The sequence below is a fragment of the Rhynchophorus ferrugineus genome, unplaced genomic scaffold, assembly GCF_030347505.1.
Source record: "Rhynchophorus ferrugineus isolate W39M unplaced genomic scaffold, kcgeb_rfMv2 rfM6, whole genome shotgun sequence".
Classification (NCBI taxonomy): Eukaryota; Metazoa; Arthropoda; class Insecta; order Coleoptera; family Curculionidae; genus Rhynchophorus; species Rhynchophorus ferrugineus.
In genome coordinates this window covers 32,188,063-32,426,275 of record NW_027472585.1, presented here as the reverse complement: position 1 = coordinate 32,426,275, position 238,213 = coordinate 32,188,063, and the positions used below count along the sequence as shown (strand labels likewise).

Below are 238,213 nucleotides of genomic sequence, written 5' to 3'. Positions count from 1 at the left end.
TTATTATATTATTTAGCGCGAGAGTAATTATCCCGGGTGTTCTACCTTTAACGTGTTGTCCCTTTTATATTTGTATTTTTTGTCACAATGCTGTTAGGCTTACAATCTCGGATAGATATCGGCCGAGACAGACGGTCATGTTTGTTGTTCTCGACTCTCATATAACACATGTTCATACTGTATATCTTGTAAATACCAGACTGTAATACAAAGAAAAGAACTAAATTAACATCTAAGAGGCCGTGGAAGGCGCTCCTAAAGAACACAAATGGCAACAAATTTGCTACAAGCATTTTATCATATTTATTTTGCATGATGAAACATGCAATGTGATATCTCGCTTTCCAACCTTAAAAGTTATCGATCATTTTCTTTATTGAGGTTGGTGACTCTGGTGAAATAATGTTTATACATGTCACTGCTGTATTTTTTATTATATGCACCTCACTATACAACACTGCACAAGATCAGATAGTTTGATTCTTTTGAGTCTGAGTCCTGCTCTGGTGGTATCAAAAATTTGTATTGCTTCAATATTCTCATGAAAATGGAGCATTTCCTCATGCCCCCTTGCAATTCTCTTGATATCTTGACTGACTGTGGGGATCTGAAGGTCTCGATGTAGGTAGTCAGTTCTGTAGTATTTGGGTGCGCCCATAATGATTCTGAGGACTTTGTTCTGAAAATTTATATTTTGTTTATGTTACTTTTCTTAACTGAACTCCATATGTCCATATAGGTTTCAGTATTTGCTTATATAATAGCAATTTATTATATACTGATAATTGTGATTTTCTTCCAATCAGCCAATACGTGTTCCTATATTTAAATTCCAGTTCTTTTCTTTTTTTCTTTATACGTTCCTTCCAGCGAAGATTTAGACAGATTTACTTTCGTTAGTTTTTATTTTCCAAGCTTGTTTCCAATTATTTATATTGTCACTTGCCTATTGTAATTTGTAATTCGTATGGCTTCTTCACTAATTGTCTCCTACAGCTATAATCGCGGGATCATCAGCAAATATAGCCATCGTAATATTTTCCATTTGTGGTATAGCACAAGTGTAGAGTAGAAAAAACATTGGCCTAGTACACTTCCTTGTGGTAGATCGGCTTTAACTTATTTTATTGTAAAGTAAGATTCTTCTTGTTTAACTCTAAACATTATGGCTGTAATGTACCATTTTAGTAGTTCGGTGTATTGTTTTGGTAACATTTCTGTAATTTATGAACAACACCTTCATACCAAACCTTATCGAAGGCTTGTGCCACATCTAACAATATGGCTGACCATACTTTTTTACTTTCATAGGCTTTTTCAATAACATTTGTTATTCTCTGGACTGGTCAATTGCTGAATGCTTGTTAATAAACCCAAGCTGGTGTGTTGGTATTAGGTTTTTTTTGTCTATGATCGGTTTTATTCTTTCCAACAGGAGTTTTTCAAATCTTTGATATCACTGGCAGCACTGACATAGATCTATAGGCTTTTATTTCGTTTGGTGACTTTTGTTTTTTTTTAATGTTTTAATCCAAATGCTGTATTGATCAAGTTGGTGAGTTTTATAATTCCATTTCTTGGTAGCTTTTGCAGTAATTATCCTGTTATTAAATCATAGCCTGGTGATTTCCATAGCCTGGTGATATATATACTGTCGAACATAGAACTTCCCCTTTTTTTTGAAGTCGGTTAAAAATACCTTACGTTCTCAAAATAAATATTTCATTAGACTAAACGAAACATACAGTTTTATACCTATATATCAAAACTTATATAAATGTTTTATTATTTTAGCCAAAGATAATAAGGTTTACGAGATGTCTGTACAATGTGAAGAGAAATATATACAAAATTTATATTTGGAAAACGGAACCTTTGTATATGGCGAATTAGTGAAAGAAGGACTAGGATTTAACCTAGGGATTGAATCTAGGACTCTCCATATAATAGATGCTGTGACCTTAGGAACAGTTTGCCTCGATGGCTATACCTCCATCGAACGGTAATAATAATATTTACAACAAATTTTTGTGATGATAATGATCTCATACATTTATTTATGTCAACATAAATTATTGTCGCAAATTATTCGTTAATATATTTTTCTTAACTCAGGTTACAATTAATTACACGATACTGTAAAGCTATTAATAAAGAATCCCAGTTGCATAAATGCTGTAGATTAAGTCCAAAAGTGTTCAAAAATCTAAATTCTCTTTCGCTTAAAAGTTTTGACGCCGGTCCAGCGCATACTTTAAAGACCATATTAATATATAACAACACTGGTAGGTTATTTATTGTTGTTATTAATATGTATGTGAGTATATTATACACATAAAAATATATATATTTTAGATAAAACATTCCTTGGGCGCTTTAATAGAAGATACCACGAACAAATAAACATCAACTATATAACACCTATATTAGAAAAGCGTAATATTACGAACCCCTTGCGACGCCCGCAAATGTCTTATTTTGATGATCAATTCAACTGGTCTTCCCAACCTTGAAACTGCTGAGATCTCTATCACTGGATTAAATATACGAACTACACATAATATTTATATTAGCTGTCCCAGCAGACGTTGTTTTGCCATATGAATTATTTCTACAGTATAAAATTATATTTTATCTATTGAAAGTGTATCTAGTTTATGAGTGGAAAAGGCAGGGTAAGTTAGGATACTGTAAACTGAAGGTAATTTCAGTCCAGCACATGCGCATTTTCATTTATTTGAATTAATAGTCTGAATGGAGAAGCGCTCTCGTGACAAACTCTACGCAAGCGCATTTACCTTGTTCTGTAACGTATTTAAAATGTTACTCTAATATATTTTTCTTGGTGTATCGTTCCGTAACGGAGAAATTTAGCCCTATGAAATTAAAAAATAATCAAACATGTTACAATAGTAACGAAAATATTGAGAACTCATTTAATTTTTTTTATAACATCTTACCTTCAATCTTTTATATCTTTCTATCTTTAATCTTCTTCTAATATTCTAAATATTCTTCTATATTTTATCAATAAATTAATTTACAATTAATTTATTACTACTTTTCCTATATACTTGGATTAATTAACAAGCAAGACGAGTGCGAGAAAATACATCAGTATGTATTCCTCAATTATAAAATTATTAACTATTATTATAAAATTAATTATTGTTATAAAATTATTATTATTAACTTACAGCTATAGTTTACACTAAATGCATACACTTTATATAAGCTCGTATGGTTTTGTTCACTTCAATCTCCTGATATCCTGCGCGCTGTCTAGCAGTTGTATTGCTTCCACGTTACTATGATTTAGAAATCTCCTTTCGCGTTTCAAGGCGAAATCTTGGATAACTTCGCAAATCCATTTCATTTCCAGGTCATCGTGCAGTTCTTCATTGGTTACATAGTGATAGGCATTGATAATCTATCGAAGAACCTTGTTTTGATAGTGTGGTTGATTTGAATTTTTAATGCAACCCCATATATGCACCCCATATATGCAAGGTCCAAATTAGCCTTATAATTATATTATAGATCAACCTCTTTGATTTTAGATCAAGTTGAGAGTATCTTCCAACTAAATAGTATAGTTGTTTTATTTTGGTTCTAATGTGCTTGCTTTTTGTCTAACGTGATGCTACTCATTCAATGACTAGTAAATATAGTAATATGAAAATTATCATAATTTTTTGATGAAATATTTTAAATTAAATGCTAATCAAAATGTACATTTTAATAATTGAGTGTGGTAATTTTGTTTAGCGAGTAAATAAATATTGAGAACCATTTGAAAATAAAAACTCATGTTCTATTAAAAAATTTATTGCAAACCTTTAAAACGGAGTGAAAAAGATCATATTTATATCGATACATCAAGTCCATGCACCATTTACATAAATACATCATATTGAAACATTTTTAAACAAAGTCCATAAACCATATTAACCTAAAGTCTTGGTAGTCTTGATATTCTCTGGTATTATTTACGAAAAGTTCAGAAACCATATTTGTATATGTAATTCATCTATCTCCAAGCAAAATCTTCATCTTTCACACCATCGTACTTTTCACCTGAAAGTCACATGCCCTTTTATAAAAATATATTCTTTTTTTCCTTGTTTGCTTTACTCCTCCACCTTCAGAAGAGTAGTCATTAGATCGTTAGGGTGTCATTGATGTTAATGTTAATATTATATGTTTTATTTATTCGATTCAGGTCAACTCCTACTGGTAAATTTGATAAATCTGGTAATTTTCAAAGTGTCGTAATCCACTACTCTTGCATTTTGCAAAATCCGGCAAATTTTGGTACTATTTTTGATGGGTAAACCCCAGTGAAGATTCGACTACTGAACTCATTATCTTTGAAATGACATATTGTACACCTGGGGTGTGCAACTCCAATGGTAAGTAGTGGGGCAAAGTTTTACTTAGTTCAATCATTGGCGGCGCTGACAACGTGAATTTGATTGGTTAGTTTAAAATAGTTATGTAGAAACCTGTAAGGAAAATACTTTGCTTTGATTGGTCTGCCATTTTGCCTGATTACTTTGTGACGTCACATTTATTGATCAATAGTATTTAAATGAAAATCGAATATAATTTTTAAAATTAATTTATTAAAATAAAATCCTATACAAATATACATAAGTGTAAATATAAATATATATAAAAAAACAATTATGAATTATATTCTAGGCAAAATTAAAATATCTATAATTCTTCTATAACGCCTTCTTATATTTGTTTAGTGCCATCAATTTTATAGGATCTATTAGAGTTCTAACTTATTTTCATATATTAAAGGTAAACTGTAAATCCTTCCCTGTTGATATTGCATTAACTTCATTAAAGCAAAAATACAATCACACGTCATAATAACTTTTAAAATTTGGTCTTGAAAATATTATGGATTGGACAGTTCAAACACTAAAAATTTATGTTTTCTAAAGATATTTAGATTTTACAGTATTTGATCTGTGGAGCTATTTCTTTACAATTTTCTCCTAGAGAATGATGTGAAAAAATTGGAGTGATGATGTGAACATACTAGGTAAAGGATGCTGTTTCTACCTCCATGACCTCTAATAGATCCAACAAAATACTTTAAGCAATCGTGGTTAAGATTTGTTAAACAAATGTAGTTATTTGTAAATTTAGACAAAATAGATTTCTTTGAGGTAATAAATCCCCTAAAAGTAGCAATTAAATTTTTAATTGATGGCACCGTAACAAATATTTTCTTAACAAGGCAATAAAATTTAAATATACAATAGCTCTACTATAAAATTATTAACATTGATTGTTCTAAAAAGTTAAAGTATTACAAATATTTTAGGGGTATTTTACAATTAAAAGTAGTATTTATTACTACTAATTATTCAGTTATCATAAATATTACCTTCTTGTAAGACTTCTTTATGTAGAGACATCACACTGACAGCATACGAACAACTTGGTAGATTAATTGAATTTTATTACTACTAACATCTTCATAAATAGGTTTTGATTTTCTGTAAATAAACAATATATAAACAGACATGTAGTAGATAGATAATTTTATATGTACCTGATAAAAACAATGTTGGATATGCATTTACCCTAATACCTGTTCGTGAAGGAAGGGTAATTCTAAATTTTTAACTAAAATGTCGTTGATATATTTACACTTTGGTTTATCCTAGTAACTTACTACTATTTACTTGATCAACCCATTTTTGGAAATGAGCGAGATCATTTTTTGGGAAACGATGTCTAATTTCCGTAGTAGATTTTTACTCCGGTACACTACATTTACTACACTGACGCATTGTCATCAATTTTTATATTATTGCTCCATAATAATTAATGTAAAACAGAAAATATGCACAACGTAAAAGGAAGATTTCTTGATCTAAACAAAAACACAAAAACCAAAACCTTCAAACGACAAACTAAAAAATGGACGCCCATTAAAAATGCTGACTTTGCACACAATTTGATCGACCAATCACGTTCCATGTTAGTGGCGGTACCAGGAATTTAAACTAGCCAATCACAATTTGCGACCGCAGCGCTACCGTTGATTGAACTAAACAAAACATTTCCCCAAGGTCGCCTATACCGCGAAATTTTTATTCTTTCTATGTTGTACACTTACTAACCTAAAACAAAATCGATGGTTAATTACAACAAAATGTGTATAAAAGTTATAATTACCTTTAAAATTACTTCAAGTACAATTGCATATTATTTCTCTCATACCCTTTGCAACGTTTTTATTTCAACAAAAAGAATAATTACCTTCTTTGCTTCTTGTTATCGTTTTGAAATCTGTAGCTATATCGGGGTGAAATGTTTGCATATGTTGACTTCTACTGAATGTCCAAAATATTTTGTTACAAGTTTAGCACTTAATATTCTTACTATAAACAAAATTGAACCTATTTGGATATTTTAATATTATTAAACTTAACCTTACATTCCGTACTTACCCTTGCTATTCCATATTTTAAAACCAATGTATGTTACAATACTAAGAAAAACACAACAATTTAATTATTATTGTTATAAACTTGTTGATGCAACACAAAATTTTAATCCAATCATATTTTTAAATCTACATATCCTAGGGTAATTTGTTTTCACTCAACCACAAAATATACAGACCACATACATTACACATACTACATACTATACATTTCAATGTTTTGTGCACTCGACCAACGGTTTATTTTAAAATGACCGATTATACACTGTAGGTGGGGAAAGGTGAGCGCAAATATTTGGCGCATGCGCACAATATTCCATAATTACCTGCAGTTTAGCGTATTCTGGGCACGTTACTCTACTATATAAGTAAGTAATTAGGTTCAGGAGGTAAATAAAAATGGTAAAATTTTGGAAATAACACATTTTATTTAAAAAAGTATTGAATAAAACGAAATTATAAGAATATAATTAATACATATCCAGCCATTCCATTATTATAAAAACATCATATTACACATCATTATTTTTTATAAATAAATATATACTAATTTGATAAATAATTGATTTAATGTTGAAACTATATATAAGGAGGGAAATAAACATTGAACATATTTTATTTAAAGAATTATTGAATAAAAAGAAATCATTTTTATGAACACATGTTCTATAACTACATAGTTAAATTAATTTACATATTTGAACAATTAACAAGATCTCCAAGAACCATATAAATATACATTACCATAAGACCAAAGTCGTTTAGGTCAAAACCAGCCAATGTAATTTTAGTTTATAATGGTTCTTTTCTTCTATCTCGTCCAGAACTTAATCAGAATCATGATGTAATAATTATAAATAATTACTGTATGATTGATTGAAATTTTTTTATCAGTGCTAATTGTTCTCATCTGTGTGATACTAGATAATTAAATAAATAAAATAGTTCATCGATATTTTTATTGTTACATTATTAATAGTCACAGATTTCAATTTAAGGAATGATCTAGCAATTGAAATAATTTTAAATAATGATCTAGAAGTTGTCAATGATTCTTATATAGTTAGCAGAGAATTGTTCAAGTATTAATAAACATTTGTTGTTGCCTTTTCCATTGAATACCTTTCACTATATATGTTATTGTCAAGTCGTATCAACGATTTAAAAGTGGTGATTTTGATATCAATAGCAAATAACAGCCCAAAACAATATTTCCCAAACATTGTTCTGCATTGTCCGGTAATTTTCACACTGCCTCTTCGTGGCGCACTTAATTCTTTTAAAGCTAAACGGGTTCCATTAGGTAAAATAATACACATTTATTTATAGTACGAGAGAAGAGACTCAAAATAATCGCAAAGAAGATAATTATTATTCCAGACCATCAATCTGGCTTAATAACCACGGGATAATAGAACAAATACATAGATTAGTGAATCAAATTAACAAAAACTTAACGATAAAAAATATTGCTCTGGTGCATTTCTCGATATTTTTCAGGCCTTCGACAAGGTGTGGCACACTGACCACATGTTAAATTGAAAAATCTTTTGCACCATACGTACTTTGAACTGCTGAAATCGTACCTCACAGATAGACATTTTATTGTCAAACACGGTGACGAATACACTGACCTACAACCAGTATATTCGGGTGTACCGCAGGGCAGTGTTCTTAGCCCATTATTATATCTTTTGTATACAGCTGACCTACCGACCTCAAGAAGCATTACTGTTGCAACATATGCTGGCGATAGGATCCAATATCAGCCACAAGAAATCTCGAAATTCACCTTAACAAAGTCGAATTGTAGTTGAAAACGTGGTATATCAAAGCAAATGAGACAAAATCTACCCATATGACATTCACCCTTCGTAGATGAACATGTCCTTCGGTAAAATTAAAAAGTTAGGATAGAATTTAAAATAAGTTAGAATAGTATCTAGAATAAGATTTAGATTGTAAGTTGTACAGCAGATCACTTACTGAAGTGATCTTCTACAGGTTAGGATGGTTATATTATATAACTGAACTCATATAATAATACTTATTGCCCACGGGAAGATTATTAACGTTCTAAGAGATTATTAGAAATACATTAGAAACTGGATCCTTGATAATATTAAATCCTTCAATAGTTCAGGTGGTGTATCAGTAACGGGTAGTTGCACCTAAGAGCATTACAATGCAGGCATTCCTTGTCCATAAATCCAGTTATGACTTTTGGATGAGCATAATATTCAACAACGGGCTCATACGCGAATACTAGTCGCAGGAATGACTGAGAGATGAATGCCCGACTTTTCGGTTGGAGTTGTCGTTAATTTACTCTCAGTCTGTTGAATGTGGGTCGGCGTGATCGTCTTTGCTTTAATCTTTGTTCTTCATTTCACTCAGCACTCGTATATCTTCCGATTCTACTTGATACAATCGCGCCATTCTTTCACATGCACCAGTATTGTCTTGTTGGATTTGTTCTGCGTTTCTTTCGGCTCTGGCATTCTGCATAGCTATCGCATTACGTGTTTTACGGCCCAAAGAAGCTACTGTCGTGCTCTAAGTCGTGTTGGCATTGTTCTCTGTTAAAAAAAACTTAAATTACTTTATACGTTTTTATTTTATTTAAGTTATAGTTCTATTGATCTTTTTGGATTTAATTGGTGAATTTAGATTAATGATAATAATTTGGATTATGGAATGCACCTTGCAAATTAATAATAAATTTACTTGAGGATTACACTTAGATAGTTAAATGATATTCGTAAACGTACTATAAAAACCAGTATAATATTAATGTGTTTTTTAAGTTACCTTTCACAATATTCTTCCTTTAGAATAATACAGTAGAAATACACTAATTTTCATAATAATAATTACACACTGCAAATTTATAATGAATTTAGTTAAAAATTACACGAAAATAATAAAATGATAATTGTAAACGTCACTACCACCAGGTACAAACAATAATAATGGCCGAAATTTTCAAAAAACTGTGTAAGAAATATACGACTGTAAAAAACCTCTCCAACCATTCCTATGCAAGTTTCTATTGACTAGGTCTGCACATAGGCACTTTTTCTTATCTAGCCTGACAGTTTTCACAACTTGCATCCTTTTCTACCACACCTTTCGTACCATAGTCGTACCTCAAGGTTCCCCGCTGGCCCCAGCCTTATTTAACCTCTTTATTTCAGATATGGCGAGAAAAGAGCATATTGACGCCTCCTTTTACGCTGACGACACTGCTTTCTTCACGGCCGCCAGGTTCAAAGTTACAATTCATGAACGTTTACAGAAGCAGCTCGATCATGCGGTCAAGTGGTTCAAATTCTGGAGGTTGCAAATCAACCCCCTGAAAACCCAGGCCATCATTTTCCACAAGAAGCGTTACGCACTGCGCGTCTCGCAACTTAAGATCGACACCGCAATAATTCCATGGCTGGATAACGTCACGTACCTAGGTTTTCACTTCGACCGGCGGTTCGGTTGGCATTCCCAAATCCAGAAAGCAATCCAAAAAGGTTCGGGGATTGCAAACCTGCTATCTTCTCTGATCTGCCCTTCTAGCAGACTTCCCATCTCCATCAAATGCTTATTTTACAAGATGTTAATTCGGTCCGTACTCCTCTACGGATCTAATGTCTACTTCAAGTGTGTTACACCCAACCAGGTCAAACGGCTTCAAGTTTTCCAAAATAAGCTCCTCGGGAGAATATTAAACGCTCCATGGTTTGTCATAAATAATCAAATTCATAGGGAAACTGACACTCCAGAAATCAAGCACTTCATATCTCAATCATTCCACAAACAACAACTCAGCTCAAGTTCTTCTGAAAACGCGCTAGTTCGCGAGCTGGTCGACATGCTGGGAGCTTAGCACCGCGTCACCGCTAAGCTCTCCCCCTTTTCCAGGCTGAAACGACCTCATCCGTCGCTACAGTAATAACTTTTGTCCCCATACAACAGTACCCAGTTGTGTGTTAACTCAGGTTCGCGAATCAATAGAATCGCCGGGTCCTCGTGCCCAATACCGACTGCCCGATCAGCGGGTGCCATATCCCCAAATTTAATGCAGTAGCAGTAGTGATCCACAGGGGTCAACTGTAAGGCGGTTTCGGTTTAGTGTACTGGTAAGCCCAGAGGCAGTCCCACATAACCCGGTCCAACTTGTCACTCCATGGCAAGTCTCCGCGACCATTGCATTCCACCGCCTGGTTTTTAGGCCAGAACAAAAAAAATTTGTACCATAGTCTCAGTTGTGGTAAGATGTCATTTTTGGGTTATTATCAAATTATCAAATCAACCTGATCATCTAACGAATCTAATGGTTTTCCAACTGATACCTTTCTTAGTATATTTGTTGCATTCCATCTTAGTATATTTGTTTTTAACACATTGTTCAAAGATTCTATTGCCATATTTGTATTGATTTGAAATATGTTTTAAAATACTTGTAAAATCAGAAAGATATAAGTATAAAAACAAATAGACAGAAAACGTACACAAACATGATCATATTTCATTCTTACCTTTACTATAATCTTCAAATAAGTTCTGTTTCCAAGTTATTTAACAAAAATATATCCTTTGTTCCATAACAATCTATAAAACATGTGATATAAAATGATAATATTTTACTAATATAATTCATACCTGACGGGAATAACTGATCAAGTGCTAATTTATTCAGTTAACGACCGAAGCTGAAAATGATTGAATTACTAATATCACTTTTTAAAAGTAGGGGTTGGCATTAGAAGGGAAAAAATTTAGGACTGTATGTATTTTTTAATGCCACATAAAAAAATAAAAGTATTTGTCCAAAAAATGAAAATAAATTTCTGTGTTGAGCCACCCTTAGTACTTAGGGGTATAAAAATTGGTTATAAACCGATTCTTAGTCCTACAGAATATACATATGAAATTTAATCAAAATCAATCAAGCTGTTTCGGAAAAGACGAAAACTATGACACGAGATTTTTATGTATTAGATAGAATAGTAATTTTGGTTTGTCTCTAATGTTTATTTATAGGTAAATAAATTATATTCGTTATCCTACATATTGTTTTTTTTTTCTATAATAAAAAATATGTTTTAAAGATTAGATATTAATAAGACATTAATTATAAAATAAATATATAGATTATAAAAAAATATAAAATATAATTAAATATAAATATTATTGGATCTTTATAATAAATGTTTGATATTACTGTCTAATCCAGCATATCTTCTGTTGAAGTAAGCAGGCAATAGGCGACATAGGTCGTCCTTGGTTTCGTGAGTTTTCTTCCGGAAATAGTTTCTTCCAATTTTAACAAGGGAGGTTCATTTTCATCAGGTTCATCATTAGTGTTTCTTATCTGTTCTTGCAGAATTGACTGAATCCTTTGCCCTTCAGTCACCCATAATCTGCAGTTTCCTCCTGTATATTCCACTATAACAGCTTTTCGTACTTTTGGATCTAGTTTATTGCCTTTGGTCAAGATACCATGATCTACATCCAGAAATTTTAAGTTTATTTAAATCATTTCGCCCATTCCTGATGACGTTATTCCTCTTGGCAATGATTTATTTAAAACTCTGTTATTTTTCTCCTGGTTATATTCACTAATATTCTATTCATTCTTTCTGCTTTTCCATTACTTTGTGGTGAAAGGGCTATTGTATATTCCAGTTGAATTCCTTTTTTCTAATAATATTACAGAAAAACTTCTGAACTATATTCACCACCATTATCTAACCTGAATGCTTTTACTTATATATTTTACTTATTATGATAAAATGTGAAAAATCATCCAGTATTGTCTGGAAATATTTTCCTCTTTTCATTACTGTTGAAAAAGTTCCTTGTTGTTTTTGCTTTTATACGCTCAGAATAAGGTTTATTCATCTTCTTCATTCCAAATTGCTGAAGTGAGTCTTTGCCTGATCTTATCCTAATCGTCTATGCTACAAGTCTTCTATGACATTGCATACTTCATTTCCATTTTCTGCAAGATCAGCTTTCAGTGTGTATAAACCATTTTTGTTTTCACATTTTAGTGAGAAATTTATTCCATTTATGGAATGTTTTCTCCTCTTCGACTATATCTTTACTTACTTACATACTTAATATGGTTTTTGCCTTGATATTCCTTCTTCAGTATTCCAGATTTCTTAGTTTTTAAAATGTGTCCATTTACTCTCTCTCTCTCTCTCTCTTTTTCTCTCTCTCTCTCTCTCTCTCTCTCTATTTATATATATATATATATATATATATATATATATATATATATATATATATATATATAAATGAATCGTTGTTCATTAGTCTCGCTAAAACGCGAGAACGGCTGGACCGATTTGGATATTTTTATACATAATCATTTTTATTATTTTCGTTTTGTGTTACGTAGAACAATGGAAAAGTTCTAATTAATTTTTCACCATTTACATCAGTTGTCTTTTTTGCTATAGGAGTGAAGGTCACCACTTCGTGCCCGCAAGCCCGTAATTCCGATTTAATATCGTCTTGATTTGTTGTAGACGGCAATCCTCTAATGACGACTTTATACCATATCATTTTTTAACTGATTAGTGTGGTATTCGAGTGTATTAAATGAATCGTTTTTCTTCATCTCAATGAGATGCTTTTTTATATTCCTGTAATCCGTTTCATTACTAAGGGTTACGTTAATATCTTCGTTAGACAAAGCTTTAAACTGCACTAGGTCAGTCCCTTTATTGGTGATCTATATAAATTAAAATTGCCCACATTGCTTACCTTGCCGATCAAGAGGGCAGAGGGATTTTGTCTTCTTGCTTCTTTTTTTTTAAATATTTATAGCACTTTTTGCTATTGGCGAAAGTGTCATCTCTGACTTCTTCCTTTTTTTATCCTTCTTATTTGTTACTTCGGTCCAGTCAGATTGTTCCCCTACCTGTAATGCTAGTTCGTCTTCATCGGTGTACTAGTCTTCTGCATAATTAATATCCCTTTTGGTATATCTTGCGTGTGACCTTGCAGTTGCAAACGTATAGCAGCCATATCCTTAGTTAATTGCAACAGTTGTTGGTTCAGACGCTCGTTATTCGTTATTAATTCTTCTTTTTTTTCAGTAATATATTCAAATCCATTATGTTGTATTGTTATAATTAAATATTTTTTTCACTAACATAGAGTTTTCCTGAAATACTGGTTATTTATAAGGTTTCAATTGGATATTTACAGCCACACACAGTTATTTTACACACAGTTATGATACAGTTTGTTAATCAATTTAAAGCTTTCTGATAAACTGTATTTTTTGTTTTGTTTTGTTGTGCGTAAATAAACAAAGATGACTGTCGACGCGCGAACACACGACGTATAATTGTCCATGCGCGAAACAGGAAAACTCCAAGTTGATTCTGCAAACTTCCAACAACTGGCCTTGAGATTTACTTATGGTCATCGCAAAGGCCAGGCGTACTGGAAGTTGTAAACGTTTAAAATCGAATGGTAAGTCCGTTGGAATCATCGGTATACGCGTGATCAAAACATCCTCTCCTTTGTATTTCCCCTTTGTGATTGTTGCCTCAATGACGTTATTCATCATCTTTTTCACAGCCAGTCTTCTTCCATTGCACAGTCGAGGTTGATTAATGTTACGCAGCATGATGACAACTGATCCTACTTTTAGCTAAAAATTGTGAGGTGGTAATCCAGGCAATTCCAGTGAATTTAAAAACTCCGTGGGATAGTTGACTACGTTGTCCTGGTTCACAACGGTGTGGACTGATTTGAATGAAACATTCGCTCTGAGATCCTCGACATCTTTATTTTTCGCCACTAATAGTGCTCGTTCACCCAACCAATTGTGGTTATTGAATTGTTACGCTATATCTGGGAAAACACGCTGAATAAGCTTCTCTTTTGAGTTTGTGATGTGACAGAAATTTGTGGGTAATGTGATGAATCCGGTCGAGGTGTCCACTGCGACTGTATTATTTTCAATGTCTAACAATTGCTTCGCAAACACATTTGCAGTTTCATCTTGTTGTAAAAATACTCGCATGTTGTTAATTGGAGTGTCTTTACGTACCGCCACAAATTCGATGATTTTAGGCATGCGTTTAGTTCATCAACAGCAGTTGATGGGGGAATAACTGGAAGAGTCTAATAAAAATCGCCTGACAATAGAATAATGAGCCCATTAGAAATATTTTGTTTATCACGAAGATCTTTCAACGTTCTGTCCAGTGCCTCCAGTATCAATTTACGTACGCATGCATTGGCGATGTTGCAAATTGACGTTTCGTTGATTTGCATGTTTAATGGTAATTTCAAGGAAGAATGTGCAGTTCGCCCGCTTTGTAGCAGAGTCGCAGCTAGTCCAGATGAAGCCAACGCTAAAGCTACATCTTTTCGCGATCTGATCCTCGCCAAAAGAAATGAAATTAAGAACGTTTTCCGGTTCCTCCGGGAACATCAAGGAAATAAATTCCACTAGATTCACTGTTCACAGCTTCTATCAAAGTGTCGTACGTAATTCTTTGTTGTTGATTTAATTGTGGAACATTTGTACTGTTTTTTTGTTCATTTGTTGTTCTCTTTGCAACTTGTGGTTTAACATATATCTTCTATCATTATTAATGTCTCAATGTAAATTCAGCAGTCATTTGTAATGTAGGATTAAAAGACTCGCACACGATGCAAAACATCCTCAGACATGTCATTTTTATAATTAACCCATAAATCTTTTGGATTCAAGGGTAAGCGGTAAGTGGCACCCAGCTGTCCTTTAACTATTCTCAGTTGTTTAAACGATGTCGGACCAGGAACATTCACCAACAACAACCGCAAATAATAACATTCATTGTTATTTGGATGTAATGTGTAGATGTGACCCAGAACGTCTGAAGCAAATACATTTGGATGTCCTTCAACTGGTGTTCCTACTAAGTTCTCGTGCACGTAGCGGTTAAAGATAGAACGATGCACTCTTTGTCTGAGGTATCGATCGACATAGAAGATTGATCGACATATTAGTTGGTTTTCAAATGTCAAATATTATAGTTGCGTTCAGAAATTTAATTTGTGACAAAACTTAAGATTTATAAATCTATATGAAAATAATATGATATATAGTTAATAACTGTAGTTAATCTACATAAGAATAATCTGATAGTTAACAACTGTTAACAGAACGTTGAAAGATCTTCGTGATAAACAAAATATTTCTAATGGGCTCATGATTCTATTGTCAGGTGATTTTTATTAGACTCTTCCAGTTATTCCCCCATCAACTGCTGTTGATGAACTAAACGCATGCCTAAAATCATCGAATTTGTGGCGGTACGTAAAGACACTCCAATTAACAACATGCGAGTATTTTTACAACAAGATGAAACTGCAAATGTGTTTGCGAAGCAATTGTTAGACATTGAAAATAATACAGTCGCAGTGGACACCTCGACCGGATTCATCACATTACCCACAAATTTCTGTCACATCACAAACTCAAAAGAGAAGCTTATTCAGCGTGTTTTCCCAGATATAGCGTAACAATTCAATAACCACAATTGGTTGGGTGAACGAGCACTATTAGTGGCGAAAAATAAAGATGTCGAGGATCTCAGAGCGAATGTTTCATTCAAATCAGTCCACACCGTTATGAACCAGGACAACGTAGTCAACTATCCCACGGAGTTTTTAAATTCACTGGAATTGCCTGGATTACCACCTCACAATTTTTAGCTAAAAGTAGGATCAGTTGTCATCATGCTGCGTAACATTAATCAACCTCGACTGTGCAATGGAAGAAGACTGGCTGTGAAAAAGATGATGAATAACGTCATTGAGGCAACAATCACAAAGGGGAAATACAAAGGAGAGGATGTTTTGATCACGCGTATACCGATGATTCCAACGGACTTACCATTCGATTTTAAACGTTTACAACTTCCAGTACGCCTGGCCTTTGCGATGACCATAAGTAAATCTCAAGGCCAGTTGTTGGAAGTTTGCAGAATCAACTTGGAGTTTTCCTGTTTCGCGCATGGACAATTATACGTCGTGTGTTCGCGCGTCGACCGTCATCTTTGTTTATTTACGCACAACAAAACAAAACAAAAAATACAGTTTATCAGAAAGCTTTAAATTGATTAACAAACTGTATCATAACTGTGTGTAAAATAACTGTGTGTGGCTGTAAATATCTAATTGAAACCTTATAAATAGCCAGTATTTCAGGAAAACTCTATGTTAGTGAAAAAAATATTTAATTATAACAATACAACATAATGGATTTGAATATATTACTGAAAAAAAAGAAGAATTAAGAACGAATAACGAGCGTCTGAACCAACAACTGTTGCAATTAACTAAGGATATGGCTGCTATACGTTTGCAACTGCAAGGTCACACGCAAGATATACCAAAAGGGATACTAATTATGCAGAAGACTAGTACACCGATGAACTAGCATTACAGGTAGGGGAACAATCTGACTGGACCGAAGTAACAAATAAGAAGGATAAAAAAAGGAAGAAGTCAGAGATGACACCTTCGCCAATAGCAAAAAGTGCTATAAATATTTTAAAAAAAAGAAGCAAGAAGACAAAATCCCTCTGCCCTCTTGATCGGCAAGGTAAGCAATGTGGGCAATTTTAATTTATATAAATCACCAATAAAGGAACTGACCTAGTGCAGTTTAAAGCTTTGTCTAACGAAGATATTAACGTAACCCTTAGTAATGAAACGGATTACAGGAATATAAAAAAGCATCTCATTGAGATGAAGAAAAACGATTCATTTAATACACTCGAATACCACACTTATCAGTTAAAAAATGATATGGTATAAAGTCGTCATTAGAGGATTGCCGTCTACAACAAATCAAGACGATATTAAATCGGAATTACGGGCTTGCGGGCACGAAGTGGTGACCTTCACTCCTATAGCAAAAAAGACAACTGATGTAAATGGTGAAAAATTAATTAGAACTTTTCCATTGTTCTACGTAACACAAAACGAAAATAATAAAAATGTTTATGACATAAATTATTTAGTAGACTGTAGGATAAAAAAGGAACCTCTGAAGAAAAATAATAATATACCACAATGCACAAACTGTCAAAATCTTGGACACACTAAAAATTTTTGCAGTACATAACACAAACATAACACAAATCAGTGCAGTATGGCACAGAACCAGAAATGCTGCAGACAAAACTACTTTTAATAGAATTAGTAATCAAACGAATCAAAAGATCAAAGAATATAAACAGAATTGCTTTCAAAAGTATTTAAGTGAATTAAGCCCACAAGCAGACAAAGATTATTCGCTATGGAAAGCAACTCGAAGATTTAAAAGATTCGAGTACCGCCAATTAAAAATGACCGAAATGAATGGGTTCGACGCAACGATGAAAAAGCTGAATTGTTCGCACAATACTTAGCTAAAATATTTCAACCTAATGATATAGAATCTACCATTGACACATCTCCTGATTATCAACCCGATGTAGATCTAAATCTAATTTCTCCATTGCAAGTTGCCAATGAAATTGGTAACCTCAATCCTAAAAAGGCACCTGTATAGATGACATTTCACCTGGATTATTGAAAGAACTGCCACGAAAAGCAATCATCATGTTAACATATATGTTTAATGCCTGTTTAAGACTGAAGCATGTTCCGGAATGCTTTAAGGTGGCACAAGGGATTATGCTAAAAAAACTAACAAACCTGCAGAACAATTCGAATCTTACAGGCCTATTTCGCTGCTACCTGCAATATCAAAACTATTTGAGAAACTAATATTTAAGCGGGTAAATTTTTATTTAATAATACCAGATTTCCAGTTTGGTTTTCAAAATCACCATTCAACAATCGATGAAGTGCACAGAGTAACTGCGGCTATTGAAAAAGCATTTGAGGAAAAGAAATACTGCCCTGCAATATTCCTGGATGTCTCACAAGCTTTTAATAGGGTTTAGCATTTGAGGTTAATCTGTAAGGTGAGCAAATTGTTACCGCCTAACTATTGTCAATTGCTGCAGTCATATCTTTTCGGAAGAAAATTTAGAGTATCGCACGAAATGGCGTTCTCGACATTTAAAACTATTTCGGCTGGAGTTCCACAGAGTAGCATCTTAGGACCTCTCCTATATCTGCTCTACACTGCTGAGATTCCAACAACAAAAGAAACACTACTTGGAACCTTTTCTGATGACACATTTATTATGACAAACAACATATCTCTGCCTAGGGCAGTAGAAGAAGTATAAGTAGAACAAAATCTACAAATGGGAGAAAGATTGGAAAATTCAACTTAATAGCTCCAAATCTGGCCACGTTAATTTTACATTGTGGCAAAATAATAAAAACTTAATTATATCACAAAATGGATGCCCGATTCCTCAAGCAGAATCAGTTAAATACATTGGAATCAATCTTAACGATAGATTAAATTGAAAACATCATGTTAGACAAAAAGCAAATCATATTAGAACCAAAATAAAACAACTATACCAGTTAGTCAGAAGATACTCTCAACTTCATCTCTAAAATCGAAAAGGTTGATTTATAAGACAATTATAAAGCCAATTTAGACCTATGGGATGCAAATATGGGGTTGCACTAAAAATTCTGGAAATGAACTAGACATCCAACGCTGCCAAAACAAGATTCTTCGGTTGATAATGCCTATAGCTACGTAACCAACGAAGAACTGCACGATGACCTGGAAATCAAATCGATTTGCGAAGTTATCCAAGATTTCGCCTTGAAACACGAAAGAAGATTACTAAATTATACTAACGTGGAAGCAATACAACTGCTGGACAGCGCGCCAAAGGAACTTATATAAAGTGTATACCTTTTGTGTAAACTATAGCTATAAGTTATTATAATTTTATAATTGAGGAATACATATTGATGTATTTTCTCGCACTCGTCTTGCTTGTGAATGAATCCAAGTACAAATGAAATGTAGTAATAAATTAATTTATAATCAAGATTGTACTAAGCGTATCTAATAAAGATGTTATAAAAAAATACCATTTGGTACAAGAGAGATGTCAAAAACTCCAGGTGAACTAATATCAACAGATGTGTGTGGACCTTTTGATGAATCGTTGGGAAAGAAGCGTTAATTTTTGTTTGGCATAATTATACAAAATTTAGGTATGATTATTTTATTTCACAAAAGTCAAAGGTAATTGAAGCACTGAAGGACACATAGACATTGAGACATTCAGTAAAAGAGATGCTGAGTGATAGTGGCAAGAAGATTGATAATAGAGAGGTTAGGACTATCTTAAGCAAAAACAGAATTGCACAAAGGTTGATGGTACCCTACACTCCTGAGCAGAGTGGAATTTATGAGCGAGATAATAGAACCGTAGTTGAAATGGTCAGGATCTTGAAATATTCAAATCCAGAAGTGACGTATCCAGCAGGATTATGGGCTGAATTAGTCAATGACAACTAACAATGGAATTAAATATGTCTCGACGGAGCAGCAGGTAGCAGCCATCATGACCAAACCAATTCAGAGGACTCTTTTGCGGGTCTTGTGTAGTGAATTAGGGTTGCTGTAGGATTGAATTATTTTTCTTTGTTTGATTATTGTACTTAACAAGGGAAAGTGTTAAAATAGAGTATTTCTTTTTTAGTTAAAAGAGGGCTTCTGTGTTATCTATTATAATGTTACTAGTTCCTAGGTACTTCGAGTTATGTGGTTGTTATATAAATAACCATCAGTCAAGAGAAAAACCACGTTGTTGGTGTATATAGATCATTCATTAGTTCGTTTATAGAGTTTGCAAAAGTTTAGATAGGTCAATAGGGTTAGTATTAAGTCAATAAAGCTGTTTGTTAAAATAATCTCAGAATATCAATTAATAACCTAAAATCTCTTTTGTCGCATAAACTGTTGGCGTATATATATATGTTGGCCAATATATATATATATATATATATATATATATATATATATATATATATATATATATATATATATATATATATATATATATATATATATATATATATATATATATATATATATATATATATATACAACTTTTCTTGTCACAACACTATTTTGATTATCATCTTGCCACTCATGGAAATCATTGGCATATTGATCCTACCTACTATATTGGAAATACCAACGTCCCACATAAATTGAAAAATAAGGCTTCTTTTATTTTATTATATACTTTTAAAAATCGAATTCTTTTAAAAGCAATATCCGGAAGTTCCATTAGACCTCTTCGACACTTTCCTCCGAAATAATAACATTAAATTATGTTTGTATTGAAAAACTACTCACTATTTGTATACAATTCATATATAGTCAATTCAAAATAGCAGTGACACGAGTGTATATTCCATTAAAAAAAAGATACAATGCTGTTAGAGAATTTCAAACATGTAACGGAATGAGCCTGCAAACGTTGTCCGTTTGCCAAACGTCTGAAAATTTTTCAAAATATTATAATTACGGTTCACAAACCGTCAAACGTTGTTAACCTTAAATTCGCCAAAAATAAACCGTGTTTATGCGAAGCTTGGAGCCGTCAGTAATTATTATGTACAATGCACCATATAGATAGATTACTGAATGTTATGGCCACAGAGTATTACGCCCCCCTCTCTATCAGTGCATTTTTTAAATCCAATTGAGTTGATATGGAGTATTGCAAAGAATTATTACAATAGATATTCAGGTCGAGGAGTATATTCAAACCAGAACTGTCTGGATTTATGGAAAGAGGCATTGTCGAAAATATCACCTTCGGCTTGTATTAGCTCGATCAGATACATTAAAGAAGAAATTGTAGGAATGTTCGTCGGGTCGGTCGGTCCGTGTGGCTGTTGATGCGATTGTCTGTCCGAACACTCACTACTATTTTTGAAAGGAATTTGCACGAGAACTAAAAACACTTGTTGAAGAAATGCTTGTTTATTTCAACTTATAATTGATACATGTGATCGACGGGAGAATTGACAGGATATTAGGTTAAGGTAAAGGCAGTACGCTAGCGCTGTGGAAGTGGTACAGTTACAATGGGTTGGAGAAAAGAAAAGGGCGAGACGTCGTCGTGATGGTCTTTTATAGCCTGGAACTGCATGGTATCAATCCACCGGCGTTGCCAACCATTGAACTTGTTATAGGTGAATGCGCGGTGGCCTAAAGGGTCGTGGCGATCGCTACATGACTCCCCTCCTAGTGGAACTGCCGTGGAACGTACCTCTATGTGGTTCAGGTTGCGGAGTGCACCCGCAATCCATTGAGGGTACCTATAAAGTGTGGTGCCTTACGTGTCCCGTTACGGGATGCAAGGGTGTTCATGTGTTGATGTTATACATGATGGGCTTGTGTGGTTTTCGTCTATCAGGCTAGTCTCATGGGATGTTCATCCATCATCATCACATGGTTGACGGGTTTCATTCCTCGTGCTGTCCTTCCATACACGTGTCAAGCACCTGTCGAGTGGCTTATATCGAGCTGGTTAACCTGTTAGGGACTTTGAGCACGTCGGGGTCACCAATTGTAGGATCTAGTAGAATCTTGAGCAAGTTTTTAATAGATTGGAAATAAATAGCTTGGTTATTAACTCGACTAGTATTTCTGAAAGTCACTGTGATTGAATAAAACTTCAGTAATGTTGGTTTATGATTTAATGATGACGATTACCAAGACAGGGTGATGAAAGAGGAAACCACTAAAGGCCAGTATACAATTAATATACTTTAATTATAGGGAATTGTATTATAGAGTGTGAAAGCTTATGAGCATGTGTGTTATTGTTCAGAATATACGTGAACGTTTAGTTAACATGTATGAATAGAGAAACAATACTCAGAGTAGCTGCGGCAATATTGGGACGTTTCCCGTGTCACTGCTATTTTGAATTGACTATATCTAATCTCTGATAGAGTTAACATCAAACTGATCTTGATTCGTCACCCGGTTCCTATGAGGATGCTTTTTTTTTCGGTGAATTCAAGATTATATTTTTCATTTTTTGAGACATTTCAGTGACCGTGTCCAATCAGTGCAGTTGCAACACGCTGAAAAATCGCAGCAAATTAATATTTAATAGTAAAAAATGCTTACCTAACGAATTTTACTGGAAAGAGTTTTTTAAAGCTCCATTATCTCGTTCCTGTTCAAAGTAACTGATTAGAGAGGAAATCTGTTCTGTCTGGCTTCGGAATCTTTAATCAGAATAATAATAAGCGGCGATTTGAAATTTATGAAAACTAGAAAAGCATTAAAATGACGTTTGCCGGCTTATAACCTCTTATCATTATCATTTTGAAGAATTTTGCATACGTCTGACAACCGGTCGACTTTGACAGGCTAGTTCTGTTGCACGTTCGTACTGATCATACAGCATTGTGCCTCTTGTTAACTAGATTAAAATGAGAAGGAATATATTGTCTGATTCTAAAACGAATTTATTGCCAAATTGCGGCAGCTAATACATTAAATATCTTGATGAGGTATGTTCAAAACTTCTTTGGATATACTATATACAATATACATACATTTATAATAGTTTTTAGATGAAACATTCCTGCGACGATTTAACAGAAAATATCATGCACACATTTTTTTTACGTCGCCCTTCTATCTTGAAACACAGACGTGGAATTTTTAATCGATGATGTATAATTATGTTTATACCCGATATAAAGCTATTGCTTATAAATTCTTTAGTTTCCATATTATGTGTTATTCTCAGTTTATGATTGTTTTTCATGTACCATTATATTACTAAAGTTTATTAATAAATGTCTTATTTTATAAGTTATTGATTCAGATATATTGTTTGTATCTTCTTTATTCCCTCATTTTATACATATAGTTAAGTATTATACTGTGATTTGTTCTTAAACCGTTCAGATTTTAATTCTATACAGTATATAGATAAGATATTTAGTTATGAATATTGTTGAACGACCAAATAAGCATTTGAAGAAATTTCATGCAGGTCAGTATATATTCTACAGTTAATTCCTTATCTCATAGATAAAATTCTTCTTAAAAAAGTGTCTTCGAGAATAAAACTTCAAAGATATATCACTCCATGTGCTTTCTCTGAGTTAGAAATTTTAATAAATAAAATATTGAAATTTGAAAACAATTGTTCTTGATATTACTTTTAACATGTTTTATATTATAGAAGATAATATTTGCACTAATAAACTTTTGAGCAACAAAATTTGAATTTGAATTTAAAAATATATTTTAGATGAATTTAGGAATCCATGAAAATGTATTCTTGAAATATACATATAATTTACAAAAACTGGCAACGTGGCAAAAACAAATATTACTGCGTATAACACGCGCCCCTATAAGTATGTCCAGTCAGTTACATATATAATATGAAAAATAAAGATGATTGTGAATACGTATTGACGATATATGTAAGGTTCAATTATATTAACATGTACTTTTATAGCCTACTGTATAATATGTACTTAAAATAAAACAATTTTGTCACTGCAGAACTAGATTTCGGAAAAAAAAAAACAGAAATCTTTTGAAGCCAATTTTACACCATTAAAAACTGCGATCAATGCACCAAAACTTCTTAGCTGACCTCACCAAATGTTCATTAAAACATAAACCCAGTATTTTTTTGATATGCTGTTTATTACAATAAAAACATGAACTATCCACAAAATAGAAAATATATTCGACATCATGAATGAATAATTACATAAAAATATGAGTTTAACAAATATGTTTTAAAGTGAATACTGTTTGATAAATGTTATTTCGAAGCAACACTACACAGTTTGATTAAATTATCACGAAGGACTTTCAACTCCTCCATTGTTTCTGTGTTGACCTGTGGAATTTCTGAAACACGAATACCTCTTTGCGGTAATAATGATACTATGCCATTATCCAAAGGTATATTAACATTAGCCATATGTTCAGTAGCATTAGTTCCTATCAGTAAAGGAGAACCTGTAAATGAATGATAAGAACACAATTCATAAATAAATAAATATAAACCTTACCTTGATTTGACCAGGCCATTTCTCCAATCATAGGCCTCCTCATAAATATCTGTGGTGTATTGGGTTTACACTGAAAATTAAGATTAACATTAATATACAAAAATATCAACTGATATTAACAATTACTACAATATAAACATTTTCTATTAATAAAAACACAAACATACCTTAGGAGTTATGGGACCTGTGCAGACCTGTGGCTGTTTACTTGCAGGTGTCTTATATACATTAGTCTTTGAGTGACTAGAAACTGATCTCGATATCCGTTTTTTGTGATCTCTTGTCTTTGAACGTGACAATCTTGTGTTACCTGAAGTAGTGCTACTAGTACTTTCAGCTGTACGGTAACCTGATAAAAATGATCCCAAGCCATGATAGTGAAGCCCATGTTATTGCCAAAGAAAATGATGTTAGAAGATATTAATATGAATTTCATTTTAAATATTGCACTTGAAATATGTTTTAATGTAATTAAACAAAACTAAAGAAAGAAGCTTAAAAATAATATATAGCAATTATGCAGATTATAATACAGAAATAACAAAAGTTAATGAAAAATAAATATACACTGTTTACCTTCATCATCACAGCCCACAGAGATACTCCTTTTAACTGGATTTTTTGTACATTCTGTTACACTTCTATTTCTTGATCTTGTTTGTGATACTGTTTTTTTAATTGTATTTATATTCCTAGAACTCTTCGTCGAATTCAAAGTATTTGTCAAGTCTGATAAAACAACTGTTGTTTCAGAAAGACTATTAAATTCACCACTTTTCTGAAACAATCTGCTTATAAAATATTTCAATTATATAAAAATAATATCTTACAATGTCTTTAACAGATGCCTTTAACATAGACGTCTTAATATCCGTTTTTGAAGCAATATAGTGCAACTTCAAACATTTTAACCTTTCTTCCTTTTCCCTTTCTAGAAGAGCCAACATATTTGCTTCTACGAGTTATTAATGATAATAAATTCCTACTTCTTTCATACATGTTTATCCTAAGAAAATTATTTACCTTCATCGTCGATTGCTTTCATAACAATGTTGCGTTTAGTTGTTGATGTATATACATCTTCAACTGGCTTTTTAGATTGAGCCCTTTTAGTTCTTGGCATCTTAAACAACAAATATTTAGTGCTAAAAAAACTATACTTGTCAAAATCTACCTTTATTAAATCGCTATGCTAACATTCAAAATATAACTGAATCCTATTGACGTTTTTAAATTAAATGACATAAGTAGCGGTTAAAAATTAAAATACCAATTTTAAAATCATATGTCCCTAGATACAGTAATTAACATTTTATAAAATTATCTTTTCGCATTCAAATATTGTTACTAATATTCTAATTCATAAGGGACTTATATATTTGAATAACCCAAATAATTCCAAATAATAGTTTTAAATACTTGGACATTCAACGTATCCTTAGTTCATTCCCACAGAGAAAAAGGTTATGATTACTCTATGGTTCATGCCTAAGCTAATGACAATAACTAGCGTTGCAAATTTAGTAACTTTAATATATTTTTTGCATTAATTTAAATTGTTAGTAGCTTGATCTATATTCTATGGATTACTACTAGATATAAATATTGGAATACTAGTTCAAGTTTTACCGCCATCTAATGGAAAGCAGCAACAACTAATATCAAAATAAAATAAATTTTGTTTATAAATTATATTTTTATATCCAAAAAATTGTCGTTTTAAATAATTTCAGAAGAGTGCACATTGAACGGATCATATTTTTTATATCTATATATATGTTTAAATTATAACAAAACAATTACTATTGTACATAATCTGTGTATGTAATTTTTAATAAAGTACGTGCATACTCCAGGACAAATTATACCACAATTTATTTGTCGAACAAGTAAAGCTCTCAGAATCGATCCAATCCATATAAAATCAAAAATTAACAAATATTTTGCTGTTACAGCATGTTAATTTATTTAATTTTACTTCTACCTAATACATCTAGCATACATATCTCTTACATTTAATCATAAAAAACCTATTGTAGTACTAAGTTGTTTAAGTGATATTTATTTAATACTATGTTTTAAATGCAACAATAAACATGTAACTATATACTACCATAGCATACATAATATTGTCTACAAGATCTGAATGGTAGATGGTTTTTCATTTAATATTGCTGATTTCCAATGCTGATATTCCCTCTGAATTATAGCTTTATCCAAATCTGCATTAATTATTAGTACTGGTGCTGGACAATGATGTAAACATTTATTATTTAACCAATCTTCGTGAATTTCATGTAAAGATTGAATGTACTCTAGGCTCACTAACTTCTCCTCAGGTCTGTTACGCTCCATAATTCTTTGATATACAATTTCCGGTGATGTTCTTAAATAAACTATTAGATCAATGTTAATATTCATGCTATTAGTTATCCACTGAAACCAAGCATCTAATACAGCAGCTGAGCTGTGTGGTAAGATACGATCTCTTTTCATTTTTTCTACAAAACAATACCGGGCACTAAAAATTGAACGCTCCATTAACTTTATAGAGGCTTTAGTTGGTTTTAAGTGATTTTGTAACATAGTAAGCTGTACATATGACTGGAATGTAAAACTCCACTTTTTGGGATCTTCATACATTAACCCCTGAACAAAAACCGGCAGTTTTTTTATACAACAGTTCATAATATTTATATCATTACCAATAAATTATTTCCATTTAAATTCCTCCAACTTTCTACGGGTTCGCTTAATACTTCAACGCCTTCAAAATTATTAAAATATTCCAGAAAGGTAGATTTTCCACTTCCTATATTTCCTTCCACGGCAACTATAAAAGGTCTACCTGGCTGCATATTTTTCTTTAAAATGGAACGAGCCACTTTTTGTAATAAATATTTTAAAGTAGACATTTTACCATACCGGATTTGTTTAAATATTTGAAGGGATATATAACCTTAATTATTTTCATTATAAATTTTAAATACTTCTCTTCTTTTCGTCAGATTCCTGTAGGGATGTCGGTCACCAAAAATATCGATATTTTTGTAAATATTGATTTGTGTTGCAATAGACAAGCAAAATATAGATATTTTATAAAAGGTATATCGCTAATTTTAATAAAAAATAAAAGTTGATATATGGGGCCAAAGAAATGTGGATATTTAGAAAATATTTAAAAAGTAGGCATTTTAATTAATTAATACAACTTAGTTAAAACTAAAATGCACTAGGACTTTAAAATACCAAGCAAAAATAAATACCAATTTTAGAAGATTATTAAAAATAATTTTAAAATATTTAAAATGTTCAAAAAAATATATCTGTTGTAAAATATCTTGAAAAATACGGTCCACAAAAATTTTTTTTTGTTGATATCTCAAAATATTCGATATTTTACTTCAAAGACCTTATATTTTTAATATCTATAGGACTCAAAATTCAATACTTTTTTGAAATTATCGATATTTTTATAAAAAAATCTTAAAAATAATAATCACTATATTTTTTTGCAACAAGTGAAAAAATATTTAAAATTAACTACCAAATTTAAAATTATATTTAATTTATTTTGGAAAAATATCGATATATCGATTCTTTTTATGGATATCTTTTCTACTGATCACAGGCGAATTTAAACTGTAAAGTTTTGAGGTTAAGGATATATGTCAAAAAAGGCGGCAAAAGTACAGAATGTAATATTTACAATAATTTCATGAAACAAATCGTATATGTAAATCAAATATTGGGTAATATGGAGTTGTTAGCCGATCCAGAAAATAAAAAAACTTATGACAAATGTAAATATGTTGTTAAAGTATGGGAACATAAGTTTATTAAAAGGTACAATCGAGTGCCTTCCAAGGTATTTATATTTAATTTTTATGTGGTCCTTATAAATTTATAATGAAATATATATATTTATAGCTAGATATTAGGGAAGCTTCAACGGAAGTTAAGTATGCTTATAAGAAATATTTTCAGCTTAAAACTGCTGCTTTAGAACAAAGTTTTATGGGTGTTGAAGGATTTGAAAATGTAAGTGAAAGTCAAGAAGATGATGACATTGCTGAATTAAATATTATTAAAGAGTTTGCTGAGAATGAAAAAAATAATATAAATATACTTGATAAGGAGGATATTAATGTAGATAATACAGAGGTATGTACAAAAACTCAAACAGATGTGTGGGGTATACATTTAAATAAAACTACTAGGGATGATGAGAATAAGCCTATACAAAATGAAAAAGTTACATCTCAGCCAGTTCAGTCAATTACTAAAAAGTTATTTTGTGGATCCAAATTTAATAAACGTAATCCTAGGAAATCTTTATCATTTACTCAAAAGAAACATAGTGAAGGATTCATGGAAAGTCCTAATTTTTTATCACAACCAGAACCTACTATATTCCATTCATTTAAATCAGAAGAAATACTGACGCATTCGAATATACAAATGGATACTATACAAGAAAAACCAAAGATTGAGAAGATAAATAATCTACCTCCATCGATTCCAATAAATATCTTTGATAGGGTATTAGAAAGTAAAGAGAAGGTAATTTCAAAGAGAGTTGATGTAGATTGGTTAAAAAGAGTAGAAAATAATATTGGTGCCCAATCTAATTTTTGTAACACTGAGTTGGATAATGACAGTTTCAAAACTAAATTAGATTATGATAGCGATGATATTATAGAAAATTCAGATGATGAATTACAACAGTCAAAAAATGTATCTGTATTTCATGTTGCAAAGAAATCAAGAGTCTGTTATGATTACAGTAATGGTAATGTATCTACAGAAAATGTTACACTAGTTATGAAACCTAAGCAAGAAACTTCAAAGAATATTGAAAAAAGTCCAGAAAATGTAACAAGTTTAACACACATTTCCAATATTTCAGAAAATAGTACCTCATCTGAAACTGTAACAACTGCAAAGCCATTAGGAGTTCATAAAAATAGCAAAGCAATTAGAAACAAGAATTTAGTAATAAATAAACGTGAACAGAATAATACTCATAGGGATTCCTTTAGTTTGAGGAGATCATCAAGAAGCAATATTCTAAAAGGTAGTCTTGAAGAAACTTTAAGTGGTGATGAAGATCCCTTTTACTCAGATAATAATAGTGATGATCCAGAATTTAACCCACAGAGAGAAAATAAATCAGAAAAATGTTTGAATTTGGTGGAGTCCTGTGGTAGTTTAAATGAAAGTGTTAGTTCTCAGCCAAAAGTTGTAAAAAAGACTTTACGAGAGAAAAGAGTCAAGAAGGTTCATAAGAAGGCTATGGGAAAAAAGGAGCAGTCAGCTGAAGCTTTGGAGAATGAAAGTAATGCTAACTATGAACTTGAATTTAGTATAAAAAGGAGAATAGTAAAGCCGAGGTGTAGTTCTATTAAAAAATTGATTAAGGAAAAACTCCTTAGCTCCAAAGAATTATCAAAAACAGACAATGAAGGTGAATTTGAGACCATTGTTAAAGACAAAAAACAACAGGCAAAAGATAAGTTGGAACAAAAAGTAGCTGCAGGAACTCTGAATGAGAATTTTGTAACAATAAATTTAAGAAAGAAGGTATTTGTTAGGGGTAAAAAAGGGAAAAACTTTTCAAAATATAAAAAAGCTTTATGGAAAAGTAAGAAGAAAGCATTATATGGTCCAGATATGGATATGGGGGGTTGTGATGGTGGTAAGTTAACATGTTTCAATTGCGGACAGGAAGGGCATTTTGCAAGAAATTGCAAATCTACAAAAGGTATAGCTTGCATAAAATCATCTCTGATATAATGCTACAATAATTTTTTTAAAGGTGATGGTTTATTACCATTAGAGGCACAAGTTGAAGAAGAATGCCCCTTTCCAACCTTAGAGGAAGCTTCAAAGTTGGCCTCAGAAAGTATGCTGAGTATCAGAAAACCTAAACTGGCTGTTAATCAAAAAGCTACTCAGGGATCTGATGAAAATAATCCAGAGAGTATTACTGATAATGAATCAGAAGCGGATGAATCGGAGGATGATGAAGATGACTTTTTTGAGGATCATATTGATTCTGAAACTTTACTGACAGAAATGTTAAAACTGGAAGAATATGTAAAGAAAGTTGATATTCAGGAATATGTAGATAATATAAAAATAGTGAATCCATATTTTCAACTGAATGACCACAATGATATTATAGGTAATAATATTGGTAATCTCTGTAAAAAGCAAGGATCTAAATAATTCTATTTATTTTTAGATACACCAAAAGAAGTTTTCGATGCCTTAACTTTGTTTGGCCATAGTAATTTTCGTGGCGGTCAGGAAAAAGCAATTATGAGGATCTTATCTGGAAAATCAACGCTTGTGACATTAAGCACTGGTTCTGGAAAAAGTTTGTGTTACCAATTACCAGCCTACTTATTTTCCCAACGGGAGCCATGCATTTCTCTGGTCATATCACCATTGGTATCTCTTATGGAGGATCAAGTTACAGGTACTGCTGGTTATCATAATTTATATGAAGTAATATATATAGCTTTGTTACGTTTATAGGTATACCAAAATTTTTGAAAGCAGCTTGTCTTCATACCAACCAAACCAAAATTCAAAGACAGAAAATTATGGATGCCCTCGCGAATGGTGAAGTTAACGTTCTGCTTATATCACCAGAGGCGGTAGTTGCAGGAGAAAAACAGACAGGTACACAATCAGGTTGTTCAATAGGTTTTGTTATACTTCCAAAAACGTTTTCTTATCCATTATAGTATCTCTAAATTTCAGTATACTTGTTCTAGTGATTTTCTAATTTATGGATCCATTCCCAGAAGTCAGTCTCTGGAAGATTGCCAAAATATACCTTCATGATTAATTATTACCTCTTCTTTCGATGAAACAATGAAAGTTGTTTTTCATATATGAATTTTTAAAATATGAAAATAGCCAGAAGACAGATGCAGATATCTGAATAGGTTAAATTAGAGTTTAGTGTTCTCTTCATCAATCTATAGTGGGCGGTGGGGGAGTATGCTGCAGTGGATGCAGTTTTCATAAACACTCCAACAATTTAATTTATTCCACGGTATTTTTTTTCAATCTTGGCTAACTCTTTCAATACTAGAACTATTATTATCACTTTTTCTTTGACGATAGTACATCGCCAAATTGTCGTAAAAGGACGTAATGTCGTTGAAATAATATTTCCCTACGGGCCATTATCATTTCTGTTATGACTTGATAACAACTCCAGCGGTCTTACTATTCTATGGTGAATTTATTGTTTGTGAATTTGCTTCAAATCAGAAGTACTAGTATCTTACATTACTCACATTACAATTTTAATTTACAAATTAACTTATTACTATTGTTTTGTTATACTTATACGAACAAGACGAATGCGGGATGAATACATCTGTGTTTCATAAATTAATTCAGATTACTTGAGCTAAAATATAGAGCAACATTTATACACCATATAAGTTCGTGTGATTCTTCGCTTCAATTTTCTGATTTCCTGCTCGTTGTCTAGTAGTTGTATTGCTTCCATATTGCTGTGATTGACCCTATTTCATATTTTAAGACAAAATCTTGGATAACTTCGTAAATCCATTCGTCACCATGTAGTTCCTTGATGAATTGATAAGTTCGATGATAATTAATCGTAGAACTCTGTTTTGGCTGCTTTGGATTATTAGTCAGTTTGATGTTTTAGTGCAACCCCATATTTGTACCTCATAAGTCCAAATAGGTTTTATAATGGACTGGTAAACCAATCTCTGACTAGCCAATGCAGTTTTATTTTGAATCTGATCTGCTCTGCTTTTTGAGTAATATGGCGTTTTGATAAAAATATCAAAATTATTTAGTTAGATTTGTTAATGACGCCAAAATTTATTGAACAACCGATTAGAATTCCTTCGGCTCAAAACCACCCTAACGAAAAACATGTTTAGGCTTTGGATCCCTTTTACGCAAATTACCACCGATTGCCTTTGCTTGTATTGATGAAGCTCACTGTGTATCACAATGGTCGCACAATTTTAGGCCAAGTTATTTATTAATATCGCGTGTGTTACGGGAAAGTCTAGGAGTTAAAACAATTTTGGGTTTAACAGCAACTGCAACCAAGGCGACGTGCGAAAGCATCATCAATTCTTTGAATATACCAGATGGACTAGATGGTATTATAAGCAAATATAGTTATTTTTTGATAATGCTTTTTTTTTAATTAGGTATTATCAGTGACGTACCATTACCGGATAATCTTCACTTAACCGCTTCTAAGGATGAAAATAGAGATAGAGCATTAATCAATTTGCTGCTTTCAGATAAATATAAGAATTGTAAGAGCATTATTGTTTATTGTACAAGAAGAGATGAATGCGAGAGAATAGCTGGGTTTTTACGAACAAGTTTAAAATATGAAGCTGTCGTGGAAAATACCAATAAAGTAATTCTTGGAACATTAGAGTGATATTTTGATATATATGTATTGTTCTTCATAGAAACGTAAAAGGCTAAATTTGCAAGCAGAAGCTTATCATGCAGGACTGTCGGCCTCTCGACGACGAACTGTACAGAACGCTTTCATGTCTGGTAGTTTAAGGGTCGTGGTAGCCACGGTTGCTTTTGGTATTTATTTAGATGAAGATATTTGATTTTACCTCAAATTGTTTTGGATTTTTTTAGGGATGGGAATTAATAAGTCTGATATTAGAGCTGTGATTCATTTTAATATGCCAAATAGTTTCGAGAGTTACGTACAAGAGGTAGGAAGAGCGGGGCGAGATGGTTTACCCGCTTTCTGCCATGTGTTTTTGGATTCTCAGGTAAACAGTTTCACATACATAACTCCAACTGTATCTTTAATGATTACGAACAGGGTAGGGACGAGAGTGAGTTACGGAGACACATTTTCGCAAACTCTATTGATCGTCACGTCATCCGAAAGCTTCTGCAAAAGATATTTCTGCCGTGTGCCTGTAAAGGCATCTGCCCAAAGCACGAGGTTGCTTTTTCAATAGAGGGAACTGTCAGATCATTGGATATACCTGAAGAAAATATCTCCACGCTGTTATGCTACCTAGAATTACATCAAAATAAATATATAGGTAAGAGTTTTTGTTGACTTTGTTCTTTAATATAAATGAAATAATTTCGATAATATTTGATAAAATAAATAACAAAAATTGGGTAATTGACAATGAAAAGGGAATTTTCTTCAATGAATATTAAAGTAAGAAAGAGCGCTAAAGAAGAAAAAAATAACCTGACGAATAAATGTATGTATTGGATATATGAAGGGGTTTAAAAGAATAAAACCTTTAACTTACTTTAAAATGCTATCATCACCACCATTCAGTAACATAAGCACCCTGTCTCGCTTTCAAATAAAAACTATTCGTAGTCAGGCTTGTTCATAGCCACGTGATAAACGCCACTTTGCACGTTGCATTTGGACAGCTTGTAGTTGTAATAAAATTATTTTTTGGGCTTAGCCCGCAAATTTGCTTTGATGATCTTTCCAAACTTAAACTGAATGAATTTTTAAATGACCCAAATTTCCATGGTATTACTGTATGGAATGGTTTCCCAAGTTTTAGTGACTTTAGATTCCATAGTCTACAGCTGGGCGACCTGAACTGCGAGCTTCTGTTCAAATTCCAGTATACTATGTTAGTTCACAGCAACTTCAGTCCGCCTTTGGTGTCCTTACACCCTGAGCTGTGATGCTTGTTAAATTGATTTCAATCCATGGACTAAGTTTGGAAGTTTCCTAATCGGAATAGTTTATGGCTAGGAGTCTTCAAACTGAGTACCTTCAAACCACTTATTGTGATCTTTCAGCTTTAGCTACGATAGTTTTGCTTGAACTCCGCTTAACTACAACTAGGAATGCTTCAATTGCTAATCCAACACTAACTTGTCCTCTATTCTTGGTACATAATTTGATTCCAGTTAAGGGGTTTAAAGTAAGTATAATCACACCAATCGACACGTATTTAGTAACTTGGCAAAACTAAGGGAGATTATGAAGTTTTGACGCATCCATCATATATACTGGACCTTGTCTCGTCGCCTTGCCGTCTTCAGTGACGCAATTATGAATTTACCATAAAAGTAGCCTAAAAGTTCTATTATCATTATATTGCAATAATGAATTGTTGAAATAATAATTAATTTTCATCAGAGAAATATTTATACACATCACACACATTTGTCATATCCGTTTCGGACATCTGTGAGTTAGAAAATCTGCTAAATGCTTAACTTTTGGTGTTTTTTTTTAAATCTTTTAATATTTTGGCCAGTGGTCAATTTCCTATCTACATATTATGAATTTAAACACTGAAAGGCTTTTTTGTTTGTGGCTTTTTCTTCAGTTATTGTCGGCGCTTTTATGAACCAAATGTTTGTTTAGTCTTCATTATCAAAATGACTTTCAAAACTGCAATACTCAGCTGTGTTTTTCATTTGTACATATTTATTTATCAAAAAAAAATTAACACGAAACATACTCAAGAGTTCACCCAAAGGTATTCAGTAGTTTTTATTTGTTGAGTTTGTATAATAATTTCTTCTGCAGTGTAGTTGCAAATATGTGGGTACTCATGAATCAAATCCGATATATTCGCTGCTGTCCTTGTACTATTAATGAGTCCAATACTTTTTTAAAATTACGTTAATTACAGAATTACTTAATCCTGCCTATACAACCTGTAAGGTCATTTCTTATGGTGGACCTTTACAAATACGTAAGGCTGCTAAGGACTGTCCACCCTTAGCGATGGCATTAGCTCTCTATAAAGGTAAAGAAGGCGAAGACAATATTTTAGAATTTCCAGTAGTAGAGGTAGCCAGTGCGATGGGATGGGAAAGTGGTATATGCAAGCACAAATTAAAAAATCTCGAATGGATAACAGGTAAATTATATCGCTTAAAGTATTTTCATATTTTTTGTCGTGAATCTTCTGTTTTTTAGTGAACAACCAACAGAAAAGATCGTCTTTAAGTGTTCAGTTCACCAATTTAGGATTTAGGCTGCTGGCACCTGGTAATCTGTCAGATGAATCGCTGGATGATGCATTAGATAGTTTGTACAACCAAGTGAAAGAGCAAGAAGCAAAAGCTCTTAAACAATTACATATTGTGCACAAAACCCTTCTGGACGTTTCAGAGAAAAACTACAATCTATGTATTAATCAAGATGAATCTAAAGAAAATGGTCCTAACCCACTTAAACTGAAAATCAGAGACTATTTTAATTCTCTCGACCCACTTGCCGATATTGGAAAAGAACCTCCCAAAGAAATTAATGAAGAACAACTTGTTAAAGATGTTATATCTTTGATAAGTATGTATAGGGATAATCAGTTCACTGGAAGGGCAGTGGCGAGAATATTTCAAGGAATACCAAGCCCCAATTACCCCAGCGTGCTTTGGGGTCGGTGTAAATTCTGGAGAAGTCACATGCATGAGGATTTTAATGAGATATGTAAAATTGCCACACGTGAAATTATTCGTTTTAGATAACTGTTAACTAATAATTCTAAGAAATCGAAAAATGTGTTTTTAAATCTAAATAAATGTATGTTAGAAAGATTTAGTGTATGTTATCTTTTTTATTTATCGACGGTATTTATCTGTTCTGATGGACCTTTTTATTCAATTTTTTAGCTCGGAAAGAAATGTTAGTACTGAAACGATCAGTCGTGATGATAATGTTGCAGGTGCATTTTGACCGTTTAAAAGAAAATGCAACGCATTCAAATTATTGTACCATTTTTTTCGAAACTTTTTACTATACAAATTTTATCTGAAGTCGGTGATTTTTGACCTTATTGTATATAAATATTTATATTTACCTTTAATAAGTATACTAACTATATACAGTATGATTCAAAGGAAATATTCTTTTGCGGAATAACAGAGTAAAAACTTAGAATGATTTTTAAAAGTATTAATATAATTTTGGGCTTTGCTCCATCACTGTGGATGAGACTTAGGTCCATAACCATGATCCTGAGTCAGAACAATAGGTTAAGTACTTAATTAGTAAGTTAATAAGTAAGTACTTAATTAGTAACCTATTCCACTACCCATCTCTAAAGCAAGTTTTGGACCATATATTCCCCGCATTTAGCTTTCTCTGATTTCTCAGGCTAATAACGGATCTGGATTGGTTTAATCGGAAGGGGTCCTGGACCAGCATCAGGATATTTGTTTTAGATATGTTTTATTAAGATATTATTTTATCAAAATAATATTTGTTGCGGGAGGACTCCAATAGCATGAACTGAGAGTTAGTCTCACTGGATCCAAAAGTATTTCATACATCAATAATCACTGCAATAAAGGAATTCATAAGTTGGATTTTCGTTGGATATAGTGTATTGAAGTTGAAGAAAATTACAGCGAAAATCGTTTTTATAGCTTTAAATCTGTTTTTTATTGACACAATGTGGCATTCATCAGTGACTAATACAATAAAATAAGACGATGCAATTCAAATTAACTATGGTTTACACAATTAAATGTGGTGATGAAATGATCTGGAAATAATAAGACTAGACTTGAAAGCTATCGCGCTGTTTTTAAATCGGCAATCTATTTCTTATTATATGTTATTGTTATGGGCTGAACTCACTTTTTAACGTGTATTCCAGGAAGACGTCCGGAAAGCTTGGTTACTGGCGTGACTGGGATCATGTACATTGTTGTATCTTACACTTTTGCATTTTGAACAGTCACAAACATAATTAAGACCATGCCCCAACAGAACCGTGCTAGCAGTTAGTTATCACGTTTCCACCAGTGCCTACGCCAAAAAAGCGTGTGTAAGCGCCGAAAAGGCGCATTTACAGGCAAGGCAATGGCGTCATGTACGTCAGAGTCGACGTCGCCTCCTGACCAATACCCCAGCTATCCTAATTCTAATGGACCATCTTCCGAAGACAGCCGAGAATTGCTCATAGAAGATTTAAGAAAACAGAATGAAGACCTGCGAAAGCAGATAGCCGAAGTGAAAATGTTCGCTCAAGCACAGACAGACGCCAACAGTGCCAACCGTTTCAGCGACTGTTTCTCAAACTCCCCCAAAGGAAAAAATTCCGCCTATAGTGCTCCGTGACAAGAAGAGGTTCATGGAGCTCATTGGAATTACTAAGGCACAATCAGTTGATATTATAACCCGAAACAAAAAGGAGGGCATTTTCTTATTCGTCGCCACAAGCGACGATTACCGAAAACTCACTACCCTGCTCGAGGAAAGAAATTACCCTTACCATTCCTTCTGTCATCCGGAGGAGAGAGCATTCCGGGTAATAATAAGAAACATCCCAGAATCACTCTGCATTGACGAGGTACGTGAACTTCTCTTTGATCAAGGCTTCCATCCCAAATTTGTGCAAAGATGGAACTTAAAATCCGGGATAGAACTATCAATTGTTCAGGTAGTTGTCCCTGACCTATGACCAAACTCGGCGTCATCGCAGTAAAGATCGAGGTTCAGAGGGTAAACGGCCAGCCAATTCAGTGCTTCAACTGCCAGCTTTTCGGGCAAGCCAGCTCGTATTGCCGAGCCCCCCCACGGTGCGTCAAATGTGCCGGGCATCACGACACTAGATCCTGTACCAAAATTCCAGAAGCACCTCCAAAGTGCAGCAATTGCGGTGAAATTCCCACCGCAAAAGTGACCGGTTGCAGATGTCGTCCTGTTCCAAGAAAACTAAAAATTCCGACCGAATCCAGGCCTCCCTACAAGGTTCTGCGTGGAGTAACCAAGGTGGCAGGAAGCTAGCCCAAAAACTAGCGCCATCCAGCCTGCTCCAACCAATACACCGGATCTTAACTTCCCAATGCAGGCGTTTACTGACCCGCAGGTTTTCCTGCAAGTGATCGCCCTGGCTCACCAACTTACTCGTCTTTTCCCAAATGTCGCCGCCTAATCGGCAACATTTACCTGTTTCTTTAACTTCCAGCAGCCTTTTAAATCTTCGAAATGGCTGTTCCGAAATCTCTTATACTGCTGACATTGAATGCAAACTGCTTACGCGGAAAGCAAGCAGAATTGGAAGACGTCATGACATTCTATGAGGTCGACATCGTTCTCATCCAGGAAACTTTCCTGAAACCTTCGCATATCGTCTCTCTTTCGAACACTTTTTTGTCTACAGAAACGATAGAACTCCGGGTCGAGGCGGTGGAACCGCCATTCTCGTCAGAAAAGGAGTCAAACACGAGCTCCTACCCTCGTTATCAGTAAACAACTTCGAAACAACCTCCATTAAAATCGATATCCAAGAACGTCCCTTCGTGATTACATCCCTGCACAGGAAATCTTCTGCATTCAACTATACCGAATACCGATCACTCGTCGAAGGAAAATTCCCAAAAATAATAGGTGGCGATTTCAACGCCTACCACCCCACCTGGGGGTGTTCCAGAGCGAATCCCACAGGTAACGCCATCGTAGCTCTAAGTGCAGATCTGGGCTACGGTCTTGCCCTGCCAGATGAACCCACCCATCACCCCAGTACATTTTCTCAAGGCGCAGCAAGAGTCCTTGATTTCTTTTTTCTTCAAGACGTAAATGGCCCTTCCGAAGTTCGAATCCTTGACAAACTAGATTCTGATCATCGTCCGGTTCTTCTCAAACTCGGAAACTACGCCACCACTAAAGTCCCGCTAACAAGATTCAGGAAAAAGACCGACTGGAAAAATTAATTAAATTAATCTCCCGAAATCCGACCCAATTCCGAAAAATAACACACCAAAACAGCTCGAGGAAGCCGTACTCAAGTTAAATCGTGATATTCAGTCTTCTCACGAATCTGCCATACTCAAAATTTCATCACAACCCCAGCCGTGGAAAAACAACCTTCCCGCTTCTCTTAAACGTGAAATTCGCATCAAAAACGGTTTATGCAGATTAACTCGATTCACCCTTGATGCTGCAGACAAAAGGGAGGCGACTGATGCTGCAGACAATGAACCTCCACTTGGCGAGCAATGAAATGAAACTCATTTCTCGCGGACCAAAGACTGTATGGCCCACCTTCCCTCTGGCGTGTCTCCAAATGCCTCGTGGGGAAGACGCACAATGTCATCCCCCCTGAAGTCAGCGGTTACAGGAAATTTCGCAGTCCCTGACCAAGAATTAGTCGAGTTCCTTGCAGAGACCTACGAAGCCTAAATGAAATGCCTCCCACCCGCAGAGAACACTAAAGCTAAAGACAATGACACTGTCATCAACGAATCAAACTCCATCAAAAGACCAGTAACCCCAGCCTTTCTTCTCATTTCGTGTCTCCAAAGTCTCTACAGACTATGATCGGCAAACTTCAAACCAAAAAATCTCCAGGTTTCGACGGAATATCGATTACCCAGTTAAAAAAGCTCCCGCATAAGCAGCTCGCAGAACTGGCAAACATAATTAACTCCATCATGAGGCTGCAACATTTCCCGTCGTCTTGGAAACACGCACATATAGCGGTTATACCCAAGAAAGGGGCATTTCGAAGCTTGCCGAGAGGGCAATACTCTACGCTCTCAACTGTTTCACAAAGGAAAACAACATCATGACAGATGAACAATTCGGCTTTCGCGCTCATTACTCATCCGTCCATCAGGCTACCCGTCTGGCCGCACACATCCATCACGCTCTTGACCAACGTAAAAAGCTTGGAGCAGTTCTTCTGGACCTAACCAAAGCCCTCGACAAGGTCTGGCACGATGGATTGATCGCAAAGTGCGTGTGGTTAGACCTCCCAGAAGACCGAACCGTTCTCATCAAGTCCTATCTTTCGGGCAGATCTTTCCAGGTCAAGATCAGGGAATCACTTTCCAGTCGTAAACAAATCGATGCTGGCGTACCTCAAGGTTCCCCGCTGGCTCCAGCCTTATTTAACCTCTTTATTTCAGATCTGCCGAGAAAAGAGCACATTGACGTCGTGTTTTACGCTGACGACACTGCTTTCTTCACGGTCGTCAGGTTCGAAGTTACAATTCATGAACGTTTACAGAAGCAGCTCGATCAAGTGGTTCAAATTCTGGAGGTTGCAAATCAACCCCCTGAAAACCCAGGCCATCATTTTCCATAAGAAGCGTTATGCACTGCGCGTCTCGCAACTTAAGATCGACACCGCAATAATTCCATGGCTGGATAACGTCACGTACCTAGGTCTCCACTTCGACCGGCGGTTCGGTTGGCATTCCCAAATCCAGAAAGCAATCCAAAAAGGTTCGGGGATAGCAAACCTGCTATCTTCTCTGATCTGCCCTTCTAGCAAACTTCCCATCTCCATCAAATGCTTATTTTACAAGATGTCAATTCGGGCCGTACTCCTCTACGGATCTAATGTCTATTTCAAGTTTGTTACACCCAACCAGGCCAAACGGCTTCAAGTTTTCCAAAATAAGATCCTCAGGAGAATATTAAACGCCCCATGGTTTGTCAGAAATAATCAAATTCATAGGGAAACTGACACTCCAGAAATCAAGCACTTCATATCTCAATCATTCCACAAACAACAACTCAGCTCAAGTTCTTCTGAAAACGCGCTTGTTCGCGAGCTGGTCGACATGCTGTGGCTTAGCACCGCGTCAGCGCTAAGCTCCCCCACTTTTCCAGGCTGAAACGGCTACAGTCATAACTTTTGCCCCCATACAACAGTATCCAATTGTGTGTTAACTCAGGTTCGCGAATCATTAGAATCGCCGGGCCTTCGGGCCCGATTAGCGGGTGCCATATCCCCAAATTTAATGCAGTAGCAGTAGCGGTCCACAGGGGTCAACTGTAAGGCGGTTTCGGTTTAGTGTATTGGTAAGCCCAGAGGCACATAACCCGGTCCAACTTGTCACTCCAGGGCAATTTTCCGCGACCAGGTATGCGTCATGCATTCCACCTCCTGGTTTTAGGCCAAAACAAAAAAAAATCTCCAGCAGGATTAGGACCCGTAACTAATGAATTAGTAGGAAGACCGTCCTGTCATCTTGGCCAACAGCAGGAATGTCGTAAATGCAATATTACACAATAAATTTGACATGAGTAGGAAAAAAAAACAAAAAACATTTCAACGACCCCTTGTTTTTATCACCAATTTAAAATAAATGATCGATGAACCAGTATCGAATAGGTTTGGCTAGGATTAATATATACTTTAAAATATCTACAATTCCTTTAAAATAGTTCCTAAATTTTCGATAATTTAGCTCTAATTATTAAAAAAAGTTGTGTTAAACACTGAACGGTAAAAGTAATAAACAAAGGAACACTAAATATAATAGCAGTAAAAATTATAATGTATGCGCGGATATGTAAATTTATACGCAACCTGAGAAACAACCCAGTAATATTGAATAGTCTACAGGACGCACATTAACCTGTGAACCCGGTCGTGTATCCGTTTGTTGTCGTCAAATTAAATTACGAGCGATTCTAAAAGAATATTCCGTTCAACGTCTTTATATGATGAACTATACGACGCATGGTGTTCCAGTCCCAAAGAGGAAAGTGTTCGTAAAATTATAAATGAAGAAGGTAAATTAAAACACATTCACTTTTGTGTAATCTTGTATGATAAAGATTAATTGCTATAATTTGATAAAACCAACATGGATCTGTTAAATAGTTTAGTAGCAATTCATCTCACGGACTTTTATCAGTAATTCTTGCAAGCTTTGTGAAAAATAAATAAAATCTGTGAACCTTAGATGGATTATCCAGGTAGTTTTCAAATTAATTACATCGACAGGTACGTATCGAGCTTACAAATAAGAGCCAGTAAAATTCCCGCTTTATAGATTTTTGTAATAAAATAATTTTAAAGTTTATTCCTAAACGGTTAAACAAATAGTAGAAAATGTTTTAATAATTAAGCGTACGGATTCAATTACGAGTTAAATTCAAAGGTAAATATTTATAAAGATTATAAATCAGTGCAAATATATAGTCGCCTTTATCTTTTAATGAAAATTTTGTGGCTGGCAACTCAACAAAAATAAATAGTTTTGCATCATAGAAAATACTCATATTTATTTTAGTTAAATATGGACCAAGAAACCGGCGAAATGGCCCAATTGCAAATGAGTAACACGGATCCAGAAACTGGGGAGAATGAAACGCTGTCCTACAGTTTTAACAAAGAAACTGGCGAAAAGGAAAACCATAAAAGTCGTGGGTTACCGATCTATTCACATAAACAAAACACTTTTAAAATTAATAGGTAATAAAAATTGTTTTTTTTAATAAAAGCATTGATTAAAGTTAACAATACATTTGTAGACCCTTGGTCCGAATATCCTCAGCAGTACGCCGTAAAAATATGAAGCGAAACTCTGACGATATATCAACAAACTTTACAGCGCTGGTATTTTTATTACCCACTGTTGTTTTTACGCCGATATTTGGTTTTGTGATTTTATCTTTCGGAGTAATATTGCACAAGTGGTGTCATCGACAAAATGCTAAGTTAATTTGTAAAGGAGAAGACTCAATTTACTATCAAAGTCCTTTCCATGCCCTTTACAAAGAATTTTGTTCCAAATGTATTGCAGAAGAGGAATGCAAAAAGATGTGTAAGATACAGAGAATGAGATACAACAAAAGACAGGAGGCCATGAAAGAATCCTTGCGGAGGGTTGTCTAATTATAACTAATCAGAAATATAGATGTTTATACAATTAAATGATTTTAAAATTAAATAAACTGTAAGTAAAATGTTTTCTTCCATTATTTCTACCCCTTTAAAAAAATATATTAATTACACTTTACAATTTAAAATTGCAGTAATTTCTGTAATCTACTACTGAATTAAATCACATAATAATGAAGGATAAATGTTAATATATTAGATACTTATTAATATATAACATTTATATATTTAATATCTTAAGCGTCACCTATTGTTCAACAGTGGTACCTATAAATATTTGAAAAAAATTGCTCACTTTTTTAGGAATATAATATTCTTGCTTCCTTTAAGTATAAATAAAATTGTATTAAATTATTTATATTATTATACAGTACATTATAAATGTCCATTGGTAATACATTTCCTCTTAATTAACTAATTGTCCTATTAATATATAAAAATATATAGGGATTTTTCGATAACACTGGTCTTACTAACCTATGGCCCCATCTGTAGTATGTCTGTCTATATAGAGGAATGAATCTCATCTACATGACTCAATCTGTATTCATTCTAAGAAATAACATACCTGAGGCAATTAGGTTCATTTATTAAGGAACATGTCACCTATTGAAGGTGTTCAGATCTAATATGATCTCTGAATATCCAATCTGTAATTATTGCGAAACAATGACTAGTTTAAATCGATAAAGACGGCTCCAACATAGAAACCAATAATCCAATTTTTATTTGTATAATAAAAACCAATAATATATGCAATATGTGCAAATTATTTATAAGAAAAACACAAGGAAAAAAGAAAAGTATACACTATATAATCTATACATATATATATTACTTATTTATTCAATTTCATTTATCCTACCCCATTTCATTCTCTCCTTTATTATTTCAGTTTTCAACCAAGATGGAACCTTGCTATCTATAAACTGAGCATTGGGGTATGGCAAAGGTTTTGGTGGGGGCTTGAAAGGATGAATATCCTTCAACTTTTTTAGCAAGAACTCCTTATTAATTTGTTTAGGGTCTCTGTATTTATCCATGTATAAATTAAAGGGTCTCCTTTTTGGGAACCACTCTTGTTTCCTAATATATGGTGGTGGAAAATCATATTCATATATAGGTTCTTTCATATCTAAGTTTAAAAAACATATACAGTAAAAATCAGTACTTTTACTTATATACTCACTAAGTTCATTATGGAAGAACTGTTTCAGGCTTGGAGTCCAATCTGCCTGAAAAAATGACAGGCTAGCTGGAGTAATATCATCTTGAAGTTGTCTATAAAAATCTAAGGTGCTAAAGGTCCTATCTACCAAATTTAAACCTTTTCCTTGCTTTTTGTACTGACTGAAATCTAATTTCTTATTTTGTTTGTAAAGCACAAAAACAAATCTGTGATATCCAGTTCCTTTAGGTGGAAAGGGTTGCAAATATTCAACAATAGTTTCACCATTATCCAGTGTATTACCTGGTATATTTGCACTGTAAATACATCATTATTTACCTTAAATAATACCAAACTATTTATACTTACACAAACCAATGAATATATTCTTTTTCATTATCAGTTAAATGCCCATCAGGATTGGTTAGTATTAATGTATATAAAGAATTATCATTATTCTCAAATTCTACAACTGGTTTACTGGCAGCCTCATCAGGTTTCAATGTATTTCCATAATAAACTGGATATAGTGTATCATTATTTTCATATGCAATTTTCAAAGGCACAAAAGCATGAAAGTAAGCATCTCCAAATAGATGTTCAAATATTCCATAGTGCTCAGCAATTTGTCTAATATGGTATGGACCCACTGTATTCAACCAATCTGCATAAGTTTCTTCCATGTTTATCTGCACTATAAAATACAACAATTAGCGAATTTCAAGTAAACTAATTAAGTAACCTACATTGTTGTGTTCTTGATAACTTTTCCAGGTCGGGGTTTTTCCTATTTTTTCTAATAATTTGCATACGTTCCTCAAAAAACTTTGTTTTGGATATTTGTGGAGGCGGAAGGCCAATATCCACTTTAAAGTGTATTTGGGGATCTTCATAGTTCAATTCTATAACTTTTGTGATAAAACACTACGATTAAATAGTAACAACTTCTTACCTGTAAGTTTTTCTTGTAAAGACTTGGCGATACCCGGCGGTTTCCCTCTTAAGTGATGTCCATATCTAACAAAGATTGGGCTTATGTTATCGCATAACGTATAATTACACAGTTTAAATAAAGCCCTAGACATTTTTTACCGAAATTATTTTAGGTTAAGACCATAAAAAAAGACGGGTTATGTCATGATAGTTGAAGGAATAAAAAACAATTGTTTTTAAAATACGTTCTTTCCTTACATTATTACTATAACATTAAAATAAAAGCTAGAAGTATATAATAATGATAATCTATGTTTTTATATAACTGTATTCATTTTTAAACATCTTCATCAAATTATTTATAATGGTATAGGCAACCAATGATATTATTGGTTTATATTTTTGTATTGTAAACACCAAGTAAAACATTTAATAATCGTTTCAGTAATAATATGAAATAAATACACATTTATAACGACACTTTATTAATGTTCTTACAAAAAAATATTTTAAAAAATATCAAATTAACTTACAGTTTAGTGTTATTTTAAACCATTACAAAAAATATTTCTAGAGTTAGAAATCGTGATGTGCACTACACATGTTTTTAAATAAGGCACTATAAAAGTGATATTAAGTATATAATATATTTATATTAATTAATACAATCAACTTATATCTTAGATTTTAATCAGTAGAATTAAGAATCATGTCATAGTCAGGCCTGCCTGCTCTATATGACTGCAAATATTTTATGTGCGTGTTTGAATCCATCATACTTCGTTTCACGCTGGGCTCTTCAGCCATACGTCTGCTCCATTCCAGCTGAAGCAATAAAATTACTATTTTTAACATAATGTTTATTTTTGGTATTTATAAAGGTAAATTATTTGTAAGACAAGCAAAAATCAGCTGATAAACATAAGTATTAGGTTACACACTTACCAATCTTCTATATTTATCCTTTTTGAGTAAATTGGCATTACCAAATAGTTTCAGAATTTCTGCTCTTTCACACCATGGCCAAATCATTAAATCTAGCATCCCTGGCTTGTTACCACCAAAGAATGGGGTACCCCTATTCATCAATTCTCGTTCAAAAGTAATTAAACCGTTGGCAACCGCTTCATCGTCATCTAAATTCACTCTGCCTATACTTGACAAAATTTTGTACATAGCATTTACAACCTAGAATTATTCAAATAGTTTATGAATGCGTTGGACAATATTAAGAAACCTCACTCTATTGAACTGTTCAATTAAAAGTCGATCCTTGGCTTTTTGCAAAGGATCTTGGCTATGCAAATGATGCGCTTTATACTTCTCATCTAAGTAATCACATATTACCAAACTTTCATATATAACATCACCATTTTCTGCTTCAAGGGCAGGGACTTTTCCGAAGGGGCTTTTATCGTAATACCAATCGGGTTTACTGTACAAGTTTATATTTACTACATCATAGCTAAAATTAAATAATAGAATGAAAAAAAAAAGTTAATGCCGAAACCCGGGATCGAACCAGGGACCTTTAGATCTTCAGTCTAACGCTCTCCCAACTGAGCTATTTCGGCCATGAAACGTTTAGAATATATATGGTATATAAACAAAATTTTTGCATATTGATAAAATGTTTTATACTTACGAAATTTTTTTTGCGTCTAGAACTAGTATAACTCTTTGAGAATAAGGGCAAAATCGATTGCTATATAAGCGTAACTTGCCCTTAACTGGGGAAGAGGGTCGTTTAGATCCTATAAAAATGTAAAAGGTTTAATATAATGAAAATTTGTAAAGTTTTGTTTGTGTTCAGTTTTATGCAATCGCAGTTAGCGATATTTGTGATAATTATTATCACGAGTTTGTCGTGTTTGTATATTTGCCGGTTACGTTTATTACGCATAATAAAATAACACATATAAAAAAGTTACCTTGCATATTTTAATTCAAGATGCGTGGGTGCTCCGATTTTATCAAATCTTAAATGGAAACAATAACAGAAAAAAAAACAATTGACAATAACTCGAATGATGAAACCGATTAAGGAAATAGCGCTTCTACTCTGTGGGTAGGCTAAAATACACGAAATTAACGATTTTCCTTTGAATGGGGTCAAAACATGAATAAAAATTTTGTAATCTAGCGCCCAGCCGTTAGACTATGAGGTAACGCTACGAAAATAAGTATGACATCAAATATGCAGAGAATTTCATCGGGAAACTTATGAAAAAATATAACTGCGCTATCATTTATATATTTATTAAACATCCTGTAAATTATGATTAGTATGATAAGATATTTGGCTATCGCATTCAGTTATAAATTATAAAATACCAAGTATTTGCCCTTATAATTATTTCATTAAAAAACAGATGATTATAGATATTATGAACCCTTCACAATGTTAACATATTTGCTGTATTCTTTTTGTAAAATATGCTCAAATGTGTTCATGCACCGCTGCATTTATAACAAATTCTATTTTTAGATCCTTATTAGCACTGTCGAATAAATAAACAATAGGCAAACATACTGTTTCAATATAGTTTTTCTATAGTTCAATGGAAACTTATCAAATCATATCAAATTCATATTAATATTTAAAAAAATAACACCATGTATTAACTGTATTATTTAATATAATTTATATTGTTGAATAAATAACAAAAAAAATGACTTGACATACCTTTATGGAGATGTGGACTGTTCATGTTTATATACAAAATATGGGTCAGGCACTGGGCTGTACAAAGCAACGAAGTTGAATACTTTTCTTATTGATTTTCTTCTTTATTTGGTGTATCCACCTCGCCTATACGGAGCGTGCGGGCGAATAATAATCACAGCTGATTCGTATAGGTCAAGGAAGGTAAGTACAATATATCCGCGCAAGTTCTTCGCTTATATTTTTTCATTCTTGCGACAAACTTTGCTCTATCTATTGGCCATCGTCATAAAGCTCTTACAGAGATTTGTCAACGAGTTTGTTGTATGACTCACTAATAGATGTCACCAGAAACTTGAAAGTATTCAAGATATATGCAACTGTTATTACTAGTAAGTTTGATTCAAATAATATAATTCAGGTATAAATTATTTTTTACGGGTGTTATACATTTAGTAAATACTTGCTGTAATAATATCCAATGAATTTTTCATTTATTTTATTATTTGATATTATAATGTTACTTTTATTTTATAATATTATTTATTTCTGTTTTTGTACTTAAACTTAACTTTTTAAAAGGTCTTTGTAAATTCAACTATTTTTATTTCCAATTTTGAAAATAATAATTTTTGAGTTTAGTAGTTTATGAATATCGTAGATCACACAATACTCAAGGCCCTGTGGCGCAACGGATAACGCGTCTGACTACGGATCAGAAGATTCCAGGTTCGAATCCTGGCAGGGTCGGTGAAGGTTTTTGTTGAACTTTTTTTTCGTTAATATTTTAGGAAATTTCTAGGTTCATTAGTAAATTATTTCTTTTTATTTTTTTTGGAGTTTAGTTATTTTTGCATAGTGAGGTACTTGTATTATATCAATTAAAAATTACCGGATAATTTTTTCTTTAGACTGATGAGGGTGAAATAAAAGTCTATATTAATCTAATTCTATTTCTGTGAATTTACCTTTGATTTCCATTTTTAAGTTTAAGTAGTTGTTAGTTTAAGTTTTGTTGTTTGATAGAAAACACATTCGGTTTTATATTTGACTTTATTTAATTTTATTACTGAGTGTAGTTTCCGGATATAGTTTCCAGTTATTTCAATTTTCAAGCCTCATGATTACCATTCCCGATAAAAAATCTGTTCACGAATCTTTAGATTAGAAGCTTTACAGTGGTAACAGATCGATTGTTTTTATAAACAGTAACAATTTATTTGTTTGGATATCCAACAGTTCTTTCATTTAATAGTTCATAAGTCTCGCGTAGAAGGCATTGAAAATAGATAAATCGGATATGAACGGGAGAAAATATTAATATATTAATCGATATAGTTTTTAGAGATTATTGATATTTTTGGATTTATTGTACTGAAGAGCAAAAAGTTTATTTAATTATAAATAAAACTAGTGTACAACTAACGATGTTTTTCTCTATCTTCACATACTAATAAACAACTACAACTAAGATATTTTCCACTGAATCATTTAGTTCAGACATTAATAATATCAGGTGTTTTTTACAGCCTAGAAAAAAGTAGTTTTAAGAAAATTCGTTTAACGATTAGTTTTTAGGTTCCACCATTTAGTTATTTTCCTAAACTAAGTCTCCATTTTACCAACTATGGGTTTATCTGGATTGGACCTACAGTTTAACCTGGGCTCCGAACCACGGTCCTAGGCATTCAGCCTACCGACTGGCGAGTGACCAATTTAGATATCATGCCAGAAGACATCCGGTCTTACCCAGCCTGGTTACTGGCGTGAGTGGCGCAACAAAATAAAATGTCAAAATGTCTTGTTAATCAATTTTCGATGATACGTATACAGTGTTCTTTTCCTGAGAAGCAACCTTTATTGCTAAATTAATATGAACCCTCTGAGCATTTTTAAAAGAATACCAAATTATTTAAAGTATTTTTCTATTAATTACATTTTACATTAGATATGCTTAGTACAATCATAATTTACAAAATAATTTATTACTACTGTGCTGTTGTAGTTGCATTAATACACAAGCAAGGCGAGTACGGGATTAATACATCTGTATTTATTTCCTAAATTAAAATAAAACTAAACTAATTAAGCTAAGGGAAAGAATACACTTATATATTAAAGAAGTTCATGTGGTTTGGTTATTGCTTCCACGTTGCTGTGATTTAGCAACCTTGTTTCATGTTTTAAGGCGAAAACTTGGATAACTTCGTGTAGCCATTTGATTTCGAGGTCATCGTGCAGCTCCTCGTTCGTTACGTAGCGATAAGAATTAGTAATTAATCGTAGAATTTTGTAGTTTTGGGTGTGTTGGATTACTAGTTGGTTTGATGTTTTAGTACAATCCCATATTTGCATGACAGGTCCAAATTGGCTTTTTGATTGACTGATGAACCATTCTCTTTGATATTAGGTCAACTTGAGAGTATCTTCGGACTAAACACTACAATTGCTTGACTTTGATTCTAATCTGCTCTGCTTTCGGTCTAATATGATGTTTACAATTTAACCTACCATCGTGATATATTCCGAGGTATTTAGCTGATTCTGTTTGAGGAATTGGACATCCGTCAAGTGATATAATTTGGTTTTTGTCATTTCGCCGTAACGCAAAATTAACATGGATCCATTTGAAGCTATTAACCTGTATCTTCCAGTCTTTTTCAGATACATCTTTTACCATGATATTTGTATCGTTGGCAAATGTTCCAATTACTGTTTCTTCTCTTGTTGGGATATCAATAGTATAAAGCAGATATAGGAACTTCAGTCAAAATAGGTTTAAGTGTTGAGAATACCCGAGAAGAATTTTCATTTGAAAATAATTTATTCCAGCTGTCGACTGTAATACCGCTTTAGCAATTTGCTCATTTTGTAGATTAATCACATATGTCCTACCCGGTCAAAAGTTTACGAGATGCTCAGCAATATCGCAGGCAAATATTTCTTTTCTTCGAATGCCTTTTCAATAACCTCTGTCATTTTGTGTACTTGGTCGGTTATCGAGTGGGGATTTCGAAATCCAAATTGGAGATCTGGTATCTCTATAAATAATTTAATACGTTTTAACAGCAGACAGCAGCGAAATGGGTCTTTTAAGCATAATTATTCGAGCAACATTAAGACATTACGGAACATGGTTCAGTCTCAAACAAGCATTGAATATATATGTTAACATGATTAATGCTTTTCGTAGCAGCATTTTTAATAACCCTGGTGAAATATTCCAGGAGCCTTTTTAGGATTGAGGTTGTTGTTAATTTCCGTGACAACTTCCATTGGAGAAATCTTCCGTAAATTATGAATTTTTTTTCGTTTAAGACTCTTTTACAACTTAAAATTTATGTGGGTTCGTATGTAACTTTATATATATTTATGCTGTTTATTTATATTGTGAGTCCTTTTATCGCTATTTAACGATGAAGATTTTAAGTGAAGTTTTCATTTTGTCTATATCGAACGGGCGAGCAGTCGCCGGTAGTGGATTATCTTGCCAGTTCAGGTGACGAACTGTGCATTTCCGGCAAATGGGGAACATCCTGTGCCCTAATTGGGCGTCGCCGCAATCGATTCCCCCTTGGAAACCAATGGGGGGCCGCCCCCGTCATCGACTTGGCAACAATGGACGGAACTGGTCGGATGCTAATTTTCGCGGACACACTTCGCAGTTCCCGAACGGTAAGCCACTCATCTATGGAGAGTGGGTTTTCTTTAATTCACTAGCTTGTGCATTAATTTTCGTAGTTATATAAGCTACCGTAAAACATTATTAATTTCTGAGTCATATTGTTCTAACGTCTTCTCATATTGTTCTTCTTTATTTCTATTGTTTTCTTTAGTGGGAATGTATAATGTTTAAAAAGGACTATTGGCATATAAATTAGTTTTAAAAGATTTTTTTAATTTGAAGCTATATTTTGAATAAACCGATAGCTACTACTTTCTCCCTCTCAAGCGATTTATGGATTCCATTTTGAGAGAATCATACATGTTTTGAGGTTATGCACGAATCTATCGATTTTTTGTTAACATCATAAAAATTGAAGAACTGTTTAGGCAGGTCGTGGCTCATATGTTGGAACAAGTAGTAATCAGATGGAGCAAGGTCTGGGGAATATTCAGGATTTCTAAAACAGATGATTAGTTGGGGGTCTCATACTTTTTTTTATCTAGATCTGCAATCTATTGAGATCACAAAAACTACAAATACGTAAACAAAACAATTTTATAATTTTCGTTTCAGTATTATTAAAATTTAATATTATTTTGTTTATTATTAGTATTTAAATTTTGATATTGTTGAAAAAATAGAATAATTTTTTTTGTACATTTTAAAGTCTCCTTTTACAAATGAGGGTTTATCTGGGTCTACAGTTTAACGTGGACATTCCCATGTACTCTTGTCTAACGAGAACCATAAATGTTAAACAATCACAAACATAAATTTACGACCATGTCCCAGCAGGATTCGAACCCGTGACTATTGCAACAGTAGGAAGACCTCCTGTCGTCTTTAATACTGGGCCAACCAAGTCGGCAGAATTAATTTTAATACTTAGTGATGCCACCCTTTGCCGATAAGAGCGTCTATGTGTCTCAATTCATGTTTTCGTGCCTTTCTCGAATTTGGAGTTGTGATGTCATTATCTGATGAGAGTTTCAATTAATTGCTGCTGCTTGGTGGTAATCACTTCTTTTGCAATCGCCCGTTTGGTGAGTTCTCACATGTTTTCAATGGGATTCAAGTCTGGTGAATTCCCTAGCCAAGAAAAAACGGGGATTTTTTTGCAAATATGCAGTAAACTTCTGGCTTTATGATACGATGCCGAATGATGCACAAAAATGTAGTTGTTATTGCCAGGGAACCGTTTATTGATCTGCGGTAGTAACTGGGTTTCTAGTACTTGTTTGTTTAAGATATCTGCTATTTTTTAAAATTAATTTCTAATACAAATTTGAATGGTTTCAAAAACATTTTTACGGTCTAATATCTTGAAAGTGCAATATGTTAAATATATGATACATGCATTTAACAACAACAAATTTCTAGTATATCGAATAGAAGAAGAACTACATGTAGAGGACGTTGTAGTTTGGTTAAAAGCTGTTCAAAATGCTATAAAGAACCAGCGATGTAAATAAAATTTCTCTCTTGTTCCAAAGCCACAAATGGTGTTATTAATTTATCCAAAAGTAAAATGAACTATTCAAGAATTGTAAAAGTTTCTTTATCAGAACGAACAAGGATTTAATCAAAATATTTAAAATAGCAATGGATCGGATGCTATCTGAGAGTAATAATATCGTCATCAGACCCGTCAAAACACCTTCCGTTGACAATCGACGAAGTGGTTACTGTATGTGGTAATATGAAGATTTTTTTTTGTTCTGGCCTAAAAACCAGGTGGTGGAATGCATGACGCATACCTGGTCGCGGAGACTTGCCCTGGAGTGACAAGTTGGACAGGGTTATGTGGGACTGCCTCTGGGCTTACCAATACACTAAACCGAAACCGCCTCACAGTTGACCCCTGTGGATCACTACTGCTACTGCATTAAATTTGGGGATATGGCACCCGCTGATCGGGCAGCCGTTATTGGGCACGAGGACCCGGCGATTCTATTGATTCGCGAACCTGAGTTAACACACAACTGGGTACTGTTGTATGGGGGCAAAAGTTATGACTGTAGCGACGGATGAGGTCGTTTCAGCCTGGGAAAGGGGGAGAGCTTAGCGGTGATGCGGTGCTAAGCTCCCAGCATGTCGACCAGCTCGCGAACAAGCGCGTTTTCAGAAGAACTTGAGCTGAGTTGTTGTTTGTGGAATGATTGAGATATGAAGTGCTTGATTTCTGGAGTGTCAGTTTCCCTATGAATTTGATTATTTCTGACAAACCATGGAGCGTTTAATATTCTCCTGAGGAGCTTATTTTGGATAACTTGAAGCCGTTTGACCTGGTTGGGTGTAACAAACTTGAAGTAGACATTAGATCCGCAGAGGAGTACGTACCGAATTAACATCTTGTAAAATAAGCATTTCATGGAGATGGGAAGTCTGCTAGAAGGGCAGATCAGAGAAGATAGCAGGTTTGCTATCCCCGAAACTTTTTGGATTGCTTTCTGGATTTGGGAATGCCAACCGAACCGCCGGTCGAAGTGAAGACCTAGGTACATAACGTTATCCAGCCATGGAATTATTGCGGTGTCGATCTTAAGTTGCGAGACGCGCAGTGCGTAACGCTTCTTGTGGAAAATGATGGCCTGTGTTTTCAGGGGGTTGATTTGCAACCTCCAGAATTTGAACCACTTGACCGCATGATCGAGCTGCTTCTGTAAACGTTCATGAATTGTAGCTTCGAACATGGCGGCCGTGAAGAAAGCAGTGTCGTCAGCGTAAAAGGCGACGTCAATATGCTCTTTTCTCGGCATATCTGAAATAAAGGGTAATATGAAGATCATCGAGTCATTTAGTACCTAATAAATACCAAATATGTAGTCTAAATATATTTTGTAAATTTGTTTTAGAAGCAGACAATATTTTCCTTCTCATTTTGTTCTAGTTTGGTTATGTATGAAAAATTCTTCAAAACAATAGTGATAAGAGGTTATAAACCGGTAAATGTTATTTTAATGCTTTGCTTGTTTTGATAAATATCATATCGCTGCTTATTATCAGTCTGATTGAAAATTCCAAAACCACACAGAACATTTGTGAAAAAAAAATGGATAAAAAGGAATTTCTCATGTTGATAAAATATTGCTTTTTGAAGGGAAAACATACAGTTGAAGCAAAAACTTGGCTTGATGCCGAGTTTCCGGACACTGCCCCAGGAAAATCAACCATCGAGGATTGGTATGCCAAGTTTTGGACGTGGTGAAATGAGCTCCGAAAACGATGAACGTAATGGACGCCCAAAAGAGGTTGTTATCGACGAAAACACTTAAAAAATCCGCAAAATGATTTTAAATGACCGTAAATTGAAACCGTATGAAATAACAGACACTCTAAAGATAACAATTGAACGTGTACTTCATATCATTCACGAATACTTGGGTATGAGAAAGCTCTGTGCAAAGTGGAAGCCGCGGCAGCTCATTTTTAACCAAAAACAATGAGTTGATGATTCGGAGCAGTGTTTGAAGATGATCAAGTGTAATAAACCTGAGTTTTTGCATCTATATGTGACAATGGATGAAACATCATGGATGACCATCAACAGCAACTATTACATAGCGTTATTGGACCGTTTGAAGGACGAAATCTCCGAAAACAGCCGCATTTGCAGAAAAAGAAAGTGCTGCTTCACCAAAACAATGCACCGAGTCAAAAATCCGTGAATTGAACTTCGAATTGCTTCCTCATCCACTTTATTCTCCAGATTTCGCTCCCAGCGACTATTTCCTGTTCGCAGATGTGAAAAGAATGCTCGCTGGGAAGAAATTTTTGTTGAATGAAGAGGTGATCGACGAAACTGAGCTTAACTGAGCAAAGGACCAATCGGAAAAGTTGAAGGGTCGCTATCATCAGTGTATCACCTTTGAAGGCAATTATGTTGAATAAAAAACTAATTTTGCCAAAAAGTGTGTTTTAATGCTAGACCGGGGACTTTTCAATTGACCTATTAATCAGTTACTTTGAACAGGAACGAGATAATGGAGGCTCGCTCTTGCCAGTAATATTCGCTTGAGAGGTAAGTATTTTTCTGTTAAATATTAATTTGCTGCGACTTTTATTGAAAACACATTTTAGCGTGTTGCAGCTGCACTGAATATTGGTATAGACACGGTAAATGTGTTATCTCAAAGAATGAAAAATATGATCTTGAATTCATCGACAAAAAAAACCATCCTCATACAAAGCTGGTGACAAATCAAAATCAGCTTGATGTTAGCTCTATTAGAGATTAAATTTATGAAATGAATAAAAACAGTGAGTAGTTTGTCAATACAAACATAATTTAATACAGTTATTTCAAAAGAAACTGCCTGAAAAGTATCAAAGAGGTTAAATGAACTTCCGGATATTGCCTCTAAAATAATACAATTTTTAAAAGCATATAATAAAATGAATGGATACTTATTATTTCAATTTATGTATTTAGATGAGAGACGGATTTCAGAATGGGACCAATATACCCAACGGTTATTAATGGCAAGGTGATAATAAAAATATTTTATGACAAGAAAAGTTGAGGGAAAAAGATAAACGTTGGAATAACAATTGATTAGGTTTTATTAGTTATAACATTTATTAATAATTAATTGCAGATATATTGTACTTTAATCTGAAAACAGGAATAGTTAAATTAATAACACCCTCGGTTTGGATGAACTCGATAAGACACATTGCAGAAGAAATTGATAAATGATGAACAAATAAACATTTTAATAGATTGGAAATTAAATGTATTCACTTGAATGAATTTCTGAGCATGATACGATTCAACGCTGCCAATTTATAAGACAGGGTGATGAAAATGGAGACAAGGAAAGGTGAGTATGTAATTAATATATATGATAACTGTAGGAAATCTCATTGTAGAGTGTAAATGATTTATCTATACAGATATACATAAGTATTCGGTTAAAATGTGTCTGTAGAGAAAGAATAATAACCGTTTTGCAGATATGGGAAATGCATTAAGGAGAATGCAGTGGTTAAATCTGGTTTTTTATCCAAGAAGGTGTATACATGTATTAACAGAACAAGCTAAGGAGAAATACAGTGATGAACGTAAAACATATTACTTGGATATACCAATGTTAATTAGGTGGATTACACCTCCAGCGGATACAACTACAAACTCGCCTAGGGATCTAAGACATAGGTGGTGTGGAAGACTTCGATGTAAATATAATCAAACACAACCCCAACCTGCAAACCGTGTACTTAATTGTAGTTTTAAGTCCAATTGTTAAAATAAATTATTTGATAACAGGATTTTTGTTTAATTATTTTATTTAGATTAGAATTTTGTTCTATGTTAAAGCCAAACTGAACTAAAACTCAGAGTTGATACGGCAACGTTTTGGACGACAAGGTTTGGCATTACAAATTTAGATGACGTATGTACAAAATAACTGTGGATAGACTATAGATTTACTTGATAGCTACTTGATAGTGTTGAACGAACAACTTAATGAGTGCATCTGTAGGAGTGAAAGTTAGTTGAAAAGTCATTGAAATATTTATGCCTATTATAACTAACTTCTCTTTCCTTGTTATTCCTTAACCATTCGCCTAATACTAGTTGTTAGTATAATTTGGCATTTTTTAAGCTATTAAACTCATTCTTCACCTAATGGATCCCCAAATCCATAAAGTCGATTCCCCCAAATTATGGTCCTTTGTGCTCATCCTTCTCGCCATCGTTAAACATATGATTTATGGATGCGTCGGCAGCCACTTTTTTGTCTCCCTCTCTGCCTGTCTCTCTCCTTCATCCTCGCGTTCGCCAAGACACGCTACCCCTACCTTCCCCGTCGGCCTTCTGAAATTCGCTTCTTATTCAGGGGCGACGTTCTGTATCAATACATTATTACGTCATTATGCGGCACGTGCTATTTGACAGGCATATGTTTCACGCACGATTTCACTGCCGCCCGTCGCTGCCGCCGCTCTCGAAAAGCTGAAATCGCTGCCGTTCGACAGCTATTTTCGCTGATGTTATGTATTTGTGTGTTTGCCCCGAATATGAGGGGGGTGGTTTTTTGGTAATTTTGCATTGTGTCGCATCGTTTCTTCCCTTTTTTCAATTTACTTGCTCGTATTCTCGGCCTGTTCACTGTAGTATAATCTCCGATCACTGTAAAAATAGGTTTAACTTTACCCGCCCTATAAAATATTTCCATTACTGTTACGCTAAAATGTTGTTTTAATAGTGAATTTAGTTAGTTATTAGTTGGTCCTGCTAAAATTTGAGACCGACTGGACCGGTTTGGCTGATTTTGATATTTTAATATTTACGGAAGTCTAGGAAAGGTTCACACTTTTTAAAATTTATTTATTTTAGCAATTTAGTGAGTTAAGTCTAACAAGGTAGTTAGCTATTTGTTTTTATTCTAATTGTCAAAGTAGTTATTCTAAGATTTTTTTAATTTTGTCGTTGTGTTAATGCTGTTCACTGAATTAGTTCAAATGGTTTTATTCTCTTTAATTATCTGGCCAAGCAATCATTATCTAGGAGTTGGAGCATCTCAACATTGATGTGCTGATGGAGTTTTTGTCCATGTCCTTGGGCATAGTCCTTGATAACTTTATCGATAGTTTATACGTTATATCCTTATGAAAAACGCCGTTACAAAAGTACCATGGAGTATTAGGAATACCTCGCAGTGTCTTGTTTTGAAAGCCTTGTATTTCTGTCTTAATTCAGTGTCGTTATCTCTACGAATTTAAGCAAGTCCCGAGTGTACAGCAGATATAGAACTGATCCTAATAGATTTTTATGTGGCATACCTGCTTGTATTTTCCTCAAGTCATAGAAAAAACCTTCGTGTTTGACTCTGAAGTGTCGGTCAGTTATATATGATGCTAATTAATAGCTCCAAATCTGTCCATGTTAATTTTGCGTTGCGGCGAATTGACAAAAACTTAATTATATCACTTAACGGATGTTCAATTCCTCAAGCAGAATCATCTGAATACCCCGAGATATATCTTGATGGTAGGTTAAACTGGAAACATCATGTGATATAAAAGTAAAGACTCAAAGTCAAGCAACTGCACTGGTTAGTCGGAAGATACTTTCAACTTGATCTAAAATCAGAAAAATGAGACTGGTTTATCAGTCAATCATAAAGCCTATTTGGACCTATGGGGTGTAAATATGAGATTTCACTAAAATACCAATCCAACTAGAAATCCAATGGACCCAAAACAAAATTCTACAATTAATTACCAATGCTCATCGCTACCTAACCAACGAAGAGCTACACCATGACTTGTGGAAGACAAGGTCATGGTGTAAACGAAGGTGTGAAGACGAAGTGGTCCAAGATTTCGCCCTAAAACATAAAACAAAGTTGCTAAATCAGAGCAACGTGGAAACAATACAGCTACTGGACAACACGCAAAAATCAGAAGGTTGAGGTGAACCAAACCATACGAACTAATTTAGTGTATGTGCATTTTTAGATTTAGCTTAAGTAGATTAGTTTTACTCTAATTTAGGAAATACATACTGATGTATTAATCCTTTACATGCCTTGCTTGCATATTAATGCAAGTACAACAGAACAGTAGTAGTTTTTTTTTGTTCTGGCCTAAAAACCAGGTGGTGGAATGCATGACGCATACCTGGTCGCAGGGACTTGCCCTGGAGTGACAAGTTGGACCGGGTTATGTGGGACTGCCTCTGGGCTTACCAATACACTAAACCGAAACTACTGCATTAAATTTGGGGATATGGCACCCGCTGATCGGGCAGCCGTTATTGGGCACGAGGGCCCGGCGATTCTATTGATTCGCGAACCTGAGTTAACACACAACTGGGTACTGTTGTATGGGGGCAAAAGTTATGACTGTAGCGACGGATGAGGTCGTTTCAGCCTGAAAAAGGGGGGGAGCTTGGCGGTGACGCGGTGCTAAGCTCCCAGCATGTCGACCAGCTCGCGAACTAGCGCGTTTTCAGAAGAACTTCAGCTGAGTTGTTGTTTGTGGAATGATTGAGATATGAAGTGCTTGATTTCTGGAGTGTCAGTTTCCCTTTGGATTTGATTATTTATGACAAACCATGGAGCGTTTAATATTCTCCTGAGGAGCTTATTTTGGAAAACTTGAAGCCGTTTGACCTGGTTGGGTGTAACAAACTTGAAGTAGACATTAGATCCGTAGAGGAGTACGGACCGAATTAACATCTTGTAAAATAAGCATTTGATGGAGATGGGAAGTCTGCTAGAAGGGCAGATTGGAGAAGATAGCAGGTTTGCTATCCCCGAACCTTTTTGGATTGCTTTCTGGATTTGGGTATGCCAACCGAACCGCCGGTCGAAGTGAAGACCTAGGTACGTGACGTTATCCAGCCATGGAATTATTGCGGTGTCGATCTTAAGTTGCGAGACGCGCGGTGCGAAACGCTTCTTATGGAAAATGATGGCCTGGGTTTTCAGGGGGTTGATTTGCAACCTCCAGAATTTGAACCACTTGACCGCATGATCGAGCTACTTCTGTAAACGTTCATGAATTGTAACTTCGAACCTAGCGGCCGTGAAGAAAGCAGTGTCGTCAGCGTAAAACGCGACGTCAATGTGCTCTTTTCTCGGCAGATCTGAAATAAAGAGGTTAAATAAGGCTGGGGCCAGCGGGGAACCTTGAGGTACGCCAGCATCGATTTGTTTACGACTGGAAGAACAGTAGTAGTACATTAATTTGTTAATTAAGATTGTACTCAGTATATAGAATGTGAGATATAATTAATAAAAATAAATAAAATGCTAAAATTTTTCAATAAGGGCTAGGGAGAAGCATTTTAATCTTATGCTTTAAACCCTCACACCAAACTTGAACTAGAGAAACATCTAAAAATGTTCTGGATAAAAAAAGTATGGATACGGTTGAGTAGTATAATAAAAAATACATGTTTTGTATTTGTATTTTAAATATCTGATGCTGATATGTTTTGTAGTTAGTAAATCTCAACTTCTTGTTAGTTTACGAGAAGATTAAAAAGGGTCGAATATAACTTATATAACGAATATATAAACAAATTACGAAAAACATGAAATAATTGGAAGTAGAAGTAGCAGTACTAGTCAAGAAGATAATTATTTTATTGTTTTTACATATAGAGACACTGATACATAGTGATACATAATAAAAACAGGACCTGTAGAAATATTGTTTTCTATAGCAGGTTTTATTCATGCTTCAACAAAAGGTTGTTTGTGAATTTACAATACTAGATACACGACTAGATACTATTTTTTAATTTGTATTGTAATTAAAGCAAATCATATATTTTGACCAGCTCTGAGTATGGAATGGGGAAATAATGAAAGACCATTTTTGGGGTTTATACTATATTTTTTTGTATAATAAATACCATAACATTTATAGCCTTACGCCTATACTTAATTATATCATTATTATTTTTCTTCTTTTTTGTTTTAACCACAACTATTCTACATGACTAACATTGAGTTTTTAGCGTTAGTGTGACTAGGTCGTTCCGACTACGTTATTCGCTATTGATATTTTCCTGATTCGATCATCCAACGTCTCGGAAAAAATCAAAAAAATTCATTAATACTGGTGTATACATGGAATGCATTGATCGGGTCCAACACCGACGCCTAAAGTCTTTATTTTCTAACAATGAGAGAACACTACCTGGGAAATTAGCTATGTGCGCTTGTTAAGTTTATAACACGTTTAGAAGGTGTACTTTAGACTTAAAAATATCAACAAATCTATATTTCTCCCGGCACTGTTGCCATATTGTATGAATTGTATTTATGTATGGGGAAAAGTACATAGAATGTGATGTATGCAATCGTTAAAATAATTAAAACTGTATGTTCCTCACTAAAATATGTTAAGAATGACAAAATTGATGGAAATTCAATGAGATTAAGATGTTTGAAAAATTTATATTTTAACTCACAATGTTGCCAGATTGTCTGAATTTTATTTATTTATGTGGAATACAGTACACAGGTATGTACATATGATGTGGTATATGTAACCGTATATGTAAAAGTATGTGGTATAGTTTTAAAAGTATATTTCTGACTTTAACTGACTAACTGACTGACTAAATATATGAATCAACTATAAAAACCAATTAAATGGCTGATCAAGCGAACGTATAGGAATGGATAATAGTTGTACAAAGAAAATCTTTAAACAAACTGGTGAAATTGTATCAGCACTTTTCAATTTTTAAATAATCTCTATAATTTGTAATAACGAAAAAATTTATCCACACATATTTTGGCGCAATTTTAATAAGTTTTCTTGCATATTTGCAATAGATTATACAATACAAAAATAAACCATTTTAAAACTCATGTTGTTCGATGTCATATGTCAATAGTTGTTACAATTATCCGCTTTTTTATTAGCTTCTTTTGATTTTCTTCTATATATCTATCTTAGCAGGTTGTGCGTGATGTGAATATGTTTATTATAAAATTTAGTTTATATTAACTTCAAGTCTCATTTTCATTGAATTTTGTACAATTTGTTACACACAAAACAATTTTTAGTGTCAAAAGTCAAGCATGTTAAAAGTTATACCTATATAAGAGTCGTAAAAATCAACTATAAAAAATAATTGTAGAGCTGAAGAAGGAATGAAGGAAGTTACTGACTGGATTGAGATTGTTGACTTATTTCATCGAACATTTTAGAAAAATTGATTGTTTGATGTCAAAGGACTAATATCACAGGTATTGTTTTTGAGCTTTCATCTTCTTTTAGCTTAATTAAACAACTTTTGCGATATTTCCTTATTAATGAGGAAGTAAAATGAGTAGTTTCGTTATATAGATCCGAAATTCATTCGTTTGAATTAATTTGTCAAATTTGTGTGATATCCGAAACTATGTTCCCCAAGGAGATAATAATGTGAAAGGTATTTAAAAAGTGACATGGCGTTCAGTATGATGCTACAAACTTCTTGACTGATCTGATATTAGTGCAGTGAGGCTTCCAGCTTTCTTCATGATATAGTTTTCATTGCTGAGCCATATAGCTTGATAATAAATAAACAAAAGACCAAATCATTTACAGAGTTGTTTGCTATTGTAAATCTCAACAGGTTCTACATAATGTAGGAGCAGTAGTTATATTATTTGGAATTAGTAATACAGGGCAAGAAATCTGAAGTTATACATTTTATTTTTCCAATAATGTGAGTATGGAGAAAAGAAAAATTCGATTCTCCCGAACGTTTATCTCGCCAGTCAATTTGTATGGCTCCGAGACTTAGACACAGTTACAATCTGGCATCTGTAAAGTCGATATCTTTTAAATACGATATTTAATGCATATTCTACATGTTGTTCCATGAGATCGTTTTCTGGAAATTACAAAGATCAGTGATCAGTTGAAGAACAAACTCCTGCGATAGCAGAAGAGATATGGATCAAGTTGAAGGATCGAAGGCTATTAAGAAGAAAATTAATATTATCCGAGAATATTGAAGAATATTCGAAGTCTTGTAAAATCAAAAGCAGTGTATTGGTTGAGAAATATAACTAGACATTGCTGGAACAGCTATGTGTTGATGGTGTAGAATAATTGAAGAAAATGGACGCCTTGGGGCATTTTTGACGACCATTATTATTATTGCAAAATTATAGTCGACATAAACATAAGGATGAAAATTAATATTAACATATGCTTTCGTTTTTATATATTACATCTTTTAAATATATTCCAAGATTTACTCTCTCAATTTTTCAAGTAGTGTTCTCGTTTTGTTAACTGGAATTAGACCTATTCATTACACCGTCTACGTTATAGAATATACTCGACAAAAAATGACTATTTACAAAAAATCATTAAAAATATACATTTATATAATAGATAAAATTTGAAATAAAACAATAAAGGAACATAAGAAGTGTCAAAATATCGTCTACGAGATATGGTTCGTCTCGTAAAAGATACTTGTCTCGACCATTCGACTACTCTAGTTTCTGACGATCGCCTCTATTAGAGGTAGGCGATCCTCTGAAGCGCGAAGTCGAATGAGTAATATTTAAAATACGTAAAATGTTTATCACAGGATCCGTTAGTGAACGGGTATTGTGTTAGTGATCTTTACACATTTCAAATTTACTAAATGTATGTACATATCTTGCACGATCTTAGTATGCGCCCAACCGTTCTGAAATAATTTTCGTTTTCGACTAAAAACACAATGTACTTTCTTAAAAACAATATGAATGATGCGATGTATTGAAATATAAAAAATAATTTAGAATTTTATTTGAAAATTGCACATTTACGCACTAACAATAACAATTTACCAATGATATTTCCAGCAAATAACTACATCTTTTTTTTTTGACTGGAACGGACTGGATGTGAGTTCCCTATCTATGATCTTAGGATTCCAGATTGCATATTGATCAACACAAGGACCATCTCATAATTGTGACAGTATTTCCTTATCGGACTTTGTTTACAGACCAGCACAAATAAAACTGATTTATATTTTGCCTTGACGTAATGTATATTTTATCACAATGTTTTTTATTATTGTTTACGTCTTTATTCCATGGAGTAATTTGTTATTTATGTATTTTTAATTTATATAAGTTGATAAATAAGAAATAATCAAGTTTTATATTTAGTTTTCTTTTACTAATGTTTTCCTGAAAAAATAATCGATATTAATGAACATTTTCAGGTTTATTCCAGGTAAGATGGTCTAATGATTCAGTGAAGTATTATTTTTGACTACTACAAGTAGATCTTCCCTCTAGAAGAAATGTGAATACAAGGTGCAATATTCGAGTCTTCAAAATTAAATAGCGCTTAAATATTTTTTCAGAATTTGATCTCTTTATTTCATATGTTAAATAATTAAACACTTGATTTGGGAGTTATGTTCTAGAAATATTTCCATTTTTCAAATAGCTAGTTCCATATGTTTTTAATTATAACATATAAAACATGGTGAAGTGAGAATAATGTAAAAGCACTTCATTTAACTGAATTTATTTTTAGAAAACGTTATTTATTTAAAGATAACAAAAAAGCGAGCGAAATTAAATGTTAATAATTACCTTAAATAATTTCTTTAAATTTAAAAAATTAGTTAGTTTGAAATAATAAAAGTAATTGCGTGACTGAAATGGGTTTTAAACTCCTCCCTGTAGGTAATAATTAACAGTCTTTGAGTAATGCTATAGGGGATGATCTTGCTTTTGGTCAATGCTCTGTAAATCTGCTCTCTAACACTTTAATAGATGTTTGTTGATTTAAAACTTATATGAAATGTTCTGAAACAAAATACAGGCTTCCAAAACATTAATATCAATCTTTGGTAAAACCAAATTGGTTATTGATAGTTATTTGCCGGTTAATTAGTTACCAATTAATTTCCATCTGTAAACATACGAAAACACACAGGGTGCAATTTTCAAAATTGTGTTTTTAAACAATCGAAACGATCATCATGAACAACGTTTCTCTTTGGTAATGACTAGAAGACATACCTATACAAGTATTTGCACTTAAACCATCACTGAACGAATAATAATAGAACCACCATCCTGACCCAGGCGCAACCATACGATCACATGCCGAGCTTTCGGCCCCACTCGGCGGCATTCGTGACCGAATTCGGAGCCGGTCATGCGTAGTGCGTGTAACTGCCCAGGGGTGGCGCGCCGAGATGCGGGGCCGCGTGATGTCCGATCGAGTGGGTGCTGGCCGCTATGTTCGAGTAGAGGTTGGCTCCGGGACCGTTCCAGTAGGATCCGGGCGATGGGAAGATGGAAGCTGAAAATGAAAGGGGACGTTTAGACGGGCGTAGTATTGGTGTCGAGTTCAGTGTTTGCCGGAGGCAAGCGTATGTAGATTAGAGTGTTTTCGGAAGGCGACAGTCGAGGGACTGGTGGCTGTATGTAACTAGCACTTGAAAAGGCCACTCGAGGTCGGGAACGGTCTATATTATTAAAGTACTGAACAAACACCTACATTTATATACGCGATATCCCGAATTATTGCGTGAATTTATTTTGTTACACAACACTTTTACAATAGTTAAATTTGATTTAACCGTCAGGTAATGTTAAAAATATGATCCGAAAATAATAATTTGTCTACATAGTTGCCAACTTGTGGAGAATCTCATATTGATTGGCGATTTATTGGAGATTGACATTATACGATGAAAATACGAGGATTTTGATTCTATTCTCATCGTAAATATAATATCACTCCAGGTCGGAACAGTTCTACAATAACTCCAAATACCTACATAATTATTTCAAACCATTTTTAGGCTACTTATGATTAAACAACAGTCATATTTCAATAATCTCCATATTTCAATACCATGTTTGAATAGGAGGGCCACTATTTATATTTCGGGAATAGGAAGAAAACAAATAGTTAAGCTGCGAATATATTTTTATTGATTTTCAAAGTACTCGCCACGATGATCGATACATTTTTGCATACGCTTAAACCAATTTTCAAAGCTTTTATTCCATTCCGAATGAGGTATCTTCAAAACATGATTATTGAACAATAGATTTTCCGGGCGATGAAAATCGTTGACTATGCAGTTTATTCTTCACGGATGGGAACAAAAATAAGCCATTGGGTGCTAAATCAGCGCTGTACGACGGGTGACCCATCAATTCGATATTTTGAGTGCTCTTGTTTGAGAGCTCGCATTGTCATGATGAAAAGAACAGACCGGCGTCTCTTGTTTGTTTTCCTTATTTCACCGATGACTTCTGGTAAACAAATGGTTGCGTACCAATCAGAATTTACTGTACTACGATCCCTCTAGAGGAGCTGTTGCAATATGACCAGTTATCCCGAAGAAACAAGCCACAATTTTCTTTGAAGTGCTTCGTGCGCGAACAACTTTTGTTGGATTTGGTTCATCTTGGAACACTCATACAGTCGACTGCTGCTTACTTTCGGGCTCATACGAATATATCCATGATTCGTCACCCGTCACGATTTTATAAACGTCTTTCAAAGCACCGCGATTGCATTTCTTAAGCATTTCTTTGTACCAATCGACACGAGCTTTTTTTGAGCGATTATGAAATTGTTTGAGATAAAACGCGAACATAACTTTCGCACAGCTAAGTGTTCATGTAAAATCGTATATATGCTGGTGGAACTAATGCTTAGGGATGCCTCAATCTCACAAAAGGTGACATGACGATCTTGCTTAATCATTTCGCACACAGCATCGACGTTTTCTGGCACAACAGCTGATTTTGGACGACCTTCACGAAGCTCGTCAGAGAGCGAACTATGACCACGATTGAATTCACTAAACCAGCGATACACGGTGGTTTTTGATGGAACTTCAACGCCAAAAGTAAAATTAAGTTGATTTATGCATTTTTGTTGTGATAATCCAAAAATGTTCACGATTCAGTTCCATTTTTGCCGAGACGAAACTTTCAACTAAATATAAAATAAACAAATAGCGTCCGTGCGACAAAATGTTCTGAGTATCGTCTGTATATCGTCAAAAATGTTAAACTTTGTTGTCAAACTCTGGCTGACGCGCTATCAGCTCCAACTGTTATAAAAATCATTTGATTATAAAATCAAAATCTATATTATCTATCTATTTATCTATTAAATCAAAATTTTACGTTGCGTTGTTACGTTACGTTGAGACTGATTATTAGACGTAATGCAATATCTCCCAGGCCCAAGTCGAACGAAATTGTATATTATTTTATTCCGCAGTGTTGACACGTCTATAATATAACATACTTTTTGTAAAATACCTTTAAATAATAAGTAAGTTTAAAACCTTTTAATTGTATACACTATAACGAACTTATACCATAATGATAAAATATTTCAGATAAAATATTAAAAATAATAACAAGGTGCGACGTATACTTTTAGATAAAACAGGTAAAGAAGGAAAGACTCGAAGTTTGCTTTCAGTATTATAAGAAAACAAAAAGACAGATATTTAATAGATCCTATTAAATTGATAGTACTAAACAAATATGAAAAAGGGAAGAGACAGAAGAGATAATTTTAATTTACCATGCACCAAACTATTGTGGCTGTATAATTAACGGTAGTTTTTAGATGTACTATTATATTAAAATAAATTATTTTTTATAACATTTTTGTTCAATTATTATATTTACATTAGAATTTTATTGTCAAAGCCAAATTGCAATAAAACTCAGAGTTAATGCGGCAACATTGTGATGTGTTGACGTCACAAATTTCGATGACGCATGTAAAAATAAACTTTGCATAGACTATATATATATATTAAGAATATATATATATTAAGAATATATTATATATATATTTTATATTTATTTAATAAATTTATTTCAGAAATAAAATTGTATCTTATTTAAATTTCATTGGTCAATTAAACGTGACGTTGGGGTTGTTAAACTTAATCAAAGAGCCAATCAAATATCTTCACAGCAATATGTTGTTACATAAGCCTATAATGGAGATTTAAATTGACCAATCAAATTACTTGAATGGACGATTATAACCCCATCTGGATATTGGACGTAGCGAAACTTTTTTCCAGAGACTATTGGGTTTTCTCTCTATTACTCTATGGATATAATGTAGCAGTGTTTCTCAAAAATACGTAAATGTTTTTTTCATCTTTTTAATGGGAGAGGCGTCGTCGTCCCCCTTTCCCCTGGTTCTCGTGCTTTGAGCCAGATTCGCGATAATTAACATTCAAACAAAGAGCGCGAGGGGTCCTTAAAATTCTTTATTGCCCATTTTGCATTCGGCGAGCGCCACTTCATATTTATTCATACGCGTACACAATATCCACTACACATTAAAAAATAATTATAACGACTCGCGGGCCCAGAACGGTCGCCTCCCCAGTCTTAGTTAACACGTACTTGGCGATTTCGACGTCCCCCTTAACGACATAATACGTTGATTGCGCATTGTTTTCGACCCCTTCGATCATTACAGGTCATTTAATCAAGACCAAACCGCCCCGGGCCCCATGCTCTTCGGCCGATATTGTTACAAACCGTCTACGAATTGTCTCTACCAGGAACGTTCGATAAGCATTGTATAGTTTATTCAAAGAAGCAGTGAACATACGTCATTGATATGTTTAATGTATTGCCTGCCGTAATTTGTAAATTCGTTTTTGAATCAGACAACCTTTTCCTTCTCATTTTATTCTAGGTAAAAGAGGGAGAATGCTGTCTGATACGTTCGAACACATAAACTAGTAAGCCTGCAAAAGTCGTTCGGTTGTCAAATGTTTGCAAAATTCTTCAAAATATTAGTTATAACATCTACAGGATATAGAACGGAAAACGTTGTTTTAATGCTTTGCTTCTTTTGATAAATTTTTAATCGGTGCTTAGTATTACTCTGATTGAATATGCCGAAGCCAGACAGAACATAATGCGTATCCAATCAGTTACTTCGAACAGGAACGAGATAATGGAGCCCCCCTCTAGGCAATAAAATTCGTTAAAGAGGTAAATATTTTTACTGATAAACATTAGGTTGGAACGGTTTTTGTTGAAAGTATTTTTAGAGTGTTGCAGCTGCACTGAATATTACTATGGGCACGGTTATTAAAATATCTCAGAAAATGAAAAATATAATCTAGCATTCATTGAAAAAAAAAACGGTCCTCATACGAAGCGGGTGACGAATCAAGATTACTTTGATGGTTGCTTTATCAGAAATCAAATATATGAAATGTACAAAAACAGCGAGTAGTTTTTTCAACATTAACATAATTTAATACAATTATTTCAGAGGAAACTGTCTGGAAATAGATAGTCCATAGATAGCTTAGAGATATGAGATGATATGGTCTTTGAGGCAAGTAGAACGTCCCTTCCTTTATATTTTCCTTCTCATTTTATTTTAGCTAAAAAGAGACACAATGCTGTTTAAAAAGTTTGAACATGTGACCGAAATAACCTGCAAAAGTCGTCCGGGTGTCAAATGTATGGAAAATTCTTTAAAATATTGTTAAATATTAAGTTGTTGTCATTTTTAATGAACATATTTTTAGCGTGTTGCAGCTGCACTAAATATTAGTATGGACTGAAACGACGGTCACTAAAATATCTCTAAATATAAAAAATATAATCTTGGATTTATCGAAAAGAAACGATCCTCATACGAAGCTGATGAACTGGATGTTAGTTCTATCAGAAACAAAAACAGCGAGTAGTTGTTCCAATATAAACATAATTTAATACAATTATCTCAGAGGAAACTGTTCTGAAAAGTATCAAGGAATACTTATTATTTTAATTTGTGTATTTACATGAGACATGGATATTTCAGAGTCGGACCAGTATTCCCAATGGTGACTCATGGCAAGATGATAATAAAAATAGTGTTAAGATAACAACAGTTAATGGAAAAGGTAAACGTTGGAATAACAATTAATTGGGTTCTATTAGTCATAACATTTATTAATAATTCATTGCAGATATATTCATGCTCCATTTTTCTTCATGCTGGGAATAGGAATGGTTAATAACACCTTCGGTTTGGATGAACTCGATAAGACACATCGAAGAAAAATTTGTCAAATGATGGAGTCGTGAACAAATGTTAGGTATATTGCAACAGTTTAGTTATTCACTTGAATGAAACTTTCTCAATGTGGGATTATGGCAATTTCCAAGACAGGGCGATGAGAGTGGAAACAACTAAAGGTGAGTAGAAATTCAGGAAATCTTATTGTAGAGTGTGAAAGATTTATGTGCACAGATATGTGTGTAATTGTTTAGAGTATACTTGAGCATTTGGTTAAAATGTGCGAGGAGAGAAAGAATACTATGAATTAGGGAGAATGGAGTGATTAAATCTAATTTTATCAAGATATATACAGGTAGTAATATAATAAACTAAGGAGAAATATAGCGATATCAAAATGACTTACAAGGAAACACTGTATCGAAGGAAACAAGAACGAAACGTAAAAGATAAATATACCCTCTGATGAAAGTAAAATATAGTCTATCAAAGTTTTTTGTACATACATCATCAAGATGTTTAATGTATTTCCTTCTGCAATTTGTAAATTTGTTTCAGAACCAGACAATATTTTCCTTTTCATTTTATTCTAGTTAAAAAGAGACATAATGCTGTCTGATAAGTTCGAACGTGAAACCGAATTAGCTTGTCAAAGTCGTCTGGTTGTCAAACGTATGCAAAAGTATTCAAAATATTATATTTACGAGTTATAAACCGGCAAACGTTGTTTTAAGTCTTTGTTTCAATAAATTTCAAATCGCCGCACTATTTATTGACAATCTTTTTTAGCGTATTGCAGCTACACTGAATATTAATATGGGCACGATCTCTAAAATATCTCAAAAAATAAAAAACAATATAACCTTAAATTTACCAAAAGAAATCGTCTTTATACGAAACAGGTGATGAATCAAGATAAGCTTGATGTTAGCTGTATCAGAGATTCAAATATACGAAATGTATGAGAAACACTAAGAAGTTTTTTCAATCGAAACATAATTTAATATAGTTATTTCAGAGAAAATTGTTAGTCTTGAAAATATCCATAAAAAGCTGAAAGATATGCAGCTATTTGAGAGAAGTTGGGTAACATATAAGTGGTGTAAAGATAACCCACGAATGGATTTAATGGAACTTTCAGACATTGACTTTTAAAGAATGCAATTTCTAAAGACTTACAACAAAATGAAGGAAGAATTATTATTATATCAATTTGTATATTCAGATGGGACGTGAATATTTCAGAATGGTACATTGGGACACTCATGACAAGATGATAGTAAATATAGCGTAAAGGCAAAACAGTTGATCGAAAAAAGGTAAACTTGGGAATAACTATCGATTAGGTTTTATTAACCATAATATTTATTAATAGTTCATTGCAGATATACTATACTATATGTCATGAAGAACTACTTCATGTTGGAAACAGGAATATAAATAAAATATTTTTATTCCAGCTGCAGAATTAGTGTTTTTCTCTAAGTCCAAGGGCGACTGCCATGGAGAAATGAACCATAACTTGTTTTTACAGTGGTTTGAAAATCAGCTATTAAAGAACTTGGAGTAATCATCAGTTATTATTGTGGATAATTCACCATATCACAGTATGGTGGAGAAAATCCCAATAAGTGCATCAACAAAGGCTGCAATTAGGGAAGGCAGGAAGGAAGATACCATGTTAAAGATTGAACTATTTCAAATTGTTACTAGATAAATGAAATGTTTTATTGCGGTTTCTTGAAATTTACTTTTTTAAAAATAAGCCCGAAAAATATATTTAGTAGATCAGATGGCTGAACAAAATGGTCACATAGTATTAGGACTGCCTCCCTATTATTGTATATTCAATTCAATCAAGTTGTTATGGAGGGCAGCAAAGACTTATTATAATAGACATGCAAGTCGAGAAGAATATTCCATTATGAACTGTTTGGATACATGGGAGGAAGCATTGTCGACCTTTTCACCTTCGGTTTGGATGAACTCAATAAGACAGACAGAGGAAGTAATTGATAAATGGTGGAATCGTGAACATGTTTTAGACAGATTGTAAATTAACAGTTTAGTGACTGACTTGGACAGTAACTAAAGGAAACTTTCAGGATAGCGGCGTAAACACACTATTGGAGGAAACAAGAACTTCAGGTAAAAAGGTGAATATGCTGTCGAGTGAAAGTAAAATACATTATTTTTATATATAATTGTTAATTAGGTGGATTAGTCCTCCAGGGGGATACCACTACTTAAAAAATCTCGTCTAGAATTCTACCTCATGGATGATGTGGAAAAGAGTTAAATGTAAATATAACAAAACAACTTCAGCCTACAAACTATTATACCTATATTCTTAATTGTAGTTTTAAGTCCTTCGATAATATACGCATTACATGTACAATAATGTTAAAATAAGCTAAATATGTTTGACAACATTTTTGTTCAATTATTTTTAGATATATATATATATATATATATATATATATATATATATATATATATATATATATATATATATATATATATATATATATAGAGAGAGAGAGAGAGAGAGAGAGAGAGAGAACTATTAAGACAGGATCGAAGGATGCTGATATTCTAGAATTTTTTTCACCCTTTTCGAAAACTGGAAAAAGTTATCGTTAAAGATAGTGCAAGTGTATGTAATATGGCCCTGTATAAGTCGTATATGTCGGACGGTCCCGGTAGTTCAGCCAGATGAAGAGAATCGAAATATTCTCGGCCAGAAATCACGTCTAATGGATATTTGGTACGCTGTCCAGCCCCATTACGATCGTATCCATCTCGCGGGAATTTTTATTGCCCGAGTCGAATTTATTGACCGCTTTTGTTTCCGTTTGTTTTCGGTTATTTATGGGGGGGAGTTAATTGTTAATTTGCTCTTCGACGCCGTCGCTTTCCATTTTACTTTGCCTTTATATGGACCGAACTGTCTGAGGAAAAATAAGAGCGATCGAGATTGCGGAGTAAAAAGTCGATTAGTGTCCTATTAGATTGAAATTATAGCGTCATAAATTTTCAATGTCTGGAATATGCTTATTCATATATTAGGTACTTCTATGTATTTCGATCAGCGAAAATGATTGGTGATAATGCGAGGTATCAAATCTAAATAAGGGTGATATTCATAAAGAAATGTGAAGAGGTATGAATAAAACATTTTTTCACTGCCTTGAAAATGTCGCCTTTGCTGGAAATTTTAGTTTTTACTTCAATTTCTAGTTGTATCTGAAGGCTGAAGATCGTCGAATATTCTGTGAAGCTTACGACAACTATGCTCCATCGATTTCAACATGTGAAAGCTGGTTTCGATGTTTTAAAATTGGCGATTTTGATATCGAAGATAAAGAGCGTTATTATTACAAGGACCCGTATTTGAAGGCATTACTTGATAAAACCATTAATGGGGCTATCGACTATATTTTATGTGTTTTAGCTGAGCACTGCGTGCAAATGGCCAGAATACCTGCGAAAACACAAGAATGTTATTCTACGGCATGAAATCGCTCGACCACGTGTTTCATATTCGGTGGAAACACACTTGGACCCATTAAAATGCTCTTTCTTTATATGAGTATAGAACTGTTTGAGCGCAGCGCAGACTAGAAGTGGTCTCTAAAGATACATCGTTCCTTTTAGATAGAATCGGTGAATTGTCTGAAAGATAGCGAAGACACCTTGAAAAAAAAAAAACATTTTAACGATGTTTCAGATAAAAAATCTTTTAAAACTATCTTAAAGGCCTTGCAACATTTTTAGTTCTGTATTTGATTTGAAAAAATCCGCTGCGGAAAGCTTTGCAAACAGTTTTAGAAATTTATGGTGTTTGGGCTTCGCCACTTCGCAATTTTGGCTTCAACGATTTCAAAAAGTTCGAATATAATTAATTGATGGATCAACTGATCCAAAAAGATTGAGAATGCTAATACATGCATTTATTGACAATGGCGTTTCAAACCGTTAAAAAATCGCGGTTTTAGTGCTTGGCAGTTAAAAAGAAACACTTTTTTGTGTTGTATTGTGATGAAAGGGAAAAAACGCTGAAGAATTACAAACATGAATGGCTTACGAACTAATCAATTTCAAAATATCATTCCTTCGACATGGTATTGCCATATGAAAAATAGGAAAAGGTCGTAAAAAGTTATGGAAACTATTTCGATTATTGCCAATAAAAGCCTTTTTAAAGTGAAACACTGATCAGAGTACAGGCAAGCACCTATTATTAATATTTTAATGTTAATAACTATTGCTGTGTCTATGAATTGATGAGAGTCTATGAACCACTAGTTGACTCGGTAGACAGAAAAAATTTCTATGAGCAAATACTTTTCAATCGATCAATCAACAATCGATGAATGACATTTGTGGCGCTCGAACTGCTAAACTGGACTGAATATTATGGACTTCTGGAGTTTTTTGAAAAATTGCAATTAAAATTTTTTTTATATAAACCCTTTACAAAGATTAGACAACTTAAAAAAGGATTAATATACACTATATACTATATCTTTCTTAGATTATTATCTTCTATTTTATCTAACACCAGACTTATTGAAAATCAATGATCAAATAATACTACATAATTAGTTATTTTACATCATTTAACATTTAAAATACCATAGAGTTATAATAAATATAGGAGTATTTTTCTGATCAAACCAAAACGTTTATTTATTTGTATGATATGATTAAAATGTAATAATATATTTGTAATTAAATTACCTGCTGAACTGGGAATGGTTGCATGAGGACCCATGAAACCGCCGAGCTTTGCGCTGTGGTGATACGAGCTCATGAAAAAATCACTCTGATACTTGTAGCTGCTCGGATCGCTGGACGCTGGCTGAGTCGCAGCTGCCAATCCTTGGAAGTCGAATTTGTAGGCGTATCTCTTGCCGTGAACTTTAGTCATGATGTTCTTATCGTAGTAATACCTGAAAAATAAGATCGCTTTATAATTTTAACAGACGCAATATGGTATAGTCTATTAAAAGTTTTTTAGTAGTGCATCATGGATATTTGTGACGACGAAATATTGCAATGTTGTCGAATTAACTCTGAGTTTTAGTTCAGTTTGGCTTTGACATCCAAAAAATTCTAATCTAGATAAAATAATTGAACAAAAATATTATGAAAAATAATTTACTTTATCTTTATAGTAAATCTAAAAACTACCGTTAATTATACATCCACAATAATTTATAGGTAAGAGTTAAAATCTATTATCACTATTGCTTTCAAGAATTTTTCATACAGCCGTTCGCTTCGTTTCAAGTCTGACAGCCGGTCGCCATCTGGTTGTCAGATGGACGCTAAATTATTCAAAATATTAATATCCATAATTTATATCGCCGAAAATGCCGAAAATAGTAGATATTCAGAATCACAAATTGATTGCAGCTTTAATAGGTTATTTGGAAAATAATATAAGTCCCTACAATTTTATTGAAAATGTTTTTCAGCGGCTTGCTGCTGAGCTAAATATTACTGTGAGTACTGTGAATAACATCGCTTACAAAATGAAGAATAATAAGTTCGATTCACCCAAGAAAATCCGTCTACATACAAAGTGGTTGACGAATCTTGACCATCTTGATATTGGCTCTATTCGAGACCAAATATACGAAATGTATGAGAACAGTAAGTACACAAACTATTTCATCGATATAAACATAATTTAATAAAATTATTTTAGAGAAAATTGTCTCTCTGAAAATAAATAGGGACATGCAGCTTTTTGAGGGATGTAAGAAAATGGTGTAAGGATAACCCTCGGAGATATAACTCCTATAATATAACTTCCAGACATTACCTTATATAGAATTAATTTTTTAAAGGCATAAAATAAGACCAAGGAGGATAAACTATTTGAATTTGTGTATCTTAATGAAACTTGGATATTTCAAAATGGTTCATTGTGGCACTCTCGGCAAGATGGTAACAAAAAAAGTGTAAAGACAACAAAAATTGATGGAGAAAGGTAAAAGTTACAATAGCATTCGATTAGGTTTTGTTGATCATTATATTTGTTAATAATTAATTGCAGATTTATTGCTGAGCGAGAAGGATATTCCATCAAAAACTGTTTGGATATGGGGAAGGAAGCATTATCAACCATAACACCTTGGGTTTGGATGGACTCGATTAAACATACAGAGGAAGTAATTGATAAATGGTGGAATTGTGAACATGTTTCACACAGATTAGAAATTAACAGTTAAGTGATTGAATTGGACAATGAGTGGGAAAGTGAAAGTGACTGAAGGAAACGTTCAGGATATGTGATAATGCTGTGCAATTCCAAAAATTCCTGAGACAGGGTTATGAGATTGGAAACAACTAAAGATATGCACATAATTAATTGAATATAACTGTAGAAAATGGTAATGTAGGGCGTGAAAGATTTGTGTGCACAGATATGATTGTAATTGCTCAAAATTAAATATGAGCATTAGGTTACAACGTATGAGGAGAGAATGAATATTAACTGTTTTGTAGATATGATAAATACATTAGACAGAATTCAGTGATTAATTTTGTGAAGAATGGTGTACACAGATAGTAGAAGAAAAAATTAAATAAACAGTGATACGAAGATTTCTTGACAAGTAAACACACCCCTGAAGCAAACAAAAACTAAGTGAAAAAAGTAAATATGCTCTCGGATGAAAGTAAAATACGTTTCTCAGATATACAAATGTTAATTAGGTGTATTTGGCCTTCAGGGGGATACCATTATATAAAAAAACATGCCTAGAAACTCTACTTCATGGATGGTGAGGAAAAGAGTTCAATGCAAACAAAACAAATCTAACCTAGAAACTATTATACCTGTGTTCCTAATTGTAGTTTTAAGTCATTCGATAATATATGTATTAGATGTATTAATGTTAAAAAAATATATTAATTGCTAAAAATAATTTATATTTGATAACATTTCTGTCATTTTGTCATTTTTGTTGTGATTTCGTCCTTCAAACGGTCCAATAACGCTATTTAATAGTGGCTGTTGATGGTTCTTCCTTTTTCAAGGTAGTCAATGAAAATTATTCCATGCGCATCCCAAAATACAAACGCCATAACCTTGCCAGTCGACTTTTGCGTTTTCCCACGCTTTGGAGCGGGTTCATCGTGTGCAGTCCACTCGGATGACTGTCGATTGGACTTGTGATTGACGGAGTGAAATGATGGAGCCATGTTTCATCCATATTCACTTATCGACGCAAAAACTCGGGTTTATTATGCTTGATCATCTTCAAATACTGCTCCCAATCATCAACTCGTTGTTGTTTTTGGTTAAAAGTAAGCTCGCGCGGCACCCAATTTGCATAGAGCTTTCTAATACCCAAATATTCGTGAATGATATGATATACACGTGATATCTTTAGAGTGTCTGCTATTTCATTAAATTTCAATTTATGGTCATTCAAAATCATTTTGTGGATTTTTTAAATGTTTTCGTCGGTAACAATCTCTTTTGGGCGTCCACTGTGTTCACCGTCTTCGGTGTTCATTTCACCATGTCTAAACTTAGCATACTAATCCTTGAGTGTTTGCTTCAACTGTATTTTTTCCCTTCAAAAAGCAATATTTTGTCAACACGCGAAATTCCTTTTTATCCATTTCTTTCACAATATCAAAACTTGCTTCACCCAAAATGCTATAATTCACAAATTAACGATCCGACAGCTGTCAAATTTATACATGCATCTTTTGAGGGTTAGGGCTAACTAAAAACATATGGATTTAATTACAGTATCGCCATCTATATGTCAGGCCGGGGACTTTTCAATTGACCTGTTATTTTAACTAATCAATTTGTTTCAAGTTGCTCTTATTAACTAATTTACCATGATTGCACTACCTATAAACAACTATTTTGTACTTGAATATCGTGCCAAAAATAATATATTTTGCTATGAATTTCACTGAACCATTTTGTTTAAAAAATACGAATAAGTGAATCATAATTAAATAATATTGAACAGGAAATATTTTCCTTACACACCTCATATCACTTATTTGGATACCAACTGGTCCTAGAGTTATATTTATTACTTTTCTTCTAACTAAAAAATAATTATTACTGTTGAAATATTTGTTTAGTTTGTTATAAATTTATAAATATGTAACATGACCCAGGCTATCCGGCCATCTGTTTTTGAACTACATGAGTGGTCTGCTGTAAATAAGAAATAGTTTTTCGGTAGTTTTTACAGTTTGTTAAATATTAATAATCCAGTTGCTTAGTTTTTAGTAATGCTTTCTTTTAAATAGCCATAAATAGTAATTCTAGCAAAAGCAGATAATTAACAACATTATATATTATCAACAGCAGATAGTTTATTCAGAGTCAGAGGATCATAGAAAATTTTACAGTATCGATAGAATCATAAAATTTCCTTCTGTGTTCAGTTTCATTGAAGATTGTCCGAATGCCCGCAGCAACCTTTACTAATACTCAATATTTGAAATAATTTGATAAATAGGTTTTTTCTGTTCCGGCTAACTGTTCTCTTTGTCACAATAATCGAAAATGTATTTGGGACGATTGTCCTTCCCGAACGCCCTAATTGAAGGTCGGATGGCGTTTTTTCGACCGGCAGATTGATTTTTAATAGAGTTACCCGATCCAATAACTGTCGGCCGAGATAGAAATGGGTTTTTGTCTGTGTGGAGGCCGAATTCACTCCGACTGAATCACGTCGCGGAACAGTGTATGTACGACGTCATACAGGATGTTCCATAAGTATTTATTCGCTTAACCTTTACAATATCATTGTCATAATTCATCATATGATGAGACATATAGTCTATTCAAAGTTTTTTTGTACATACGTCATCAAGATGTTTAATGTATTGCCTGCCGCAATTTGCAAATTCGTTTTAGAATCAGACAATATGTTCCTTGTCATTTTATTCTAGTTCAAACGTGAAACCGTCGGCTTTCAAACGTAGGTAAAATATTCAAAATATTAGTTATAATTACTACAGGTTATAAACCAGCAAACGTTATTTCAGCAGTTTGATTATCGCTGTATGTATGCGCAATCGCAATGTGTAATATATCATATCACTTTGTATAAAAATACCGAAAACAATAGATAGTCAGGGTTACAAACTGAATGCGCGATTAATAAGTTGTTTCGAAAAGGAACGAGATAATGGAGGCCCCCTTTTGCCCGTAAATTGCATTACAGAGGTAAATATTGATGATATTAAATATTATAAGTTGCTGCAATTTTATTGAAAATGTCTTTAGCGTGTTGCTGCTGCGCTGGATACTAGTGTTGGTACTGTGACTAGCATCGCTTACAAAATTAAGAAGAATATGTTAGATTCAACCAAGAAACTCGTCTATATACGAAGTGGGTGACGAATCTTGACCATTTCCATATTGGCTTTTTAGTTTTAAAGTTTTGAAGAGACTATGCTAAAAACTGAACTATTTAAAATTTTTACTAGGTCATAAATGTTTATTTTTATTTTTATGTATAATTTGAAGGAAATTTGTTTTTATGCTGATATTTTTGTAACATTTGAGGTAAATATTATTTGTTTAATTTTAACAATATAACAAGAGTCTTTTTTTTTATTATGTGATAAGATAGATCATTTACCTATCGAAAAGAAAAATATAACTACAAGTTAAATATTAGATAAAAGTTGCTCAATCTACGCTAGAATCTCCAAAAATAATTAGAAGTAAGTACTAATATAATATAATATTTTTCAAGGGAAGTAAATTGAGTAGTTTGAAAAGAAACAGACTAACCTTTGACTCCAACTTCTGGTAGGAATCAGACAGAACAACACCAAAAGACTAAGAACTAAGTGTACATGTGGTAAAATTGCAAGAATTTATATATATATATATATATATATATATATATATATATTATATATGATTCCGATATTGTGTTAAATTACCTAAACATTATTTAACGTAACCAGGAAACTATTTTAATTCGTTTGTGTACGAAGATATTCTATGGACATTTTTAATTATTGGCAAAAATGTACCAAACCAAATTTAACAAAAAAATTCAATCATATTATATCAGGTAATGTAATAAGAAACATAATAATTAGGTGTTGCTTGTTCTGGCGGATGAAATTAATTTTTTTCAGTATTACAAAGGGCTAAAATGCAAGTATTTTGCATGGTTACGTATAGCATGGATAGCTGCCAATTAAGTATTCATGAAGAATATATAAAAAGAAAAGGAGGTTTCGAAATCAAAATTTAACATGTAATTATTATATTCAGTAAATTCAAATATTGTAGTTTTGAGTATATGTTGAAAAAAATATTTTTTTTCATTTATAGTTTGTACATATGATCTTTGCACTATGCTAGCTAATGGAGGAACGTATTAGATGTGAAAAGTGCGTTTGTCTTTTTTACTAATTCTTCGTTCTACTTTCGACTATATACATTAGCTTTCATTTTCATGCCCCCTTAAAAGCTTGCTTCACTTAGGTGGTGCGTGTGGAGGCATGTAAGTATTACAATCAAGGCTTAAATCTGCTTTTTTCGAATGCTTATCTTGACAATCCTTCTGCATGACTGCAAGACTTTGGTATTATTAACGTCTGAGAGCTGTAAGATTGAGGTAGTTCAAATGCGATGCTTTTATGCAAATTCAACATGTTTATTTTCATGATTGTATAGAATCGAATTTCGAGTGAAAAATGAAAGAATATACAGTTAGCAGCTCTGAAAAAATCATAGATCAAAATCATAGAGAGTCTTCTGAAAGATAGGAGAGGAACATTGACTGAGATCAAAACAGTTACGGCTGACCGCCAACTGTTGCCAGACTAGGTGAAGGGTGTAGAGTGAAGTCGAGCAACACCAGTAGCAGCGAATTGGTTGGAAAGCAAACAACCGCCGGATCTGGATTGGTGGCGATGAAATGGACCATTTTAACTATGTTCAATAAAGCTTTTTAACATCTTTATTAGATACGCTTAGTACAATCTTAATTTGCAATTAATTTATTACTACTTTCCCTATGAACTTAGATTAATTAACAAGCAAGACGAGTGCAAGAAAATACATCAGTATGTATTCCTCAATTATAAATTATAATTATTTATTAATTATTAACTTATAGCTATAGTTTACACTAAATGTATACACTAAATGTATATAAGTTCCTATGGTTTTGTTTGTTTCAATATCCTGACATCCTGCGCGTTCCTGTCCAGCAGTTGTATTGCTTCCACGTTAGTATGATTTACTAATCGTCTTTCGTGTTTCGATGAAATCTTGGATAACTTCGCAAATCCATTTGATTTCCAGGTCATCGTGCAGTTCTTCGTTGGTTATATAGTGATAGGTATAGGTAATCAATCTAAGAACCTTGTTTTGACAGCGTTGTATGACTAGTTGATTTGAATTTTTAGTGCAACCCTATATTTGCACCCCATAGGTCCAATGTCTAATGTGTTTTGCTTTTTGTTTAACGTGATGCTTCCAATTTAATCTACCGTCAAGATGGATTCCAAGGTATTTAGCTGATTCTGCTTGAGGAATCGGGCATCCATTGAGTGATATAATTGAGTTTTTATTATTTCGCCTCAATGCAAAATTAACGTGGATAGATTTGGAGCTATTAAGTTGAATTTTCCAGTCTTTCGTCCATTTGTAGATTTTGTTGACTGCCACTTGCACTTTTTCTATTGCCCTAGACAGAGATATATCTTTTGCCATAATAATTGTGTCGTCAGCAAAGGTTCCAAGAAGTGTTTCTTTTGTTGTTGGAATGTCAGCAGTATAGAGCAGATAGAGGAGAGGTCCTAAGATGCTACCTTGTGGAACTCCAGCCGAGATATTTTTAAATGCCGAGAACGCCATTTCGAGCGATATTCTAAATTTTTTCCGAATAAATATGACTCCAGCAATTGACAATAGTTACGCGGTAACAATTTCCTCATCTTACAGATTAATTAAATGCCAAACCCGATCAAAAGCTTGTGAGAAATCCAGGAATATTGCAGGGCCGTATTTCTTTTCCTCAAACGCTCTTTCAATAGCCGCAGTTACTCTGTGCACTTCATCGATTGTTGAATGGTGATTTCGAAAACCAAACTGGAAATCTGGTATTATTACAAATTTTTTAACACGTTTAAATATTATTTTCTCAAATAGCTTTGATATTGCAGGTAGCAATGAAATAGGCCTGTAAGATTCGACTTGTTCTGCAGGTTTGTCAGTTTTTTGAACATACTTATTTGTGCCATCTTAAAGCATTCCGGGACATGCTTCAGCCTTAAACAGTCATTAAATATATATGTCAACATGGTGACTGCTTTTCGTGGCAGTTCTTTCAATAATCCAGGTGAAATGTCATCTATACCAGGTGCCTTTTTAGGATTGAGGTTATCAATATCAGTGGCAACTTCCTGTGGAGAAATTAGATTTAGATCTACATCGGGTTGATAAACAGGAGATGTATCCATGGTGGATTCTATATCATTAGGTTGAAATATGTTAGCTAAGTATTGTGCGAACAATTTAGCTTTTTCATTGTCGCGTCGAACCCATTCATTTCGATCATTTTTAATTAGCGGTACTTGAATAATATTTGTCTGCTTGTGGGCTTAATTCACATACATACTTTTGAAAGCAATTCTGTTTATATTCTTTGATCTTTTAATTCGTCTGATTACTAATTCTATTAAAAGTAGTTTTGTCTGCAGCATTTCTGGTTCTGTGGCATACTCTTCTAGCTGTTCGCCTTTTTTTAAGCCTTTAATTTTGCGCAACAAAAAGTTCAAATTCTATCGGAAGATGAAGATGTGAAGAATATATTTTTGGGCTTTAATCTTCCAAAATAATTTTCAAAGTTAATGTAATATAATTTATTTTAAAATATTCTTATAATTCTATGTGAAATACAGACGAATATACGGAATATAAATTTATTTTGTGCGAAGTAAACGATGACTAATTCAGTATAAATCGAATGCCTCACCTTAATGCCCTACTGAGTTTGTCGTAGTTCATGTTTGGTTTGGATTTTCGTTCTCCCCATCTCCTTGCCACTTCGTCGGGGTCGGTCAGCTTGAATTCTCCGTTGGTTCCCTCCCATGTGATGCAGGCGGCATTCGACGAATCGCTCAGTAATTCGAGAAGGAATTGCCATAGTTGAATTTGACCGGATCCTACAAAAGAAATAACAACTTTTATAATTGTGAAATTATATTACGTCTTTTGTTGGAAGGATTTAGATATATAGAAATATAATAACGACGACCATGTGAACTATTCGGTCTGGATTGTATTTTGGTGTTTTTGTATGTATTACATGCAAGATTATAGTTTTGTATTTATTGATATCGATCAATATCAAACGTAAATGACATGACCGTGTCTTTTCAACTGAAATTTGGTCTTTGTCTGCATTTTCTTTGAACTTTTTTAGTCTCTCGTCATTAAGATTAAAATTATCACTTTTCAATCGATGACACCAAAATCGAGAATTGGGATTTGATGGAACAGTATCAGCATTAGTTTCTAAAACTGTCTAAGGACTTCGCCAGATCTCTGGATTTTTCCAAATTAAACAAGAAAGGTAATTTTCTCTTAGTGGTTCAACAATTTGGCCAATCAGCAATACGTATTTCTTATTCATTTTAACAAGTAATTCCCTGGGTAGGATATATGATCTAAATATTTGTTTAAAGTTTATAAATATCAATTAATCAGGACGGATGCTAGTAAACATTTTAGTCTACGTACTTCATTGTTATCACACACATTTAGCTGATTGTCAAGTCCATCGGGGTGCGGTGACACCTTTTCGAATGACTTTACAGTAACACTTTGACTATGTTCGTTATAGATTCTGGAAGGATATTACTTCATTAGAAAAGTAGTATGGAGCATCGCTTATAGAACGTAACACTGTTTTCGATCCATTAAATGATGGCTACATTAGATTTGCTAGGGATATATAGGAAGGGATCTAAATATTGATTTATACAGAAATATCTTGTTTTCTAAGTACATCTTCGATTTTAGCCCGGAAATCCAATGTATTTGGTTTAGTTAAAGTACGAGTTGTTTCACAAGTTTGACAATATATGGTTGTGAAATCCCCAGGACTGACTGTAATAGTTAATGCAAAATATACCTAAACGTTACGAATATAACATCAACATTTATCATAAACCTCTTTATAATGTGGAGAGAAAAAATTATTGACCTCGATTTAATGAATTTATAACCTTTATAATTTATAATCTTTACATAACGTATGCTATCACTGATTCTAACTTAATTCTACAATAATTCATATTTCGATAGGTTCAGATATGTTACATTCTCGTAAGAAAGTCATTGTTGTTTGATGCTAGGTAATGGGACTATGCTTTTGTTATAAAATGCAACATCGCAAAGAAACGTTGGTCACAATTCTGAGATTTAAAGAAAATTTTCCGAGGAAAGTGGGTTTCGTGCAAACAATAAAAGTTTGAAATTGGACAAATGATATTGAATTGGTGAATACGTGGACATAGAGGAATACGATGAAATTGCTACAATAGTTCCGTGACAAAGGTATGGAAATCGGAGACCCTATTATTCAGGAAAAATTTCAACATTTAAAAGTGGATTTAGGACATGCATTGTGAATTGGGCTTCATAATTAAAATAAGAAACAATATTATTTTTTTGAGAAATATATGGTAAAAGCGCAAAAGTAAAAGAAGTGTTTGATGTGTGGAAAGACACACCTGTAAAGTAGACATGTGGATATGTTTCTGTAGATATCTTTGAAGTTGATGAAACAGGAGTTTTTTTACAATTTTTTAACAGACACAATATTATTTGGGAAGCCGATAAGTGTCATGGCGGGAAAAATAGTATGTTCGTTCAACAGTGTTGCTAGGAACAAACTGTATAGCATGTAATACCTTGAACAATTGACTTAATAGCATTAATTAAGAGATGAAGATGAAAATATTTATCTATAATTATGCAGCACATGGAGATATTCTGGAAACACCACTTCGAAATTTTAACCACTAGACCAAGTCACTAGGTCAAAGCTTCAAAATGCACTATAGAAAAGAAGGACAGTGTCTTGCTGATATTGAACACTAAACGCCAACTAAAATTGACGTGTTATAATGTGGATAATTGCTAACTGCTTCAAGAAGAGCGGATTTAAAGTTCTGAAGACTTGCCACTTGCCGAATTTGCGAAGGCCTGGCACAGAGTTAAAGAAGAATTCAACCTTCAAGAGAGTAAATTCGAAGTGTTTATTACCTTTGATGATACCGTCATCTATAGTTTTTTATACTATAGGAGATGTGAAATGTACCAAACATCTTAAACATTAGTCACAATAGAAATGTTAGGCTAATTTGTGAATTCAAGATAATTTATTCTATTTATATTATATTCTTTAAATATATTATATATATATTATAATTTGTATAATTTTCCACAATTGGCAACGTTGCAAATCAACCATGATTCTCCTGAATTAGACTCTTGTGTTTTCTTATCTTGTTAAAACGAATCTTAGTCCAACCTTACTTCTATATAACAAACCTCATTGTGGCGAATAATATAATAAAACGAATATCTTCTAATTCCCTTCAGTTTCGTGACGTCGAGGTTGCACTGTACTTGCATATTATTAAAGCATAAATAAGTTGTTTTTGGAGCGACCTTGATAATAACAGTTAGATGCAGAGAAATGTCAAAGCTATCGAAATAAACAATTTGTTCGCATTTTCACCAATATATCTCCCTGCCCAATATACGAATCCTGTCGCGAATAGTCACTATTGTATTTGTGTAATGAATTAGCATGGGAATAGGAAACACTGATTGTTTAAAAACTTGTTGTCCTATCATGAACTTCCGCAAGCAGACAACGTTAAATATCTGGGAATGCATTTCAATCGACGTTTGTCAAGGAAAAAAACATATAGTTACAAAACGCAAACAGCTTGGGCTTAAACTAAACCAAGTGTATTGGCTGATAGAGCGTAAATCTAAATTATCATTAAGTAATAAGGTTTTGCTGTATAAGTCAACACTTAAGCCCATTTGGACCTATGGTATTGAACTGTGGGGTACTACTAGTAAATCTAACATAGATATCCTCCAGAGGTTCCAGAATAAAGTGTTGCGAGTCATCGTCGATTTCCCATATTACGTGTCCAACAAACTGATTCAACGCGATATCCCCATAGAATCCATAACGAGTGTGATTCGGAGTGTTAGTACGAAGTACTCTGAAAGACTATTGGTGCTACGACTAAATGTGCGCGATGACAGTGAAGTGCGTAGGCTCAAACGCAAACTGCTATACGAACTGATTAATAGACACATAGAGTAAGATTTAATAATCTCTGAAATAAGCTAGAATAGTTTTTAGGATAAGCTAGGATAGACTTTAAAATAAGTTGGAATAGTATCTAGAATCACGGACAGATAGTTGACGTTCTAGGAGATTAAATTAAAAAAAATTAACGGGATGACGGGAAGATGGACAGGGTCGAGGTTATACGGAAATGTTAAGGAAATTCAACAATAAAGAGGAAAGAGAGAGAGACGCTTTTTGACACCTCCTAGTTGACCAGCTAGAACCAAATGGTCTTTTGTTGATGCCATAGAGAGACATAGACCCTGAATTACAACTGGGATTGCCATATTTGGTTAACTATGTGGATTGATGAATGGGTAGCATTGTGTGGTGTTGCAACGTGTCAAGGGAGAACCTTATACTGGGCATGTGCGTGAAGCTTTCCACGAACGGGATGCCTGATTCGAGATGTGTGTTCGTGTTCGTCACAAACAATGAGGTATTGAATAATTTTTATTTAATCGCAACACTTGGAGTAGTGTAAGTACCACACCTGTTTCCAAAAAGACAGATTGGAAGTTGGTCTTTCCGTATAGGATGCTAGAATGCTATAGGTATATGAGCCATTGCCTTTGCAAATAGACTATTGGATTTGGGCTGACTATTGGAACCTGCGGGCGAATTGGAGACCGAGGTATGATTGTTTCTGGAGTCACAGGATAAGAACTTTTTCGGTTTGGGGGTGATTGCACGGAACTCCTTCCGACGATGGAAGAGAATAGCCTGAATAGTTTTACCTCGAGTTAATCTGCAGTTTCCAAAACTTATATCAATCGCAATCGCCTGGTTAAGTTGGGCTTGAAGTCTGTCACGGATGGCGTCGGAACTGTAACCGGTGGTAAAGAAAGCTGCATAAAACGCTGTGTTTGAATACTCTGAGGACTTTGCGGGACTCCTCAAGAGATATGCTTCCGAGAGGAGACTTCACCGTAGATCTTTAATTGAAAGGATCAATCTTCCAAGTATGAGTGAGTTAGGGAAATTAGGCCATTCGATAAACATAGTATTTTGTCTTTGAATATTAGACCATCGTACCACACTTAATAGAAAGCTTTGGATACATTTAGAAAGATAGATTCAGTCTTACGATCTTTTCGGCCAGCCTGGTGAATAGTGGCTGCGAAGAAGGAGCTAATCATGCTGATGGGATGAGTTCGACTGGGCTTTTTTCTTGGGGATAACTGCGACGTGCGCCTGTTTCCAATTTTTTGGGAAATGTTTTAACATCAGGATGGAGTTTATGATGTTGACGAGAAAGAGACGTACTTTTTATACCCAAAACCTCATGGTGCCGATAACGTTGCCAAATTTAGAATCCCTAGCAGATGTATTTGTGGTGACCTAAAGGGTTGTAGCGGTCGCCAGACGTGCAAGCAACCAATAGATGTTAGGAAACAGAGGATCGCTCGTACGAAATAGGTAAATAAAAGTGATTTATTAGGCAATGATTGTGTTATGTGTAAGATATGGAAATGCGATTCGCCCAGAAAGATCGAGCGTTGCGATTGGAAGCGTATTTCCATTTACATCGCGAGCAGTCGGCTTCTATTTACCATCGGGTTATTAATAATAGGCGAGGATATGCAAAACGGGCGTGTCTAAATCACCGGCGCCGGAACGTAACATGCGTCGGTTTCCTTCCGCCGGCGGCGCATTTACAAGCGAAACGACGCCGAATTTGAATTTCTAATGGCGGCCCCGACGTCCCGAATCCGGCGGCCCCCTCTATCGCCGAAAAAATCGACTCTCGCGCCCCGCTATTTTGTTTTGTTCGACTAAATTAGCGAAAATCGACGCCGCATTTATTCCGAAGTCAGGTGTCCCCGATAAATGGGAACCGACATTACCGACACGACCGTTATTACCCGCGCCTGACGAATGGTGTCCGAACACGGAACCGAACCCCGTGTCACTACGTCATTGGAATTATGATAATAACGATATTTTTTCTTTTTTTTTTTCGAGAGAGACTCATTCTAATTAAGTTATTATAATGAGAAATTATGTAATTTTTGTTTGTGATGTGTCATTTCGTTTTAAATGGGCTATGAATTATTGGATGTATAGATAATTTCCTTCTGACGTTTTTTTTTAATAAAAAATCGGATATCCCATCTTTGACTCCATAATAACTGTTGTAAAAGCGAGTTTTATTTGTTTATATTTTCTCGATATTAACATATTTTTCTTAAAACACAGACAATTCCATGTACAAAGAAAATAATTCAAGTACAAGTCATAAATCTTTCCGAATATCTATGGTACTTAGAATTTCATCTGGTAGTTTGAATAAAATTTCAAACGCGTTTAATTTTGGGTCGATTGCGGTTTTTAAAAAGAGTTTGAACGATGATGTAAAGACTCTAGGTGGGTTTGTCGCTTCTTTTTAATAGTAGAATTTGTCGCCTTTGTGAATAGTTAGCAACATAACATTGATGTACATGTGATATCTGAACAAGTACAAGGGGCATTATAACTTCATAAAAATTCATTTGTTAAGACACGACGTTCATAGTCGCTACCTTTTTCTTATTTTGTTAATGCTACCGTGTTTTGTTCAGCCCAACTTGAGATTCATAAAATGGAGGGGTTGTTCACGTGTTCTAGTTTTTTCTTTTTTATTCCATTTATTATTTTATATTTATTATTTCTTATTTCTTACATTCTATTGATTATTTTCCATTCCATTTCCATCACTCCCTATTTATTATTCTCTATATATTGTCCTCTACTTATTTATTCATTTATCCATTTATCGTTTTCTATACTATGCTACTCTATTTTATTATGTCCTCGTATCTTCGTATTTTTTCCATAATTCTTAAATTATAGTAAATATAAGATAATAGTTTCATGGTTGCGATTGTAAAAATAAATTATCACTTTTATAAACTAGAGACTAATGCCAAATTGGCCAAAGTTACTGATGTATAGTTATTATTTATGGACAACATGAGGAATACATAAACGCCACCGAAATTGGTTTCTATTGGCTCTTCGTGGCAGCTTATGCTTAGCGTGGCCGATATTTTAGGCAAATAACTCATTTGGCTCTTCGTGGCCTTATTCTATCACAGCCGACACTTCCCCGTCGTGCTCTAACTCCAAATTGTCTCGACCTTCTCCGCCGAGCGATTAACTCTTGCCTGGCCCTTGTGCCTCTTAACGGTGTTACCGGTTACGGGCACCGTCCTTACTAACAGTAAGAAGTATCAGTTAGGGTCATTGGATCAGCTGATAGGGTGAGGTTTAGTGGGTAGCCCAGAGGCAGTCTCCACATAACCAGTCTAACTCGGTTTTTCCTGCGGGTCTTCCCGACCAGGTATCCGTAACAGGATTCCCCTACCCGGTTCCAGGCCAAAAAAAAACGTATCTAGACTGTGGCCTTTGGCTTTTTTAAAGGCATTGCACATTGATCATAGCTGAAGCTGAGAAGTGAGTGCATAATAGTAAGAGCATAGCTCATTTATATATTTATTTGAGTTTTTAGGTTAATCCTAGCGAGACCTACTAATTTTTGTTGTTTGTTGGTTATATGTTGTAATTATGGTTAATTGACAATAAAGCGTACATAAACTCCACTAAAGGTGGTTCCTGCCGGCTCTTAATGGCAGCGTATCTAGTGTGTGGCCTTTGGCTTTTTCTCTTGTAGGCATTGCACATTCATCATAGCTGGAGTTAGAGAAGTGACTACACAATACCAGAAGTATTGATTATTTATTTATATGAGTTTATAGCTTAACAATAGCGAGGCCTACTAATTTTTGTTGCTTTTTGATTATATGTTGTAATTATGGTTGACATTGACATTGTAATTATGGTTATTGACAATCTGAAGCATACATAAACGCCACCACAGGTGTCTTCTGCTGGCTCTTAGCGACAGCGTATTTAGTAGGTGTGTCTCTGGCTCTTTCTCTTGTACGCATTGCACGTTCGTCATATTCGGATTTCCAACAAAATTGCTGATTTATTTACTTATCTACATACTGTAAATTTCTGACCGTGTGTACATGTTATACTTGATTGTGTTGATTGGTTGTGTAATGATTGTCCGTCAAGTCAATGTTATTGACTACTATGGACTAAGATTGTTGTTAACAAACCTGGTATTGATTACAATTATTACTGTCTTTTATTGAGATTATCAATACCATCCATTACAGTACTTGTCGGTACATTTATATATCGATACTATTATTTGTTACTACTATGATCTGCCAGCATAATTAATTACCCGTACTTTTAGTTGCTAGTATATTAACTGTCAGTATCGTTATATTTAAATATTATCTGATATTTATCATCAGTGATAGGGTGTTTATATTATTCCAAAAACCCATTAGTACTGACGAAAATGTATATATTATTTGAGATTTACGACACAATTCGATGGAACCATATAAGACCTGTTGATCTGGAGTACTTTAGAAGCAAAAAAGATCTAAGGTCGTCTTATCGAGAGCAGTTCTTCCGTTTCTAAAGAAAAATCTTCCAACAACAGACAGACGCCTTCACCATTTCAGGTTTATCTCTAAAAAATCCTTGATATACATTTTATTTATGGATTAATTTTAATGCATATGATGGAATCTAAAAAATAGTGCATCTAGTGGGCCGATATTAACAGCAAATATTTGGTCGCCTGTAATGTTTGTTACGTGCGATCATTATAGACATGAACCGTTATTTATCGGCGGTCGTTTCCCAACCCTTTTCCACGATACAAATCAAGGCCCGAGACCGACTTTCCCAGCGGGATGACTAAAGGCCGAGCCACGTGTCGCCTTACCTGATCGTGGGGGCGCCCGACCGTGAAACAAAAGCCAAACGGTATCATTAGCCGCCGCCGCCGCTTTTTTCTGTTTTGTTTCCAACATAAATCTGGCAACCACGCCCCGATTGCGCCACCGCCGCCTGCCTCCGACCCCGTGATTTTGTTGACCGACCTAATGACATTTAAATGAGTGGTAATTGCTTTTTTTGTTTTGGCAGGTCGAGAGGGGCGAGCCGGAGGGCTGTGTCGATCGAAGGAGGCGCCGTCCCCGATTACTTTATTTGGTTCTTGTAGTGAGAATTCCTTTATTTTTTCTCTTTTTTTTCGATTTATCAGTTGATTAATTATTTTTTTCTTGTCTTTGCTGGTTGTTTTGCGAAGTTGAATGATTAGAAAATGCTTAACAGTCTTCTTGATTAATTAATGTAATGAATTATAATAGCTGCTATTTTAAAGTTATCAATACTTTTTAGTAAAAACCATTAAATTGTTTATTAATTAGTTTACCAGTTAATTGCTTTTAACGCATGACGTTTGCTTTGTGAAAGATTATCCGTTTATTAACATTGTAATTTTAAACCTCCATAATACGATTTTTTTGATAAAATCTATGTAAAACTAATAATTGTAAATAAAAACTAAGTGGCTACTTATATATTATATCTTTCAAATGAAAATTATTCATGTGCTGTAAAAGAGTAAAAGCAACAACAGAACTGGCAATAACTAGTAATAAAATAAATAATAACTTTTTGTATATACATTTTTTTACACTTAATTACATGTTACATTAGATGTGGCACACCGTGGTAGACTGAACTTCAAATGTCCTATTTTGATTGAATTGATATTGAATCGATAAGTTGAGACATGAATTATGATTGAGTATGCTTATCCGTACGTATATTATTTATGATTTAATGTAAAATAAAGATATTGTGGGTTTTTCAGTCACATACTGGGGGATTTGTATGGAAGAGAAATAGTATTACAATCAAGGTTTGAATCACTATCTTTCGAACGCTTATCTAGCCAATGCTTCTGTATGGTTGCGAAATTTAAGATCCTTTAAATGCAATGCTCAAAAGAAATTCTACATATTTGTCAAACAAATTCAGACACGCATATTGCAATTGTTTGGACATGACTGTCACCTGAAATACCTGATAATGAACGAGTCCCCTACAGACTTGTGGTGAAATCAACCTTTTGGGTGGAAGACGAAATGGGCACCTCCGAAAAAGACATGGTTCAGATAGGGCATGATTATTGAAAACCATCTGAAAAACAGGTGCCTGACATTGTGACTGATACCAGAATAAAAGAGTGAAGAATGTTTGAAGTTTTGCGGCATCAATGGCACCGTATTGGTTAAGAAGTAGACACTCTCCTCGAGCGTCGGCTATTGATTTATGATGATGAATAAATAATGGAAACGGAAGCAAACCATTATTAACATTATGATATAATGTCAGCTGCTAAAATTAGCCAGGATATCGATGGAATTCATACAGTTACACTGGCTACAACAAGATATACTGTTGCCTATTGCAGTTTGTAAATTCATTTTATTCCAGTTAAGTTCCAGTTAAAAAAAGAGATACAACGCTGCCTGATAAGTTCGAACATGGAACGAAATGGATTCATATTCAAATTCAATTGGATTCATTCGAAATGGAATCAATCTGTAAACACCACTCCGCTGTCACCACTCAATGTTTGCAAAATTCTTCAAAATATTAGTGATAAGATGTTATTAACCGACAAACACTGTTTTGAGCTTTGGTTGTTTTGATAAATTTCGAATCGCTGCTTTATATTTGTGATTACTCTGGCTGAAAATGCCAAAGCCAAATAAATAGTCAGTCAGAAACAGCTTAACAGAAACGAACTAACTTTAAACAGAAACGAGGTATTGGGGGCCCATTCTTACCAGTTAAATGCGTTAGAGAGGTAAGTATTGATACTATTATATATTAAACTGTTGGATTTTTTATTTAAAATATTTTTGTTGTGTTATAGCTGTACAGAATATTAGTATAGCCACTATAAGTAAGATCACCCAACTTGAGGAAATACACCAATTTTGGATTAACCGAAAAGAAAGTATTTACATACCTTGATGTTAGCTCTATTCAAAATTAAATTTATGAAATGTACAAAAACGGTGAGTTTTAATATAAAAATAATTTAATACAATTATTTTAGAGATAACTGTTAGTGTGGCAAATATATTAGAAAACTTAGGGATATGCAGCTCTTTGAGGGATTTAAGTCATCATTTGACCACAGACAGAGATATTTCAATATAGAACATTACGCCACGCTAATGAAACAAATATACGTAAAATAAAAGTAATTGGGTTTTGTTAATTATAATATTTTTTAATAATTTATTGTAGATATATTGTTCTTCCTGTTAGAAACAAAAAGTTCCCGACAATGTCGTCAAAGGCTGTAATTAAAGATTGATTTACAAAACATAAATTAAGTTTTGGAGATATCATGTTAAAGAGTGAAGTATTTCAAATTTTCATTTCGGTTTGAATAAACTCCATTAGACACACAGAAGTAGAAATTGACAGATGATGGAACTGTGAACTAGTGTTAGATTGGAAATTAACAGCTTAATTATTGATATAAATAGTGCCCCAGATTGCGACAGTGAGCGAATGAAACTTCTTGGATGTGGAATTATGATTCTGTCCTGACAATACCAAGACAGGGTGATGAGAGTGTAAATAACTAAATGTGAGTATATAATTTATATAAGATAACTGTTTAAAATCGTATTGTAAATTCGAAAATATTTTTTACATGGATATGTATGTATTTGTTCAGATTATATATGAGCATTTCGTTAAAATGTACCCACTCCACTTAAAATGTACTCCAGAGGATATCATAGATGGTTTAGAAAAAAGTTCAATGTAAATAGAATAAAATAACTCTAACCTACAAACTACTGTGACTGTTTCATTAATTGTAGTTTAAGTCCGTCGATAATATATGCATTAGATGTACTGTAATGTGAAAATAAATTATATTTTATAACATTTTTGTTTCATTATTTCATTTATTAGAGTGTTCATATTGAAGCTACAATAAATTCAAATTCGTAAAATGTCAATTTAATAGGTTAATTGAAAAGTCCCCGGCCTGACACATTAAATCCATATGTTTTTTAGTAAGCCCTAACCCTCAAAAGATGCGTGTTAAAATTTGGCAGCTGTCGGATCATTAGTTTGTAAAGTATAGTATTTTGAGTGAAGCAACTTTTGTTGTGCAAAAATATTGCTTTTTGAAGGATAAAAACACAGTTGAAGCAAAAACAGAAAAAGATTGTCGAGATTCCGGACAATGCCCCAGAAAAATTAACCATCAAGGATTGGTATGCTATGTTTAGACGTGGTGAAATGAGCAGCGAAGACTGTGAACGCAGTAGACACCCAAAGGAGGTTGTTACCGACGATAATTTTAAAAAATCAACAAAATGATTTTGAATATGTTATAATGAATATGTTTATAATGTAAATTGAAGTTGAATGAGATAGCAGACACCCTAAAGATATCAACTGAACGTGTATATCATATCACTCACGAATATTTGGGTATGAGAAAGCTCTGTGCAAAGTAGGTGTCGCGCGAGCTCACTTTTGACCAAAAACTTGACTTGACTTTTGAACAAAAAGACGAGTTGATGATTCGGAGCAGTGTTTGAAGATGATCAAGTGTAAAAAACCCGAGTTTTTGCATCGATATGTGACTATGGATGAAACATGGCTCCATAATTTGACCCCGAAGACCAATCGACAGTCATCCGAGTGGACTGCACACGATGAACCCGCTTCAAAGCGTGGGAAAACGCAACGGCCGGCTGACAAGGTTATGGCGTCTGTATTTTGGGATACGCATGGAGTAATTTTCATTGACTACTTTGAAAAAGGAAGGACCATTAACAGCAACTATTACATAGCGTTATTGGACCGTTTGAAGGACGACATTGCTGAAAAACTGCCGCATTTGAAGAAAAAGAAAGTGCTGCTTGACCAAGACAATGCACCGTATCACAAATCGGTGAACACGATGGCAAAAATCCATGAATTGGGCTTCGAATTGCTTCCTCATCCACCATATTCTTCGGATCTGGCCCCCAGTGGCTATTTCCTATTCTCAGATCTCAAAGGAATGCTTCTTGGATGAAATTTTCGTCGAATGAAGAGATGATCGCCAAAACTGAGACCTATTTTGAAGCAAAGGACAAATCGTACTACAATAATGTTATTGAAAAGTTGGAGGGCCGCTATAATCAGTGTATCACCCTTGAAGGGAATTATGTTGAATAAAAAAAACTAATTTTGCCAAAAAACATGTGTTTTACTATGGTAGGCCGGAGACTTTTCAATTGACCTGTTAAATGCGACAACATTGCACCGTCTGGTCGTCATAAATTGAGGTGACGTGAGTTCACTGCTATTTTGGATATACTATATACCGGTGTGCGGGAATCAAGCTTTGGTGGACTTGTATTTGTGAATGTGTGACTTGTTTATTGTAGTCTTTGTGTAACGGTGGTCTAGTACAGAGTGATTGATTTGTCTGTAACTTTTACGAATAGCTAAATGATCTTTATAGCATTTTTAAGCATATGACGATAATGGGTAATCAATAGACTTATTCTATGAAATAATAGGATGATTTATATGACAGTAAACTAGTAAACGTATTATATGCGAGACTATAATTTGATAGCCATTTTTGATTTTGGAGTAAAGTAATTAGAATAATTCGGTTTTAATATCGAGTTGGCGTTTTGAGAATCGCGGGTACCGGTCGGACCGTTCCCGCGTTTCCGCTTCGGATTTTCAACAGTTTAATATAGGGAAAACCCGCTCCCCGCTCCGCCCGCCAGCTTCCACTCGTCGCGCCTTAATTGCTTCAGGGTAAAATCAAGTCGCGCTCGAACGGCTCACCTACCCCGTTACGGCACGACCAATTTCGGGCAACAGTCAAGAGGTCGTAATTTAATTTCGATTAGGGGTACTTACCCGAACTCGCTAAACGGCTGCTGGTCGGTCCGAACATTTGATAAGGATCTGGAACGGGAAAAAATAGAAATTATTTCCAGGGATTATTAGTTCAAATTGCCGGGTCGCGTTTTTGACAGTTGCACATTATGATCGGCTTTTGTAAATTTTTCATATTTACTCTTTTTATTATTGTGATATATTTTAAAGTACGTTCCAACAGCTAGAAATCTGTATAAAACAAATACTTTTTTTAATTTACTTATATTAGTGATTGCCCTGTGATTGAAATTCGACCACGGATTATTAAGTTGGTTATGTTTTTCCCATAATAGAGTAAATAGTAGTGCTGGGAACTATCGACTGAAATCGACTATCGACCGTTTAGTAGTTGACTACTTTTTACTATCGATTGTTTCAGTCGACTGTTTTCAATCGCTATTCAGTGATTTTGTTACTATTTACTATCGACTGATTCAGTCGTGTACTTTTAGTTACTATTTGTGGTTCTACTAGTTTCATTCGACTGATTTTTGACGTTCTGGCTGTGTCGTCCTAGCCGCGACCTTGACAAAAATGTACCCAATTTATGCTTACATAGATTTATATGTAATTTTTATAGTTTTTTTGGTAGTTTGCTTGTAAATAACAATATATTGTATATTATTTTGGAATGATATTTTTCAAGATATTTAGTATTCAGTAATTATAGTCTATTAAAAATAGTTTTAGTAATGCATCATAGATATTTGTGTCGTCAAACATTGTAATCAATTCTGAGTTTTAGTTTTGTTTGGCTTTGGTATACAAGAAAATTTTAATATAAATTAAATAATAGAACAAAAATGAAAACTACAGTTAATTATACAGCCAGAATAATTTATAGGTAATAGTTAAAACCTCTTAACACTATTACATTAAATAATTTTGCATACTTCTGACAAACGGACGGCGGCCGGATGCAAAATTATTCAAAATTTTAGTTATTTTTACTACATAAAAAACCGACAAACCTTATTTTTACGCTTTGATTATTTTGATAATTTTAAATCACTCCGTAATATATGATATCATTTTGTTTAAAAAGGCTGAAAACAATAGATAGTCACGGTCACAAATTGGTTGCGGCTTTAATAAAATATTTCGAAAAGGAACGAGATAATGGAGGCTCCCTTTTGCCTTTCCGTTAGAGAGGTAAGTATTGATGATATTAAATAATATAAGTCACTACTATTTTATTGAAAATTTTTTAAAAAAGCACATATAAAATTAACTGCTCCAAGCAATTATCTCTGTCCTTTCCTCTCTCACAATTTATACTGGATAGGGTTCGTACATCTTCGTCTGACATCGAGAATTGAAAAAAAAACAATCGAACCTTGCATTTGACTGAAAAGAGTAATTACTATTTTCAGTCGCTGGTTTTTTGACTATCGACTATTTCGATTGTTTTCAGTCGATAGTTCCTAATGCTAGTAAGGAGAATCATTTTAAAATGATATATTACCAAAACTAGTTTTCAGAGTACTTTCAATATAGGATCATAAATGTATTTATATAACAAGAATTAGCCTGACAGCATCTTGCCGTACAACGCTGCCAGAATTTGATTTTAAAAATTACGCGTCCGTAATTGAACGACGTTGAAAATGACGAATGTCTACCGTCTAAGAGTCGACGCATATTTTTAAAAATATTTTAAAGTTTCCTTTTTACCAACTAGGTGATTATCTGGACTGGACCTACAGTTTAACGTGGGCTCCGAACCACGGTCTTCGGCATTAAACGTCCGGTCTTACACAGCCTGGTTACCGACGTGACTGGTATGGTTATTCCTTGTCGGATTTTCCACTGTTGCTTTTAAGTACAATGATTGTATCACAAATATAAAGTACATCTATGCTCCAGCAGGAATCGAACCCGCGACCATCGCAACAGTAGGAGGACCATCCTGTCGCCTTAACCACTGCGCCAATTAAGCCGGCTTCGAGGCAATTTATTATAATACAACCTAAAATATTCGAATTGATCTGATTAGTTCTTGGTTGCTTCATTTAAAGCCATATTTTAAGCGTATTTCGTTTTATTAGAATTTATTTATTTTTGGGACATATTGCACAAACATATTAAGCTAGAACATTCTTCCTCGATATAAACTTTAACCGGGCCAAATTTCACGCCTCCAGGTGTATTCGTTTTCGTTAAGAAGGGAAGCAACATTTTCGCTAAGCCCTAAGCTAATTAATATATAGAAGATATTATCACTAGTCGTTATCCACTAACTTACAACTTTACAGTAGTACACACATTTACAATAGTAGGTATTTATTTAAGAAGACTCATTCACTCTTACTTAGTTACTAAGTTAGTAGCCCTTTTCAATACTTTTATATTTTAAAAATATCTTTTGAATGGAATATCAAATGTCAATGGTTAAACAAAGTGTCTTTGTTTCAATGAATTTAAATTTACTTTTTACATTGATTGAAATTGTCCATCTTTAGTTTTTTACCGTTTTGGTAGTATCTCAAGATCAATCTGATCTGGTGTATCGTCATAAGTATTAAACAATTTGGAAGAATATGTTATAATTAAACACGTTCTGTATACTACACTATACAAGATCACATGGTTTGTTTGTCTTGAGTCTGCGTCCTAATTCAATGTCGCCCAAGATTTGCTACACTTCGGCATTTACACGGGAGTGGAATCAATCAATCACAACACTTCTCAGCGCTGTTTTCTAATATACTTGCACTGATTTAATCTAATTGAATTTTATATCGCACGTCTGTGTCCACTTAATTATGTTATAACTCTTGGTTGTTTTTGTTGGCTATTGTTTTCAACAGTAAGTATGCGAAGTGTCTAGTTTAGTTAGTAAGTAAGTAAGGACTATGGTCTAAAATACTGAAAATAAGTGCAGATTTGTTGAATATCAATGATAATGCTGATTCAATCCTACTCTAATATAAACTTATGTACAAGTTTGTATGTATTTTACGGGAAAAATAATTTCGCCATTGTTACATATGTGAATCATAATTTTAATATGTTTCTTTTTATTTACTATTAGTGCATCATAAAATGAAAAATCAAGCATATACATTTTATAGTATTTATAATAAAGCTAATAGATAGATATTTCATATTACTTGCATATATATCACATCATTAGATTATGTTATATCGGAAATTATGTATTTTAGAATTATGTCTTTATAATCAGTGGACTTACAGGATTTCTGATTTAATCTAGTGGAATTTAGAGCGGAGGGCCTAATTTATACTTTATTACATTGGACACTTCTGTAACTACCAGTAACACATTCATATATTCATACATTCAAATATTCATACATTCATGCCAAAGTTCACCAATTATTACGTTTTGCTTTTTATTAAGTGACAATTTACTGAAATCTTAACAATATATTTTTTGACTCACTAAAACACTAGTTATAAAATATTTTACTTTCTTTGCTCAGCGGCAAGTAATGATGAATACTATCGACGACAAAAATTAACCAAAAATCGATAAATATTCATACACTGAGCGATTTGACGTTATAAAGTGATACTATATGATATGAAAAGTGATTCTTAGGAAGACTGAAATGAGCTGTCTTTTTGTGACTGCAGCATGATGAAAAAAAGTGTGAAATGTAGTATATGACATGACAAATCCTTAATATTTATTATAAATTCTATTAAAGGAATTAAAAATAGTCAGTATTAATTTTTTTAATATGTGCAAAATTACACGGTTATTAGTTTTTTGATTTTTGTATTATCTACAGGTGAATCTAATAGTGACATTTTTTATCGAACATTAAAAATCGATACAATATATTATTTAAGTTTAGAATAAATATTGAGTATATGGGAGAGCATGTAAAATAGAAAACCATTTAGTAAACATGCGATAATTCAGTGAAGTAATGAAATGATATCGAATTTTTAGTAATATTGTTGAAGACATATAACCTTACTACTTAACGTATCCGCTTTTATATATAAATATGTTGTTTTAAAATTCTTACAGACATAACAGAGGCAAATATAGAAAACTTATCCATCGTTTTTAACAGAATATCGACCGTCGGCAAACATATTCTTATCTCGTTCATGGTTATTGCGAAATTTGAAACGCATCTTTTCGCATTTTCGTTCCCCCTATGTGTGGGGTTGACGGAGACGGTGTCACGCGGTGGCGCCTCCGACTCACCGAACTCACTCTTGCGGATCATTTTCACTTTATCAGCCATGTCATACGAACGAGAACAGGATTTATCGGTATCGGGGAGAAGCAACCCCCTTCCTATCAAGTTATCCTCCATAAAAGAAAACACTGATTATAGTATTCAGTATGTTCACGTTGTAATCAGCTTGCAAAACCAGTACTGCTTTAAACTGCCAATTAAATTGTTTAGTTTGACACATGTAAGTGTTTTAAATTTACTAGAAATATTATCTTTTATATCCATAGAAGAGTAAGCAAGGTTTAACAGTAATAGAGCATTAATTAATATTTAATTTTAATTTTTTTAATGTAATATACAGTGTTTCAAAGATTTGTATTTTGTTGTGTGATGATATTTATTATAGTGAATTAATTATTGTTTTTAGTGTTCTGGTAGTACATTTATGTATTTTTGCGCACTAAGACATTTAGGAAAAATTATCCGTTTGGTTGACAAAAACTAATAGGTTTTCTTTAGACTGTAATAGAAATATTTTAATACACAAGAACTATAATGGTCGACTTGTTTGGCGTAGTGGTAAAGTCGACAGGACGGTTCTTGCTTCGATAGTCGCCGTTTCAAATCCTGTTCGGACATTCCAGTCGAAAATTTATGTTTGTGATTGTTCAACATTTGTGATTGTCCTTAAGGAAGGAAAAAATCCAACAAGGAAAATAATTCAAGTCATGCTAGTAACCAGGCTGGGTAAGAGCGAATGTCTTCTGGCATAGTCTCTAAGCTGGACATTGGACAGTCGGTATGCTTAATGCCGAGGACCGTGGTTCGAAGTTCACGTTAAACAGTAGGTTCAGCCTAGATAAACTCTTGTCGGTAAAAAGGGGACTCTAAAATATATAAAAAGAAATATCATTTAATGAATGCCAGCCACTGCCTGTCGGTGTTCTTAATGCCGAGTTTCGGAGCTCATGTTAAGCGGTAGATCCATTCCAGATGAACCCTAGTTGGTAATAAAGAGACAATATATTTCAGAAATGGATTTTTGGAATTTGCAGATAGTCCTATGTTATATAGAGAGAATAGGTTAGATTGCCAAGCTTGCTACATTGTCACTTTGTCCTTGTAAATTAAAAATTTAAAAATTAAATATAAAGTTTCAATATTTTATAAATGTATAAAAAATTTCATGTTGAGTATTAAGTAATGACGCAATATTACGTATTACGTATGGAAATGAAATGAACATTTTTTTTATAAACTAAGTTGAATGTCCAGCGGTGAAAGTGTCTGTAGTTTCTAAAATTTCAGTTTATATAGTTTGTAAGTAAATTAAAATTCCCTTACTACTTTAATAAAATCTTCTAACGATCCCAGTGGTAAGTGTTTAGGATCAAAGAAATATTTATATGTTACAATATGAAATAACTGAACAATTATTAAATAATATTGATTACTTTTTCTCAGATTTTCCTTCCAGTTATTTATAAGACTGAAACAATATTTTGTCTTGACTGTTTTTGACTAAGGAAAGGAACTTACCACCGTTTTGGTTATATTCGTCTCTTGGTAACCATAGTAAAACATAGTTTTTGGCTTTTTTTTATTATTTTTTTTATCCAACACAATTCCCTTCAAGGGTGATACACTGATTACAGCGACTTTCAAACTTTTCGATACCACTTTTGTGGTACGATTTGTCCTTTGCTTCAAAATAGGGATCAGTTTCGGCGATCAACCTCTTCATTCGACCAAAATTTCTTCCCATCGAGCATTATTTTGAGATCTGAGGACAGCAAATAGTCGCTAGTGGCCAGATCTGGAAAATACGGATGATGAGGAAGCAATTTGAAGCCCAATTCATTGATTTTTGCAACCGTTTTCACTGACTTGTGACACGGTGCATTGTTTTGGAGAAGCAGCACTTTCTTTTTCTTCAAATGCGGCCGTCTTCAGCAATTACGTCCTTCAAATGACCCAATAACGCTATGAAATAGTCGCTGTTGGCGGTCCTGCCTTTTTCAAGGTATTCAATGAAAATTATTCCATGCGCATCCCAAAATACAGACGCCATAACCTTGCCCGCCGACTGTTCCCATGCTTTGGAGCGGGTTCATCGTATGCAGTCCACTCAGATGATTGTCGATTGGACTTTGGAGTGAAATGATGGAGCCATATTTCATTCATTGTCACATATCGACGCAAAGATGCTTGATCATCTTCAAACACTGCTCCGAATCATTAACTCGTCGTTGTTTTTGGTCAAAAGTGAGCTCGCGCGGCATCCGCTTTGCACAGAGTTTTCTCATACCCAAATATTCGTGAATGATATGATGTACGCATTCAGTTGATATCTTTAGAATGGCAGCTATTTGATTCAATTTCAATTTACGGTCATTCAAAATCATTTTGTGGATTTTTTAAATGTTTTCGTCGATAATTTGGGCGTCCATTGCGTTCATCGTCTTCGGTGCTTATTTTACCACGTCTAAACCTAGCATGCCAATCCTTAATGGTCGATTTTTCTCGGGCAGTGTCCGGAAACTCGGCATCAAGCCAAGTTTTTGCTTCAACTATATATTTTTCCTTCAAAAAGCAATATTTTATCAACACGTGAAATTCCTTTTTATCCATCTTTTCACAATAACCAAAGTTGCTTCACCCAAAATGTTATAATTCACAATCGGGTCAAAATCGGTATCAAAGTCGGTAATGATCCGACAGCTGTCAAAATTATACACGCATCTCTTGAGGGTTGAGGTTAACTATAAAATATAATGATTTAATTCTAGTAGCGCCATCTATGTATCAGGTCGGGGACTTTTCAATTGAGCTGTTATAATTTTATATCCTATATTTATTTTTAGTTAATTAAAATTTTAAACTAAAGTTTCAAATATTGTTTTGTATTCAATAATAACTAAATTTAATACATAGTGCCTTGAAGTTTTCGAGTAAATTATCTTAGTTGGGTTAAAATTATAATTGCTTATGAGAATTGTGCATAGTTAAAGTTCAGTTATACTCCAAATAATTTTTAAATTACAATAATTTAAACAAATAATAAATTTTAAAAAAATTAAAACCGAATGCAGCTGCTATTGCAGATTCCTATCGATCTCAAATAAAAAAATTGAATAACATGTTATTGTAAAACAAGATCAGCAATAGCGACTAATAGGCGCAAAGTTATCCTCTTACATGACAATGATTGCGTACACGTTGCAAGAGTTATATGTTGTCCCCAAGACATACTGTCCTCTAATTACTACTTGCTCAGATCTACATAGTGCGGTTTAGTAGCTATACGGTTTTGAAAGGTTGAAGCACCAACATAGTTCTTTCCAGATGGTATCGTTATGTTGTACGAAAGATGGGGAAAATTGTAGAATATGATAATAATATTTTGTTACATTATAAAATATTGTACCAACTTTTCCCAATAAATACCTTTCTAAAATAAGAAAATGATTATAATACATGTAATCACTTAATTAGTTATACGGTTTATTAATTAATTGTTAATACCACGTAGTATAAAATATATCTAAGTGTCCTTTTTGAAGTAAATAACATTGTGTTATTATATTTTTTGGACCTATTTATATATCACTGTGTCCATATTCGTCATTAGTACGATTCACAATATTTCATCTTGGGATTAAATCTCGAAAAAATAAAACCGTAACGGACAGATGGCAAAGCCAATGAACGGTCGAAGAGTAGATTCGTACGTGATCCCCTTTTTACACAAATCTAATTTTCCCAATTTCGGCAATCAATCGATCTTCGATTCGGACGGTCATCGGATCGACGGTGGGGCTCCGCTCGTCTGTCCTTTCCATCAAATAAATGTTAAATCGTACACTGTTTGCCCAGCAAAATCGTGCATTACGAAAAGTAGTCCTAGACAAACAGGAGGAGTGACTGTGCCGCGCGCGCGAACAAACAAAGACGCGAATCCAGACAGCGGCGAGACCATTTATTAGGAAAAAAGGACCCTCGAATTATCTGCTACGGCTGAAATTAACTTTTCCACGCCGAGAGGGTTGTTTTTTTCATCGCCTCCATAGTCCTCCGGTGAGACTTGGCTAAATTGTTCATCTTTCGGAGCTTTTTTCTCTGACCTCTCTCTTAATTGTGCCTTTATCTTAACGGCACTTCCAAAAGAACACTTCAATATATTGCTTGTTTTATTCATTTAAAAATATTGATGTGTTTAACAGATAGTACAGGGTGTAGCATATATGTGAGGAAATATCTGCATGTAGATAGCGTGGTTTATAATGATCAGTACTTTTATTTAATAGTAGTGTTGGCAGTGGCGGCTCCTAAGAAAAAAATTAAGATGTTTTTTTTTTGTAAAAACACACGCAATTTTTTAAAAATTAATTCTATCCTAAGTTCTTTTCTGTTTGCAAATTTAGTAATCACTTTGTCATTAAAATTGTCTATTTCTTAGATAAACTGACGATTTTTAATAATTGTCTAGTCCTAGTCCTTCAATGTGTTTCCTAGTATCTGATGTATCTGATGCTTCACTAATGATGTTATCAATATTATTTCGAATTTGAATAATACAGCATTCAAAATTATCAATAGCGTCTCTTATTCCACCAGGTTGCATTTTGCTTTTCTCTAGTTGGTTAAAAAAGATACCTACATGGGGCATCACATGATGGAAAAAAGTTAGCCAAAAATTGAAGACCGCATCATTTAATCTACAGTGAATAGGGGCTGTTGCACTACAGGCTGTATTGCTGGAGAATTGATCTTCTATTTCATCCACGCACTCAATGAGATTATTTCTATTTTCGTACACAATATTTATAGTCCGTGTATAAAAGTTCCAACATATTACAGCGCCGAGGATTCCCTTCTGTTCACAATTTTGTTCAACACTTCTACCCGTTGGGGTGAATTATTAGACAAGCCAGGAATGTCGTGCGGATTGTACAGCAGAAGACATCTTTAGATATAACCAAATTTAATTGGTGTGCATAACAGTGTCCATAGTGATCAAAAAGACCCTTTTATCTAATTAAAGCTGCACGTTGGCCATTCATCACCGCTGATCCATCATAGCTTTGTGCGATCAGTTTATTTTGGTGAATTTTGAATTAAGGGATCTATAACGCTTACAATTGTTGTACTATATGTTTCTGCATCACGTTTTTCAGGAATTAAGTAGTTTCAAAAACGCTCAATTGGCTCACCATCGCAAAATCTCAACTGGTAGTTATTTCTAGATATAAATAACTACCAGTTGAGATTTTGCAGCAACATAAGTTGTTTCACATTTCAAAAATGAAGAATTATTAATTTCCTCAATTATTTGTGCATGACAAAGGTCAAGCATACACTGTAACAGATCGTTTGGTATTTCTTTGGAAGTTCCTTTAAATACTGAAGCATTCTCTAGATGCTCACACAGAGTTGCATCTAATTCAGGCGAAAAATGTATAAGTCTACAAAATATCCCCATATCATAATGTAACTGAAGAGCCAATTCAAACGCTCCACCAAATGTAATGCTATTTATAGTATTTGATAAAATATATCTATCCTTTGACACATTTCTCTGTATACTTATCTAATGTGCCGAATCTAATTAAGCTATAATATTAATTGATTATTATTAGTTTCAATCGCTTTCAATGTATAATTAAATTATTTTTGGTTTATGGGACCTACCGTAGAAATTTTAAAGATATTATTATAGAAAAATTATAATTTGAAGAATCTAATGCACAATATAATGATTTAATGTTTTTTTAATCAAATATTTAAAAGTAATTAAATTAAAGCTTTTAATTTCAGTTAAATATCAGATTAACTTGATGATCTTTAAAATGCTATTATGACATACGAATATTACGATTCACTATAGTGGTTAGTACGTGAGGTAGTTTGTCGCATATTTGACTTTAAAAAAAAAATATTATAAATTTGTTTAAAGGAAGATTCACAAAAATAATTTGAGCCGGATTGAGTGGCGTAGTGGTAAAGGCGACAGGACCGTCCAAGTCCTATCCGTCCGATAGTCGCAAGTTCGAAACCTGCTGGGGCATGGTCGTACATTTATGTTGGTGATTGTTTAACATTTGTAATTTCTGAATGTAAAATTGGACAAAATGATCTCGGTCACTCCAGTATCTACTAGTGGGTAGGCTTAATGACGAGGACCATGGTTAGGAGCTTACATTAAACTGTAGGTCCAATCCGGATAAACCCTCATTGGTAAAAAGGAGACTTAAAAATATAAAAAAAGAAAAAAGATCAGTGATATATCATTAATTTAAAGGCGAATTGTTCATAAATAATCTTACTTCTGTAAGTTTGAATATATGCCAGTTACTATTTATAGTAACTGGCATATATAAAAATACTAAAAAATATATAATTTAAATAATTCAGTGAGCATATGTTATGAGCATATGCATAATGTTATTAAATATAATTTATTTTAACATTTTAGTACACCTAAAAACTACAGTTAATTATACAGTCACGATAGTTTATAGGTTAGGTTTATAACCTCTTATTACTATTGCTTTCAAGAATTTTGCATACGTCTGACAACTGGGCGACTTTGACAGGCTCATTCGCTTGCGTTTTCAAACTAATCAGGCAGCATTGTGTCTCTTTTTAACAAGAATATTCTAACATTCTCTTAGGTAGCCCTCTGATATATCTCCTTCTCGTCCTTACTATCCAGGTTCTCTTTATCTATCTTATATCCTCTATAGCTATCCCCACCAATTCATTTGTCTCTCTTTTATGTATTCTTCCGCTGATTCAATAATGGGGTCTCCATTCTGTCCATTCTTCTGTTTTATTTTATATCTAATGTATTGCTAAATCTAATAGCTAAGATATATTAGATTCAGTAGACTAGCTTTAACATAGAATTAATGAAATACAATCAAACAAATTCAAATCAAAATCAAAACGCTACGAATTTATTCATGTCCCTAAAAATACATAATTGCATCACAATCCCGTGATACATGATTCGTTTTACATAAAGGTAAAAATTGTGCTTCACTAAAAATCAGAGAATCTTTCGATAAACGTACGTTTGGCTGGTTGCGTGCGAGAACTGCACGGATAAATATCGCCAGCAAAAGCTGCGTATTACAAAGGCAGCCTTAAAATAGTCGTGCTGTTCGACCGGTGAGAAACACGAATTTTCCGTAGTAAACGTTGATATTAAATTAAAACGTCATTTGATTCTCGATGTTTCCACATTGACGTTTACAACTAGAAGTTTCCGCCATATACGTTTATTATTAATAAACATGCTTTTAATATCTTTTAGATCAAATAATATAATAGTCAGGATTGCCAATGCCAATTTATTAAATTTCCCAATAATCCAAGACAAATATCTCAAATTGTTTCCCCACAAATTTTCCTAAATATTATTAATTTTTATCTTTTCGTAATATGGACTAAAGTGTAACGTTATGAACTATAACATTATACTTCTTTATATATTTTTCGTGCAATCATTTTACTTGCTTGGTCAAATTTCTTAATATCTTCCTTCCTTGACATTAAAGATAATACAGTATCTATATCTAGTAGATTGCAGTTCTCTGAAAAGGGGAGGTTTCAGGATTTATGAAAGTATTTGGATGAAAAGCACTTAAGAAGAAATTTATTATTAATTTTTTTTAAATCAGTATCTTTGGAGTATGGTCATATTTTTAAATATTATATTTTAGTATCTGAGTGTGTCTTTTATAATCTGGGTTTCTCTATCTTACATTTTAACATTGGTTCAGAAATGCAGTCCTCTGCAGTACCGACCATATGTCATTCAATATTACCTGAATTGATTAGGCAGGTGTGTTATCAGCAGGCAGGAGTTTCCAACTTGTTAGCATTCCAAAAAATAGATCCCAACATTTTCTTGGCCTCCTTCTAAAGCAAACTCACTTAAAAACATAGCTAGAGAAGTTGCTTCATATCCTTCATTCATCATTCACACCATCATATGAAAAGCAATAAAACGATACATATAGTATAGTATATATATAGTCTATTCAAATTTTTTTTTTGTACATACGTCATCAAGATGTTTAATGTATTGCCTGCCACAATTTGTAAATTCGTTTTAGAATCAAACAATATTTTCCTTCTCATTTTATTCTAGTTAAAAAGAGACACAATGTTGTCTGTTTAGTTTGAATTCGTAAACAAATGAGCCTGTGAAAGTCATCCGGTTCTCAAACGTATGCAAAATTCTTGAAAGCAATAGGTACAAGAGGTTATAACTCTAACCTATAAACTATTGTGGCTGTAATTACCTGTAGTTTTTAGATGTACTATAATGTTAAAATAAATTGTATTTGATAACATTATTGTTGAATTATCTTATTTAGATTAGAATTTTGTTCATGTTAAAAGCAAACTGAACTAAAACTCAGAGTTGATGCGGCAGCATTGCGACGTTTTAATGTTACAAATTTAAATGACGTATGTACAAAATAACTTTGAACATACCATAGATACATAAATTTAAATAGTGTAAATTTCTGCAAATAAGTATTAATTAAGAGGTGAATATCAGTTTAAAAAAATTAACTAAAAAATCTAATCAAAATATAATATAATTTAATTATTTTGATTTTATTTGACATAAATAAAGTAAAATAATGACATTTTATGATGAAATCAAGAATACTAATTTTATAAATGTATTTATTGTTTCTCAAATCGAACATTTCTAATAAAAATCTGTACTGTTTTCCTAATGAAAAGTTTTATTACGGTCTTTATTGCGTTAGAGAACCCCATGCGTAACCCCCGTTTGGCTAGGGGCATGTATAGTCCCTAAGGACCAACTAATATAACTGCGATCAAAGCCCAAGACAGTAATTACCTGATTATGTACAGGAACTGATTCGATCATTGTCGCATTACCCCCAAAACATTGTCCCACCCTTCTGTTAGTCTGTTATCGCCCCGGGCAATTTTTGTTCATTTGTCTTTTGCCAGTCTAAATTCGGCAATAATTATTGTATTGTGTGAATTTTTGGAATATTGTTTGAATGGAAATATATTTTAAATTACATTATTTTATATCGTTTTTTTAATTACAATATGTTATAGCTTTTGTTTCTGTTTTATGAGTTTTTGTTTCTTTGGTTGTCTATATATTTTTTGTTTTTCAATTGATTCAATGCAAAACAGTAACCTTTGTTTTGTAGCTAATCAGGATCTAGTGATTAAGATTTTTTTTGTTACCTTTTGCTGTTATATGCACCATATATTTATATATTTAATTATGCAGTTCTGTAATTTAAAGGAAGTGATAATCATACTTTCATATATTATGAAAAATATAAATAATATTTAATAATCATAATAGTGCTGCTGTATATTATACTTTTGTATTAAAATATACGAATATAGTTTTATAATTTTTAGCGAGTAGTTTTCCTGCATTGCAAATTGGTATCTTCTTACATGACAGTTGGGTAAATAATCTATATTGAATTCTTCCTTCTTTTAGAGTGATGGTAAGTGAACTTGCATTGATGAATTTTGAATTAGATTTAAATTATGTTTCAAAAAATTGATAGCTCTCTTTCTTTTTCATGCAAGATAATTCTTTTGTTCTTCAATTGATTGAATCGTGTCTGCACAATTACTGTTATTGTAAAATCAAGATACTAGCCAATCAATATTCAGTTTTTAAGTTTATTTTGTTTACTTATTGTTATTATTAACATATATTTAATTATATATTTCCGTAATTTAAAGGAAGTTGCAACCATATTCCCACATATTTCTACTTCGTGTTCTACTTTATTATAGTTTATTAATATAACTTTTTATATAACAAAACAACTTTTGTCTTTTTATCAATATTTGAGTTGAATATTATAAATAAAAGGTAAATTAAATAAAGGAAGCTATGTTTATATTTATGAAATATCTGCAAAATTCAAAGATTGTTCAAGTTTCCTTAAATCAAAGCCAGATCATCCACTGATAGTAAATATTTACGAAGATCAAGGATTTCAGATACAAGTGGGATCTGTTATTCCATAGTAACTTTTAAATCAGGTTTAGAAAGATGGGGTTTTGTATATATCAGACCGTAACGTTTTATTGCTACTAATCATTCGTCTCGTTTTTTTGAAACAAGATCTAAACTATTTAGTAAGACTGAAATCCCTTATTATGACAACGTGAAATAAAACCTTATCCTGCGTATTTGTAGATTCTTATCAACAATTAGTATGCAAAAGGATTGTGCCATTTGTATCAGTTTTAATTCATATACATCCATAAATCCAGCTTAGGTTGTTATTAGCTTCGGTATTTATAAGTTCTTATATATTTTTGCCAGTTTTGTGTTTGACGTATCTTACTGATACCGATAAAAGGTAAGGCATTAGAAAATGTATATAGATTATATTGATAAGATTAGGTTTGATAAAGCTAAAGCCCATTATAAAGAGACAAGAATTTAATATCAGCTCATCAGTTTGATTTTATGAACAAACATTCAACAATGATTCGTTGGGTATATAGAACACAGACATAATTAAAAAGACTACGAGCTAAATTTTTTTAAGCTATATTCTTAGATATAGCCTAAGACTTCCACAAGTTCTTCAAAAATTTCATAAAATCATATTAAATCAATGCACTGAACTCTTTCGCTTTAGACAGAATGTTTAAAATGTGTTAATGTTAAAAACTGATTGTAGGGCTGAGTTATTTACATTGTTATATAAAAAAGCTAGACCCAGGTATGGAGAAAAGAAGTCAATCAAAGATAATAAATGCGTATTAAGTTTAAATATATTGAAACTTCATATCATGATTCTATAGAGCAGCAAAGCTAAATATCCTAGAATGCATTCTATTAGAGGAAATATATTAAAAAGAAAAGAAAATAACTGAAATTGAAACATAAATACATGTTTTAGATAAATGGAAAAAAATCTCAGTTATTTGTACATAATAAGTTATTGTTGATTAAACACATTTTAGCATCGATATGGACCTGAAATGGAATTAATATAAGGGGATGTTGCGCGAAAAACAATATAAATTTTAAAAAAATTGTTATATTAGATATATCCAGATGCTGCAGGATTTTTTTCTTATTCCAGAATGACCAGCTAGTTCTTTTGCTGATGTAGCTTCGGGTTCGCAATAGTGAAGTGTTTGGCAGTGCGGGCGACAGATACTCTGGGTTACGATAGGGATTGTCATAGTTAGCTATTTACCGAGGTTTGTGGATGGGTAGGGATTTTACCAAGGTGTTGCCGTGTTCTAAGGCGCCTAGGGAGAACCTTACACTGAGCATGTTCGTGAAATTCTTCACGAACGGCATGTTTGATTCGAGGTGAGTGTTGACGTACCTTCATAACCATTGGGAATTGAGTAACTCGCGGAATTTTTTGGATTGGAACACTTGAAGTAGTGCAAGTTGTTTCTCAGAGACGTACCTGTACCACACCTGTGCTTCGTAGAGGCTTTCTGAGGGATTAGGAGATACTATAGGAATTATTATTTACATTGAGACTTTCAGATACCGACCGTTGTCCAGGAAAATAAGATAATCGTAAAGGGACATGCGGAAATATTTTATTCTCATGTTAATATCGAAGAGCTGTAATTTTACTACTAGAGAAGAACATAAGCTCAAAAAATCAAACTATTTAATTTTGTAGTGTAGTGAAGTATATATAGGAAAAAACAGCAGAGTTAATTAACATATGAACTATATTATTATAGCAAGGATCGATGAGTTCTCCTTTTATTAAACTAACTAATTCTCTATTCAAAGTTATTTTGTACATACGTCATTTAAATTTGTGACGCAAAACGTCGCAATGTTGCCACATTACCTCTGAGTTTTAGTTCAGTTGGGTTTTCATATACAACAAAATCCTAATCTAAATAAAATAATTCAACAAAAATCTTATCAAACATAATTTATTTTAACATTATAGTACATCTAAAAACCACAGTTAATTATAAGCCACAATAGTTTATAGGTTAGAGTTATAACTTCTTATCACTATAGCTTTCAAGAATTTTGCATATGTCTGACAACTGGGCGACTTTGACAGGCTCATTCGCTTACGGGTTTGAAATAAATCAGACATCATTGTGTCTCCTTTTAACTAGAATAAAATGAGAAGGAAAATATTGTCTGATTCTGAAACTAATTCACAATCTCTGATTCTGACACGAATTAGTATGAATTACAATGTATTAGTTTTTAAAATATGGTAATGAAAAGCGCGTAAAATATGTGAATTTTTATACCACGTTCTAAACAATATCAAGAAGTTATGCTTTATAGTATGGCAATTTTTAGTTGAACATATGCTATCATTTAGGTGTCAGAACTATTAAGACCGACTTTTCATAATAGCCAATTATGGTTATCCACAATAGTTTAAATCCGTAGAAAAAATTACGATATCCTGGATTAAATTTGTTAAATAAAAGTTACTTATAGAATTATAAGATAATGTTTTATATACAAAAATTAAAAACGTGGATTGCTTTTTCATCGTTCTAATAGAATTATTCCAATAGAGAACTGAATCATTAAAGGTAAACCCGTAGCTTATCTCCATTATCCGCTAACAAATTCACGCCTACGGCTCTTTATAGCGATCGTCCAGGTCGTCGTAAACGTCCACTCAGGATAACAGTCTTACGGCGAAAATACACACGTAAATCCCATAAACCGTTGAAATTACGGCCCGTTCTACACATTACGTTCACCTTGTCGTCGGCCGTATCGAGGTCAAACACGGCACAGAAGAAGAAAGAAAGAAAAAAAAAAGAAAAAAATAATGATCGCATGTCGTCCCCTCCTGCCGTTCGGCCGGTGCTAATTCACTGGTTTTATCATTCGTCGATCGGCTGGTAGATAGCGCTGAGGGCGCGCGTGATTCAGATTTTTCTATTAAGCTTCTATGGGGGTCGGGATCCCCACGTATTCTTTTACAGAACGCAGGAAAATAACAAGCCTCGGGTTTAGTCTAGCTGTAATAATAGGAATTAACTGTTTCTTTGTTATTTTTATTATAAACCCACATATGTAGTTTAGGTTTTATTTTTTCGAATTTATTTTTTGTCTCATAATATAATTCATAATTAAATTTGGAACTATCTTGACATATATCTAGATCGCTGCCTAACTTGGAAGAAGCATGAGGACAATGAGGAAATGAGGAAAAATGAGGACAATTTGGACTTCGGAGTCAATCTAAGTAATCATCAGGTTATAAGGCATTGCTGTACCAATCAATTTTTAAGCCGGTTTGGTCATATGAAAGCGAACTTTGGGGTACTGTTAGCAAGTTTAATTTATCCAGAATTAAACGGTTCCAAAATAAAGTGTTGCGTGTCATTGTTGATGTTCCGTATTATATCTACTGAAGTTATTAACTGAAATCCTTTTGAATCAACTGATTTCTGAACCGATTTTATAATAATTCAGAGTTCATTTAGTGTTTATGTTATGTATTTCGAAAGAGTGTTTGTAGAACCTCAATTAGTAATCAGCTAAAGGTGCGATATGATAGTGAATTGCTTAGAGTGAAATATTTAACGCCATCCTGGTTAATGGAGATCTTAGATTAAAATCTAGAATAAGATATTTTATGCAGGAGATGGGCTACTGGGCAGATTGTTGAAGCACTACGGACAATAATAAAAAAATTGGAAATTTTAGCCAATATAAATAACAGCAAAAGTTAAAAGATTAAAACAAATTTGGGTGTCCGGAATTAAATGAAGATTTTCATATCAACATAAAATGAAACGGATCTGTTTTTAAAAGTGTTTTTGGAATTTAAAGGAAATGTTGCTCTTAATCTTCTAGATTCTTATTATTATTTTAACCTTTTAGACCTTTTAAACCAATTTGATGCAAACATTGGTTAGATGAAAGAAGCACTAGTTTACAGAGAGTCAGTAAAAAACAATATCACTAAAATAAAACCACTCTATTACTATATCACTAAAATAATTATCACTGAAATCTGTGAATTACACTGCTATTTGTTTCACTATACTCTAAGATTTGGCTCTTATATATACCAATTTTCACCAGATGAAGAAATAAGAAGTCATAAAACCCAACGTAATGTTAAGTTCGATATTTTTAATATTTCTCTACCTAAAATAATAATTTTCCATTTAGTATTATTGAGTTATTCAATGTATAACATATAGACGGTGATCATAGAACGCCCAAAATTGCATTTTATTTCATGGAATATGCTGGCGAATTCAATCAAACCCTTTTAGAAGCTAGTAGTGTGATTTAGTAATTAAAAATTGAAAATTATCAATGTTGATGGCAAACAACTTTGAAAAAATATAATTGTAATATTTGTTTCTATATTTTAAAGTCTCCTTTTACCAACTAGGAGTTTATTTCGACTGGACCTACAGTTTAACATAGGATTCGAACCACGGTCCTCGGTATAAAACCTACCAAATGGCGAGTGACCAACTTAGAAATAATTCCGGAAGACATCCGGTCTTACCCAGTCTGGTTGTTGGCGTGACTGGGATCATTTTCCTTGTCGGATTTTTCACTCTTGCCTAGGACAATCACAAATATTAAACAATCACAAACGTAAATTTAAGATCATGCCACAGCAGGATTTGAACCCGCGACTATCGCAATAGTAGATGGACCGTCCTGTCGCCTTTACCACTGCGCCAACCAAGCTGGAAATTATAATATTTTTAGGGTAAATGATGTGGCTCGGTGAATTAAGGTAAAACGAAATGAAACAGTGGTGTTTACATTATGTGACCGTTATTTATTGGCTATATAAAAATGTGAAAAATACAAATGATAAAACCGATGGCAGCGGTGTTATCTGGAGACGTGGCTTGGGCAGTCGATGGTGGCACGTCTAAACCAAACGATAGTTGAGCACTGAATGAATCGAAATACCCTTCAATAACATCCCAGATAAACGTCTCGGGGTTGCCGCCAGCTATTCGTTATCGGGTTCTAGTTGGCGCTGCTGGCACCCCGCCTGTGTTCAACATCTGGGATTATATTTCTGGGTATTTTGTAGACCGTTATTCCACGATGTAAAATTCGACGTGCCTCAAGGTCGGTACATATTTGTTGAACGAGAAACCAGTTCAAATTCTCATGGGACTTTCAAACAGCTTAATAGCCTATAAATAGATCATTTCTAGATATTTACATCCGATGGATTGTTACAAAAGTAGGGAAAATGGTTACCACACGAATGGGGTAAAATCTTTCGACGCGGTATTGCCATGTCAGAAAGATGAAAAAAGTGACGGAAAATATGTTGATTAACACATATTTCTTCCATGTTTTTTTATAAAATGCAGTTTTAAAATGATCAATAATCACAATACATGCAAGCTCTAATATGTAGGCAGGCAGTGTGCGAATCTCCAAAAAAATACCAAAAGGAAAACACTGATTATTTTGTATATGTTATAAATTTTAAGTGACCCATCAATACTTTCCTAACGCGTGAAAAAATAAAATTAGTTAAACAAAATCTACTTTAATTAAAACTTATATAAGTAATATTTCAGATTATGTTCTTCGTTTTGAATGCTTGAATAATTCCCAAGGGCTTTTCTGTTGATCAAAATTGAGCATATTGAGAGGAGAGAAATCAAGTGATACATGATAAAAACGTAAGCAGTGACACGGTTATAGTTGTAGAAGCCCAATATAATGTAGCATCAATTACGTAATTTATTGTCCAAACTCAAACCTAATTTACAGTTGTAATATTTGTTTTAGTAATTAATTATTTCTAGCTGCATTTTTTTTGTTAAACTCTTATTTAATTTGACTAACTCTTGAATACTTACCCGGTTGTCTAAGATGACTATGTGGATCCAGCGATGCTTTTGTCATACTAGATAAAGTGTTCGATCCATATCCTAGAAATACAGAATAATATATTTGATTTGTTGAAAATGTGATCAGTATACTCTATATACACAAAATAACTGTCTGACAAATTTTTATTGATTATAGCTGTTCAATTTTATATGTGTTCAATGGTTTTATCTGTAAAATGCTAAAGTTTAAACAAACGCTTTTTTGAGTACGTTAAATATGTTTCTTTGTAGTAGGATGTGTATTTAACTTTTTTAAATTGTTTTTGGTAGTAAATAATGAAAGCATTTTCTCTTTTTTTGCTACTATGTAATAGTTTCGTTTCGTTACTTTTATAACTTATTTTTATAAAATAATCTCCACAAATATTACACACGCTGTTTTTGTGAAATAATTAGTTGGAGAAAAAGTAATGTATATAAATGTATCTACATTTAAAGCACCAATCAATACAATGGTGCTATTTTGATCGATGCTCTTTTAATTTTCATGTTCGAACAATAATTATATCAATGTAGCATTTCTGACATCCCCACGTGAAAAACTTAACCAAACAAATTGTACGGGTTTCCTTTGATTTTATACCATTAAGAGATATCAACTCGTCTTTTTGTCAAAACTTCCTAACTAATCTCTCTTTTTTCCATTAAATATGTATTCTAGTGTTGTTCTGAAGGAAGGCTACGCATTTCCCATTAATCAATTATGGTTGCTTTTGATCGCATTAGTTGTAAATAGTAACGAGCAGGATTATCAATGCAAATGTCTAAAAATCACCAATAATCTAAGTTAAATTTCTCCAGAAACATTTGGTGATTCTCCAGAAATTCCCCTTAAAATGAATTTAAGAAATGAAACAAAATGACAATGAACAATGTCTTGACCATTTAAATCTTATTTATCTTTTCATAATAAGCAATAAAGTGTAATGTTATGAATTATAACGTTACACTTTTTTCCATACTTTTCTTGCAAGCAATTTGCTTGAGGTTTAAACTTGACATTGCAGTTCAATTTCATTCATTTCCCTTCTTGCCATTATAGATATTACAGTATTTAGTGGATTGCGGTTCTCTGTGTTAAATTTTTTAAGGACATTAAACTTTTGCTCGACCAAAACCACAGTAACAGGTCAATTGAGAAGTCTCCGGCCTACCGTAGTAAAACACAATTTTTTGGCAATTTTTTTTTAGTTCAACATAATTTCCTTCAAGGGTGATAAACTGATTATAGCAACCCTCCAACTTTTCGTTACCATCTTTGTAGTACGATTTGTCCTTTGCTTCAAAATAGGCCTCAGTTTCGGCTATCACCTCTTCATTTGACGAAAATTTCTTCCCAGCGAGCATTCCTTTGAGATCTGAGGACAGAAAATAGTCGCTGGCGACCAGATCTGGAGAATACGGTGGATGAGGAAGCAATTCGAAGCCCAATTCATGAATTTTTGCCATCGTTTTCACTGACTTGTGATACGGTGCATTGTCTTGGTGAAGCAACATTTTATTTTTCTTCAATTGCGACCGTTTTTCGGCGATTTCGTCCTTCAAACGATCCAATAACGCTATGGAATAGTTGCTGTTGACGATCCTTCCTTTTTCAAAGTAGTCAATGAAAATTATTCCATGCGCATCCCATTTCCATGCTTTGGAGAAGGTTCATCGTGTGGAGTCCACTCGGATTACTGTAGATTTGACTTCAGAGTAAAATGATGTAGACATGTTTCATCCATTTTCACATATCGACGCAAAAACTCCGGTTTATTACGCTTGATCATCTTCAAACACTGCTCCGAATCATCAACTCGTCTTTTTGTTCAAAAGTCAAGTCAAGTTTGGTCAAAAGTGAGCTCGTGCTGCACCCACTTTGCATCGTGCTTTCTCATACCTAAATATTCGTGAATGATATGATGTACACTTTCAATTGATATCTTTGAAATTTCAATTTACGGTCATTCAAAATCATTTTTTTTTTAAGTTTTGCACTGCATTCATCGTCTTCGGTGCTCATTTCACCGCGTCTAAACTTAGCATATTAATCCTTGATGGTTGATTTTCCTGGGGCAGTGTTCGGAAACTCGGCGTCAAGCCAAGTTTTGTCATGTGTCAGGCCGGGAATTTTTCAATCGACCTGTTATCAGTAGTAAGGACATTTTTATATTTGGAAGTAAGTAAATAAATTACTACAACGCAGGCACCAGTGATTTAATTTGTAGCTGCTGAGCTTCTAAATGGAGTTGCAGCAGATATAAAAGAATATAGGAATATAAGGGTAGTGACATAAAATGCTTGGCATGGTACCTTTCCATTTTTTTAAATTCTTCATATTATTTTCAGCTTTCATGTATATTTCCTCTATTTTTTTAAAAATTTATTTTATTTTTTTTATTTTTAATTCATTCGCAATAACATTTTCTTGAGTAAACCACAACTTTACTTTTGTATCTAGAATGTTCTATTGACCTCATTAGATCAGTATTACTACTAATATAGACTTTAAAACCATATATTAGGAAAACCAAAATTACTTTCGTCCAATCATTAAATTGATATTTTTTTTCTTTTTTTTAAATATTTTAAAGTCTCCTTTTTACCAATTGGATTTATTTATTTATTTAATTATTTGGACTGGACATACAGTTTAACATGGATTCAGAACCCCGGTCGTCAGCATTAAGCCTACCGACTGGCGAGTGATTTACGCGAGTCTTACTCAGCCTGGTTACTGACGTGACTGGGATCATTTTCCATGTCGGATTATGCACTCTTGCCAACGACAATCACAAATATTAAACAATCACAAACATAAATTTACGACCATGCCCCAGCAGAATTTGAAACCGCGACTATTTCAACAGTAGGAAGACCGTCCCGTGAGCTTTTACTATTGCGCCAACGAAGCCTGCATATTTTTTTATTGATATTATCGATTCAACTGATTTTAGAAAATGTATGTCTGTTGCCCACTTAAAAGCAATATTGACTCGTTTAATACTTAAGTATCGTTTACTTAATTGATATTTTCTCACTTTGACAAGTCCGGCTCTTTTGCGTCGTTGTTTGGTAAAAATTCAATTTCGGATCTTGGAAAATAAAAAAAAAGACGAACGGAGAAGAATGAACCCATCCGTGCAGAAAGCGCACACCCGGTCGAGATTTACCGCTGAACAGAAAAGGACAGGGATGGCGGGGGAGGAGGCGGGACGAGACCGAAGCGGAATTCTCTCGTTTTTCCCGTTCCGCGGTGGAAATGGCTTTTGTTTCCATCACGGCTCACTTGAACCGTGTTTGGCAGCAACTGGCGTGGAAACCGACAAGAGAATCCTTTCCGCAGCCCGCTTCGATCCAGCCTCTCGACGCCCGGCTTATTTTAACAATCTCGACACCGAACATAAATACCCGACCACTTGATTTTTTCTCTCTCCCTCTCGCCCTATATCTGTGTCTCCCTCGCGCCTCCAGGTTTCGGGTTCGCGTCATTGTCGTCGTCGTAATAGGCGCCGTTTTCTCTTTAACGCTTTTATCGCTCTTCACCGGAGTTCTCGCTCCTTTCGTGTCTACAGTTCCTTGATTGGACACATATATGCATGGGACATTATACCGCTGTCTCGAGTGATCGATGATTGGGCATCATGGGCGATAAAAATAAAATCAGTAGCAGTCTATAAAGTTTTGCAGTAGCAAAATTGTTGTAGTTGTATTTCTGTGTTTAGTCTTAAAATTGTAGTGTTGTAAACAGGGTTGGGCAGTATTTAATTTTCTTGTACATATTTTGTATATACTTGAATATAAATACATTTAGCGATGTTATTTATGTAAGTAAAATAACGACAGCTAAATATGCCAGTCTTTCTGGCTATGCTACTAGAGTACTTGGATGAATTGACCGAAGTACTGATACTATTTGCTGCAGATTATTTTATATTTATGTTGACAATTAGTTCAGTTCCAACCTTCGTAGGGTGAAGACGTATTTTCAATACGGTCCAAGCTATAAAAAGATACCTTTCTTTAAAAAAACCCAGTATTTTATTACGGTTATTTAATTGAGTGTTAAAAACGCATAACAGACGCGGCTATCCGTCTCTCAGTGGACCTAAAGTGTAGTGAATACGAGTTTACGTGACCAGACAAAAGGACTGCATCTCATTTTTATTAGTGTTTAAAATTATTTCATCTTATTTTACAACAGTCCTTTTGAAATTCATTTATAGTATTTATAGTAAAAAACTAGTGCTAAAATAACGTAAGTGGAAAATGAAGTGCGTGAAATAAACAATGTATTTATTTTATTTTTTTTATCCTCTGGAAGTAAATTAAATAAAATATTAAAAATTAAAAAATGGCAAACCATAGTGATTCAACCAAATCACCTGCACACTTTGATATAAGATTAGAACAAACAGCAATAACGCAAACTCCACCATCAGAATGGACTACAGTCATTAACAAAAAACGATTGAGAAGTCCAGAAGAAGAAATCGCGAGGAAACAAACAAGAATCAGTGACTATTGGTTGCAGAAACCGATAGAGACAAAAAACAGTTTTAGCAACCTGTCGGAAGAAATTGAAGAGAACATACAACCAAGCCCTGAAAAAGTTGTTCCCAAACCACCACCAATAACAGTCTATAAGGTAGGAATAATAAAAAACATCCATGACTTATTGAAAACCATTACTACGAACTACACAATTAAAACAGTGAGCTATGAAACAATTAAAATCCAATTGTTCGAAGCGGATCACTTTAAAGTTCTTATAAAAGAATTAGATGAAAGAAACACCCAATACCATACATTCAGGCCAAAATCCGAGAGAACATTTAAATTCGTATTAAAAGGATTACATCACGGGACGGACTTTAACACCATCAAGGTAGCACTAGCAGAAAAAGGCCACGAGGTCGTAAATATTCACAATATACGACATCACACGACAAAAAAACCTCTGCCTCTTTTTTATATAGACATAAAACCTAATGGAAATAATAAGGCGGTGTATGAAATCACCAAATTGGAAAATAATATTATTAAATGCGAACCACCACATATAAAGAGAATTATACCACAATGCACAAGGTGTCAAGCGCACGGGCACACAAAGACTTACTGTCGCAAATCATATAGATGCGTAAAATGTGCAGGAGAACATAAGACAGGAGATTGTACTCGTAAAGTTCGCGATGAAAAAGTGAAATGTGTGAACTGTAACGGAAATCATCCAGCGAACTACAAGGGTTGCGCAGTTCACAAGCAACTACAGCAGAAACTCTATCCTGCCTTAAGGGAAAAAAGGCATCAACAAAAACAATCCACTACTACCAATCTACCACTACCCACCAGAACAAGTCAACCAGACATAACTTATGCCCAAATAGTTGAAAATGGTTCAGCACAAAAACGAGAGACAATATCTCAACCTACTGAAACTAGCAACATCTCAAGATTAGAAAATATGATGGCCAAACTAATGGATCAAATGAGTACGATGCTTGGTCTACTCACAACCGTCGTAAGCAAACTTGCCTAATGCCTGAAACCAATAGCTACAAAATCGCCGTCTGGAATGCCAATGGGCTCCAACAACACGCCAGGGAACTAAAAATGTTCGTAAATGAACAAAATATTGACGTTATGATGGTTTCCGAAACAAACTTTACGGACAAGGATTATCTGAAAGTTCCTAAATATAAGCTTTATCATACAAATCACCCTGATGATAAAGCACATGGAGGTACAGCCATAATAATTCGAGATGATATAAAGCATTTCGAAAAAGAAAAATTCCGCAAAGACTACCTGCAAGCCACCAGTATAACCATAGAGGAAGCCCATGGACCATTAACAATTTCTGCGATTTATTGCCCACCCAAACATAACAACAAGGCAGAACAATTTCAAGAATTCTTCAGTACGCTAGGTAATAGATTTATAGCAGGAGGAGATTATAATGCAAAACATTTAATGTGGGGTTCAAGAATAATAACCTCAAAAGGTAGAGAACTGCTTAAAGCCATAAGGAAAGATAACTTACAACATATCTCTACTGGTGAACCAACATATTGGCCTTCAGACAGAAATAAAAAACCAGATACAATAGATTTCTGTATTACAAAAAATATTGATCCAAAAAAGTGTCAGGCAGAATCATGCTTCGACCTGTCTTCTGATCATTCACCAATAATAGTAACAATTTCTTCAAAAATTACCATCAAAGATAAACCCCCTTCTCTGTGCAATAATAGAACTAACTGGCCCTCATTTAGAGAAAACTTAGACCAAAATATCTCTCTAAACTTACCGTTACAAACTGAAATGGATATAGAAATAGCAGCAATAAATCTTACAAAAAATATACAGGAGGCAGCATATTCCGCGACTCCCAACAGTGAAACATTTCCAAGAAAAAATACACAGATATCATGTACAATACAGAAAAAGATAGCAGAAAAAAGAAAGTTACGACGAAATTGGCAACAGCAAAGGACTGAAGAGAATAAAAGAAAATTTAATAGGGCCATAAAAGAGCTGAGAGATCTAATCCAAATTGAACAGAACCAAGGCATTCAAGAATACCTAGAAAACTTGACATCAACTGAGGCTACAGACTATTCGTTGTGGAAAGCAACAAAAAAGCTTAGGAGATCCCAGCAGCATAACCCACCTATTAAAACAAGCGAAAATAATTGGGCGAGAAGCAATAAAGAGAAGGCCGACATTTTCTCAAAACACTTAAAAAATGTTTTTAAACCTTTCCAGTCTCAGCTACATAAAGATGACGAAAATAAAATTACTAGCTTTCTAGATTCGCCATTTCAAATGGATTTACCGCACGAGAAATTAACGGTCAAAAAAGTTAAACATACAATAATGAGAGAGATTAATATTAAAAAAGCTCCTGGTTATGACTTAATTACTGGCAAAATTTTAAAAGAACTATCAGAAAAGGCTATAAAACTATTAACATATATATTTAATGCCATGCTACGAATTAATTACTTCCCTAGTATCTGGAAAGTAGCTAAAATATTAATGATACTTAAACCAGGAAAAATACCAGAAGATGTGACCTCCTACCGACCTATAAGTTTATTACCAATAATCTCGAAAGTTTTCGAGAAATTATACATAAAAAAACTAAACTATATAATAGAAAAAAGAAAAATTATTCCAGAACATCAGTTTGGCTTTCGCAATAAGCATGGGACTATAGAACAAGTGCATATACTTGTAAACCAAATAAACGCTGACCTAAATGCCAAAAGATATTGTTCGGCTGCTTTCCTAGACATATCTCAGGCTTTTGACAAAGTATGGCATACGGGCTTGCAGGTTAAACTAAAGAAACTTCTCCCTCATCCGGACTATCAGCTACTAAAATCTTATCTCACTGACAGACATTTTATTGTAAATCAAGGCGATGAATATACCGAACTAAATCCCATTTATTCAGGAGTTCCGCAAGGTAGTGTACTGGGTCCAGTACTGTATCTTCTGTATACGGCTGATCTGCCCACCACAAAAATAACTACTGTGGCAACATATGCAGATGATACAGCAATCTTAGCATCCCATGAAGACCCAGTCACACCATCAATAAACCTACAAACCCACCTGGAGCAAATACAATTATGGTTGAAGACATGGCGCATTAAAGCCAATGAATCAAAATCCACGCATATAACGTTTACCCTGCGTAGAAGAACATGTCCACCAGTAAATATCAATCATCGTCAACTCCCCCAAGCAGAGCATGTTAAATATCTTGGTATGCATTTAGATCGACGCCTAACCTGGAAGAAGCACATACTCTCTAAACGGAAACAACTAGGACTAAAATTATATCAAATGTATTGGCTCATTGGGCGCAAATCCAAGTTATCATTAGATAACAAGGTATTGCTGTATGAGTCTATACTCAAGCCCATTTGGACATATGGAATTCAACTATGGGGTACCGCTAGCAAATCTAATATATCCATCATTCAACGGTTCCAAAATAAGGTGTTGCGTGCCATTGTTGATGCTCCGTACTATATTTCAAATAAAGTGATACAACGCGATATTCCTCTAGAACCTATAACGAGTGTAATCCAACGTGTTTGTGTGAAGTACTTCGAAAGAGTGTCAGTGCATCCCAATGTACTCGCTAATCAGCTAAATATGCGACGTGATAGTGAAGTGCGTAGACTAAAACGTTTAACACCACCTGATCTGATTACTGGACATATGTAGAGTTTAGAATAAGCATTAGAATAAGACTAATTAATTAAGATAATATTTTATACAGAAGATTGCTTAATGAAGTGATTTTCTACATGCCATGTATATATAATATAAACAGAAGAAATACTTATTGCCAATAGGGCAGATTGTGGACTCACGAAGAGTAATAAAAAAAAAAAAAAAAAAAAAAAAAATGTTGACAATTGTTACTATGACAATCTTGTGCCTACTTTAATGTCTGTAGAGATGACACTAGCTGGGCTGCAGGATTGTAATTTGATGTATTTTACTGTTAACGTATAACAGAAAGAATATTTGATAAGTTCTTGGCGTCATGCCACCGCTCTAGTTGCAAAATGTGCTGGTTGTGAGAAAGCCTAACAACAGATCCAAAGCCCTAAAGGTTGCCTTAAAGGCAAATGGAGTTAGAGTTAGTCCGCTTCCTAAATGATGAAAGCAAAATGCTTACCATCCTCAAACAATACAATATGATACAAGTTTGTGCTCATCTTCACTTGTAAATTTTTTTTTCTTTGGCTGATTGTTTTCATTTCACAACAAGTCTCTATTCTAAGTCCTACAAGTCCAACTTTAAGTCCTACTTTTAGAAATCTAGTTTTCATGAAAGGAATTTCTGATTAATAGGCTAGCTAGATTACTTTTATTTTATTTAGATAACCTAACACCTGATTTAAACTGTATTTTGTAAATTTGTTTTACTTACGTTTCATTTAATTATGATTTCAAATCGTATTTATCAGGCAAGACAAAAATGAATCAAATTAACGAAAATTTAATATATTTTAATATGTCTCTTTTCAACTACTTTAAAGCCTAGTTAGAGAAAGTTCGGCATTGGCTTTTGCGTTAAATATGTTTCAATTTATTAACTTGGATTCATTATTCAATAATGATTACTATAATTTTCAAATTTGCTCTAGATTCATTAACATAGTTGTTGCGACACAAATTTATTATGAATGGTTGGGACTGCCCTGTAAAACGTAAGTTACGCTAATTGTAGAATTCTTTCGGTTCTATTGTTAGAGGGTCTAATTTATTATTGAGGTTTTTAATATATAGGACATGGAAAAGAATTATGACCTGATAAAAAACATAACGTTCGCAGTATATTGAACATCTGGTAAATATAGACAGGCAAAAAGATACCAAATAAACAGAACAGACGTGTTCAACAAGGATGATTCCCATCGGCTCGTTGTCGAGTGTTTAGGATAACGAGGGTTTAAGTACCGAGGCTAGACGAAACGTGTCGGAGGTTAGACCTGAGGACTCCTTTATGGCGCCTAACCATAAATATCAAGAAGCCCCGAAATCGTGAAATTTTTGGGAATTCCTTAAGAATCCGAAACGCACATGTTTTATCAGCGTGAGAAGTTCCTAGCTGGAAGAGTGTTTCCCACCCCGATATTCTCAGCGAATCAGGGTACAGAAAAGGGTTTCTTGGACCAGCCTTGTCCACCACCACCAAGAACCCGAGGGAGGAGCTTCAGCGATAAAACACTGTGCATCCACAACGAGGAGACAGTCTGACAGTAATTTGCATGAACACCGAGGAAAAGAGTGTTATTGAAAATGAGAAGAATAAAGTATTGCTGAGAGAAAGTATTGAATGGTTTGGAGAAGAAACTATTGAAATGAATGAAAAAGAAAGAATTGAATGAGCATTAATTGAAGAAATTATTGTATTAATTGAAGTACTATTGAAAGCATAGAATTCCTGTCCACATTGACCAGTCTAGACTTTTCGTTAATAGTAAGTACATGCTATTTGAATCATAATCCTTTTCCCATGACGTATTAAGTAATATCTTTTAAATGTATATATATATATATATATATATATATATATATATATATACATATATGTTTGGGTACTAATTTACTCAAGGAAGAGAGAAAATAAATTGTATTTAATTTACAACCTTGTTTTCTCTCTCGCATCTCAACATAGTTTTATTTAATTTAAATTTTGGTCACTTGAATACTATTGTGTCGGACACAGACGGATTGATAACAACGAGTTTAAGGTATTGTAATACAGTAGGCCATTTTGAAAATACGATTATATAGGGCAGAAATAAAAGTAGACTATGAATACAATAAAATAAATGTAACTGACTGACTGATAAAATACAAAAAGGATACAAAAACAAGTATACAACTAAAATTTAAATGGAAATATAAATATAAATAAAATATTAAAATATAGAATAATATAAAATATAGGAAAAATGTAAAATATAATGACCTACTAACGGTAATTCCAAATCGTATTTTAATTGCGATCGAACATTTACCAAGAATAGGGTTGAAGTATGTAGTGACTGTTTATATTAGAGCATCCTTTAATTTACTCATTATTACGTAATTCAAGGGTTTTCGCTTGGGATATTATATTTATGTATTTAGAGATATATATTTTGATAAAATGACCGTGCCAAATGTATTGGAATGGTAATAAACATTTTTTTAATTAGAATTTATAATTATATTGTAATTTAAAATAATCAGCACAAACTACTAAACAAACAAACTATAACATGTTTACGAAAACATCATAATTGTGAAGTTTTACAAAAAAATCTCAAATTATATTATTGAATATGCCAAATTATTCTTGAGCTTCTGTATTGTTGCAGACGTAATATTTAAGATAAAATATATATTGAGAAACAATAAACACACTAGTTTTATTAAAAGAATACTTTCTGGACCTACATTTTACAATAAATTTGCATGAACTTTTCTTATTTATTCCACTCTTGATATATCAGTAGCTGTAATTTTGTTACTGTTGGTAGATGTATTTATTTCAATCTATTATCTAGGCATTCTATGTAAATCGGAAATCTCGTGGCAACTAGCAATTCGCCAATAAATGAGGAATTAAAATTCTATGAATCTATTTTATAATTGTTGATATTACTTGCAATATTTATTTTAACTATTGATGTACACATTAACATATTTATTTCCTGCAATATTCACGATGATTTCGCAGGATATGCATTAACTAATGAAACGTAAAATGATAACAAGTTAACACCACTAAAATTTATACAAAAATTTTAATAACTTTTAGAATTATCTCCAACACAATAATTATACTATTCCAGAATCATCTCAATTATTATCAGCCCTTAAGCAAGAACAATTTTCTCAACTATTTTGTGTTCACTAAATATCAAATTAAGTCAGAGGCTGCTTGCAAAAACCTAAATATCTTTTAAACAAAAAGGAATGATTCTTGTTACTCGCGAATCTTGTTAATCCAGGTTAGGATGAAATTATTGCATTTGTCGAGTTTGTATTTTGCAGCTGATATACCTTCCGATAAAGTGAACAATTATTGATTCATTCTACGAAAAGCTTAAAATGTTATTCTACATTATATTATTAATCTTTTTTATCCGAACTTGTCATAGCCTTTTAATGATTCCAACATTACGGGAATAACCGAAAGGAACACAAAATATTATATATCACTGTTTAGAAGTAAATAATTTCGTTTAATAATATTTTAACACACTAAATTTTAGTTTTAATAGAACCTAAAATATTTTTTTATATATTATTGGGCACTTGATTTGAGCGTATTTCGTTTTATTGGACTATATTTATATGTAGCGCAAATTAAACAAATATTTTCTTAAAAACGTCAAAAAATTCTTCCTCGATATAGGTTTTAACCCTGCCAAATTTTAGGCCTCTAGGTGCTCTCGGTTTCCTCGCCGATTGATATATAGTTATTAATCTTGGAAAAACAAATAACCACCTTAAATCACTATTTTTTATGAAGGTGGTATATAAAAGATTGGGAGATATTTTATTATCATTACAGATAGAACATTATCGATTCTAAATGGTTACAAAATAAAGTATTGCCAGCCATCGTAGATTCACCATATTACGTCACCAACAAACTAATTCAGCGGGATATCTCCTTGGAACCCATAACGTGCGTTATCCAAAGTGTTAATGCAAGGTACTCTGAAAGACTGCCGACAAACAATTAAGTGAGCGCGACGAGATCAAAAGCATTACCATTCGAACTGATTAATAGACACATAGAATGAGATGTAATCATGTCAAGAATAAGTTAGAATAGTCTTTAGAATAAGATTTATATTATAAGTTAAAAAATACTTATTGTCACAGGCAGATTGTTGAAGTTCTAAGAGATTAATTTAAAAAATCAATTTTAAAACGCTACTAAAAAGCAAACCAAAAAAAAAAATGAATGAACCGAATCCATCGTATGAAAACGTGGACTTTATACGCTGTTATCAATTATTGTTGAGATGTCTGATTGGGTTCCCGGAACAGGAAAGAGTCCTTTCCTTCCCGGACTGCCGGCCCGAATGCCCCCTTTCCGATTCGCCGTTGCGCTGCTATCTCCCCGTAGCCGATAAACGGCGTCGCCACCATCGCCCTCGCCCAAAAGGTGCTCCACTTTTCCGCCGGTTCTCCTTCCACGATCGATCGCAGCCGTTTCCTTTTCGGACATCTAACTGGAAATGGATGCTGTTGTTGTTCCGCTACCGTTTCGAACCATTCTTTGTGTTTCCAACGCGGATTATTGACGAGCATTTCGTATTTCGTTTCACCTCTTCGAGGCGATGCTTTTGTTGTGTTTAGTGATATTTATATCATTAAAAAATACTAATAGTGTGTAATAATAAAAATGATTAAGCAAACTGTTGTAGCGACCTTGAGGCATGTACAAAATACCTAGAAATATTACCCCAGATGTTGAACACGTGCGGGGAGCCAGCAACGACTACCAGTAGGCGATAACGAATATCTGGCAACCATCGGACGTTGATTTCGGGTATCATTGAAGGGTTCTTTGCATTAGCAATGATCGATATTAGAAAAACATGTTGACATTGATGCTAGCATAGAAACAAAAGTCAAACATCGATGTTTTCGGTAACAAGTAAAACTGTCTATTATATTTATGAAATGTGTTTATTGTTATTGAAATGACGAAAGTTAAAGAAAAAAATTAACATTCTTAGTATCTTTGGGGCGCACTCTGTAAAAAAAAACTTTCAGGTGTTTTCCCTTGAGTCTGATCCGTTGCTGATACAGGTGTAGACCAGCTTTGGAAAAAAGCCTTTCTGAAGCTGTGGATGTGGCTCTGCAACACAAATACTTAAGAGATATTTTGATATTACTAATGGCTCTGGAATAACCAAATGCATTTTGGAAATATATATTTTTGATACGAGGATCCAAGGGAGTGGCCACATTAAGGATATTAACATTTTCTGTTTGCAGAAATCGTTTCTTCATTTCTTTAATAACGTTATTTTTTAAATTCTCTCCGATAGTCTGTTTTGGTTGGAAGCCTGTCACTTTTGTAGTAAGTAATCTGGCAAGTGATATAACTTTAATATAGGTTCGTATTTTCTACCATAGACTACACGAGGAGTTACTTCTATTGGTCATAAAATTTCACCAACTTCAGTTAAATTAAGAATAATTGATGTTTCGATATTTTATTTTTATAACATCGATGTGTCCATGGTATATGGTGTCAAAACATCGATATTTTATAACTAAACATCGATGTTTATTCACAATCGATGAATATCGATTATCCCTACTTTGTATCATTCAGTTGCTGATCGCTCAGTTCAGGCTTTCCACCATAGACTGTCTAAGCGTCTCTTTATGCACTGGTCTCTTTTTATTTGTTTACATTTCATCGCATTTTATATAAAGTCAATAAATAACGGTCACATAATGTTTTTTTTTGTTCCGGCCTAAAAACCAGGCGGTGGAATGCATGACGCATACCTAGTCGCGGAGACTTGCCCTGGAGTGACAATTTGGATCGGGTTATGTGGGACTGCTTCTGGGCTTACCAATACACTAAACCGAAACCGCCTCACAGTTTACCCCTGGGGATCGATACTGCTACTGCATTAAATTTGGGGATATGGCACCCGCTGATCGGGCAGCCGTTATTGGGCACGAGGGCCCGGCGATTCTATTGATTCGCGAACCTGAGTTAATACACAACTGGATACTGTTGTATGGGGCAAAAGTTATGACTGTAGCGACGGATGAGGTCGTTTCAGCCTGGAAAAGGGGGGGAGCTTAGCATGTCGACCAGCTCGCGAACAAGCGCGTTTTCAGAAGAACTTTAGCTGAGTTGTTTTTTGTGGAATGATTGAGATATGAAGTGCCTGATTTCTAGAGTGACAGTTTCCCTATGAATTTGATTATTTCTGACAAACCATGGAGCGTTTAATATTCTTCTAAGGAGCTTATTTTGGAGAACTTGAAGCCGTTTGACCTGGTTGGGTGTAACAAACTTGAAGTAGACATTAGATCCGTAGAGGAGTACGGACCGAATTAACATCTTGTAAAATAAGCCTTTGATGGAGATGGGAAGTCTGCTAGAAAGGCAGATCAGAAGATAGCAGGTTTGCTATCCCCGAACCTTTTTGTATTGCTCTCTGTATTTGGGAATGCCAACCGAACCGCCGGTCGAAGTGAAGACCTAGGTACGTGACGTTATCCAGCCATGGAATTATTGCGGTCTCGATCTTAAGTTGCAAGACGCGCAGTGCGTAACGCTTCTTATGGAAAATCATGGCCTTGGTTTTCAGGGGGTTGATTTGCAAACTCCAGAATTTAAACCACTTGATCGCATGATCGAGCTGCTTCTGTAAACGTTCATGAATTATAATTTAGAACCTGGCGGCCGTGAAGAAAGCAGTATCGTCATCGTAAAACGCGACGTCAATGTGCTCTTTTCTCGGCAGATCTGAGATAAAGAGGTTAAATATGGCTGGGGCCAGCGGGGAACCTTGAGGTACGCCAGCATCGATTTGTTTACGACTGGAAAGTGATTCCCTGATCTTGACCTGGAAAGATCTGTCCGAGAAATAGGACTTGATGAGAGCGGTTAGGTTTTCTGGGAGACCTAACCGCACGCACTTTGCGATCAATCCGTCGTGTCAGACCTTGTCGAAGGCTTTGGTTAGGTCTAGAAGAACTGCTCCATTCTTTTTACGTTGATCAATAGCGTGATGGATGTATGCGGCCATACGGGGTAGCTTGATGGACGGATGAGGGGTGAGCGCAAAATGTTCATCTGGAATGATCTTGTTTTCCTTTTTGAAAGAGTTGACAGCGTAGAGTATTGCTCTCTCGGCAAGCTTCGAAATGGCGCTGAGAAGGCTGACGTAACATCCCTGCTTCACTTTGTCTTATCTCTATTCACCTAAACTTATAATTCTCCAAGCTGTCTATTTTCAATAACAAATATAAAAAGCTTTCTCCCAGAAACATTATCTTTGAAGTGCAAGTTTACTTACTTTCTGGGGTTGTGTTGAAGATTTAAAATCAATGATGAATTAGTTTTAGAGTCAGAATGATACGGCTTATACCATTTTAACATCACTATGAATTTCATTATCTTATAGTATTCTCAATTTAATTTCAAATAATTTAAAAGTTTGGATGTTTGTTTTACGTACATTGTGTCAAACACTAAATATATAAATTACAACCAATTAATTAACACTGTTACGATTGGAACTGACTAAAAATTAATTTTTGCAGCCTAAATTTTGTATTATCATAAAATACTATTCCTCATCTGCGAAGAGGAACAGTGGGCGAAACCCAAGGTTAACTGAGATTGACGAACATTAAAAAAAATCCAACACTCACATGATTAATACTGTTTCGACAAAAACAGTACGGCCTACAGTTCGATAAAACATTTCGGAAGAACAAAGTGCTAAAATGATCATAAAACCTGGACACTTGATGATTTGAATAATGTGGTATGGTCCGATGAATTATCATTAAATTGTTTTCTACACACGGTTCATCATTAATATCTTACTATGACTAGCGTATTACTGTCAAACTCCAAGATTATAACGTCCCCATACACATAGCCAAAAAGTTCAATATTGGCTTCTGAGAATGAAATGTTTTCTGTAATAAAAAGTAGCTTTATGAACTATCGACTGAAAATATTAGAAACAAATCGTAGAACTAATTGATAGTAAAAAAAATAACGATTCAAAATAGTAATTACTATTTCTGTTAAACTTGGTCTGTTTTTCTATTCGTGGTAATAGATGGAGACGTACGTTACCTTCCTGTACTAATTATGAGAGAGGTAACAATAATATATTACAATAAAAGTAATTGATTTATTCCTCTTTCATTCTAATATGTGCTTTCTATTGTTTTTACCCGTACCATAAGTAAGACGGAGATGTACATATTTCTTTTCGAACTTTTTTTGGAAAATGTATTAAAATTTATTTGGTTCCAAATAACAGTTTCTTTTGAATGATGCAAAATTATATTTGACTTGATTGTAAGGAGGAATGGAGTAATGGCGACTAAATATTTGTATCGTATCTTCTCAATCAATCTTTATCAAATATTTAACCATTACACCCTTTTAGTAATTATGTAATTATAATTATTGAATTTATCGTTAATAAGGAATATTTTATTATTAAGAATATAATTATTCCTTCAAACTTAACTGAAAAAGTTTTAATTTTCAGAAGGCTTAAACAATCATCCAAAGACTTATAAAATCGAAAAAGTCAACAAAAAAAGTTCCAATAGTTGCTAAGATAGCATTAACTATTTTTCTATTTACCAATCAAATTGTTGTTCTTCTTACCTTACTATATTAATAAATTATCTTAAAAAATAAAGTTCCTGGATGCTGTTATTTTAATGTACAATATATTTCAATCATACTACAAACAAAACATAAAACCATATATATTACATATAAATCTATGTAAGCATAAATTCAGTACATTATTTTCGGCCGGCTTGGTGGCGCAGTCCTATCGGTCCTCCTACTGTTGCGATAGCCGCGGGTTCGAATCCTATTGGGGAATGGTCATAAATTTATGTTTGTGATTGTACTAGGCAAGGCTGTAAAATCTGACAATGAAAATGATCCCAGTCACGCCAGTAACCAGGCTGAGAAAGATCGGATGTCTTCTGGGATCATTTCTAAAGTTGGTCACTCGCCAGTCGGTAAGCTTAATGCCGAGGACCGTGGTTCGGTGCCCACGTTAAACTTTAGGTCCAGTCCAGATAAACCCATAGTTGGTAAAGGAAGACTTTAAAATATGTATAAAAAAGTACATTATTTTCAAGGTTGCGGCTAGCGCTTTGTCCCCCAGACTTTATTAGTTCGAATAAATATCCTAACTAGTAGGTCCGATAATAGTAACTGAAACTACACGACTGAAACAGTCGATAGTAAAAAGTAGTCTATTACTAAACAGTCGATAGTTCCCAACGCTAGTCAAAATCTACGGATTAAATCAACACCTAACATCATCATATATTAGCGTTTACTAAAATGGCATAAATGATATAATAGAGATTTAAACAGTTTTCCATCAATTCCCGTCTAATTAGCGGCCGATGCGGTTTAGTAAAGCACGGCGCTCTGTTCAGTCACTCCGACGCTCTAACGACATTTGCCAGTAGAACAACTGCAATATCGAACGTCCTTTGTTTCCGCGTTAAATCCGATTGTTATTCCGCGCAAATTCGGGCTGCTGATTTGTAACAGGGTCGCGATCAAAGGGTGCCGTGGAGCGGCCCGGGGGCACGCTTGATTTCGCTTTGATGTTGGCGTTGTCGCCGATGCTCAATTGTTAGTTTGGCGTGGGCGACGCGACCCGCACCGTCAAATAGGATTCCAGATTTGCCAGATTGGCTTAGGAACCCGGGGGGAAGGGCTTTGTAGGCACGTAAGCCGGTAAGCTTGTTTCTAGTTTTCTCGCGTTGCCGTTTCCACGATGTCCTTTGATTGTTAAGAAAATGGTTCGTTTTACCTGGGTCACCTTTAAGACATTCGTTGATTTTTTAAAGAAAATGTTTAATTCATTGTATAAATGTGTATTGAAAAGAATGGTGCCGAAATAAGTATTGGCGCCATATACTGTTCACAAAGATACAAAATGACACAACTCTACGGAGGCTCGTTTTCAAAATTAGGCTAAAGGTTTATTATTGGTGGGAACTTTAATGTTAACTATACACTTTGGGGTTCACAATTGGTAATACCTGGAAAAGAAGCTGGCCAGCTGCAGAAGATGTTACCCCAACATTAAGAGAGAAATCAGAATATGAGGTAAATTATCCCCTCGAAATTAGGAAATTGATAAAAGAAAGACGAAAAGATTTATAATAGACAATGTTAAAAATAATTAGACAAATCAAAAGATTAAAGAATATAAACAGAATTGTTTTGGAGAATATGTAAGTAAATTAAGTCCGGATATAGACAAATATTACTCGTTATGCAACTCGAAGATATAAAAGGCCAGTTACTAAAGAATAGCTTATTAAAATTGATCGAAATGAACAGGTTCGACGCAACGATGAAAAAGCTCAATTATGCGGACAACATTTAGCTATCATATCTCAACCGAATGATATAGAATCTAAAATGGACAGAACTCCTATTTATTAGCACGATGTAGCTTTAAATCTTCTCCAATATAAGTTGCCACGGAAATTGATAACAAGCTAACGGAATTTGTGATACCTGAGCTGAGTTATTGAAAGAGCTACCACACTAAACAATAAATATGTCAACATACATATTTAATAGCTGTTTGAAATTGAAGCTCAATTAGGATTTTAAAAATTATAAGCCGGCAGAATAAGTCTAATAAGAATAAGTGATATCAAAATTATTTGAGAAACTACGGTAAAAACGTGCTATAAAATTTATAAAAATATCGGATTTTCAGATTGGTTTTCAAAATAAACATTTAACAATCATCCAATTACACGAAACAGACTGTTCAATGATTAGAAAGAAGTTACTAGAGATTTGGAGAATTGACTAAAGGTTTGCAACTAAGAAGAACAGCTGAATTAACTACAAAATTTACAATAGAATCTGCCATCAGAATTAGACAGAATTAAGAAGAAACAGAAAGTATCGATAATTAATCAAGAAACAAAGACAGTAGAATTCCTATATGTCTTGTGTAATAATCAGTGAGGTTCGATGACGGACTCAGTATTGCCCAAAACCAGACAGACGATTTAGTAAGTGAATTTCATTTTATTCATAGTTATTTTCACCATTACGCATCGATTAAGCATCTTTAAATGTATATAATCTTATATTACTAATTTAAATAAAGAAACTCGTCTTTATGCATTAATTTACGCAAAGAAGAGTGAAAATAAATTGTGTTTAATTTGCAACATTGTTATTTTTTTGATACGTACATATTTAATAGCTGTTTGAAATTGAAGCTCAATTAGGATTTTTAAAAATGATAAGCCGGCAGAATTAGTCGGGTCTTACAGGCTTACTTCGCCTCTACCTGTGACATCAAAATTATTTGAGAAACTACGGTAAAAACGTGCTATAAAATTTATAAAAATATCGGATTTTCAGAGGTTTTCGAAATAAACATTCAACAATCGTCCAAGTACACAAAACAGACTCTTCAATGATTAGAAAGAAGTTACTAGAGATTTGGAGAATTGACTAAAGGTTTGCAACTAAGAAGAACAGCTGAATTAACTACAAAATTTACAATAGAATCTGCCATCAGAATTAGACAGAATTAAGAAGAAACAGAAAGTATCGATAATTAATCAAGAAACAAAGACAGTAGAATTCCTATATGTCTATAAGAGTGAAAATAAATTGTGTTTAATTTACAACCTTGTTAATTTTTTGATTAGGATTTTAGGATTTTAAAAAATGATAAACGGGTAGAATAAGTCGGTTCTTACAGGCTTATTTCGCTTCTACCTGTGATATCAAAATTATTTGAGAAATTACTGTAAAGCGTGCTATAAAATTTATAAAAATATCGGATTTTCAGATTGGTTTTCGAAATAAACATTCAACATTAATTTACGCAAAGAAGAGTGAAAATAAATTGTGTTTAATTTACAACCTTGTTATTTTTTTGATATATTAGAGTCTCCATTTTACCAACGAGGGTTTATGTGGACTGGACCTACTGTTTAACGTGAGCTCCGAACGACAGTCCTCGGCATTAAACCTGCCGATCCTGTTGCCTTGACCACTGGACCAACCAAGCCGGCAACCTTGGTTTTTCTTCTTAACAACTTAATACAACAGTGAGAAATATCAGTTAAGTTTATGGGATCAGCTGATAGGGTGGGGTTTACTGGGTAGCCCAGAGGCAGCCTCTACAATCCAGTCCAACTCGTCTATTCCTATGGGTCTACGCGTCTAGGTATCCGTAACAGGTTGCCCCTACACGATTTTAGGCGAAAAAGGACGCATTTTAAATGCATTTCAAAAATTCTTGACGTCCCAAATGTTTCTCCTATTATTTGGGTTTTTCGTATACAACGTACATTAGAAATCAGTTGAAAAGATTCGGAACAGGTTTTTTTTTGCAGACCTGTCTTGTTCGCATCAGATTCTTCGATGTTTGAAGTGTTTATCTTTGTAAAACCACCAAGTTCCCCTTGTGCATAAATAGCACACACTCACACAGAGACACGAGCACGGGGACAAAAACAATATTAGCTCTATCTCCCAGCTCATCTCGGCGTAATAAACACGTCTCGCGTTTGAGTAACGCCCGACCGCCGTACAATAACCGAACTGTCATACGCAATATTGCGACGGACAGCGCCGCCGGCGGACCGCACTGCAAACTTAATAACGGGCCACGCCGAGAGATCACACGCTCCAACTTCCGCCGGTTATCACAACGCCGCGGGCTCAAGCGACTTCAAAGAGGTGTTGAAGGAGGCCATTCGTGCGGCCGCAACGGCGCGGTTTTTGGCAATGACAGATCGGGGCGACGGTGAAAACGAGAGGCCGAGGCGTCAGACTGTTTTAATTATCGTTCGGGATTACCTTTATTCATATATATTCATCCATATAAGGGTCTAAATTAGTTTTAAATAACAGGTCAATTGAAAAGTCCCCGGCCTACCATAGTAAAACACATTTTTTGGAGAAATTAGGTTTTTTTATTCAACATAATTCAATTCAAGGGTGATACACTGATTATAGCGACCCTCCAACTTTTCGATACCATTTTTATAGCACGATTTGTCATTTACTTCAAAATAGTCCTCAGTTTCGGCGATCACCTCTTCATTCGACAAAAATTTCATCCTAGCGAGCATTCTTTTGAGATCCGAAGCAATTCGAAATCCAATAGATGGATTTTTGCCATCGTTTTCACTGACTTGTGAAGCAGCACTTTCTTTTCCTTCAAACGGTCCAATAACGCTATGTAATAGTAGCTGTTGATGGCCCTACCTTTTTCAAGGTAGTTAATGAAAATTATTCCATGCGCATGCCAAAATATAGGTGCCATAACCTTGCCAGCCGACTGTTGCGTTTTCCCACGCTTTGGAGCGGGTTCATCGTGTGCAGTCAACTAGGCCCGCGCAACACCCATTTTGCACAGAGTTTTCTCATATCCAAATATTCGTGAATAATATGATGTACACGTTGAGTTGATATCTTTATAGTGTCTGCTGTTTCATTCAATTTCAATTTACGGTCATCCAAAATTATTTTGTGGATTTTTAATGTCTTCGTCGGTAACAACCTCTTTTGAGCGTCCACTGCGTTCACCGTCTTCAGTGTCGTTTCATTTCACCACGTCTAAACTTAGCATACCAATCCTTGATGGTTGATTTTCTGGGGCAGTGTCTGGAAACTCGGCATCAAGCCAAGTTTTTGCTTCAGCTGTATTTTTCCCTTTAAAAAACAATGTTTTATCAACACGCGAAATTCATTTTTATCCATTTCTTTTACAATAACAAAAGTTGCTTCACTCAAAATACTACAATTCACAAACTAATGATCCAACAGCTGTCAAATTTATACACGCATCTTTTGAGAGTTAGGGCTAACTAAAAAACATATGTATTTAATTCTAGTAGCGCCATCTATGTGTCAGGCCGGGGACTTTTCAATTAACCTGTTATATTATTTTTTATTTTGAAGCCTTATTGTGTAAGATCGGTACAACGTATTTTATACAAAGTATTGTCCATCGATAGCCGCTACTTTTTCCCATCTTTCAATCAATTTATGGATTCTATCTCGAAAGAATGATGTATATTTTGAGGCTACTCACGATCCGACTCAACCTTTGGTATCTTCAAAAGAAATGAAGCGCTGCTCGCACAGGTCATGACTCATATATTGGAACTATAGTATCGAAGATCAGATGATAAAAGTGGGGTCACCTCCCATTTTGATGTTCCCAAGTATCTCTTACCGGTTTTGGAAACATGTTGAAGAATGACATTGTTGTGTCTTCGCCCGTTTTCCGCCTCTTTTTCGCACTTTCCTCTTCTCAAACGCATCAATTATAGTCCATAGCGATTTTCGTGCCTTCATATCCTCGTCTCCACATTTTTTTGCTGTCCAGAACGCTCTTTTTTCGGTGTCAAAATCCAAACTTTTAAAACGTCGAATCCAGTATTCACGGGCCGATATCGATGGAGCATGGTTGCTATCAGCTTCATACAGTCATTTTCTTCAAATTGAAGTAAAAAAGTAAGACTTCCCACAAATGCGATTTACTTGAATGAATCAACATTCAATAATAATGGGCCAATCAATTACAGTTCAGAGTAAATCGTTACTACTGGATTAATAATCGTTTTGTGTCCGCATTGCAAAGAATTTAAGTTAAAAAATAAAACCCTTGGATTATGTTGCTCTAGTGATCAAGTCAGATTGGTGTCATTGGTATTGCGTCCTGAGCCACCACATTCATTGTTTTATGGAATTTGCTTTTAAAATTAATGCTGTGTTAAAACTGGTCTTATAATCAACTAAATAACCATTAATTTATTCTAAACACATATTATTATTGAAATTATTATCAACTCAACTCTTGATTAAGTGTGTTGTATATTGTACGGTGTTATTTCTATTTCTAATGATCCATTGTTGGTGAGCATCAAGCATAAGTTCTCAATTAAAATCACTGCGAATATTTTCGTTTAAAAATTAGAAAACAATCAATATTATTCATTTCTGCAGCAGGAAAAAAACTAACAATGTTATGCATCAAAAAGTACTACAATATATATTGTTTTTATACTATTTAATCCAGATGGAAGTGAATATTCATGGCTCAGACTGTATAACGTCTATGGGGAGAGCTAGTGTATATAAGTGACACTTAGACTAGACAATATTAATCTGTCTTCTGTGGATTCAATCTTCAGTTTGGTATATCATGACAAATTAATGCAAAAATATTTCGATGATTTTCTTCCACTATTCACTGTCACTATAATAGTAATTGTTAAAGTAAGATCAGCTGTTTTTCTGTATATATTATACGCAAAATAACTTCTTTATACTACCTAAGTATTACCTGTATACACGTCTACTGTACAACTTCTTCTTTCCATTAAAATTAAATAGTTTTATAGTAAAATATGTTTTGTAAATGGTGCAGTTGGTAGGATTCCAAATAAATTATAAGATTGAATCTTTTCAGTTCATTAAATTAACCGGAATTGACAATGACAATTAATTTCTTTTAATAAACATTCCTTAACATAGTTTAGTAGAGTTTGGTCAAGAATATTGCAGTAAAAACTGTAAGGTCATCAAAGATGAGTTGAAGGTGCTCAAAGTCTCCAACCCATGCACTACTAGAATTAGTCTACTGTCTTAGTCTAGTAGAATTTGAACATAAGCTTCTTGTTTGTATGGTTTGTAGCTACTAAAACAGTTGTTCTATTGAAATTTTGACACAATTAAACTTGGAACCATATATTAACAATTATTTGATCAAAATATGCAAATAGCATTGGATCACCATCTGACAGCCATAATATTGTCATCAGACCTGTCTAAACGCCTGCCTGTGAATAAACGAGGAGGTTTAATTCTTTGACAGTCGACGAAGAGGCTATTGTTATTATCGGAGAAAATAAGTAATATTGAAAACTTGGTGATACGAAGTTCACTGGGTCATCCATTAGTAAAGTAAAATGAAATAAATGTTATCGGGTCTTTTCTAGGGACTAATCTTTTGGATGTAACAGGTTTTTTTCTTTGTAAATATCAAATATGGACCAACAACAACCCGTATAAATATATCGAGTTATAGATCAACTTGATTTATCCACGGGATAAAAAGAAATAAATAAATAACTCCCGCATTATTTACCGTCGACGGAATCGGCGCGGTAATCGAAAAAAAAATCCGAATCGGTTTAATATCCGCCCATAATAATCGGCGAAATCCTCCGCAGATTGGAACAGAAGGAGAAACGGCAAAAGAGGAGGAGGGGAAGGGGAGAAGGCGAAAGCGAAAGAGAAAAAAACCGAAAAACTCGTCGGCGAACAATCAATTGGAAATTCCATTAGCGGACCGGTAATGACGGAAAAGCCGCTCGGCAGCGGGAAATGAAAAATCCCGGCGCGGCGGCGGCGGAAGAAAATGTAAAAATCACCGACGGAAAATCATCGACACGACGCTGAACGAGATAAAGCCTATCGCCGGACAAATAGGCCGCTTCCTCGTTTCCCTTTTTATTTACCTCTTCATTATTTATTTATTTATTTTCAATATATTGCTTTTACCGTCTTTACCAGTATTTGTTGCTTTTCTACTATTACGTTGCCACATAAAAATATTTGTTGTGTTAATCTTTGTATAAACCTTCCAATAAAACAGCCAATTCACGTTAAAATATATGACGTCAGCAAGTCGCAATGTTGCAGCATTAACTTAGAATTTTGGTTTACAAAGTTTGACTATTTGTAACCTCTAACTATACAAATAATATTTTGAAGAATTTTGCAGATATTTGACAACACTGCCGATCAGTACCAACACAAATCGTTTTAGTTTACAGTCTGATTCGGTTACATGCTCCAACGTATCCAAGCATTTTATCTCTCTTTAACTAGGGAAGGAAAAATCCTTGTGAGTTAAAACGAATTTCACATGTTGCATTTGGCAGTATCTTCGACATCATCTATGAAGTATATTAGCTATTTTATTGGAAGGACTATATATGTTATATAATACGGCCGAGACTATTCGGTCATCCGTTTTGTTGACTATCTGGATGGTGAACGATCAGTGGCCTCTTCATTCTTTGGAATTTTAAGAAGAAGAAGCTTGCAGTTTAGGGTAAATAGCCATCAAATGAGGATTGCACTAGCTCAATGTCTTAGCCGTAGACTATTGGAACCTGGAGTCATCAAAATTTGGAAAACCATTCCGTACAGGCGATATCCATACATAATTTTACATTAAGGTATACGGTCACCAAAGGCGGACTGAAGTTGTGAATTAACATAGTATACTGGAATTTGAACAGAAATTTGCAGTTCAAAATGTTATCATTACGAAACAGTGCCATTTGGAACACCATTTGGAAGATCTTCGAAGGAAGACTGGCGGACTAAAGTACAGGCAATACTCAAACATAATTTTACTATAACTATAAGTTGTTCAGGCGAAAATAACCAGCACGTACATCTCTATGGCAGTTTCTTTAGGAGAGAGGTGTTCTGTAATACGGCCCAAACTATCCGGCCATCTCTTTTTTTAATTGCCTGAATGGTGTACTAGTGAGACGAGTTGATCTGTTTTTACCTTCAGTATCGCTTTCTATCACCGTTGAACAAATCGCCTTTTCATTGTGTTAAATAAAATAATATTAGCGTAGGGAACTTTCGACTGAAATTAACTATCGACTGTTTAGTAATTGGCTACTTTTTACTGTCGCCTGTTTCAGTCACTATTTTTGATTCTACCGATTCTACTAATTTTTACTAGTGACTTTCAACTGAAATTGACTATCGACTATTTCAGTCGTATACTTTTAGTTACTATTTTTGATTCTACTAGTTTCATTTCACTGATTTTTAACATTCTGGCTCTATCGATCTTAATAAAAATGTACCCAATGTATGATTGCATAGATTTATTGTAATATATATATAGTTTTATGATTTTTTGGTAGTTTGCTTGTAAATAACAATATATTGTATATAAATATAGCAACATTTTGGAATGATATTTTTGAAGATTGTTAATGTAATAGGGTAAAAAGATTAAAATTGTGAATGATAAATAGTAAATATAATACTTTTAACAGTAATACTTTTAACTCTTTTTATGGCAATAATAGGTAATATTTAGATTACTCTCTCGATTTTTTTTATAAAATATTTCCGTTCAGTAATAAATAAAGAATTTACTTTATTTAAAAAAAGCTCTAGTAGTTATTGTCTGATCATTTTTAATTATATTATGGATTAGTTTTTTTATGATTAGGAATATGTTTGATTTTTATTCAGTATTTAAGGTACATCTTTAGATTTTACTTTATGATTACAACTTTTCAATACCATTTTTGTAGTAGGATTTTTCCTTTGCTTCAAAATAGGCCTCAGTTTCGGCGATTACCTCTTCATTCGACGAACATTTTTTCCCAGCGAGTATTCTATTGATATCTGAGAACAGGAAATAGTCGCTAGGAGCCTGATCTGGAGAATACGGCGGATGAGGAAGCAATTCGAGGCCCAATTCATGGATTTTTCCATCGCTTTCACTGACTTGTGACACGGTGCATTATCTTGGTGAAGCAGCACTTTCATTTTCTTTAAATGCGGCCGTTTTATCGGCGATCAAACGGTCCAATAACGCTATGTAATAGTCGCTGTTGATGGTCCTTCCTTTTTCAAGGTAGTCAATGGAAAATTATTCCATGCGCATCCCAAAATACAGACGCCATAACCTTGCCAGCCGACTGTTGCCTTTTCCCACGCTTTGGAGCGCAGAGCTTTCTCATACCCAAGTATTCGTAATGATATGTTGTACACGTTCAGTTGATATCTTTAGAGTACCTGCTATTTCATTCAATTTCAATTTACGGTTATTCAAAGTCATTTTATCGATTTTTTAAATGTTTTCGTCGATAACAACCTCTTTTGGCCGTCCATTGCGTTTACCGTCTTCTGTGCTCATTTCCCCAAGTCTAAACTTAGCATACCAATCCTTGATGGTTGATTTTCCTGGGACAGTGCCCGGAAACCCGGCATCAAGCCAAGTTTTTGCATCAACTGTATTTTTCCCTTCAAAAAGCAATATTTTTTCAACACGCAACACTCCTTTTTATCCATTTTTATCACAATAACAAAAGTTGCTTCACTCAAAATGCTATAATTCACAAACTAATGATCCGATAGCTTTCAAATTTATACACGCACCTTTTGAGGGTTAGGGATAACTAAAAAACGTATGGATTTAATTCTAGTAGCCACATCTATGTGTCAGGCCTGGGACTCTTCACTTGACATGTTTTTTTTTATACACATATACATTCAATGCTATACAATAATTTTCTTTTTTGCCCTAACAATACTGTTTCACACTTTATATAGCGTCCTAGTCATTATCAACATTTTTGTTAATCATTATTAACACAATAGGGACTCTTTATAGAAGAATTAGCTGTTGGAAATAGCCCTTTTCTTACTGATTGTATGAGTTATTTACAGTTCAAATTTTAAGGAAGGTGCCAAACATATCATATAAAAATCTGCATAATTAAAATATGTAATTAAAATTAATTTAGTCGAAGACAACTTGATTTTTAAATTAAAATAAACCTTCCTTGAAATTTATGGAATCGTTTGCTTAAAACACGATTATTTACAAGATTAGCTGTATAAATAATATATTATTAGTCAATTCAAAACAGTAATGACACACGTGACTTCATCTTATTCTATTTAAAAAGAGAAGTTTGAACATGTAACATAAACATGTAAAATGAAGCTTTTGAAAACATTATAATTACAGGTTATAAACCGGCAAACGTTCTTTTAACGCTTTGTTTTAATAAATTTGAAATCGCCGCGGTTTTTATTAAAAATATTTTTTCGCGTTTCAGCTGCACTGAATATTACACGGACACGGTCACTAAAATATCTCAAAAAATAAAAAACAATGCAACCTTAAATTCACCAAAAAGAATAATTAAATTCACTCAAATTCATCTTCATTCACTTAAATTAACCGTGTTTATTCGTAACAAGTGACGAATCAAGATCAGCTTGATGTTTCAGAGATCAAACATACGAAATTTATAAAACAGTAAGTAGTTTTTTCAATCGAAATATAATTTAATGTAATTATTTCAGAGAAAATTGTTATCCTGGAAAGTATCCATATAAAGCCAAGAGATTTACAGCTATTTGAGGGATGTAGAGCTTCCAATAATACATTGTTAGGTAATATAAGCTTTAAGTGGTGTTAAGATAACCTCCAAAAGGGTTTAATGGAACTTCCAAAGATTGTTTTTAAAGGAATATAATTTTTAAAAGCATATAACAAAATCAAGGAAGAATTATTATATCAATTTATATATTTAAATGAGACATACATATTTCAGTATGGTACATTGGGTCGCTCATGGTAAGATGATAATAAATAAGGTGTAAAGACAACAAAAGTTGATCGAGAAAGGTAAAGGAATAACTATCGATTAGGTTTTGTTAATCATAACATTTATTAATAATACATACATATATCAACTACGGATTATTTTGTAACTATTTTGATATCAATGATAATTTCAACTCTCAATGGAAAACTAATTTAAAACGCTGGCGATATATATAAAAAACAAATTGTTAAAGAAGTTTGTGTCGTTGTGGGGTGGTCACGCGAATGCAGTTTGCTGACGTTTTGGCAGTGTTATCTCAACGTCTGTATGATTGACACTTCTGTTCACGAATTTAATGGAATTCCTCTGTTATCTGCGCTCACTTGATTATATTAATGCCTCTCCGTTCGGAACACTGCCCACTGTAATAGCTATTATGTATTTCAATCTGTTACCAACCCTCGCATTGGTATCGTTACAGCCTTGAAGGGTACGCTCGTTCTTTAGATTTATTCAAATATTTCGCGGCATTAAAAATATATTAGCAATGACTAAAGTTCCTTGTCATTTTCTAAGTTTATTTGTTTCTCACTAAATATTTATAGAAAGTATGCGATCAAGAATACGATAAGATAATTGAAATAAAATTCAATTTTAAATTTATTTTTCATTTTTATAAAAATATATATTAAAATCTCCTTTGACCAACTAGGGGGTTTATCTGGACTGGACCTACAGTTTAACGTGGACTCCGAACCACACTCCTTGGCATTAAGCCCACTGACTGGCCAGTGACCAATTTAGAAATGATCCCAGAAGACATCCGGTCTTACCCAGCCTGGTTACTGGCGTGACTGGGATCATTTATCTTGTCGAATTTTGCACTCTTGCCTATGATAATCACAAATATTTAACAGTCACAAACATATATTTACGACCATACCCCAGCAGGAATCGAATCCGCGACTATCGCAACAGTATTTGAACGGTCCTGTCGCGTACCCAAGCCGGTTTTTTTTTCTTCTTTCGGCAATGTGTTGTCAGTTCCAATTTATGAAATTCCCCAATAATCCTAATCAACATTCAATTTCCCCAAATTGGAGATAGAGTATCTCAACCATTTAAATAGAATTTATTTTTAATCTTTTCATATTACGGTATAAGATCAGAATATAGAATATAAAAGAATAAAACTTTCTTCCATATTTTTCTCGCAAGCATTTTGCATGGGTTTAACTTAACAATGCAGCCTAATTTCTTAATCCCATCCTTGGTTGCCATTGTTACCATTAAATATACTGTAGTATCTGTATTTAGTCTATTGCGGTTCTGTGTTTTAAAATTTTTAAGGATACTGAATATTCGCTCTACCAACAATGACTTAAACACTTAAAATAGTACCATTCAAAATCCATGTTATGTTCATGGACTTCAAACCCATCTTGATCAAATTCCAACATAGTTTGAGTGCCATGTACAACACTGTCACATGTGTCACAGATTTATGAACTGGAAATTGCCTCAGAATTGGCATCAGTGATTCCAGCGGATTTACAGCGGATATAAAGGAAAATAAAGGATCGCTGGAATCAAATTGCTTGGTTATGTCTGACGTCAATGTAATATATATTGCGCTAAAGTATACTTTTTTTACTGATTGTTAATTTAATATGTTATTATTATAATTAAGTACTGTTAAAGTAATAATTTATGAATGACGTCATATAGAAATTTACGAATTAATTCAAATTTGAGTTACTGGCAATCTCTCAACTAGAGAAGTAAGTACAGGTTGGTTAAGATTTTAAAAAATCAGTAATGATTTTTTGCGAAGAAAGATTCAACAATTTTGAAATAAATGAAAGCCGGTTCGGTTTGTTCGTACATTTTGATAGCACAAAGGGCCGTGATGCAGACAGAAACCACTGAAGGAAGAAGTTAAAGCGTACTTGTTTCAGTTTGCGGAAATTCGCAATTGTGTCGGTCGGGAAAACGGAATTTCCGTGCCGGACGAAAACCGGAGGAAAGCCAAAGTGGCCGACGTTCGTCCGTGCTTGGAACGGTAATAGGAGAACTAATTTGATGCTATTAAAGTTTTAATAATTTACTGTAATAATTCAATGTTACCGTTGTTTATGCCTATAAATAAATCAACCCACACGGCTCGTTGGTCTAGGGGTATGATTTCCGCTTAGGGTGCGGGAGGTCCCGGGTTCAAATCCCGGACGAGCCCCGTAACTTTTTTATTTTTTTAAATTTCATTCAAATAGTAATAACTTATTTGAGTAAAAATTTATTACTAAAACGTATATTTATAACTGGTTATTTGTAATCAAAAAAGTTATGTTACCTTGAGATTGAGACGAGGCGTGTGACGTCCATGATCCCTTGTATGATGTATCTGAAAAAAAAAGATTACATGATATTATAAGAATATAGAGAAGAAATGATTAATTAAACATTTTATAATCACATTGAATGATGAATGCTTTCCGTTATAAATTTACCTTAATAGGAATAATATCTAATAAAAATTGTTTTTCATGAAAATGTTTGTAGATTTTTGTAAATGCCTAGAAATCAGAGGGAGCTAAATCAGGCGAATACGCTGGACCTCGGAATATGATTCTACTTCACTGATTTTACGTAAGCAGGAACTAATTGATGGTTTTTTTTAAATGAATGAACTTTTACAACCAATGTGGGTGGAAGAGTTCAATGGACCAAAGGGTTTCAACAACAATTTTCAAGATACAGACATTTAATTAGATTAAGATTCTTAATAATCTTGTTTTGATTCAGATTTGTGATTTTACACTATTCCTTAGCCATTTGTTTTGATTTGAGGGCATTGTGGAACATCTAAGCCTGATTTGTAATGTTGAAACGGCACATAAGCCATTTTATTTTACTGTGTTTTTAATGCTGTATCTATAGCGTATACAATTTGCTGCATTTTTAAAATTTTCAAACTAATGTAATTTAATTATGAACTTGTTGTTCTTATGACATATGAAATATTAAGTAGTGTTGGATTTTTAGTTCCGTTTTTGACGAATAGACAACGTTCCGCGAGATTATGAATATTCTAGTAGGAGGTGTATTTATTTATCTATTCATCGTCAGCAAGGAAGGTGTAGCAAATATTTTTTGTTAAAATTTTATAAGTATTACTTTAACCATTTAGAAACATAATAATTATGTTATAACCACATGAGTCTAATAATCTAAAATGTGTATAAATGCGCGTATATATTATGATGATTTAACAAACAAAATATAAATCAACCTAAAAAATAACAAAAAGAAGCACAACATAACTAAATAGATAGTCTATATGACTATCTATCTATATAGAAACCAGTAGTAAATGACTATTATTGCTAAATTGCTGCCAAAGTTAAATATGAACTTTTTATTTCAACTTTAATAGAAAGAAAAATCAATAAACTGGTATTCGTAGTAACAATTTAAATGTTACATTATACTATATTATATTATACTATTATGTAATATAATACTATATTTATACTATTATGTAATAGTATAAGACAACATAACAATATTAATAATATTTAACTATATAAATTATCTAAATTTGCGAAGAAGGAATTAGAATTGAAAAACGATACCTGAGACTTAAAAAACAAAAATAGGAGCATAAAACAAAATTTTTCTAATGTTTTGATATTAATATTATATCCATGACAATGGGGATATTCTAATCTAGACATTTGAGAATAGATTTTATTCATATTTATATATTAGTAATAAATTTATAGAAGTATAATAGTATTAATAGATAATATAATAATATTAATTATAGTATCCCCATTTATTTATTTTTTTACATATATTTTAAAGTCTCACTTTACCAACGAGGTTTTATCTGGAGTGGACCTACAATTTTAACGTGGGTTTCGAACCACGGTCCTCGGTATTAAGCCTATCGACTGGCGGTCTTACACAGCCTGGATACTGGCGTGATTGGGATCATTTTCACTGTCAGATTTTACACTCTTGTCTAGGACAATCACAAATAATGAATAATCACAAACACAAATTTACCACCATGCCCTAGCAGGATTCGAACCCGCGACTATCGCAATACTAGGAGGACCGGCCTGTCGCTTTTACCACTGGTTAAACCAAGCCGGATATTTTCGTTTTAATTATACAAATTATTTAAATTTGCATGGTTTAACTGGATAACGAATTAAAAGTAAAAATAGTAAAAAATTGACTTTTTAAAAATAAAAACATTAACATAAAACATAATGGCAAGTTAATAATTTATGTTAATTAACCTAAGTGTGATATGTTTTGAAATTTGTATAACTTAAATAACACGTTATTCATAATCTGAAAGAAAAATAAAAGAAGAAATAAATGAATCAATGCTTTCTTAATGTTTACTTCATGACAATGGGGGTCTAATTTTAGTCTAGAAATTTGAAAAAATCGATTTTTCTCATATTTTCGATGCTTAACCCTTTATAAATATACTGTTAAGAGCAGATAAAGCTGATTTATTGACGCCGCATCTATACCTACCTTCTATACCTTTTAAACGCGTTCTTCTCGAAACTATTGATATGATATCTCAAGGTGAAGTTCTACGGAACCTCTACTTGAAATTTGATGTGAGCCTTCTCTAGACATTCTTCTATCGTATCAAAGTAAAAATATTAAACTTTTTTTTCGAAAATTTGTGAAAAAAGTGTTCGGGGAAATTAGCAAATATAGCTCGTTCAACAAGTATAATAATAATAATATTAAATAAACTATCCACCATTTATTTTATTTTTAACTGTATAAATTACTTAAATTTGGGTAGTTAAATTGGAGAATAAATTGAAACTAAAAAAAAAACAAAAATGAGGCTTTAAAAAAACCAAAATGGGAACATAAAGCATATGGCAAATTTTTAATTTAATTATATTTGAGAGATGTTTTGAAATTTGTCTAATATATTATATATATATATATATATATATATATATATATATATATACATATATATAATATATAAATTATATTCTGAAATATACCTGATTTAGTGACGCATCTATAAATGAAACTTTAAGCGCGTTTTTCTCTAAACTACTTATTTTGAAACGGTTGACTAATATCTCTTCTACGTTATGAATATGTATAATAATAATAATATAATATCAGATATTTTGATGTTTATAGTAGTTTATTAAAAGAAAAATAATAGTATAGAAATGTGAAAAATATTCTCATAGCGTAAATCTTTAATAGTATGCCCTAAAGAACGTTTTTAAAAATTTAAGTTAGTTTCGGAAATATAGTCGATTTCGTGATTTAGTAATATTGAAACTTTAAACGCCTTTTTCTCGCAGCGTTTGCTATAATATCTCAAGTTCTTCTCAACCAATTTATTTAAAATTTGGTGTGCAGCTTCTCTATGAATTCTTCTATAGTATCTTCTATATATCAAAGTAAAAAACAGTTGAATAATTTTTTTTCGCAACTTACAGTCCTCCGAAAAAAGGATAAATTTTCGAATTTTTTAACAATAGTAAAAATTCAAAATTCATTATAGTTTTATTTTGATATGACTCAAAACTAAATGAAGACTCAAAATGTATATTTTATCTTTTTACGGTATGATTTCAAAGTATAAACATCAAAAATATTTACCAAATAACATAGAGAACTGTCCGAACGTTGAAGTTCTGCTCAGATAGTCGGCCGACGGCTTTATATCCAACATAGTTTAGATGGCGGAACCTTATCAACACAAGTCCATGCTTCGATCGACGGTAACCAAACGGGAACGGATCGGACGACAGCGGAATCAAGCACGAAACGCGCGGATTTCGTTGATACAACACCACTTCCTGCCGAAACGTCGGGAATTGTCGACGACGATGCTCGCTCGTGACGTGTGGGTGCGTACGCGTGCGTGCTTGTGTGTGTGAGTAAGTGTATATGTCGGGGCGACAGCTCGCTGATGATCGACTGTGAGTTTTTCCGAGTGGCGTCGAGGGGGTCGACACCGACGGGGGTGTGGTTTGAGGATGAATGGCGGCCAATGAGGGGTGGCGAACGGGAAAAAGCGGTGGCGTCACGGACGCGGCCCAGCCCCCTGCCACCCCCGATGCCCGCCGTTGATCGCGAGGGTGTTTCTGTTATTCTTACGGGCTATTTCGTCCGGTCGTGTTTTTATATTCCCCCGATTCTTTGATGTTCGACGGGTATATACATATTTTTCCGCTCATATTCACTACTTATCGATACATTTCATACATGTGGTTTGAAAAAGTTCTGTATATATTTAATTTTAAAAAAATCTAGCAAAATATCAATTGTTTGTTTTTAATTTGCAGTTTTATTGTGAATAATTACTACAATTTATTTTATTAAAACCATTATCGATCGATAGCCGCTACTTTTTCCGATGTTTCAGGCAATTTACGGATTCCACCCCGAAAGAACGAGAAATATTTTGAGGAAATCCACTAATCGACCTATTTTTTCGTATCGTCATGATAAATGGAGCGCTGCTGAAACAGGTCACAATTCATATATCAGAACATATGGTAATCGGCGGTTTGGGCAGCACTTCTCATTTTAATGCTTCCAAGTATATTTTCGCCGGCTTTGCAATGAGTAGTCAAGCGTTGTCAAGCATTATCCTGAAGAATAACATTGTTGTGTTTTTGCCCCTATTTCGGTGGTTTTTCGCGCAGTGCTCTGCCCAAACGCATCAATTATAGCCGATATCGATCTTGATGGATATTGATTGTTTTTTTTAGAATTTATGTGCTTGTAATAGATCAATTGAAAAGTCCCCGGCCTACCATAGTAAAATACATATTTTTGGCAAAATTAGATTTTTATATTCAACATAATTCCTTTCCAGGGTGATACACTGATTATAGCGACCCTCCAACTTTTCGATACGATTTTTGTAGCATGATTTGTCCTTTGCAAAATAGGCCTCAGTTTCGGCAATCATCTCTTCATTCGACGAAAATTTCTTCCCAGCTAGCATTCAAATTGTCCAATAACGCTATGTAATAGTCGCTGTTGATGGTCCTTCCTTTTTCAAGGTAGTCAATGAAAATTATTCCATGCGCATCCCAAAATACAGACGCCATAAACTTGCCAGCCGACTGTTCACGCTTTGGAGCGGTTTCATCGTGTGCACTCCACTCTGTCTGTGGATGTCTCTCGATTGGACTTCGGAGTGACATGATGGAGCCATTTTTCATCCATTGTCACATATCGACACAAAAACTCGGGTTTATTACTCTTGATCATTTTCAAACACTGCTCCGAATCATCAACTCGTCGTTGTTTTTAGCCAAAAGTGAGCTCGCGCGGTGCCCACTTTGCACAGAGCGTTGTCATACCCAAATATTCGTGAATGAGATGATCTACACGTTCAGTTGATATCTTTAGAGTGTCTGTTATTTAATTCAATTTCAATTTATGCTCATTCAAAATCACTTGTATTTTTAAAATGTTTTCGTCGGTAACAACCTCTTTTGGGCGTTCATCACATAGCATCATTCTACGATCGTTCAAAATCATTTCGTTGATTTTATGGACGATTTATTGTGTGAAGACTTCTTTTGGTTACCCTGAACGTTGAGCGTCACTTGTGCGTCACTCACTTGTATACGACCACAACGGAATTCACTTGATTCAAATTAATTTCCTTGGTTTCAATGATTTTTTTTGTTTAAGAAATAATGCTTAATCAACACCTGAAAATTATCTATTTTCTATTTTTGTTAAATATAGAGATGTCTGCAGTTATGACTCTCAGATGGTATTCCGTCGATTTTTGAAAAAATTATCGATAATTTTGGCCGATATATCGACATATCGATATTTTTGTAAGCTGATATTTTTCGATATTTGAACAAAAAATTAAATATATTTCTTAAACATTATAAAAAACCATTTAATTATTATTTATGAACTGTTTAAATTAGTACTTAATCTGAAGCTTTGATAATACATTTTGTACTTTATTTTAAATCGTTAGTACACTTTTGGTACGTAATTTTAAGGGTTTATAAAATTATTAATATACATTGCAAGAAAATTACGATATTTTTTTTCTCCAATATATCGTTTATTTAAAAATATAGAATTGATGAAAAAGCATCTAGTAGTGGTAACAGCGCTCCGAATTTGTAATTCTGTAAATTTGTAATTGTATTTGCAATTGTTAATTTAATAATTTAAATGTTATTAAAAAACTTTTATGATATAATACCGTGAAGGTAGGAATGAAGTTTTTATTGATTATATTTTTTATTGATAGCCAAGTAGTTGTTAAAGTCAATAATTGGTGGGACCGATTGTGACGATTCTTTTTTCTACCAGCAGAACGTAACCCACTAGGTACACCGCATTTTTCTAATGACTTACAATATTGTCAAACGATTGTCATTTCTCCAGTTATAAAGGATTTGATAATATCATAATCTATTTTGGAATCGAAGTGGTTTGCGTAATCTCACAATTACATTGTTTGGTGCTCGCTGTTGTTGTAATTGACGTGCACAAACTCGTTGCATTCTAAGCCTATCCACTATATTTCCAATCAGTCTCGAAAGCAGTTGTGACATATCAAAACAACTTTTATCATTTTCTGTTTCTCGATGGCAATCAGAGCGATTAAAAATTGAGGTAACTTGTCATACATTTGATTGACTTCAACGACCTAGGTCAAGCGGTGTTCGCTTTGCCTTTGTTAATAATAAAATAAAGTTATCGCGTACTATATTTCTGATTAAACATAAACGTGAAATACATTTACAAATATATGCATGGTATAGCAGAGAGTCACTACATATTTGAACTCTATATTTGGCAAATGTTTGCTCAACTACAATTTCAAAATGATTCTAAATTAATATAGTTATATCATATTAGATACATTTGTCATTATTTTCACTAGATTTTCACGTTATCGAATCGATAGCTTATTAAAAAATGTTAATTTTTGTATGAATTTTATAAATCGTGTTCAAGTATTAATTGGTCAGTGCCGAAAAAGTATCTTCAACGTTTAATGCATTATATATTCTAATCAGGGTTTAATAATTGTGACAGGTAGTTTTAATCAGTATTCAACATTTTTAATCACAAAATAAATTTCCGAACGCATCTATAAATATTTGACAACCTACAACAACCATGTGGATCCTACGTGAGAGTGAAATTGATGACAGTAGCAGTGACACAGTATGGAAAAACAAAATTGTTGTTTTTACTATTTTGTTCGCAATTGTTCCATATTTTATCACCATGTAAGCTTTCCCTTAAAGGTTTTTTTCCTTTAGACTAGGAATAACCGTCAAATCGGTGACACATAATAATATGAATAAATAATTCAAGTTTTATCTTCCTGGCACCTGATAATTCTAATACAGTTGATTATTCGCCGTTTTTGTTGTATGTAAATCAACTTAAGATATGTAATTTTATGTTACATCGGAAGACAAGGCCTTACGTTTTGAATTTGAAACTATATTAACAAGTGCGTGAGTTAAGACGTTACTAAATTATTTATTCAGTTAATTTTAAGTAGTTTTGTTTAAAATTTTGTATTACTTGTAGTTATTCCCATATTATTGGAAATGTTAAATAGTTATGGCAGTTATGATTTAAGGATTAACAAGAGTATAATCATATTAATTTACATTTTACATTATTTGTACGAACAATAGATTAATGTATCCGTTTTATTGCAATTTATATTCAGGTGAGAAAGAAAAACACGACATATGAGAAAATTTTATCCTAATATGGATTAACAAAATTCCAGAATAACGACAATCGTCTGCACTATGTTTACAAGATATTTAGATATCAACATCAACTTTTTCGGACTTATAATATATATATATATATATATATATATATATATATATATATATATATATCAATATTAATATATTGATATCAATCAATCCATTTTTAATTTTAAGGTGAACAGAATAGTTAGGAAAAATTGTTTTTGTTTAAGAACTGGTAGTAATTGATATGGTTCTGGAGACATAGCATCTCATTCTATTAGAGGTAATAGGAAAACTTATTAAGATTTGTCTATACATTTTATTGGTACTAACTTTTAATCCATTTCAGGTTTCATTAGTAGATGCATTTGGTAACAAAGTAGAAACCAAATATTGCAAGAGAAAGTAGAAGGTAGTAGATTAAAGAAAGCTATAGAAGACAAACTGAAAATAGGCTATGATACTGAGATTGAGATTTGTGGTGAGATGTCACATAAAATATTACATAAAATGATAGCTCGAAATGAATAAAATTACTGAAGGAATATTACAGATGCAATTTTAATGATTCATTAGTATAATGAATAAATAAAGAACGACGCAATTTTATTTAAAAATGTGGGTAAATAAGACTAGTTTTTTTAATCAATTTAATAATATATATTTGAAGTGAACAATATGTATAAATGGTAAAGATTATGTAAACAGATAAATGAAGTAATAAAAATATGTAGATAAAGTGAAACTAACTAATTAATTCGCCGGCTTGTGACTAGGGCGGTATGCTTGGGATTGCTTAAATTTGTGATTGTCCTAGGCAAGAGTGCAAAATCCGACAAGGAAAATGATCCCACTCACGCCAATAACCAGGCTGGATAAGACCGGATGTCTTGGAATGGTTTCTAAGTTGGTCACTAGCCATCACTAGTACCACTTAGCCAGTCGGTAGGCTTAATGCCGAGGACCGCAGTTCGGTGCCCACGTTAAACAGTAGATCCAATCTAGATAAACCTTCGTTAGTAAAAAGGAGACTTTGAAACATATAAAAAATGAAGTTATGAATTATTAGCAATAATTTTGCAAATATTTTAAAACCACTGATAAAAATTAAGATGTTTAACGCTTAATTGAATAAGATAGCAACTATATATATGACAATTTATTATTTGAAACTATTATCAATTATTTTAGTTATTTGCTTTATAGACCAAAGTATAATTTCTATATTGTAAAGAACAAGGTGCCTAATTGTCTTCGTTATTATTTTAATTAATGATTATAACATAAAAGTAAATAAAAACCATATATACTTATATTTGATGCGCTGAAGTTGTTGCAGTTCTTAAAATAATCTTATTCATGATACTTTTGTTAGAATGTTCTATAATGTGTAGTAATTTAAAATTATTAATACTTTGTTGACTATCAAAACTTAATTGTAACTGGATTTAATTAAATTCCATTTAAAAAAGAGTTAGTTCTTCGGATAGTTTGTATCTATTTTAATATACAGACTTTTGTTACTGTAATTAAAGTTATATATTTTTTTATATATTGTTTTAGTAATATTAGCAATTGTAATCATTTTTAAGCAATTATCATTAGTCTATTATAAAAGAAACATGATTAACATTATAAATTATAGTTTAATTTCGACCACAGACTGATCACTAATATATATTTTTATTATTTATGATACTTGCACAATCATTAAACGAAGACTCCTTTTATCTGTTATTGATTAATTGGCGTTAAGTGTTGCGTGTAAATACGGCACAATCTACATTTTAATCAAGGATAGAAACATATCTCGTCCAGTTCAAACCGTATCAGCTCCCCCATCATATCAGATATCTTCATTTATCGTGGCCAGCGATCGCACTTCGGTCCTCCACCGGCAACAAACAAACAACCAATTAAGAGAATCCGACACGGGCCCACCTCAGGAATCAAAACAGTCCCGAAGCTCGGTTCCCACAGGAGAAAAACCGAGCGGAACGACGAGTGTGCCGCGGCCATTGTCGAGAAGCCGTATGTCAATTGTCATCGTCGTTAAATCGAGAATGAAGTGAGCATCGAACGTGGGATAGATCACGGGGGGCCACGCGAGCACATCTCTCAGTCGGATGGGGTGGATTCGAGCCGATGATGAGTGGAGAGTTTTCAAAAGGTCAATTATGTCCCACTTTATTTTTATTACACCCGATTATGCTTGAATATATACATTATACCTGATATATCGAATGAATTAACAAATATCCTTATCTTCGTGCTAATTTATAAATATATAATAAAATTATTATTTGAAAAAGGTGCGCTCATATTAATCGAATATAATTTCATTTATTAATACCATAATACATTGTGAATTAAAATAATCACTTTTATTAGTCAATAATATAGTGTACAACAGGCAATTTTTGTCTCTAATTTTCAAATTAAATGTTTATAGCTTATGAAGCATTTAACTGAGTGTTTGTTTGTATACTAATAGGTCAATTGAAAAGTCCCCGGCCTATGATAGGAAAACAAATTTTTTGGGCAAAATTAGATTTTTTTAATCAACCAAATTCCCTTCAAGAGTGATTCACTGATTATAGTGACCCTCCAACGTTTCGATATCATTTTTGTAGTACGATTTGTCCTTTGCTTCAAAATAGGCCTCAGTTTCGGCGACCATCTATTCATCCGACGAAAAATGTTTCCCAGCGAACATTCTTTTGAGATTTGAGAACGGGAAATAGTCGCTGGGGACCAGATCTGGAGAATACGGTGGAAGCAATTTGTAACCCAATTCATGGATTTTTACCATCGTTTTCACTGACTTTCTGTTTTTTCAAATGCTGCCGTTTTTCGACGATTTCGTCCCTCAAACGGTCCACTAACCTCATGCAATAGTCGCAGTTGATGATCTTTCCTACTTCAAGGTAGTCAATAAAAACTATGCCATGCGCATGGCAAAATACAGACGCCATAACCTTGCCAGCCGACTGTTCCGTTTTCCCACTCCTTGGAGCGGGTCCATCGTGTGCAGTCTACTTGGATGGCTGCCGATTGGACTTCAGAGTGAAATAACGGAGTCTTAATATTTTATCTATTGTCACATATCGATGCAAAAACTCGGGTTTATTACGCTTGATCATCTTCAAACACTGCTCCGAATCATCAACCCGTCGTTGTTTTTGGTGAGCGTGAGCTCGCGCGGCACCTACTTTACACAGAGCTTCCTCATACTCAAATATTCGTGAATGATATAATATACACGTTCATTTGATATCTTTAGAGTGACTACTATTACATTCAATTTCAATTTATGGTCATTCAATATCATTTCGTGGATTTTGTAAATGTTTCCGTCGGTATGAACCTCTTTCGGGCGTCCAATGCGTTCGCCGTCCTCGATGCTCATTTCACCACGTCTAAACTTAGCATACCAATCCTTGATGGTTGATTTTCCTGGGGCAGTGTCCGGAAACTCGGCATCAAGCCAATTTTTTGCTTCAACTATATTTTTTTCCTTCAAAAAGCAATGTATTATCAACAAGGAATTTCGTGTTTTTTTATCCATTTTTTTTTCACAATAACAAAAGTTGCTTCACTCAAAATGCTAAAATTCACAAAATAATGATCAGATAGCTGTCAATTTATACACGCAGCTTTTGAGGATTAGGGCTGACTAAAAAACATATGGATTTAATTATATTAGCGCCATCTATGTGTCAGACCGGGCACGTTTCAATTGATCTGCTATGTTATATCTATTGAAGATATTATAGAATTTATAAAATAAGTATTGAAGTGATAAAAATATCTACAATAGAAAGAAATCCTATTTTTAGTTCGATGTAGGTGTACACCTTATTTCCCCAATGGAAGTTGCTACAGGAATTAACAACAACCTCAATCCTAGAAACACTTCTAGAATTTATGATATTTTATCTGGGTTATTGAAAGCAAATCTTTTCTTTTACGAAAAACAATTATAATGTTAACATACATATTCAATGTCTGTTTGAGACTGAAGCATGTTCTGGACTTAAGTTTGCTCGAATAATTATGCTCAAAAAACCTGACTAACCGGCAGAACAAGCCGGGTGTTACAGGCCTCTTTCACTGCTACCTGTGATGTATTTTTTTAAGAAACTGTTGAAACGTATTAAACAATTTATAGAAATACGAGATTTCCAATTTGGATTTCGAAATCATCACTCGACAATCGACTAAGTCCACAGAGTAACAGCGGTTGTTGCAGAGGCATTGGAAGAAAATAAATACTGTCCTGCAATATTCCTGTACGTCTCATTTGGTCGTATAGTCATTTGGGATTAATCTATAAAGTTAGCAAATTGCTACTGCGGAATTACCATCAACTGCACTCACTGGACCACTTAACACTAAACAATACTTAAATCTATTTCGGCTGGAGTTTCCCAGGATAGTGTTTTTATAGCACTTTTGTATCTGCTGTACACTGCTGATATTCCAACAACAAAATAATCAGTGCATGGAATATTTTCATATATATATATATATATATATATATATATATTAGACTTAGACTATTAGTTAGACTCAAAGTGACCTCAAATTAAAGAGATTGGTTTATCAGCCAAACATAAAGCCAATTTAGATCTATAGGGTGCAAATGTTGGGTTGTACTAAAACATTAAATCAATGCAGCCAAACAAACTTATACAATTAATTAGTTACCAATGCTTCCGGCAAATCCCACATATATCTACGATTTTTTATTTCTTTATTGGTAGTGATTTTCTGACAAAGTAACTAATATTTAAAAATTATGGTGTGTAAAGTAGGATTTTTATTCTAAAATTCCAAAAATAGGTATACTATAAAATCGCTTTTGAGGTTTCTTTGCATGTAAATTAAAATAATCACTTCAATATTCATTAATAATTGCTTCGATTCATTTAATAATCGCTAGTCGATATTATATTTACCACAGACAGATTTTGTCTTCAAATTTAATCAAATGTATTAGTATATTATATAGAGTTGTACAGATTTCTTTATATTTTATGAGAAATTATATACATCCAGAGCAGAAAATATGTTAATAATTTTTGTTGTTGTTTATTCGTTTAAATTTTATATTTTCTCTTTTTTTCTACTTACTTTCTTCCTTCTACTAACTAAGATTTGTCAATCGGTGAGTGAAAATTTCAAATATATCCAAAGCTGTGAAAAACTATAGATTAATAATATTTTGTAATAATATTTTAAATATTCCACTAAATAAGACTAAATATTATTTAATTGCATTTAATTTTGTTTATATTTTTCTTTTTTTGTATGAAGTACAATTTCTCAATCACAGTTTCTACAATTTACATGAAATAATGACTGATAATTATTTAGTATTATTTATTATTTATATTTTTATAGTATTTAGATATAATCACTAGAGTTGCCAATATTTTAATTTTTCTGTAACGCCACTTCACATAGGTTCTTGTTTTAATTTATGGTGGTTAATGAATCTGTAAACTTCCTCATTCTCAGTCTTACTCTTAAACAAGAAACGGTTCAGATGTTAAAATACTTATAGCGTAATAATGTAGTAGTAGATATATGATGTGGCAATAAATTATCAAACCAACTAGTAACTCAACGTGCTCAAAACAAAGTTCTTCAATTAATTACTATTGCTTCTCTATATATTACCAACAAAGAACTGCACTATAACCTCGTGTCAGTGTAAAGCATGAAAGGTAACTAAATCACATCAGTGTGGTGTCAATGCAGCTACTGGGCAATGTGCAGGAAGTCAGAAGAATGAAGCGTACGGAATATGAGCAAACTTCTATAAAGTATATAAGTATTACTATTGAGTTTAGCTTAATTAAGTTATTTAATTTAATTTTAGTTCTGAATATCATGGATATAACTGGTATCGCCTAAGGATTCATCCACGTACAATAAACAAGTAGTAACAAATTAATTTATGTTTAAGACTGAAGTAAACGTTTCTAATAAAAGAGGTGATATCAAAACAAACAGGTGTCGAAAGTTTTTGGGGGTATTTTTTTCAGATATATTAGGATATTTCAGATGTTATTTTAATACGTACCAAATTATTTAAAATATATGATGTTGCTATCTTAAATTTCTAAAAAAGTATATAATGAAAAAGTCCGACAAATCAAAAATAATTATGTCTTTTTTACTTAGCTTGTTTCTTACAGCTTTGCATTAATTGCATTTAAATAAAAAAGTTAACCTGTGATAAAGTTTAAAATGTTATAATAATGAGCTTTATTGCTTTAACAGTTTGAAGGTAATCCATGGGGTTGCATCTAAAGAAGGTGACACCATTTTCATTTTTTTTGTACATCACTTGGTGGGTTCTTGTTTTGATTTAGGATTATTGCATTGATTAAGTATTATGATGATAGTTATTGTTAGAATACTTTTGACTGTTATGGTCGAACTTGAATGTCTTGTTCCTTTGTATCGAATACGTTATCAGTTTTGTATATTGCTTGTTGTTTATTTAACATTTTCAAAATACCTTTAATTTCATCATGAAGTTTCGGTTATATATATATATATATATATATATATATATATATATATATATATATATATATATATATATATACATATATATATATATATATATATATATATATATATATATATATATATATATATATGGAAAATCAACCATCAAGGATTGGTATCCTAAGTTTAGACGTGGTGAAATGAGTACCGAAGACGGCGAATGCAGTGGACGCCCAAAAGAGGTTCTTACCGACGAAAACATTTACAAAACCCACAAAATGATTTTGAATGACCGTAAATTGAAATTGAATGAAATAGTAGTCAGTCTAAAAATATCAACTGAACGTGTACATTATATCATTCATGAATATTTGAGTATGAGGAAGCTCTGTGCAAAGTAGGTACCGCGCGAGATCACTTTTAACCAATAAGAACGATGAGTTGATGATTCGGAGCAGTGTTTGAAGATGATCAAGCGTAATAAACCCGAGTTTTTGCATCGATATGTCACAATAGATAAAACATGACTACATCATTTCACTCTGAAGTCCAATTGGCAGTCATCCAAGTGCAGGCAGTCATGAAGTTTCGGTTACGTTCTTATGAAAGATGGCATCGAAATAGGTGGTGTTCAAAAAACTTACTGAATAACCTAATATATAGCTCGACAAATAAAGTAGTTAACTCGGGTCATCAAAAGGTCGGGTGCAATCAATTTGCATCATATGACAATATCAATATATATGACTGCATCAATTTTGACTTTTAGTTTTCTGGTTTATAACCTTTAAGCATTTTCAGTAAGGTTTCGAAGGATTTTGTAGATATGTGGCAACATGATCGACTAGTATCAATACAAATAAAATTTTATAATCTGATTCGCTTACATCTTCGGAAGCATTAGACATATCTCTTTAACTATGATAAAATAAGAAGAAAAATTCTGCTAGAGTTTTAAAACGAATTTTAACATACATTTTTACAAACTGCAACTGGCAATAAATTTGATATCATTTATGATGCGAATTGGCTGTTTTATGCGACGGGTAGTACTATATATATATTAGACTATAATAATATTATATATTCTTTATTAAGGGACCATATGTTAAATTAAAAAATATAATTATTAAAATAAAATCATATATCTAGGTAAATTGTCAGTCAGTTGTGTTAATAAGTCGACGACAATGAATACCACGGTATAGTCGGCCGCTTCTAGTTCTAAGTTTCCCCGCCGCGTGGCTTTATCCTCACCGGAAGCGCTGCCATAGCAACTCATCGATTGTCGGCGGCATCGCCGTCGGCTTTTCCCAACTCAAAAGCAGTTCCCGGTGCAAGAAGCTAATATACGACAAGAAAAATATCGTCCCGCAGGACCTCGTCACCGACACCGACGTTTGTTCGTGTGAGCCGAGATCTTCGTCATCATATATTTAAATAAAACGTTTCCACACGTTCCTCAACCGTTCCATCGAAATATATTTATGCCCGGTAACGTATCGTAACTCGATTTTCTTCTTCATCTGCAAGAAGCGCCTCGAGTCGAAATTGAATTTGAATCGAATTCGAAAAAGCCCACTAACGACATTTCCACATCGGTATTAGTGGCAATACCTCAAGAGAACCGCGCCATTTCCGGACCCAACTGTCCGCCCCCACCATCGCGTCGCCTCCCCCTCCCCCTCCCCCTCTCGCTGCCGCCCCGTACCGCCCCCCCCGCCTTTCCGACCCGGCAGACTTTCCCAGATAGAAATTCTCGTACATCAGATAATCCGGAGTGGCGGGGCGCTATCCGGGTTTAATTTAAAATTAATATAGCACAGGCGGCGAACAGCGGAAATGAGCTTTAGAGGCCCGGAGGTGTGTAGAAGGAGGGTGGTGGCGGCGGCGGCGGCGGCGGAGGGGCGAGGGGACGGGGTGGTAGCGCTGGTGGCGGGGAGGGACGGGAGGAAAGCGTGAAAGAGCGAGGAGCTTATTAAAACGGAGACTTTGCGAGTTTAGTTTTGTTTTTGGATTGTGATTTTGGCGTTTCGCGCCTTCCCCTTCCCCCCCCGGGTTTCGTTCGGATGTGGCGAACGGCGTTTAAGTGGGGAAACGTGGAGGTGCGGATCTATTCATATGAGGAGACAAGTGCGGAAGATTTTTATTAAATATTAGGTGTATAAAGAAATCTCTCATTAAAAAAAAACCCACAGTTTTCTTTTTGAATATAAAGAAAAATTGTAAATTATATATCAAGATGATTTTTATTATTAGCTCATTGAGTATTATTTGAGTATTAATACAGTAGTAATATTTTTTTAATTAATTACATCTTGCATTGGATATGCTTAGGAACAAGTCAATTGAAAAGTCCACGGTCTGACACATAGATGGCGCTACTAGAATTAAATACATGTGTTTTTTTAGTCAGCCCTAACCCTCAAAAAATTCGTGCATCAATTCGACAGCTGTCGGATCATTAGTTTGTGAATTACAGCATTTTGAGTGAAACAACTTTTGTTATTGTGAAAAAATGGATAAAAAGGTGGTGTTGATAAAATATTGCTTTTTGAAGGGAAAAATACAGTTGAAGCAAAATCCGAGTTCTCGGACACTGCCCAAGAAAATTAACTGTAAAGGATTGGTATGCTAAGTTTAGATGTGGTCAAATGAGCACTGAAGACGGTGAACGCAGTGGACGCCCAAAACAGGTTGTTACCGACGAAAACATTTAAAAAATCCACAAAATGATTTTGAATGGCCGTAAATTGAAATTGAATGAAATAGCAGACACTTTAAAGATATCAACTGAACGTGTACATCATATCAGTCACGAATATTTGGGTATGAGAAAGCTCTGTGCAAAGTGGGTGCCATGCGAGGTCATTTTCGACCAAAAACAACGACGAGTTGAAGATTCGGAGCAGTGCTTCAAGATGATCAAGCATAATAAATCCGAGTTTTTGCGTCGATATGTGCTAATGGATAAAACATGGCTCCATCATTTCACTCCGAAGTCCAATCGACAGTCATCCGAGTGGGCTGCACACGATGAACCCGCTCCAAAGCGTGGAAAAACACAACAGTCGGCTGGCAAGGTTATGGCGTCTGTATTTTGGTATGCGCATGGAATAATTTTCATTGACTATCCTGAAAAAGGAAGGACCATCAGCAGCGACTATTGCATAGCATTAATAGACCGTTTATGTTGAATAAAAAGACTAATTTCGCCAAAAAAAGTTTTTTACTTTGGTAGGTCGGGGACTTTTCAATTGACCTGTTACTGTATGCTATAGAAAGCGCCTGGATTTGAAATTGAATTTCAATCGTATTCACAGCTCTGCGTACACATAGCATGCGTAAAGAAATACCTAGAACTTCCACTGAATCTTTTCTGGTCAATCGATGGTTCGATAACGAACCGAAGCGAACCTAATGGCGCCATCTCTTGTCGAATACAAAACTTATCGAACAACCTTTTAGTTTTAACATTATATGAGTGGAAGATGATTGTAACAAACCATAAAACTAGTGCAAAAAATGCTCGACGGCACAATTAGTTAGCTGTAACAAAACGAGGAAATAAAATAAAGTGGTGCGAAGTGGCTGTGTGTCGGAAGCGGGCCGCCGGCGGATACCGCTGTCTCCGGGACACTTCCTCCCCGGAGCGGCGGCCAATTTCACCCGGAGCGGACGCTTTCCGCGCCGGAACGACCAATGCAAAATGTCCACGCCGGCCGTCCGATTCCTCTTTTTTGTTCCTTGGCGTATATAGTGGGCGATTTATTTTTTCCGTCGCTTTCGTTCGACGAATAATCGATTAATTTCTTATAACCCTCATTCTCGTTCAAATATATTTGACATGAAAAGTATATGATATGAAATGTCCTGGCGTAACAAAGAAAACGCGTTTTTTTTGTTTAAAACTGGCTTTATTCATCGACGTAATCGCCATCAAGAGCCACATAATCATTCCAGCGCCGCTCTAACATTTCAGTACTACTTTTGTCGAACAATTTATCTTTTGCCTCAAAATAGGCGTCAGTTTCAGTGATAACGTCTTCATTCGAGCGTAGCATTTCGAGATTTAGTAGTCGCTGGGAGCCACATCTGGCGAATACGGTGGATGTGGGAGCATCCATGGTAGATAGATTAGGATAGTTGATGGTAGACCACATCATTTGGATGTCCACTACGTTCTGTATTATCGGTGTCTCTATGACCACATTTCAACTTAGCAAACCAACATTTTATTGTTTTTTCTTATAGAGTGGGGTCCTTATAACACATTTCAAGACATTGTTTTGCTTGAACGGTATTTTTTTCCATCAAGAAGCGGTATAAAATTAAAACACGAATTGTTTTTGATCCATTGTTTTATAAATATCAAGAGTGGTGTCACTCTTTTCACAATAACTCACAAACTTATGAGTAGAATATCATGAGTTTTTAACAAATTTCTTTTGAAGGTTAGTACTAACTGAAAAAGTGGTGTATGCAATAAAACTAGCGCCATCTATATGTTAGGCTCGGGACTTTTCAGTAAATGTATTACAGTACGTGGATTAAAAGGAAATCCGTTATTTATGCGTGAAAATGGAGGACTTGTTTACAAGGGCAGTTTAATAAGTGGGAGGCTTTCTGAATTTTCTGCTCAGTGACTTTAAATGCATCACTGCTGCCATCAAGTGCCATATATTAATACTGTGAAATTTTGAGCAGGCTGTGTCATTTAATTTGTATTTTATTGCGATTGACCGCAGATAAGCTTTCGAATTTTAACAAAAATAAAAGAAAACGATTTTCGTGATTAAGTATTATTTTTTGCACAAAGTATCGCGCTATGGGGATTCGGCACAAGCAATGGTTAAGAAGTGGATTATCAATCCAAAAGATGTACGTGTTTAGTTGAATATTTTGATGACACTCACATTTGGCCATAAGTGAAAACGTGGGACTTCTTCGAAGGAGTGCTTGGCGATGTTTAGCCACAATCCGAATAAGTTCTTGCGCCGAGTTTCTCCGGGTGTACTCAGTGTCACTCATATTAATAAAAAATGATAAAACGAATGAGAAACAAAAATGGCCGAGATTTGGTTCGAATTAAAAAGTTATGACTAACAAACACCTCTTTTGAGTGCATTGAGAAAACCTATTATTTGGATAGAAAAACAAATTGTGAATAGCGCTGAAAAAGTAATTGATTTAAAGTGATAATCACCATTAAATGCTTTTTCCATTCATTTAAAGAGTCACTGACTTATCAAACTACCCTTGTAACATATTTAGAATTATCCAATGTTCAAATATGCGGTGTTCTATTATATATCCCCTCTTTTGTCCGTATTATTAAAGAACAGCAAAATAGTTCGACAGGAACAGATGGTAATCGCTTGGTGCCAGGTCAGGTCCATAAGATGAATGTACGAGAACCTTCCAAATCCAAAAACCCGAAAATGTTGGATCTTGACCTTAAATAACTTTTTTAGTAGATGTCGAAGACTTTTCTTTATAATTGTTTACCCAAGCCCTCTACAGATATTCAGTTCTGTCGGTGTTTTGGTAATTTTATCACTATTTGTATAGCTAAATTGATCGGACTAACAAACTTCGGTTTTTGTTTCGGTTGTCTTCGGTTAAAATCCACAAAAAGACTAGTTTATGACATTTAAATTAAGTTCACCTTTATTCTAGCTACTTAATCTAAACATATTTTATGCTAAATACTGGTTTTATTGCAAGACATTCTCACTCGCTCTGAAAAATATATCCATCAATCGTCAAATTGCCATTATTATCGTTTTACATTTCTCTCACAAAGTTTGAAAGACTATAGCGAAGCACCACATCGTCTATACTCGTTTTCGTGGAACGTTTTCTAGCTACTTTTGAGCTATGTATCTCTTCCACCTACGTTGCTCATCAGGCCGTAGTGCATATGTTATATTTTCTATTCACATTTAATTTAAATAGATTTTTTCTCTAATTCGAATAAACTTTTAGTATCACAGTGTTTTGAATAAAAGATTAATTGTATTTGTCAAAACCTTTGCGGTTTTCTTGTACGACAAGATTTATTACATTCAAGTTTCAAATTCAAGTTTAACTATTTGCCTAGCGTAATTTCCAGAACTGTGTCTTCTAATTATTCCTAAATCTATTATATTATTATTATAAATATTTATTTGCTTAAATTAGTCTAATTGAAGGTGACTGTGATTTGAAATGATTTTAGTGAATTGATGATGGTCAATACAGCCGAGCAAATAAATCGAATTCTGTCAGCAAATAAATTGAGAAAGCTTCAAGATCTTGACTTTAGATTCTTTAGGATGTACACGGTACTTTTAGAAAAAGGACAGTTTTAATAGTTTTAGTGAGAAGCTGATACAGATAAATCAGTCGAACAGAGCCTAGATCTTAAGCATCAATAGGTTTTTTTATTATTATTTAATTAATACATTGTTACTTGTCGTTTCCGACTAACCTATAATTTGTCTCATCGGCCCTATCTTATGGTGGTATCCAAAAGCTGCATTACTTCAATATTCTCATGAGAAAGGAGTCTTTCTTCATGCTCCCTTGCAATTCTCTTGATTTCTTAACTGACTGTGGGTATCTGAAGGTATCGATGACTTTGAAGGACTTTGTTCTGAAAAATTTGTATTATGTTTATGTTACTCTTTGCAGAACATCCCTATTGAACTCCGTATGTCCATATAGGTTTCAGTATTTGCTTATATATTTGCAATTTATTATGTAATGATAATTGTGATTTTCTGCCAATTAGCCAATAAATTTTCCTATATTTCAATTCAAGTTCTTTTCTTTTCTTCTCTATATGTTCGTTCCAGCGAAGTTTTGCATCAAGATTCATTCTGAGATATTTGGCGTTGTTACTATGTGGAATGATAGTATTATTTAATATTATTGATACTTGTACGATCTGATTGTAGGTGAACTGCGGATGCACAGATTTACTTTCGTTAATTTTTTTTCCACGCTTCTGTCCAATTATTTATATTGTTATTTGTTTGTTATAATTTTCGTGTGGCTTCTTCACAATTGTTGCCATCTTCATTTATGGTATATCACAAGTATAGAGTAGATAAAGTATTGGCGCCAGTACACTTCCTTGTGGTACTCCTGCTTTAGCTTCTTTAATTGTAGAGTAAGCTTCCTCTTATTTATCTCCAAATATTCTGGCTGTAATGTACGATTTGAGTAGTTCGTTGTGTTGTTTTGGTAACACTTTCTGTAGTTTATTAACAAGGCCTTCATGCCAAACCTTATCGAAGGCTTGTGCTACATCTGAGAATATAGATGAGCATACTTTTTACTTTCGTAGGCTTTTCAATAACATCCGTTATTCTGTCGACCTGATCAACTGCTGAATGCTTGTTAATATACCCAAACTGGTGTGTCGGTATTAGGTTTTTCTCTCTATGATACCAACAACAATAAACAAATAAAAGGGCTTGAAAGGCAGTTTGCTAGGAGAGCTATCGAAGAAGTTCTTCAACGACAAGACAACTAGTTTTTATTAACATATATTGTACGAATTTTGTATTTAAATCAACGCAATATTTTAATTATTGAGTGTTTACTTTACAAGGCGTCTGCTATAACATTGCGAAACTAAAAAATCTTATTTCTCATGTTATTTCTTGTTGACGCTGGTCATATTCTCATGAATATCTTCCGCCTCGGTGTCCCCATAACAACAAGCCATTAGATCATTGTCGTATATCACTGCACAATCACAACATTATTGAGCGGCAGGTCGTATGGTAATAAAGCGACTGAGCGGGCGAGCCGGGCTCACCCAGTGCGAAATATTAATGTGCAGACGGTGGCGGTGTCGTGCCGGAGGAATCGTGAGGTCACGTGTACGGAGGGACTCCCCGCCGAGTTAGTGTCACGTGTCGGGGGCGCCCGGCGAGAGGGTGGGGTGACGGAGCCACTCGAATACTGACCCTTTGTCGCTTTTTATCGGATTTGTTACGTTTTGATTAGGAACGATTACTCCGGCTACTTTTCGTTTTTGTACACGGTTTTTTCCGGTATATTGTCGTGTGCAGTTTAATTGGTTGATCTCTATGGGAAAATTGAAGATAAGATAAGGAGATCGCTGATAGATGATTAGACAACAAAACCATTTATTAACTTACTTCATAGAACACATTATACTTATTTTCTATCTACAACAATTAATATCAAAAAATCAAACTCTTTCTTTTAGATTTTACGGTGCATAACTTACACAATAATATTGGCTTATTAATATTCTTCATAGAAGCAAGAATGGCAGGTTATCAAGATTGAAAAAATCATGTGCCAGCTTCATGAAATTATTTACATCGTTTTCAAGAGAAGTAGTTCTAATATGAAATGAATCGAATAGTAGAATAAACAATTTAGTTTTGATTAGTTTCGCTTTTACTTATTAGCATGATATATTATATTCCTTATATGTTCATTCCAAATAAAAATAACAACAAAAAGTATATAGTCTATCCAAAAAAAATTTTGTACATAAGCCATCAAGATGTTTAATGTATTGCCTGCCGCAATTTGTAAATTCGTTTTAATACCATAAAATGTTTTCCTTCTCATTTTAATCTAATTAAAAAGAGACACAATGCTTCTGATAAATTCGAAAGGGTAACCGAACTAGACTGCCAAAGTCGTCCGGTTGTCAAACCTAAGCAAAATTCTTCAAATCAATAGTGATGAAAGGTTATAAACCGGCAAATGTTATTTTAATGATTTGCTTGTAAATTTGAAAATAAATTAATTTAAAAAAATGTAAATAAATTTGAAAATGCTGCTTATTTTTACTCTGATTGAAAATTCCGAATCCAGACAGAACAAATTGGGTCTCTAATCAGTTACTTTGGAGAAAAAAAAGATAATGGAGGCCCCCTCTTGCCAGTAAAATTCGTTAGAGAGGTAAGCATTTTTACTGTTAAATATTAATTCTTATTGAAGATACTTTTTAGCGTGTTGCAGCTGCACTGAATATTAGAATGGACAGGGTCACTGAAATATCTCAGAAAATAAAAAATATAATCTTGAATTCATCGAGAAAACCATCCTCATACGAAGCGGGTGACGAATCAAGATCAGCTTGAAGTTAGCACTATACAAATAGTTCGTAGTTTTTCAATACAAATATAATTTAATATAATTATTTCAAAGGAAAGTGTTAATCTGAAATGTATCGAAGAGGTCTAATGGAACTAGATATTGCTATGCAGTATTTACAGATTTTTTTTTATAAATTATTATAAACACATTTACTTTAGAGGAGAAACGAATTGATGACGTAATACCAGAGTACAACTAAATTTGTTTGAAAGTGAAGACATCGAAAATTATTAGCTGCCATATCAAAACCAGTATATTTTCTTTCTTCTTTACACACATACACACACACACACACACACACACATATATATATATATATATATATATATATATATATATATATATATATATATATATATATCTTTTGTTTTACATGATGTACATTTATATTTATATTAAAAAACTAAAAACATAATCTTGAATTCATCGAAAAAACCGACCTCATACCAAGCGAGTGACGAATCAAGATCATCTTGAAGTTAGCACTATCATAGATTAAATATATGAAATGTATAAAAACAGTTAGTAGTTTTTAATACAAACATAATTTAATACAATTATTTCAAAGGAAACTGTTAATCTGAAATGTATCGAAGAGGTCTAATGGAACTAGATATTGCTATGCAGTATTTACAGATTTTTTTTATAAATTATTATAAACGAATTTACTTTAGGGAAGAAACGAATTGATGACGTAATACTAGAGTACAACTAAATTTGTTTGAAAGTGAATACATCGAAAATTCTTAGCTGCCATATCGAAACCAGTATATTTTCTTTCTTCTTTACACACATACACACACACACATATATATATATATATATATATATATATATATATATATATATATATATATATATCTTTTGTTTTATATGATGTACATTTATATTTATATTAAAAAACTAAAAACATAATCTTGAATTCATCGAAAAAACCGACCTCATACCAAGCGAGTGACGAATCCAGATCATCTTGAAGTTAGCACTATCATAGATTAAATATATGAAATGTATAAAAACAGTTAGTAGTTTTTAATACAAATATAATTTAATACAATTATTTCAAAGGAAACTGTTAATCTGAAATGTATCGAACAAGTCTAATGGAACTAGATATTTCTATGCAGTATTTACAGATTTTTTTTTATAAATTATTATAAACACATTTACTAGGGAAGAAACGAATTGATGACGTAATACCAGAGTACAACTAAATTTGTTTGAAAGTGAATACATCGAAAATTCTTAGCTGCCATACCAAAACCAGTATATTTTCTTTCTTCTTTACACACATACACACACACACACAAACAAATATATATATATATATATATATATATATATATATATATATATATATATATGTGGCGATCGCCACGACCCTTTGGGCCACCACGAATACATCAACAAGTACAAAGGTTGGCAGCGCCGGTGAATTGGTACCATGCGGTTCCAGGGTATATAAGACCATCACGACGACGTCTCGCTCTCTTTTCTTTTCACCGTCCCCTTGTAACAGTACCACTTCCACAGCGCTACCGTACTTCCTCTACTTAACCTAATATCAATCTGTCAATTCTCCCATCGACCACATGTATCAATCGTAAGTTAAAATAAACAACTTTGCTTCAACCAGTGTTTTTAGTTCCCGTGCAAATTCCTTCCAAAAATAGTAGTGAGTGTTCTGACAAATAATCGCAGCAGCAGCCACACATTTCGACCGACTGACCGACCCGACGAACATTCATATGTATATATATATATATATATATATATATATATATATATATATATATATATATATCTTTTGTTTTACATGATGTATATTTATATTTAAATTTTAGGGATATTAAATAATTTTAACTGTCACCTTTGTTATTTGAATATTAAATTTCAAATGAAATGCCTATTGTTAATGATTGCTCTTCTTGAATCGCCCATTTATTAATGAGTGAGAAAAGTCAGGGTACTTTATTTGTTGGGATATCAAAAAATATGTTATGTAATAGTACATCGTTTCCACCGCTATGTTTAAGGATTAGAGGATATACCGATTAGTAACGGACCAAGGGAGAGCTAACAAGCTCAAATCATCCATAATCATCTAAGTTCTCCTACAACATGTTTGAAATTAAACCTAAACGTAAAAATAGAAAAAAATTAATTAGATGTGAAGCAACATATAATATTGTGTCCTTTACCCAACCAAAAATTTTGGATCCTGTAATACTGTTATTGATGAAACCGTCTATACAATTGGCTTATATTGTCCTTATTATTATAATTATCACTCTCATTTATCATTAGTTTTTAACTATGAGTCGAAAGTAAATCATATTTTGATTTTTTACTTGGTTTTGAATACCAATAAACTAACAAAGCCATAGTGAATCGTTATCATAAATCATGTAACGATATTTAAATTTATATTCGCATAGCCAGGCGAATTCCTTTTTATTGTTTGATAGTTGGTGTAAGTCGGCCATCAAACCCTCACCTCGACAAATTCCATTAGGCACCCGATCCGCTTTTATCCTCCAGGCACAATCGAAACTCTGGAAAGCTTAAAACCCGACCGCAATTGTCAGTCACTTCACACTTTAGCCGCTAGAGGCGCCACTTAACCGAAGAGACTAATGAATGGATTTTGATTGGCACGGCGCTGCATCTCGCTCGCGCACTTTGCCGCCCTCACCGTGGCTCTTTGTTGTGTCGTGATGGAATGAGCGCTTTTTAACTTTCCGTCTTCGTAGAGGAAGGGCGATACGGGCCTAACATGTGAAGGATCAACCGGAATATTGGATTAAGACAAGACGTGAAATATAACAAATCGCATGTGTTATACTTTAACAATACGAAAATATTAGGTGTGATACATCAACTTAAATGATTTGTTGACTTGTACAATTGATGCTTAGTACAATCTTAATTTACAGATTTATTTGTTGAGATATAAAAAAATATGTTATGTAATAGTACATCGTTTCCACCGCTATGTTTAAGGATTAGAGGATATACCGATTAGTAACGGACCAAGGGAGCTTAGTACAATTGATGCTTAGTACAATCTTAATTTACAGATTAATTTATTACTATTGTTGAGCGACCTTGAGGCAACTCGAATTTTACATCTAAAAATAGCGGCCAACAAAATACCCAAAAAATATTATCCCAGATGTAGGACATGTGCGTGATGTCAGCAGTGACGTCCAGTAAACGATAACAAAGATCTACCAACCCCCAGACTTTGATCTCGGATATTACTGACGGGTATTTTTAACTGACCATCGTTCAGTTCAGACGTTCCACTATCGAAGTATCCTCATCTCAGGTACCACAGCGCCACTCCCTTTTCATCTATTTATATTTCATAAAATTTTACAATACATCAATGCATAACGGCCACATCATCAATGATAGTCAAACCATCGCTGTATTATTTCATTTTGCCTCCAGTAAGACCATAACCACCACCACCACCACCACCACCGAGCCATAAACTACTAAACATTAATACATCAATAAGAATTTTCGGAAATTAATCGTAGAACTTTGTTTTGGGTGCGCCGGATTACTAGTTGGTTTGATGTTTCAGTGCATCTCCATATTTGCACCCCTTAGATCTAAATTAGCTTTATGATTGACTGATAATCCAATTTCTTTGACTTTAGATCATGTTAAGAGTACTGTTTGAGTCTAGCTCTGCTTTTTGTCAAACACGGTGTTCCAATTCAACCTACCATCTAGATGGATGCCAACGTATTAAACAGATTCTGTTTAAAGAATGGGGCAATTGTCAAGTGATATTATTAGGTTTTTGTGATTTCGCCTCAACCCAATATTAACAGGAAAATTTGAAGTTATTAAGCTGTATTTTCCCTAGCCAATTTTTAGACCTTGTTGACCGCTACTTATTGCATGGAAATAAAATAAAATAACTTAATTAAATTGTTTTATAACATTCCAGAACTGAAGTACTAGCAGGCTGAAGGAAAATACACTAATAGTAGCAAGAACCAGATCTAATTACAGGTTTTTGTTTATAATGTTAAAGGTTTACTTTAGGTGAACATTTCACACACCATACAAGGACAGTCTGTATAGCTTTTTGTATAACATATAAATTACATATTATTATTATTAATATTCAAAAGTAATTTTTATAAAGTGTAATCTAACTGTAAAATTCGTTGGATTTGATACTTTTTGTTTTCTCTCCAGTACTATTTCTCTGAGAGATTTTCGGTACACAGACACTAATTATTGAATGTTAAAATTGCGTTTTTAGCATTCATTACTTATTGTTGCTTGATTGGAATAAATCTGCCGTCCAAGAAAATTTAGAAACGAAGGAAAAATATCAAACTATTAGAGTAGTTGCCAGGAATGTAAATGAGCAATTACATGTTCATTTACTATAAATATTTCCTTTAGACGCAGGTAATAATATAAATAAGTGGACTCAGGCATGGAAAATAAAAGTTAAAGATACTAAAATTAAATTCATCTATAACCAAACTGTTTATATATCTATTTATATACATATTAGTAATACGATTATCCCAGCAATGTCAAATAGCTTTGGATGAATCTCGATGCAATACTCCGTTGGAAAAAGCATTTCAAAAACAAAAGTAGAAAACTATAATTAAATTGTAAAAAAATATATGGGTTAAAATACATGTTAAATTGCTGTTGTTCAAGCAAATACTAAAAACTATATGAAACTATGGAATTCGGTCATGGGGATGTTCTGCGAGGTGTAACATTAACATAATACAAATATTTCGCAATAAAGTCTTGAGAAGTATTATGGATGCACTCAGATATTATAAGAACAATTACTTACATCAAGACATTCTGATCCTGCCATAATAGATAAAGGGAATCTGTGATAGAGGGAATTAAGAGATTCGCAACAATAACATACATAAGGATAACACCGAGCTAGGATGTAAGAAGAGAACCAAACCATATGATCTTATGTAGTGAAGTGTACTAAATGGTAGAAACACTAAAAACAAAACTGTTCCAGTTCTCATTTTATTTAACATCTGTGTTATACAACAACTTAGAACATTAAATTATTTTTTATTAATAAAACTCCTGTAAATATTTACAGATATACAAGTGAAACCAGCTAAAATATACAAAATTTGAGAATTTAGTCAGTTTTTTTTTTGGGAGAAACCGAGGAAATGTCTATGAAGTTTATCTTATTAGAGTTATAGATAGAGGATTCAAATTTTGTTATTTGGGAAGTAAGTTGGGAGCTTGGTAGCGGTATGGTTCGCAGGCTGTAGTGGACAAGTCTATAGTCCAGAGACTCAACGGAAGCAACACATTGCAGGTTAAAAATATCCATATAGCAGTAGTTATCCTTCTCCTTATTCTCCTTTTGTTTAAAGGTGCCTGCTTCCATGTGAGAGATTAGTTAAAAAGGCTATTAGGTATCTGGTAGGTAATACAAGCATTTCTCAATAAAGTCTTGAGAAGTATTGTAGATGCACTCTGATATTACAGCAATAATTACTTACACCAAGATATTCTGATTCTGTCAGAATAGGTACAAGGAATCTGTGACAGAGGGAATTAAGAGATTCGTAACAATAAATGAGGATAACACTGAGCTAGAATGTAAGAAGAGAACCAAACCATGCGATATTTTGTAGTGAAGTTTACTAAATCGTAAAAGCACTGCAAAATGCATTAACTCTTATTTTAATTTATTAGAGGCTAAGTTAGGGCCAATGGGCCTTCCGAGATGAGTCCAGAAGAGAGTTCTGAGTCCTTTTTCCTAGAAGCCACAATAGACACAAATTGTCAGTTTATTCATTAACAATATATTAATAAATAAAAAAAATAAATTTTAAAAACTCAGGTAAGAACTAACTAGAACCACTTTATACCACACTTCTTCTTTAAATATAATTCGAAAATGGACGTAATGATAAAGGATATGGATAATATTTAACAGAATAGATATTTAAAATAATAACGTAACAATTTTTAAATAAATCTGTAAAAAAAAAATTCACCATTCTTATAATATGAAACTTATCTAACAAAAACCACTTCAGACAGACATAATAGACATCTTTTATTGAGTCGTGAAATCACAAAGAAGAATAGAGGGCGACAGGCAGCGCCCTCTATTCATCACCGCAGGAATAACTCGTTCTCGCTCAATAACTATTCCCGTATGGTGTAGGAAGCATAAGCGTTGTGAGAAAAGTTCGCAGGGATCGATACCGGACAGGACAGAAATCGCTACAATCCAATTGCGTACAGAATACTGTGCTATTGAAATTTTATTGTACTTACCACATTTTGATCGCAGAGTGTCCGATATACTGTTGTACGATTTGGGTGTAGATGACTGATTGTGTAGGGATTTATCCAATGTGATTCCTGAAAATAGACATACGTTTAGGATAAATTTGCCAAAATATTGACAATTTGATTATAAACCTACAAATTATAATTGGCATTTATATTTCTGTTAGTTATATCAGGACACTAATACTTAAATGTTTTAAAAAATTTTATGCAAACGTCCTCTTTTAATAAATCAAATATGTTTTTAAAAACAATTAAACTTTTTTATACCAATTATTTATACCACTTATTTTTTCTTGTAAAGATAATATTATCACATTTACCCTTCGAAGATAACTTCTACAATGTTGTAGAATACAATGGTAATTGGCGTACTACCAAAATAGAAAAATTGAAAAATGGAAGAATATAAAATTTACCAACTGTTTTAACAGTGGTTGTTTAATAAGTAATATAAACTGGATTTTTGGGTTTCAATGTTGTTGTAGAAGTTCTGAAAGTTATATATATATATATATATATATATATATATATATATATATATATATATATATATATATATATATATATATGAAGGGCGTCTAAAAAATAGAGCACTACGTTTTGAAGAATTGTCTATTAATTAGGCATTTTCATGCATTTTGATCATTTTGTCATTTTAAATAGGCTGTATCAAGACAGGTTGGTACAATATATATATTAATGAATATATTTTTCATTATTTTCGACAGCTCTTTGATACACAGAATAACTGTTAACCAAAAAGCGCTATGTCTGGTGAGCATGTTGAGTGAGGCTGAAGTGACCGAATTCAATGTACGAAAGTATATCTTTCACAAGTATGGCAACATATGACAAAGCATTGTCATGCAAGAAGATGACATGTCGATCATGTTATTCAATTTGTGTCGGTAGACATCTCTAGTAACAGTTTCATTCGGTTTTAGTATGTCGTAATTTACTACAGCTTACTGATGCCATATCCACACAAGACTTTTTGGTCTATGAATATTCAGCGTCGGTATTGATGTAAACAACTCTTTCTAACCTGACTAAAGCATTGCCAATCAAGAAGATGACATGTTGATCATGTTATTAAATTTGTGTCGGTAGATATCTCTAGTCACAGTTTCATTCGGTTTTAGTAGGTCGTAATTTACTACAGCTTACTGATGCCATATCCACACAAAACTTTTTGGCCTGACTGATACTGGGATTTGAAATGACGCTCTGTAAGAATTTACGGCCTTATTCTTAATAGTAGATCAGAACACATTTCAATGCAAATATTTCAAGAAATATTCCGAATGTTTGAGAAACAATTTTAATTATTTGGTGCGTTATTTTATCAGCATGTGTAATATTTGTATATATAATTATAACGTGAAACGAATAGTAATAATAGATAGAAATATAATAATATGAAACGAGTCAAGCAAGAACTGAAACTTTAATCTTTTGTTACCCTAATCTGTCAGTGTCCAATGGATAACAGTGACGAAATAGCATGGCTTTCATTAGATGTCAAATAGTAATTTAAACCATTAATAATATTATAATAATAAAAATATATCAAATTAGCAAAGGGATGAAAATATTAGTAAGGAATTGCAAAGAAGCAGACAAACAAGACTGTCCCAGTTCTGATTTTATTTCACAGCAGTGTTATTCAGTAACTTAGAACTTTAAATTATTTTTATTAATAATGCTCTTATATACACGCTACAGATATGTAAGTGAAACAAGCTAAAATACATAAAATTCGAGAGTTCGGTCAGTTTTTTTGGGAGAAACCGAGGAAACATCAATGAAGTTTTTCTTATTAATATTATAGATAGATGATTGGGATTTCGTTAATTGGGAAGTAAGTTGGGAGTTGGCTGTTGTGGACAAGTCTATAGTCCAGAGACTCAACAGAAGCAGGCTAACAATATCCATACAGCAGTACTTATCGTGCTGCCTTAATCCTCCTTTTGCTAAATGGTGTCTGCTTCCATGTGAGAGATTAGTTAAAAAAAGACTATTAGGTATCTGGTGGGTGTATTGGTGGGAAGGTTTAACCATTAAAGGAGATAGGAAATAGACTACAGGAGTTATTCTTCCTACCGAAAACTGTTCGAATAATAAAACCAGTTTGCGGAAGTAGATCTATCCCACTTTTTCAATAAGTATAATAACTACATATTATATATAATTTCAATAAGTACATATTACGAAGAATATATGTTAATAAAATACTTTTGATATAAAACACAAACGATTTATTTAATTTTACGAAATTAGATGTAATAAATTTATGGCAGTCTTCGAAAAAGTTGTTAAATTCGAATCAACTGAATGAATCTCATTGAGTACTTCTCAGTCTACATAAAATAATCTATGTTTATATAGAAAATAGTGTTTTCTGGTTTTAGATGACGAAATATCTAAGTGCTCTCTTAAAATCAATTAAATTGACGTTGGATAATTAACGAACGATACGTTGGTAATGCCAACAAATTCTCCAATAGCCACTCTACTTTTTTTCAGTACAAAGGACATTGATTTGCTTGATATGATTCCCGTGGGGTCCCTCAGTCTTTTTGAAACAATGTATACATCAGGAAAATATATTAGGCTGAGTTTCTCGTAGTGACGTGTTTGTTCAAATTTGAATAATCGGAAATCAGAGCTTTACAGATATTACAACGATTCTTATATAGAAAATAGTATTTTCTGCTTTCAAATGAGGAAAGATCTAAGTGTTATCTTAAAATTAATTAAATTACTCGAACGATAAGTTGGTAATATCAACAAATTCTGTAAAGCCACTCTAAATTCACTGTAATGCACATTAATTTAATTACGACTGGGGCCTTTAGAGTGGATGTAGCATTATCATAAAATAAAGTTCTTATTATTTCGATAGTTTGAGAGGTCAGAGACCATTTTAAAATAAAACCAATATTAATTCATTTTGAATATGCTCAGGCGATTTAAATTTTTAAAATATTATTTTTTAATCGAAGTTGTTGGTGTTTTATGCATAGAAACAGAAATGTGTATTACTTAATTTAAACATTGTTTTCGTTAATTATGGATCGAGACTGACTATGAATAAAACATGACGAAGTAGAGACATCAAATAAGACATAAATCACTTCTTAACTACGACCGGCCAACAAACGATTAAGTCGACATCGCGTCTAATTTAAAAGACTTCATCGACGAATGTCGCACACCCGTAATCTCCCAGTACAAATCCCCCACTTCTGAATTATAATGACAATCAAAGGAACAACTACTCACGACAACATGATACATGATCGTACGAGTTCCAGGACCCGAGCGCCAGTCGAGCATATGTTTCCAGCCATTTAACGAATTAAGGCTCGATCTCGCCGTCATTAAACTTATCCTTCGATTTTGGGGAGTGAGCTGCCCGATCGATGAGTTCGCATCGATAGAGTCGATAGAGACGATTATTTAAAAATCGATCATATTTGTAAAAGAATTAAATACTTATTGTATGTTAATTATGACTTTTAATTATATTCATATGTTATTTTTATTTTTATTGTGATAAAAATAATCATTTCGATCTTTTGATAAGAATGATATCAGGCAGATTATATTTACGAATTAATTTGTTACTGTTTTACTGACGTAATTGCATCAATACATAAGCAAGACGTGGAATATATACAACAGTATGTATTTCTCTAATTGAAATTAAGTTATACTTCTTAAGTTAAGAGTAACACAGACAAGTTCGTATGGCTTGGCATGTGAGTCCATTTTAATAATAGTTTTTTTCATGTTATAAGAAAAAATCTTAGTTAACATTGTAGATCTATATAATTTAGAGCTCATCGTGTAGTTTTTGTTGGCTGTGTAGCGATAAGTATTGGCAATTAACCAAGAATGTTTGTTTCGGCTTCTTTGGATTAGTTGGTTTGATGTTTTAGTGCAATTCCATATTTGTACCTCAGAAATCCAAATTGGTTTTATAATTGACTGATAAGCCAATATTTTTGATTTTTAATTCAAGTTGGGACTATCTTCCGACTAACCAGCAGATTTCTTTGGTTTTAAGGTCGATCTGCTTTTTGTCGTTTTTGTAGTTGTATGTTGTATTTCATGCAAATGTTTCTTAATTCTCAAATACAATCCTTTGTTGGTATTTTGAAATGATGAATGATTTAGTTGGTGATGTGTGAGTTACAAATCATTTCATAATAAGAACAATTTTTTTTCTACCTTTCACTATTTTTGGTCATGATCTTACAATTTTCTGACTAAAACTGAAAAAGGGAGTGTGTCGCAGAAATTCTGTGTTGTTAATGAATGTTTAAGATTCGAGTCAATCATTACATTTCAATTTAACTAGTATAACACTTAGTTTTAAATGATTTTTTTTATTTGAAGCTTTATCATGAAAAATCGGTAAAATGTATTTTGTTCAAAGCTTTGTCCATCCATAGCTACTAATGTTTCATTCGAAATCAAAAGCAATTCCATCTCGAAAGAACGATTCGTCCACGAATCGACCTATATCTTGGAATCTTCATGAGAAGTGGAGTACTGCTTAAACGGCTCACGACTTATATACGGGAACAAGAAGCTATCAGAAGGAGCCAGGTCTGGAGAATACGGCGGGTGGGGCAGCAACATTTTGATATTTCCATGCATTTTTAATGTTTAATTAGATTAGAATTTTCTGGTATGTCAAAGCCAAATTGATCTAAAACTCAGAGTTGATGCGGCAACATTGCGACGTTTTGATGTCACAAATTTAAATGACGTATTTACAAAATAACTTTGAACAAGCTATGTATTATTTCAAAATGTTTTTTTTTTGTGTTAAAAATCTAATTTTGATTATTTTTTAATTTTTAGTGAGTTCCTTTACAACAACAAATAGTTATTGTCTCCGCCGGGAATCGACCCCGCTACCTCCGTTTGGGAGCTAAACGCTTTAACCATTACACTATAGAAGCAGTTGTCTATAACATTTCTACGAGGTCTTATATACTACATGTAGTGCTTAAAAAGCAATGTGAATGGCTTTTGCACTGAACGACTTCCGATTTTCCGTCACATCAGCTCAGCAATAAAATTATACACAAATATCTGATATTTTAGATAAAAATTATGTGAAAACTTTGTACGTGCCTTTGAAATTTGAGTGTTTCCTTCGATTTCTCACCCTTACCCCTAACAGATCTTAATTTGGTTCCAATGGGACCACCTTGGATATGCACTCTTTCGAATAAAAAAAGAATTTTACATACATACATACATTAAAGAACATACATTAATAAGAAATATACAGCCGAACATAGAACCTCCTCCTTTTTTGAAGTCGGTTAATAAAAATGAAAGACTAAATTTGTTAAAATAGCATGGAAAATATAGAAACTATTATTGCCATTGAATTTGCAATGCAAAGAGACTCCAATCTGCAACATTTCGAGGAATTTTGCAATGTTAAAGGCGAATTTCAATTTGCAACAATGCAAATTGATAGTATGGATGAAAGCGGGAAAAGTTTTTGAAAGCATTAGATCTAGCTATGCAAGATTAGTGGAACAATCAAAAACGACTTGGTGATGCGATAGTTTTATAGACAGGATATTTTCGCCAAAAATTGCCAGTGATTCAACGCCAAAAAATTCATATTCCAAAAAATGTAAAAAAATATACAATATATTATTTATTTTAAATTTGTTTGATGCATTTAAATAAAAATTAAAGACAAGAAACATTTAATAAAAACTATTGTTAACAATAAATAGAATAATACTAAATGCCTAACATTGTCTAAAAATGATTTAAGCAACAAACAAATAAAATATATCAATTCTAGACGCTTGAACTCGTCGGTTGCAAATAAATATTTTGAAGGGGTGGTTTTTCTTTCCCACGGGTGCGACTCCAGTGCGTGCCAACAACCACTAAGCAAACAAAACATCATAGCATCGCACAATTAAACAGTATTGTTCGTTAATGGCCAAGTGAGCAGTAACTTTCCACCGACTCGGGGGTGACGTATTGACCTTATGACATTTTTATTTGATGGGTGGTATTTGAGATATTTGCCGTGTTTTTAAAGGTTTCCCCTTTTTTACGATTTTATATATTTTTCGTTTGTAGCTCTACATACTTATAATAAAACAACATTTTAGTACACTGAAAGTTTGAATTTTATAATATTATTTATTGTTGAGGAATTTATTGAAAAATTTAGAGATATTTTATATCAAATTATATTTTTGTAATATATCTGTATCATCTTATGCTGCGTACAGACCGGGCCAACGAAAGCCAACGTATGAGATTCGGCATTGTACACCGAACAAGGAGGAAAGGTTCGTTGGGTTTGAATCCGTATTTTACACACTACATTTCGTCCACACAGCATTCGCCGATTCCATTCATTTCTTTTGCTGTTACCAACACTCTACGGATTGCAAGCGAATGCCCACAAACCTTCGTTGGCTGTCGTCCCTACCGTCCAAACAGAACTAAAAATATCCTAACAAACCCATTCGTTGGCTTTAGTTAACCCGGTCTGTACGCAGCATTAAACAATATATTTAGCGGTGGCGCAGTGGTAAAGGTGATAGGACGGTCCTCCTACTGTTGCGATAGCCGCGGATTCGAATCCTGCTGGGGCATGGTCCTAAATGTATGTTTGTGTTTGTTTAATATTTGTGATTGTCCTGCGAAAGAGTGTAAAATCCGACAAGGAAAAGGATCCCAGTCACGTCAGTAACCAGGCTAGGTAAGACCGGATGTCTTCTGGGATGATTTCTAAAGTTGGTCACGCGCCAGTCGGTAGGCTTAATGCTGAGGACCGTGGTTCGGAACCCACGTTAAACTGTAGGTCCAGTCCAGATAAATCTATAGTTGGTAAAAGGAGACTTAAAAATATATAAAAAAAACAATATATATGTTTAGTAATTCTGGTTTAGAACATTTTATGTATATTTTAGACTATATTTTCTAACTATATTTTAGAATATATTCAAAATATCATTTAAAATTCAAATTTATTCATTATTATATTTTGACCAACTAGGGATTGTCCGGCCTATTCGTTCAAGGTAAGTACAATAAGTAGTAAGGCTAATTACTTAACTGAACTTATTATTTAATATGATTTTTAATAGATTTTGTACTACCGTCTAGAAATAAACAAAACCATATATGAGAAAATAGAGAAACTTTCGATGAAAGAAATTAATCGCTTTATTCTTAAAAAATATCGGAAAATAATTCGGAGAAGAGGAATTGTTACATTTTTAGCCTTACATTTTTATGTAATATGTTTTTTATATATAAAATAAATAAAAGTTTATAAAATAAAATAAAGTATAGTGTTTGTTAAAGTAAGTGTTTGAAGTCGCTAAACAACGCGACTATAAATAAATAAATTAATTAAAAAATATGTATTTAAACAAATATTTTAAGCTCCGGCCTACGCGTTCCCAGCATCAACTCTTATACGGTAGATTGTTCGTCGTTTCTTTTACATTTCTTTACATTTCGTACGTAATTATTACAATCAAAATTTGGCAACGTTGTACCGTGAAATGCTGGCTGGTAATTTAGATTCGGAAGAGAAATCCTTCTGTATATATGTATATACATATATGTAAAAATTTCATTCCAACTAAATAAATTCGAAAATGACAAGAATCGTCAGTTTTCTACAGATAGGGTTACAAGATATTTAGATAGCTTTGTGCATTTTAGGGTATTAACTTAATTAAATTTGTAGGTGAGTTTTTAGTTCCCACGTGGGATATAAGACAAGGTATAAAGCCATAGGAACATGAAAACCATAGAAGGCAAACTAAAGATGAGCTATTTACAAGGGCGAGATTGAAGATTGAAATAAATAAGCAGAGAGCAATGAAATTTTGTTAAAAAATTTAATTAAAGAAATTATTGTTTTAATTAGGTGATAAATATAAGACAAAAGATAAGGACTATATAAATACGTAAAAGAGGTAATGAAAATATGTAGGAGTTAAAATGAAAATAACTACATAATTTGCATAGATGGAACACATATGATAGGACAAGTAGAATAAATTATGAATTATTAACAGTATATTTGCAAACATTTTAAAGCATTAATAAATATTAAGGCGTTTAATGATTAATGCAATAAGATATGTGGTTAACTAACATTTTATTCCTTGAACCTTGTATGAATTATTTTGATTATTAATGCTTAGATCCAAGTTTTGGAAAATCAGTACTTAACTAAATGATTGTAAAGACACTCTTTTAATATACAGTTCGAAATTGTAAAAAAATAAATTACCTAATTGTGTTCGTTATTGTTTTAATATACATGTTAAAGTCAAATATAAATTTCAAAATTGTTTCGTTCATATTTTCTCTGTTTTAATATACAAACATATTTTATTTTATTTATTATTCCATATTTATGTTTATAACATAAAAGTAAAGGAAAATCATCTGGAGTTGTGACAGTTCTGAAATTAATCTTATGATATTTTGTTATAATGTTCAGTGGCGTAGTAATTTTCACTTATTACTTTGTAAGTTATTGAAAGTTAATGGAAATCAGAATTAATTAAACGCAATTGAAATAATTTTAGGTCTTGAGATAGTTTGCATATATTTTAAAACGTTTTAATATACAGACATTTGTTATTTTAATTAAGGTTTTGTACCAAATACATTTCTGATCCTGCATTGAAAATACTGTGAAAACAAGTCTTAGTAATATATCATTTTTTGATTAAACCTTTTATTCTATTATGGGAAAATAATTAATTTAAAACATTGTGGTGGGATTTCGACCACAGAGTGATCACTTTGCTGGGTTCGTTATTGTTTTAATATACTTGCTAAAGTCAAATATCAATTACAAAATATTTTTATTCATATATTCCATACTTATTTTTATAACTTAAAAGTAAAGTAAAGAAAGATGTATACTTATATTTGATGCACTGAAGTTGTTACAGTTCCGAATTCCGATCTTATTTTACAATGTATAAAATAATCTTTGTTGTACTTTGTTGAAATGTTTAGTAGTGTTGTAAGAGTCACTTGAAAACTACCTGGTTTACCATTGTAAAACACAGTTTTTTGACAAAATTAGGTTTTTTTATTCAACATACTTCTTTTCCAGGGTGACATATATACTTATATTTGATTATAGCGACCCTCTAACTTTTCATCACCATCATATTTCATACCATCACTTAATTATTCGACGAAAATTTCTTCCCAGCGAGCATTCTTTTGAGATCTGAGAACAGGTAATAGTCTGTAGGGGCTAGATCTGGAAAATACGGTGTATGATGAAGCAATGCAAAGATCAAATCATGGATTTTTGCCATCGTTCCAATAACGCTATGTAATAGTCGCTGTTAATTGTCCGTCCTTTTTCAAAGTAGCCAATGACAATTATTCTATGCGCATCCTAAAATACGGACACCGTAACTTTGCCAGCCGAAAACGCAACAGTTTCCTCATGCTTTGGAGCAGGTTCATCGTGTGCAGTCCACTCGGATGATTGTCGATTAGACTTCGGAGTGAAATGATGGAGCCATGTTTCATCCATTGTCACATATCGACGCAAAAACTCAGGTTTGTTACGCTTGAAACGCTGGTCTGAATCATCAACTCGTCGTTGGTTTTAGTTAAAAGTGAGCTCGTGCGGCACCCACTTTGCACAGAGCTTTCTGATACCCAAATATTCGTGAATGATATGATGTACACTTTCAGTTTATATCTTTGAGTGTCTGCTATTTCATTCAATTTCAATTTACGGTTATTCAGAATAATTTTGTGGTTTTTGTAAATGTTTTCGTCGGTAACAACCTCTTTTGATCGCCCACTGCATTCGCCGTATTCGGTACTCATTTCACCATGTGGAAACTTAGCGTACCAATCCTTGATGGTTGATTTTCCTGGTGCAGTGGATTTTCCGCCAAGTTTTTGCTTCAATTGTATTTTTTCCCTTTAAAAGCAATATTTTGTCAACAAGCGAAATTAGTTTTTATCAATTTTTTCACAATAATAAAAGTTGCTTCTCTCAAAATGCTTTTATCCACAAACTAATGATCCGAAAGCTGTCAAATTTATACACGCTAAGTAAGAATATATCGATTTAATTCTAGTAGCGCCATCTATTTGTCAGGTAGGGAACTTTTCAATTGACCTGTTATGTCATGTAAATAATTATTATAATATGAAATACTCATTTCCCATTGGGCTAATTGTTTAACTAAGTTTAAAAAAGCATTTAGTAAGTCCCGATAGTTTTTACATAAAATGTAATTTCGAACATTAAACTGGTTATCATATATTGTCAACATACACGCAACTAAGCTACCGATCGAGAAAGTGAAATTGGAGTCGATAAAGCAAACCGTGGGGTAAAGTTGAGGCCGTGAACCGCAAGATTGCCACCCTCGTTTATAGATAGTAAAGCCCTTTCGGCAATATCAAGATGAGGAGATAGTTACATCACGACGGTTTCCCATCAGCATCGCTCCCTAACCCCCCCTCCCAAAGGCCTAATTAAATTCCACGTATCAGCCGTCGACGTTGTCAAAATTCGTTACGCATCATACAATAAAACGTAACAATTTACGTTCGCTATCAGCGCCAATCTACAGCTAGTTCGGCCCTCGCGTTTTGAGAACGGAGGGAGCCGCTCGACCCGCCGCCACCCTGCCCCATCCACGCTCATACACACACACACACACATATATACTACGCCCTTGATTAATAGACTCCGATCCGGCATTTAGTAGTTCGTAAGTTGCGCTGTGGGCTCGCCCTAATCTGATAACGACTTTATACTGCCTGCGCCGGCGACAACTCACTGCCGACACTGATTTACTGCGCCGACGATGCTTTTTGCCCACTATCTCCGCTCGCGATTGCGGGACGCGCGAAAGGGGGACCGCGACGCGGCCGCCCGGGATCTTGTACGGAGGAGAACGCCCCCCCTAAAATTATTTTGTTTCCTAACGTATTCAGAACGCACTTCCCTCTCGTTCACTGTACACAGGAGGAAGAAATTGTTTTGTTGATTTAGTGAAATCATAGATTGTCTCTTTGTTTCTTAAATAGTTAATTTTACGACAGAGTTTTTAAAAACCTACAGCGACATAGTTATGATAATATTAAAGTTCTTCTTCTCGTTGTACTAAACGTCGTTTAATAGGCAAAATTTTGAAATTAATTCTTGAACTTATATTGATGTTATTGATTTAAAGTCTGGTGAACACAGACCGAGAAACATTAACGAAAATCAAGGTTAAACCCCCTCCCTCAGAGGTGCGTTCCAAGGAATTCCCAGGAAGTTCAATTTACAAAATGCGTACGTTTAAACCTCCCAGAAGACCTAACTGCTCTAATAATAAGTCCTATCTATCGGACAGATCTCCTCAGATCAAGATCAGGAAAACTCTAAAATCTATCGAAAACCAATCAACGCTGCCGTACCTCAGGGTTCCCCGCTGTCTCCAGCCTTATTGAACCTCTTTACCAAGAGGCATTTTTATAAGCAGCTCGATCGTACGGTCAAGTAACGAAACTAATATTGAATATAATTTGTCGGATATAGAAGCTGAAAATTCGATGAATGAATTAGTCCCGTCGAAAGAGCTAACCAAAGTTATTAAAGCTGACATTAAACCCAGGAAATCACCAAGCTACGATTTAATAACAGGAGAATTACTGCAAAAACTGCCAAGAAAGGGAATTATAAAGCTCACCGACTTGATCAATACCGTATTTAGATTAAAACATGTCCCACGCATTTGGAAGATGGCGGAAATTATAACGATCCCAAAACCTGGGAAGTCACCAAACGAAATAAAATCCTATAGACCTATATCACTGCTGCCAGTAATATCTAAGGTTTTTGAAAAACTTCTTTTATAAAGGGAAAGAACCTAATACCAATACACCAGTTTGGGTTTAGTAACAAGCATTCAACAACTGATTAGGTCCACAGAATAACAGTTGTTATTGAAAAAGCCTACGCAAGTAAAAACGTATGCTCAGTTGTATTCTTAGATGTATCACAAGCCTTCGATAAGGTTTGGCATGAAGGCCTTGTTCATAAACTACAGAAAATGTTACCAAAACAACACACTACTATACTATTAAAATCGTACATTTCAACCAGAATGTTTAGAGCCAAACAAGAAGAAGCTTACTCTACAATAAAAAAGCTAAAGCAGGTGAACCACACCAATGCTTTATCTAGTCTACATTTGTGATATACCACAAATTGAGTACCACATACTGATGATACTGCGGTTATAGCTGTAGGAGACAATAGTGAAGAAGCCTCACGAAAATTACTACAGTCATGTGACAATATAAATAATTGGACACAAGCTTGGAAAATAAAAACTAATGAAAGTAAATCTGTGCAAATGCAGTTCACCTACAATCAGACTGTACAACTAGCAATAACATTAAATAATACTATCATTCCATATAGCAACAACACTCAATATCTCGGAATGAATCTTGATGCAAGATTTCGCTGGAAGGTACATATAAAGAAGAAAAGAAAAGAACTGGAATTGAAATATCGGAAAATGTACAGGCTAATTGGCAGAAAATCACAATTATCAATACATAATAAATTGTTATTATATACGCAAATACTGAAACCTATATGGACATACGGAGTTCAATTATAGGGATGTTCCGCAAAGAGTAACATAAATAAAATACAAATTTTTCAGAACAAAGTTCTGAGAGGTATTGTGGGCGCACCCAAATACTCTACAACTGATTACCTACATAGAGACCTACAGATACCCACAGTCAGTCAAGAAATCAAGAGAATTGCAACGGGGCATGTGGAAAGACGCCATTCTCATGAGAATATTGAAGTATTGCAGCTTTTGGATACCACCAGAACAGGACACAGAATCAAACCATCTGATCTTGTGTAGTGTTGTGTAGTGAGGTGCATATAATAAAAAATACAGCAGCGACATATATAAACATTATTTCACTAGAGACTGAGATAGGGCCGATGGGTCCTCCTAGTTATATACCTAGATTTTTGTTATCATAAAGACAAAATTGTAGGTTCATCGGAAACGACTAGTAACAATGTAATAATTCAATAATAAAAAAATACGGTCAAGTGGTTCAAATTTTGGAAGTTGCAAATCAACCCCCTGAAAAACCAGGACATCATTTTTCATAAGAACGTTATGCACTGCGCCTCTCGGAACTCAAAATCGACATCGTAATAATTCCATGGCTGTACAACTCTACGAATCCTAGGTCTTCACTTCGACCGACCAGCTAAATCTTATTTTCCTAAAGACCTTTCTCATGAGCCAAGGTTTGCTTTAGTCCTTCAGCAGTTCTGTTAACTGGTTCTATACATGTAAGGCATTGTATACTAGTTATTGGACTTGTGTTAAAAAGACTGCTGATATGACTCAGTGGATAATTAATTTTCCATTACCTTGTAATTAATTTCTATAATAATCTTTTTTATTAGGTGCTTAATTTTAATTTCAACTATATGGTAGTAGTAATTATAAGCTAGGTTTAACCTAAATATGTTGTTCAGGAACAGACTTGTAAAAAAACACATCTGCATATTTGCTTTGTCCCAACGATGAACCAGCAAGAAAAACAACATGCAAAACCTCGAAACATAGAGCTGTTTTATCATGACACCGGAAACATAAACGCTCGGCGTCATCTTACTGTACATTTCTCATGGATTTTGACACAATCTAGTGGGAATTATCCAGTTGAAAGGGGTCGTTTTTGGGCAGATAATGGGCATTCTAGTCTAGACCATATAAAATACGTTTTAGCCCAAAGGAGACTACATTTTTAAATATACCTTATTTATTTTAATACCAAACAGTTTACTATTCTTTTAAAAATTTTAAATTATTAATTTTAGTCCTGAACTTTAAGAAGTAATAGAATATTATTTGATTAAAAAATTATCAATGAAAGAATAGAATAGTCTTAAATTCCTATAAAAAATAAACTTAAATACCGCTTTCTTGTTTATAAACGAGATTTCTTATTAAAATAATAGTTAAACCTTAGTTAATAGAACTTAACAGAAATATAAGTGGGAATGCCGTAGGGTAGTATGATATTGCTGATTTAAGTTCCATAATGACTGCAGGTAAAAACTATGAGGAAACAGCAATAAAATTGGAAATCTTACTAAATAAAATTAACAGTTTGGTCACAACATCAATATACCCCTTAGAATAAATCAAATATAAGTCGTCAATCTAATATAATCATCGTCAAATATAAGTACAATGCCAATACAGAGCTACATTAAAAAGTGTAAGTGAAGATGAAAAAAAAACAGGATATTTCTGAAAAAAGTCCATTTTGTCAACAAACAATAAAACACTTCTTAATAAACAAATCTTTAAACCAATATGGCATCCAGCATCAACGGCTGGCATTACAGGTTTCAAAACAAAGTATTGAGAAATAGTATTAACATACTGTGATACTTCGGAAATAGTGATCTGATGACATGGTTCAGTATGATGAAACATTTTGAGTTGCTGTAGGTAAAGTTGTTTTTCTGGAAGAACTTGTGAATTAGTTTATTAGTTATTATTATTACTTTCTTTGTAATCTTAATTAATGTTAATTAAGATTATTGAAAAATCCATTGTTGAGATTTGTAATTTTAGTAATATTACGAGAAAAAATAAACAAACACGGCAGTGTTTAACATGGTATTATCAACCTTATGAATAAATAATAGTCGACTTCGGTGGTGCAGTTGTAAAGGCAACAGGACGGTCCACCTACCGTTGCGACAGTCGCGAGTTCGAATCCAGTTGGGGCATGTCGTAAATTTATGTTTGTGGTTGTTTAACATTTATGATTGTCCTGAGGCAAGAGTGCAACATCCGACAAGGAAAATTATCCCAGTCACGCCAATAATCAGGCTGGGTAAGACCGGATGACTTCTGGTATGATTTCTAAGTTGGTCGGTTGCTCGTCAGTCAGTAGGCTTAATGCCGAGGACTGTGGTTTGGAGCCCACGTTAAACTGTAGGTCCAGTTCAGATAAACCCCTAGTTGGTAAAAGGAGACTTTAAATTATTAAAAGAAAACAAGAAAAAATGAAATTATGTATATATATATATATATATATATATATATATATATTATATATTAAAATAAATATGTTGAAATAGAAAAGCCATAATTGTTTTGTTGTTGTTTTAATAAACTAACCTATTTTCTTTACATTTTTATACTTTATTTAATTATATAAACATATTTTTATTTACAACATTATTTATAACACATATTTTGCATTTTATTTTCCAATATTCTGTTGTCGAATATCAAAAACTGATATTCAAATGAGCTAGCAGGGAAGATCCATCAAATCCAATGTATTTATGGCGATTTGGTGTACGAATACAAAAGCAATAAAATCGTACATAAATATTGAACATTGTCAAGGGTGGGTCGAAGATCAAATCGAGGGATGAACCCGAACCTTTAAGCGATGCCGAAACAACCAATTTAATCAGTGGCGTACAATTTTATACGTCTTTTCGATTTTAACATAAAAAGAGTAAATGCTAAAAATATAATTATTGTATTGTAATTATATGATCAATTGTCCTTATTGTCCTGAATGAAAATATTTTATTCAATATTTAAAATGTCTCTTCTTTTTGCTTCTATTTTAATTCGTAAAAATAAAGACATTATGTTGAAATATGTAATATGACAAATCTGGAAAGCAAAGAAATTTGAATAATGTAATAATTTAAGCAAGTGTCTATTAGGCTGAGTGATCTACCGATTACTGCTCTCAAAATCTTCTCGATGCTTTTTAATAGCTATGTTTATGGAGTGGCTAAAACCTCTATTTTATTAAACTGAATGATCTAGACTGTATTCATCTACCGTTCATTCAAAGCTGACTAGACTGCGTCTCCGAATCCCACATACCTTTGATATTGTTTTGTATGTATATAAGAATAAATTCTTGGACGTATTATTCATCTAATTGGTTGCTGCACTATTAGGTTTGTCTTATTTTTCAATAAGTTATGTAATTGTTGATTAGCGGAGAAATATTTAGTAAAAGCTCTAAGCATCTCGTTAGACAGTATAGAAAATATATTGTCCAAAATTGCGAAACATTTTCTAATAAAAGAAAAATATCGAAAAAAGTATTTTGTCATTAATATGGTGTGAATATTTGGACCCCTATATTGACATTGACATAAAACAAATCAAGTGCGTCTATTATCGAAAATTGGCAAAATAAGCGCGAAAAACGACTTTCATGGAATTAAGTTGCGATAACAATTATTGTAAGGTATTTCTAGAGTCTTCCTTATTCTAACTTTAGGTATATAATCCAAAATTCAAATCAGGGTAACTGAATAATAAACTGTATTTGTATTGTATTGAATTTTAAACTATATTTCCAAACCTAACTGTAAATTAGTTTTTTTTTTCAATTAAGTACCTAATTTGGATCAACGAACGTAGGTAATAAAAAGGGAACTGAAAAGTGTTTGAAAAGTTAAAAACATTTATTGTTTATTCCATTTTACATTGATATGGGCAAATCTGTTCCACATTTTGAATTTTTTGCCAGTGGTGTGAACAAGAAGCGTTAAAATAACATTATTAAAATCAATTTACTATAATTTTAAGTGCCCTTTAATACAAATATATTATTATATATTATATAAGGGCGAATTTATTTGTGGTAACAACTTAATGTTAAGACGCTTTTGTAAATTAAAAACTAATAATAAATTCTCTCTCAATATGATTTTCCATCTTTTCGAAAGGAATTGTTGCTTGTTTCTCAGATCCTGCGAAATCACATCGTGCCAAATAATGTTGAATGAGTCTTATATTAGATAAGCTTTTACAATCTTAATTTATAAGATTCATTTATTATTATTGTTCTGTCGTACCTGCTATTGTTACTGCATCAGTATGTGTTTCAAAAATTAAAATATAATTGACTATTTAAATTAAAAAAATTTATTATTATTATTCTTTGTAATTTAACAATCTGCCCAGTGGATAATCAGCATTTGTTATGACTATATTACACACCCGACATGTAGAAAATAACTTCATTAAGTGATCTCCTGTGTAAAATATAATCTTAATTAGTTAGCCTTATTCTAGATATTATAGAAGATTGAATGGTGTTAAATATTTTAGTCTAAGTATTCACTATCACGTCACACATTTCGCTGATTAACGAGCACAGCTTTTTAACGTGCTTAATACAAATGTTTTGATTTGCACTCGTTATGGGTTCTACAGGGATATAGCTTTGTATCACTTCATTAGAGACATAGCATTGAGTATTGCCAATGGCACACAATGCTTTATTTGGCTTTGATTTATATAACAATATCTTCTTACCTAAAATTAATTTGAATTTCTGGCCGATAAGCCAATACATTTGATAAGGTATAAATCCAAGCTGTTTTCATTTGGCAAGTATGCGCGTCTTCCAGGTTAGTTATATAGTATACCCAGCTTGGGGAAGTTAACATATACTGATATTTACTAGTGGGAATGTTTTTCTACGCAGAGTGAATGTTATATGGATAGATTTTGTTTCAATTTTTTTTCACTTTAATAGGTCATATAGTATTTTATTATGTTGTATCAGGTATGTTTTATCAAAAAACATCAACTTTGATACTCTATTGTATCTTCGTGAGATGCTAGGATTGCTTTGTCATCTGCTTATGTTGCCGTAGTAGCGATTTTTGTAGTAGTGTAGCAGTTATTATATTGTCTTGTGGAACTGTGTATATTGGATGTAATTCAGTGAATACATCGGCTTGTTTTATAACGAAATATCTATCTGTGAGGATGGTGCTGCACTAAAACATTAAACCAACTAGTAATCCAACGCACCCAAAACAAAGTTGTATGATTAATTACCAATGCTAATCGTTCTATAACTAACGAAGAGCTGCACGATGGTCTCGGAATCAAACGGATACACGAAGTGATCCAAGATTTCACCTTAAAACATGAAATAAGGTTGCTAAATCTTAGCAATGTGGAACCAATACAGCTACTGGACAACCTAAGATTGGAAAAGTTTGGGATATATCCAGGAATTCAGCCGAATAATATATTTAGGTGTTTATTTTGTTTACAAATCTATGAATTTGTTAAGCTAAAGTTAAGAGTCACATTTATAAACTATACAAGTTTGTGTTATCTGGTTCGCTCCATTCTCTGATTTTCTGCAGTACTCGTAGCTATATTGCTTCCACGTTACTGTGCTTTAGTAATTTTATTTCGAGATCATTGTGCAGTTCTTCGTTGGTTATGCAGTGATAAGGATTGGTACTTAATCGAAGAACTTTGTTTTGGCGTCGTCGGATTGCTAGTTGGTATAATATCTTAATTTAATGATATATTTACCCGCCAAAAGTCGAAATAGGCTCTATAATTGACTGATAAACCAATTTCTTCGGTCTTAAGTCGAATTGAGAGTATCTTCCGACTAACCTATTTATTGCTTTTGCGTCTGATCTGTTACTGTAAATGTAAATTCTCATCTGTTCTGAATTAATACTTAGGCACAGGGTATGCCACCGTGCAGTACCAGTGGCTTCGAATTTTCTTTAAGATTATTTAAAATAGTAATTAGTATAGAGTATAAAAATTGAAAAATCCGTTAAAATATTAGTGCAGTGATTTAAGGGACGCCCCTGGTGTCTTGTCTGCCACGCCCCACCGGTTAACGGGTGCCACTAATTGATATACTGCCGCTACGTGACGTCGATGCGTGTGCCGTTGCCGCCGCCACCGCTGCCGCCACCGCCGCGGGCTTCTTTGTTGCTGAGAAAATGGATTTCCATTGGGTATCACGTGATTTATCGCGATGCCACGTCAAACTGTCGACGCCAATGATATGTGCCTCGGGTTCGGTTTTTTCCCCGTTGACCCGACACGTTGATATCGCGAGTAATGGAATGTCCATCGACACGGTGTTACCATCGGGCCTCCATCAGCATTTATCATTTGTGAAAACTTTTTTTTTCGCACACGCTATATCAGTTAATATTTTGTACCGTTACCGTTGTGCTACAATTATTAAAGAAAAACGAAAATTGGAAAATTGAAAAAGGAACGAAATAAAAATTTTTTCAAAGTTCATCTAAACATACGTATTAACCGTATAACGTATTTTTATAAATATTGTAAAGCGTATTCTATATTATAATATAGTAACACAATTGACAAAATAAAGAAAAAATTATTTTTTAAGCGGTTAAAAATGCTGTTATCAAATTATTCCTTAGAGAATAATCGAGTCAAGCGTGGGTCCAAAACTGATGCAGCTCGAGGGATATAATCAACGAAATGCGACCGCTAAGACCCTTTAGGCCACTACCTATTCATCTACATCAAGTCTAAAGGTTGGCAACGCTGGTGGATTGGTACCATGCGGTTTCCGGCTATAAAAGACCACCACGATAACATCTCGCTCCCTTTCATCTTTTCTCTACCCCTTGTAACAGTACCACTTCCATAGCGATTCCGTATTTCCTTTACCAAATCTAATATCCTATCCATTCTATCGTCGACCACATGTTTCATTTAACATCGAAATAAACAAGATTTAATTCAACCAGTATTGTCAATTCTTGTGCGAATTCTTTTCACAATTCAGTAGTGAGTGTTCGGACAAACAATCGCATCGACAGCCACACATTCCGACCGACCAGATGAACATTCCTACAATTAATGACCCCGACGTGATCGTAGTGCCTGACAGATAAACCAGCTCAACAGAAGCCACTCGACATGTCTTCGACACGTTCATGGAAGAATGCGCAAGGAATACTACATGGTCGATGTTATCCCACGAGAATAGCGTGGTGGACGAAGACCACAGAAGCCCATCATACATAACATCAACACATGAACACTCTTTCATCACGAAACGGGACACATAATGCACCAAACTTATAGGTACCCTAAAACAAACCAGAACGCCTCAAGACGAACGACGCCCTGCTACTCCTTCGATGGCATAAAACCCTGATCTCCTAAAACTCCTGACTAAGATTGGATCCCCATCTCATAAGCAGTCCCTTGATTGTATAATTGCGGGTGCACTTGTGACTTGCAACCAGTGTTTTCAGTACCCTTGCGAATTGCTTCCACAAAATAATAGTGAGTGTTCGGAAAAACAATCGCATCTACACCCACGCATTCCGACCGGTCAGACGAACATTCATACATGGGTAATAAGATTCAATGCTCATTCACTATAAAAAGATGAAACCGATGAAATTTTTCTAGTCTCTTCAGGAAATAACATATTACATTGGTAGGGTACTAAAACATATAGTATCAGAATCATTTTAAACCACAGATAATGTCTCAAATGCTCTTTTTTACTGTGAGTGTGGGAAAATGTACTTCGGTAATGATAAGTACATGGATAAATTACTACTGACCACTACTGAGCGCTGGATGAAGAGCGCTGTTCACAATATTCAATTTTATAGAGTTAACGTTCTAGATAGTCTGACAGTATGTTCTGATTGAAAACATTGAGGACGATTTGTGATTATAAACCTTAAAAAAATCTCGTCAAAGACAAGGGCTCTAAGACTAACCCTGTCTAATACACCATCCTAATCGTGATCGCAATAGGTAGATTACTCACATGCGATAGTCACTTAAATTGTCTTAAAGTGAATAACTTAATAAAAAGAGTTTCAATATCAGAGCTCCCGCCTAACCATCAATTTGATTTTTTCTCATCTCATCATCTCATTTGATTTCGTTTCATCATCATCGTTTAGTTTATTGGAATTTGTTTGATCAAAATGACTTATATTTGCTTTATACTAAGAGCCATTATCAAGACAGAGTAAACAATTGAGTATATAATTAATATAGGATAACTCTTGAAAATCATATTATTGGTAACATTTCTGTACATTGATATGTGTGTAGTTGATCACAATATATATGAGCATTTCGTTGAAATATACGAGGACAGAAACGCCATCTCTTATCGAATACAAAGCTCATTTAACTACCGGTTATTTAATCAAAATTGAATACTAAACAATAACACATTTTATGGTAGATCTGGATTTATTACGATCTCTCTGTGGGAAAACAGATAGAAAAGGGGCAATAAAAAATAGAAAGCAATATTTCTTGTTTTTTTTCCTGGTGTATGGGAAAAGGGCCAAGATTCCGCAAGTCATCGGAAGGCGGTAGGTGGCGGCGATAAGCGTCAACCGGGGTGTTGATAATAGGGGCCTTAAAAGGCCGCCCGGGACGACTCATAAGTGATGATACGCCGCCGCCGACTCGTTATTTATTACACTCGTTAGGTTTTTGCTGTAACAACGGGGCCACTACCAGCTCCCCCGAAACTATACCAGGACCGGCTCTCGATGAATCATCAGGGACAGTCTTTTGGGCAGGTGTTAATGAGTTTATATTTGAACGATGGTTATAAACGAAACTGATCTGAGTGATTGAAATTAATCGACCTAAAATATAGTCGAATCTATGTCGATTAAGCTTAACACGATATCGGTTACATATTAATTGGTTTAATGTAACACAGTACCGGTCAAAACGACAAAACCTTCGAATAATATAAACTGATTACTTTTAATTACTAGATTACTTTTGTTATATAATTCGTGTAATGTGTAGAATATTTTTTTTCCTTGCGAAATATTAAAAAAAAACATATTAAACCTACGGACCTATACTTTGAATTACATTGATAAACTAGTGCAATTGCACTTATTTAATTATTTTGTAGTTTGTACTAACAGTACTAAGAAAACAAGACGAACAACCTTATGAAAACAAAGAACCGTTATAGATAAATATGAATGTTCTAGATATCAGATAATTCTACTTCAACTAGAACCATGAGCAACTAATATCAAGTGAAATCATAATTGGAAATCCACATATCGTTTTACAACACGATAAATCATCTAAAACATATATAAAAATGGCCAAAAAAATATTTGTATACTCCAGAATTCTACCAGTTATTCTGATGAAAGGTTTATAAAATGTGTAAGAGTTATGTGAATATATAAAGATTTCAAAAACGGATCGATTAATGTATTGATTTTAAAGATAAGAATGCAGAGTTTATCTATTGCCGGAATAACTGTTTTCAATTGCATTTAAAATTATTATATCTGATCATCTTTATTGAAGTTATTTTAAATGAATATCAGAGCTGAGCAAAATATATACTCTAATTAAAATACAAATTACAAAAATACTCGCATGTATTTAAAATTCGAAATACAAAATATTTTTTATTCGTGGACTTAACATACAAAACACAGTTTTTTAGCTATTTACATTGAAAAATCAAAATACAAATTACAAAATACAGTCATACATTAGGTTAAGGAAATAGAATTAAACTAATCTAGCACAGCCTATTAATCAGTAAAAAAAATAATTTCCTTTCATGAACATCAGACTTTTAAAATTACTATCAAACAAGTAGCTTCTTATTGGAATATAAAAAAACCTGCTAAAGAAAACACTCTTTCTCTAATTCCTGCTGAGCACCAACTTGTGTTATATTTTAAGCATATTGCTTTTATCGTTTAGGTAGCTGACCCGTTATCGTTTATCGACTTGACTGATAGTAGAGTTGATCACTGTCCGAATTCATAAAAATAATAAAATCATGATTTTCTTTAAAATAAATTTTCTTAGTAAATATAAATTAAGTTTTTTTGTTTTAGGATATTTCCTTTTTTGACAGGCTTAAAAAGAAACACTGTTGATCAGATTGCAGAAAACTATGATCACAGAGTATCATATTTAATCCAATCAAATTGATCTGGAAGTGGCATGAAATTATTATATGGACATGATGACATGGTGAAAAACTATTAAGACTTGTTTAAACACGCACTGTCTACAATAAAATCTTCGGTTTGGATGAACATCACCAAACACACAGAAGAAAAATTGACAGATGCTGGTATCGACTGCTAGATAGATTGGAAATTAAAAGCTTATTTATTGACTTGAAGAGTGACTCAGAAAATGACAATGACAGTATGAAACTTTTTTGATGTGTGGTAAGAGCAGAGACAACTAGATGAGTAAATTATTATTATAGGATAATTCCAGAAAGTCCAATGTACATGAGCATTTGGTTGAAATATAGGAGGGAAAATAGGATACCAATTCTTTTACAGATTATATGGCAAGTCAATTAGGTATAGTGCAGTGATTAAATCAGAATATATACAGGAGATCGGTAATATTTCGTAAGAAAACTGTACACAGGTAGCAACAGAACAGATTAAGGAGAAATATACTCATATCAAAATGATTTCACAAGGAGAGGTGAGATAGAAACACAGCAGCGAAGGAAATAAGAAAGGAAATACATTAGTTGAATATACAATTGTTAATTTGGTGGAATAGGCCACTAGAGGATACGACTACATATACAAACGTACATACATAACTACTTCAAAGGTTTTGCCGAAAGGAGTTCAATGCAAATGTAGTAAAACAACCATACAATATAAACGATTGTGCCTGTATACATTGTATTTCATAACATCATTTTAATTTCATTATTTTATTTACATTTACATTTCAGAGTTTTGTTATATATCAAAGCCAAAATAAACGAAAAATTAAAGTTAAGGCGACAACATTGCCACGTTGTGGCGTCATAAATGTTTATGAAGTGAGTTCACTGTAAATTATGGCGATTTACCTTTCGTAGAAGAAGATGCCCATCAATGAATAATAATAATTGTTAACTCTCTCAGGCGAAGGAGAATAAATATCTTGGGTCGCTCTAACTCTGAAAAACTGTGCAGTCATCTTTTAACATTTTAAAAAATTTACCAAATTTACTAAAAGGTGTAACAGAAATATTTATTTTTCATTTGGTATTTTAATGTCTTAATAATTCTTAATATATGATAATTGGTGACTTAAAAAATATTTTGAAATAGAAATATTTATTTTTTTTACAACCACAACTATGCGATTTAGCGCTTCAAAGTGAATATACTCATATATTTGGTGGCGAATAAAATTATAACTCAGTCAGTGATTTTGACACGATTTGCATGATTTGGAGGCAGTTTTGCACCATTAAGAATGTTTTGCAGAGACTGAAACAAATGATAGACGAACGGATAGATAGATGTCCGTGTGGATACATAAAAAATTGGCACTTTGAAGACTGGAAGACAATAAGGCTTGGCTGCAATATTTTCTTTTAAAAATGATCCGATCTTATTTCTTTAGAACAATAACTTACAAATAGAAAAATTAAAAATATTTCATTGTAAAGTTATGTAGAATTCAAGATGCTTCCCTTAGGTTATATTTAAGAATTTCACTAACTTTTTCAACGGCTAGTTATGAGGTTCACGTTTAACACCACACAATTTTAACTGAGTGAATAAATGGATTTAACATTACATCTAGTGTATGGACTGTTTTCAGATACGCTATATTATGACTTCATTATTACTCGAGATATGCAACCATAAAGATGTTTGTTGGGAAATACCTAAATAACTTTTCCTTTGAATTACTTTGAATTACATTGATAAACTAGTGCAATTGCACTTATTTAATTATTTTGTAGCTTCTACTAACACTACTAAGAAAACAAGACGAACAACCTTATGAAAACAAAGAACCATTATAGATAAATGAATGTTCTAGATATCAAATAATTCTACTTTAACTAGAACCATGACCAACTAATATGAAGTGAAATCATAATTGGAAATCCACATATAGTTTTACAACACGACAATCATCTAAAACATATATAAAAATGGCCAAAAAAATATTTGTATACTCCAGAATGATGCTTGGTTCAACTACCAGTTATTCTGATGAAAGGTTTTTCTATTGCCAGAATAACTGTTTTCAATTGCATTTAAAATTATTAAATCTACATTAAAATACAAATTACAAAAGTACTCGCATGTATTTAAAATTCGCAATACAAAACATTTTTAGTCGTGTATTTAACATACAAAACACAGTTTTATAACTATTTTCATTGAAAAATCAAAATACAAATTACAAAACACAGTCAGACATTAGGTTAAGGAAATAGAATTAAACTAATCTAGCACAGCCTATTAATCAATAAAAAAAAATAATTTCCTTTCATGAACATTAGACTTTTAAAATTACTATCAAACAAGCAGCCTCTTATTGGAATATAAAAAAACCTGCTAAAGAAAACACTCTTTCTCTAATTCCTGCTGAGCACCAACTTGTATTATATTTTAAGCATATTGCTTTTATCGTTTAGGTAGCTGACCCGTTATCGTTTATCGACTTGAGTGATAGTAGAGTTGATCACTGTCCGAATCCATAAAAATAATAAAATCATGATTTTCTTTACTAGTGCTGCTGCTCCTGTTACTTCCAAGTATTTTTGGGGATTTAATGGCTTGATGAATGGAGTAGCACGAAATAAAATAGTGATGGTTACATGATGTAGCGTTATTTATTGACATTTTATAGAATATAAAGTACAGGACAGTGGACGGCTGCACATTTAAACTGAACGATAGTCAATCAAAATACCTTTCAATGATATCCAAGTTCAACGTATCGGGCTTGCCAGATTTTCGTTATTGTTTACTGGACGTCGTTGCTGGCACCCTATACATGTTCAACATCTAGAATAATATTTCTGAGTATTTTGTAGGCCGTTATTGTAGCATGTAAGATTCGACATGCCACAAGGTCACTTCACATTGTTTCCTACTTCTTGTAATAATAAAAATAATCGAAATTCAATTTGGGCAAAATTAATTTAAATCCAAATAGTAAATATGTATTTGTATTTCAGTTAGGTATTTTAATTACAAGCGATTCAAATACTGACTGTAATATTTTCCTGGTAAATACAGATTGGTTCAAATATAGAACGTTTTGCCCATTGGTCCATATTTTAAAATACTATTTCGATTCGAAGTTACTTTTTGTATAATAGAAATTTGTCTTAAATAATGAATAATATAAAACAATTTTTATTAAAATATGTGTTTTGTACATTCATTTTTAATATATGATTCTATAATAGACACTATAATTTCAATAAAATTAGTAAACACTAAAACTATACACATAATCTCAGTCGTAAAATAAAATTTCTCTTCCATTTGGATGCTGAACAGGTCTTGAATTACATGTGATAGGACGGAATGAGCAACTGGCTAGTTTTCTGAATTTCTTCAGTTGTCTATCGGATATAGTCAGCGGTTCCGGCTGTACAATCCATTTCACCCCTTCGGTACAGGGAGGAAAGGTTAGGGAACCATCGTAGTAGAAATAATTTTTCGAGAATATGGGCATCAACAGCTTCAGCGGGAATGGACATATCACTACACAGTTCATCGGTAATTTCAAGTTTCTTAACGCTTGAATTACTGGTTCTAAGTACGGATTGTCGATGGGCGTTACCGAAAATAGATAACTAACAATGAGTAGCTTGCCAGTCCGAGCTGCCTCCAGAACATCGCATTCTTGTTCTTTATCGTTAACAAAGCTAGCCTGCATTTCCATCGCGAATCTTTTGGTGTTGATCATATGTTCCGAACCTTCGTCGTTTGTTGGACCCCATCGGAACCTTATGTTAAGAAAACTGTACGTTGTTTCTTCTAGTGGGCCTCCTACTAGAAACGGTCTAATGTTACCGTTCCACTTTCCATACAGGACAACATTCAAACCACTGTTATACAGCTTCATTTCAATGGGTATATCATAAAATTCATCCGAGAATTGTAAAGGATCTATTTCGGATGGTACTGTAATCGAACATGCCGTCACCAGATTCACCGGCGATTGTTTTGTTCCTCCAGCGTCCGAAAATATGTCTTTCCATACCGATGGTCCGTTGTGAAAGTCGTAGCCGTAATTGATAACCCGTCTCTTTCCAGAGTTGCTATTCAGCTTGTTGAACATGTCGTTGAGGTATAATGCTCCAAATACGAATATGGCGATGACAAAGTAATAGTAAAGACCGACCTGGTCGGGTAGGTAATTCCTTATACATTCCATGACGAAAATTTGGGAAAGTCGCGATTAAAAATCATTAGGTCGATAAAATTTCAATAAAAAATAACAAAGTCACCGTCAACGTGACAAAAATGTCAAAACTGAAATATCAGAAATGGAATTCAATATATTAGGTACATGAATCTGCCATTTTTTAGTTAAATAAGACTAAAAGTTGGGCAAAGTTCATAAGAAATGAATGACAGTCTAAATATTGTTATTATTTTTATTAGCCAAAAGGTTCTCTAACTCCTATAAAGGGAACATTAACGTAACCCATATATTTAGAAGTATTCAAAGGATTAAGCTGGAAAAATATTTATCAGCTACTCGTTGTTCTGTGTATTTCTGTAAGTTTCACATCAAAGCGTTTCAACCGCCTATTTTTGTGCTGTTTTATCAATTCTGCTATGATGGGTAATGGTTGAGGAGGTTGCAAAATATATTTTGGCTGGCTTTTTGGCAGGACGGTCCACTTACTGTTGCGATAGTTGCGGGTTCGAATCCTGCTGGGGCATGGTGGTAAATTTATGTTTGAGATTGTTTAATATTTGTGATTGTCCTAGGCAAGGGTGCAAAATCCGACAAGGAAAATGATCGCAGTAACACCAGTAACCAGACTGGTAAGACCGGATATCTTCTGGAAGATTTCTAAGTTGTCGCAGTCGGTACGCTTAATGTCGAGGACGGTGGTTCGGAGCTAACCTTAAACTACGTAGGTCCAGCACTAAAATAAACCCCTAGTTGGTAAAAGGAGACTTTAAAATAATGAATTTTTGTTTTGACTTTTATTGCTTAATTTATTCGATACTAACATGAGAATGGAGTCTGTCCTCATGTCTCCTTACATTTATCTTTATTTGCTGAGTGACAGTCGGATTCTGAAGGTCTCGGGGTAAGTAGTCAGTCTAATAGTATCTGACTAGGTGCATCTACAATACTTCTTGTGGAATTTTGTTCATTGAACATCCCCATAATTGAATGCAATATGTCCATATAGGTTTCAACACTTGTTTATACAATAAGAATTTATTATATATTGATAATTGTGATTTTCTTCCAATTAATCAATATATATTCCTATATTTCAACTCCAGTTTTGCCCTTTTCTTTTTCACATGTTCCTTCCAGTCTCTCCAGCCCGCAAACATTTACTTTAATTAATTTTTATTTTCCAGGTTTGGGTTGAACTATTTTTATTGTTACTTGTTGTAATTTTCCTGTGGTTTCCTCGCAAATCTAGCCATCGCAGTATTTTCCATTTGTAGTATATCGTCTGGCATGTGTAGAGTAGGTAAAGAATTGTCCCAAGTACACTTCCTTGTGGTACACCTCCTTTAGCTTATTTTAATGAAGAGTAGGCTTTTGTTTGACTCTAAGTATTCTGGCTGTAATGTAAGATTTTAATAGATCAATGTATTCTTGAACAAGACCGTCATGATACCGTCACCTTATCGACGTGCTTATAGTACTTATCGGATTATGTTACACCTAAGAATATAGCTGAATATAGTTTTCATACCTTCTTTCGGCGTGATTGATTGAATCATTGAATTTTAACATTCTACATCAGACACATTATGGTCAATATCAGTTTTATTTGGTTTGAGTATTTTCACTAAATGGTCAGCAAATGATTTTTATTGTAATTTTTTCGTATATTTCATTTTTCAGCTACAATTTCCTTGAATTATTTCGGATAATTAACCGCTGTACTTGCACTTTAATTTCTGTACTATTATTCCTAGCAGCTTATTGGATATCCACAACGAATTTTTCTGTTTCAAAATTTAGTTGCTCGACTATCTCAAAGGGTACATTTAGTTGAACTTGATTGTTCAATTCTTCAGAAAATCTTTCCCAGTATGTTTTATTGTTTGTTAATGTTGGTTATTTGTTCTTTTCTCGTTATATTTTCACTTAGTGTCATAATCGCAGCTGTGATTTCCGAACTTAGATTAAAGCTTTCTTCTAATTTCATATAACTGTGGATGTTTCTATAAATTGGATGTTATGTTTTTAACTATGAAAACATCTAACAGGTCTGGGGTTTTCTTTGGACCGGTCGGCCAATAAGTTGATTTTCCAGTTGTCGTGTTAGTTACATGACATCTAATTTCAGCAGCTAGTTTTTGAAATTCGTTGCCTTTAGTTGTCGTCAATCCAGATCCCTATATTGTATTTTTTACATTGAAGTTAGCACCAATTATTCATTTTCCATCTAGGTGATTCAGGACATTTAAATAATCCTTTATAAATGTAAAGTAGTAATGTAAAAAGACTATAAAAATAATTTACCGAATAAATTTAACATTCTACATGAATTTAATAAAGAAAGGAACTACGAAATGATTCAGTAAGCTTTATTATCCACTTATTTCCACTGAATTATCGTTCTGCTCGTAATTCAAAAAAAAACTGAGCTTTCGTCTGAGTTTCTAAACTCCACCAAAAAGTATATCAATGGAGGAACAGCGCGGCACCAGTATAATAATTTTCGAAATCCATAATTTTAAGCGCTCGCTACCGGGATAGTTTTAATAGCGGGGGTCGAACGGCGTGACAGCGGCATGGCGACGCTCTCCGTCGCTTATCAGGCGTTGCGGTGGCAGCGGCGGCGGTAGCGGCGGCGGCGGAGGCGAAGGGCAAGGGACGGGGTCGCCGCTATCGGCCCAATAAGATGCCGCCGGGAGTTGCCATGGTTACACCGGAACAGGGCCCGGAATCATCCCCCGGATTGCCATCTTACGTTGCGGATTCCGGAGGGCGGCGCGGCGGGAGGGGGGTGGGTGGTAGGACGACGTGGAGGGTTTCGAGGATGGAAGGTGATCATTTGCCCCTCGTCGAGCTTAATCTGTCGGACCGGGCGGCGATTTCTATAACTTTCCTACTAATTCCGTTTAGCTACGCGTTTTAATCGAAATGATGTATTGAATCACTTATTGCGTGCAGAATTCACTTAACAGAATAGTGATAACTCTAAGAACAAAAGTTAATAAAAGTAATTTTAGGGACTTAATATATATTAACAAATTTTGTATTTTTTTTGGCGTCAACAGTTTCTTTTCTTTCTTTATTTCGTCTGGAGTTCAACAAAGTAATATCTTGGGACTATTTCTATATACTGACGACTTTTTATTTGCTGACGACACACTTATAATGGTAAAACATGTATCTCTGCCTAGGCTTTAGTAAAAGTACAAGTAGCGTTCAACAAGATCTACAAATGGGCTAGAGACCGGTATATACAGTTTAACAGCTCCAAATCTGTCCATGTTAATTTTGCCATGCGGCTAATTGACAAACGCTTAATTCTATTATTTGACGGATGCCTGATTCCCCAAGCAGGATCAGCTAAATACCTCAGAATATATCTGGAGGGTAGGTTAATCTGGAAACATCAGGTGAGACAAAAAGCAGAGTAAAACAGACTCAAAGTCAAGCAACTGTGCTGGTTAGTTGGAAGATTCTCTCTACTTTATCTAAAATCAAAGATTGGTTTATTAGTCAATCATAAAGCCGATTTGGACCTGTGGTGGTACAAATATGGGATTGTACTAAAACATCGAACCAACTAATGATCTAACGCATTCAAAAGAAAGTTCTACGATTAATTACCAATGTTTATCACTACGTCTCCGAATCATATGGACACACAAAGTGATTTTTTAAGTGAGAAATTTTTTAAGTGTTTTGAGAAAACGTCGGCCTTCTCTTTATTGCTTCAAGCCCCATTATTTTCGTTTATTTTAATAGGTGGGTTATGCTGCTGGGATCTCCTAAGCTTTTTTGTTGCTTTCCACAACGAATAGTCTGTAGCCTCAGTTGGTGTCAAGTTTTCTAGGTATTCTTGAATGCCTTTGTTTTGTTCAATTTGGATTAGTTCTTTCAGCTCTTGTTTTGCCCTATTAAATTTTCTTTTATTCTCTTCAGACCTTTGTTGTTGTCAATTCAGTCGTAATTTTCTTTTTTCTGCTATCTTTTACTATATTGTACATGATATATGTGTATTTTTTCTTAGAAATGTTTCACTATTAGGAGTCGCGGAATAAGCTGCCCCCTGTATATTTTTTGTAAGGTCTATTGCTGCTATTTCTATATCTATTTCAGTTTGTAACGGTAAGTTTAGAGAGATGTTTCGGTCTAAGTTTTCTTTAAATGAGGGCCAGTTAGTTCTATTATTGCAAATAGAAGGGGGTTTATCTTTGATGGTAATTTTTAAAGAAATTGTTACTATTATTGGTGAATGATCAGAAGACAGGTCGAAACATGATTCTGCATGACACTTTTTTGTATCAATATTTTTTGTAATACAGAAATCTATAGTATCTGGTTTTGTATTTCTACCTGAAAGCCAATATGTTGGTTCACCAGTAGAGATAAGTTGTAAATTATCGGTCTTTATTGTTTTTAGCAATTCTCTACCTTTTGAGGTTATTATTCTTGAACCCCATATTAAATATTTTGCATTGTATTCTCCTCCGGCTATAAATCTATTACCTAGCGTACCGAAGAATTCTTGAAAGTGTTCTGCCTTGTTGTTATGTTTGGGTGGGCAATAAATCGCAGACATTATTAATGGTTCATGGACTTCCTCTATGGTTATACTGGTGGCTTGCAGGTAGTCTTTGCGGAATTTTTCTTATCATCTCGAATGATTATGGCTGTACTTCCATGTGCTTTATCACCAGGGTGATTTGTATAATAAAGTTTATATTTGGGAATTTTCAAATAATGTTTGTCCGTAAAATGTGTTTAGGAAACCATCATAAAGTCAATATTTTGTTCAGTCTGGGATTCTCAATCGTTTTTTGTTAATGACTGTAGTCCATTCTGTTTGTGGAGCTTGCGTTATTGCTGATTATTCTAATCTTATATCATAGTGTGCAGGTGATTTGGTTGAATCGCTATGGTTTGCCATTTTTAGATTGTTAATATTTTATTTTATTTACTTCCAAAGTTAAAAAAATAAAATAAATACATTGTTTATTTCAGTACCTTCATTTTTCACTCAATTTCTTGCGCTAGTTTTTGACCAAAAATACTATAAATGAATTTCAAAAGGACTGTTGTAAAATAAGGGAAAATAATTTTTAACACTAAGAAAAATGAAATGAAGTCTTTTTGTCTGGTTACGTAAACCCGTATTCACTACACTTTAGGTCCACAGAGAGACGGATAGCCGCATCTGTAATGCGTTTTTAACACTCAAATAAATAACCGTAATAAAATACTGGGTTTTTTTTGAAGAAAGGTATCTTGGAGCTTGGAGCGTATTAAAAATACGTCTTCACCCTACGATGATTGGAAATGAACTATAAGATATCAAAATGTTACTATTAGTGCTAGCTGTCCACAAGCGATAGCGAAACTATCGCTTTGATCCTTTCTTAAGGAGGAATGTTCGAAACTGTGTGGTTACGTCTGGAAATGAGTAGTGCGGAGTGACTTACTTAGAATTAAGGATTTTGTTTATATTACAATATGATTTAAATGACAATACAATCCCTACAGTCACGTAACAATATTCCCATTCAGAAATAGTTTTGAAAAAACAAATATATTTGTAAAACATCTGGAAGAAAATTCCATCCAAACCAAGGAATGAGCACTCTACAATGCCTCAATTTCAATAACTTTTCTGAGATAATTGCAATAGTTATTTCTAGGGCATTTCGGATTAAATTAAGTATCACTTTAATTTGGAAGAAGCACCTGTCTACGACCTTGGGTCGGGATAGGTTCTTAAGAGAGCAAGAGTCTAAAGAAAGCCCTTGGATAAGTCAACCAACCCATTTAATTATTAATTTATGATTTAAGCTATGCATCAAATTCATGGAAAACTGCTGAAGTCATAATGATACCAAAACCTGGTAAAAATGTAAGTGAAGTGAATCATACCGCCCTATTTCTTTATTACCAACAATGGCTAAACTATTTTGAGAAATTGATTGTGAAACGCTATAAACTTATTCTCGAGCAAAGAAAGCTGATATCATCTCACCAGTTTGGTTTCATGAATGCCTACTTAACAATTGACCAAGTACAATGAATTACAGATTTAATTAAAAAAAATTTTTGAAAATAAAAGTGTGTGCTCTATTGTCATTGTCAAAGGCCTTCTATATAATATGAAGTCACTTTCAATAAGCATCTCTCACTGGTATTAAAATCTTATTCGATTAATCGATACTTATTTGTTAAACATGAATGATCATACTCAGATCTCAAAACGACAAAGGCTGGCGTATCCCAAGGAAGTGCTTTGACCAGTGCTTTATCTCCTTTTAATCAGTGATTTCCCTACAATATTATATAATAGAACTGCTACTTTTCTGATGATTCGGCAGTATTAGCTCCAATCTTCTCTTGATAAAGTTCCAAACTGGACTAAAATATGGCGATTCGAACCACTGTGGAGCTATGGAATTCAGCTGTGAAGCTATGCCAGTGATCCCAATGTAAGTAAGATGCTGTATGTGTATTGTTGATGCCCCTTGGTATATACGCGTTTTTAATATCCATCGCGACCTAGAAATTGATTTGGTTGGGGACACTATCAGAAGATTTGATGGAAACTATCATTGATCATTCCTCAATGAAGAAGGAGAAGTTCAATTCATCATACTCATCGCTTATAATCATTCATAAATTGCAACTTGTCTCACATTGGTGTTCGGTTTATGTTGGGTGGTCATTCAGTAATTAGTCTAATTCCGTATATTTTCCTACGTTTTCGATCTATCAGCCATATTTAAATTCGAAATCATATTTGTACTTGTAATATGTAATATGGAAGAAAAAGTTGCATCTGCCAGTGAAATCATATACGACCTGAATTAATCGGCTAAGCTGCAGGAATGTTAGCTTCTCTAAGTCGGTTTGCGTTAAGAAATGTTACATCAAGACTAAAATCCAGCTTTTTCAAGAAACCGTTCATTTAAAACGCGACATTCAGTGAACAGTCTGTCTGGACATGTCTATCGAAATGAAGAATTAATCACATACTTCTGTGACGAAACAAAATTAACACAGATTAAAACGCGGTTTGAAAATTAAGAGGTTTACATTAGGAGGTCAATTTATTCTGGCCAGAACAGTTGCGGTCGATATCGCCAACTGTGACGAAAATATTCCACGTAATGCAGCACCAACAACAGACTGTAGGTTGAGAAGCAGGTTCTCTCGCCGTATCGGCTATGAATTTATGATGATGATGATGATCCACTAAGGCATGCTGTTGACCAGAATGAATGGCATTCCGATGGAGCCAAGCGTGATGAAATATGCCATATATAGGAAAACTGGACATCCCAAATTCAAAACCTCTAAATCTCGCGAGCAACGTAAGCTTGATGATGGTTGCCTGTTTCCTTGCCAACGAAATCGTTGCATTTCTCTAATCAAGTTTTGCTCAGATTATTCAATCATTGATTGTAACATTCAAAAGTTATTGTTTGGCCAGTCCAGAAGCTTCTACCTTCAGGATTCTTGTAAAAAATGTTTATCACCGATGAAAATTTCGGAGAAAATCACACCTCTGGTCGTCCAACAGTTGTAGAATTTACCTCGAAATTCTCGAATGTTTTCCTTTTGATGCAAACGTTTCGAATAAAGTGAGTAAACTCTTGTGGAAATCCACCTTTTGGATGGAAAACAACAGCAACTCCAAAAAAATGACTAAAACCATAGAAATCCACCTGAAAAACAGGAGACTAATATTATTCGAAGTCAGTACTGTGGCGAGATTTTGTGAAGAATGTTGGTCTATGGTGAAGAAGTTCTACGACACCAAAAACCTATTGGATTTTAATTTTTTTACAAATTTCAAGGTTACATTGAATGCGAGTCCACAGTGTATATACATCATTGGAAATCCTTATAAATTGCAAATGAAGAATTTTATTAGAATATGAGAAGAGAGAATATGGGAATATCGTTATATTTCCAAGCAGAAATGTTCTAAAATACACGAAGAACTACATATCATTATCATCAAGCATTTAAATCACATACTATCTCTTCGTACTATTTATTGCTTTGGTCGACACTAAATGCTCTGATTGATCAGCACTTGTATCTCTAGGAATATATCGAAAAAAGTTGACCACTTGATATATTTAACATGTATGGTGTATTTTACAAAAATAAAGCCAAGCTATATAAGTATAGTTCATATTTACCACTATACTATTTTAAATATTACACTTATTTCATTTTCTGTTACCTAAATGAACTGTAGTATATTAAAACAAGTTGTACTAGATGTTTGTTCGACGAAAAACCTTACGTATCAGAAAGAGCCTTGGCGATGTCGACGAGAGATGGAGCGAAAACAATCGCGAATCGACGCGACGATAAGGGGACGCAATTATGCGGTGCGATCCAACATGGCGGCCGGATGAACCGCATCAATCACTCCACACACGTCAATTAGAGCCCGGAACCGCGTCACTATCAATTTGAACGTCGGTCGGGCTCCGAACCGATACCATAACCTATATCGATTCGCCCTCTGATCAACCCGCCACCCCTTCACGGTCTCATTTTTCGCCCGGTTGTTTTTTTTCATTATAGCAATATTTCATTTCATTAGGATTCACCGATATCGCGTTATTGATAATTAATAAATTTGTAAATACTTGTTTATATATATGTTTTATATGTTCCTTGGAGTTGTTGTATATATATATATATATATATATATATATATATATATATATATATATATATATATATCTTCACTTACTTATAGAGTAAGTGAAGCCAACACCTTTTGCACAATTTCCTTATAATCTAGTAGTTTCTTATATTTTTAAACATTATTATATTATAATTTTATACTTTACTGGTAATTTTATTTTATTAATATTCGAATTTGAGTTATTGCTTTTGAGTATATTCTAGCTTCTAACTTTTAATGATATGATGTTGGTTGATTTTTTTCCATTCTAGCGATACTTCATTTCATTAGGATTCACCAATATCGCGTTATTGGTAATTGATAAATTTGTAAATACTTGTTTATACGAACATACCAGCAGAATTCGAACCCGCGATTATCGCAACAGTAGGAGGACCGTCCAGTCGCCTTTACCACTGTGGCAACCAATCCAGCAGTTCAGAAATTATTGCGTCATCTTTGCCATGTAGTTAATGTATTCTTGTTCTTGTTTTCATTGTACGATTTGTCTCCAATTTAGTACATATATTCAGCATATATATTTAGTATATATATATATATATATATATATATATATATATATATATATATATATATATATATCCCAGGAAAATGATCTCAGTCACCCTAGTAACCAGGCTCGGTAAGACCGGTTGTTTATTGGGATGATTTCTAAGTTGGTTACTTGCACTTACAGTCGGTAGGCTTAATGCCGAGGTCCGTGGTTCGGAGACCACGTTAAACTATAGGTACAGTCCAGATAAACCATTACATTATGCACCATTACCATTTGCTTGACGTTTCGTTGACCACATAAGTATAACCAAGAGGTCTAATTGTTTTTGGAGGAATTATTCCCTTTTGTTTTCCATCACCGCCCCCCTTCCTAACGACCGAAGATGAATCGGCCGCCCTCCCGGGAACAGTCTTTTATTATTCCTGTTTCATTGTATCGGGCCATTCTTTATTTTTTTCTGTTCCCGCGAAACTTTTGTCGGGACGCGAGGACTCTCTTTCTTTCGGGGCCGCCGTCGCCGCTCCTTTGTGGCGTATTGTCTTCTTTTTTGTCTCCCGGTTTTTAAAAGAGGGCTCGCGGCGATTACTGTTAATAGGTCTTTGTTGGCGAGACCTTCTCGAAATTGGTTAATTGAGGGTGTTTTCTGCGCCGAACTGCGGAAGGCCACGGCAACGCTGAAAAGAAAAATAATGGCGCGACCCCCATCTCCCCGCTCCGCGTCACGGGTTTTATTCCCTTTTTTCTTCGTCTTTTTCTTGTGCTTCATTCTATTCCAATTCATTAACACGCAGGATAATTCTTATGTTTATGCGAAAAAATATAATTATGTGTTATATTTGGTAAGGGTTGGGAAATTAAGAATACATAATGCATTGGGGGAAAAATAATTTCGTATTTTTTACGTTTTCAAAACGAATTTATGTAAAAGCCTTTATGCACAAACTTTCACTGTAGAACCTTTCTGGATGAAAAGGTGAAACAAGTGATTTTCACAAGCCTCTTTTGAAGTAAACTTCATTAAACGCCATTATTATGTAAAGTTAGTCAGAGTTATGTAAAAACCGGAACTGGCAGTCGGACAGAGCAAAATTCGACTTATTCGACGGATTCATCTAAACTTATTAGTTAATACATCGAATAATACTATTCAATTAATTTTTCTTTTATTATTTATTATGGCATTTAGTAAATTAACACTAATAAGCCATTTATTTTTTTATCCTGATTTGCTACGGCTTTAAAATTACAAAGTAATTATTCTGCTATAGATACTTTGGGCTTTTGGATTATTTGTATGATATTTCTATTGCTTTGGATGATAAAACTGCAGATTTGAACATCGTAAGTACATACTGACTTCATTCATTTACCCAATAACCAGGTACAATTTTTTATACTTTAGCTTGAGTTCTAAAAATTTTTTAAAACATTTACTTCCACCTGAGTTTAACATCACGGGTCATGCCATTGGACTGTATATCCATATGGGATTACTTATGATTATATGGCTGATTTATATATACTGGCTTGTGTAATCTTTTTGGCGGTGAAATCAATACGCACTGATTTATTTGTAAACATTTTGATGCGCCATCATTTTATTTCGGCTATAGCTGTTTCTGTATGTGTATATTTTGATTAAATGTAGGTAAGTCCATAGCCTACAGCAGATAAAGGACTGGCCCCAATACACTTCAATGTGGTACACCTGATTGTATCTTCCTCAAGTCACAGTAGGCATCCTCTTGTTTGACTTTGAAGTATTGGTCAGTTATATATGACTCTAAGCGTTTTGAATATTGGTCAGGCATTTTACTTTTATGTTTTAAGCGCTCAAGCCAAACTTTCTCGAAAGCTTGAGCAACATCAGGAAATATTGCGGAACAAAATTTATTTTCTTCTAATTATCACTGCCGGATAACTGCGAATGAATATCAGTAATCTTAATGATAAAGTTCTTATTATAATTAGAATTTTGGTTCCAAATTCAAGCATATTTCCTAGATAATAATATTCCTATACTCACAACTAAATAGTTTAATCTTGATTTTAAGAGCATTAAATTAACATCAAACATCTTCAGTGATCAGCACAATAGCCAGACTTCAACATAATTAATTCGTTATGGAGAATTTTAGAGAAAAGTGTGAAGAGTAACATTACGTTGAGAACTATTCTCTACGAATCTATTCTTCGAAGGATTGCAGCTGTTTTCAAAAACAAATCTCAATTTTACACTATATTATGTTTATTTATGTTAAATGAGTGACACATTATTTTTAGCCTCTCTATAATGATTGAAGGACAGTCATGTGTCTATTATGACATATAATAGATACATGTCATGACAAATAGCATGTACTTCTCGCGTATTTAGGTAACCTAAAATCGATTTAAGCAAGTTTTTAAAGAATTCGAAATGTCGAACTTCTTGGCCATTCGCTATGTAGTCTTGAATTGGTATCCAATTACTAGTGTTTTCATTCAAGTGTTTTAGAGACGCTTCAGTAATAAGGAAAATGTTTTCTAAACTATAAGTTTTCATTGAAATTCATTTTTAGATATCAGATAGTTTTATCTAAAATCCCGATATATAAAATAAAACCGTGGACAGTATTAAAGAACCATTTTTATTTATAATTTAAACACTAATTAAAACCCCTACAACTATTATATGTTAAAGGTATCTATATATATATATATATTATATAAACTATATTTCGCCGATTTTATTTTTATATAACAAGTCATAAATATTGTCGAATTTATTTCGCCTCGCATTTCGATCATCAAAATTGTGATCGTTTTAGGTCGAAATCGATAAATAAATTTAAATGTTTTGACATAAATTTAAAATTAAATCGCATTTCTATTGTTTATTGTTATTTGATTTCGATTTAAATTAATATACCATAAAACTAAAGGATGGAATAATGGACAGAAAGTGTGATAATTGAATATCTATCATGTACTAACTAATATTCATCAACGCAAAATGAATATTATAAATGTCAATATCAAATTGAGATAGTTGCTCAGACGTTAAAACTTTCTATTATGTTTAGAATTATTTCCCATCACCTCTTACATTATCATGTAAGAGTGTGATACTATGCTTGTTATAATGAGGGTGACTACATATATATCAGATACTTACATGTATGTGTCCAACGATATATATTAATGAAGAAGCTAAGTATTAATGTAAAAAAACCGTTAAACAACTTGACCTAACTACTAAATTTTATGGTTTTCAAATTTCTTTCAAATATATAAAATAATTTTTATTAATATTAATTTCTTCAGAGTGTACCGACGCTAATTATGGAATGCCCAAAGTTGAATGTTCGATATTCATTACTTTTATTATTTGATTTAGAGAAATCTATAGTCGATCAAACACTTTTGAACATAAGTACTTATAGCGATGCTCCATCATGTTCCAATTGTCAATTTCGATTTCAAGGATTTAAAACAAGAGAGAATTTGGATGGAGATTGGAAGAAAAGATGACAGCGAACGGCCTGGAAGTCCAAAGAGGTTTAAAGGTAATAAATTACAAGATTTATTGGAGGAAAACACAGCTTAAACTCTTGAAGAATGCTCAGCTGGCTTAGAAGTTTATAAGTTAACCGTTTCCTGACGTTTATATGTGATGAGGATGCTCCTAAATGAGAGAAAATCGCTACTGCATATAATTGCCATTTCGAACATCGTGGTTCCATCCACTATGGTATATTGTCAGCTTTGATGAAAGGCCTACCATTGACCTACAGTGATAATTGCAAGTGCAAAAGTCATGAGTTAAGCTTGAAGAACCATCCATATCGACTCCGTAACGGAATATTTTACTAATCATGTAATAATGGCTATAAAGATTTGCTGTACATCTTTGCTATTAACGTCATTTGAACAAATCTAATGTCGCAAAACAGGCCAACAATAGTGAGTTCCAACAAAAGTCATCATGTTGCCTAAAAATGCTCTGCTACACATTCCAAGAGTTATGAAAGATAGACAGTTATAGCTTGAATATGAAGTGCACCCAGCGTGGTCACAAAATATATTGCTCATGGTTTCGAAATGTTGAAGAGGTGTGAAAATGGATCAACGATTGGATCGTTTTGGTAAAACCAACATCGTTATTTCGAAATGGTATTGCTATGTTGCTATGGGAAATAAATATAAAAAATATGAAAAATTAATCAAAATACATTAAATATATATTGCTTTCCAATTTTTCTAAATAAATACCTTTTTATCATGAGAAAGTTAATATCAGCCTTATTCAATTTTATAAAAGATTTTTTTCTGATTACACACGTAATTACAGGAAAAACAATCAGGTTATATGCAAAATCGGTGGTATGCAAAACAAGAATCTATCACAGTATGCAGCATTAGTTTTTGGTATTGTTTAATAAGTAAGAAGTATGATAATTCAAGTTCTTGAGTTGTATAATAGCAGCTTGTTGCTGCTATACAAATAATTTGACTGAGAAATTCTTGTTCATATACCTCAAGCTATTAGTTATTTCTATTGCCATATAATATTTGCATAATAAATATTAATCCAATAAATTGTAACCAAAATAAAAAATGTTCATGTAAAAACAGAAAAATATGTTAATGACAAGATCCGAAATACATTTGTGTGTAATATGTACAATCCGAAGGTCCATATTACCATGAGTTTAGTGATTTTCAATATAAAGATTCAAAATAAATGGTAAATGTTTGACTGAAGAATGATGCTATTCTGGTTATTCATTCTATTTTAATGTGACATAGGCAAAACTATTAAGTGTAATATATGCTATTGATCTGTTGAAAGTCTTCACAACACTAATTCCGAGTTCGAGCGAATTTTTAACCTAATGGTGAACCAGAGAACTCACATCACTTCTTTGAGTATGAGAACTTTGACCAGTGTTTATGTATTCACCACCGTTTGTCTTATGGTAGAGATATTGGAAATAAATAGACTAGCTCGCTAGCTCTACAATCTGTGGAATTCTCCCGAATATAATTGCACTCCAGTCTCAAAAATGTTAAGAGTTACACCGAAAATTACACCAAAATATCAAAAAGTTTAATTAATTCTATATAATATATTCTATATTAACTAATTTTATGACTTACGACTTTATTTGAACGTACCTGGACGTTTGACATCAATGTCAGTGTTGTCTCGTAATCGACTACCTCCATCTTGAACACTGTCCTGTGAGTTTCTGGTGCTAGCAGTGGTGACGTTGTACAGATCGCTAAAAGCGCTGGTATTACCAAAAAATGACGTCCTATCCTGAAAGATTACACATAATGTATCGATGAATTATATAAGATATAAAAAATTCTTACTTGTAATGCCGCTTTAGCTTTTTCTACGCTTTGTTTCAGCTGTTCGAAGGTGCTGGGATTACAGAATCGGTATGCCGGCCAATCGGCCGCCGTCGCAAACTCCTCGGTCTTGATGCCGAGCGGACATGAGGTGGCGGTACTACGTTTCAGTTCCAGAGCTCCCTGGTACGAGCAAGAACTCTCGTACATCTTACGACGAATATTGCACTTTTTCCTGGAAAAAATATTGTTCTATCAATATTTGTTTTCATAACTCTAATGGCTTAAAAAAACTTTTACAGCATCAAATCTCACATCATATTAGACGGTCCTTTTTTTCAAATAACCAGGACCGTATTAGTGGTGATATATAGTATCTCCCTCCTGAGGAAACGATTAAAGGTAGGTACGTGGTTGTTTTCTTATATAAACATCCCTAAAAATTGTATCAAAATTATTTGTAAGTATCTGTGAGTTTGCCTTTGATAATATTCGGAATTTCGCTAATTTAGTCAAATTTCCATAGTATACTCTGTATAAATGGTTTCCTAAATTTTGGTGTCCCTAAATTTTCCATCAGTCATCAGTTGAGAAACTTAGCTACGGCAATCCACCTTTGATACATGTACATCCTTAATTGCAAGCTGCTGTCCAAATTTCAATGGTCTATGTTGGTTCAGCAGCTTTATAGCGTTACGCCTTAACCTACAATGCTTTTGCTAGAAGTTCTGGACTAAGGATATTTTTATATAAGTTTTCAAACTGTAATGTTAATGGCTAGGGGATTTTGAACATCTTCAATCCTTTTTTGGTTACATTACAGATATTTTTATCCGAACTCCACTAAAATATATCAAGTAATATTTCGAATAACTGCAGAATGGTTTTCAATCCAATATCAACCTACTATTCATACTATTCATAATAAGTAATGAGATATTTTATCAAAAAAAAATTAATTGTTAATATTAATTGTGTTTGTTACTTCTAAACGACATTGGGAAATATTAAAAAATGAGGTAATATATGGACAAAGTTCATTTTAATTATAGTTAATCTAGGATGTTACCTAAACAAACCGAACTATCTGAACATAAACCTAAATGTAGGAGAAGAGAAGTGAATAGATTCTGAAAGAGAGCGGTTATTTTACAGATAGTGTTCTTTATTTTGAATAAGGCAACACAGGAATAATATTCAACAATGTTGCCTTCAAAAGAAGAGATAACTGATCAACTCTATAAAATATCCAATAGATTAAAGCTTAGGTTTTTGTGAAAATTTAAGACTTTTGATTCAGAAAAACTTAATTTGTATTAATGTAAAAAAATTCAGATTAAAAAACGTTTAACCATAACTTTATTTCTCTTGTAGAGCAATCTAATAATGTAAATCCATAGAAAACAGCCGATCAATATCAAGTTATATTATCTCCATATTCAGTTACCATCAGTGATTAATGTTTATAAGCTATTGCCTTCAAGAGTCAGAGTACAGGAATGTATAAAATATTATATATTATTGAATGATATTTGAAAATATTTTCTATAAAATTCATAATCTTAAAAAGCTTCCCCCTATCAATCATCCCTAAACAGAAACAAAAATATATATATATATGTATATATATATATATATATATATATATATATATATATATATATATATATATATATATACTACACTCTAATATCTACAGTACAATATAATATTAACCCACACTATTATTTCACAACAATAAAACCTTACTAGTTCTATATCTTTCCCTATAGAACCGAACCGACAAAGCTATAAGATATATTAAATTTTGCTATGTCATTTTTAAGATATTAAAAATTATATTTTGTTTTAAAATGGGTACCATGACACGAATAGGCTAGATGACTACTTTTTGATAATTCTACGTATATATTTTACCTGGAAAAAAAGTTATATAGACTCGAATGCTAACTAGACAAAAGGAATTGGGTTATGATAGAACTCACTGAACATTCACTACTGACCATATATTCTCAAAGTATAAAGAAAACTATTAATTAAATTCAGGCCTTCAACAAGTGTCAATGAATTTCCATCATGGTCAATCAAGTCAATATCAAATATGTGGTTGCTTGTACATCAAGTATTTCGATAGGCTATACTTCACCAAGCTAAGCGCGACATATATTTTATTGAGCAATCTGATTTGATCAAGTTTTTACAGTCCCAGCCTGGTTACTGACGTGACTGGGATCATTTCTCTTATCGGACTTTGTTTGCACTCTTTCCTAGGACAATTACAAATATTTAACAATCATAAACATGAATTTACGACCATGCCCCAGCAGGATTCGAACCTGCGACTATCTCAACAGTAGGTTGACCGTCCTGTCGCCTTTACTACTGCGCCACCAAGGGGGACAATCCCACTGTTAATTCTATAATAAATATGTCTTTAAAAACCCTATATTATTATTGGAAATCAATATTTTTGTAATGGTTTATTACAGTCACATAACTTCTTGGCGGAAAATTTCATTTCCCAGTATTCCAAAATTGTTTTTTTGCTTGCTAGGTAAAAAGAGCAGTGTTTTCTATCACGTATTGTGACTGGCGATGAAATATGTGTACATTGCGATAAGGGCACACAAGTAATGAGTTACTCCAGGAGCGACATTCAAAGCACCGAGAAGGAATATTCATTGCCATAAATTCTTTATTTTAGTTTACCGATGTCAACTGAACTGTATTGTTGCAAAAAATACAGCCATATTTTTAATAAATGCTTTTTTAAAGTAAAAAAAAAGATCGCAGTACATGCAAGCACCGAATATATAAAATATTGACTCTGAGGAAACTTAACATACATTTCATAATTCGAAGATAACGATGAAAAAGCTGAATTGTTCGCACAATATTTAGCTAACATATTTCAACATAATGATATAGAATCTACCATGGATATATCTCTTGTTTATCAACCCGATGTAGATATAAATCTAATTTCTCCATTGGAAGTTACCACTGAAATTGATAACCTCAATCCTAAAAAGGCACCTGGTATAGATGACGTTTGACATGGATTATTGAAGGAACTGCCACGAGAAGCAATCATTATGTTGACATATATATTTAATGCTTGTTTAAGGCTGAAGCATGCTTTTCCGGAATGCTTTAAAGTGGCACAAAGGATTATGCTCAAAAAACTAACAAACCTGCAGAACAAGTCGAATCTTACAGGCCTGTTTCGCTACTAGCTGCAATATCAAAGCTATTTGAGAAACTAATATTTAAGCGCATTAAAATTTTGTAATAATACCAGATTTCCAGTTTGGTTTTCGAAATCACTATTCAGCAATCGATCAAGTGCACAGAGTAACTGCGGCTATTGAAAAAGCGGTTGAGGAAAACAAATACTACCCTGCAATATTTCTGGATGTCTCACAAGCTTTTGATCGGGTTTGGCATTTGGTATTGATTTGTAAGATGAACAAATTGTTACCGCGTAACTATTGTCAATTGCTGGAGTCATATCTTTTCGGAAGAAAATTTAGAGTATCGCACGAATTGGCGTTCTCGACATTTAAAACTATTTTGGTTGGAGTTCCACAAGGTAGCGTCTTAGGGCCTTTCCTATATCAGCTCTACACTGCTAATATTCTAGCAACAAAATAAATACTACTTGGAACCTTTGCTGATGACAAAATTATTATGGCAAACGATATATCTCTGCCTAAGGCAAGTGGCAGTCAACAAAATATAGAAATGGACGAAGTATTGGAAAATTCAACTTAATAGCTCCAAATCTGTCCACTATAATTTTGCATTGCGGCGAAATAAAAAAAAACGTAACTATATCACTCAATGGATGCCCGATTTCTCAAGCAGTATCAGCTAAATACCTTGGTATCCATCTTGACAATAGATTAAATTGAAAACATCATGTTAGACAAAAATCAAAAAACATTATAACCAAAATAAAACAACTATACTGGTTAGTCGGAAGAAACCCTCAACTTGATCTAAAATCAAAAAGGTTGATCTCTAAGACAATTATAAAGCCAATTTGGACATATGGAGTGCAAATATGGGGTTGCACTAAAAATTCAAATCAACTAGTCAAACAACGCTGTCAAAACAAGTTTCTTCGATTGATTACCAATGGCTATCGCTACGTAACCAACGAAGAACTGCACGATGACCTGAAAATCAAATCGATTACTAAATCATACCAACGTGGAAGCAATACAACTGCTGGATAGTGTTCAGGATGTCAGGAGATTGATATAGTACTACTATAGCTATAGTGTACACTATTGATATAGTATATAAGTTATTATAATTTTATAGTTAAGGAATACATATTGATGTAATTCTCGCACTCGTCTTGCTTGTGAATTAATCCAAGTACAAAGGAAAAGTAGTAATAAATTAATTGTAAATTAAGATTATACTAAGCGTATCTAATAAATATATTATAAAAAAATAATTCAAAGAAAATAATAAACATGCAATATTGCCAAAAATGTGATGTTCTAAATGATTTTGAAACAGGAAAGGGCCGAGCAACTTGTTGCAAATCAGGTATAAACCTGCTATTTGTTTTTAACAAATTATTTTAATAAATGCCATTTGGCATTTCTTAATTTAGTTGAATGATATCTCAAATTAATCAATTAAAATATAAAACAATTATAACATTAAGCTGATTTTAGATAAATGATGAATAATTTTGTAAAAAATTTGAATTTAGATTCGTTTCAATAAAAACAATGTAACGGCATGCATTAAATTAAAACTGTGTTATCTCTGATAGTGGCGGTTTACCTCATGGTGTGACAGATCGATAGGTATCAACGGTTCTAGTTAGGCGTCAAGCGACGGACGACACGGACGCGTTTTTCGCGACATTTTCCCGATGACTCGTGACGGACGTGGCGCGACGACGACTTGAGGAGGCAGCGCCGGTTGTCGCGTCCGAACTGGCGATTGTTCGCTTCCGTTTCAATTAGAGAACAGGAAAAGCTCCCTCATCTCATTATGCAGCGTTTTACGAAATTTATTTTTAGCGTGATGCGCCGACCGCCAGACAAAAAACCGATGCCGAAACGTATATTGTTCTTGCGACAAGAAATTTTTACGGCAACGTGCACGAACTCCTTATTTATATTTTTTTAATTAATCGGAATATTATGGAAATTGTATTACATTGTTGAAACTCTCTAGTTATATATTAATACAAAAAACAGAGTAAAAATATATAATACATCGGCTTCAGAATCATATAAATATTGATTTATAATAATAACATATTATACCATTACAGATTATTAAAAATACATTCACTTTAAAATTAGAAGTTTAAGATTTGACCATAAATAAAAGCGCAAATTTTCAAAATTCGCCATGTTAAGTCAAATACCAATAAGAAGCGATACGAAACATTGACGTCACTTACCGTTTTCTGACCACTATTTACGCTTTCCAACGTTTGAACATTTTAATGCGTTTCGATATTACTTGGATTATTTATTTTATATTTTAGAGCTAAAACATTTGCTTTGTACTACCAACCGAAAGAAACGATAAACGAAAATTGAATGAGGTTGATTGTACCGGGATTTATTAAGGCTAGTGCCTAAATTTACCCTGTATCGATTTATCAGTGGTGACTGTAATTGAAATAATAATTTTAAAAACTATACTAAAACTTTTATAGAATTGAAGTGGGTGAATATTTCAGACACATTGACCATGAAATGTGGTAGAATTTTGAAGAACCGTAAAAAATAATATAAAACTATAAGATTTGGCATAAGAAAATTTATAAGTGCAGGTAATAAGGAGAACTGTGAGTACAATCTTATTGAAATAAAGTGCCATATATTTGCTAAGACATGGCTACCATATATTTCACATAGCTACCAAAATATCCATTTTACAACACATGAAACACCACAGCACAACACAAAACAGTTTAAACCATATACATTTGATGATGGAAGTTTGATTTTCTTAAGCCTTTAGCTCTATTATTGTATTATTGTATCACATTACCTTTGCTAAATCGCTAATCGCTAATTGCTAACATTTTTCTGTTTATTTTCTTGTGTACTTCATCAAGTATTTTACAAAGTCTGCATCTTGACATGTTCTAACATATTCAGTTCTCCTATGAAATTTAAAACTATATCTCTGATTGTTTGACTTCAGTACCAACATCATACATGTACGTAAGTAAAAATGAGTGGCAAACATAGTATTAGAAAGTGTGTTAGGTGTAGAGGTTTGTATTAAATATTACTGAACTAAACATATTATGTGAGTTCGTATAGGCAGTATTTCCACTTTATTTGGATTGAAAGTTTAAAAGTTAAGCTCCTGTTCTCAAAATGTACGTGATTTCTTGTTTCGTGTTTTTTTTTCGTAATATGTAAAGATGAAAGATGTAATAGAAATATTCATTGATTTAAGGTTATCCTGATATATAAAATATAATTCTCGTATTACCTTGGTATATTATAGCAAAGTTTTCTTAACCTAACTATCTTTATAAATATGAATCCATTTAAAATTGCAACTATGAATAGTAACACAAGTTACAAAGTATAATAATCATAAACGTGCATTCTATTCTAGCAGTTGGAAAACTATCCAATCGCTTTGATTGCTAACGCTGAATCAGTAAATTTGATTAGAAAATCTTAATCTGCCGCAACTATAAGATATTACATGAAAACAAGCAATTAAGGAATAGTGTAAACACACATATTTGGCTTCGTGACTGTTTTTTGCAAAAATTCAACTATAATCATTTTGCAAGCATCATATTCAAAAATTGCTTTCAAGGGAAACTGAGTAGGTATAAATAGGGAAAGCGAATACAATAGATAATACATAAATCTTCTAGATCACTCTAGGATTCAATAAAAGTATATTTCAATTCAAAATATTTAATATGATATGTAAAAATATATTCATTAAGGAAAAACATAATCATTCTATACGTAAAATGAAATGAAAATAGAACATTAATTTACATCACAAATAAAAGAAATTTCAGTTATTTTTAAATTTCGTATGTAACTAAAAATAATTATAAAATACAATATTCTACGGTTGTCGGAATAAATACCACTATTCACTGAATATTCACTATTGGTTTAATTAATTAGAAATATAATATAAATATATACACTTATGAATATGTTTAAATATTAAAAAAATATTTTGATGATACAAAAAAAGTATTTCCTAAATATCCATATTTAAAGTCTCATACTTATTATAATTATGGTATTATTTCAGTTATTAATCAACAGTTCTCTATATTTATTATTTATTTAAAAAATTTATAGCCATTTCGAGTGTATGTAAAAATTGCGAATGTAGAGTACAAATTATTGCCATCGAATATTAAAAGCTATCTTACATATAATTCCAATTTATTTATGTTATGAGCACTTTATATTAAATAACACCATAATAACATAAAAAACATACAAAAACAACATAAAAATATAAAAAATAAGCGAATGCAATTATAAATAGATTTTAATATTCAAAAAATAAGTTTTGATGCTAATATAGTAAAACACTGAATATTCCTTAAATATCCATATTTAAAGTCTTAGACATATTATAATTACAATTTATATTTTAGTTTCTAATGAGTTTTATTATTTATTAATGAAATACATAGCCATTTTCGAACATACCTAAGACATGCTGGTATATTGCCATCGAAGATTAAAATATATCTTACCTACAATATCAATTTATTTATTTTATGAGCACTCTGTATTAAATAACATCACATATTTTTATGGTTAGTGTTCCACCGTTAGAGTTAATTATATTAGTTAATTAAACACTGAAGAAAAACTGTTTTATCTAATCGTTATGTTGACGAAAAACAGAGAAAAACCACAAAACGGGTCATTATCGATAAGAATGGTTCCTGCTGGAGGCAGATATTCTTCCCCGAAGCGACGTGAAAGACGTCGTCGCCGTCGTCGTCGTTCCCCGGTACCGTTCGACGACAGCGAGAGCTTAATTGGCGCGAACGTTTCGCAGGAATTGTTCGTTTTGACAGATCGGGACAGGAAAATCTCAGGAAATGTACTCTGGTCCCGTGGAATACGGCGCGCCAACAGGAATGGCAGGAAGCAATATCGCAAGTGGCTGTTCCTAAGGGGCGGGGCGGACGGACCGCCCGCCTGCCCCACCCTGCGGGGTTGCTCATCCCGGTTGCCGCGCTCCTGCTCGGCCGGGTGCGTGGCGGCGTGCAGGGCGACGGGAGCGAGACGGGGATGGACGAACGGACGGACGGACGAGCGGATGGATGGTTGTGCGTGCGGGCTCGATTGGCTGGAAGTGGTGGATCGCGATCGCTCAAATTGAATTAAAAACGTCAATTTGCCCGCCGACTTAATTATTTTTACTTATTGCAGATTTCGTCTGTTTCCTTCTCATTTTGATGCAGTTTGAAATCAAAAAGATCCACTTATTTCTATTACAACTGCTGTTGAAAATAATCAAACCGATACCTACAAACCAGTTTGGGTTTATTAATAAAAATTAAACAATTGATGAGGTTCATAGAATAACAAATACAGTTGAAAAAACCAATGAAATTAAAAATGTATATACAGCTATATTCTTAGATGTAGCACAAGCTTAAAATGTTACCGAAACTATTCACTAAACTATTACGATCTTACATCACAGCCAGAGTCTAAACAAGCGGAAGCATACATTACAACACGAGTAGTAAAAGAAGGTGTACCACAAGGAAGTGTGCTGGGGCCAATTCATTGGTTGTATTTTCTATATTTTTATAAAATTAATAAATAACGGTCACATAATGTAAGCATCACCATTTTATCTCCATTCACCGAGCCACATTATACCCAAACCACAAATGGAAAATATCCCGATGGCTACATTCACAGATGATACTGTGATTTTTGCTGTTGGAGACAATAGCGAAGAAGCCACACGAAAATTGCAACAGACTGACAGAAAGTGACAACAATTGGACACAAACTTGGAGAATCAAAATTAACGAAAGTATATCGATGCATCTGCAGTTCAAATATAATCAGATTCTACAAGCGCCAATTACAATGAATAATACTACTATTGCATATAGTAATAATGCTAAGTATCTCACAGAATAAACATTTCTGTGAAAATTCGCTGGAAGAAACATGTTAAAAAGGAATAGGAAAGAACTGAAGTTAAAATATAGGAAAATGCATTGGTGAATTGGAAGAAAATCACAATTATCTGTAAGTAATTAATTGTTACTATACAAGCAAGCATTGAAACCTATATGGACATACAGAATACAATTATGGGGATATTTTACGAAAATATATATAAACACAAGATTTCCAGAGCGAAGTCCTGAGAAGTATTGCAGGTGTACTTGAATATCACAGAACCAATTATTTACGCTGGACCTTCAGTTACTCAAGTAATCAAGAGAATGGCAAGGATACGTGAGGAGAGACCTAATTCTAATGTCAATATCAAGTGTTATAACTCTTGGATAACACCTGAACAGGACACAAACTATTGTGTAGTGCAGTGAGGTGTATTTAATAGAAGAACTATTATATCATTATTATACCTGAGACTAAAATAGGGCTGATGAGTCCTCCTAAATATAAACCTAGATTTAAGTTATCATAAAGATAAATTGTAAGTTAGCCGACAATAACTAGTAACAATGTTATTTATTTGTTCATGACAAGAACACATCACTCAATGTGTCATCATAACAAGATACCCATTATATCATTCATTCGCTCCTTCTCTAACTTTTCAATGCTTTTTTGTAGGACTATTTGCCTTTGTCGTCAAAACAGTTTTTCATTAATCCTGATCAAGCAACAATTATTAAATATAGTGTTTGGATTTCATAACTGGACCACTGCCTCGTACCGCCTACTCCCTCTCCATGGCCCTTGGCATGGGTTACAAAAGGACGCTTTGGGAACATCCAGGACACATTCCTCGATACCATCTTATATAGTTCACATCTCTCTTATAATACTCTTCTTCATATTTACGTTGTAGCGACCTTGAGGCATGTCCAATTTTACATAGTGGAATAACGGTCTACAAAATACCCAGAAATATAATCCCAGATGTTGAACACGGGCGGGGTGCCAGCAGCGGCAGATAGATAGAACCCGATAACGAATAGCTGGCAACCCCGAGACGTGTATCTGGGATGTTATTGAATGATATTTCCATTCATTCAGTACTCGACCATCGTTTGGTTTAGACGTGCCACCATCGACTGCCCAAGCCTCGTCTCCAGGTAACACCGCTGCCAACCTTTTTTTATCATTTGTATTTTTACATTTTTAATTAATTCAATAAATGGCCACATAATGTAAACACCACTGTTTCATTTCGTTTTTCATCCATCCACCGAACCATCTAATTCACCCTAAAACGTGTTTATTGTATTATTCATTGTCTTACTTAATATATGTCATTATCCTCGTTTATATTTTTATTATTTAAAGAATTAGTATAATATACGTCTTAAACCCGCTCGAGAATTTTATTTTCCGATCTAAATATCTAACAAGAGATTCATTCGCTTAGCCATAAAAAACAAACTGCAGCTTATTTATTTATTTAATAGTACGGTTTTTTAACCGTCCATATTAGTTCAGTTTCAGAAATTCCAATAAATAATATTTGAGAAATAACCCATTGAATAATTGTCTGATATTGAGATTTGTTGGATAATATACTAGAATTTTTGCCCTTCTTATATGCACACGTACTGTTAATTCAGAACCCCCTTTTTAGTGAGAAAACTTACATGATATACCTTTGCAATGTAACAAATACAATGTAGTTATTATAATAAAACAGCTACATATCGATAGTTTTTTCCTTACGTATAATAAAAACAATATTGTTATATAAAGATCAAGACGACATTCAAATATCAAAATAATATATAGTATATCTAAAGTTTTTTTTGTACATACGTCATCAAGATGTTTAATATATTTCCTGCCACAATTCGTAAATTCGTTTCAGAATCAGACAAAATTTTCCTTGTCATTTTATTCCGAAGCCAGACAGAACAGATTACGTCTCTAATCAGTTATTATGAACAGGAACGAGATAATGGAGACCCGCTCTTGTCAGTAAAATTCGTTAGAGGTAAGCATTTTCTCTGTTAATATTAGTACGGGTACGGTCACTAAAATGTCTTAAAAATAAAAAATATAATCTTAGATTCACCAGAACGACCCCGTCCTAATACGAAGCGGAATGACGAATCAAGATCAACTTGATATTCGCTCTATCAGAGATTAAATATATGAAATGTATAAAAACAGTAGTTTTTCAATAAAAACAAAGTTTAATACAATTATTTGAACGGAAACTATTAGTTTGTAAAATTATCGAAGACGTCAAATGGAACTTGGAACTTCCGGATATTACTTTCAAAAGAACAAAATATTTAAAAGCATATGATATAATGAAGGAAGACTTATTATTTCAATTCATGAATTTAGTTGAGACATGGACATTTCAGAATGGGGTCAATATACCCAATGGTCACTCATAGCAGGAAGATAATAAAAATAGTGTTATCACAAAAAAAAGTTGATGATAAAAGGAAAGGTAAATGTTGCAATAAGAATTGATTAGGTTTTGACCAGTTATAACATTTACTAATAATTCATTGCAGATATATTGTATTTTTTGCTGGAAACAGGAAATGCTAATAATACCTTCGGTTTGGATGAACTCGATAAAATACATTGAAGAAGAACACAACACAACACAATAACACAACACAACACAATAAATTAACAAATTATTTACATTTATTGGAAATTAACAGCCTACTTATTCACTTAAATTATTTAAATTCACTTAATTTTAGTTTTATTAAAATAGTTATATGCAGGTATTAATCGAATAAAGAAGGAGAAATACAGTTATATCAAAATGTCTTTACAGGTAAACACTGTACCGAAGGACAAGAACTAAGCGTAAATGGTATATATGCTCTCTAATGAAACCAAAAAGTATTAATTGGATATACAATTATTAATTAGGCCTCAAACTCATAGGTGGCATGGAAAACAGTTCAATGTAAATATAATCAAACACAACCATATCCTACAAACTGTTATAACTCTGTACTTAATTGTAGTTTTAAGTCCTTTGATAATATGTGTGTTAGATTTACTATAATTTTCAAATAAATTATATTTGATAACATTGATCAATAACATTGAAAGTTTTGTTGAATTATTTTATTTAAATTATAATTTTGTTGCAGGTCAAAGCCAAACTGAACTAAAACTCACAGTTGACACAGCAACATTGTGATGTTTTGACGTCACAAATTTAGATGGCGTATGTACAAAATAACTTTGGTGGACTATAAATGTCCTGCAATATAAAACAACTGGCGCGAACGACGCGTATGAATTACTCAGTTTAATTAGTAGGCTAGTTTTTTTAGGTTATATTTCGTTAGCAATTCGTCGACTGTAGTCTAATAATCAAGAAATGATTTTTCTGGAATGTCTATTGCTACATGAAAAACTGCTTTCATAAAGTAAGACATAGGTTTTTATAAAGGTTTGCTTTTTGAATAAAACGTTTGTATATTATCCTGAATCTCATTTGCGCATTACATCATTAGTAATGATGACTAGTTAAAATCTATAGAGCCCGTATTTATCATCATTTCATATAAGCTCTTAATTCTATTGTACCATTATGAACAATTTTCAATGGATCAAGAATATACTAAAGTTCTTCGTATTCCTCCACTGATTCAATGTTGAGGTTACTTGTATTTTTTCACTTCTGATGCTCTCCGTCTTTGTTACAACCCTAACTGAGTCATTTCTGTTACTTCGATTTTTTTATTTTACATATATAATGAAGATGTAAGTGACACACTCTTGCAATGGTTCATTCATAAAATTCATCTACCTCATGATGAATGGTAATATAAGAAATCTGATTACATTTAAAAATCTACAATCACCCTTCCCCCAAAGAATAGTTAATTACTATTAACTTCATATTTTATTAATACAAATTTTATTATTTATTTTTATGCATGTAAATATAACTCGAAAACCGTAATTTATTTAAAACTCTCTGAAGTTAGCTCCAACTGATCATGACCTGTTACATTAATTAGAAAAACAACGTCAATCAACCATCACCACCAAGCATCCAAGTAACCCTCCATAAAACACTAACCGATAAGAATTGACGAAATCTTCCCACATTAAATAATGCAAATCAAGTATAAAGTAAACAGTTTCCCATAACTTATTGGCATTAATGCTGTTAGTTCCAGACCCTCGAATACTAGTGCTACCCGAAAGCGAACGAATCAAAGCGTATCGGCTCGTCTTTAGTGTCGCTAAATCGTTTCGAGCACCAATAATGGATGATTATGGGTGGGGTGTGTCCCGATTAGCTATGGTCTATTCGGGGACTCGTCCGAAGATGACGGGTTGATTTTTCATTGCCAGATTTAGGAGGAGGGTCGCACAAAAGATATCTAATAAAATATTCATTTTCACACATCTCTTGCATTGCAGTTATCTAATGGATTTGGGGTTATCCTTAATTAAAAAATACATTTTGCAAATAATATGTTTTTTAAATAAATTAAACAAAAACCAGAATTGGCTTTTTCTATAACTACAATAATATTTCTACTCAAAAAAGTTATTGTCTATAAATTAAATGTTAAAAACAGGTTTATTTAGAATTCAAAAAGTATTTAATGAGTGTATTGTCTCAAATAGTAATTATGCTTTATAACTATAACTAGACCTATTGTTGACAACGATAGCTTCTAACTATGGTACCCGGTACTGGGGCGAAAAGGCTCTTCCTGCAAAGGGGAGTGCCAAAGGGGGAGTTAGATTATTTTTAACTAATATTTGCGCCACCTAAAGTTTTTTCGTAAAAGAAGAGAAAACTTATCTATCTACTATACGTATTTTATATTCTACTATATACACAAAATTTAGCTTAATACCTACCTAAACCTATTTATGTATTTACAATATTAACTATCAACTGATCATTTTGAAATCGGTGCCGAGCAACAAATTAGATTTGTTTTATTCGTAATTTAATTTTGTGAATATGTCACAAAATTATATTATTATTTTTGTATTGCTAGGGCTCTGCAACGATTGATCAGTTTTTATTAAGCTAAATTGAATGTATATAGTAGATAGGTTTTTGTTTATTTTTATTTAGTTATTACAGCGATTTTTGTGTACATATTTTATTTTTAAACGTATTTCTTTGTGTTAAAAATCTAAATTTAATTATTTTTTACATTTTAGTGAGTTCCTTATTTATTTTTTCAAGTCGGTACAATTTTTTTCGTTAAAAATATTTTGTTTTTGTCTTTTTAGTGTTAGATATTTACTCAGTAAATTATGCAGTTATTTTATTAAGTATTACAATAGATAGACCAAGTAAAAGTGCAACATGTATGAAGAAAAATAGGAATAAAGAAAAACTTAAGAGGAAAGACAAGGAACGCTTTAGGCCTTAGGTTACGCTATTTAGTGTAGGTGATTTCACAAATGCTTTGATCAAACTAGAAAAAAAATACTGTCCTCGTTGGGAATCGAACCTGCGATTTCCACATGTGGGCTTAACGTTCTAACCGTTACATAAAAACAGTTATCTGCAATATTTTTACAGCTTCTCATATGATATGGTATGTGTTTTGTAAGCGAACTGAATGGCTTTTACACTGAACTACTTCCGATTTAAGAAAGAACCTTATACACAATATCTGATTATTTTAGATAAAAAAATGTGAAAACATTATGTGCCTTTGAAATTAGAAAGTTTCTCTTGATTCCCCCAAGAGATTCTGACTTGGTTCCAATGAAACCACCCTTTCGAATAAAAAAACGAATTTTGAAAATCGGTTCATATCAGTGAACATACATTAATATATATATATATATATATATATATATATATATATATATATATATATATATATATATATATATATATATATATCCTTTTTGAAGTCGGTTAAAAATGATTATGTATGATTCACGGAATAAAACACCGTGAAATGTTTTGTTTAAAAGGACTAATTGCGGGGGTTGGTTTCTGGAGGAGCATTTGTGTGATTGTCGAACAGACTGGACAATAAAACCACTTGCTTCCTTATCGTCGATCGCGAACAGAGACTGCGATAAGATCTCTGGTGTGCACAAGCCCATACTAAAATGCGAGTCCGTAATGATGCCCCAGCTCCGGTTGATTTCGGCCCGGTGGCTTGCACTCTTTTCATGTCATTTCTTCTGCCAAGTGCGCGCTTTGTTCCCGTTTCTGGATAATTAAAAACGATTTGTCCGATTAGCCATAGACTTGGAAGGTTCATTTTCAAAAATTACTTACTTATTAAATGTTTATTTCTTATACTTAAAGTTACTACAGTGATCAAATCGTGGCGTTATTCCTTATGAATTATTTTTATCAAGCTAAACTTGTCTTAGGACACTGGAAGATATCATTATTTCCTTTCGACTTTTTCATACAAAATCTTCTTTTATATGACGTCTGATTATTTTTGGACCTGAAGAAAGACTTAAAGGCGATTTAAGGAATCGAATGACATTCTCAAAGATTTTTCATACAGCTCTTGGTAAATTGACTATTTCTGTGATTTATATGCATAGATATGTATGTAATTGTTCAGAATATACATGAGCATTTGGTTAAAATGCATCGGGAAAGAAATAATAGTAACTGTTGTACAGATATGGCATATGCATTAAGAATAATGCAGTGATTAAATCTAGTTTTGTCAAGTAAGATGCATATAGGTATCAACAGAATAGACTAAAGAGAAGGGCCCAAGAACTAATCGTAAAAGGTAAATATATTCTCTAATGAAAATAAAGTATATTACTTGGATATACAATTGTTAATTAAGAGGTTTAGGCCTCCAGGATATACAACTACAAACGCAGCTAAAAGACTAAGTCATAGGTGGTATGGAAAAGAGTTCAATGTAAATATAAACAAACAAAAACGTTGCCTATACACTATTATAACTGTGTAGTTAATTGTAGTTTTAGGTCCTTCGATAATACGTGCATCAGGTTTACTATAGCATTAAAATAATTTATATTTTACAACAGTAATTTTGTATTATGTTGAAATGTCGATGCAAAGTTCTTTTGTTACGTTTGTGGATATTATATCCACGGAAAAAGTGAAAAAATCATGACAAACGCACTCAAAGATCCGTTATTTGCACTATTTTGGTTTTGATGTAGTAAACACTGACAAGCACTGAAGGACAAGGCTGTAAAAGTGGTCACTTGTTGAAAATGTATACTTTCATTTTCTGTGTCAACGTTATGGAGAAAATAGAAAAATTATGTAGATGATTATGATTTGGAGCGGTGAAAATCGTCGGTATAAATGCAAAAATATAACACAGTACAACGACATCAGTGACAGTTTGTCCAGGTACAAGTACAAAGAATATCTTAAGAACATTTTCCAAAACTGTCATACACAAAAATTAAAGAAGGAATATTTATCGGACTCAAGTAATAGGATACTAATGACTAGGGCAAAGTTCACAAAATATTTCTGATGAAGCATCAGCATGGGCATCGCTTCATCGCGCGTGTTATTCACAGCTTTCTTGTTAACTATAAATCACAGGATTTCAAGCACGTAATTGAATTCAGTACAAGATCCAGTATTCTTCAAAATACATTTTCTGCATCCACAGCTTGATTTTTTCCCACAACACTTGGGCGGCATGAACGACGAGCAAGGAGAGTGGCCAAGATATACAAGCTTAGTGCCAAGAGACTGTTTGAGGTGCTGTTACACTATTGTTGGTAAATTCTTTATATTACAATAATCAGAAAGATACTCGTTAACACATGATTCATTCTGATAGCCTAGGCCGGCGTAGGGCGCGATATTTTTTCGGAATTCAGATTTCAGCAACCGATTTAGGAAAATGGGTGTTTATTATGTGCATACGAAACAACAATACCCATAAAGATTTATCGTTGCGATAACGTATGAATTATTAATGATTAAAATTCAAATTTGGTCGTTTTAATTAATCTGATAGGGAGGCCGCGCTCTACCCCACCATTACTGGTCATAATTCAAAAAGCTTGGACGCTCGAATATTTCGAGAGTCAGTCTGAAATATGTCGATTCGGATTCATAGGAGTCACGGGATAATTATCGGGAACTGTCCGTTTTTACATTAAGTACTACTGTAAGTTGTTAAAATAACGTCAACATTACATTTTAAGTTATAACTGGTTCAAGTCACCTTAGCTTAGCTAATTAATTTTAATGCATTTTAATTTGAAGTCGGTACGAGCAACAAATTAAATTTATTTTGTTTGTAATTTAATTTTGGGTATATGACACACAATTATATTATTATTTTTGTATTGTTTGGGCAAGTGAATCAGTTGATAGTAGTTAAACTAATCTTGTAAATGGACGAATAAGTTTAGGTAGGTATTAAGCTAAATTGTGTGTATATAGTAGAATATAAAATACATGTAGTAGATAGGTTAAATAAGGTTTTTGTTTTTGTTTTATTTAGTTATTACAATGACTATTACGTACACATTTTATTTTAAAACGTCTTTTTGTGGAAAAATATTTTGTTTGATTATTTTTTATTTTTTAGTGAGATTCTTATTTATTTTTTGAGTAATTTTTTTGTTAAAAATATTTTATTATTGCACTGTATCAATGCTCCTCTATAAGGGACACTGCATTATGTGTTTTGACGTTTTGTTTTACTATATTTGTAATATACTATTGTAGAACCAACTCAAAACATAAAATTGTGACATCACATTTCCTCTGTTTCATCCGAGTGTTAAAAAATTATATTATAAAATTAATATTTTTTATCTCGGATCCTAAGTTGTTATGTGATCCATAGCTATAGGAATAAGTTCCTCTTCAGTAAAATACTTCACGACCTCTCAAAGGCCATTCAATGTCTCCATTCTCCTTAACCTACACGTATAATTGGAAAACATTTTAGAAAGATAAATATATAATTAACATAAGTTAAAAATTTGATAAAAATGGTATTGCTGAATATGTATTAAATCTTCGTTGGTGAAACTACCACCATTTGCGGTTCTTTAGTTTATTGCTTCTTGATGGTTTCTTACATAAACTGGAGATGAAAGTTCCACATTTATTCAATATTATTGTAATAATGTTTGCTAACAAGTCGACAATGATTCACCAAATATCTTTGTTGTCATCTAGAACTCCCGTGCTCGCCTTGCTTGTATATTAATACAAATACAACAGAACAGTAGTAATAAATTAATTTTTAAATTAAGAATGTACTAAGCATGTATGATGTAACTAATAAAACCTCTTCTATAAACGTTAGTAGCTGACATATCTTCCATATCAATTTTCTTCTTTTACTGGGTCTAATTTATAAAAAGACGTAGACGTACTAAAAGTAAAACATATAGTACAATATTATTTTTCACTCATTATATAATATTTTATATAATCCAACCATGAAAAATGTATATGTTTATAAAGCAACTTTCTTGTTGTTAAAGAACTTTTTGAATAATTGGTTATACGATATGCATAAACCACGAGACAAAATAAATCAATAAAATAAAAACACACAAAATTATAATGCAAATATCATTATTATTACCTTTCTTGATCGGAAGAAAATATACTATATCTCAGAATCATTATATTTCTAGCTTTCGTGAACGTGCAGTTCCGCCATTTCATACAAACTTCATCATTTCTGAAGGTAAGATAAATTTTCTTTTATGAAAAGTCCTCCTAGTGGTTTCGCTAATTTTTTTTGATCGCTGTGACGAGTGTCTTCATTTCGCGGCCATACAATTCGGTGTTGATATGGAGGGGACGGGGACAGACATAAAGTGCATATACAAAATAACAAATTAATAAATAAATGAAATTAATACATAAAACACAAACAGGGGGATTAAAGGCATAAATAGTATATATACAATTAAAAAATGAACACAAATATAAGAGTACAAACACAACCATAACGAAATGGAGGTTCTATCCAGACAGCACATATCAGCACCCATATCGAAGTGGTAATAGTTATTTGGTCAGTAACACTAAATTTAGTATAGGCTAGATTACGTGGAAAAAAATCGATTTTTCGTAGAAATCCGAGGAGACGATTGAAACTTGAGAAGGCATTTCTAAAATTCCTATACTTAATTCTAATCTGGGTAGGCCACGGACAGTCGTTCAGCATGTGGTAGACTGAAATAGGGGCATGGTGACAAAACTCACAGTGAGTAGGAGGGCTCAAAATCATCAAGTGACTGTGCGAGAAACGACAGTAGCCCAATCTCAGTCGATTCAAAGCTACGGCATGGTGACGAAGGGACGCAACGCGAAGAGAGGAGAAAAAATTAGCTTTAATCTTAAAAAGCCTGCTATGGTTGGGCTTCTTGGCCCAACGACGCTGTGCCTCATTATATGTGAAATAAGAAAAGAATAGGATAAAATCAATATGGACGCAAATATCCGTGATGGGAAGGGGAGATGAGGCTCCCGATTTAGCGGCACTATCCGCGTGCTCGT

At 33.4% G+C, this 238,213-nt stretch overlaps 9 protein-coding genes, 2 long non-coding RNA genes and 3 other non-coding genes across 20 annotated transcripts in view; 6 read left to right on the top strand and 8 right to left on the bottom strand.

The window, feature by feature from the left end:
* The window catches only part of LOC143198067 (cap-specific mRNA (nucleoside-2'-O-)-methyltransferase 1-like), an 11,260-nt gene extending 8,606 nt beyond the window's left edge, over positions 1 to 2,654 (top strand). For both annotated transcript variants that reach the window (XM_076407017.1, XM_076407018.1), the window contains 3 exons: positions 1,795 to 2,002; positions 2,116 to 2,285; positions 2,356 to 2,654. In XM_076407017.1, coding sequence (XP_076263132.1) covers positions 1,795 to 2,002; positions 2,116 to 2,285; positions 2,356 to 2,513 — 536 coding nt within the window. In that variant the 3' untranslated portion in view covers positions 2,514 to 2,654. The remainder of the gene's footprint in view (positions 1 to 1,794; positions 2,003 to 2,115; positions 2,286 to 2,355) is intronic.
* A 1,954-nt stretch (positions 2,655 to 4,608) lies between these two features.
* On the bottom strand, positions 4,609 to 6,701 carry LOC143198070 (uncharacterized). The gene is made up of 4 exons (XR_013006141.1): positions 6,480 to 6,701; positions 6,205 to 6,410; positions 5,576 to 6,149; positions 4,609 to 5,519 (listed from the first exon to the last, which is right to left on the bottom strand). It is a non-coding gene; the product is annotated as an uncharacterized LOC143198070 (long non-coding RNA).
* Positions 6,702 to 24,110: 17,409 nt separating this feature from the next.
* On the bottom strand, positions 24,111 to 25,814 carry borr (borealin-related). Of its 2 annotated transcripts, none has more exons than XM_076408721.1 (7): positions 25,674 to 25,814; positions 25,523 to 25,622; positions 25,330 to 25,454; positions 25,076 to 25,277; positions 24,667 to 24,848; positions 24,500 to 24,569; positions 24,111 to 24,446 (listed from the first exon to the last, which is right to left on the bottom strand). In XM_076408721.1, exons 2-7 carry the CDS (start codon positions 25,620 to 25,622, stop codon positions 24,247 to 24,249), a joined length of 879 nt encoding a protein of 292 aa, XP_076264836.1. In that variant the 5' UTR covers positions 25,674 to 25,814; the 3' UTR covers positions 24,111 to 24,246. The 2 variants fall into 2 exon arrangements, with proteins under 2 accessions (XP_076264836.1, XP_076264837.1); XM_076408722.1 differs by having other exon boundaries at positions 24,667 to 24,809.
* Positions 25,815 to 26,175: 361 nt separating this feature from the next.
* Positions 26,176 to 27,473, bottom strand: LOC143199011 (deoxynucleoside kinase). The gene is made up of 2 exons (XM_076408724.1): positions 27,205 to 27,473; positions 26,176 to 27,148 (listed from the first exon to the last, which is right to left on the bottom strand). The coding sequence occupies exons 1-2, from the start codon at positions 27,412 to 27,414 to the stop codon at positions 26,633 to 26,635; spliced, it is 726 nt and encodes a 241-aa protein (XP_076264839.1). The 5' UTR covers positions 27,415 to 27,473; the 3' UTR covers positions 26,176 to 26,632.
* Positions 27,474 to 28,144: 671 nt separating this feature from the next.
* On the top strand, positions 28,145 to 36,088 carry RecQ4 (RecQ4 helicase). Of its 2 annotated transcripts, none has more exons than XM_076408544.1 (12): positions 28,145 to 28,367; positions 28,430 to 30,263; positions 30,318 to 30,686; positions 30,747 to 30,983; positions 31,043 to 31,189; positions 32,440 to 32,667; positions 32,719 to 32,936; positions 32,992 to 33,118; positions 33,176 to 33,315; positions 33,369 to 33,597; positions 35,179 to 35,409; positions 35,469 to 36,088. In XM_076408544.1, the coding sequence occupies exons 1-12, from the start codon at positions 28,218 to 28,220 to the stop codon at positions 36,017 to 36,019; spliced, it is 4,461 nt and encodes a 1,486-aa protein (XP_076264659.1). In that variant the 5' UTR covers positions 28,145 to 28,217; the 3' UTR covers positions 36,020 to 36,088. The 2 variants fall into 2 exon arrangements, with proteins under 2 accessions (XP_076264659.1, XP_076264660.1); XM_076408545.1 differs by having other exon boundaries at positions 28,160 to 28,367; positions 28,487 to 30,263.
* Positions 36,089 to 41,882: 5,794 nt separating this feature from the next.
* On the top strand, positions 41,883 to 43,205 carry LOC143198066 (uncharacterized). 3 transcript variants are annotated; one of them, XM_076407014.1, is made up of 3 exons: positions 41,883 to 42,026; positions 42,530 to 42,711; positions 42,771 to 43,205. In XM_076407014.1, the coding sequence occupies exons 1-3, from the start codon at positions 42,018 to 42,020 to the stop codon at positions 43,132 to 43,134; spliced, it is 555 nt and encodes a 184-aa protein (XP_076263129.1). In that variant the 5' UTR covers positions 41,883 to 42,017; the 3' UTR covers positions 43,135 to 43,205. The 3 variants fall into 3 exon arrangements, with proteins under 3 accessions (XP_076263129.1, XP_076263131.1, XP_076263130.1); XM_076407016.1 differs by having other exon boundaries at positions 41,935 to 42,240; XM_076407015.1 differs by lacking the exon at positions 41,883 to 42,026 and adding an exon at positions 42,278 to 42,397.
* Positions 43,206 to 43,934: 729 nt separating this feature from the next.
* On the bottom strand, positions 43,935 to 45,487 carry mRpL38 (mitochondrial ribosomal protein L38). Its single transcript, XM_076407011.1, has 5 exons — positions 45,261 to 45,487; positions 45,055 to 45,210; positions 44,678 to 45,002; positions 44,330 to 44,625; positions 43,935 to 44,275 (listed from the first exon to the last, which is right to left on the bottom strand). Exons 1-5 carry the CDS (start codon positions 45,391 to 45,393, stop codon positions 43,983 to 43,985), a joined length of 1,203 nt encoding a protein of 400 aa, XP_076263126.1. The 5' UTR covers positions 45,394 to 45,487; the 3' UTR covers positions 43,935 to 43,982.
* A 382-nt stretch (positions 45,488 to 45,869) lies between these two features.
* LOC143198065 (pyrimidodiazepine synthase) lies at positions 45,870 to 48,100 on the bottom strand. 2 transcript variants are annotated; one of them, XM_076407012.1, is made up of 5 exons: positions 47,928 to 48,100; positions 46,887 to 46,995; positions 46,484 to 46,706; positions 46,187 to 46,429; positions 45,870 to 46,066 (listed from the first exon to the last, which is right to left on the bottom strand). In XM_076407012.1, exons 1-5 carry the CDS (start codon positions 47,950 to 47,952, stop codon positions 45,929 to 45,931), a joined length of 738 nt encoding a protein of 245 aa, XP_076263127.1. In that variant the 5' UTR covers positions 47,953 to 48,100; the 3' UTR covers positions 45,870 to 45,928. The 2 variants fall into 2 exon arrangements, with proteins under 2 accessions (XP_076263127.1, XP_076263128.1); XM_076407013.1 differs by lacking the exon at positions 47,928 to 48,100 and adding an exon at positions 47,173 to 47,313.
* TRNAF-GAA (transfer RNA phenylalanine (anticodon GAA)) lies at positions 46,743 to 46,815 on the bottom strand. The gene has a single exon. It is a non-coding gene; the product is annotated as a tRNA-Phe (tRNA).
* A 483-nt stretch (positions 48,101 to 48,583) lies between the features above and the next one.
* On the top strand, positions 48,584 to 48,656 carry TRNAR-ACG (transfer RNA arginine (anticodon ACG)). The gene has a single exon. It is a non-coding gene; the product is annotated as a tRNA-Arg (tRNA).
* A 16,435-nt stretch (positions 48,657 to 65,091) lies between these two features.
* On the bottom strand, positions 65,092 to 223,490 carry Ets65A (DNA-binding protein D-ETS-3). The gene is made up of 10 exons (XM_076407008.1): positions 223,352 to 223,490; positions 218,567 to 218,780; positions 218,366 to 218,510; positions 176,866 to 176,952; positions 147,444 to 147,494; positions 116,384 to 116,455; positions 96,327 to 96,374; positions 83,094 to 83,283; positions 74,833 to 75,044; positions 65,092 to 65,361 (listed from the first exon to the last, which is right to left on the bottom strand). Exons 1-10 carry the CDS (start codon positions 223,354 to 223,356, stop codon positions 65,213 to 65,215), a joined length of 1,173 nt encoding a protein of 390 aa, XP_076263123.1. The 5' UTR covers positions 223,357 to 223,490; the 3' UTR covers positions 65,092 to 65,212.
* LOC143198270 (uncharacterized) lies at positions 125,974 to 126,321 on the top strand. Its single transcript, XR_013006188.1, has 2 exons — positions 125,974 to 126,160; positions 126,202 to 126,321. It is a non-coding gene; the product is annotated as an uncharacterized LOC143198270 (long non-coding RNA).
* On the top strand, positions 147,255 to 147,326 carry TRNAP-AGG (transfer RNA proline (anticodon AGG)). The gene has a single exon. It is a non-coding gene; the product is annotated as a tRNA-Pro (tRNA).
* LOC143198063 (carbonic anhydrase 2) lies at positions 202,999 to 204,082 on the bottom strand. Its single transcript, XM_076407010.1, has one exon. It carries the CDS (start codon positions 204,006 to 204,008, stop codon positions 203,082 to 203,084), a length of 927 nt encoding a protein of 308 aa, XP_076263125.1. The 5' UTR covers positions 204,009 to 204,082; the 3' UTR covers positions 202,999 to 203,081.
* Positions 223,491 to 238,213: the final 14,723 nt, after the last annotated feature.

Excerpts from the sequence above, each read along its gene's own strand:
- mRpL38 (XM_076407011.1), bottom strand. The coding sequence starts at position 45,393 with ATGTCTAGGGCTTTATTTAAACTGTGTAATTATACGTTATGCGATAAC. Across the intron at positions 44,626-44,677 it reads GAATATATTCATTGGTTTGT|TGCAAATATACCAGGTAATA; the intron begins GTAAGTATAAAT and ends ATGTATTTACAG. Across the intron at positions 44,276-44,329 it reads GTTCTTCCATAATGAACTTA|ATATGAAAGAACCTATATAT; the intron begins GTGAGTATATAA and ends TTTTAAACTTAG.
- Ets65A (XM_076407008.1), bottom strand. Across the intron at positions 176,953-218,365 it reads CATTGATGTCAAACGTCCAG|GAATCACATTGGATAAATCC; the intron begins GTACGTTCAAAT and ends GTCTATTTTCAG. Across the intron at positions 96,375-116,383 it reads TAGTCATCTTAGACAACCGG|ATCCTTATCAAATGTTCGGA; the intron begins GTAAGTATTCAA and ends TTCCCGTTCCAG.
- LOC143199011 (XM_076408724.1), bottom strand. The coding sequence starts at position 27,414 with ATGTCTACTTTAAAATATTTATTACAAAAAGTGGCTCGTTCCATTTTA. Across the intron at positions 27,149-27,204 it reads TAAATGGAAATAATTTATTG|GGGTTAATGTATGAAGATCC; the intron begins GTAATGATATAA and ends GTTTTTGTTCAG.
- LOC143198065 (XM_076407012.1), bottom strand. The coding sequence starts at position 47,952 with ATGAACAGTCCACATCTCCATAAAG. Across the intron at positions 46,430-46,483 it reads TAATTGAACAGTTCAATAGA|GTTGTAAATGCTATGTACAA; the intron begins GTGAGGTTTCTT and ends GAATAATTCTAG. Across the intron at positions 46,067-46,186 it reads AGGATAAATATAGAAGATTG|CTGGAATGGAGCAGACGTAT; the intron begins GTAAGTGTGTAA and ends TTATTGCTTCAG.
- LOC143198063 (XM_076407010.1), bottom strand. The coding sequence starts at position 204,008 with ATGGAATGTATAAGGAATTACCTACCCGACCAGGTCGGTCTTTACTAT.
- RecQ4 (XM_076408544.1), top strand. The coding sequence starts at position 28,218 with ATGAAACAAATCGTATATGTAAATCAAATATTGGGTAATATGGAGTTG. Across the intron at positions 30,687-30,746 it reads TGACCACAATGATATTATAG|ATACACCAAAAGAAGTTTTC; the intron begins GTAATAATATTG and ends ATTTATTTTTAG. Across the intron at positions 32,937-32,991 it reads TCGTGGAAAATACCAATAAA|AAACGTAAAAGGCTAAATTT; the intron begins GTAATTCTTGGA and ends TGTTCTTCATAG.
- borr (XM_076408721.1), bottom strand. The coding sequence starts at position 25,622 with ATGCCAAGAACTAAAAGGGCTCAATCTAAAAAGCCAGTTGAAGATGTA. Across the intron at positions 24,570-24,666 it reads CAGGTCCCATAACTCCTAAG|TGTAAACCCAATACACCACA; the intron begins GTATGTTTGTGT and ends CTTAATTTTCAG. Across the intron at positions 24,447-24,499 it reads AATGGCCTGGTCAAATCAAG|GTTCTCCTTTACTGATAGGA; the intron begins GTAAGGTTTATA and ends ATTCATTTACAG.
- LOC143198066 (XM_076407014.1), top strand. Across the intron at positions 42,712-42,770 it reads AACACTTTTAAAATTAATAG|ACCCTTGGTCCGAATATCCT; the intron begins GTAATAAAAATT and ends ATACATTTGTAG.